This window comes from Vombatus ursinus, unplaced genomic scaffold, assembly GCF_900497805.2.
Source record: "Vombatus ursinus unplaced genomic scaffold, bare-nosed wombat genome assembly UNPS02014821.1, whole genome shotgun sequence".
In the NCBI taxonomy this organism is placed as follows: Eukaryota; Metazoa; Chordata; class Mammalia; order Diprotodontia; family Vombatidae; genus Vombatus; species Vombatus ursinus.
Window position 1 is genome coordinate 50,349,548 of NW_020954599.1, and position 288,358 is coordinate 50,637,905.

At 37.3% G+C, this 288,358-nt stretch overlaps 3 protein-coding genes and 1 pseudogene across 22 annotated transcripts in view; 2 read left to right on the plus strand and 2 right to left on the minus strand.

Annotated features, from left to right (window-relative positions):
* Positions 1-30,920: 30,920 nt before the first annotated feature.
* LOC114024419 lies at positions 30,921-31,497 on the minus strand (annotated as a pseudogene).
* A 73,796-nt stretch (positions 31,498-105,293) lies between these two features.
* LOC114024315 (histone PARylation factor 1) lies at positions 105,294-129,974 on the plus strand. The gene is made up of 8 exons (XM_027837312.1): positions 105,294-105,464; positions 110,289-110,448; positions 115,454-115,643; positions 116,621-116,719; positions 119,419-119,569; positions 123,211-123,298; positions 127,515-127,687; positions 129,631-129,974. Exons 1-8 carry the CDS (start codon positions 105,417-105,419, stop codon positions 129,760-129,762), a joined length of 1,041 nt encoding a protein of 346 aa, XP_027693113.1. The 5' UTR covers positions 105,294-105,416; the 3' UTR covers positions 129,763-129,974.
* A 3,490-nt stretch (positions 129,975-133,464) lies between these two features.
* Positions 133,465-240,263, minus strand: CLCN3 (chloride voltage-gated channel 3). 5 transcript variants are annotated; one of them, XM_027837424.1, is made up of 14 exons: positions 240,065-240,263; positions 226,494-226,669; positions 167,026-167,183; positions 165,468-165,567; positions 163,274-163,461; positions 162,282-162,404; positions 161,113-161,319; positions 156,843-156,923; positions 155,043-155,588; positions 150,908-151,094; positions 145,912-146,310; positions 142,679-142,895; positions 137,870-137,945; positions 133,465-136,079 (listed from the first exon to the last, which is right to left on the minus strand). In XM_027837424.1, the coding sequence occupies exons 2-14, from the start codon at positions 226,651-226,653 to the stop codon at positions 135,921-135,923; spliced, it is 2,601 nt and encodes an 866-aa protein (XP_027693225.1). In that variant the 5' UTR covers positions 226,654-226,669; positions 240,065-240,263; the 3' UTR covers positions 133,465-135,920. The 5 variants fall into 5 exon arrangements, with proteins under 5 accessions (XP_027693225.1, XP_027693224.1, XP_027693227.1 ...); XM_027837423.1 differs by having other exon boundaries at positions 239,910-240,263; XM_027837426.1 differs by lacking the exon at positions 137,870-137,945 and having other exon boundaries at positions 239,910-240,259.
* Positions 240,264-261,504: 21,241 nt separating this feature from the next.
* The window catches only part of NEK1 (NIMA related kinase 1), a 161,944-nt gene continuing 135,090 nt past the window's right edge, over positions 261,505-288,358 (plus strand). For 10 of the 16 annotated variants that reach the window (XM_027837313.1, XM_027837321.1, XM_027837323.1 and 7 more), the window contains exons 1-7: positions 261,505-261,634; positions 264,676-264,741; positions 273,082-273,331; positions 275,249-275,397; positions 275,480-275,576; positions 285,750-285,847; positions 287,886-287,969. In XM_027837313.1, coding sequence (XP_027693114.1) covers positions 275,281-275,397; positions 275,480-275,576; positions 285,750-285,847; positions 287,886-287,969 — 396 coding nt within the window. In that variant the 5' untranslated portion in view covers positions 261,505-261,634; positions 264,676-264,741; positions 273,082-273,331; positions 275,249-275,280. Of the gene's footprint in view, positions 261,659-263,597; positions 263,682-264,675; positions 264,742-273,081; positions 273,332-275,248; positions 275,398-275,479; positions 275,577-285,749; positions 285,848-287,885; positions 287,970-288,358 lie in introns of all 16 variants that reach the window. The other 6 variants (XM_027837316.1, XM_027837315.1, XM_027837314.1 and 3 more) reach the window with 6 other exon arrangements.

Here is a 288,358-nt window from a genome sequence, read left to right on the forward strand (position 1 = left end):
TCAGAGTTGGAGGAGTTGTGAAAATAGAGGCAAACTAATTCTCCATTGGTAGAGTTTTGATTTGGTCTAACCATTCTTCTAAGAAAGTCTCCATACTTATGAATGTCCATACCTTTTGCCCCAAAGATCCCACTGCTAGGCTTCTACCCTAAGGAAGTGCTTAGACCTGTGGTTTGGAATAGGGATCTCCTGGTGAAGAAATTCTTTCTACCAAGGTAGGTCTGCAACTTAAGGTCTTAGAAAGTTGCCTAGAGCACTAAGAAGTTAAGAGATGAAGAGATATGCCCAAAGTGACAGTCAGTATGTCAGAGGCAGGATTTGAACCCAGGTCTTTCTTCCTGACTCCAAAGCTAGCTTTCTCCCCACTTAGTCATCCTCTCTCTCAAGGAGGCTAAGGGTAAAAAGAGTCCCCTATGCACCATACACAATACAAAGTATTTATATCAGCACTTTGCTATAGTAGCAAATGACTGGAAACAAAGTAGGTGCTTATCTATTGGGGAATAGCTGAACAAATTGTGGTCTCTGTATGTACCACATTCATGGTGAGTATATGAAAGGAATTTAACTTTTAAATGTTATACAAAGGTAAGCTATGTAAGCTGAGCTATTGTTGATTCATGAACCATCTTACTCAGCAAAACAGGTTACTTATAATTTTATTTATTTTGGTAGCTCTCTTTTCCCCAAAAAATGTGTATGCGTGTGTTATACATACTTATATTTATATTAATACATATATATGTATATATACATCTATATACACATATATGTGTGTGTATATATCTCCTAACTTCTTAGAGGTCAATGGTTCCCCCAAACAAGAAGAAACTGCTCAAAGAATGGTCTGGGGACTCTTGGGGGCAGTCCATGAGGTCAAAACCATTTTAATCCATTTTAATCCATTTTAATCCATGTAATCCATTTTAATTTCTGAACAGTAACCATAACCATGGCTATGCTGGTAAATGTTTAAAAAGCAGCTTTTCAAAAACCCACAACACATTTTGTAAGTTGAATCTGCATTATTATTAACATTTTCACTATTATTTTCTTAAGTCTAGGCAATCAACCAAACAAAAAATCAAGCCCTTATTTGTACCATTTGCTTATTTCTGAGGTGTAAACTTAACCTCTCACTGAAAATTTAACAATCAGCTCTCTCTTGAGGTGGTTCCCCCAGGCTCCAGGACATCTCTCGTTATAATTCACATTAACAAAGGCTCTTGGAGAGGAGGTCCTCAATAGTTTCTAAAAGTATAAAGGGATCCTGAGACCAAAAAAAAAGAAAAAGAATTACTGGTGTAATGTGCAGGACTTTGAGTCAGGAAGATTCCTAGATTCAAATTCCACATTTGAAACTAAAAAGTTCCTTGCAAACTGCAAATTCTGTATGAATGTCAGTAATTGTTGGGTGTCAGGGTCCCACAAAAAACTTTGAACTCAGATCCTCCTTACTCCAAGGTCAGTGCTCTAGCCACTGGGTCACCTAGCTGCCCCAAACAACTTTAACTAGAAGTAACCTTATAGAATACTTGGGTATCTTTCTGTGAATATGAATGATCTTTGGGGACAACTCTCCTTTTCCCTCTCCACCTTCCATGGACACTGTTGTTAGATGCAAAACATCAAATTTCCCATTCATTAACCTCAGTAGTCACTTTCCCTATTTGGTCAAAAGGAAATTAAAGCAGAGAGAGATTTCCACTGAATTTCTTAAACAATTCGGTGAATAGCACAGCCCAAGGTGGAACCCAGAGCATTCTGTGCCCTATCTCCTCCATATCTCACAGTTAGGACAATTTCCTGTTTATCTAGTACATTTAATTATTTCTTAAACCTGAAAACCAGGCTAAAAGTCTCCCAAAGAATGAAATAACATTTGTAATGATTTCATTTGTAAAAAGGCCAAAGAATTAAGTTTATATTTTGAAATCATACTCTACACATAGAACAAATAGCATTGCGTTCTGGCTGTGAGTTGTGCTATCCTGCTTCATACACTGGTTTTATTTGTGTATAGTTGAATAGCTAGCAATTCCTCTGAAGCCAGACTGTATTTGCAAGGAATGCCAAAGAGATTTTTTTTTCTTTCTTGTTCTTTTCAGTCTTTTCCCCCCCTTATTCTTCAGTCTACTTCCGCAACTTGAAATGGCAAAGAAACCCCAGGCACCAACCTAGTGTTCTAAAATATATATTTCACCGTGGTTTTAAAGATACAGGATAGGAGTTGTGGGAAGCAAGAAGACATTGATCTCTTCAGCTTTTAAAGCTGGAAGGAACCTTAGAAATCATTCTTCCTGTAAAGAAAAAGACCAAGAATAATTTCTTCTATCCTAGCAGCATAAACTTTTAAGAAGGCGTGCTTTAAGTGTTAAGAGCTAAGCACAATGCCTAGCTCATAGTAAAAGCTTGTTGATTTGGCTTGGTTTGTTGAGTCTTTGGGAAAGGGTAAGACTGTGTTGTTTTTTTTTTCCCGTTTGCTTTCTCTACCTCCCTTAACCCTACTCCCTTCTCAGTTTCTCTTCCACTTTTTCACTGACCTACTGTCTCTCCAGCGAGTTAATTGTCTAGAGAAAGCAAGCATTTCTATGTATGGAAAGTGTTTGATTTGTTGGTACTAGGCTTCCTCTGAATGCCCATATTGGCTTTTTTGTATACACTATCGCTATTTTCAGTACCTCTCATTTTAGCAAAAATGAAACTATTGGCTGCCAGTCTCAGAAGAAGAAAACACACTTGTGGTAGCCATATTTTTGGATCCATGATGACCATGTTATAATATTTACAGTACCCATATTTTGCTAGGAAGCCATGCATGAATTTTCTTTATTCATTTGTACAAACCTATAGCATTATTTTGGCAATTAATGATATATTATTTTAGCACCCTGCCTCTGCACTATTCCTCTAACTTCCTTCATATTCACAGATTATGTCCCCTAAGGCTGGCTGCTATTTCAGGTCCTCAGGGAACCCTTGTGCTAGTCCTAAAACTATAGCTTATAAGCCCCCATTTATATGTTTCCAATTAACAATTAACTAATAGACACAATTAGCTTTTAGTAAGGGCATTTACTAAGGTGGCATAGTAAAAACAGAAGCTACAAAACATCACTCCCCTATAAATCTGTGACATACTCTCCCCCAAATTCACATACCATCCATAGGAATAGTATGGTAAGATGCATACATGCAGGATAAATATGTAGCAAAGACAACTTACAACTTCTTGGTACTGCAGGGCCTGGAAGTCCTTTTTTTTCTTCATATGGTTCTCAGATGGCTCACCTTAGGTATAGCATCTCTACAGGGGTCAGTGTTCAGACAAGTTGCCAGTGCTTGCGCATCTGCCTAGCCATCTTTCTTCTCTACTGCCAGTGCTCCCGTTCCTTCAAGCTGATTTCTCAAGCAGCTTCCTCCCTTGAGTGACTGCCTTTCTGTACCTATGTACAGGGTTGTGTCTGGGTTGTGTCTCCATTTCCTTGGTTGTGTTTCAAGGGTTCTATATTTATAACTATCTGGAAAGTGTCTCTGCTTCTTTGTGCCTTTCTCTCAAACCTATGAACTGTAAGATTCTTGTCATCCTCTGGTGCTCAACTTGGCTTTAAAACTCAAAAGCTTATGGAAGTGATTGTTGATAAATCAAAATAAATTAATAAAAAATTTTAAAAAAAATAATAATAATAATAACAAAATAACCACAACCTGGCTAAGAATCAGAAATCAAAGAGATGCCCATTAATTGGGGAATAGCTAATAGGCTGTGATATAGGACTGTGATGGAATGTTATTGTGCTATGAGAAAAGACAAGCAGGATGATTTCAGAAAAGCCTGGACAGACTTACATGAACAGATGCAAAGTGAAGTGAACAGACGAAAAGTGAAATGAACAGAACCAGAATGTTTTATACAATAACAGTAATATTACACAATGGAGAACTGTGAATAATTTAGCTATTCTCAGCAATACAACGGTCCAAGACTAATGACTAACAATCCAAAGGACTAATGATGAAGCATACTATAAGTCTCCAGATAACCTATATCTGATTGCTTACTATCTCAGGGAGTGGGGATGAGGAGGGAGGGATAGAATTTGGAACTCAAAACTTAAAAAAAAAATGTTTAAAAAATTGTTTTAACATGTAATTGGGGAAAAATAAAACAAACACATAATTTAAAAAATAACCGCAACTCTAAAACAAATGTTGTTTTAATAAATCTGTGTGAAGTTTGAAAACATCCAGGGCCATTGAGAAAAATTCAAGTTTTAAAGCTAAACATTCATGACTACCAGCTAGAGCCAAGAGTAGAAAGATGCCTGTGGGCAAAAAGAAGACCTCTAACATGCTCTCAACCTACTTTCCATCAGGAATATGTATTCATTCAACATTTATCAAATATGTATTATGTACAATGCACTGTGCTGGGCCCCAGTGGAAATAACAATTCTAAATAGGACACATAAGCACATCGTGAAAGAATTTACTGATATATTAGGAACATGGTAATTGCCTGAGAAAGAACAGTCTTTCTCTGAAGGGAGGAACAATTATTTCCACCTAAAGGAGTTGGGGGGTTATTGCAGGTTATTGGAGATGAAATGGAGTTTGAGCTGGGCCTGGAAGGCTGGGTAAGATTTCAGTTGATGGAAATGAACAGGGCATTCTATGCATAGGATTACAACTGAAGGAAGATATTAGAGGCAGGCCAAAGTAGACAGGAACAAAAGCCGGGCCTTTAGTTTCATTAGACATTTGTTCAGATGCTTCCATCTATGTCTAAATAGAGAATCACTCTCTTTATGAATTTCAGGTCATATTTTTGTATGTAAACATTTGCAACCTAGTATTTTTCTGTAAATCAGCCACTCTGTGTAGGCTATAGGTGAAAAGATTAATGGAAGCCTGAAACTAATTTGGGTTGCAGCTGTCTTAACAATCAATCCAGTGGAAAGTTCTTGGCTCCAGATAATTATTGTGATTTACACAGCAGCTTAAGTATACTAGGTAGCACTTTATAAACCTGATATTACAGGGTAGGAGGCAAGCAAACGCAGGATGTTATCAAGGACATCTTTCTGTCATTATTCGCTGTATCTTCATCCTTGAAATTTAAATAAGAGTATTAGGCATGGTGTTTATTTTCGAACTGAAACTTACGTGGAAGCAAAGAAACAATAAAGTATATTTCAATGCCTAAAGAAAAGAGTTTATGTTCTCATAGAAAAAAAATTACAGTATATGCACTGAGGGTTATTTGAGACCAGAGGACAGATGGTTAAGAAAAAAAAAAAAAGGTAAAGAGGTCCTTATTTATGTCCTCAGGAAATCAAAGATAGAAAGAAAGTTCCGTTAGTTTTGACTGCATTAAATTTTTAAAAATGCAAGGGAAGATGGCCTAGCAGCCCCAGATCTAAAACTTAATACAGTTATGAAACAGCAGTTATCAAAACTATTTGATACTAGCTAAGAAATTGAGTGGTGGATCAGTGGAAAAGGTTTGGTACATAAGACACAGTAGTCAATGACTATAGTAATCTACTGTTTGATAAACCCAAAGACTCCAGCTTCTGGGATAAGAACTCACTATTTGACAAAAACTGCTGGGAAAACTGGAAAAGAGTATGGCAGAAATTAGGCATAGACCAAAATCTTACACCATAAAGTCAAAATGGGTTCATGATTTCAATATAAAGGCTGATACTGTAAGTAAACTGGGAGAGCAAGGAATAATTTGCCTGTCAGATTTATGAAGAAAAGAAGAATTTATGACCAAACAGGAGATAGAGAACATTATGAAATGCAAAATGGACACTTTTGATTACATTAAATTGAAAAGTTTTTGCTCAAACAAAGCCAATGCAACCAAGATTAGGAGTGAAGCAGAAAACTGGGAAAGAATTTTTATAACTAGTGTCTCTGATAAGGGTCTCATTTCTAAAATATATAAAGAACTGAGTCAAATTTATAAGAATATAAGACATTCTCCAATTGATAAATGGTCAAAGGATATGAACAGGCAGTTTTCAGAGGAAGAAACTGAAGCTATATATAGTCACATGAAAAAATGCTCTCAATCACTATTGATTAGAGAAATGCAAATTAAAACAACTCTGAGGTACCACATCACACCTATCAGATTGGCTAACATGACAAAAAAGGAAAATGATAAATGTTGGAGAAGATGTGGAAAAATTGGAACACTAATGCACTGTTGGTAGAATTGTGAACTGATCCAACCATTCTGGAGAGCAATTTGGAATTATACCCAAAGGACTGTAAAAATGTGCATACCCTTTGATCCAGCAATACTACTACTAGGTCTGTAACCTAAATAGATCATAAAAATGGTAAAAGAACCCACATGTACAAAAATATTTATAGCAGCTCTTTTTGTGGTAGCCAAGAATTGGAAATTGAGGGGATGCCCATCATTTGGGGAATGGTTGAACAAGTTATGGTGTATGAATGTAATGGAACACTATTGTTCCATAAGAAATGATGAGCAGGTTGATTTCAGAAGAAGTTGGAAAGACTTACATGAACTGATGCTAAGTGAAGTGAGCAGAACCAAGAGAACATTGTACACAGTAACAGCAACGTTGTGTGAGGATCAACTTTGATAGACTTAGCTCTTCTCAGCAATGCAATGATCTAAGGCAATTACAAAAAACTCATGATGGAAATGCTATCCACATCCAGAGAAAGAACTATAGAGTCTAAATAGAAATAGAAGCATACTATTTTATCTTTTTCTCCTTTCTCATGGTTTTTCCCTTTTTGCTCTGATTCTTCTTTCACAACATGGTGGAAATATGTTTAATACGATTGTACATGTATAACCTACATCATATTACATGCCATCTTGGGGAGGGGGGGGGAGAATTTAGAACTCAAAATCTTGTAAAAGTGAATGTTGAAAACTAAAATTAAATATTCTTTTTAAAAAAAGGTCCTTAATACACCAAAATATTTGTAGCATCACATTTTAGTAAAACAAAGTACTAGAAACAAAATAGACACCCATCAACTTTGAAACAGCCAAACAAGTTGTTTCATATATATATATTACAGTGACAACCCTGATATCCAAGGCCTGAAGGCCAGGTGAGTTACATTTCACCCTTCCCTCAGGGTTCTCTGGTACTATTATGGGAATTAAGGGGGGGTTGTCTAATCTCTCTACCATTCATTCCACTTCCCACCAATCTTATTTCCCCAATTTTAGAGGACCCCCTGCACCCCAATTCCATTTAATTACTAAGTCAGATTGGCTTTTACAAGAGAATATTTATTTCAAATATGTAGTAAGAATAAATATACAAACATCCCCCAAACACTTTGGGGGCATAATCCTCCCTGTACCCAGTCAGTTTGTAGAGAAGGGAAGGGGATTAGGTTCACAGTTTAGCTCAGTTCCTATGTAACACAGTCTCAAAGTCTAATCTTGGGATGGAATCTCAGGCAGATTGGCTTTTCCCGTCTTCCCTGCTTGGGTGGTAGCAATATCTGGCCTGGAATCCTGCCTCCAAAGTCACCATGTCTTTATTCCAGGTCCAGGTCCTATACTGCCTATTCCTAGAACTGAAAAGGCCAAATAAAACTGACCAGAATAAAACCCCAAGCCCATTTCCCAAAGCCAAGAGCTAAAAGGGGGATAGAAGAGGGTGGTCTTTCCCTTAACAAGCTCAGTTCATGGAGCCTGTGCTGGGCAGGAACACTGACCTTCACTTTTTTTGTATGCAGCTAGAAAAAGAGAGACAGACTGCCCTAATCTGGTCATGTTAAAGATGTAGCCAGTGGAGTCTATTCCCATCCACGTGGCGAGGGAATAGCAGAATGCCATCTCCCAGAAACAGGTCTCTGGCATGTCTCACTCAGGTACCTCCATGTTTGGTGATCCAGGCACATAAAAAACATGTGTCTGTATCTCTATTACAAACAACATGGTGGATTATTACTATGCTGTAAGAAACAATGAATATGAAAAATATAGAGAATCCTAGGAAGAGATATATGACCTGATACAAAGTGAAGTAAGCAGAAGCAAGAAAACAATAGAGATGATGCCTGCAAAAATGTAACTAGGCAAAGAACAAGCAAAGATTGGGAACCAAAAACTATGTAAACAGATGACCAAGTTTGATCCTGATAAAGAGCTAAAAGAGTGTTTCTCTCTTTTTTTGAAGATGTGTTGAAATGTTGGTTATTTTTGCTGAAACTTTTTTTTTCTCTTTATTTTTTCTCTGTTGTGAAGGATGACTCTCTGGATATGGGAGAGGAGAGAAATATTAGGAAATGAAGGTGAGGTAAAAAACAAAAAATATCAATAAATGTTTCATTTTTAAAAACAGCTCAATTTGAAATCACTCTGCCATTGTCACAGTTTTGCCCTTTTCATTATTGAATGATTTAAGTGAAGACTGGGAATATGGAATCTTTCAGGTGCATCTAGGAAATGGAGGGCTACGGTCCAGGAGTGAGGAACCTGCAGCCTCGAGGCCATATATTGAAAGTATGACTGTACCATATTGGTACATGGTGTAGCCACTACACCACACTGTGTGTATATTTTCAATATGTAACAGTCAGTCATCTCTTATAATTTACAAGGGAATAAGAGAAGAAGCCATTTTAATCAAAAAGCATTTATTAAACACCTATTAGAGAGGCTAGGTGGTATAGTGGATAAAGTCAGTAAATCTGGAATCTGGAAGTCTGGAGTCTGGAGTCAGGAAGATCTGAGTTCAAATGTGGCCTCAGACTAGCTCCTTGACACTGGACAAGTCATTTAACTGGGTTTACCTCTGTTTCGTCATCTGTAAAATGAGCTAGAGAAGGAAATAGCAAACCACTCTAATATCTTTGCTAAGAAAATCCCAAATGAAGTCATGAAAAGTCGGACATGACTAAAATAAATGAACAACAACAACAGGCACCATATTCTAGGAACTGCGCTAAGCACTGGGGACACAAAAAGAAGCAAAAGACAGTTTCTGCCTTCAAGGAACCTAGTCTTGCTTTAACTATAGAGTGTTTAATGGGTGAGTGAAAAACAAAAACCCTGGGGGCAGCTAAATGGCGCAGAGGATAGAGCACCAGCCCTGGAGTCAAGAGGACCCTGAGTTCAAATCCAGTCTCAGACCAAACACATGACACTTACTAGCTGTGTGACCCTGGGCAAGTCACTTAACTTCAATTGCCTTAAAAAAAAAAAACCTTAAGAAAACAGACTTCCAAATATGCTTAACTTTCAGTCAACTCTGTGGATTATATTTATAAAGCACCTAGTTTACACATGCTTGTTCCCAGAAAGCACTCACTTTTTGGCTAAATCTAAGTTTTCTTCATCCCAAATTTGCTTCCCATAATGCTCCTGTATTGGCCTTCCTCTCCTCCACCAACCAATATATTCTGAAAGGCAAATAAAGCATAATATTAGTCGAGCCATATTTAATTAGGAAGGTAGCTCTGTTTGGAGAAAGCAGAGATATAATGAATTCCAAGCCAAATAGAAATTATTACTATTATTATTATTATCATTTAAACTACTGCTTTCCTCCATTGGCTTGGGTTTCAGAGCTGTAAAAATACTGCTTTGGTCAAAAACTTGGCTTGCAAGTGAAATGGTACTAGGGCCACAGGGAAACAATCATTTTCTTGCCTCAGTATGATTTTTGTTTATTGACTGAAAAATGTAGGAAGTTAAATGAGGTAGCTAATCAGTAGCAGATAAGCTCCCATTCAAAAGAAGCTTAAATTAATAGCCATGGGCAAGGTATTTAATGAGGAAGGTCTACCTTGCCTTTGTGAAATTCACAAAATTTGAAAAAAGAAAAAAAGCAAGGGACTTTTTTACCTGGTATTTTATAATTTCAGCTGACTATTTAGGTCCAGAAATTGCTAGGTGGCTAGACTGCTGGACCTAGAATCAGGGAAACTTGTATTCAAATCCTTCCTCAAAATCTTCATAGCTAACCCTAGGGAAATCACTTTTACACTACCTGCCTCAGTTTCCCCACCTGTAAATGGGGGTAATAATAGCACCTCCCTCCCAAGCTTGTTAGAAGAATATAATAAGATAAAATTTGTGAAGCAGATCTTAAAACACTGTGTAAATATTAGCTATTATTATAAAACATGGAGTTCCATAGTAATCAGCTTGAGTATAGTAGAAAGTGTTCTGGAGTCAGAGTCAGAGAAGCTGTGTTCCAATCCCAGCTCTGTCACTTACTACTTGTTCCACCTTGAACACATTACTTAACTTCTTTAGGCCTCAGTTTATTCATCTGTAAAATGACAGAGTTGGAATAGATGGCCTCTTAGCCTACTTCCAGTCTTAAAGCTAAAATCCTGTGATCTTACCTGTCAACTCACTTGTTGACAAATTTACCAAGTCTTTCAGACTTTGTATCCTAGTCTCAAATAGGGAAGCTGTTTCCCTTCTGAGCATTGAAAGAAATAATAATAATATAAGTTAGGGAATATGGCCTCTGTGACAAAATGCCAGGCTCAGACTTCCTCTCTTTACTGCCACCTCTCAAGAACTTGGGGTCATTTCTAGGTTTAGCCTTAAACAGAGGTCCTTCCCTTACCTCTCTGACTGCTTCTGTCCAAGAAGAGGATTAACTTCACACTCTGAGATCAATGGTCTTAAAAACTTTTATACATACAGAAGGGATTTAGGTCCAGTTTAGGGGATCTCTTACTCTCTTTATTTTTCATGCCTCTATCTAGGCACCAAGCCCAACCCACTCTCAGTCCATGGTTGTTCTCTACCCCCTTAGCTACCCAGAAAATTTGTATTCTTTTCCTAGTCTCACCTAACTTCTTCCTCTAATCCAAAGTGAATTTTTCTCTAAGATTTCCTAGCTACCAGGTAGACAGTGTCTTCTTTAATGTAATAATAATAGTAACCATTCACATAGCACTTTAAGTTTTATAAAATAATAAAGCATTATTTCATTTGATAGGTCTCCCATTGCATCCAGGGCCATTGCCAGTCATCCTGACTTATTTCTTGTCACTAGACTCTGATGACTCTAGAGGAGAGAATGGGGCTGATGCATAGTCCTGCCTCACGTGCAAATCAAGACATCACCCTACAGATGTCATTGGTCCTATTCTAATGAAGAATAAACAACAGTCTCATTTGATCCTCACAACCTTACATGAGGGAGGTGCTATTGTTATACTCATTTAACAGATGAGGAAACTAAGGCTGTGAGAGATTAAGTAATTTGCCCAAAGTCACAAAGCTAGTAAGTATCTGAGGCAAAATTCAGTCTTGGGTCTTACTGATTCTAAGTCCAAAACACTATTCACTGCATGGTATAGTTGCTGCTGATTTTCAGCTTGGTAAGAACAGAATCCCACACCCAGTTCCTTTACATCTCTAAGAAACTAGTCTCTCTTGGCTCACAGATTCTTTGGTATTCATTCATCTTTCCCTCCCTGTTCTCACTGTCCTCCTCCTCTTATCCAGATACCTGGATCTAATGTCTGTTGCTCCACTTTTATACTAAGTCCCCAGATCTGTCTGGCTGCTTAAGTAAAAACACAGTCATACCTTGGGGTGGAGGTGGGGGGAGTTGCAACCCTGGCCTTAGCCCAGAGTTTCTGGTTTCTCTTAAAAGACAGACAGTTTGGCCTGAAATGTGGGGTGCACACAGAAGGAGGAAATGGTGAATCACTAAAGTAAAGCTCAGCTTTGCTTCTTTCTTTCCTATTCTTATATTATTCAAAGTTAGCCCAAATGCCAACCTTATGTGGGAGTAATTTTTTTATTTTTTTTATTTTTAGCATTTTCAGACTTTATCTGAGTTTTATTTGTTTGGACTTGCCATGGACTATTGACTGATTTTCCCTCATTTTTCACAACTTTTCAGTTTGGCTTAGGGAAGCCAGTAGAGTTCATATTTTTGTTAACAACTCCCTTTTTTTTTTTTTTTTCTTAAGAACTGTCCTTAGGGCAGCTAGGTGGATAGAGCAGTGAATAGAGCACCAGTACTGCAGTCAGGAGGACCTAAGTTCAAATCCAGCCTCAGACACTTACTAGCTGTGTGACCCTAGGCAAGTCACTTAACCCTGATTGCTTCAAAAAAAAAAATTGCCTCCCCCCTTGTTTTCCTTGGGTTGTACATGATAAAGACAAAATTTTTTGAAGTAAGATTTGAAAAGCAAATCAAGCCAATGTATTAGAAACACGGAGGACTCACACTCAAGCCAGCTCTGCCTACCTATCCTCTGGTATTTATACCCATTTCCTCCCTGGTCTCTAAGTCCAAAGTAAGACATCTAAGGTTTTTCTAAAAGAGGTCCTTACTGTTCACATATTGCTGTTAACACAGCTGACAATGAATAATGAGGCTCTGAACTTACTCTCTCAACTCCTTCAAGAAAGATAGCAAGAAGATGGTTAGGGTCTGGTCCAGATCATAGCCCATGTATACCTTCTCATCTTATGGAACTCTCAGTCATTCCAGTACCATAAATCCTCAGGATCTACCCAACATTCTGGAAGTCTTCCTCTAAGTCAAGGATTGGCACATGATGACACAAGAGCCAAATCCTGCTTGCCATCTGTTTTTGTACAATAAAAATTTATTTTAAAATATAAAAGCCATTCTTAGCTCCTGGACTGTACAAAGACAGACAGCAACCAGATTTGGCCCAGGGCCTAAGCAGCAAACCCCTATTCTAACTCATTCAAGATTATGTGGGTACAAGCACCATATTCTGAATGACTAACCCATATCTTTCTCTGATCATATATCTTTACTTCATCTTTTATGCTATGTCTTGTGCATGAATCATCATGGGCATAGCATCCTAAGCCTTCACTATACTTTAACAGAGATAAATATCCCTAAGAGATTGGATTTACATTCTCATTAAGTATAAATTTAGAATGGAGAGAGGAGAGGGTTTTTTGTCACAGGAATAGAGTCCTTAGCTTCCTTAAGAGGAGAAAGACTTGGGAAGGAGGGGAAAAGGAAGTCTAAATCCTGAAACTTACTATTTTGCAAGTTGTCTAAGACTATGTTTATGCAAATGAGATAATGTATAAAATGCCTTGCAAACCTTAAAGCACTATATAAATACTAACTATTGTTATTAGGCAAAAATAGAAGAATTTGTTTCTACCATAGCCCCCAGGAATAGCATAAAGAGGGTTTTCTTTAACTATTGTTCCCTCAATAGCTAGAAAGGCAATGAAGTGGCAAAAACTACATTCTTCTAGAAAAGCCTGAGTAACTAAGAATTTTTTGAGTCTAGAGTCAGGAGACAAAGACTTCCTATGTGTAAAATACTGAGAAATTCTTTCAGGAGCCCAGAATATTACTTCATGTCTTGGAAATACTTATCAAATAACACTCTGGTATCTTAAAGAGATCAACATACTTTACACAAAAGAAGCTTTTATTTCATTTGTCATCTTTACAATTCCTCATAGGATCCAAGTTGTTAGGAATAATGAAAAATTGTTTCACTGTATTAGCATCATTTTTGTCCTTAAGTTTAATTTGTGTGCTAGCAAAACTGGGAAGTTAAGATAGCAAGTTGGTAAAATAAAGACTTTGTTTTTCCCAGTGCCTCCAAACCTTTTCTACAGATCAAAACAAGTGTCCTAATGATGAGGCAGATGGAGCAAACAGGATGCGGGATGTGAAATATGAGGTAAAATGCAGGATGTAACCAGCCAGAAAGTACTTTCTGTGTGCTTTCACAAAGCACCCCCTCAACTACCTGACATTCCAGAACAGTTCTTCCCCTCCCTTTTCCTGTTCCCCTTGCTTATCTGGATGCATTTTACAAAGACACTCTGGATTACCTGACATTCTAGGCATTCCAGATCCATGCTTTCCCCCCTCCTCCCATTCTCCCACTCCCCCTTCCCCCTATCCTGTCAAACTATATATAGACCAGATACCAAACCTGGCTAAGAGCTCTGCCTCCCATAAAGAGCAGGGCCCGCTGGGCACTCTGGCCTCCTATAAGGAAAGGAGTCCACTGGGTGTGTCAGCCTTTGATTAGCTTGGAGACAGTGAATTCATTCAAGACAGACACCATGACCCACATCTATTCACTATACTTCTAACAGAAATAAACATCCCTAAGAGGTTAGATTTAACTTTCTCATTAAGTACAAATTTGAGAATGGAGAGAGAAGTAAAGGGTTTTTGTCACACGAACAGAGTCCTTAGTTTCCTTAAGAGGAGAAAGCTTGTTGGAAGGGGGAAAAGGGGAAGTTTAAAACCTGAAACTTTTCCTATTTTGCAATTTGTCTAAGACTAACCTCATCATTCTGGTACACCCCAACATTTTGGAGTGCCCCGGAACCCTAACACTACTATTGACCTAAAACCTACAGAAGGGTTCAAAAGACACTAGTTATAGAGAAGAGCCTTATCCAAGCCCCATCAACCCAATTATCTGGATTAACTAGGTTATTTCTGACTGGGACAAAAACTCTAAGAACAGACTGCCTGATAAATAGCAGAAACAGGAATGGAAGGTGGAGAATGAGGCAGGATAGGAATAGAGATTAAAAGAAAGCTCCTGGTCCTGAGTAATTGGAGTACACATGCTGCAATCTTATTTCAAGTTTATTTTTGTAGGCTGAGTAAGGAGGTGCTATACTTGAAGAATGATGAGTCTCCTTGTCAAACCAAACAAATTTTAGAGTCTTCATTTCTCTTCAGGAGATACCAGGTTGGATTCAAGGAGAGATAGGTTAAAGGAGTTTCAGCAGCAGAGCAGATGAAAGTCAACATCACAGTCCGAGTTTAGTGTATTAGGAAAAAAACAAGAAGCTTTTTGACTAAAGGTTCAAGGCTCAAGCTACAGAAGCCATCTGAACAGAGGAAATAGCTAAAAAATTATTAAAGGGAATATTTCTTTTTACCTTTTACACAGGGCAGATGTTCCTTGTTTTTAGATTTAAAAAAAAAAAACCTTTCACATAGACTGCAGAATCAATGTCAGGAAACTCTCCTTCAACAAAGAATATCTTACGTTTAAGTTAAGATGATACAAAATTCTTTGATAAATGCAACTGATGAGATAGCTTTGTCCAGTGTACTCTAACTTAGACAAGATCCAAATGGAAGGATTCCCTATAAACAGTGAAGTCTCCAGATGTTCCTCTTTGCAGATGATATTGTGCTGATAACAACAAGCTGGATAATATTGCAGGGCCTCCATCAGAGACATGATTACTCAGAAGAAGTAAGGCTAACAATCCACTCAAGAAAAGCTAAATAGATTAAAATGTTTATTATTTGGAAAGAGTAGAGTCAGCAAACTATAGCCTGATGAAGAAAAAGAGGGTGGAAAGAAGGAAGGAAGGAAGCAAGGAAAGTCAGAAGGAAGGAAGGAAGGAACGGAGGGAAAGAAGGAAAAAAGGAAGGAAAGAAGGAAGATAGGAGGGAAGGAAGAAAGGAAAGAAAGAAAAAAAGAAAGAAAGAAAGAATATGAGCCACCCATCTGCAATCCCACCTAAACTACACACAGCAATCATGGCCAATATCTTTTTTTATATTATTTTTTCAATTACAAATAAAAACATTTTTAATATTTTTTTTAAATTTTTGAGTTCCAAATTCTTTCCCTCCCTCCCCTATCCCCTCATTGAGAAGGCAAGCAATTTGATATAGGTTGTGCATGTGCAGTCATGCAAAACACATTTCCATATTAGTCATGTCATGAAAGAAAACACAGACCAAAAAATAAATAAATAAATAAATAAATGAAAGTATACTTTGATATGCATTCAGATTCTATCAATTCTTTCTCAGGAGGTGGATAGTATTTTTCATCATATGGTCTTCAGAATTGTCTTGGATTTTTGTATTGCTGAGAATAACTAAGTTATTCGCAGTGGATCACCCTACTGTATTGCTGTTTTATCAGTATGGCACTGAATAAATAATTATTTTAGGTTCAATTATCATTTTTATTATATTGGCTTGGCCTACCCATGAGCAACTAATACTTTTCCAGTAGTTTAGATCTGACTTTATTTGTGTGAAAAGTGTTTTATAATTGCATTCATATAACTCCTGAGTTTCTCTTGACAGGTAGACTCCCAAATATTTTATATTGTCTACAACTATTTTAAATAGAATTTCTCTTTCTATCTCTTGATGCTGAAAAATTTTTTGGTAATATATAGAAATGCTGATTAATTTTATTTTTTATATCATCCCATCATAATTAACTCATACTCATGCCCTCTGTCTATATATCCTCCTTTTAACTGCCCTAATAATTAGAAAGTCCTTAGGACTTAGAAGTATCATCTTCCCATTATAAGTATCATCTTCCCATGTAGGAATGTAAACAGTTTAACCTTATTGAATCCTTTATGATTTCCCTTACCTGTTTACCTTTTTATGCTTCTCTTGAGTCTTGTATTTAAAAGTCAAATTTTCTATTCGCCTCTAGTCTTTTTATCACAAATGCTTGAAATATCCATTTTCCCCCTGAAAAACTATACTCAGTTTTGCTGGATTGGTGATTCTTGGTTGTAATACTAGTTCCTTTACCCTCCAGAATATTATACTCTAAGTCCTCCAATCCTTTAATGTAGAAGCTACTAAATCTTGTGTTATCCTGACTGTGGTTCCACAATATTTGAATTGTTTCTGGTTTCTTGCAATATTTTCTCCTTGACCCAGGAACTATGGAATTTGGCTGTAATATTACTGGGACTTTTCATTTTTTGGATCTCTTGCAGGAGATGATCAGTGGATTCTTTCAATTTCTTTTTTACCCTCTGTTCTAGAATATTAGAGCAGTTTTTCTTGCTAATTTCTTGAAATATTATATTTAAACTCTTTTTTTAATCATGGCTTTTAGGTAGTCCAATAATTCTTAAATTATCTCTCCTTGATCTATTTTCTAGTTCAGTTCTTTTTCCAATGAGATATTCTTTTGATTGGTTTTTTGGGGGGGATGTCTCCTGGAGTCATTAGCTTCCATTTGTCCAATTCTAATCATTAAGGAATTCTTTCTCTCAGTAAGCTTTTGTACTTCCTTTTCCATTTGGTCAATTTTGCCTTTTAAGAAGTTCTTCTCTTCAGTGAATTTTTGTGCCTCTTTTACCATTTTGCCTATTCTATTTTTTAAGTTGTTATTTTCTTCAGTATTTTTTTCAGTATTTGTGCCTCCTTGACCAAGCTATTGACTTTTTTCATGATTTTCCTGTACCACTCTCATTTCTTTTCCAAATTTTTGCACTGCACTATCTCTCATTTGAATTTTTTAAGCCTTTTTGAGCTCTTCTGGGAATTTGGGACTGAGACCAATTCATGTTTTTCTTTAGGCTTTGGATGTAGTTATTTTGACATTGTTGTCCTCTTCTGAGTTTGTATTTTGATCTTCCTTATCACCATAGTAACTTTCTGTGGTCAGATTTTTTTGTTGTTATTTGCTGATTTCTAGCTTATTTTTTTACTTTCAATTTTATGTTAAAGGTGGATTCTGCTCCTGGGGTGGAAGGGACACTAGCCCAAGCATCAGATTTCTCATGCTGCTGTTTTCAGAATTAGTTGTAGGTTTCTGTAAGTTTTTAGTTCTTCCAACGTGGTATGATCTAAAAAGAGGTGTGGTTACTTGCCTCCTTGATTGTGCTCTGCTCTGTGAATAGCCACAAGCCCTCTTTACAGCCTTAAATGACCAAGGTCCCCACTTGGGGAGACTAACTCTTCTTCTTATCTTGCAACTGTGACTCAGAACCAGGTATAGACAATGCAACAGAGTCTTACTCCCAGTGCCAGCAAAGAGTCCCATTTAATATCCTTCTGACCAGTTGTCTGACCTCTTACATTTCTGGGCTGAGAGCCTCAAAAGCCACTGATGCCAATGCAATCATCCCCAAAGCCTGTGCTGGCATGCCAGAGTGTGGCCCGCACAGGCACAGCCTCTATTGGACTGCACTCTCTGTTCATCCCATTGAAATAGACCTTTCCTATTGACCTTCTAAGTCATCTTAGGCTGGAAAATTGTTTCACCCTGTCCTTTTGTTGGTTCTACCACTTCAGGATTCATTTTGAGGCATTATTTTAACATTGTTTGCAGGGCAAGTCCCTGCCTTTAATACACCATCTTGACTCTGCCCCTCACCAATGTCTTTTAGTAAGTCCAATTGCCTTTTTTAAAATTTTCAATTGCCAAATGTTCATTTTTTTTTCTCCTTACCATCTCTCTTCACCTTTCTCAGTGTATGAAATGCAACATGAACAGTCAGGCAGAAGGAGAAGAGAGAGAATTGGGGAAAGCTGCAGTGTTTTGTTTTGTTTTGTTTTGTTTTGTTTTGTTTTGTTTTGTTTTGTTTTGTGTTAGGTGATCCACTCTTCCAGGGGTGGGGGAGGGGATTAATTTTTGAAGGAAAATTAGCTACTTCTGAATATGTTTTCTGCTTAAAAGCTATGACAGCCTTCTTTTTACTAAGAGAAAGATTACAGGGCTTTTAAAAACTGTGACCAGGGGGCAGAGCCAAGATGTCAGAATAAAAGCAGGCACTCACTTAAGCTCTCCCCCAAACCCTTCCAAATACTTGTAAAAAATGATTCTAAACAAATTCTAGAGCAACAGAACTCACCAAAAGACATAGTGAAACAAATTTCCAGCCCAAGACAGCCTGGATGGTCGATGGGAAAGGTCTGTTGCTCTAGGCTGGGAGAGGAGCACAGTTTAGTGTGGTCCATGCTGGCAAAGACCAAGGCCCAGCAAACCTGGAGCGGGCCTCAGGCAACTGAATCACTAGCGGATGTGGTGGTTTTCAGACTTCTGAACCCACAAACACCAAAGACAACTTAGAAGGTCAGTGGGAAAGGACTGTTGTCAGAGAAAGGTGAGAGAGGAGAGCGGTCCAACCCTGGCCCTAGCATAGCCCCAAGGAGGCTGCCACAGTAGCAGCAGCTGCTTCCAGAGTCCTCAGCCCACAGATGGTGGGGGGAATCAAGCAGCTGATCAGAGCAGGATTGAAGGGTTATCTTTGTTGGCACTGAGGCAGGATTCTCTTGCTTTGTCCATGTTTGGATCTGGGTACCAGTCCTGGGTGGCAGTCCTGGGGTGGAGAAGAGCACTGGCATAGCAGAGTTTGTGGCAGCAGTGGAGAGAGAACCCTCCTCTCATTTCCAGGGCAGAAAAGAGTGGTTGTGGTCATACACAAACCAGAGCACAGGCCAGGAGAGGAGTAAACACCTCTCCTTAGAACACATCACCTTGGAAGAACTGAAAACTTATAGGTCCCTAGAAGTATCTCAGAAAACAGCAACTCAAAACCCTTGAAGCTTGGGACAGTACATTCTCCATACTGGAAGTAGAGCCCTACCTTAAACAAAGAGTTTAAAAGTCAAGCAATTGGCTGGCAAGATGAGCAAACAGAGGGAAAAAAAAGTCAGACTATAGAATCTTACTTTTGTGACAAGGGAGATGAAAACATACAACCGGAAGAAGGCAGCAAAGTGAAAGCTTCTACATCCAAAGACCCAAAGAAAAATATGAATTGATCTCAGGTCATAGAACAGCTCAAAAAAGATTTTGAAAATCAAGTAAGAGAAGTAGAGGAAAAATTGGGAAGATAAATGAGAGTGATGCAAGAAAATAATGAAAAATGAGTCAACAGCTTGTTAAAGGAGACCCAAAAAATGCTGAAGAAAATAATACCTTAAAAAATAGACTAACCCAAATGGCAAAAGAGGTCCAAAAAGTCAATGAAGAGAAGAATGCCTTAAAAAGCAAAATTGGCCAAATGGAAAAGGAGGTCCAAAAGCTCACTGAGGAAAATAATTCCTTAAAAATCAAAATGGAGCAAATGGAAGCTAATAATTCTAAGAGAAATCAAGGAATTATAAAACAAAACCAAAAGAATGAAAAAATAGAAGACAATGTGAAATATCTCATTGGAAAAACAACTCACCTGGAAAATAGATCTGGGAGAGATAGCTTAAAAATTGTTGGAGTACCTGAAAGCCATGATCAAAAAGAGCCTAGACATAACCTTCCAAGAAATTGTCAAGGAAAACTTCTTGAACCAGAGGGTAAAATAGACATTGAAAGAATCCACTGTTCATCTCCTGAAAGAGATCCCCAAAGGAAAACTGCCAGGATTATTATAGCCAAATCCCAGAGTTCCCAGGTCAGGGAGAAAATATTGCAATCAGTCGGAAAGAAACAATTCAAGTATTGTGGAAACACAATCAGGATAACACAAGATTTAGCAGCTTCTATATTAAGGTATCGTTGAGCTTGGAATATGATATTCTGAAGGTCAAAGGAACTAGGATTAAAACCAAGAATCACCTACCCAGCAAAACTGAGTATAATCTTTCAGGGGAAAAAATGGATATTCATTGAAATAAAGAACTTTCAAGCATTCTTGATGAAAAAATCAGAGCTGAATACAAAATTTGACTTTCAAATTTTCTCAAGAGAAGGCTCAAGAGACAAGGGACTTACTAAAGTTGAACTGTGTACATTTGTACATGGAAAGATGATATTTGTAACTCATGAGACCTTTCTCGGTATTAGGGTAGTTGGAGGGAATACATATATATATATATATATATGTATATGTATATGTATATATACACATATATATGTATATATACACATATATACATATGTGTGTGTATATATGTATGCATATATACATATGTATGTGTGTGTATATATATATATATAGACAGAGAGCACAGGGTCAGCTGAATATGAAGGAATGATATCTAAAAAAGAAAATTAAGGAGTGAGAGAGGAATGTACTGGGAGAAGGAGAAAGGGAAAGGTAAAATGGGGTAAATTATCTCACATAAAAGAGGCAAGAAAAAACTTTTATGGTAGAGGGGAAGGATTTGGCTTAAGGAGAGAATAACATACACACCCAATTGGGTATGGAAATCTATCTTACCCTAAAGGAAAGTAGGGAGGAATGGGATAAGAGAGGGAGTGGTGATAGAAGGGAGGGCAGATTGGGGGAGCGAGTAATCAGAAGCAAACACTTTTGAGGAGGGACAGGGACAAAAGAAAGAATAGAATAAATGGGGGCCATGATGGAATGGAGGGAAATATAGTTAGTCTTTCATAACATGACTATTATGGAATTTTGCATGGCTGCACATGTATAGCCTATATCTAATTGCTTGCTTTCTCACCAAGGGTGGGTAGGGAGGGTGGAGGGGAAAGAATTTGGAACTCAAAGTTTTAGAAACAAATATTAGAAATTTGTTCTGCAGGCAACTGGGAAATAAGATACACAGGCAAACGAATATTGAAATCTATCTTACTCTACAGGAAAATAGAAGGGGAAGAGGATGGGGGGGTAATAGAAAGGAGAACAGATTGAGTAAAGAAGAAATCAGTATTCAGGACGTCATGCAGTAGGGGAAGGGGAGGGATGGGTAGAAAATTTGGAACTCAAAATCTTGTGGAAGTAAATATTGAAAACTAAAAATAAATAAATAAATTGAGGAAAAAGGAAAGAGAAAAAAAGAAAAATTCAGTTGCTACCCCACAGACTTGTGAAGGAAGTATTTTATACTGCATAAAATACTGCAAGATCTCAGTTTCTTACATTTAGAGCTGCAAGGCACTTCAGATGCCATCTAACTGAAACCAATTTTATAGATGAGGAACCTGATGAGAAGTTAAGTAATTTACTCAACCTCACAGATGATTAAAATGCCTGAGCTCGAACTCACCAAGATTGTGTGTCTTTGTCAGGGGCAGTTTATCTACCCTGTAGATAGTTATGGTTCAATAAATGGTAGAATATAGAAAAACAAAAAAACTGTGACCAGACATGTGCAGCTGCCAGTTAAAACAGTCAGATCCATACATAAAGGAACTGTGGAGGAAGAGATGTCAATAGCTTCAATGGATAAAACATTGCTATTTGTTTGTGATCAGACAGGAAAAAGTCTCTCACAAATTTTTTCTGCTAGGCATTATTATTTCAAAAGGCCACAGAAGGATAAGAGAAGTCTCCTTCTATAGAGGGCAACTTGGTATAGTGGCGACAGAGATACATGAGACAGACCCTTGGTTCTAGAGCCAGTACTGGCCCTATGTGCTTAATTCATCTCTCACTCTAGGCCAGTTTCTTGTGTGTAAACTAAAGGAATGATATTAGATGATTACTAAGGTCCCTTTCAGACATCTGAATCCTATGACTGTAAATTAAGGCGGCACAAATTTGTCAGCTAAACCTGATGAAAGAAAACAAGATGAATGCAGCCAAGTGTTAGTCAAAGACACATGGACAATCCGCACTTGAGGGCTAAGCTGGCACTTCCTTAATCCCACCAACCCTTGGTGGAGGATTATTGTTCTTGCATGATCAATGGGTCCTGGAGCAGCCCTATCTCATCTTCAAGATAATATTCATATTTCTACCAAACCACCTACCATCCCTACCTATCAAGACTCACTAACTTAGAGATTCCTTTGACTTCTTTCTCTCCTTTAGCTCCTATATCCAAACTCTCATGCAATCTTATCAAAATGTCTCTTAGTTGCTATCCTTCCTCTCCATTTTCATAGGCACCGCTGTATAATGACTCCCTTCAGCACCTCATTCTTATAAAGCTGGCCTCCCTATCTCCATTCTTTCTCCTCTGTAGTTCCCTGTATAACACTGAAGATAGATTAATTCTTTATTTTCAGGTTTACTTTAGTAAAAAAAAAAATGAAGATCTAGATTTACAAACCAAATACATTATGGGAAGATGATACATTATTCTAAAGAATTTTTATTTTGCAAAATGATTCCCCACAAAGGCTATAACAAAAATTCATTCTTCCTAAAAATAGTTAGAAGGTTTGTAGATTTAAAGATGAAGTGAAAGTGAATGCACTTATAAGGGTTAAATTCTAATTAAAAGCAAATGCAATTATGTCTCTGATCAAGAATAATGTCATGTTTTCTTTGGGACTGCATCCGCCAGAATTCTATGTGAAAACTCAGCAGGTTATGTCTCTAAGGATTTGGGAAAGAGTCAAGAGGGTATGAATTAAAGCAGGAGAAGAAAAGATATAGCTTTGGATCCCCCAGTCTATGAGAGGCAGTGAGCCATGTCCCTGCTTACACCAATCAATGTTGGGTAGCACTTCTACAATCCATTAAAGTGCCTGCTTCAGCTCATGACAGCACTAGGCTTTCCCACTTTGATGGGCAAGTTCTTTGCTAGCCCTTTTGAGGCAAACCTGGGCCAGGAAGTAATGGCATTGAGAACTCACTGATTCACTATGAGGAATTATGGTATCCCATGCATAAAGGTGTCACATTTACAATCTTTATCTGATGATTCAGTTGCTAAGCATGGTAGTACAGGAATTGGTTTAGGCTAAGGTGCAAGTGTGACATAGATACAGCTTAGCTTTAGTTAATAAGATAGAAACTTCTCCTAAATCGGGGATGGGGAACCTGCAGCCTCAAGGTCACATGTGGTCCTCTAAGTCCTCAAGTGCAGCCCTTTGACTAAATCCAAACTTCATAGAAAAAATCCTTTTATTGGCCACAGGTTCCCCACCTCTGTCCTAGATGGATGACTTAGGACTCAGGTACCCCCCATCCAATAGGTAAGGGCCTCCCAAGAAGCCATGTTGGCTACTTCACCTAGATGTCTAAGATCTGATGGAACCTCTAGCTCTCTGCAGAATCACCTTCATCTGAGAGTTACCAAGAACATCTTTGAAAAGCAATTGGAAGACCATTAGAAGTTGTGCATCCTTATTACCCTCCTTGAAAACAACATCCTACCTCACTAAAGCAAGGGCCTACTTGAGTACTCTCAGCTCTGAATGTTGTATTGTTGTTTTTCAGTTGTTGTGTCCAACTTCATGACCCCATCTGAGATTTTCTTGGTAAGGATATTGGAGTAGCGTGCCATCTTCTATTCCAGCTCATTTTACAGATGAGGCAATTGAGGCAAACAAGGTTAAGTGACATGCCCAAAGTCACACAACTAGTAAGTGTCTGAGGTCAGATTTGAACTCAGGTCTTCCTGACTCCAAGCCCAGAATTTTATCCACTGAGACATCCAGCTGCCAAATGTTGCAGGGCATCAGAGAAAACCCTGTCTGGAATATTAACATACTTTTTGCTGTTCCTCTACTTGATTTAATAGCACAGGATGGGGAAAACTGAACTGAGAACATCATTTCTTTTTTGGGGGGGGGTGGTGAGCAATCTGGGTTAAGTGATTTGCCCAAGGTCACACAGCTAGTAAGTGTCAAGTGTCTGAGGCTGGATTTGAACTCAGGTCCTCCTGACTCCAAGGCCAGAGCTCTATCCACTATGCTATCTAGCTGCCCCTTAGAACATCATTTCTAATGGTTGAGAAGAGATATGAAGAGAAATGGGTGGTAAAAGTGTTTGCTGCTTATGTTGATTTCCTTGTTATTAACCTTGCATTTTTATTTTGAGTAATAATTTTTTATATTAGATGATATTGCATATGTGTAACTTTGGCTATCCAAGACTTGGAAGCAAAATGATGGCTTCTGAGCAATATAGAATGGACCTAAGCAGGTTCTAGATATCTGCAGGTAGTATTCCTTGGCCCTACTTAATAAAACATAGGGTTGGAGTCATTTTTATTGTTCAGATCTGCTATATCATTGGTATAGGGGATGTCTAGTACATATTAAAGTTTATACTTTAAAATGTTTGTGATTGTTGTTAAAGCCCTAGACTGGATTCAGAAGGACCTATATTCAAGTCCTGCTTCTGTCACTTACCAGCTGTGAGGTCCCAAGCAAGTCACCTCTCTTAGCCTGAGTTTTCACATCTGTAAAATGGAGATAATAATAACTCCCATCTTCAAAGACTGCTGGGAAGATTAGATGAAATAATGCATATGAGATAAAGTGCTTCACAAACCTTAAAATGTTAGCTATGAAAAGGTCATGTATGACTTTTTATTTCCTTTTTTTTGTGTTGCCATTTGGTAGCAAAAGCAACAAACTGACAGGAATTAAATTCCCCTCCCTGGGGCATCATCACTTCTAAACTCACCACCATGCTGCTAATTCAAGCCTTGATTGATACCACCTCTCCATTGGAGGTCTGGAGGGTGGAGGACCAAACTTCTCCCAGCGCTTTCCGTTACAGAGGGCAGAAACTAGACTCTCTCAGCTCATTCCACTTTGCATCTATTTACCTTTCTGGTTTCAACACCACAGCACAAGATGTCCCCAGCTATCTCCTGGTGTACCCTTCACCTTTCTTCCTTTTCTGTGATGTCTAACCCTTTAGATTGTAAGCTACTGGAGGGCAGGAACTATCTTTCTTTATTAGTTGTATCCCCAGCACTTAGAATAGAGCCTGGAACATCACAGGTGCTTAGTAAATGTTCATTGGATCAGGTTGGATTGCATCTCTGGATTTATATCAGAGATAATAAATTTTATATATTTACCACAATCCAACAATCTAATAATGAGACTTCATCATATATAATAGCTACAGAATTATACCTTCAGGAGACATAGTAAAATTGTGTGGAATTCCATAATTCTCTGAAACTTTAGAGATGAGCTAGTTATCACAGGGAGAATTCAAAGGAAAGGTCTTGTGAAACCGACCCTTGTTTAGATTTCCATTTAGATGCTCTCATTGCCATTAAATAGAAGAGCAATTTAGATGAGACCAATTGTCTTTTATAGATGAGAGATAGGCAGTTATGCGTCATCACCAAGTCCATTCCTTTGCCACAGACTAATCAAAATTCTGCAAAATGACCCCTGATTACACAATCCCCTAGACTATTACCTCACAGAGTAGATACTAATTATTCAGTTGAGGTTTCCATGACAACTGCCTTTGTTCAGTATGAGCCAGATCAAATAACAACTTAGAAAGTGGTGGAACATAGTAAAGAAGGAAAGCTGAAACCCTAAAGTTAGACCCAAAAGTTCAGTTTTTAAAAGCTGGAAGCTACAAAGGACAAATTGTCCACTTCTGAGATTGAGCTAGAAAGAGCTGCCTCTTTTGATCATTCAGATTTATAATTTCACAAGCAACAAACAACCAAAGTCTTGACATTTACCAATAACAAAGTCAGGCAATTTTATTTTCTTTGCTCTAAAATGTCTTTCCTAAATTAAAACCAGAGTTAGAAATTTAAATATTTTCAAAGATTTTTTCCTACATATTTCTGATAGATAAGTAAAGGGCATCTTTCAAAATATATTAGCAATAACTCCAGATTTGTACTCTTACCTGTGTACCTGTTGTTTTTACTTTATCACTCTCTTCACCCTCTCCACCACCACCACCATCCCATCACCAACCCCACTACCTAGTCCAAATAAAATGCAAACTCCTTGAGGACAAGAACTATTAAGGTTTCTTGTCTTTGGGTCCCCTGGTTGAGTATGGCGCCTTACATATACTAGGTGCTCAATAAACGGTCATTAAATTAAACTGAATGACAAATGCTATGGTCCAATGTTTCATTATTTAATATGTAATTCAATGGTCAAATAAATTTAAACTTGAGACAACATATTTGTTCTATATTCACTTGACTGTCAATCGTTAGCACATTCTTTATAACTATTACTAACATTTTTTAATTGGATACTAATGAGCTACTTAGATTTGTGTAATAGTTTCATAAGATATAATCGCTTTTGCTTACAGTAGCATCTCATTCATCTGGCATCATCATGCAGTGAGATGCTCTGAAAGTTTTCCCATCTGATGGTACACCAGCAGAACAAAAGCTTTAGATTGTTCTACTCTAGTGGAAAGATTTCAGGTACAGTCTCAGCAATGAAAGGAGTCTGCTTTCTGAGGGCCAACCTAACTAAGTCCAGAGCCCCTTTAGTCATGGTGGAACATGAACCAAAGAGAAATACAAAATGGCCCTTGATGCTCTGCAACACCTTTCTGCTTCCAAAGAGACATTGGCAGCATGATAGAAAAGAGAGTAATGGGCTCTAAGATTTTTCGACTGTCTATAAACTTTAACTTAGCTGCTGGTACTTTAAAAGTGAGGTCCCATCTAATGACCAACCAACGGCTATACTAATACAAGGGTTAAATCTTATCTATTTTGGTGATCTCATTATTAATGAAAGCTAAAGACAAAAATTGAAAAACTAAATAGAAGGATTGCTCCCAGGTTCTCCTTGGAGATGAAAATAATAATAATAAGCTAATACTTATATAGTGCTTATTATGTGCCAGGCACTGAACTGAACACTTTACAAATATTGTATCATTTGATCCTTGCAACAACCCTGGGAGGTAAGTGCTATTATTTTCCCCATTTTACACACAAGAAAACTGTGACAAATGGGCTAAATTAGTTGCCCCAGGTCATACATCTAGTAAATGTCAGAACCCAGATTTGGATTCAGGTCTTTTTGACTCCAGGCCCCATATTCTATTCATTGCACCACCTCACTGCCCCCAAAATGAAGGAATGAAATAAAATAAAATAAAATAAAGCTACTTTTATCCTGCATCCAAAGGCAACGAGAAATATCATTTGGTGGGACATGTGGTGATCATGGATTGTAGTGCTTATGTTAAGTATTTTTTTTAAACCGCAAAAATAATTACAGCTTATGCACCAAAATCTCCTGCAGAAGTTGAAGAGGTAGAGAAATTCTATGAAGAGTTTGTTAAGACCCTCCCGATTAAGGCGGTATTTACTTTGCTGTTTGGTGAACTTAATGCAAAGATGGGAATAGGTGAGGATAATGAGAAGATTAAAATTGACCTTGTGTCATTTTCTTGTTGATCCTATTTACAATTACTTGATTTTGCCCTGTAATTCCTTTTATCCTGTAACTGTTTAAGTCGTGGTTTTTTGTCTCTGAACTTAGTTCAGAGTTCAGCTGGCCTATAATGGGTCAAGTTTAAAAATCCAATTTTCTTGCCTCAAGGAATTTTGCTAACCTTGAGAAATGTGTGTGAACAGAAAGAGAATTGGGCCCAATATCTTTACACCACCAAGTTATCCTTCAAGGATGTAAGGTTTACTGTCCAAAAATCTGGGCCACTATCTCATACCTGGACTCAAACAAAGAGCACTTCTTAGTCTCACAAGAAAAGAAGAGGAGTCATTGCTAGCCCAACAATTTCCAACCAATCATGTTGTTTGTTCCCCGTGCCTCAGCTTTGTAACCAATCATGTTGCCCTTAATTCCATGATGTCATCTACCTTGCTCTGTTCTTTGTTCTGTACTCCCCAAAACCCTATATAAGGGGAAGTATACTTTTGCTTAGGGTCTTTGGCATTAATGGAGGCAAACCACGGGCCCACTTATTGATGGGTAGCATGCCCCTGCTAATAAATGTTATCTTGCACAAAGCTCTGCCTCAGTTTACCTTTTTGTTAAAATCTCAATTACAACAATAGTGAGGTAACTAGTTGAAATAGCACTGGATTTAGAGTGAGGAAGTTATTGTTCAGTCATTTTTAGTCATGTCTAACTCTTCATGACCCCATACGTGGTCTTCTTGGCAAAAATACTAGGTTGTCATTTCCTTCTCCAACTCATTTTACACATGAGGAAACTGAGGCAAACAGGGTTAAGTGACTTGCTCAGGGTCACAGAGCTAGTAAGTGTCTGAGGCCAGATTCGAACTCATGAAGATGAGTCTTTCTGACTCCAGGCCTGGTACTCTAACTACTACACCACCTAGCTGCTTCTAACTCATATATTTTAATTTCTTCCTACTCTTAATTGTTGACCTAAAGTGAGGAACACAAGTTCAAATCTGCCCTGAGACACTTACTAGCTGTATGACTCTGGGCAAGTCCCTTAGCTTCTGAAAGCCTCAGTTTCCTCATCTGTAAAATGAGGATAATAATGATACCTACTTGTCAAAGTTGTTGTAAGGTTTAAGTGAAATAATATTTCTAAAGCACTTTGTGAATGTTAAATCACTATATAAATGCTAGCTAAATGTCAGAAAATATAGATCAGGAATAAGGAATGAGAGAAGCCAAAAATTTGTATGTAAACTATGGAGAAGCATCTTGTCTTATTATTAGCAATAATAATAGCCACTGTTTATATAATACTTTAAGGTTTTCAAAATACTTTACGTAATTATCTCATCTGATCTTTGCAAAACTGTGAGATGGATGCTAATATTATCTCCATTTTACATTACAGGAAAGTAAGACTGATAGATGTTAAATGAGTTGTGCAAGGTCATACAGCTACTAAGTATCTGAGGCAGGATTTATACTCACATCTTCCTGACTCCCAAGCCAGGATCTAATCTGGGTCACCTGGTTCTTTGAGAAAAGAATAAGAAGGCACTGGCTATGGTAGACACCAAATAATATTAAAATTAAATCGACTCATAACAAAGAGAAAATTTTTCATTATTGACATAGAAGTTATCCATGAACTAGCTGTCTGCATAAAGTAGTATGACTGATTTGTTAGTACAAAGATTAAAATTAGCACAAAACTAGAAGAATAAAAATGAGAGGAAGAAACTGCTTGCAATTAAAATTATTTCACACTCACTTCTATTTTTTAATTGTCCAAATTGTTTATTTTGAAGAACTAAAGGTTCTCAGTGATTTGCTTTCCTCCCCATCAACTGATTACAGTAAAAAAAAAAAAGTCTTAGAAAAACTATGAATAAACAAAATATCAGAAAGAAATTGGATAGGTTAATAAGTCCTTTAAAAAAGACTGGAAGGCCCCACTCCCCCCATTTAGAAAAGAAAGTAGTATGTTCACATCACAGGAGAATTGCAGAGGTAGTCAAAGGCATTTAAGGCTTATGAGAATGGCAGGGAGAAAGAATTCACTTTAAAAATCAGTTAATAAGAGATTCAATTTACTCTCTTATGTAAGGCAGACCTTTTGATCTAAGATCAAAGCAAGGGCTCCTAGATGACAGAAGGTACAGATGCCCCTGGAAGATCCAGGTACAAAAATCTGCCATTAAAAATAGGTCTAGGGGCAGTTAGGTGGCACAGCGGATAGAGCACCAGCCCTGTATTCAGGAGGACCTGAGTTCAAATCCAGCCTCAGACAGATAACACTTACTAGCTGTGTGACCCTGGGCAAGTCACTTAACCCCATTGCCTAGCCAAAAAAAAAAAAAAAAAAAGAATAGGTCTACAAACAAGGGAAAAGGAAAATTGGCTTGACTGATAAGCACTTGCAAGAGGTCAAATCAAGTCCAATACCCCTTTCAAGTTGCAATTTAATGAGTCTTTCCCTGGCTTTTGTGGGAAAGAGGTCAAAAAGTCTCATAGGATATCTGCAGAACAATGTATCATGGAGGCAAACTTAAAAGGACAGAAACAGATTTAACACCCTTTTTCTTAAATATTAGTAGTGCCCCCAGAAAAGATAAAGGTCCTGTGTCATCAATCTATAATTTAAGGACTCTGTGAGCTAAATGGTTCATTTTCTTTTCTGAAACACAAGTTGTATGCCTTTACCAGACAAGGAAGGGGGAGCATTCCTTGGGCAGCTGTCCAACACATCATTCACATGAGTTTTTAGTCCCCTAGTAACACCATCAAGGGCTACTGCTGCAGGACCATCCCAAGATGTACATTTGCCCACCAAAACACAGATGTTCCTAGTACCCATGAAGATCCTACTCTTTCCCCATTTTCTTTCACTCCATCAAAGATTCTCTCATATTTGAAGCTAATTCTTGGATGCAAACCTAGGGAATTCCTTATTGCTCCCATAAGATTTGTTTTCTCTATTCCCTGAAAGATTCTGTGTCCCCTGGTCCTGTGTAGCCCTAGCTGTTTCTAGAACACAAGTTTGAGTAGAGAGCTACATGAAAATCTTCACATAAATCATCAACCATTTCCCTCCCCTGCCCACCCTAACTTGCACTAATTAGAAACTATAAACCTTGACACTCTAACAAAAGAATTTCTAGTCTGAAGATATTGGTATTAGTTTCCATTAGTAGAAAAAGATGCTGGATTTGCCACCTGGTAGGTTGAGGACTTTATTGTGTGAGTGAGTCCTGAGGCCCAACATGGGCTCATAATTGTCAATCTTGAGTTCAGACTCAGTTTCCTTGGTTCATTCCTCTTTTCTTTTGTCACATTTCTCATCATGTTCTTCTCTTGAAGATTGTGTATTCTCTGTAGCTCTGAGTTGTAATTTTGTGTCCTCACATTCACGTAAGACAATATGATCCTTGACCTTGCTTGGGTGTGCTAAGGGTACAGGATTGGTGACTAGAGACCCAAAGATATCACTGGTCTTTCCACCAGAGGGATTCAAGTGATATCAAGCCTACACAGGAATAGGCTCTTCAAAGATACTACTTCCTTTGTCTCCTGGAGGATTTGACCTTTTGAGTGTATTCTGGGGTTCCTCGGACAATCCAAAGATATTAGATGTCATTCTATTTGGTCTTTTTGAAGGAATAACTTTTTCTGAAGTTCCAAGGAGATTTCCTCCAGGGAGTTTCATTACCCTGGAGCTTGGCTTGCCACCCTCATTCTCCCACCCCTGGAACATGTCAGCAACAGCTGCAGTAGTGGTGGTGATTGTGGCTACTGAAGTGGCAGGGGCAGCAGCAACGGCACTCCTCTTACACTGGAGACCAGCACCGTTCTATCCTCACTTCTTTAAACAAGTTGTTGCCGGTGGAATCTTAGATGTGGATAGAAGTAAGGACATAAATACTGACTACCAAAATTCCACATAGAAGTTTAATTGATATAAATCTATTGCCATGACAGCATGACCAAAAGAGCCAAAAATCACCTTAGTTAGCAAACATTTGATTCACTTGCCATGTGGAGTGGTATGGCAATTAAGGATACACTGGTTTAGAATGGAAATTTGTTAAGCAAAATCTTATACAGAAGAACAGTGGAACATACAAGTTTCATTACTCCATAAAGCAGAGAGATGCAGTTGAGTATACGAACAGTTTAAAGGAAGCTTGGAGGGAAATCTAACTGAACATGGGGACATGGGGGTCAAGGCTGAAGATGGAAGGAGGACAAAAAACAATGGAAAAGATTTTCAAAGATTTTTGTAACAAACTTTCTTTGCCATCAGTAAAACCACCACACTTAGGCTTGAATATTACAAAAATGTGTGTGCTTATAAACAAAATAGATATGATACTAACAAGAACAAGATGGGAAAAGTAGCTGTGGTAGATGAAAGTACGTAAAGAAGAACGAAGCTGAATGGTGAGGAATCAATCCATGAAGAATCTGAAGAAGAAACAAGAAAAAAAAATGGACTCTATTAATTTCCCCCAAAAGTAACTGAGAGAACTTCAACAACAGACATATGCTCACTTTCTCCTTTATTTAAAATAGATCTTCTGTTTGCCTCAATTTCCTCATGTGTAAAATGGGCATGATAATAGCACCTACCTCCCAGGGTTATTGTGAGGATCGAATGAGATAAAAATTGTAAAGCACTTAGCACAGTGCCTGGCACATAACAAGCATTCTATAAATGTTATCTATCATCATCTATCATAAAATTTCATTATAACAAATATTTGATTATCATAATTATTTGTAACAGCTTACTCATTGATGATATTGTCTAGGAAGATTTTGGAAGAGAAGCAAAGAAATTAAGGCCTTAAGCCATAGTTAAGCTAGAGGCTCAAAGCTATAAATTCAGTTCCATTGTGTTCATATAAGAAGAAAGGTAGTAAAAGGGAGAAAAGCATGCATCAAATGCTATTGGTACTGAAAATGTAACAAGATACTAATGCCATTTGTTTAGAGATTTTTCCAATTGTTATGGTCTTCCATCTAAGGATCCTTGAGACTGTGTGTTTTGTTCTCTCTTGTTTATACTACGATAGGGTCTTTGAACTTACTTCCCTGAAATAAAGAATTCTATCCTGATCTGTAACATTTTACACATAGCTGCTAAGATTACTCTTATGTATAAAAAGTATGTATAAATACTACCAGATCATGTCTATTACTCACAGCTCTCTCCATAGTGTCACTATTTGTATAGAAATCACTCTCCTTGCAGCAGCATAATTTATTTAATAAATCTTTGATTTTATTAGAGCTGATCTTAAACCCAACACAAAATAGTTCTTGGTTCAATAATAATCAACAAGAAGAAGTTTACAAATAATATTCCATACTGTATCACACTATTACCATCATACAACTAACTGAAAGATGTAAAGAATATGTGATTTTGCTTATTTTTAAGGATTTTATTTAGTAGTGCAAAAGTATGCCTTAAAAGCTGTTTTTCCCCAAAATGTGTCCCATCCACACATTGATATTTTTCAAGATTCCTCAAAAGGTATCACAATAGAGATAACTTTGTTCAAGGTTCCCTCTGCAAAAGGTACCATAAGGAAAGAGATTCAGGTTGGAGTCCAAGTTAAAGAAGGATTCTTTCTACCTGGTAAGGTCTTCACCATATTCTCTATTTTCATATGATACCTTGTTAGTACCATCAATACCGCAGAATACTGCAAAGCCTCCTAGAAGAGATCTGGAACTACTGAAAAGAGATTGATCTAACCATCCACATTGGGAAAAAAAAGTGGATAAGAATGTCTATAGCTTGTCCATCTGTGTGTATACATGTGTGTATGTACATACATGTGTATAATGTATATTCATATGTACATATATACAATGTATATGTATGTATATATGTGTGTCCTTTGAACAGAGTACTAATAGAATTAGATGAACAGAGAAAGAGCTAGTTGCTTTTCAGAAACTACAAAGCTTCTTTAATGACCCCAAAATTCTCCCAGTAACAAAGGCACATATTTTTAACACCAATATTCTACTGGTGAGTCATGGGATGCTACAGTCTGAGAAAAATTAAAAATGAGATCACTCAGAGGGCATATGGTAGATGTAAGCAAGCTGCAACAGAAAACAAATTAAGAAGCTAGGAAGATGAACCAAAGAATACCATGAAAGAGTTATATGGTTGAAAAAGAGGGGTTTACAAGTAGAGAGAGTGAGGGTAGCCATTAAATGGCTCATATTTTTCCACTGGTATTCTCACAATGTCAGGAGAAATTGGGGGAAGCCCCCTTCCAACGAGGTGGACTCTCTATGGCAAGAACTTAGACAAATAGTCTCGCGGATTAAACAGATTGAATGAGTTGTGATCTACATTGCAGAAGAGAGCATCCACCTTGATGAGATTACTGATGAGTTTTGAATAAGTATTTAAATAATTAAAGTTGAGCCTTTTATTGCCCAAAAGTTTTTTGAGATTTTTAATTGAGATCTTTCTGAAATATAACATATATTCCCCTGCCATTGCAAATAGTATGCTGAATCTAAAATTTGTGTCGGTCAACCAGAGTCAATCATTATTGTAAACATCAATGATTGGGTTGTAATGTGATATAGTAATAACTTCAGGTTTGTTATGGAAGCCTCCCATAACAATAATTTGTTTTATCCTAAGCTTCAAACCGTTAACAAAAAAAGCAAATATTCAAATAAGCAAATAGAATAAAAACTGATCATACATAAAAGGGAAAGGAGAAGTCTTTATTAAGTACCTGCTGGGTATAAGGCAGTGTGTTAAGTGCCTTACAAATATTAAAACCATGAACTCCAAAGTTTTCAAAATTTTCTAACAAAAAATGGGCATATTATGGCCACCAGTTTCTTATTGGCAACATTTATACGATACTTTTTAAGTTTTGAAATTCTTTTGTAGTCAGAGGATCCCCAGCTCCTGTGGGAGGTTGGTTAAGTCATACAATCCTCTAAACAAAAGTTTTCTAATCTGTAGAATAAAGGGGTTATGCTAAATGATCTCTGAAATTCCCTTCCTGATCCTATGAAAAATGACAAACTCGTCTTCAAAAAGATTGAAATATACAAAAGGAAATAATTGAGCATTTATTAAGTGCCTACTATGCATTAGGCACTATGCTTAGTGTTTTACAAATATTATCTTATTTGATCTTCACAACAACCCTGGGAGATAGGTGCTACTAGTAGTCCCATTTTACAGTTGAGAAAACTTATTGTTTGTCCTTCGTTCTCGAAGAGGACCATGACATGAGGAAGGTGATGCCACAACTTGCAAGTGAATTGGATTTAAGTTAGGAAGGGCTGTGCAAAATCACTAGCCTCACTTTCTCTTCTGGAGCCATTTGCGTCCAGGGGCAAGATATAGATCAGGATGACTGGAGATGGCACAGGCAGGTAGCAGGTGACTTACTTTCCCAAAGTAGCAAGCTAATTAGTATCTAAGACAGGATTTGAACTCAGTTCTTCCTAATTCCAAGCTCAGCACTCTAATCACTGTGCTACCTAGCTATCCTTGGTAAGAGACACGAATGACATATACCAATATAAAAAAAGGCATAGTGGTATAAGAGAGTGTTCAGGGGACTCCAGTATCAATTTGATGACATTACAAGATACAGACCATTTTTTGCAGCCAATTTATGCCTAAGCTTTTCGTGGGGGAGCTTCACAAACTCTTTAGGGGGAGTTTTGCTTTATTTTTTGTTTGTTTCAGGAATTCCCAAAGCTACTTTTAGATATCTAAATTTTTGTTTGTTTGTAGAGAAAATGTGCCACATACCCACAAGTGCCTTGGAGTACACGCAAAGTCTGCAATAAATGTATGCGCAGCTTATCTGCTCATTTAAAAGCCAACCAAACTCTAGTCCTCAGAATATACCAAGCCATTGATAGATTTCTACTTTCGGCATCCAAAATGATCCCTATTGCTTTCTTCTTTAATTTTTTTCAGTTAATAAGAATTTATTATCTCTCCCTACACCCTACCCCGAGTGACATAAAGAAACAAGAAAAGAAAACTTTTGTAAGAAATATACGTAATCTGGGGCAGCTAGGTGGCTCAGGATAGAATTCCTGCCTTTCAGTCAGGAGGACCTGAGTTCAAATCCAGCCTTAGACACTTGATACTTTCTAGCTGTGTGACCCAGGGCAAGTCACTTAACTCCAACTGCCTCACCAAAAAAGCAAAAATATATATACATAATTACATGAAACAAATTCCCATATTGGCCATATAAAATGTTTATCTCTTTCTACATCTTAAAGCTGTCACTTTTCTGTCAGCCAGTAGTAGAATTCATCATCCTTGGTCTTCTGAAATCATGGTTGGCTGTAGCACTAATCAAAGTTCTTAAGTCATTAAAAGTTTTTTTTCTTTTTATAATGTTTTTGTTATTGTGTAAATTGGTTTTCTGGTTATGGTTACTTTACTTTGTATCAGTTCATATAAGTCTTCTCAGGTTTCTCTGAAACTATTGTGCCTTTATGGCACAATGGTATTCTATTACATTCATATATCATAACTTGTTTAGTCATTCCCCAATGAATGGGTACACCCTTATTTTCCAGTTCTTTCTCATTACAAAAAAAAGTACATATTTTTGTATACATGGGTCCTTTTCTTCTGTCTTTGATTTCTTTTAGCTATAGACCTAGTAGTGGTATGTATCAATGTCAAAGGACATGCACCTCTAAGTTACTATTAGAGTAACAAACACTCTCACATTCTGGTAAAACGCCCTTCTCCCATAGGGTCATACATGGTTCTTTCCAGATTCATAGTGTCACCTTGTTGCTTACAAAAAGATAAACATACTTTGGCAACTACTAAACAAGCAATTTCCTTTACTTAGGACCTATAAGGTCTGAGTAACTCTTTAGCTTTGCTCTCTTAGTAGGATGCTGCACAGAAACTATGTTGGCCATCATCTTGTTTCTTCAAGAAACATACTACAACAGTCTTCTTCATTCTTGCAGGACTGGTGGCTAAACTCAGATGCTCAGGTGGAATTACCCACAAGGCACTTTGAAAGGCTGGCACTTTTAAAAATTGTTTATTTAGTATTTTCCCCCAATTACAAGTAAAAACAATTTTAACATTTGTTTTTGTTTTAATTTTGAGTTCCAAATTCTCTCCCTCCCTCCCCTACTCCCTCATTGAGAAAGCAAGCAATTTGATGTAGGTTATACATGTGCAGTCATGCAAAATATATTTCCATATTAGTCATACTGTGAAAGAAAACACACACCACCCCCCCCCAAAAAAAAAAACAAGAAAAATAAAGTTTAAAAAAGTATGCTTCAATCTACATTCAAACTCCATTCAACCCATCTGATAGGTGTGGGGTGGTATCAGAGTTGTTTTGATTTCTCTACTCAATAGTATTTTAATTTCCATTTCTCTAATCAATAGTGATTTAGAATATTTTTTCATAGTGTGAGAGATGATCTCTCAGAAGTGAAGCCTCCTCAAAGGGTTAATAGTTTTTGTTAATAGTTCTCACAAAGGGCAGCAATTAGGAGATCACTGGTCATTTGGAGAGAGATAAGGTCAGAAGCCAGATAGTAAGAGGAGTGGGAGGAGAGAAATTGGAGGCACCTGTTGTAGATGGCCTTCTCAAGGAATTTAATTGTATTGTTGAAACACACTCCCTTCTAACCTTGTCAAAACTCTCTCAGACCTTGTTTTTAAGCATGTAGCAGAAAGAATAGAATAGCCCTACCCCACCCCCCAACCTAAACTGCAAGACTTCTTGCCTTTTCTTGTCTCCAGGCAAATTTGTGTACTCTGTTGCTGGGGAAGATTTCCGTGAATAGATTGTGCCCCCTGAAGCCCAGCCAATGGGATAAAAGGAAAGGGGGTTTGGGAGTAGGAACTCACATTAGGGTATAAATAAACCTTGCTTTCTGTAACCAACTTGTACCGGTACATGTCCTCCCTGGCCGGTGCCATTAGGGGGACCAGGGGCGGTACCCTTTATCATAAGAAAGCAGTAAACTCCTTTCTGCTTTCAAGGTAACTAAGTCTTTGTTTTGAATTTGAGTAGTGGTCTCTGTCCCACACAATAGGATTATAGGTAGCTTTAATTGCTTCGTCTAAAAACTGCCTGTTCATATCCTTTGACCATTTATCATTTGGTGAGTAGCTCTTATTTTTATAAATTTAACTCAGTTCTCTATATATTTGAGAAATGAGGCCTTTATCAGAGAAACTTGCTGTAAAAATTTTTTTCACATTTATGATTACTAATTATATTTCTTCCCTCCACCCTTTTTCCCCCTGTTTATCCTGAAATGTTTTGCTTCTGACTACCTCCTCCAATCTGCCCTCCCTTCTATCATCTCCTCCCCCTTTTCTTATCCCCTTGCTCTCCTACTTTCCTATACGGCAATAGATTTTTATACCCAACTGAGTGTGTATGTTACTCCCTTTTTGAGCCAATTCTGACATGAGGAAGAACCTTAGTTCACATGCTTACACACACACACCTTCCCCATCTTCTCCTTCACTGTACAAGTTCTTTTGTGCCTCTTTTATGTGAGATAATTTACCCACATTCTACCTCTCCCTTTCCCCTTCTCCCAGTGCATTCCTCTTTCTCATCACTTAATGTTTTCTAGATAACCATCCCATCATATTCAACTCACACCTGTCCTTCTATCTTTGTACACTCCTTCTAACTGCCCTAATAATGAGAAAGTACCTAATAGTTACAAGCATCTACTATGCAATTAGAAATAATAAGCAGGCAGATTTCAGAAAAACTGAGAAACACTTACATGCACTGATGCAAAATGAAATGAGTAGGACCAGGAGAACATTGTACACAGTAACTACAACATTGTGTGATGATCGAATATAAATGACTTAGCTCTTCTCAGCAATACAATGATCTAAGACAATTACAAAGGACTCATGATGGAAAATGGTGTCTACATCCAGAGAAAAAACTGATGGACTCTGAATGCAGATCAAAGCATAATATTTTCACATTTTTTGTTTTTACATGTTTTTTTTTCCTTCTGGTCTGTTTCTCCTTTCACAATATGACTAATATGGAAATAAGTTTTGCATGATTGTACATGTATAACCTAAATCAATTGCTTAGTGTTTTAGGAAGAAGAGAGAGGAGGGAGAGAGAGAAAAAAATTGGAACTCAAAATTTTGCTAAAATGAATGTTAAAAATTGTCTTAACATACAATTGGAAGAAATAAAATACTATTTTTAAAAGGAGTTATAGGTATCATATTTCTATGTAGGAAAGTAAACAGTCAAAACCTGGTACTTTTCAGGGAAAAAAAATGCCTTCTGTGACTGAAAGGCTAGATTCTGAAATAAAATTGCCTAGACAATTCAAAATCTTATCCCACCCCCTTTGTACAGGAGATTGGGGTTTGAGAACAGTGTCCTTGACCTCTCATCTCAGCTTTTATAGAAAGAACACTGAAAGGGTTATCTGTTTCTAAGTCAGCCAATCACCAGGAGACAGCCCTAGCCTCTACGCAGTGCCTATGGAGCAGCGAGCATGCTCACATTCCATGAGGAGGATTCACACACTCATTGATTGCAAACAACGGGCCATGACCTGCCATCTTATTAGGTTGTTAGGTATATTTTGTATATACTTATATGTGTACGTACATTGTCTCTCCTGGCTAGATCATAAACTCCTCAAGAGCAGATTCTCTTTCATTTTTTTCTTTGTATCCTTAAGATTTCACACAATGCTTGGCACATAATAAGAACTTAAGAAATGCTTGATTGGGGGAATTCCTCAAATCCATCAATGATTCTCCTGACCAATTCCACTTACTATATGATAGGGGCAAAAGAGAGATTTGAAGTATTCAATGTGAGGGGCAGCTAAATAGCACAATAGGTACAGTACCTGGCCTGGAGTCAGGAAGACTCCTCTTCCTTAGCTCAGATCTGGCCTCAAACATTTACTAACTGTGTGACCCTGAGCAAGGCACTTAACCCCGTTACCTCAGTTCCTCATCTGTAAAATGAGTTGGAGAAGGAAATGGCAAACCACTCCAGTACCTTTGCCAAGAAAACCCTAAATGGGGTCATGATGAGTCAGACATGACTGAAAAATGACTGAACAACAGCAACTAAAATTTGAGGAGGGAGATATTCCTCTTCAAATTAAAGTCTACTAGGAAAGGGAAGAAGTGAATGGGGAAAGGGGAGAATCAGAGAAGGCTTCATGATGGAGATGGTACTTGAGCTGAGCCTTGAAAGAAGAGAAGAATTTTCACAGGAGACATGGAGAGACTATTTTCTGGTCATTCAACAACAACAGCAACAATAGCTAGCATTTATGTAGTACTTCAAGGTTTACAAAGCACTTTACAAACATCTCATTTTATCCTCACAACAACCCTGAGAGGTAGATGCTATTATTAGCTTCCTTTTGTAGTTGAGGAAATGGAGGCAGACAGCAGTTAGGTGAATTGCCATGGGTTACACAGCTAGTAAGTGTTTGAGGCTGGATTTGAACTCAGGACTTTTTGATTCCATATCTATCACTTTATCCATTACACTGCCAAGCTGCCTCAAGCATTTATTGGGTGCCTATCGAGTTATCAAAGGCCCAAATGATAACAAGGCTCATGGTCTTTGGCACATATAATGCAAAAAAAATGAAGAAAACTATTCAACTGTGTGAGGAGCTAAAAATGTATCTATGGTTATTGAGCCTAGAATTCCCTTACCATTTTGTGAATGGGACAGTTACAGCAGAACCTTCATTGCCTGCTTATACTACATACCCCCTACCTTGTGTCCCTTTTCCTTCTGGTAACTACTGCAGAATCCTTTACACTTGAAAGATGATGATACTGTGTCTATACCATGATTCCTATGAAAAATGATAATCACATGTCTAGAAAGATAAATTCTCACCCATGGTACTGCCCTTCTCTATCCTTAGGAAACATAGCACTTAAAAGTCCTAGAGTAAAATACCCTCCACACACACAGTTCTTTTTGTTCAGTTCATACCCATCCTTTGAGGCCTAACCTGAAGTCCATCTCTTCCATAAGCTTTCCTTGACTCCTCCTACAGCTAGACAAAGTCTCCCTCCTTTCCTCTCAGAGCACTGTTAGTTCTCATTGCACATTCCCAATCTACTGTGCATTATAATTATATACCTCAGACCTATGTTTATATCTTGGAGGTTTATCAAATAATTAATACTCATCTTGGCTAGGGTTCCCAGAATCTCTCTGGGAAAAAAAATTCGGAACCTGACAGCCTTCTTACTTTGCCCCTGAGGCCAGTTGGCACAAAATGTCTGATACTAAGTATCCTAAACTCAAGGAAGTTGAAATTAAAGAAAGCATAAGCTGACTGTCCTGATCTTTATATCACTTTTTACAGAGTTCACAACCCCTCTATGTTTCATGATTTGCTATGCCTGTGTAGGGGGAGAGGGACCTTTGCCCTATCAAAGAAATATAAGATAATAGTCACAAACTTTGACCTTCCTCTTCCACTGTTATTTAATTCCTTCTTAGAGCTCATAGGAGATTTAACACAATCTGCTTGTTTCAAGTGCTAGCTGAAAGAGATCTGGGGGGAAATGAAAGGAAATTACTTAACTTAGCTGAGCTAGGAGTGAGGGATGGGGTGCTTCCTATTGGGTGGCATAGGGAGAGAAGTAGGTCTTGATAGTCAACAAAATAGAAAGTATATTGATAGCTGACTGAGTGACATTTTTGTTCATCAACCAAGTACAATGAGACTTTTTAATTTTTTTAACCAAAAGAATAGAAAGTATACTAAATGTCCATGCACACACACACACAGATGCAGAGTTGACCTGGGCCAAGCTCCCATAAGACAAAAGAAAGAAGAGATTGTAGTAGCAATTGACAGCTACAGCTGACAGTAACTGGAGCTCCCCAGAGAGGTAGCAGCCTCAGCAACAGATGACAACTCTCAAAGACAGCAGCGGCAGCTCATCAGAGAAGCAGCAGACAATAGCTTCAGAGGCAGAGAACAACAGAAGAGAATGGAGCTTCAGCAGATCAAGCCTGGCCCTGGAGTGGAGTGCAGTGTCAGAGCAAAGGAGAACTCTGAACTTTTGCCAAAGTTACTGACAAGAAAAAGGAAGAGGAATCATGAGGTATGTTCCAAGCATGACATCGTCACTTTGGAGGGTGATTTTTCTGGAGAATGCTTCCTTCTCCCCACCATTGCGGAAGTCTGTTGGAAATTGTGCGTTGATTCTGAAAATAATTCTAATCGCTTTATTGTCTCTGTTGTTTACATAGCTATGCTTTCCCAACTGAATGCTTAGCTATTTGATTGATGGTTCCTGATTGCTCTGTTGGTGAAGACTGCTCAAGTTCCCTTTGTATAGCAAGGATTATCCAAAACACCAGAAATGGAATCTGGTGTAGAGAAGGATTTGAGAGCTGAAAAAGTCATCATATGTTGGCCATGAGGAGACTCCCCAAATTTAGCTAGACTTGTCCTCGTAAATAGGAATCAATTAATCACGAGGCCCATATGTGAAGCCTTTACTGCTTGATGATATCTACCAAAGCTTGCAGTGGTATAACCTGCAAGAGTCCAGGGTCACCTCCATGCCAAGATGAACCATCAAAGGAAGACTAGAGGAAAATGTTTCAATAGTTTAGTGATTCTATGATCTCAGCAATGTGGGTAGTCCCTCTATGGTGCAGATCAAGGCAAGTCAATAAGTGTTTCTCAAGTGCTTGCTATACTCTCTCTCTCTTTTTTTTAATTTATTGATTTTTAGTTTTCAACATTCACTTCCATAAGATTTTGAGTTTTAAATTTTCTCCCCCTCCCACTTCTCTCCCACCTCAGATGGTGTACAATCTGATATAGGTTCGAAATATACATTCATGTTAAGCATATTTTCCCATTGGTCATAATGTAAAGAACAATTAGAAATAATGGGAGGAGCCATGAGAATGAAGCAATAAAACAGAACAACAAAAGAAAAGGAGAGCAAATAGTATGCTTCCATCAGCATTCAGACTCCATATTTCTTTCTCTGGGTGTAGATAACAGTTTCCATCATGAATCTTTTGTAGTTGTCTTGGATTCTTGTATTGCTGCGAAGAGCCAAGTCTATGAAAGTCAGTCATCCCATAATATGGCTGTTACTGTGTTCAATGTTCTTCTGGTTCTGCTCATTTCACTCTGCATCAGTTCATTTAGGTCCTTCCAAGTTTTTTTTTGAAACTTGCCTGCTCATCATTTCTTATAGCGCAATAGTATTCCATTACATTCATATACCACAACTTGTTCAGCCATTCCCCAATTGATGGGCATCCCCACAATTTCCAATTCTTTGCTACCAAAAAAAGAGCTACTATAGATATTTTGTATATGTGGGTCCTTTTCCCATTTTTATGATCTTTTTGGGATACAGACCTAGAAATGCTATTGCTGGGTCAAAGAGTATACACAATTTTATAGCCCTTTGGGCATAGCCTCAAATTGCTTTCCAAAATGGTTGGATAATTTCACAACTCCACCAACAATGTATTAGTGCTCCAATTTTTCCACATCTTCTCCAACATTTCTGTTTTGTCATGCTAGCCAATCTGATAGGTGTGATGTGGTACCTCAGAGTCATTTTGATTTTTATTTCTCTAGTCAATAGTGATTTAGAACATTTTTTCATATGACTATAAATAGTTTAGTTTCTTCCTCTGAGAACTGCCTGTTCATATCCTTTGACCATTTATCAATTGGGGAATGACTTATATTCTTATAAATTTGACTTAGTTCTCTATGTATTTTAGAAATGAGGCCCTTATCAGAAACACAGGTTATAAAAATTCTTTCCCAGTTCTCTGCTTCCCTCCTAATCTTGGATGCATTGGCTTTATTTGTGCAAAAACTTTTCAATTTAATGTAATCAAAATTGCTCATTTTGCATTTCATAATGTTCTCTATCTCTTGTTTGGTCATAAATTCTTCCCTTCTCCATAGATCTGAAAGGTAAACTATTCCTTGCTCTTCTAGTTTGCATATAGTATCAGTCTTTATATCTAAATTGTGTATTCATTTTGACTTTACCTTGGTCTAGGGTGTAAGATGTTGATCAATGACCAGTTTCTGCCATCCTATTTTCCAGTTTTCCTAACAGTTTTTGCTAAATAGTGATTTCTTATCCCAGAAACTGGAGTCTTTGGATTTATCAAATTGTAGATTAGTACAGTCATTGACTGTTGTGACTTGCATACCTAACCTATTCCACTGATCCACCACTCTATTTCTTAGCCAGTACCAAGTAGTTTTGATGATTGCTGCTTTATAATACAATTTAAGATCAGGTACAGCTAGGCCACCTTCGCTTGCATTTCTTTTCATTAGTTCCTTTGATATTCTGGACTTTTGTTCTTCCAGATGAATTTTGTTATTGCTTTTTCTAGCTCTATAAAATAATTTTTTGGCAGTTTGCTTGGTATGGCACTGAATAAGTAAATTAATTTAGGTAGAATTGTCATTTTTATTGTATTATCTCAGCCAGCCATGAGCAACTGATATTTTCCCAATCATTTAGATCTGACTTTATTTGTGTGAAAAGTGTTTCGTAATTGTGTTCATATAGTTCCTGGTTTTGTTTTGGCAGGTAGACTCCCAAGTATTTTATAGTGTCTACAGTAATTTTAAATGGAATTTCTCTTTCTATCTCTTGCTGCTGGGCTTTGTTAATAATATATAGAAATGCCAATGATTTGTGTGGGTTTCTTTTATATCCTGCAACTTTGCTAAATTTTATTATTTCAAGTAATTTTTTACTTGTTTCTCTAGGATTCTCTAGATATACCATCATATCATCTGCAAAGAGTGATAGCTTTGTTTCTTCTTTGCCTATTCTAATTTCTTCAATTTCTTTTTCTTCTCTGTTTGCTACAGTTAATATTTCTAGCACAATATTGAATAACAGTGGTGATAATGGACATCCTTTTTTCACCCTTGATCTTATTGGAAATGTTTCTAGTTTATCCTCATTGCATATAATGCTTGCTGGTGGTTTTTGATAGATGCTATCTATCATTTTAAGGAAAACTCCATTTATTCCTTTGCTCTCTAGTGTTTTTAATAGGAATGGGTGTTGCATTTTGTCAAATGCTTTTTCTGCATCTATTGAGATAATCATATGATTTCTGTTAGTTTTGTTGTTGATATGGTCAACTATGCTGACCATTTTCCTAATATTGAACCAGCCCTGGATTCCTAATATAAATTCTACCTGGTCATAGTGTATTATCCTTGAGATAAGTTGTTGAAGTGCCTGCTATTCTCAAAGCGCTGTGCTGAGTGATGGAGATAAAAAGAAAGGTAAAAGCACAACCTTTCTCTCAAAGAACCTCGCGGTTTAATGGGGAGACAGTATGCAAACACCTATGTACAAATATATACAAAATAAATTGGAGATAACCAACAGCAGGAAGGCACTAGCATTAAGGGGGATCAAAAAGTCCTCTTGCAGAAGGTGAAGTTTTAGCTGAACCTTGAATAAAGCTAGTTAGGAGGTAGGAATAAAGAAGGAAAGAGTTTCATTCATGGGAGACAATCAATGAAAATGCCCAGAGTTGGGGAATGAAGTGCCTAGTTCAAAGAACAGCAGGGAGCCCAGTGTCACTGGCTCACAGAGTCTGTGAAGAGGAGTAAGATTTAAGAAGACTGGAAAGGCAGGAAGAGGCCAGGTTATAAAAAGCTTTCAAAGCCAAACAGAGGATTTTAGATTTGATCCTGGAGGCAATAGGGCACCACTGGAGTTGGTTGAATAGGGAGATGACATGGTCAAACCTGTGCTTTAGGAAGATCTAGTGATAGTGAATGAAAGATATATTAGAGTGAGGAGACACTTGAGGCGGTGATGCTAACCAGCAGGCTATTGCAATAGCTAAGGTGTGGGGTGATGAAATATTGATAGAGCTAATGGGGAATATGTATATAGACAAGAAAGAAAAAAAAGCAGAAACAAAAAGACTGAGATATAGTACCTAAGCCTAAAGCTCTGAATGTTATATGTATGTTGTTGTTGTTCAGTCATGTCCAACTCTTCATTATCCCCTTTGGGTTTTTCTTGGCAAAGTTAGTGGAATGATTTGCCATTGCCTTCTCCAGCTCATTTTCCCCCTTTTGTTAATTTATTTTAAACCTAAACACTAAAACTTAAATACACAATAAGAAAAGAGAAAGAAACATAAACTTAAAAACTAAAACTTAAATACACAATAAGAAAAGAAAAAAAAACATTGCCATATGCATAGCAGAATATAAGAGAACTCAAAATATACAGCAATGAATTTTTCATTTCCAGAAAGCCTATATAATAAATACTACACATTGTGTTCTGAGCTGTCCATCTTTCTTTTTGTTTCCTTGTAAGTTTTCTTTTGTTCTCTCCTGTACACATTTTACCTTGTTCTTTTCTCCTCTTTCCTTCCCCGCTGCCCCCCCCACCAAGAAGGTTACAATTAAGCATGAATATGTATTACTTACATACACATACATATACCTAGATATCTATAGTCATACTTATACATAAGCATGTACATTCATATGTACCTCTGTAAGACTGTATTATACTTGTTTGTCCTTTGTTTCTCTGAGGGTAGATAACATCTTCCTTCATAGGTCCAAGCCTTTCCATATTTTTCTGAGTCCACCAACTCATAATTTCCTATACCACAGCAATATTCCAACCTCATACTCTCTAGTTATTTTAAATAGTCTAAAACAATATTGATTAACATGGCTGACATATAACATAGTTTCCCTACTTTTCTCTTTTGATTAAATCTATTTTAGCTTTAACTTTGTCTGAGATCATGATTACTACCCCTGGTTTTTTCCCCCTAATAAAGCCTACTCCTGGTCTTTATTTTATGTTGGTGTGTATCTCCTATTTCCTATCTCTCCTGACTCCTCTACTTTACTTTTACCTGCTACCTTGCTCTCCTATTGTTAACCTACCCTCCCACTAAAGGTCCCTCCCTTATGCTCTCCCCAATCCCTATTCCCTTAGTCTTTTATTTCTTTCTGAATTTAGAAGACTTTTATGCCCTTTTAGATTATATGTATTGTTCCCTCCAGCTCATTTTGCAGATGAAGAAACTGGGGCAAACAGGGTTAAGTGACTTGCCCAGAATCACATGGTTAATAAGTGTCTGAGGCTGGATTTGAAATCATGAAGAGTACTCTTCCTGATTCCAAGCCTGGTGCTATATCCACTGCACCACCAATCTAAGCATTGTGTGTATATATACAGGCATATATATATATATATATATATATATATATATATATATGTACACACATATGTTTCTGTGTGTTTATACGTGTTTCTTGGCCATATGGTAATGTCCATTTAAATTAATAAGTGAATCTACAAATGAATGACAAGTTTCACAAGACTAATTTAAGTGTCCAATAAAGTAGAAAAAAAAAGAGAGATTTGCTAATAGAACCTCCTCACTATGCTTTCCATTAGATTCTCAATACAACAAAGCCTTCAAAATTCCATGAACCACTTTTAGTAGCAGCTGTTACTTTATGGTTGCCATCCCTTGTCTTTCACCTTATTTTCATATTCTAGGTAGATTTTAGCAATTTCCTTTGCCCTCCATTCAAATGAAGGACAAAGCAAAAGAATGTAATGACAAAAACTAAGATGCAGATAAAAGCCTATTAACACCACGCCTGAGAGCATGAACCATTTCTTTTCTTTACATTTCTTTAGAATTTTTCTGAGATACCAATTATACTCTGTCAAACCTAAGGTTCTGAAATGCCCATAGATCAGATGAATTCTAAAAATGAAACCTTTGTCTGCCTAGGCAAAATCATTTCTTAATATTTCTTCTTTCAGGATCTAGGGATTGTGTGGGAGCTTACTTTGCTTTACTGATACATCTTGGCAGCCTTTTCAGTGGAGTGCTCTGCCTTCAACTATCTGGCACAGAGAAGTCTGGGATCTTCAGGTATCCAGTACTTTAGTAAACTTGGAAATTAAGAAGCAGACAAAGATGCAAAAAGTCGTTTATATCTGTAGTTGCCCAGAATTTAAACCCAGTCCTCTGACTCCAAATCCAGTACTCCAGACAATGCTATCTCTTCAAAAACATGATAGCAGCATTTTTTTAGCACCTTCACCATTGTCCTCCTTAAACATCTGATTAAGGCACTGTTAAAAATGGTTTTACCGTGAATAAGAAAATAACTGAAAAGAATGTTGCGTTAACCTTTGATTCTATAATTAGTTTTGTAGAAAAGTTAAAATTTCCAGGAGTTTATGCATCTGTAGGTTCTATATTCCAAACTCTTCTCTTTTGTCACTTCCTTATACCACTATTTCCCCCATTGACCTTTATCTTCATTCCACATGCATCAGATATGAACACGACCATGCCTTGTGGACTGGATATATTAGAAATGGTAACTACTTGCTCATATATTAGAAATATTTCTATCAAAAATTTTAAACATAAAATTTCAATACTTTATAGTAACTCACAGTTACATATTAATTTGCATTTTATAAAATGTTTTCCTTCCACATATAGATTTGGAAATGAGCAATGAGAAGGAGGAGAATCGCGCCGGGAAATTTCTGAGGAAATAGAACTACATGCAATATTACTGGGAAGCTCCCAAAGAAATGTTTCCCATTATCTTAATTGGAGGAAAGCCTGGGAAAGTGAATATACAACTGAAAGGCAATGGAAAATGCTCCCAGGGGAGGCACAAGGGCCACGGTCTCCTCTGGAAAGAAATTTGGGTAATGTTATAGGTCTTCAGGGAACCTACATAGGAGAAAACCCAAACACATGTTCTGGATGTGGAAAAAACTTCAGTCAGAGCTCACACCTTGCTGTACATTGGGGAAAAGAAATCATATAATTGTGATAAGTGTGGCAAGACCTTTGGTCGAAGTTCACATCTTATTTGCCACAAGAGAATCCACACAGGAGCAAAGCCTTACAAATGTCCTGAATGTGGAAAAGGTTCAGTGGTCACTCTAATCTCAAAGTACATCAAAGAATCCATACAGGAGAAAAACCCTATAAATATGATGAGTTCTGGAAAAGCTTCAATAAAAGCTCAAGCCTTGTTATGCATCAGAAAATTCACACAGGAGAAAAACCTCACAAGTGCAGTAAATGTGGAAAAAGCTTCACTAACAGCTCACATTTCAATGCTCACTGGAGGACTCACACAGGTGGAAAAACCCTACCAATGTCCTGGATGTGGGAAAAGATTTAGTAAGAGTTCTACCCTCACCAGTCATCAAAGAATACATACAGGAGAAAAACCCTATGAATGCCTTGAATGTGGGAAAATTTTCAGTGATCACTCAAATCTCATTATGCATTGACGAATTCATACAGGAGAGAGACCCTATAAGTGTGGTGAGGGGGGGAAAGCTTCAATCAAGTTCAAGCCTTATTTTACACCAGAGAATACACTCAGGAAAAAAAACCCTATGAATGTAGTGAATGTAGCAGAAGGTTTAATAACAGCTCCCACTTTAGTGCACACCGGAGAACTCATATGGAAGAGAAGCAGTGACTGGCACCAAAGGTTGGGGAAGTATCAGTAAAGCTTCAAGTTTCACATACCAGGTAATCAACCCCCCAAAAAAAATAAAAAATAAAGCGTTTTCCTTACAGCCACTCTGTTGGATAGGTAGTGCAAATATATCATGAAGAGAGGTATCAGAGAAGTTTCTTTATTAATTTGATGACTTTACCAAGAGTGCATTGTTTAGAACTTTTGTTCATCCCTGCCAGTTCCCATGACATGCACACTGACATCTTGGAGGTTTTTTTTTTTCGTTATTGTTGTTTTTCTTTGAATATATTTATTTAATGTTTTATTTTTACCCAATTATATGTAAAATATTTTTAACATTCATTTTTAAAATTTTTGAGTTTCAAATTCTCTCCTTCCTTCCCTCTCCTTATTTCTCACTGAGAAGGCAAGCAATTTGATATAGTTGATACATGTGTAGTGATGTAAAACATATTTCCATATTAATCATATTGTGAAAGAAAATACAGAACAAAAAAAAAAGTTTGGAAAAAGTATGCTTTGATGTGCATTCAGACTCCATCAGTTCTTTCTATGGAGATGCATAGCACCTTTCATCAGAATTGTCTTGGATGATTGTATTGCTGAAAATAGCTAAGTCATTCACAGTGGATTATCATATGGTATTGCTGTTCCTATGTACAATATTCTCTTGGTTCTGCTTGTTTTCACTTTGCATCAGTTTATGTGAAACTTTTCCAGGCTTTTCTAAAAGCATCCTGCTCATCATTTCTTATAGTATAACAGCCCTCCACTCTCACCCTGGTGCAACAGACCTTTCTTGCTGTCCTTCTAAGTTGTCTTGAGCTGGAAAATTCTCTCACTTTGTCCTTTTGTGGGTTCTGCTGCTCCAGAAATTGTTTTGAGGCCATTATTTTAAGTTGTTTGGAGGAGAATTTGGGAGGGCTCAAGTGAGTCCCTTCCTTTTCCCCACCATCTTGGCTCCCACACACACACATCTTGTTAAGAGAAATCACTTCTGGTTAAATTTCAGTGACTAAAGATATTCTCAAAGTGACTTTGTTGGCTCATAACTTAGTCAGTCAATAAACATTTATTAAGCACTTAACTTTGTGCCAGGTACTGTGCTAAGTGCTAGGAATAAAAGTATAAACAAAAAGATAGTGCCTACTTCAAGAAGCTTACATTCTAACGGGAGAAGCCAACAAATAAAAGGAAGCTGGAAATCAAAAGGGGGAAGGGAAAGAGAAGATACCTGATTTGGGGGCATGATGGAGAAGTCCAGAGGTTTGCAACCTGGTGATTCTGTGTAATTAAGAAATATCACTGGTATTGCCTGGACAGACTAAGCCCCTTCTGCCAAATGTAGATAGGAACAGCTAGAATGACTAACAAGTCCATAGGTGTAGCCCCTAAAACCAAAAAAAATTCTGCCAATCCCCTGAAAACCATCCTTATCTAGTTTATTCATGATTGTTAGAGTTAAAAGGTACCGGGAATCTGCTTAACCTAGATTGGATCATTTGAAAAAGTCTCAAATTGAGAGAGATGAATGTAATGGAATAATACTGTTCTGAAAGAAGCAATGAAAATGAAGAATACAGAAAAGCACAGGGAGATTCTTATGAACGTATGCAAAGTGGAATAAATGGAATCAGAAAGATAGTTTACAAAGTGACTACTTCAGTGTAAGTGGAAAGAACAACAATGAAAAATTCAAACCTAAACTATGTGTAATTATAACAATGAAGTTTGGCCCCAAAGGAGAGATATGAAAACATACTTAACTCTTTTCTTTGTGGAAGTGGGGAATTATGGGTGTGGAATATAACATCAGACCATTGACTATTGGTTAGTTATGCTAAACTGGTTTTATTTCTTTATTCTTTCTTTTTTTTTCTTTGTTTTAGGAATGGTTCTTTGGATGAGGAAAGGAAGAATATATTGAGAAATGAAGATGACTTTTACCACCAATATACCAATTAAATTATTTTTTTTGTTTTGTCAAGAGCAGCTTTTTTTTATTAATTTATTTTAATTTATCAACAATCACTTCCATAAGCTTTTGAGTTTTAAATTTTTCTCCCCCTCCCTCCCTACCTCCTTCCCCAAGATTCCGTGCAATCTGATATAGGCTATACATATACATTCCTATTAAATATATTTTCACATTAGTGATGTTGTAAGGAAGAATTAGAATCAATAGGAGGAACTACAAGAAAGAGAAAACAAAACAAAAAAGATGAACAAATAGCAAATAGTATTCTTTGATCTGCATTCAAACTCCATAGTTCTTTTTTTTGATGTGGATAGCATTTTCCATCATGATACCTTTGGAGATGTCTTAGATCCTTGCATTGCTGAGAAGGGCTAAGTCTATCAATGTTAGTCATCGCACAACATGGCTGTTACTGTGTACAATATTCTTCTGATTCTGCTCACTTCACTCAGCATCAGTCCATACAAGTCTTTCCAGATTTTTCTGAAGTCTGCCTGTTCAACATTTCTTATACCACAATAGTATTCCATTGCATTCATATACCACAACTTGTTCAGCCATTCCCCAACTGATGGGCATTTCCTCAATTTCCAATTCTTCACCACCACAAAAAGACCTGCTATGAATATTTTTGTACATGTGGGTCCTTTTCCCATTTGTATGATCTCTTTGGGATATAGCCCTAGAAATGCACAACATGCTCACTTTGTACTGCATATACCATGTGCCAGGCAACACCAACACACACTGTCATAAGCACCTTGGCTCAGATTCAAGATATTGTATGTTATGAATTGCTTGGTTTTTACTGTATTTGCAAAATTTTCTGCTCTTAGAGAAACATAGTAGTTTAATTATGGAAAATAAAGATTTTTAATATTTTCCTACCATCATTCCTCAGCATGTAAGTATTATATTAGTATATCTTTGAATTGTATTGCATTAGAATGTTTGATTTTTAAAATTGCTGTTATCTCCTTCTTCTATAGAAACATGAATGTTTAACTGCAGCAAGTAAAGCCCTTTAATAATATTTCTCCATCATCACCTCTGTATGTGTATGCAAGAATGAACATCAATTTTTTTAAATTAAGCACAAATGTAATTCCATAAACTAAAGTCAATATTTATTTGAGAAATTATTAGCAATATTTATTTATATTTTAGGACAAAATATTTTTGGCTATGGATAAGTGGCTAAATTTAGACAGAAGAGGTAAAAATACTGATGACACTGCAGCAGAGCCTTCACTACCAGGTTGTAGTACACCTAAATTGACAAAAAAAAATGTCGAATCATTTTTGCAATATGGATTTACTTCTAATAATGATGGTGTGGAAAAACCTCTTTGCCTAATTTGTAATGAACTTTGGCTGTGCAGAGTATGAAACCAGCCAAACCAAAACTACATCTTAATACCAAGCATGCAGTGTACTACAATAAACCAGAGTATTTTGAACGACTTTTAAAATCTTCAAATAAAGAAAAACAATGTTATGAGAAATTTGTTACTGTCAATGAAAAGTAAATACTTACATCTTACAAAACTTCTTATTTAATTGCAAAAACTAAAAAGCCCTACACAATAGGCATTTTGTGTTACCTGCTGCTATTAAAATGTCAGAATGTTCATGACATTAAATGTTCATTGAGAAAAAATGTTCATTGGGAATTAAAATGTTCATGGGGAAAAGTATAGGGATGAAATTGGTAGAATTCCTTTATCAAATGATACTGTTTCCAAAAGAATTTCTGAAATTAGTAATGACCAGTTCCAGCAGGTTATTACCAGGCTTAAGGGAAGCCCAAAGTTAGATGAGTTAGATTCAGTTAGATGAGACAACTGGTATTTCTAACATGGCACAGTTGTTACTTTATGTAAGATATGTTTACGAAAGAAGCATACATAAGGAATTATTGTTTTGTCAATTTTGAAGAGCACACAAGAAGGGAAGATATATATCTTAAAGTTGATTAATTTTTCACAAGTAAAGGTTTACAGTGGAAAAATTGCATTGGAGTCTGTATAGATGGTGCTGGAACAATGATGGGAGAGAATGTTCAATTTGTAGCAAAAGTTAAAGCTGGTGGCAATGAACATATCACTTTTACTTACTGCATGATCCATCAGGAGGCACTCATAGGCAAAAAAAAAATATCACCAAAGTTAGATGTTGTACATCACGATACTATCAAAATCATTAACTTCATTAAAAGCCATGCCCTTAACAGTCATTTGTTTTCAAACCTTTGGAAAGACATGGACTCTGATTACAAAAGCTTACTACTACATGCAGAGGTAAGATGGCTCTCAAGAGGACAAAATTTAGACAGATTATTGAAATTGAAAGATGAAGTCATTATATTTTTGACTGAGCAGAAATCAAATTTTGTTAATTTTTTTCATAATGACTTTTGGCTTTCAAAACCATGTTATTCATCAGATATTTTCAAAAATCAATAATTTAAACACATCCCTTCAAGGAAAAAATTTTAACATATTTATGTTAAAAAAAGAAACTTGAAAGTTTTACCAAAAAAGTTAACATATGGAAGAAGAGGGTGGTTCTTTAGAAATGCTTATAACTACAGATGATTTTATAATTGAAAATGATCTATACAAATGTTAGTTTTTAAAATTATTACTATTATTATCTCACCAACCTATGGAATTTTCAATAGCTGCCAGTCTTCCATGTTCTGATCTCACCTTTGCTGTGGTACTGCTTGGGTGGATTTGGGGAATGCCTGTCGGGATGCTTGGCTCCTCTCTGAACCCTACCACTGGCAGGCTAAGAAACAGACTACAGCTGCAGTGGCGGTTAGTTTTCAATAAAGTCCCAAAATCCCCATCCAAAAGTCTTAGTCCCATCATTGTGGCAATCTGCATTCAGAACACAAAGTATGACTTCCGTATCAGGCCAGAATAGCAATGAAAATCTGGGCCCACCACAGCCCAAACAGCTTCTCAGGAGCATATGAAGAGAAAAAGGAACTTTGGGGTTTATATTCCTGCACAGAAATCTCATCATTTCTTTGTGACATCTCGCAATTCTGTTTCCCTTTTTAGGAGATTAGGTGAGGGAGGGAAGGAGACTCTCAATTCCCCACTGTACCATAGAAATATCCACTATACAGGAAAGAAAAAGAAAAAGATTATCAATGGGAAGAAAATAAATCATTATAAAAAAAACAATATCACGTACTAAAGTGATTAATAACCAGAAAAAATACTAGGTTAATCAAAAATAACAAATGCTTTAAAAGGAAATATGACATTAACTTCCACAGTAGTATTTCTGATCAATGCAGAAAATAGAATGTATAAATGATTAAAGGATATGAACAGGTGATTTTCAAAATAGGAAACATAAATAGTTAATGATCACTTGAAAAAATGCTCAGCCTCACCAATAATCAGGTATTCACATTAAAACAAACAGTTATAAGGTTTACATAGTAATTGGCAAAAATAATTGAAAGCAACAAAACTCAGTGTTGGTAGGGTTTTAGAGGAACTGGTGAAATTGCTGATGAGACTGCAAATATAGAATTTTTCTACATTAGATGTAGAATTGCAAATACAGAACAGGAAAGCAATCTGCCAGAAATCTAGTTACAAAAATGAACATATCCTTTAATCCAGTAACTCCATTTTGAAGAATATACCCTGAAATTTTTATGAAAAACAACAAGAAAGCTATCTGTTAAAAATGATCATAGTAGCATTAAATGTGATTTTAAAAAAAATAGGGGGCAGCTAGGTGGCGCAGTGGATAGAGCACCGGCCCTGAAGTCTGGAGGACCTGAGTTCAAATTTGGGCTCAGACCAAACACTTGACACCTACTAGCTGTGTGAACCTGGGCAAGTCACTTACCCTCAATTGCCTAAAAAAAAAAAAAAAAAAATAGAAACAATCTAAATGCCCAGTAATAGAAAACTGGTTGAACAAATCGTGGTGCATTAATGTAATTAGACACTATAATGGAATCAAGACTGACAAGTATAAGGATTACAAAAAAAAAAAAATCTGTAAATATATTTGCAAAATAATACAGAGTAGAAAAAGCAGAATCAGGAGACTAGAGTGTATCTTAACTGTGGCCATAGAAGAGGATAATGAAATGAGAATTAATGAATAAAGAATTCTGATAGAGACCTAAAGAATATGACTGAAAAAATTATTATAATTTAAATTTCAAAAGTAATTCATTTAAATGCAAGTAGTTCCTAAGTGAGCTTAGTTGTGTTAATATATAGTGTTAAATGTTTAATGTTATTCAATTTTTTAAAAGAAAAGAGAATGTATGTTTCTTTGAAATGATATTTTGTATTTTTCAAAGGAAACCCTAGCCATCAATAGCACTGTGAAAAAATACTCCAAATCACCAATAAAAGAAATGCAAATTAAAATACTGAGGTTTAGCACATACCCATCAAATTGGTCAAGATCATAAAAGGCATCAACAGTCAGGCATAGAGGAATTATGGAAACACAGGCACACAAATACAAATGTTGGTAAAGCTGAGACTTGTACTAACCAATTTGGAAAACTGCTTGGAATTGTGTCAGGAAAGTTGCTAAACTGTGATTCTACTACTACCCAGTGATTCTGCTACCAGGCATGAACCCCACAGAGATCAAAGAAAGAAAGAAAAATCTCATATTTACCAAATATTGACAGTAGCACTGTTGGTATAAGCAGAGAGACAGACATACAGACAGACAGAAGAAAAGAAAGAAAGAAAGAAAGAAAGAAAGAAAGAAAGAAAGAAAGAAAGAGAAAAAGAAAGAAAGGAAGGAAGGAAGGAAGGAAGGAAGGAAGGAAGGAAGGAAGGAAGAAAGAAGTGGGTATACATTGATTGTGGAATGACAAAACAAGTTGTGTTAATGTAATAGAATATTATTTCACCATAAGAAATTAAGATTAAAAGAAATATAAGAAGATCTGTCTAAAGTGATGAACAGTAAAGAAAACAGAATGAGGAAAACCACATGCACAATGATTCTGATAATGTAATGAAAACACTGTGAAGCAACTGAATTTAATTTTAAGTCTATAACTAATATGGGTTCCAAAAGGCAAATGATAAAATACACATTCTTCCTCTTGAAAGAGAGGTAGAAGTTTATAGATGCCAATGTATACTGTGAGACATCGCTGCTATTTTGGTTGATTTTGCCTTTGTAACCTTAGGCAAATCACGTAATCTCCCTGGGCCTCAATTTTCTTATCTGTAAAATGAAAGCATTGAAATACATCTTATTATTCCTTTTCAGTCAACCACAAATCCTTGACAGATTTCTGTCATTGTTATCCTAAAACATTAAGATTACTAAACTGCTCAGTTTTTACTTCCCTAAGATCCTGAAAGAGGTCAATGATATCATTGATTTTGATATTTCCTCAAAAATTATATGGCTTTGGTGCCTGCCCAACCTGTGTGACTCTCATCCATATCCTCTCATAAGTTTGCCAAAGGAGGTCCACACCTGACATGCTGGGTGCCTTCCTCAATTTCTCCTAAAATCCTGCGGATACTAGTGGAACACTAAAGATGCGTACACGGTGCAACTCCTGTCCATGTCACTGGTGACCAGCACATCTTTTTTGCATTCATTATCCCTGATGACATTATTTCTTCCTGTTCATCCTTGAAGTTCCTTCATGGTTATAGGCTTCATTTGTAGTAGCAAAAGTATTATTAGAAAAACAAAAATATTTAAATTTGCAAGAATATAACCAATCAAAGAGACAGAGACAGAGACAGAGAGAGACAGACAGAGAGAGAGAGAGAGAGAGAGAGAGAGAGAGAGAGAGAGAGAGAGAGAGATTGGTCTATATCTTTCACTTCTCTAAGTGCTTGGTATTTTTGCCAAAATGATAGAATGACTTATACTCCTAAAAAATGTGTTTGGTATGAGGATATTTACTATTGCTGTCCTTATCATGTGTATTTTATTTCTCTTTCATTTTTTTCCCCAAAATAACTGGAGATTGAACATTTATAACTCTAGATTCTGTTCCCAGTGTTGTTGCTAGTTGGTGGTATGACTTTTGGAGTCATCATTTCGTCTTCCTAGTTTGTATTTGTAATATTTGGAAAGCTCTTGTGTAATAATAATAATAATAATAATGTTTATTCCTTTCCCTACCTACCACCCCCTCATACTTCCTAGTTCTCCTTGCCTTTCATCTGTAAATGTGGATGATGTTCTCAGGAACATGAAAATTTATTCAAACTTGCAAAGTGTTTTTTGGCTACCTTGTGTCAGAGCAAATGAGTAAATGGCTCTTCTATCTAGGGACAAGGCTATAGTGACGCTGAAGATCTATTTTTATATTCCCAAAGCATATTCCGATCATGTCACTCCCCTACTCAAGAAGCTTCAGGGGTTCCTTGTTGTCTCTTGGATAAAATATAAACTCTGCTTGGCATTTAATGTCTTTCATAATCTAGTTTCAACTTATCATTCCAGAATGATCTTACCTTGCTTCCTTTCACACACTCTACAGTCTAGCCAAATTGGACCACTTACTGTTCCTTATATACAACATTCTATCTTAAAACCCTGAGGTTCAAGGTGCACTCCAAGCACTACTTCCTACAAGAGGCTTTTCCAGGTGTCCCATGTTGTTAGTACTCCAACCCCTACACCCCAGAAACATTACTTTTTATATGATATATACACATGTATTGGTATTGATATTAATATATACATACATTATATATAGACACATATATAATATATTTATATGTATACATATATATAGTTTTTATTTATCTGTACACATCTTTTCCCTCCATAAGAATGTAAGGTCCTTGAAATACCATTTCCTTTCTGTCTTTGTATTTCCAGTGCTTGGCATGTAATAAACACTTTTAAAAATGCTTGTTGGATTGGATTGGATTGAACTAAACTGAACTGAATGGAATTGAATTGAGTTAAACTGAATTGAACAGAATGGAATTGAACTCAGATAGACAAAGCACACAGAAGAATCACCCCAGAAGTTTTGTTTGTATGGATCAGAGAGTCAAAGCCTGGTTGGAGTAAAAGCAGAAGACAGTTTAGTAAGGAAAGAGTCTATTGGTTGAAAATACTAAAGTTCATGGTCAGGAATTTTAGGCTAATAAATTGGCTTTCCCACACTGCCCTGGGAAGTTTTATAGATAACATCTAAATACTTAGGGGAGGGACATGCTGAGCTTTATTGAGTTTGTGGCAAATTTTTGATCTCCCTCTTCCAAAGACCACACCAAATAAAATCCATTTATGACATTCTTCAATAAAATCTCTCTGTCAGTGATGTGTGTGTCTGGGGAATAGAAAGCAATTAGTTGCTCTGCTTTTCGTCCTTTCTCACTGAGAGTGATCATTGGAGACAAATAATCTCTGAAGCTATATAAAGAAAAGAAAAAGCAGCATAGTGTGGTGGTAAGTACACTGAACTAAGAACCAGATGGCCTGCATTCTAAGCCCTGCTCTGCCATTGACTTGCTGAGTGACCTTGGACAACTCTCTTAACTTCTGTGGGCCTCAGTTTCCTCATCTATAAAATGAGATCATTGGACTTCATGATTTTTGGTTTGTTTGGGATTTTTTGAGGCAATTGGGGTTAAGTGACTTGCCCAGGGTCACACAGCTAGTAAGTGTCAAGTGTTTGGTCTGAATCCAGATTTGAACTCAGGTCCTCCTTGGACTTCATGATTTTTAAGGACCCTTCCTAATTTGCCATCCTAAGACCATGAACAGGATCATTTTTTGTCCTTTCTGATTTTCCTCAAAGATATAATAAGCTGATAATTAATAATGTTAAAGGAATAATAATTGTCATGTATGCCAAGTTTTTATGAATTTTTCCCCACATGTGATGTATATACCCCACTGAAAAAAAAGTTTAATGATACTATGGCACCATTTTATTAAACAGCTAAGAAATTACATCAATCCAGAAGGAGGGGCACCTTCAAAAGATTTTTTTCCACATCATTTCAAAGGGGAAGAAATGAGATCTGACTTTTTAATGTGTATTTATTTGCAGAGGTCCCTAATGCTGCATTTGAAAAAAAAAAAAAGACAAACAATAAAATGCCTCTTCCTCTTGATAATACAATTATAAGAGGCGCTAAAATGTATAGCTTTACTCCTGCAATTTGATATCAGAAAAGAAGGTTTTTGAGGGCCTTTCCAACTCTAGATCCAAAATGCTAAATTTCATTATGCAAAAAACCAACAGAGATTTCCTGGAATTAGAATTTGTTGTTGTTGTTGTTGTTGTTTCTCGTGGAACTGGAGAGAACTAGATGGTGCCATGGATAGTGTTGGACTTGGGCTCAAGGAGACCTGGGTTCACATTCTTCCTCAGAATCATACTATCTGTGTAACCCTGGGCCAATCTTTTAACTCTATTAGCCTCATCTATAAAAGTGAGTATAATAATAGCACCTGCCTCATAGATTTTTGTGAGGATCAAAAGAGATAATACATAATAGCACTTTAAAAACTGAAAAGCATGATGTAAATGCTAGGAAAATAAATTAGAAAAAAAAATCTGAAGAACAAGAGAACCATATGGTAGAGTTCATCCTCTCTTCCTTCAACTAATATTTATTGAGTTCTCACTATGTGCCAAGCACCTCTGCTAGATGATAGAGAAGATCCCTGTCCTCAAGGAACTTATACTTTATAGTAGGTAGGGAGGTCTAAAAAGAAGAAGTAGTGGTGAAGAGAATAGTTTCTTGAAATTTTGTGTCATTCAATTCAATTCAATGAACATTAATTACCTACTATGCTCAGGCACTGCTGGCATCTGTGTAAGCACATAACTGCTGATCTCTTGGGCTGGAAAATCACTTCAGGAAGCTACAGTTACATCCAGAAAAAATTCCTTTGATGCTGATCAACAATAAAGGAGCTTCAAAATAGGTCCACCGCTGGGAAAAACTGCAAAACAGGTGAAATTATCTCTTTCTCTGCTGGTACTTCTCTCCCCTACATGCCATATTTTCATTCTGCCACCTGGCTGCCCAGAGACACCATATCCACCCTCATTACTCTCACCTAGGCATGTCTTTCTCAGGCAGCAGCCCCTGTTTTAGGCCTTCTTTCTTTCCCACTCTGAGTGGCAGAAGCAGTGCTGACCTACATTGATAGAAGGTGTTTCCACACTGAGAATTCCATATATAATTTAAATCATGTGTCCAGTTTAAAAAAAAAAAGAAAGAAAAAAGAAATCCTGCTACTCCCCATCATGCTTCCTCTATTGCAGTCTGACAGGACTGCTTTCTGTTCCGTGCATATTCTGTCCTCATTTTAATCTCCCTGCCTTTGATCAAGCTTTATCTCCCATCTGGAATACCCTGTTTTGCAACACAACTTGAAGAAAAATGTTTATTTATTATATATTTTGTTCTTTGTTCACAATAATTAAGTTCAATAAAATGTCATGAAGAATGCTTCCTTCCTTACCTAGAATTCTTCTTTGGTGGCCCTTATTTACAATACAGATAGTTGAGAAGTTAGCAGAAGTTTAATATCAAGTGATGTAAATGCTACATATAGAATAATTGCCCTATGAATTTGGTCTTGTCTCTTTGCCACCAAGTGCTATAACCCAGTTGGATCTAGTCCCAGGTCTTAGAATTCATAGTCATCCCAAGTTATATCCTAACTGAGAAGTTAGTCAATCAATAACTATTTATTTTCTAATATTATTTTATTTTCCCTCAATTACATGTAAAAATAATTTTTAACATTTGTTGTTTTTTGTTTGTTTTGAATTTCAAATTCCATCCCTCTTTCCCTTCCCTTCCCTTCCCTTCCCTTTTCTGAGATGGTAAGCAGCCTGATACAGATTATACATATGCAATCATATAAAACATTTCCATATTAGTCATTTTGTGCAAGAAGACAGGAAGGAAGGAAGGAAAAGAAAAATAGTATGCTTCAGTCTGTATTCAGACAACATCAGTTCTTTCTCTGGAGGCAGATAGCATTTCTCATCATGAGTCCTTTGGGATGGTCTTGAATTATTATATTGCTGAGAATAGACAAATCATCCACAATTCTTCATCATACAATATTGATATTACCAATGTACAATGTTCACCTGGTTCTGCTCACTTCACTTTGCATCAGCTCATGTATGCCTTTCCAGGTTTATCTGAAATCATCTGGCTTGTCACTTCTTATAGCACAATCACATTCCATTGCATTACAATCATATACCACAACTTGTTCAGTCATTTCCCAATTGATGGACACTTCCTTAATAAACAAACACACATTAAGCACTTATTATGTGTCAGGCACTGTGCCAGAAGCAAAAGACAGTCCCTACCTTCAACAAGCTCACAAACTAATTAGTGGGAGAGACAACAAGCAAATAAATATATACACACAAGCTACATACAGGATAAATAAGAAATCATTAACAGAGAGAAGTTACTATAATTAAGAGAAGTTGGGAAAGGTTACCTGTAGAAGATGGGATTTTAATTGGGACTTAAAGAAAGGCAGGGAAGTCAATAGGTTAGAGATGCAGAGAGAGAATATTTCAAGCTTTGGGGACAGCAGACAAAATGTCTGGAGTCAAGAGATGGAGTGTCTAGTTTGTGGAAAAACAAGGATACGATTGCCACCAGATCAAAGAGTATGTAGTGAGGAATAAGGTATAAGAAGCCTGGAAAGGTAGGAAGGGGTAGGTTATTGAATAAGGGGTAGGTTTTGAATACAAAATAGATGGTTTGAATTTGATAAATAGGGTCACTGCAGTTTATTAAGTAGGAGAAGTGACATGGTTAGACCTGTACGTTAGGAAAATCACTTTGGTGACTGAATGGAGGATGGATTGCAGTGCGGAAAGACTTGAGGGAAGAAGATCATCAGCAGGCTATTGTAGTTGTCCACGCATTTATTAGACATTTATTTATTATATTGCAACAGTCCAGGAGTTAGGAAGCTAACCCAGAGAGAGATTCATAAATATTCTAAGACAGGCCTTTTGGCCCAGGTCTTTTGGACCCCAGGTTATTTTGGAAGGAAGACAGTCTCCTGGGATAAGTTTGTGAGAATATTTTCCCTAGGGAATTTAACACAAAAGCTTAAATGGGAACCTAATAGGCAAGGCTTCTTTGGCTAGCTTCTACTAGCTATCTGGTACTTTGGTACTATCTCTTCCAGCTACGTGGTACTTTGGAACTTGTGCTGGGAATTAAATGGCTTTTTTTAGTAATTCCAATAGGCCCAGAAATTTTAAAATAATTCATTTGAAAACTTAGTTAAAAGAGATAAAGTTAATTCTGTTTTTTAAAGTCAAAGAATCAGATTTTGCCAGAAAGTCTGGATTTTTTTTTTTTTGGTACAATTCATTGTTCATTCTATGGCATGTTGTAAATTCCATTACTGAAGGGATGAGGGAGAGGAGTTGCTTACCTAAACTCCATACCGCCTCCATTACCTAGAATAGTATTTTCTACGTAGAAGGCATATAATAAAGGTTGAATTTTAATTTAAATTGGAATCTTTCCCTGTAAGCACTTGCATATGAAGCCTGAAATGTCTTGTAAGAGTGCCGTAAATATCTTGAAGTTATACAGGAATTGAGATGATCTCAAAGTAACTGAAGCAAGCAGATTTCAAACAATAAATGAATGTCTAATTTCAATGCCTATTTCATGGAATGGAGTTGTTACGATGAAGGCCTAATATAAAACTAATAGCTCTCATTGAATGCTTCAACGATGATAAATATAGGACTTTTTTCTATAGTTGTTGAAGCACCCTCTTTAAAAGATGTTTGGTTGCACAAAGAAGTAATTTTTACAGAAAACAAATAGTTATCCCTTCCCCATCACAACTTTCCCCATCACAGTTTTGATATATTGCGTGTTGGCATAAGAAATTAAATGGGAATTTTGGAGGAGTTTTGTGGAAGCCTTAGAAGACCTTGCAAAGGCCAGCAGATGACACCAAAAAAAAAAAAAAAAAAAGCTTAGAAACTCAGAAATATATGTATAATATTATATAATATCAGCATATTTTATCTTTTAATGCCATAATAATTCTGACTTCTTCTCTAGTACAAAGGGAAGCCCAAAAAATTTTATGTGGATTTTTCAAACTCTGGAGTGCCACATCCCTAACCCTCTCCCCCCTCCCCCCTCAATGTGTAAGGGATAACTGTAATCAGTTAGTCACCAAGCATTTATTAAGTGCTTACCATGTGGCAGGCACTGTGCTGATCTCTGAGGATACAAAGAAAACCCCCAAAAAAGGCTCCACTCTTATGGAACTCACATTCTAATGGGGGAGATAACCTACAAACATGATGTACATGCAAGATGTATGCAGGGTAAATTAGAGTTAATCTCTGATAAAAGACACTGGCTTTAAGGGAGACCAAGAAAGTGGCGTTTTAGCTGAGACCTGAAAGAATACAGGAAAGCCAAAAGGTGATAGAGAAGAGGAGAGAGAGCATTGAAATCATGGGAGACAGTCAGTGAAAATGCATCATGCATGTTGGGAGGTGGAATGTCTTGTGTAAGGAACGAAAAGAAAAGACCATGAAAAGAAGTACGAAGCACGAGAAGAGGGAGGAAGGGTCTAGGTTATGAAGGGCTTGAAAACTCAGCCAAATTTCATATTTGATCCTAAGGAAATACAGAGCCACTGTAGTGTACTGAGTGGCAGGGAGAAGGGGGTCAAACTTGTAATTTTATGACAGGGATGAGACTCATGAAATGCCATAATCTCCATATAATCAAAATTGGGGGTAACTCAAAAAGACAGTGCAGAGAACATGATAGATGCCTAAAGGCTACAGCATAGTGTCAATGATGATTGATATTGATATTATAGCATAAAATATATCCTCCAAGTAATACATAATCAAAAAAGAAGATGGGGGGCAGCTAGGTGGATAGGCACAGTGGGTAGAGCACCGGCCCTGAAGTCAGGAGGACCTGAGTTCAAATCCAGCCTCAGACCAAACACTTGACACTTACTAGCTGTGTGACCCTGGGCAAGTCACTTAACCCCAATTGCCAAAAAAAAAAAAAAAAGATGGGCTAGTCATGTAGCAAAGGTGAGAGATAACATGGGGATAACCCCAATATGAACACTTTCCATGTAAAGTTCAAAATAAAGAAAGTCTTCTAGCCTATTATTGGGTAGATTGGATATGTAGGAATTATAGTAAGACATGGTACACAATGAGAAAGGGTGGATTTGTTAGTCTGCACCAGTATAGGAACTACCCACAATCAATAAATCACAGACCAATTCAATTAAGGGAGCTTTTTTTAATGTGTCAATTTTCATCTATAAAAATCAATGTATGAAATCACGCAAGACATAGACCAGTGTGTTTCAGTCCACAGCTTCTTAACATGTACCACATAATTTGGAGTCCAAATATGACTCACCATTCAAGGAAGGAAAGAAGTCAGTCCCTAGAGAGATAGGCTAGATTACTCCCTGGGAAAGAAATCGCTCTGACAAAGACGGACTATTAAGGCCTTTCATCCTCTGAACAATGGCCTACCCATCAATTCTGCCCCCTTAGTAAAAATTTCTGATTGTTTAGAGAAGATCACTCTTACACATAAAATTTAATCTTCAAAGAATTGATCTTATCAAGAGCTTTCTGCTTCCATATCATTGGGTCTTCCAGTTCAAACTGAGGCTTCATAGGAGTGTTATACAGCCCCTGAAGGAGGGAGTACTTATTTCTGTTCACCATCATTGAACAAGTCACATCCTAGTAGTCCTATTTCTCCTAGACCAGAGCCAACGGCTCAGCCCAAAAAAAGGATGTAACAGAATCTGCCTTTGCAACGTCCTTACACTGGGTCAATAGTAATGAAGACAGCTGTTAATAAAAGAATCAATATCACTTAGGATGACACAGTTCTCAATATGGCTCAAGACACTTCAGTTTTAATTCCAAGCCTTCAGCTCACTTGAAAGGGATCAAGGAATACAAGACTTACTGAGGGGCAAGTGGAAAGTGTTTTGAATTTTGAATCAGAGGACCTGGGTTTAATTCCTGGTTCAGCCATTTATTACTTGTGTGATCTTAAAGTGACTACCTCTCAGTGCCTCACTTTCCTCAACTGTAAAATGAAGGGGTTTGACCCAATGTCTCTTTTATTTCTAAATCTATTATTCTGTGATTCCAGAGCTGCTTTGGGGGGATCTCAGGGGAAGAACATTATTTCAGACAGGAGAGTAGTATTTAGCATGGAGGTGTGGAAACACAAGTGTTCCCTAAACAAAAATAAAATCTCGGAATAGAAAGCAGTGAACTAGCCATTAGAATATATTCATGACAACTCAAATGGCAACCTTCTGTTCCATTTCCAATCTTCTAATAGGTTTTAATTGACTCTGTAGCCATCAAGCTATGTGAGACAGGCTGCAAGAAACATTTTATTTCAGAGGCTGATTCATGTAATGAATTATTAGGAATAAGTCCTGACATAAATTTAGTGATTCTCACTGAACATCTCAAATGACATGTACTACCTAGGATTATATTGGATATAAAGAATTCTTCTCTTTAGAAGAGGTTAACATGTTTAAATGGTGGCGTGATTTACACAGATCCCGAATAATGAATTCCTAACCTTAAAAAAAATGGGGAAGGGGGTAATCTTGATTATTCAGGAAATGTATTTATAGCAACTCTAGGAACATGTACAAACATGGGACCCATAAATTGAGTGGCCAAAAGCAATAAATGTCTATACTGCCATTTTATCTAAGGAATTTCAATTGGGAGGCCACCCTCATCAGATAGTATCTATACCCATGCCTCATTATATGGAAAAGAATCAGTTTCATGAAAACTGTCTATAAGTTAATAAAGAGTCCCTATAATGAAAATCCAATTTCCTTTCATTTTGAATTGTGGAGTATTCCTAGAGCTCCCAAAGGCACTCCCTTTGCCCTAACATGTCCATAACAAACTTCTAAATAACTGTTCAGTTTGTGTGTGTGTGTGTGTGTGTGTGTGTGTGTGTGTGAACCTGTCATTTAATTGATGTGGAGAGCTCTCATACCAATTCACCAGTGCAGATGAGCATCTACTCTGCAATTTAGAGTCTTAGAGCGAAGCCTGGAGAACTGAGGCTTAAGTGATTTGCCCAACTTCACAAAGCTAGTATATCAGAGGCAGGACTTGACCCTGAAGCAGCTCCCTACCTACTATACCACACTTCTTAAAGGATTAAAAGGGTAATATGAGGTATAAGAGGACAAACACCAAGTAAATAATGAAACAAACCCGTCTCAACGCCCATTAGCAAACAAATCAATGGGCTAAAGTTTAAGACTCAACCTGCTGCTGGGGGTGAAGGAGACCTTGGAGATGAGAGTGATTCAGAGGGCAATGGAGCCCCTTTGTGTCAGAACACAAAAAATGAAGTAAAAACCAAAAGAATCTTAACGCACAAGAGAGTTTTCTTGTTGCTCACATGATAACAAGGAAACTAGTTAGCAGAGGACAGGAGAAACACAGACACTTGGGGTGTGTCGGGTGGGGGATGTATGTGGGTGTGGGTGGGTGTGGGTGTGGGTGTGGGTGTGTATCATGTCTACCTGCAGAGGAATTCACCCATCATGGTGCAAAGTGGTTCATAAAGTGAAAAATCAGTATAAATTTCTATTCTCCTCTAAAGGGAAAATCCAGAAAATAAATATTCCTATAGCAACAGATGGGTATAGTGACTCCAGTGCATGCAGTTTCAGTCAGCACAAGAAGCCAAACTGGAAACATTACTCTCCAGAGGGGTCTGTCCATTTCATAAGTACTTAGGGCTACTTCCACCTTGGCTATAATAAACTTTTGAGAATGGGGGGAGACTAGGGGGAATAGGGCAGGGAGAAGGGTGGAAGAGAGACTTAAGCTTTCTATATAGTAATATATTGGAGAAAATGAGATTTTAGTCATTCCTGACTGGTTTCTAGATTCTTTCTTTTCTGTTGGCTTTTTAACCAATGGACACTGAGATCAGTTTGTTGTATTTGCTATAAAGATAGGACATTCTTGACATTTTACAATAATTTCTCTTATTCACACACAAGATAATAAGAATAATGTTTGCAAGGCCTTTATATAATCCATACGTCATTCAGTTGTTTTCAGTCGTGTCCAACCCCTTGTGACCCCATTTGGGGTTTTCTTGGCAAGATACTGGAGTGGTTTACCATTTCCTTCTTCAGCTCATTTTACAGATGAGGAAACTGAGGCAAACAGGGTTAAGTGACTGGCCCAGGATCACACAGCTAGTAAATGTCTGAGTCCAGATTTGAACTCAGGAAGATGAATCTTCCTGACTCCAGGTTCAGTACTCTGTGCACTGCACCACCAAACTACCCATAACATACATACATACATATATATATATACATATATATATTTACACATATATGTGTATATGTATGTATATGTATATGGAGAAAAAGAGAGAGATGTAGGCTTGCAAAGCACTTTACAAATATATCACTTTTAGCCTCAATAACCCTGAGAGATTAGGTATTATTATTATCAACATTTTACTGAGGAGGAAACTGAGACAGAAAGAGGGGAAGGGTCTTGACCAGCTAATAAGTGTCTGAAGCAACCTTTGAACTCAGGTTTTCTTGACTCTAACAAGAAGAGAATAATTGAGCCAAAAGCTCAAAATGTATTTCCAGTTTGGAAACAATCACTACTGAATTTGTGTGCATTGTTCCCTGCATTTCCCATGAGTATAATTGCTAAAATGAAATTTGGTTTTCTCATCACTAAGTAGATATGTTATCATGTGTTAAAACAGTTGTTAAAGAGGCAGTGCCTCCTTTTCACAGCTTCTCCTTTCCCCTCTCTGCTCATTTGACACTGCCAGATAAACACCAACACTTCGCCATTCATTGCCCTTTTGCATTGGATTCCATTGATCTCTGAGCCAAGTAGGGTACAGGACAGAAAACCACAGGATTTTTGCTTTCAGTTGCTAGATGGCACCAGAGCACTGGACCTGGACTCAATAAGACCTGAGTTCATCATCTGGTGTCAGACACTTGCTAGATGTACAACCCTGGGCAAGTGACTTAACCTCTCTCTGTCTCAGTTTCCCTCATCTGTAAAATGGGTATAATAATAGCACCTACCTCCCAGAATTGTTGTGAAGATAAAATCAGATATTTGTGAAGTACAAACCTTAAAGCACTATATAAATACTTTTGTTGTTGTTATTATTACTATTATTACATGATTTCTAAAAACTTATTTAGAGGACAAATCAATTAAACAATAAACTTTTATTAAGTGGCTACTATGTGCCAAGAACTATGCTGGTGGAGATACTAAAAGAGGAAAAAGACAATCCCTGCTCTCAGGGAGTTTACATCCTAATGGGAGAGATAACATTCAAACAAATATATATAAAGTGAACTCTATAGAGGATAAATGGGAAATAATTAACTGGAATTAAGAGGCGTTAGGAAAGCTTCCTGTAGAAGGTGGGATTTTAGTAGGGACTTAAAGAGACCACAAGTACTGTGAACATATGAGTTATCAAAGGGTTCAAGATGAAACTCATATTACAACTGACAGTATTCAGAATCCTTTGATAGTTGTAACATAGAGAAAACAATCAGAATTATGGACCAAGAGAGCTGGCAAGGACTTCACAAATCATCTAATACAAATTCTTCATTTTACAGCTGAGGAAACTGAGGCCTAGCGGGATGAAATTATCTGCACTGGGTCAGACATCTGATTAGTGGCAGAGACTAGAATTCTATTCCCAGTCTCCCAATACTTAATCCAATGCTTTTTCCACTACGCTGTGTTGAGCTCAAATCTACCTACTTTTTTAACTGGTAGGAGCAAATGTCATGCAGGGGAAAGAAGGCTTGAAGTCAAATACCTTGTGTTTGAATCTTGGCTCAGTTATTTACTCTCCAAGTGACTTTGGGAAAGTCATTTAACCTCACTTACCTTTATTTCCTTCATTTGTAGAAAGGGGGTAATAGTACTTGCACCACCTATCTCACAAGATAAAATGAGATTTAACCCTAGGTTTCTGGGCTCCCTGCCAAAGAAGCATTGCTAGAGAGACATCTGATTATAGAAGGAAAGATCAGATGCTACTCCAGATTTCACCTGTTTGGTAATATCTCTTTGAACTTGGCTTTGGGGGTTTCTGAGAGGAGAAAGCCGAAGAAGAATCTGCTCTCCATTTTGTGCCATGTAGGAAGAAGAGCTGGGACAAGATTAAGCCACATCTGATTCCTAGATTCTGGCTCCCCATGCCCCTTGCAGTACTTTGATGCGCTGAAACTGCAGCCTGCTAGGGAACTTGCTACAAGCCCCTCTCTGCTTCTTGCTTAGTTAAAAGAGAAAGAGACAGAAGAACAGATAGAGGCATGACTTTTAACTGTAGCCAAAGTCCGTGTTTTCCAGCAAGTCAGATGCGGTGGAAGCAGAAATGACAAAATTCAGCAACTGATTAGATATATAGGATGAGTAAGACGGGGGAATTGAGGATGACTCTCAAGTTTGGAGGCTGGGATGATGATGCGTTCTATAGTAATGTTGAAGGTCAAAAGACGGGTGGGTCTGGGGAAAAAATAGTATAAAGAGGTCTATAATACAAATCACGCCCCATCCGGGCCTACTCATCTTGTGTGACTCATTCTTTTCTACCCAAAATAAAAATAGACCAAGTGGGCCTTTTACTCATTCTGAGAGGTACCCTTTGAAGGGTGCCTGCTATAGTTACAAGGTGATCTGGGAAGGACAGGATAGGTATTTCAGGGGAAGGGGGTGAGCAGAATTTTTCCTAATGCCGTGAAAGGGTAGGTGAATTAGTGGCAAGCCCCACAATTGGCTATCACAGGGAGGATGGGATATCACACACCTTTCAATCTTCCTGTTGATCATATGGTCCTTAAGGTCATTCTATGGCCCCCACTTAGTAAATATTAGAACTAGGATTCAAACCCAAGTCTTCCAACTCCAATGCCCTTTCCACTCCACCATGTTGCTTCTCTAAGGGGACTGAAGACCACACCAACCAAAGATTGGTTATAAAACTTGAGAGGAAAGACATGATCGCTGTCCTCAAGTATCTGAAGTATCATCATGTAAAATAGAGCTTTGTCTGCTTCCAGGGTTAGGTGGAAGTTGGAGCATAGATTCTGACTCAATGTTAGGAAAAACTTCCTATTAATTTGGTTGTTTAGCCATTATACTCATGTCTGACACTTGTGAGCCCATTTGGGGTTTTCTGGGCAAAAATACTGGAATGGTTTGCCATTTCCTTCTCCAGCTCATTTTACAGATGAGGAAACTGAGGCACAGGGTTAAGTGATTTGCCCAGGGTCACACAGCTAGTAAGTGTCTGAGGCCAGATATGAACTCAGGAAAATGAATCTTCCTGACTCCAGGCCCAGAGCTCTACCCACTGTGCCTCCTAGCTGCCCTCCTAATAATCAGAATTATTCAAAAATGGAATAAGATGCATCAGAAAGTCATGGTTTTCTCCTAATTGTAAGTGTTCAGGAAGAGGATGGATAAGCACTTTATAGCAATTGTGGGAGGAAGGAGGATATTCAGGTATGGTTTTGACAAGCTGGTCTCTTAAACTCTATGATTATGATTCTCTCACTCCTTAAATGTTCCTAGAGCATTTTAGCTATATCCCTTCTTTGATCTCATCATCCCCTACATTACATCATATTTGCCGCTTTACATAATATAGCTTCTCAGTAGAATTCAGCTCCTTGAGGGCAGCAACTGTCATTTTTCATCTTCATATCCCCAATGACAAGTATAGTTCTTCACACACAGAAAGTGTTTTATAAATATTTGCTGCATTTAAATGTTTGCTAATGAAGAAATATGATTGTCTTTACATTCAAACACATCACTACTACTGAATTAATGTAAACATGGCTGGAAAGACCCATACAAACAGTCTACTACATTATAACCAATCCAACTTCATCCAATCCAGAAAAGTACTAGGCTGGGTGTTAAACATGCATAGAGCAAATAAAATGTATAAAAACTTTCCTTTGATTTGTGACTGTGACCATGAAGGAGCCTTTGCTTCAAGGAACTTAATAGTCTTGGGACCACTATCCCTTAGCCAAGAATTTAGCCCTACATAATCATTATCATAGGACCATAGATTCAGAGCTACAAAGGACCAACTCTAATGTTATTCAAAAGTTGTTATTTTTAAAGTTAAATTAATACCCACCACCTCAGCCATACAGCATAGGATGGGTCACAATAAGGAGAAAGAGCTTACAGAGAGACCTTAGAATAAAAATATAAGCAACACCCTCTTTTTCATGGTCTATAATAAAGTCCTCCACTTCCTATTCTTAGCCCTATCCATGCTATGACCTACAACAATGACTAAAATGATATGTTATAATAGCTATAATTTTAAAAACTCAGTCCACCACCCCATGAGTTCTATAGGCAAGGCAAATCTAGTCATGCTAACCAGACTTCTGCAAAATTCAGAGATTTGAACTTGATTAAATCAGAACATGTGACCACCAGACCTGAGCTGAAATTTGCCTATAACGACAGGGTTTGCTGATCAAATTTATGATACAAACAAGATTGTTGAATATTGGGAATATGCTTAACATAGTTAAGAGAAAAGAATATTTTTAAGTATTTAAAGAGCATCCATTCCTATGTAACATGGCACATAATACCTGACCTTCAGACAGTGGGGGCCAAAGTAATCATTGTTATACGCATAAACCATTATTATACTATTTACACAAGAATCCTATCTGTTCATGAAAGTGGACACAGCAGGGCTTCTACTGGACAACACTTAACTAACTGGAGTTCTTGAATCTATTTGAAAATATAATAAGCTCAATCAGATTGCACACCATCTTGGGGAGGGAGGAGGGGAGGGAGAGGGAGAAAATTTAAAACTCAAAAGCTTATGGAAGTGAATGTTGAAAACTAAAAATAAATTAATTTTAAAAAGAAAAGAGAAGAACAGATATTACCAAAGAGGAAGTTCACTTGCTCCACAATTATGAAGAGGAAATCTCTGTTTTCTGAAGGTGAAAAGGTGATAAGAGCCCAAGGACCACCATACTCAGAATATAAATTGGATGCAATTTTTTAAACCACCATTTTGTTTATATTTTACATATTCTTTTTATGTCTTTCTCTCATAAAATTTAAGCTACATGAGGGCAGACCTGTTCATTTTTATGTGCTTCTATTTAGCACAGTACCTAATACTGGTGCTTAATAAATGATTGTTGCTTGAGTGATTGCTTTGAAAGGTTAATTTATTGTCACAATATGTTCCTTTCTTCAGGAACCCTAACTGTATTCAAGAGTTATTTCTGTGATGTTTCTTGGTATCAGCATTTGGATTTGATGGAACTACCCAAGTCTCTAATAATAAAAACACACTTGCAAAAAAAAAAGAAAAGAAAAGAAAAGAAAAGAAAAGAAACTCTTTTTATTGACAGACTTGGGAAACAGGATATCATTTTTGGTCAAATATTTTAATTAATAGTGAATCTTCCCATACATGTGGCTTACAAATTTTCAAAGATTAGAATACAATAAAATATTAATGAGTAAAACTATATGGAATGTAATTTAATCTTTCTATTTCTATAATTTAATCTTTTTAAAATTCAGAATTACTTAAACATTTTGGTTTTATGTACAGACCTGTCATTTTGACAGGGCAGGGAACTCCCAAAGAGGAAATTTCCTTTTCCAAAGCAAATCAGTAACTATTCTGCAACTTATAGCCCTAGCAAGTTTTCTAGTGCACTGAAAGGTATAGTGATTTCCCCTTGGGCACATAGCCAATACATGTCAGAGGCAGGATTTTTTTTAATTTATTTTATTTTTAATTTTTAATTTAGGATTTTAACCCAAGTTATCCTGATGCCAAGACCAGTCTTCTATCCACTATATCATGATGCCTTTCAATAGTATGATTGTAAACCTTAATTACTATTTTATAACAATGCAGAAATAGAGTAATAGATTATATTTGCATATAGTACTATAAGGTTTACAAAACATTTTCCTCCTAACCAATGAGGTAACTACTACAAAAATTATCATACACATGTTACAGATAAGGAAACAGAGGCTCAGAAAGGTTGTATGTTTTTACATGTTTGAACTTAAAACAATAAATCAATGAATCAACAATAATTTATTTAGAAACTACTATATGCCAATCACTGTATTCAGGGTATCAAAGATAGAAGTAAACAGCTCCTGCCTTCAAGGAGTTTACATTCTATCTGTGGAGTTAGCATGTACATAAATAAATATAATGTAGGCTACTAGTCAGGGAAGCTAGGTGGCTCAGTGGATAGAGTGCCAGACCTAGAATGAGGAAGATTCATCTTCCCGAGTTCAAATCTGGCTTCAGATATTTACTAGCTGTGTGACCCTGGGCAAGTCACTTAACCCTATTTGCCTCAGTTTCCTCATCTATAAAATAAACTGGAGGAGGAAATGACAAACCACTCCAGTATCTTTGCCAAGAAAACCCCAAATGAGATCATGAAGAATCAAACACAACTGAACAACTTAGCAACAAAAAGGTTGTTAATCATCTAACTCAGAGCAGCTTTCCCCTGTGTGGCACAGATTTTTTTTAGATATCTGATCTGGGATCTGACCCATCTCATCTCTAGAAAGACAGCAATTTTCAACTTTTTGAAGAGTAGGAGCTTAAGTCTTAGCTGAACCACCAGTAACCTAGTGGGGAAAGGGCAGCGAAGATCCAGGACAGCTATGATTGGGCATTCTTTTCTTTGCTCCTTTATCTCCAAGACATGTATCAGGCTGGAACTACATCTATGTACCACGCTTCAGATATTATTACTCTAGGGGTATGATGCTTTTGATGATTAGATACTGCTTTCCCTAGATACTATCAAAGGAGGATAACAGGTAGCTTACTCTTGGACAGCTTAGCTCCCTCCTACCAAAAGCTAGTTTCATACAAATCTATCTTGGACATTGACCAAACAAATTTATATAAACAATGGTAAACAGAAATCAGGGATACTATACAGATTAGAACAGAGGAAATAGTATACAAGGGTAGAAGAGTTCTTTGACAGGGGGCAAAATAGGGGCAGCTAGGTGGCGCAGTGTATAGAGCACCGGCCCTAAAGTCAGGAGGACTTGAGTTCAAATCCAGCCTCAGACCAAACAATTGACACTTACTAGCTGTGTGTCATGTCACTAGCCTGGGCATGTCACTTAACCCCAAATGCCAAGAGGAAAAAAAAAAGATAAAGCAAGACAAAATTCTCAGCTCAACCAAGAAGAGAATATCAGCAGGAAAATAAGTTCTTAGAAGTCTCTGGGGTTGCAGGTGCTAGGAATCAAGGGACATGATGGGGGTCAGATCCCCCTCCAAGGTAAGAAGCTCCAGAGGCTCACCTCAGCTATTCCAAAGTACATGCCTTTTCTTCCCATATCTTTTGAATTCCCTCTCTGCTTTTCTCACCAGTCTCTCTAAAATCTCTCCATTTTTTTTTTTTTTGTATAAAGGGTTCAGGGGTCTCTCAGCCAATCAGAAGTCACATTTGCCTCCCTCAGAGTCCCATGGCTGACTTTCAGAAAATCATCTCAGGCTTGGATGGTAGTTGGGTTATATAAACAAATACAGAATATATTAAAATAAATTCAAGATGATTTTGGGAGGCAGACCTAGGAGATGGAAGGCTCAGGAAAACCTTCCTTCAGAATATGGTGCTTGAACTATGTCTTAAAGAAAGTAAGGGATTCTAAGATGCCCCTGAAGTCAGAACTGGCAACAATGAATGGAAGCTTCCAGGAAAACAATTTAGGCTTTACGTCAGGAAAAAGGTGGTGTGGCTTGCCTCCAGAGGTTGTAGGTACCACTCCTTAGAGGTCTACAAGCAGAGGAGAGTTGACTGTTTGTCAGGTATGTATGTTATAGTAGGGATTCCTTCATGTATGGGTTAAATCTGATGGACTCTGAGGTCCCTTCAGACTCTCACGTTCTGTGATTCAGTGATTCTGAGTCTTCCCTGGATCTAGCAAAGAACTAGAACGTCATTTCCCTTGAATGTGCATTTCTCTTAAGTCTAGTCAATCAACATTTATCAAGCACCTACTCTGTGCCAGGCGCCGTACTAAGCACTGTGCTAAACTCAGGAGTATAGAACTCAGTACATCTAGAACTCACCAAAATGATACTTTCCCCAAGTGTCTGTCTCAGATGTATGGCCACTAGCAAGGACTGTGGACCTTGATTGGCCCATCAGGGAACTCCTTAGCCAAGTTGTCTGGTCCCCATCACAGCTTGAATACAATCCCTTTCTGTCACTCCATCTTTTCTCTCTTTACCCCCTATCACTGTCCCCAGACCCAATCCCTCCCACTCCATGAGGTGGACTGAAGAAATGTCAGACAGTGAGAAGGATCTTATGACTGTGATCTTATGACCTGCCCGTGGCACACAGCTCATAAGCAACAGATCTGAGCCACAAACTAAAGCCTTTCAAATCCAAATCCAATGTTCCTTCTACTACAACCATTCTGCCCATCAATTAATCAAATGTTTATTAAGCAAATGTTTATTAAATGCTTATTATTGTGCAGGCACTGTGCTAGGTGCTAGGATATAAGTAAAAAGAATGAAACAATCCCTATACTCAATGAACTTACACTCTAATGAAGGAGACATACAAAGGACATATAAAAACATGTACAGCATAAAAATATAATGAATAAATACACACATACACAAGTAAATACAAGGTAGTTTCAGAGGGAGGGACATAAAGGATTAGGCTGAATCTGACCCTGTATCATAATTTGGGAGTGATTTATTGAATGTCAGCTGGTTTACTCGGCAATTATCTTTTTCTCATCAAAGTAGAAACTGAGGAAAAAACATCCAGTTCTCTGAACTGTCTTACTTTTGGATTTTGGATGTAGAGGAGTATACCATAACAGCTTTTCACTGACTGGTGTGTTGACTATTATTAATGTTGACACTAAAGGGTCTTCATTGATGTGAAAATATTTAAAAATAAATGTCACTGCTCTTTAAGGCAAGAGTAAAAAAGCAAGTTTTTTTAAGAATTAAGAATTAATTGAAAAATAAAAGTAGCTATTTAAATCCTGTTAAAAACAAGTTATGCATCATCTTCAATTAGACATTCTTAACCTGGAGTCCATGAATTTTTTTTCAAATATTTTGGTAATTCAGGAAATTTATTTCCTTCACAACTCAACATGTTATGTTATGCATTTGAAACCCATGTCCCAAAGCCCTTTAGCACGTGACTCTCTCCTGATTGGTAGAAATTAATTCCCTGTCCTGTGTGAGGGGCTGGGCAGAATTGGTGAATGGCAAGAGAATTCCCTCACCAGTTGATTCAAGAGTCCCATTTGAGTCCCACTTCAAAACTCCTCAGGTCCAGTTCCTTTTGGGACTGGTCACATTTCAAGTCTTCTTCAAACACCAAGTTGGCTTCCACCTTCAGGAGAGAAGATGGAAGAGGCCAACACCAGAGCAAGGTGCTGAAAGAAAAGACTATGGGAAGACATAAGAGGAGCAGGCAATCTCCATCATGTTCCCATCCCCAGCTTGACTCTCCAGAGATCTGAGGGAGTTTCCCCTTGAATGAGATCTAGAACCTTATTCCCAATGAAAGAGCTCCTTCATTCTGTGTTGTCTGGTATATAGTCTCTTATGTATATCTTCTGATTCTTGTTTTGCTATGATTTGGATAAATGGGCTACTTTGCTATTTGTTATGCGTGTTCATTGTGGAACGGGTATTAGGTGGGAAAGGTGTTCAAGTGTTAGACGTAGACCTTGGTGTCCTCTTCCCCTCCAGAAATGACAAAACAATCAGAAGTTAGATGGAAACAGATCATACCCCCTAGAAGAACAATATTTAAGGGAGCAGATAGAGATATTTCTAGCTTAGAATCCCCCTCTCTCTGAGGAGAGTAGAGTGGTGGACTCTGGCCCTAACCTCCTGCTTCCCCTCCTGGCAGGAATGAAAGTCTCCCTTGGAGAAGGGTGAAGGGAGAAGAGTGGAGGGAGAAGAAGCTAGAGATATCTATTTTGCCTTCCTTTAAGCCACACAATGACAATCTCCAGCTCTTTCCTTACAATTGGAAGCTCTGTCCATAGGAATATAATTTTTGGTCACTTATTCTTTGGAAGATAGTGTGGGATGGGGAGGGGGAGAAGGATGTGGAGAAAGATATAGTTTTCTGTTGTTTTTCCAAAAGCTAGGTGAACTCAACATACTCAGTATCTTTTTTCCTCAGGACCAGCCCATTGTGTTTCAAAGGGATATACTTGACAAGTCCAAATCACCTTAGGCTTTTACATTTCAAAACTTCATTCTGGGAAGGCTCCAAAGGCGTCACCTGATTGACCAGGGGATCCATGACACAAAAAAAGGTTTAAGAATCCGTATTTTAAGTAGTACCAGAGGACTTAGTGAAAAGTCCTGTAAAAGAAGAAGCTTATCTGAGAGAACTAGGATTTTATAGGTGGAGAACCCCACATCTGAAAGTCTCCACACTGGTGAGACAAAAACATGTTTCGCCCTTGGTGTGACTCATATGGTAGAAAACTGGTACAGCTGAAGCCTGGGTAGATTTGCTGCATATATAACACCAAGTCCTCCAAGTTGAGGTAAAGTGAAGAGAATGCTGGGCCTGAAGTCAGTAAGACTTACCTTTCTCAGATCAAATCCAGCCTCAGACACTTACTAGCTGCATGACCCTGGGCCACCCTGTTTGCCTCAGTTTCATCTGTAAAATTAGCTGGAGAAGGAAATGGCAAATGCTCTGGTATCTTTGCCAAGAAAACCCCAAAAGGGGTCACAAAGAATCAGACATAGCTGAAACGAGTGAACAACAACATATCATTATAATCATGATTGTGGTGGTGGTGATGTCCTTCGCACCAGCCCTGCTCCAATAAAATGTAAGGGGGGTGGAGTGGAGTAAAGGTGACCCTGGGTCTTCAGAGGCCCAACAGAGTTCAGATTCTTTCTGGTTGGACAGTGTTGGAATGGTTTCAAGTAATATCCCAGCAACACACTTGTCTACTGTCTGAGGACATAGAATCATCAACAGTTAAGCCAGATGCTTATGAATACATGATGGGCCCAGGCAAAAAGAGCACCAGGTAAAGATAATGGCAGTTGTATGTGCCAACATCCATTGCAGTTATTGAGGAGACAAAAAAAATTCTACAAAGAACTCCACAAGACCTTTAACTTAAATTAGCCTACACTTTGATACTCAGTGACATTGATGAAAAATGGGTAAAACGGAAAATCAGTGAAGAAATCAATTAGAAAATATGCCTCAAGATCAAGAAACAAAAAGAGAACGAAGTCTTAGAGCAGGGGTTCTTAACCTTCTCTGTGCATTGGACACCTTTGGCAGTCTGGTAAAGTCTAGGGACCCATTCTCAGAATATATTTTGGATTTGGGTTGTTTTTTTTTTTTTTCTGACAATTCATAATTGAAGGAAATTCTAAATTTCAATTGGAGATGTGTGAAAATAAAGATGTAACTTTCCAAACCAAATCAGTAGACATCCCTAAACATCTATGGGGATCCATAGATGCCAGTTTAAGAACCCTTGGCCTAGAGCCTACACAGAAGTTTCAAGCCTATATGTCATGAATACTTTCTTCTAAAGAGCCTGAAGATGCTAGATATGGTGAGCACTAAACAACCTCTCAAAACAATGAAACTGATGATAATCTTAACAGATAGGAAATGACTGGTTATGGATGTGGGAGTTATTTCAGAATCAGCTATCTGTGGATAGTAACAGCATTCCTCTGTTAGAGCAAAGATTGAAATCAATACCATATTTAAAAAAAAAGGATAAAGCTGAGAAGATATGGCAGACAATTAAAATAACTCTCATTTGACATATATTTGGTATGGCCCAGAACCAAGGCTCTGACTTTATTTAGACTAGAGTCAATCTTGGGAGTTTCTCACACAAATCTTTCTTTAACTCATTACTTCTCCCCACTGCCACCCAGGACTTCCCCAGAGAATAGTACTTCCACTGGGGCAATAAAAATTCAGCTCATATCTAGGTCTCTACAGAAAAGGAAAAGGCCTCTCAACTCTCGTGCAACCACTCACGCTAACAAAACAAAATATGATACAGGCTGGCTTTTTTTAACTCAATAAACAACACAGAAGACTAGTACCCAAAGTCTCAAGCAGTTATTAAACAGAATATTAAATTAAATTTTATATTTTAATTATTAAATACTAAGATTTATATTAATTAAATTTAAATTACTTTAAAATTAAATATTAAATTAAACAGAATAATTGCCCTTCCCACTCATATTAGTCTTCATCTCTCATGGTCATCTGGTCCTCTATATTTATGGGACTATCCTTTGGGAGGGCAGCTACGTGGCTCAGGGGATAGAGTGAGGGGCCTAAAGTCAGGATGACTCAGCTTCCTGAATTCATATCCGGCCTCAGACATTTACTACTAGCTGTGTGAACCTGGGCAAGTCACTTAACCCTATTTGCCTCAGTTTCTTCATCTGCAGAATGAGCTGAAAAAAGAAATGGCAAACCATTCTAGTATCTTTGCCAAGAAAACCCCAAATGGGGTCATAGAGAGTCAGACATAATTGAAATGACTAAACAGCAACAAATTAGAGCTAGAAGGGACCTCACTGACCGTCTGGTTCAACTCCTTCATTTTACGGATGAAGAAACTGTCATCCTGAAAAGTGAAGTGATTTGCCTAAGGTCACACAAGTTGTTATATCTATATCTCTCTATCTATATAAACATCGATATAAAATTATATATGTGAATCTAATTACATGTAACTGACAAAAGTAGGATTTGAATCCAAGCCCTCTAACATGCTATACTGCACTGCCTTCATAAGGCTTACAAAACATTTTCCTATTTGATCTTCACAACCACCTGATGAAGTTCAGGTATTATTATACCCACTCTAACATATGAAGAAACTAAGGCCTAAGCCTCAGACATTATACAGCTAATGCTAAAAGGGACTGAATAGGCCCACTAGTCCAACCTCCTCATTTCTTATTTTACAGATAATGAATTTGAGACCCAGAGAAGTTAAATGACTTGCCCAAGGTCACACAGATAATAAGTAGCAAAGGTGGTATTTGAACCCAGATTAATTGACTTGCCAGCTAGTAGTGCTTAGAAGTATGGGAAGCTAATGACTTCAGGGTAAGCACTCTTCCTACCACACCAAAGTCTCCAAGAACTTATGTCCCAGGAACACATATTTGTTTCCTTGCTACTGAGCACAAACTCAGATTGAAGTTTTAGTTGGGATAATTTAGAGTCATAGTAAGAATTTACTTGGACTATATAAGGTTAGAAGACATGATTGGTACCACCATATTGAAACATAACATTTGTGATGTTAATAATACAGTCCTGTGGCCAATGAGGAATTTGGTACCGTATTTGACATTTTAGATTTAACCCACTATACCACTCTCTCCCTGGGTGACCCTAGGGTAGTCAATTAACATTTTGAGTCCTTGGTTTCCTCCTTATAAAATGATGGGGTTGAACTATATGACCTCTAATGTCCTTTTGAGTTCTTTCTCTGATCCTGCAGAATGGGTTTCCAAAAAGAGGGTTGTAGAATTTTCTCCATAGGTCTTTCAATATTGATGCTAGGATTATATCTCTAAGGTTGGAAGGGACCTGAAGGCCAGTGGTTGAGGGGATTTAAAAGTGGAGCTGTAAAGGAACCTCCTGATCAATATTATTAAATGCCTATTATGTGCCATAGGCTATGCTAAGGGCTGGGGATACAATAAGAGGCAAAAGATAGTCCCTACCCTCAAGGAGCTCACATTCTAGGAGAAGGGACAATGCACAAACAAATAAATGTGAAGTAAACTATATTCAAGATAAATAGGAGATAATTAAGAGAGGAAAGGCACTTGATTTAAGAAGAGTTGGGAAAGGCTTCCTATAGTTCTTAGAGTCCTCTAGCTAATGTTGGAAAGAACTTCAGAAGCCATCTTGCCTAACCCCTTGAATTGACAGGTGAGGAAACTGAGGCCAAGGGAGGTTGTGTCCTGACCATGGTGACATAGATATTAAGTAACAGAAGCAGAATCTGAACCCTGCACCTTCTCTGATTCCAGTGATTTTTTTCCCTTGTACCACACTGCCTCAATCAATTCCTTCTTGTGGCCCCGCAACTACACCACAACTGAGAATAGTCAAAGTTCACTCCGCATGGTAAGTCACAAGAGAATTATAATCTTTGGATGGCTTTAGTCTCTGTCATTTCTGTTTTTTTCTTTAAATTCCATTTGGAAGGAAATGTCTCTGTGGGAAAACAAGAGGAAAAAGCAGTTTTAAGACTCCTTCAGTTCAGTTTTTACATTTGCTCACAGGAGCATGAAAACAATGAGCCCTCCTCGGACCACAGCGAGAACAAGCTGCTGTTTCCACCATTCCCTATTTCACACCCACACCACACGCTGGCTGATACAGACAGTTTGAGACTGAAAATCAACACTGGCATTTACCACACAACAGCCAATCCACCTGCAGTCATTTAGAGAACAGCCCTACTCAACCACTCCTCCTTCTGGAGCTCAGACAGCTATTAAGCAATATAGGAGATCAATTATATGACACCAGAGTTGTAGAGAAACAGATTCAATATAAGATGGCCTTATATGAATAAGGGAAAGCGTTTCAGTAATAACTACGATTCACATTTCCATAGCACTACATTTACAAAATGCTTGGAGTCAGGAAGACCTGATCCTACTTCAGACACTGAACTACCTGTATGACTCTTCTAAGACTCAGTTTCTCATCTGTAAAATGAGGGGGTTGGATTCAGTGACTTCTAAGGTGTCTCCCAGCTCTAATTCAGGTCTATACCATGAGCTCTACACTTGGAGTTAGAAAGACCTGGGTTCAAACTCTGCCTCAGACACTTACTAGCTGTGTGACCCTCTGAAAATCACATGTCTCTGAACCTCAATTTCCTCACCTATAAAATGAGGGATCTGACTCAGTGACCTCCAAGTTCCCTCCCAGCTCCAAATCTATGATCTTCTCACAGAAATCTTGTGAGATATGCAACATAAGTGTATGGAATATTCAGGGAGAACTAACACCTCTGGTGTGAGGGCTTGCCAAGCCCTTTTCAGAACTGTCATCCCACCTTTAGTGTCCACCAACTCTCACCTGTGGCTCCAAGAAGCTGTAGCATAGGCAGTGGCCACACCCTCATAAAAACCACCTAGGCAGACAGGCTAATCGAGGTTGAGGGTAATCGACAGGCCTCAAACCCATCAGTGAGTTAGGAGGATGCCTACCCCAAGCATGGGAAGACTTTCCCCAGGGGATTAGGCAAATCAGAACAATTTGTTCCAATGGCAGTGAATGCAGTTGAAGCAAGTACTGTGGAGCACTTAGAGTTTGGTCAAACATCGAGGCCACCAAGGTCACCCACTCCATCCCCGGCCATCTCTAGTCTTTTATCTTGCCACTGGAATTCAATGACTCAGGATTCACACATGAGTCAAGATGTCATCCTGTGACGGAAAAAAGTTGTGCATGATCACACAGCTAGTGTCAGAGGCAGGATTTAAAGGAGAAATTTGGACTCCAAATTCAGGGTTTCTCTTAATCTTCCCACTCCCAGCAATTAGAGTTGTGTAAGGTAGAAACAGCTACCTCCTGAGATGAATTCCCTGTCACTGGAAGTCTTCAATGGAAAATTCAGAGGACTTCTGGAGAAGTCTTGTCTAAAGGATGGCAACCAGAAGGGTGAAGGACCTGGAGACCAAATCATACGAGAATCAGTTTAAGGAACGGGGCCATGTTTAGCCCAGAGAAGAGATGACTCAGGGGAACATGACAGTTTTATTCAAATATTGGAAAGGCAGCCACGTGGTTGAGGGATGAGCCTTGCTCTGTCGGTCCCCAGAAGACACAAGGAGAAGCAAAATAGGAAGAAAAGGAAAAGAGTTAATTTAGGGCAGATGCCAGGAAAACTCCCTGACAATTAAAGGACTGGGGCTGCCCTGAGAGGTGGCAGGTTCCCCCTCTTTGGAGGTCTGTCTTCAAGCAATAGCCGCATGACCACTCATCAGCTACGTCATAACAGGGATTCCTTGCATGTGCAGCTTGGCCTACATGGTCCCTCAGATCCCATCCAGCTTGGAAATTCTGTGATTCAGATCTGGGAAGGGGAGCAACCACTCATCTGGGACACTTTATAGGGGATTCCTGTTCAAGTATGGCCCCTTTACTCTTAAGATTCTATAACTTTATGAGTTCTCTCTCAGGGCATACACACTTACATCCTAACGTATATATTATTCAGCAGAGAATACTCTCGCCTAATAAACTGATTCTACTATAGTCTTAATGGTGCAAACTTTCACCAGGAAGATGAGAAGTAATATGAGGCAAGGTATGAGATAGTTAACAAGCATTTATTAAGTACTTATTATGAGCCAGGCACTGTGCTGCTATACACTAGGGATACAAAGAAAGGCAAAAATACTGTCCCTGTTCTCAAGGAGTTATTATTATTATCATTTTTTTATTATATAGATCTGAGAATCACATGCATAGAGATGATCATTGGATCCATGGGGGCTGATGAGGTCACCAAACAAGACAGTCTAGTAGGAAAAGTTAAGATGGGACAGGACAGAGCCTTGCAGAATAATTTGGGTAAAGATCCAAAGTGAAGAAAACCAGTCCTGAAGCTACAGCAGGAGAGAGGGCAAGACCAACACCCTGGCCAGACAGAGAGAGAGAAACAGTGAGAGTTGGACAGCTAGGTAGCGCAGTGGATAGAGCTCCAGCCTTGGAGTCAGGAGGACCTGAGTTCAAATCTGACCTCAGGCACTTGACATTACTAGCTGTGTGACCTTGGGCAAGTCACTTAACCCTGAGTGCCTCACCAGAGGGGGAAAAAAAAGAGTGAGAGAGACAGACCAGTGCCTTGGGAACCCAGCACCAGAGAAGCCCACTCCAGAGCCACCACAGAAGAAAGACCAGAGCAGCACTTGGTGAATGAAGCACAGGAGTACTGTTAACACAACCAATGATATCTCCACAAAATCATTTTACCAATAAGTACCTAAGACTGTAAGTCTGAAAGAAAGTGCTGATCTTCATTGAGTTCTTTCCAGAAATCATTAAGTTCTTTTCTCTTTGCATATGAAATCATAGGTCTAGAAAAAATTAGTATTAAAATAATAGTTTATATTTGTAAGGTCTTTTAGGTTTATAAAGTGCTTTACATGATTTCATTTGATGTTTCCAATAATTTTTCAAGGTAAGACAATCCATTATTATTATTGCCATTTTATAGATGACAAAATCAAGACTCAGAGTTTTCATGATATGCTTGTTGTTGAGAAGTAAAACAAGTTTCTGACCCTAAAATACAAATAACTTCCCACTACATCTAATCATCAATCCATGGACCAGCATTGGTGCCTGGTACATTTTTCCTGGTCCATTATTAATAACCAATTATTAAAAATTGTCCAATCTCTAAGCATAGGGCCGATAGAAGATAAGATTAACTTTCTCCTCATTCTGGGTATTGCTACTCCACCCAACTAGATCAGCCTTCTAATCTAAGGTGAAACTTCCTTCTGCAGGCTGACTGGGGTGGGGATAAATTCTTTGAATAGATTGCCCAAGGCTGGGGGTAAACTAAAAGTAAAGGACATAATCAAAGTTTATTAGAATAGGTTCAGCTCTATCCCCTAATATTCATTCTTTCATTAATTGTTAACTAATCAGAGTTGATTGACACCCTCAGGAATACCCACTTCCAAGGGCATATAAACCATGAACCCACAGCAATGATTATCTTTGGTCTAAGGGAGTGGTGGTCAAATGATCATCCTTTTATTAATAAACTTGCTGGCATTATTAATGAAATGATTAAATTAGCCAGAAATTATGTCTCTCGAACAAATAAACATCACATCCACCAACATTTTACTATCAAAGCCTATAACCTTTTTTTTAAGTTACTCATCATTAACCCTACATCTTATTCCTTCCTTGTCTCCCCTTTTCTTTCCTCCTTTCTCTCCCCCTCATCTCAGTGTCTATCCCTTGAGCTGTCAGACAGAGAGGTCCTAAGTGGGGAATTTAAATATTCTGCCTATCTGCAGTAGAGCTTGAGATTGAAAACTCTGCACTATATCAGCTGTGGATGAGGTTTTCAATCTGAATTCACATTTCTCCAGACCAGGGGTGGGGAACCTGCAGCCTCAAGGTCACATATGGCTATCTAGGTCCTCAAGTACGGCCCTTTGTCTGAATACAAACTTCACAGAACAAATTCCCTTAATAAAAGGATTTGTTCTGTGAAACTTGGACTCAGTCAAAAAGCCGCATCCAAGGACCTAGAAGATCACACGTGGACTCGAGGCCACAGTTTCCCACTCCTGCACCAAATCATTTTTCTCTCTAGATGGAGCTAAGGTCAGGATCTAAATATATTCATTTTTCCCCTAAGCATATTTTCTTGGACTAGGAGAAAAGCAGTGTTGTTCTCTGTATGTAGTTATCCCCAATCCCAAGATACACCCCCCCAGCTTCAGGAGAAAGAATAAATAATAGGGCAGAAAATGTTCTTTTTTTTTTCTTTTTAGTGGTTTCAAAGGCAGAAAAACTGGTGACAATGAAAGCCTCTTTAATATTGCAAACACATAACAGCAGCAACAGACTTTAGTACTGACAATCCCTTTGAAAATCTGTGATGTTAATAAAGATACGTAATAAAAGTTGTTAGAACCTGAATTTTTATAAAGACTTTTTTTTCTGAGAAGCTGCAGCTCTTAAGTTGGATTGTATTCTTCCTAGTTCCTCAATCATTCTCTAGAGCAAAGTTAGCTGTTGAAGAAGGTACCTTATTTTTTCTAGGTCTCTCTAGAGGGCTGTGTCTGTCAGCTTGCTCTTCAATGGAAGGACTCCAGCTGTCTTCCCAGCAATCAGTGGGCCATCATGAAATAGCAGTGAATGAGAGAGCCCTGTGCATCCTAGAGAGACAAGAGGAAAAAGGATGTTATCTATTAAGTAACCTAGTCAAATGGGTCCTAGACCATGATCGGATATCTTTTAAACTTAAATCCTGCTTTTTCACTGAATAGCTCTGTGTGTGTGTGTGTGTGTGTGTGTGTGTGTGTGTGATTTCATCAGTGTAGGGAACTCCCCATAGGAATTCTCTGCCAGTGCAGATCAGCACCTTTTCTGAACCTTGAGGTCCAAGAGTTGGAGGGGGTGGGGACAAATTGAGAGGTTGAGTGGTTTGCCCAGGGTCACACAGTTGGTATATATCAGAGGTAGGATTTGAATCCACATTTTCTTGACTCTGAGGCCAGCTCTCTATCCACTACCTTACCCACTATTGACTAACTCTCTGAATGGTGTATGTTAGCTTAACTAAATTGTTTAGCCTTCCTAGGACTTAGTATCCTATTTTGCTGAACAAAAGGGGGTGTGTGCCTTAGAGATCATTTTGTCCTAGAATTACTGTCATTTTGACAGACTATCTTTACCCATTTCACAGATGAGAAAATTGAGGACTAGAAAGGTGAAAGCTTGCTGCAAGTTAGTAAGCGGCAGCACTACGACCAGAAACCTTGTCAACTATTTCCCAGACTCAACCCTTTTGTACTATACCAACTGCCTGCCAATCACTATACATATTTCACAGGAATATTGAGGAGGAGACTACACTGCAGGGATTCCTCTGGGCTTTTCTCTGGAAACCTTGCTTGAATCCATATTCAATATTAACAAGACAAAATTACGCATTTTCAGAATGTTTAAGGTGCATATAGCAAAGTAAACTCTGAAAACATGTAAAGCTCCGTAGAAGAAATTGAATTATCTAGTGATATTTGCTTAGAATTTTTTTTCCTAATCATGAGTAAGAATGAAAGGCCATAACAGTCCTAATTAATCAAAAGTCATTGTCTCTGGTCTAAAAAGATAAGTATGACCCTGAAGGCCTGATAGCACCAAAAGTAGAAATTGCAAACTAATACTATAATGTTCCATGGTTTTCAGAACCTCATTTAAATACTATGTCTAATTCCATGATCTGCAGCTTCAGGAAAATAATGAGAAAACAGAGGGAAAGTTCAGAGAAGAGTCACTCAAACAATTATGGGGTTAGAAAATGAGAGGTATGATTTGAGATCATCATGAAAAAGGGCAACTAGGTGGTACAGTAGTTAGGAGTCAGGAAGATTTATCTTCCATAGCTCAAATCTTGCCCCAGACAATTACTAGTTGTATGACCCTGGGCAAGTCACTTAATCCTGTTATCTTCAGTTTTCTCATCTGTAAAATGAGCTGGAAAGGAAATGGCAAATCTCTCCAGTATCTCTGCCAAGAAAACCCAAGATGGAGTCATGAGGAGTCAGACACATCTGAAAAACAAGTTTGAAGAAGATTTTTGTGAAATTAGACTTCAATTATATGTTCCTTTTAAAAAGAGAGTGATTAATTACTTCCTATCCCCAAGGGCAGAATAAAAGGGAAATAATATTAAACTTCAATAAGAATAATTTAATTAAACAATAAACATTTATTAAGAATGTACTATATGCCAGGCACTGTGCTAAGTGTTAGGGATAGAAAAAGAGGCAAAAGACTGTCTCTACCTCAAAGAGTTACAATCTAATTTAGATAAAATACAAGAAAGAAGGATATTAAATGTTTTAACTATTGTGTGCTAAAGTCCTTTTCTGGGACTAAAAATATTTTGCCAAAAATTAAGACAAACCAATTAATGCTGAAAGCAATAGTCCCTTTTGTTTGGCATGTTTTAGGGAAAAAGAAGTCCATATGTCTTAACTGGAAAACCCAAAAAGAGCCGGAAATAGTGACAAACTTTGATGGTTACTTCCATGGAGACTCTATCCCATATCTTTAAGAGGAAATAAACTCTTAGAGGGGTTGCTGTGTGATGCAATAGATAGAGTGTTGAGCCTGAAGTCAGGAAGATTCATCTTTCTGAGCTCAAATCTGGTCTTAAGAAGATGGCAGAAAAAAGGCATGGACTCACCTGAGATTTCCCCCAAACCCTTTCAAATAATTTTAAATAATACCTCAAAACAAATTCTGGAGTGGCAGAACCCACAAAAGGACAGGGTAAAACAATTTTCCTGCCCAAGATAACTTAGAAGTTTGGCAGGAAAGATATGTTGGAGTGAAGTGAGAATAGAGTGCAGTGAAGGATAGCCCAGTATTAACAAGATGCAATATTTTTTCCTTGCCCCACCAAATCAGCAGTAGGCCTTGGGGTCACTGAATCAGTGGTGGCAGTGGTAATGGTGGTTTCCAGACTTCTTAGCCCAGAGACAGTAAGGAGGTCAGACAGCTAGTCAGAAGGAGATTACAGAGGTCCCTTTGCTGGCACTGGGGGCAGGACTCTTTTGCATTGCCCATGCTTAGAAATGAGTCACAATCCCTGGGTCTCAGTCCCAGGGTGAGGAGGAGCACTAGCACAACAGAGCTTGAGGCCACAGAGAAACTGGAACCCTGGTCACAGTTCCAGGGCAGAAAAGAGTGCTTGTGGTTGCTCACAGATCAGAACACAGGCCAGGAGAGTATGAAACACACCTCTCACTAGATCATACCACCTTTGAAGAACCAAAAACTTACAGGTCCCCAGAATTATCTCTGAAAACAGCTACACAAAAACCCTGAAGCTTGGGACAGTGCCCATTCCACTCCAGAAACAGAGCCCCATTTTACCATAGAGTTACCTAAGAAATAGGCTGGAAAAAATGAGCAAACAGCAGAAAAAGATCCTGACCATAGAAAGTTACTATGGTGACAGAGAAGATCAAAACACAAACTCAGAAGAAGACAACAAAATCAAAACTGCTACATCCAAAGCCTCAAATAAAAATATGAATTGATCTCAGGCCATGGAAGAGCTCAAAAAGGATTTTAAAAATCAAGTAAAAGAGGTAGAGGAAAAACTAGGAAGAGAAATGAAAGTGATGCAAGAAAATTGGGGGGGGCGGGGGAAGATTCAACAGCTTGGTAAAGGAGGTGCAAAAAGAAGTACTGAAGAAAATAACACCTTAAAAAAAAGAATAAACCAAATGGTAAAAAAGAGGCACAGAAATCTAATGTAGAAAAAAAAAGTCTTGAAGAGCAAAATTGCCCAAATGGAAAAAGATATGCAAAAATTCACTAAAGGGAAGAACTCCTTAAAAGTAGAATTGGTCAAATGGAAAAGGAGGTACAAATGCTCACTGAAGAAAATAATTCTTTAAAAATTAGAATTGGGCAAGTAGAAGCTAATGACTTTATGAGACATCAAGAAATAATAAAATAAAATCAAAAGAATGAAAAAATAGACAAGAAAAACATGAAATATCTCATCGGAAAAACAACTGACCTGGAAAAAGATCCAGGAGAGATAATTTAAGAGTCATTGAATTACTTGAAAGCCATGATCAAAAAAAAGAGCCTAAACATCATCTTTCAAGAAATTATCGAGGAAAACTACCCTGATATTCTAGAACCAGAGAGTAAAAATTTTTAGGAGACCAGAGGTCTCCTAAAAGAGACCCCAAAATAAAAACTCCCAGGAATATTATAGCCAAATTCTAGAGTTCCCAGATCAAGGAGAAAATATTGCAAGCAGCCAAAAAGAAATAATTCAAATATCATGGACCCACAGTCAGGGTAACATAAAATTTAGAACTTTCTACATTAAAGGATTGGAGGACTTGGAATATGATATTCTGGAGGGCAAAAGATTACAACCAAGAATCACCTACCCAGCAAAACTGAATATAATCCTTCAGGGGAAAAATGAATATTAAATAAAATAGAGGACTTTCAAGCATTCCTGATTAAAAGACCAGAGCTGAATAGAAAATTTGACTTTCAAATACAAGACTCAAGAGAAGCATAGAAAGGTAAACAGGAAAGAAAAATCATAAGGGATTCTATAAGGTTAAATTATTTACATTCCTACAGGAGAAGATGATATTTGTGACTCCTAAGAACTTTCTTATTAGTAGGGCAGTTAGAAGGAGTATACATAGATAAAGGGCATGGGTATGAGATGAATATGATGGGATAATATCTGAAAAAATAAAATTAAGAAGAATACACTGGGAGAAGGGGAAAGGAAGAAGTAGAATGGGGTAAATTATCTGACATAAAAGAGGCATGAAAGGGTTTTTACAGTGGAGAATAAAATAGGAGAGGTGGGGAGGAGTACATGAACCTTACCCTCATGAGAATTGGCCCAAAGAGGGAAAAACATACACACTCAGTTGAGTATAGAAATCTATCTTAGCATGCAGGAAAGTAGGAAGGAAAGGGGATAAATGGAGAGAGTGGGGGGGGAAGGGAGGGGAATGCTGGAGAGCAGGTTGGGGGAAGCAAAAATCAGAAGCAAAACACTTTTGAGAGTGGACAGGGTGAAAAGAGAGATAGTAGGATAAACAGGGGAAATAGAATGGAAGGAATTACATAGTAATTGTAACTGAAAAAATTATAGCCAATTTCTCTGACAAAGACCTCATTTCTCAAATATATAGAGTACTGAGTCAAATTTATAAAAATAAAAGCCATTCCTCAATTAATAAATGATCAAAGGATATGAACAGGCAGTTTTCAGACAAAGTAATCAAAGCTCTCTAAAAGCATATGAAAAAGTGCTCTAAATCATTATTGATTAGAGAAATGCAAATTAAAACAACTCTGAGCTACCACCTCCACTCTTATCAAACTGACTAATATGACAGAAAGGGAGAACAAATGTTGGAGTGAATTAAGAAAATTGAGACATTTATGCACTATTGGTGAAGTTGTATGCTGATTCAACCATTCTGTAGAACAATTTGGAGCTATGCCCAAAGGGCTATGAAACCCTTTGACCAAGTAATACCACTACTAGGTCTACATCCCAAAGAGTTAAAAAAAAAACAAAACAGAAAGGGAAAGGACCTATATGTATAAAAATATTTACAGCAGCTCCCTTCTGGTGACAAAGAACTGGAAATTGAATAGAAGGCCATAAATTGGGGAATAGTTGAACAAGTTGTGGTATATGATCGTGATGGAATACTATTGTGCTACACAAAATGACAAGCAGGATGATCTCAGAAAAACCTGGAAAGACTAACTTGAACTGATGAAAAGTGAAATGAGCAGAACCAGGAGAACATTGTACACAGTAACAGCAATATTGTATGATGATCAGTTGTGAATGATTTAGTTATTCTCAATGATTCAATATAATTCCGAAGGACTTGTGATGAAAAATGTTACCCATCTCCAGAGAGAGAACTGATGGAATCTGAATGGAGATTGAAGCATACTTTTTCTTTGCTTTCTTTATTTTTCTTGTTTTTTGTTTTTGGTCTGTGTTTTCTTTCACAACACGACAAATGTTGTGAAAACAAAAACAAAATTTTGTTTTGCATGACTGCACATGTATAATCTATATTAAATTGCTTGCCATCTCAGTGGGGGGTGTGGGGAAGAAGGGAGAGTATTTGGAACTCAAAATTTTTTCATCTAATGTTAAAGATTGTTTTTGCATGTAATTTGGAGGAAAATAAAATATTAAATCATTTTTTAAAAAGAAATATGTTTTGCTTGACTGCACATGTATAATCTATATCAAATTGCTTGCCTTCTCAGTGAATGGGGGAGGAGAGGAAGGAAAGGAGACCATTTAGAGCTCAAAAAATATTTTAAACAAATGTTAAAATTTGTTTTTATGTGTGAAGGTAAAAAATAAAATACTATTATTTTTTTAAAATCTGGCCTCAGACACTCACTAGCTGCATGATTGGGGCAATTTAACCCTATTTGCCTCAGTTTGCTCACCTGTAAAATGAGCTGGAGGAGGAAATGGCAAACCACTCCAGTATCTTTGCCAAGAAAACCCCATATGGGATCCCAAAGAGTCAGACAGGACTGAACAACAACAAACTCTTAGAGAGAATTTGTTTGTTTTCTAGAAAGAATTAATTGTCATGACTATAGAGAGACCTTAGAGGTATAGAAAGGACTAAGAAAACTTCTTTCTTGACAGACTGAGTTTCATGCCATTTTTAGGAAAGACTAAAGAGACGTAGTGAGAGAATTGAGTTTACCTCTTATCTTGTGAGGAAATATGCTGTAGATAGGTATCCTCGAAGAGAATTTTTGAAAGACTTGGCCATCCTAAGAAAGCTGAATTGAACGATGGTTTCAGTTTCTGGGGAGGAGTCAGCAGTTGCCACTGATGGTTAGAAATGACTCTGACAGTGATACATTATTGGAACATTTAAATGTCTTTATATTATTTGTTAAATTGTTAATAAATTGTGAAGCCAATAACATGAATACCCTTCTTTCTCATATTTAAACTAAATCATTTTTATTGAAGCTTAACATTATTTTCTCTTTAGTCTGCTTTATTATCCTTTTTCTAGGAGAAAAAAGAAAGCATTGATAAAAGTCCTACAGAAAGTCAGGAGGGGGTGCTTTTATTATTCTATTCACAGCACATAATTCAATACCAAGAATACTTGGTATTCTTAGGCTATCTCAGCAAAATGTAGGGTTTCTTGGAAGGGCATCCATCTTACAGTATAGCTTCTCTTCTTGAACATTAAATGATATGTTGCCTCCATTTCTTGCCCTTTCTTTAGCATCTTTACAAAGCTTTCCTCACTGAATCCCAAAAGAAAGTAGGTAGAATTCCGAAATAGTGTGTCAGGGCAGAGGATAATGATCTGGTGATATAGCAGAAAGCTATTTATTGCAATAATATTTACTAGCAATCTCCCCCTGCATGTCTGTCCTTAATGAAATGGAGGAAGAACCTGTCAGCATTTTAGTAGGAAAGAGTGAAAAACCTCATAATAGATTGGTGTCAGGGTTAAGGACGACACTCCAGCATAAGAAGGTTTACAAGTTATAATGAGAGAGGTTCTAGGACCAGGCATGTGAGTAGTGCTCACTGCCACATTTGGGTTCCTAGGATCTGTCTGGATACAACACCTATTCAAAATTATTGCTCATACATCCCCATATTCCTCTGAATCTCCCCTGATCCCAACTAGCCTACCAGAATCCCAATATGGCAACATCATCAGTTAGTAAACATTTATTAGTGCCTACTATGTGCAAAGCAGTGTGCTAAGAGGTCGGAATACAAAGAAAGTCAAAAGACAATCTATGTTCTCAAAAAACTCACAGTCTAATGAAGAAGGCAATATGCAAATAACTATGGACATGCAAGATATACACAATGTAAATGGGAGGTCATTCAAATCAAATAACAAACATTTTCGTGACCTATTTCCCTAAATTACTATATCTCTTCCCTTTCCTCCAATTACAGGAGGGTATGAGTCCAGTCTTCCCTGTTATGTATATCCACTCATCAGGCGTGATGTTAAGCAGTAACATTGGGTACACTGGGTTCCAGCCCAGGAATCAGATAACCAGAGAAACTCCAAATCTTTGTCGAGATGAGATCCTGGAAACCCTGTGCCATACTCTCACCATCTTTAACAAAGTATATGAAATCATGGAAACCCAAGCCCCAGAGAGTGATGCTTCCTGGGAACCAGAGGTATTTCTCTATATTTCTCCTCTCTTCCTCTCTTTCTCCTTTCTTTCTGTTTCAACTCTCTCATTTCTCATCTGCCATTTCCTTACAAGGATTCATTGGATTATAGTTATAGAATAGGAAGAAATCTTAATGGTCTTCTAGTCTAATCCCTTTATTTTACTGATGAGGAAACTGAAGTCTACATAAATTGACTTGCCCACAGTAGTTAGGTGGCACAGTTCCTACAGCACTGGGCCTGGTGTCAGGAAGATCTGAGTTAAAATCTTCCCTCAGACATTTACTACCTGTGTGACCTTAGTCAAGTTACTAACCTCTTGTCTGCCTCACTGTAAAATGGACATGGCAATAGCACCTTCCTCCTAGGGTTGTTGTGAAGATAAAATAACATGATATTTGTAAAGCACTTCACAAACCTTAAGGAGCTATCTAAATGCTAGCTATCAGGAATAGTAGCTAGTAACAGAACCAAGGTTCAAATTCAGGTCCCATGACTCTGAATTCAGTACTCCTTCCATAGTACCATGAATTCATAGCTCTCTTCTTTCATTCCCTTTGCAGTGCTACCGAGATTAAGCTCCAATCATATAAAAGTATTCCAGAGATGCACCTTACATGTTATCAGACCCAAAATTATACTTGTTGAATCAATATAATTCAGTCTTCAAAGATTTTCTCTGAATTGAAAGAACCTTTTCTTATCACTACCAACTCTAATTGCCAAAGGAAAAACTTCCTCTGCCTAGGAGTCAGAAGCCTCTCAGTCAGTTCTTATAGGCTCTCAAATGAATCTATGAAAGCTAACAACACCATTCACAGTATTATTGAATCCATGAATGAAAAAGTATTTACTTTGATATACTAATATCAAAGTAAGACAATATCTGCCCTCAAGATGCTTACATTCTAATAGAGAGACAACACATAAGAGAATGGTAGCCCAGGAAGGGAGATTTGGTTTGAGGAGTGAGAGGAATTGTTAACGAAGTCACAGGAAGATAATGATCATGCCCTTTGGGGTAGCAATAGTAATATTAATTTGATTCTGGTGAATGGCTGGATGGGATGCGAAGTATGGGGATGGCTAGATGAGTTTACAATCCCTCACCCATAAGGACTGCCCAGATCAGGATAGAGTTTCAAAGCTAAGTGGATCAGTTCCTCCAAGAATATATATAGATGTGCTTTATAATCATTTTAATAGGCAAAAATTACTGTATATTTTTAAGATATGACAGTAAAGATCTGAATCTTGTTACTGATATTATTGTTCAGAAATCTAGTAGATTCAAAAAGATCAGCTTGTACTCTCTTAATGAGGCAGGTCTTCAAGAGAGTATTTAGAGAACAGGACTCATTTGGAGAAAATTTTCTAGTAATTATTTCATCTTCTTATTACTAAATTGAGTGGGTATTCATTTTCACACTAATTAAATACGTGAGTTAAAATTAGATTTAAAACAAAAAACATTAACAACAATTCATCACCTTTAATGGTACTTTGTAATACAACTTAACGTTTTGAAACAAAGGATTCTTTTTGTTTATTTGCTTAATTAGAGACAAATGGAATTCTGGAGTCCATGATATATAAAAAGATGTCCATCTGCCCACCCATACAACTGCCAAAATTCTTCCCCTTCAACTGCTTCCTCATTTTCTTAAGTATTCTGATGTCTATCAAGAATTTGATCGGGGGTAGCAAGGTAGTGCAGTGGATAGAGCACCAACCCTGGATTCAGGAGGACCTGAGCTCAAATTCAGCCTCAGACACATAACACTTACTAGCTATATGACCCTGGGCAAGTCACCTAACCCCATTGCCTAGCCAAAAAATAAAGAAAAGAAAAAAGAAAAAAAGAATTTAATCAGCTCCCTCTAGTGGCTGGGGAAAAAATTGGCCATCAAGAGTCTGTTGCTTTCCTATCTGATTTTTTTTTTATTCCTGTTATAATCTAAAATGAAGAAGTAGGGAAAGCCTGAGCTTCCACCCTGCCAGGCCTTAGGATACACTCTGTTGATGGCTTTCCCTAGCTTCAGGATGAGTGGCTATTAACTTTTGTTTAGATTGATCAATCAATAAACATTTATTTGGTGCATACTATGTGCCAGGAACTGTGCTAAGCACTGGGGATACAAAAAAAAGGGGGGCAAAAGACAGTCCCTACCCCCAAGGAGCTTACAATTTAATGGGGAGACAACATACAAATATATGCAACACAAGCTAGATATGGAATAAATAGGAAATAATTAACAGAGAGAAGGCACTAGAATTAAGAAGGTTGGGGAAGACTTCCTGTAGAAAGAGAGATTTTAGTTGGAACTTAAAGGAAGCCATGGAGGTCAGTAGTCAGAAGGAAGGAGGGAGAGGGTTCCAGGAATGGGGGACAGCCAAAGAGGATGCCCAGAGCCTAGAGATGAAATATCTTGTTCATGGAACAGCCAGGAGGCCAGCAACACCAGATCAAAGAGTACATATTGGGGAGTAAGGTATAAGAAGACTAGAAAGGTAGGAGGGAGCTAGGTTTTGATTGCCAAACAGAGAATTTTTTTTTTTTGTATTTGCTCTTGGAAGCAATAGGGAGCCACTGAAGTTTACTGAGTAAGGGAAGAGAGGGTTGACATGATCAGACTTGGGCTTGAGGTAAATCACTTTAGTGGCTGAATGGATTGGAATGGGGAGATACTTGAAGCAGGTGGACCCCTTGAAGGCTATTGCATTAATCCAGGTGTGAGATGATGGGGGTCTGCACTAGAGTGGTGACAGTGTCAGAGGAGAAAAGATGTCAAATCCAAGGGATGTCATAAAGATCAAATTGATAGGCCTTGGCAACAGCTGGGGGAGGGGGGGGGTGCAGAGAGAGATAGAAGGAGTTCAGGATGTCTCCCAGGTTTTGAGCCTGAGGGACTGGGAGGATGATGTTGCCCTCTATAGTAACTGGGAAGGTAGGGAGGAGGGTTTGGGAGAAAGATAATGAGTTCAGTTTTGGACATATTGAGTTTAAGATGCAAAATTGGAGGTCAGCAGAGAGATGGGGATAGGAAAGGCAGTTTTGAGAATCATCAGCACAGAGATGGTTATTAAATCCTTTGGAGCTGATAAGATCAACAAGTAAAACATAGTATAAAAGGGAGAAGAGAAAAAGGTCCAGGACATACCCCTGAAGAACACCTATGATCTGGTGGAGGATCCAGCAAAGGAGACAGAGAAGGAGCAGTCAGATAGGTAAGGAGGAGAACCAGGAGAAGATAGTGATCTGAAAACCTAGAGAGAAGAGAGTATCAAGGAGGAGAGAGTGATCAACAATGTCAAAGGCTGCAGAGAGGTCAAGAATGAGGACTAAGAAAAGGCCATTGGATTTGGTAACTAAGACATCATTAGTAACTTTGGAGAGAGCAGTTTGATGAAATGATAAAGTTGGAAGCCAGATTGTAAAGGGTTAAGAAAGAGTGAGGAGGGTGACTTGCCCAACCTCACACAGCTAGTAAGTCTGAGTCCAGGTTTGAATGCACTGCAGGGTTTGGGGAGAGATGTTTGTGCCGATTGTTGTTGATATGATATTTGAGCTAATGTCTGTGTGATGGACCTTCCCGACTCCACCTAGCTGCCTCTAATAAGAGAGTGTGAGACAAGCTCACAGAAGAGCTAGTAGTTCAATTTAGCCAAAGGAGAGGACAAAGAGAAGGAATGTGAAATAATTCTGGGGTGGAAAAAACTAAAGGGCTTAAAATGCCAGGTAAAAGAGTAAAGGTCACCAGGGAGCCATTGAAGGTTTTGAGCACTGGAGTGACATGGTCACTCTTCCCCTAGAACATCTTCTGCCTGTAGTGAAGAAGTTTTTCTTGTGCTCAAGAAGACTTGTCCAAGCATTCATCAATGCCCAGGAGAAGAAGTAGAAGGTAGTTACAAATCAAGTATGACAAAAAATAGCCTAAAGGCCTCTGCTGTACCTCTTCTTACACCACCATTGGCATTAGTGCCATGGCCCATGTGCTACTGAATACATGCACTCAGCTCTGCAGCCCAAGTTGCCCATTTGATCATTATTATTGGATTTTTCTCTGTCTCTTGGATTAACTCAAGAGTTGGACCAGCCTCAGCCTTGCAAATCTGCTTTTTGAAACAGGAACTAAATATAGAAATTAAACATATTTGTGATGAGCAGCTCTAAGAAGAAATGTAAATGTGAGAATAAACTGGAGTTTAGGAGGGGGGATGAAGATAATATGAAACAGTCTAGTACAGGGAAGGTACAGCTAAATTTGAACTGAGGGAGTTGTATACTGGCTCAGTTGTATTATTCTCTACCTATTTCCATTCAACCTCGTGGAAACTTTTAGGGGAGGCTACTTCTGGCCATGTCCAGGAGCTTACACTGTGTAATGATGAAAAGCCCCTTAAAGGGCTGCTGATCCAAAAGCACTGATGACTTATGGGCTTGCAGTGGGAAATGAGAGAGTTGCCTAATTGGCTACTGAGCCAGGACTTGGCACATATACAAAAGGGGCTCTATCTCTCGATTACTTTTTGGCTACGATATATATGAACTATTTCAAGCTGGTCCTGAGAGTCTGGTAAAGGAGGAAGATGGCTGCCCTATCTCCCATCCAGCCTTCATGTGGTCCCAACTGCGTGGCTGCTTCTACAATTTTTGTGGGGGGTTTTCCTGATCTTAGGCAAAAAAAACTGGGGACCTTTCTGGGAGATGAGAGCAAATGTGGATATTCTACATTGGTCTATCACATAATTGCAAACAATATTTTTTTTCCCCATTGGCTGCATGGCCTGAATGGTTGACACCTTTAAAATGTCCTGACTCAGAACCTGGGTGATTTTTGCTGCTACATCTAAGAGTAAAGTAATCTTTCAATAAATGGCACAGTCTCCCTCTTCCCTCCTCCTTTAGGCCATGTGGAGTCATTTGGCCTCTTTGTTCATTCTCTTTCAATCTGGTTTCAGGGAGTGGAGTCTCCAATTTATCCTTAGAAATGCAAATCATAGGGATCCTGAAGTCTAGAAATCCAAGCCAAATGTTGTAGACAGCCCAGCAGTGATGCCTTAAGGACTGAGGTCTAGGAATTGCCAACTTTGGACTCTAATTTAATGAAACTAATGTTATAAGGGGCAGCTAGGTGTTGCAGTAGATGGTGTTGGGCCTGAAGTCAGCAAGATTCATCTTCAAAGTTCAAATCTGGCCTCAGACACTTACTAGCTGTGTGACTCTGGGCAAGTCATTTCACTCCGTTTGCCTCAGTTTCTTCATCTGTGAAATGATCTGGAGAAGGAAATGGCAAACTACTCTAGTATCTTTGCTAAGAAAACCCCAAATGGAGTCATGAAGAGTCAGACAGGATTGTAACAGCTTAACAACAACATACTAACAATAGTAGGAGTGCTAGATTTGGAATCAGAGCAATTCAAATTCTGACTCTGTAATTTACTAATTGTGTTAGTTTGGAAAAGTTATTTAGCATCTCTAGAATTCAGCGGTGCATAGCTAGTTAGTGTCTGAGGCCAGATTTGAACTCAAGAAAATGAGTCTTCCTGATTTCAGGACCCATGTTCTAGCCACTGCATCACCTAGTTCCCCGTTGTTAGTATAGATTAGTATTGAAATTCTTAGTATAGATTAATTATTAAATAAGACCCCCAAAGGGTTCCCCTTTTGGCTTTAGCTCACAATATCTTCGTGATCTTAAGGAAGTCATTACCTCTATGGGCCTCAGCTTCCTCACCTGTAAAATGAGGGAGTTGCTCTGATATCCCTTGGAGATCTAAATTCCATGATCCTAACGCAGTTGGCACCTAACTTAGAAAAGTTCCTTAGAGAAAAAATGGGGCAGAGGACACCTAAGTTTTGATGAAAGCACTGGAGGTAGGACCATTGCACAGAAATGGCAAGGCTAGATTGACTGCTGCAGTGTGGTGGGGAGAACATCCTGGGAGAGAATCAGGACCTTTAGGAGAGAGTACGATGGGGTGAGTTGCAAAGCAAGACAAGGAGGTGCCAAAGACAAGCTTCACCAACTTCATAATTCTGCACTTGGTTATAAGAACAGGTGTTTTATAAATAAGTTTTATATAGATGGATGTAGATATAGATTTAGATTTTTTTAAGTATTGCAGCCTTCTCTGGATAGTTCTACCTCATCTAAAGCCATTCCCATAATCCCTCCTTTGTAACAAAGCAGGCATTATGAAACAAAACCTTAACTGACAGTGTAGACAACAGGAAAGTGCTTTTCCATCATCTGTTCTCCTGGGACTAGATTGAAGATCAGTTGCTTTTCTAATGTTACACACAAAATCAAGTTTCTGTTTACTCTGTAATCATTATGTAAAACTAGGCATTCCGTTAAAGCAAGTATGACTAGTCCCTGTTCCTTGCTAAGCTTTAACTGACACCCTTCCTTTCAAACACCCACCCCTATTGGTGCTTAAGTGGGAGTCAGGCAATTCAATTGTCATAATTAAGAATGTCTCCCTGCTGTAAATCTTAGTCATCTAATAGCTCAGGGGCCTACCAGGTGGAAGGAGGGATTCAGTAAACCAACCATTAGCACCCTGCTCCTACTAATGCATTCTGTGGCAGACTCTGGTTTTACTGACAGAATCACAGCAGAACAACAGAGTCTCTGCACAGAATACCATGGCAACTGGCAATTATGTAAGGATGGATACATAAAAGAACATGACAATTTCACAGATTTGTAGAATCAGAGCCTCCCCTAGAATACGGAAAATTGGGGCCCAGACCTCAGAGGCAGAGCAGGCCCTTGTGCCACTGTGGGACCAGGTGGTTAATGTTGCACAATGACTCAGGTGGTAGTGATGTAGAGAAGGGGGAGGTACTAACCATTGGTGCTAGTAGACATCAGGAATAAATGATTACAATAATATAAACCAGAGCAATACAATGAACTGAGAAACCTGTGTAATTAAAATGACCAAGCCTTGTTCCCCAGAGAAATGTTGACAAAAGATACTTCTTTCCTTTTGTTGAATTGGTGAGGGATTATTGGTGTGGAATACTGCATATGATGTCAGACATGGCCAATGTATTGGTTTTGCTGAACTTTTTTGCGTATTTTATTCTCAGCTTTGTTGTAAAAGAAGGCTCACTAATAGGGGAGAAATGAATGTGATATCAAAGCAAATTTAATTTTCTAAAAAGACTTCAGGTGCTCATCCCCAATCAGCTGACCAAGGTCACGAGAAATTGGTAGAGCTGCGATCCAAACCTGGGTCCTCTGATGACGAATCCAGCATCTTTTCCATTGTTTAGTCCTAAGAACTGGCTCTACCACTTACCTTTAACTGTGTAACCTTGGGCAAGTCACACAATTTCCATGGCTCCTCCAACTCATCACCTGCCAAACGAGGTGTTGGGACCCAGTGACCTTCAATTCTAAATCTAGGAACCTATGTTAGATGCCTGATGAATAGATAATGGTACAGAGGACCTAGCTTGAACACCTTCAGAAACATCTCTATGGAACCTATTTTGGACACTCTCCGTTGTGTGATTCAGAATTGTTCTTATGTCTTAATCATTCCTCTTCAATTACTTCTTTCTGTTCTAAAATTTAAATATCTATTCTTGGATCCAAAAGACTGGCACACTATACCACTCTGTACCCATACACACTATTGGATCAGGTTTAGTCCTGGGGAAGGCAATTATCATTGAATATGAGGGGTTAGTCTATTTTCCCACGCTCTTTGGATCATTATGATCCCCACTCCAGCTCTCTGGGGGAAATTCCTTAAGGCTCATGTTAGACAGGTAAATACATCAACTATGCCATTTCTTAGGTAGAAGAAATAGGAGGGCTTCTAGCACCTCTCTCACTAGCAGTTTCACTTTTGATCCGGTCAGAAAGGAAGACAGGAATGGAGTCATAATAAGGGGTTAAATAAGCTTCCTTTATTCTAGTCTAGTCTTCTCAAAGGGAGTTTGCTGATAATGGGAGCACCAACTCCTACAGCATTCCTTAACCCTTCTTGCAGGGGCCTGGAGTGAAGGGGAGGCAACTACCCCTCTGTCTCGATGGGATCAATTGAGACCAGCACAACTTGTGCACTCCCCTAAATCCCCTCAAGGCTCAATGGGGGCCGACTGAGGTAAACACACAGATTCTCCCTCCGAAGCCTTGAACGGGGCTGATCAAGGCACGCACAGCATTCCAGCCTACACATTTATCTCTATGGGGTCCCTAGTCACTGACCAGTGCCCACTTGCTTTATAGGGCAACAGACAAAGAAGGCATGTTGCCAGCAATAGCCTCACAATTTTACATTACTTCACCCCTATATCTACCACAACTGTGCAGCAGAAACTGTTTTGAACCATCACTGTGAGAACTCATATCTAATACCTGGGAAGTAGAGATTGTTATGGCTATGGATCCTGGGATGAAAACTCTAAGAAAGAATAACAAAAAATCCACTTTACACACACTAAAATTCACCTTCCTTACAGGAGAATATGTCAAGGGACCACCAAGGGATTTACCAGGTATATCAAAGTACCATCCTTTGTGATGAATCATGTACATATGGTAGCCACAAGTAGAAAGGTAATTTTTCCTAAATTTTCCTTACTTTTTCCCACCTTCTTATACTGTGCTGGTATTTCTTTGTAGTACTCATACCAGGTCTTAATTATGTCATAGTATTCCATTATGTTATAAATTTTGGAATTTATAACAAAAATTTATTTAATCATTCCCTTACTCTTGGACACTCAAACTGTTTCATATGTGATATTTCTTTTCTTCTAGGAATTATAGTATGATACTATCTGTGACTGGGCAACTAGGTGGTACAATGGATAGAGTGCTGGGCCTGGAGTCCGAAAAACTCATCTTTTCGAGTTCCTCAGCTGTGTGACTATGGGCAAATCACTTCAGCCTGTTTGCCTCGGTTTCTTCACCTGTAAAATGAGCTGGAGAAGGAAATGGTAAACTATTTCAATATATTTGCCGAGAAACCCCCAAATGGGTTCACAAAGAATTGAACCTGACTGAAAATACCCTGTGCAACATCTGGCTCAAGGGTCGGGAAGAGGTGAGGGGTGCGGCTACGATCTTTAGCAATCCCTCTGAAGCTGTGCACAGGGCTGGGCAGCTGCTTTTCTTTGTAGCTGCCTCTCATTGTTGGATTAAAGGAATCCTCTCTGGTCCCTGACCGGGATGCCTCACTGCTTTTATCCTGAGGCAGGAGGTGCGCCTTGTCCAGTTGAATGAGGGAGGCCAAGGGAGCTATCAGAAAGGTCCAGGGCCGTAAGATAGAGTCTCCTCCTCATCTCTGCTGCCATCCTCCAAGGACTGGGCAGGGAGGGGCCCTGGTTTCAAGAGACCCTGACATGTGGCTCCAATTCCTGATTGCTGCTTGCCAGCTGCTATGGTTCAATAAATGTCTGGAGCTGGACACATAAAGTCCTGGGATTTTTCTGGCTCATGTTTTACTATCCAACAGGACTTGTGGATGATGCTGATATCATGGTTTAAGAAGCCAGTTATGATATCTATGGTTAGACACAGTGAGGTGTTGCGGTGGATAGAGTGCTGGGCCTGAAGTCAAAAAGACGAGTCTTTCTGAGTTCAAATCCAGCCTCAGATATTTACTAGATGTGTGACTGTGGGGCACTGAACTCTGTTTGCCTCAGTTCCTTATTTGTAAAATGGGCTGGAGAAGGAAATGGCAAACCACTCTAGTATCTTTGCCAAGCCCAAATGAGGTCAAAAAGAGATGGACATGACTGAAAATGACTAAATAACAAAAATGAGTTTAAGTGACAAGCCTAACTCTGCCTAAAATTCTGTTGATTTAAGCTTATGCCTAGATTCTCAACTATTAGAATGACACACACACACACACACACATTCTACAACCTGGTGTATTAGATAACCAGCAGGGTTTGGAGTTAGGATGAACTGGGTTCCTTCTGGCTTTTGATACTTACTAGTGGCAGCCGGTGGCAAAATGGCTAGAGTTTTGGACCTGGAGACATGAACACCTGAGTTCAAATCTAGCCTCAGACATTCACTAGCTGTGACCCTGTACAAGATACTTAACCTCTGCTTCAATCTGTAAAATGGGAATAATAGTAACACCTACCTCCCAGGGTATGTAGGAGGGTAAAATGAGATATTTGTAAAGTCCTTTGTGAACTTTAAATGTATACACACATACATATACATATATGTATATTCTTAGCTATTAATGGGGTGATGGCTGAACAAATTACAGTACATCATTAAAATATTATTATTCCATAAAAAATGAGGAAAGTGATGATTTCAGAGCAGTATAAGAAGACATTTTTAAATTGATGTTGTCAAGTGAACAGAAGTAGAACAATTTATACAATAACAACAATACTATCAAATCAAACAGCTTTGAAAGTTATAAGAACTCTGATAAAGCAATGACCACCCCTGATTTCTTCAGTCAGAGGAGTGATAGATGGATTCAAGATACAAAATGAGACAGTCCTCTTTTTTTTAATATGGTTGATGTAGGAGTCTGTTTTGTGAAAAGCATATTTGTTGCAAGCATTTGTTTTTTGTTTTGCAAGCTTTTTTTGCTTTTGTTTTGGGTTTGGTTTACCTTTTCATTGATGGAGGAGTCCAGGTTGTTGTTCAGTCATTTCAGTTGTGTTCAACTCTTCATGACCCCATTTGGGGTTTTCTTGGCAAAGATGTAGTTTGTCATTTTCTTCTGTAGCTCATTTTACTGAAGAAGAAACTGAGGCAAACAGGGTTTAAGTGACTTGCCCAGAGTCACACAGCTAGTAAGCATCAGAGACTGGATATGAACTCCAGGCCCAGAGCTCTATTCACTGGGCCACCTAGCTGCCCTTGGGGGGCCAAGAAGGAGAAAAAATTAACTATTTATTCAGTGAAAAATTTTTAACATAAAAATGCAAGTTTCTCTGAATCCCATTGTGCCTATCACAAGGGAGGTGCTTAATAAATGTTTATTGACTGACTGACTGAAGCAGAGGCCCGTGACCCAAGGCCTTACTCCTTCTATGGAACTCTGGCATGGGCGGGACCTTTCTTCCCGGGCTCAAAACACATGTTACTGGGCGGGGCCACAGCACCCTGGGGGCGGGGCTTATGTTGCCCTCTTAGTGACCTGATAGGTCTGAGGGGCTTCCTTTAACACCATGGAAACCGTTGAATGGGCGGGGTCTCTTCCTTATATTGGCAAGTGGAAGGGAGTTTGTGGAAAAAGAGGCGATAAAGTCGGCTCCCGATTGGTTGGATCTTGCGGCTCTTGACCTCGGAAGCAGTTGGCGTTGGTACTCGGAGCAGGAGGCGGTTGCAAGGTTCCTGCGAGGCCCCTGCTTTTTCAGGCAGTGACAGGATGAGAGGCAGCAGGAAGCGCAAGTCTGGAGATGGGGCCGGGTCGCAGGTAGGCGCTGGGAAAAGCGGGGCCCGAGGGGAGCTCAGGGGCTCTGACGGAGCCATTTAAGGAGTGGTCCGTGTGGGAGGCTGCGGCCGGGTTGGGCGCGGGAGCCCCAGAGCTCTCCTCGCCACCCCCACCCCCATCTCCATCTCCATCTCCCCGCCCCGGACAAGGCCTGCGGAGCTGCCCGACCCCTGGCCAGGGGGTCTGGGGGTATATCCTGTCGCTGGATGAGTTTTCTTGGGGCAGATCACCTCCCCTCCCTTGGCCTCAGTTTCCTCAGCTTTAAGATGAGGATCCCTTACGTTAGGGATCTAAGCCTCCTTCAGGCTCTGGAATGTTAGTCATCGTATTCCCGCTAGGGGCGCCGTAGAACCTGGGCCCAGAGTCAGGAAGTGCTAAATTCAACTTCAGCCTCAGACACTTAGTAGATGTGTGACCCTGGGCGAGTCATTTCACCGCTCTTTGTCCCCGTTTCCTCAGCCGTAAAATGGGGACCAATAATAACACCTAACTCCCAGGGTTGTTATGAAAATCAAATGAGATAAAAATTATAGAGCGTTTAGCATAGTACAGCTATTATTATTCAAATCCTGCCTTAGACACTAGCGGTGTGACCCTGGTCAAGTCATTTAACCTCTGTATGCCTCAATTTCCTCAACTTTAAAATGGGGACAGTGATAGCAGCTCCCAGGTGGATAACTGGATTAACTCCCAGGGTTGTTGGGAATATCAAATGAGATAAAAATTGCTAAACTGCTTAGCACATTGCCTGGAGTCAAGAAGATCAGAATCCAAATCTGCCTCAGATACTTACTAGCTGCTGTGCAAGTTACTTAACTTCTATTTGTCTCGGTTTTCTCATCTGTAAAATGAGAATAATAGCATCTCTCTCCTAGGATTGTAAAGATCAAATGGGGTGATTATAAAGTGTTCCAGTGATTGGAGCTTAGTAAGAGCTGTATAAATGTTAGCTGTTATTATCGTTATTGTTGTTGTTGTTGTTATTCATATCGGTCCTCAGACACTTCCTAGCTTTGTGGCCCTGGGTGAGGCACTTCAAATCTGCCATCCACTTTTTGCACATCAACAAAATGAGGGATTTGTTTTCTTTGGCCTCACAAGGTCCCTTCTAGCCATAAATCGGCTGCTAGATGGTGCAATGAGATAGAAATTTGGGGTCCAAAAGAGCTAAGACGTTCTAATCCTGTCTCAGGCACTTCCTACCAGTATGACCCTGGGTAAGTTACTTTTTTTTTTTTAATCCCTTTTCCTCAATTTTCTCATCCATAAAGTAGGAATAATAACAGCATCGACCTTGCAGGGTTGTTGTGAGTTTCACATGAGACAATAATTGCAAAGTGCTTAGCTCAGTGCCTGGCACATATTTATTAAGTGTTGTATTATCATTAAGTCACTTAACTTCTCTGAACCTCAGTTTCCTTCTCTAAAATGAGAAGGGTAGATTAGAAGGCTTCCGAGCCCTAAACTTACAACCGTATAATTTTTGCCCTGAGTCCCCATTGAGTTTGCAAGGACAACTAAGGGAAGGATAAAAATTCATTTATTCAATAAACAAACATTTATTAGTTTGTTTTCAGGTCTCTCCAATCACACTCCACATGGCTGTCAAAAGTTTTCCAAAATCACTGATGTGGCCATGTCACTCCCCTGCTCAAAAAACACCAATTATTCATTGCCCCCAAGATAAAATACAGTTTGGTATTTAAAAAAAAACCCTTCACAACCTAGATTCACCTCATCTTTCCAGGCTTTTTACATAGTAGTTCCCATTACTTACACTATAGTATAGCTAAAACAGGTCTGCTTGTTATTTCATAGACACAGTATTTCATCTCCTGTCTCTGTCCTTTTTGCAGAAGTGAACTCCTATGCCCAGAGTATACTCCTACCTCACCTCCACCCTTTAGCATCTCTAGCCTCCTTCAAGCTCAGTTTAAGCTTCACCTCTTACATGAAGTCTTTTCTGATCTTCCCCCAGCTACTAGTGTCTCCGTATTTACTTTAGAGGTATTTTGTACTTATGTATAAGTGTGCCTGTTGCTTCTCCTAATAGAATGTGAACTTTTTTTGCATAGGGCCTTTTTTGGTCTTTGTGTCTTCAGTTCCTAGAACAACACCTAATACATCTTAAGTGCTTCATAAATACTTACTGACTAAATGCCTACTGTGCAAGGCATTGTGTGATAGGCTCTGGTGATACAATGACAAAAAAACTATACTTGCTCTCAAAGAGCTTGAGGGCTTCCTACTATGACATCTTAGAATTTAGACTCACAAACCCTTGGGGTTCTGAGATCATTTATACCTGACCAAGAATGAGTTCTACTTCATCCTCGACAAGAGTTCATCCACTCTTGATTGAAAAGTTCCCAATGGAAAAGTCCCTGGTGAGGGGAAATCCTCTGGAGACAACCCTTCAGAAAGTTTTTTCTTTTTTACTTTTGTTGAGTCCAAATATGCTTTCTCTAACTTCTTCCCTTTGGAAGAGAGATTGGCTCCAGAAGGCAGAGCTAGGAAGAGTGGATGGAAGTTGCAGTGAAGCAAATTTAGATTTAGTAGAAAGAAAAACTTCCTAATGTGGCTTTCTTCTCAACCTGTCTGCACAACCTTTGGTGCTATAGATCATTCTTTCTCCTTAATATTTGCTTCTCTAGGTTTTCGTGACACTGCTTTCTCCTGGTTCTCTTACCTGTCTGACCCCTCCTCAATCTCCTTTGCTGAATCTTCATCCAGGCCACTCCCCTAACTGTGAGTGTTCTTAAGGCTCTGTCCTGAGCCCTCTTTTCTCTACCAGCTATATTATTTCACTTGGTGATCTCATTAGCTTCTGTGGATTCAGTTATTATCTCTAGCAAACGATTCTCAGATCTAACCCCAGTCTTTCTTCTGACTTCTAATGTCATGTCTCCAACTGCCTATTGGACAGCTTGAATTGGCTGTCCCATAAACATCTCAAAACTCATCTTCTCTAGCATTAATGTTCAGTTGTGTTGTTGTTCTTTCGACCTATGTTGTTGTATGTTACTTTACTGTTATGTGCTAAGTATTAAGATTACAATGAAAGGAAAAAATAGCCCCTGCCCTCAAGGAGTTTACCTTCTAACGGGGAAGGGTTTGGTTACTTCATTTTGTGTAATTCATGTCTTTCCAGCAATTCATTATTTGTTACAGTTTCTTTTCTATGATTAGATTAGATAATGCATTTTTTAAAGCACTTAATATGTGTTTGGCAGTGTACTAAGAAGCACCAGAAATAAAAATACAATTAATTAATATATCCCATTATATTTATGTGCTGCAATTTGTTTAGCCATTCCCATCAATGGCCATCTACTTTGTTAATAATTCTTTGCACAAAATGTACTGCTGAAAATATTTTGGTGTATAGAAGGCCTTTCTCTTTATTTACTTCTTTGGGCCATTTGCCATCAGTGGAATATCTGGGTCATAAGGTATGGACATTTTAGTCACTATATTTATATATTTTCAAACTGCTTTCCAAAATGGCTGGACTAATTTATAGCTCCGCCAAAATACATTAGTATGCCCATCTTTCCACAACCCTGCTAACATTTAAAATTCACATCTTTTGCCATCTTTGCCAGTTTGCTGGGTGGGAAGTGAAACCTCAAGTTTGTTTTGATTTGCATTTCTCTTATCAGTGATTTGAACATTATTTTAAATGGTAGCTAATTCTTGTAATTTTTTTGAGAATTGTTTGACCTTAATCTTTGACCATTTATCTATTGGTGTTAAGCTCTTGGTATTGTATGTTTTTGTTAGTTGTCTATATATCTTGGATATCAGACCCTTATCTGAAAATTTTGATGCAAAGATTTTTCCCCCAGTTAATCACTTCCCTTTTTATCCTAGTTTCATTACTTTTGTTCATGCAAAAGATGTGAAGGGGTAGGTATGTGTGGTCTTTATTTGTAAAAGAAAACTATTACTGACACAATCCGGTATGGTTCTTTTATGGAAGATGTTATTAATCTTTTTTGTATCATGACCCCTTTGGCAGTCTAGCAGAACCTACAGATTCTCCTTAGAATAATATTTTTAAATGTATAAAATTAAATAGAAGTATAAAGGAAGCCAATTATATTGAGTTTCAATTATCACAATTTTTTTTTAAGTTCACAGATACTGGGTTAAGAAATCCTATTTTACAGTCTTTTCTGTCTTTCTTTCTCTCCTTCTACTTTCTTTCTTCCTCCCACCCTTCATTAATGCATATGTGCTAATCTCTGTACATATTTTTTTTTCCATAGGCACAGTACAGTAGCTAGGAGGTAGTTGTGAATGGCTACATCAGAAATAGTGCCAGAAAGGACCCAGAAGAAAAGCCTCTGCTGCCTCAGTGACTCATGTCATCCCTCTCTGCAGTTGCCCTGACCCATGATTAACATGAAATCTATTTACATAAAGCCCTTTTTAACACACTACAAAACTAAGCAAATCAGAGGGCCCCTCTCTTCTCTTTGCTTTTTTATTGCCTTTCTCTTTTCTTTTTCTTATTATTTCTATGTTACTGTTTTCTGTTATCTTAATAAAGTATATACCTTTCACAAATTGACTCCCCTTCTCTTTCATTCTCCACTAGCAGATACAGTCATTCCCTGCTCACTCCCATGCCCCCAAAAGGTTGAAATTTTCCTCTTAGAAAGTACACACCAAACCCTTTGTGTTTGCAAAGAAAATCAATCTAGTTTTGTCATATCCAGAAAAGGGATGGAAAACTTTGGTGTTTGGGGAAAGTTCTAATTATTGTCTGAGAATTCATCTAATTTTTATGCCAATTTGTAGCATAAAAAGTCAAAATACATGAAGAAGAAAGGGTCTACCCGGGCAGATGTCTCTGATGATCTTCGACAAGAAGTGGAAAATCTCTATAAGCTCTCAATGCCTGAAGATTTCTATCACTTTTGGAAGTTCTGTGAAGAACTTGATTCTGAAAAACCAGCTGGTAAGGAGCCTCAAAAGTCCTTCTTATATAGACACCACTAAGGGGAAATATAAACAAAATATATAAATGTGCTTAAAACTTTTGGTCAATTTGATATAGGTTAATGTTGATTTTTTTTTTTTTAATGATCATTGCAGGCAAAGGACTGATGAATATCTCTATACTGGAAAATAGTTTTCATCATGTAAGATAAGCTTCTGAAAACTTTGGTTGTGCTTTTTAAATTAAATTTTTATGTAAAGTATATATACTTCCCATTTGGACAGATTTTTATCTCTATGCCTGGAAAAGACATGGAGGTAAAAAAAAAAAAGACCAGCTTGACTAGAGCAGAAGTTTTAATATAGGGGAGCAGTGGAAGAGAAAGTTGGAGAGATAAGGTGGAGTCAGATGATGGATGTCCTTAGGAATTTGAACTGTATCCTGAAGGCAATGGAAAGTCATTGAAGACTTTTTGAAAAATGAAGTGACATGATAAAAACTGTGATTTAGGAAAATTAATCTGGCTGTATTCAGGATTAAGTGGAGGGAGATAAACTTTTGGTGGCTACAGAAAGTTCTTCATTTATGATGTTATGCTCTTTGAATAAAAACATTTTTCCATATAATATTCTGTAAACAGATATTTTCTTTGACTTACTTTGTTTACAATTTCTAGGAACTTTATAAAGACTCATCCAGACATGTTGCAGTATTTAACAGCTACATGAATGGATGCTGTACTTGTCACCTTCAAAATTGGAAAAATGTAGTTGCAGAAGGTAGATAAAACCTACCTTCAGTATTAGAATAGGCAAAGAAGAAACAAAGCTATCACTCTTTGCAGATAATATGATGATATACTTAAAGAATCCTAGAGAATCAAGTAAAAAACTACTTGAAATAATAAACAACTTTAACAAAGTTGCAGGTTATAAAATAAACCCATATACATCATCAACATTCTTATTTCTTACCAACAAAGCCCAAAAGCAAGAGATAGAAAGAGAAATTCCATTTAAAGTTACTGTAGACATTATAAAATATTTAGGAGTCTACCTTCTGAAACAAACCCAGGAACTATATGAACACAATTACAAAACACTTTTCACACAAATAAAGTCAGATCTAAATAATTGGAAAAACATCAGTTGCTCATGGGTAATATAATAAATTGACAATTTACTATAGTAAATATAGTAAAAATGACAATTCTACCTAAATTAATTTACTTATTCAGTGCCATACCAATAAAACTACCAAAAAATTATTTTTAGAGCTAGAAAAAATAATAACAGGATTCATTTGGAAGAAGAAAAGGTCCAGAATATCAAGGGAACTAATGAAAAGAAGTGCTTGGGAAAGTGGCCTAGCCATTCCAGATCTTAAATTGTATTATGAAGCAGCAGTCATCAAAATTACTTGATACTGGGGGCAGCTAGGTGGAGCAGTGGATAGAGCTCCAGCCTTGGAGTCAGGAGGCCCTAGGTTCAAATATGGCCTCAGACAGTTGACACTAGCTGTGTGACCTTGGGCAAGTCACTTAACCCCAATTGCCTCACCAAAAAGAAAAAAAACAAAACCTACTTGGTACTGGCTAAGAAATGGGAAAAGGACCCACATGTACAAAAATATTTATAGCAGCTCTTTCTGTGATGGCCAAGAATTGGAAATTGAGTGAACATGTTGTCGTATATGAATGTAATGGAGTACTATTGTGCTATGTGAAATGATAAGCAATTGAACTTCAGAAAAACCTGGAAAGACTTGTATGGACTGATGCTGAGTGAAATAAGCAGAACTAGGAGAACATTGTACACAGTAACAGCCATGTTGTTCGATGACTAACTTTGATAGACTTACTCTTCTCAGCAATGCAAGGATCTGAGACATCTCCAAAAGTCTCCTATGGAAAATGCTATTCACATCCAGACAAAGAACTATGGAGTTTGAATGCAGATCAAAGCATACTATTTGCTCTTTTTTTTCTTCTTCTTCTTCTGTTTTGTTTTGTTTCTTCTTTCTTGTGGTTCCTCCTATTGGTTCTAATTTTTCTTTACAATATGACTAATGTGAAAATATGTTTAATAGAAATGTAAAAAAATCATTTCTTTTATATGCCTTTCCTCAAAACAAAACAAAAAAAAAACCCTACCTTCAGAATTGTTGTGAGAATCAAATGAAATAATATTTGTAAAGTGCTTAGCTGAGTACATAATAGGCACTATATAAACATTTATTCCTCTTACCTTTCCATTTTACTTAATATGTATCATACATTTTTATGCTTTTTATTGGAACAGTAACTGGCTTGTATGCTTGCTTTCTGTTTTACATAAAATGTGACTAATATACACATGCATCAAGTATGTCCTTGATGCAGGTGTTGTTAGAGAACAGGCTGACTTTCACAAGCACTATTTTGTGATAGACAACCTTTACCATCATATAGTTGACTGAAAGAGAATATAAAATCATTCAGTGTTTATTGTTTGTTGTTTTGATTTGGTAGAACAAAATATTGTTTTAAAGGCTCACAACAAGATAGCTCCCATGAGTCATTTAAATTTATGCAAGATTCCTTGAAAAATATAATAGAACCACGTATGGCTTTCTGATCATTAATATCAGGTGAGGCACACACACACACACACACACACACACACACACACACAGAGAGACATTTTTGTTATAAAGATAGCAGATTTAGCACAAAGTCAGAGTTGAAGGGACCTCATAGATGGTGAGGTCCTCCAGCTACTTCTCATTACAGATTTCATTTCGTTGTTTGGCTCAGGCTCCATATTTTAAAACTTCTTGGACAAGGCATTCATAACTCAAGAGTTTGGCCTAACTACCGAGTGGATAAAGAATGCTTATTGTCTGGACTGTGGCATTCAATTAGATGAACAACACTTATCCTTCAGTATGTTTATCTTTAGAAACTGAAAATGGACAGTGAATTGGGCCCAGAATTAAGCAGGAGGAGGAGGAAAACAAGCTGGACTATGGGAAATTGCAATGCTCCTTTAGTGACCCCAACTTCTCCCTGAAAGACTTACCTTTTAATACTGCTATTCTATCAGTGATGTTGTATGACTGTGAGTCATACAACTGGAAAACTACAATTTGCAAAGATTGTTGGGCTGCAAGGAGAGACTCATCTACTGGGTGTTGAGCAGGCTGTAGCACATAACAAAGAACTTCAGAGAAGAATAAGAGTAAAGGATATCATCAAGAAATAACTGACCAAAAAAGGAACGTGGGCTGTGCAAGAGGTACACCCGCCTCTGCTCATTTATCCTAACAATATTAGGAGAATGTGACGAAGACCTGCAGCATTTTAGGTAGACCCCTTGGGGTGAACTTAATGGAGGGAAGGCATTATCAAGAGTACTACAGGATGGACAGGCATGGATGAATCCATTTATTGATGCCATCTGCGTCATTGGAAGGAGCAGCCACATTAATGGGATCACAAAGTCATTTGAACATATTTACCTTTTATTCTGACAAATATACTATGTTTTTAACTATCCCTTTGCTTGAAAGTCCTGGCAAATTAAAGAGTAATTTCTTTTATGGATCCCCAGCAAAGGGAAGCACTAATCTGTTTTTCTGTCCCAATTTCCTCTCCAAGGGTAAAGTTTAGGGAAAAGCTTGTGAATACTTAAGGGAACAAGGTGTAGCTACCTGCTGCCTTGGAATAAAGAACCATGGACAACATGACCTAGACTAAAGAGAGGGAGATGAATGTGTAATGTGGGTTCTGATCTGTAGTCTGCCCTCATCTTTAGGCAGGGAGGTTAGTGATAGAGAACCCATTGTCCAGATCTCTCAACTGAAGACAAGTTAGAGCTCCTACCCTACCCAAGCTGATTTTACTTTTGCCTGTCTCTCCATGACCACAATGACTGTAAATGGCTCATAAGGAGACATCATTATGCTTCACATACTCCCTTCACATCTCTGTTTTTTGAAAGTCTTCCCTTCAAAATTCAGCTCAAGCACTATCTTTCTTTCCTTATCTTTCCTAATCCCCTCAGCCTCTGATACCTCTCCCGAATTGCCTTTTATTTATTATGCATTTATTTTGTATATACTTACATTAATGTTGTCTCTTCCAATGGACTGCAAACTCCTGGAAGACAGAGACTGTTGTATTTTTGTCTATGGATCCTTGGCCCCTAAGAATATAGTAGACACTCACTAAATGCTTACTGGTTGAATAATAAAAATCATTCACATAGAGGCAGTGGCTGAAAGCCATAAGAGCAGATGAGTTTTCTAAGGGAGAAAGAGAGGACTGGGTTCTGAATTTGGAGGGAAAACTGACATAGAGTAGGTAGAAGACCCTCAAAGTAGAGGAGATGTGAGCAAAGTAGGAGGAAAACCAAAATTACAGCTATCCCAGAGTCCAAGGGGTTTCAGCAGTGAGAGTAGACAAAGGTATCATTTGTGACAAGATCAAGGAGAATGAACACTGAGGAAAAGACTGTTAAATGTAGCAGTTAGAGGTTACTGGTAGCCTTTAAGAGCAGTGCGGTAGGGGCAGCTAGGTGATGCAGTGGATAGAGCACCGGCCCTGGAGTTAGGAGGACCTGAGTTCAAATCTGGCCTCAGACACATAACACTTACTAGCTGTGTGACCCTGGGCAAGTCACTTAACCCAATTGCCTACCATCCCCCCACCCCCCCCAAAAAAAGAGCAGTGCAGTTTCAGTAGAATGGTGAGAGTGAAAGCTGGGTCACCAGAAGTTTGAATGGTAGAAAAGAAATTGAGGAGGTGGTTGTAAACAGCTCATCTTAGAGGCTAGCTCAGTGCCCTGCACAAAACAGTTCTTTGATAAACGTCTGAATTGAATTGACAATCTTCATATGCTACTGGAAAGATCTGTTTCATGTTGAAAACTGTCATTTTTGTAAGATTATTACTTAGAAATACACAATTGAATAGAAAGTATTGTTAATACTGCTTTCCTGCCAGAAACTGGTTTTCCCTTTGTGTACTTAATTTCATTTACAGATGCCCTGTTAACAAGCCTTGGACTCCAACTTGTTGGTCCTTTTGATATCCTTTCTGGAAAACACAAAGTGGAAAACAAATCAACAGACCTAAATTTTAACCTTCACTGGAGGTTTTACTATGATCCTCCTGAGTTCCAGACCATTGTTAGTGGAGATGACAAAACTCAGTATCACATGGGGTATTTTAGGTAAGAAACTTGATTTTCCCCCTTCTCAGAAAGCAACTAGTATGTCTTTACCATTTGTCAGTAGATGTACACGTGACTAACCCAAGGTCTTTCCCAACAATAGAATTCTATGATTCAGTGAATGACACATTGTCTTTAGCTTGGTGGACATCTAAAAGTAATGAGTTTGGTCTCTTGGCTATTTTTCTTGCCTTAGCCACTGCAACTCCTCTCTAAGATAGGTGAACTCTTGCAATGTTCTCTGCATTTGTGTTTTCTTCTGGGGAACTATGAGAATCCTCAATGAATTACCAAAAATACAGGGGAGCTATAAAATGGGACCATAAGAAATATGCTGGAAACCTCACTTCCTTTTTTTCCATCTATGCCACCCATGTGTTAACAGAAGCCTTGGTAAGAGAAAAAACTTTCTTATCCAGGTTGGGTGAAAGTAAGTTTTTGTATCTAGCCAAAAGGGAAGCAGTGTTGATTTGGAGAAAATTCTATCAACCTCAGCCAGTTAGAACCGCTACCATTTAACCAAAAGACCAGGTAGGACAATAGATTCAAGAGGATTAATTGTTGAGGGAAGGTAGAAGAAATATATACCCACAGCCTTGATGTCCTTTTCTATTTTAACTCCTTTTGTCCCATAATCCTTTTGTGGGATAGAGATGAATAAAACATTGCTCTTTCTATAGGCTCTGTTCTTAGAAGCTGACAAGTAGGTTTTAGTCCAGTTTTAGGCTTGTTCTTAAGTCCTGTTCTTAGAAGAACCAAGTTGTTAACATTTTGCTTCCTGAAATGTTACTAGTCATTAAGATATGACCATATTCAGTAAAGCAGATACTGAGACACGATTGAGTAAAATGTTGGCACCTAGCAGCTTGTTCCATGTCCTTTTAAGGGAAGTTTACAGACATGAATTGACAGCTCTAGCAGCTGAATTCCCATTGCAAGAAATATTATGGACATCTCAATATTTTTGTGTTTAACAGAGACTCACCTGATGAACTTCCTGTATGTGTTGGCGTAAATGAGGCAAAGATAAATTGTACAATTGTTCAAAATGGAGACAATGTATTTGCTGCAGTCAAGTAAGATTTAATACTTTTTTTTTCTATCTTAGTTCTGTGGTTCACAGTAATTTCATTTACTTTGAAGTATTGGGAAAAAAGATAGAAAATTTTAAAAAATCAATTTGTTCTTTTACTACCAGTAAAATATTTGATTGAAGGAAAACTGGGGTTTTCATTCCTTGTTGCCCCAATCACTGTATTAGAACAGAAATGCTAAATTTTCGATCTTGATATAATTTATGGACACTATTAAATATCCAAAGACAAACCTATCTGAAGTTACAGTATTAATAAGGCTAGAATAAAATAATTTTTTAATGTAAGATTTAATTTCTTTAAAATGTTATTCAGATGGTATATCTCATATCTCAGGATGGTATACTATACTTTGACTTAATATATCTCAGGATGGTATCCTATACTTTGACTTAATTTAGTGATAACAATACTTTAATCAAAATTTCTCAAGGATGTTGCAATTTAAGATATTTTAGTTACATAGAGGGAAAGAAAAATTTGATGCACTGAAAGTAATATGCTGTCTGACATTTTATCACTATCTTAGCTTTATTTTTTTAATTACATTTTTTTCAAGTAACAGGCATTTATTTTCTCTCCACCTTGCAACTGGGAGAAAAAGAGAAAAACAAAACCTTTTAACAGATTCCCACATTGGTTATTTTGAAAAATATGTGTCTCATTTTGTATATTTAGTCTGTCGCCTCATCATTAGTACTCTGGAATCATGATTGGCCTTTGCTTTGATCAGAATTCTTAAGTCTTTGAAAGTTGTTCATTGTTACAATGTTATTATAGTATAAATTATTCTCTTGACTGTTCATTTTACTCTGCATCAATTCCTACAAGTCTTTCAGGTTTCTCTGAAACTGTCCCTTTCTTCATTTCTTGTTAGCCTTATATTACCTTCATATGTGGTAATTTGTTCAGCCGTTCCTCAATTGACGGGCACCCTTTAGTTTCCAGTTCTTTCCTACCATAAAAACCATGAAATGTGCATATGGGACCTTGTCTTTATTTGTTCTCTTTGGGATTTAGGCCCAGTAATTGTGTCTCTGGGTCAAAGTGATACATAATTTAATAACTGATTGGACATAGTTCCACATTGGTTTCCAGAATAGTTGGACCAATTCACAGCTTCAGCATTGCATTTCAATGTGCCTTTTTTCATGAAGCCCTTCCAGCATTTGTCATTTTATGTTTTTGTCAACTTTCCTAATCTGAGGGCTATACAGTGAAACTTAGTTGCTTCCATTTGTATTTCTCTATTAGTGGTTTGGAGCATTTGTTCATACTGCTGTTGATAGCTTGTATTTCTTCCCTTGAGAATTCCGTCTTCATATCCCTTGACTGTTTATCAGTTTGTAAATGGTTCACCTAGGAGCAGCTAGATGGTGTAATGGATGGCACACTGGGCCTGGGATCAGGATTCCTTTTCCAGCTCATTTTTCAGGTGAGGAAACTGAGGCAAACAGGGTTAAATGATTTGCCCAGAGTCACATGGTAAGTGTTGGGGGCCAGATTTGAAGTCAGGAAGAAGTCTTCTTGACTTCAGGCCTGGCACTCTATCCATTGTGCCACTTAGCTGCCCCTTTTTTAAAAGTAAAATTTTTAAAGAACTAGTAAAGGATAGAGAAAAGAGACAAGGATAAAACAGTTAGCTAGCAAGTCCTGTGAAGAAAGACTAATGAATTATTGGGAACATTTAGCCTTAAAAACTGTATCTGTGAGGGTGGTATTGGTCAGTTGTTCATATATGACTGAACAGAAAGTTCAGGCTTGGAATTTTGTCTCCTTTCTCTTCCTCATCCTCCATATTTAGCCAGTTGTTAGGCCTTGTCGATTCTGTCTGTCCAGCCTCTAGTCCAGTTCCTCATCATCTCTCACCTGGACTATCACCATAGCCTCTTGTTGATCTGTCTGCTCTCTCAAATCCATCCTTTAATATTTGCCAAATTGATATTCCTGAAATGGAGATCTAACCATGTTATTCTCTTCAGTCCCCTCCTTCTCCACTTCACATTCCCCCTCTCCACCATCCAACCCATATTCCCCACCAACCTTTCAATGGCTTCTTATCATCTCTAGGGCTAAAAAAATAAAAAATCCTCAGCCTAGTATCTAAAACTCATCCTTTTCTAGCTTTCACATTATTCTTCCATTATTTCTAGTTAAAAGACTGGTTAGCTTTTCCTTTTGCACAGCATTCTTCTCTCTTCTGCACCTTTTCATAGGGAATCCCTCATATATGGACTCTTTCCTCACCTTCTTTTCTTAGAATCCCTTCCTTCTTCTAAGACATACCTTAGGTTCCACTGCCTTTATGAGGCTTTTCCCAATTTCCCTCATTCTCCAAGTTTGTTAGTATGATCTCCTTGTTCAGATTACTTAGTATTATTTTGTATGTAATTTATATTTAATTGTGTACATGTTATTTCTCCCCACCTTGGTCTTGTCTTTGTATCTGTGGTGTCTTATACTTAGTAGGTGCTTAATGAATATTTATTGAATCAAATGTTTGTCAGTAATCACCCTGTTTATTCTCTAATATACATAGTGTGAATATATTATATTCCTCCTTTTAAACTGTCACTATACTATACTTTGGAGTGAACTTAGTAGCAGAAATATTTCCTGTAAACATCTAACAGTTTTTTTATGACTTGGAATATTAATGAAATCTTCCCCTTCTGTTTCAGATTATTTTTGGTGAAAAAAATTCAGGAGGAAACAGATAAAAAGAAAACTGATCTTTTACAGAGCATAAATGAAAAACTAACAGAAGCAGCCAGAAAGCTGGGTTATTCCTTGGAACAAAAAAGCATGAGCATGAAACAGAGAGATAAAAAAGTATGGATTAAATCTGTTCAACCAATCCCTGTGTAGAAACTTTTTTGCTTTCTTCTCACACCAATACTTTCCTTCCCTATCCCTAACCTAAACAAAGCTGGATACTGTTATCCAAACAGTAGCTTTGGGGCTTCCTGATCACCTCATTGACCAGGAAGAAACACTGAAGAGTGAATGGTTCTGTTGGGTTGTTAAATGTGCTCTGTCTGCAGCCTTACCTCAGAAGGTAGATGCTTATCTGTTGCACTGATAATGATTTTGCTACCATCAGAACAAATACCAACCAGTTTTTACTTCTCGTTTTCTAATTTTTTTTTATCCAATTAACATTTTGTGAAGGCAAGGGAAAACTTTTTTTGGTTTGGTTTTTTTTTTTTTACTTTCTACTAATGGATTCTTCTTTATTTTTAAGATGAACTGTGGTTCAAGTGACATTTTGGGGATAGTTTTGTGCAGTTGAATGTTTTACTACTGACTTAAGTAATGGAGTTCTTTACCATTTGCATAAGCCATTAGTTCCATTTTGAAGAATGATGCTGAAGCAATTCTTTCTCCTGTGTAACCATAAACTATCTTACCTCCTTTTCCCTTAACATTAATGGCAGCATATTTCCTTTCAGTAGTTTTCTAATGAATGCTATGTAAGCATCTCTTTTGTAAGTAGCTGATATTGCTGTGATGTGGCTCCCTTTGTTGTTTTGTTAGTAAACTCATTCTCATATTTAACAGAGAAGTTAGCTATAGGCAGCCAGAAAGATTCTGCTATTTTGGAGAAAATATAAGGCATTATTACGGAAAAGGTTCTTATCAGGGTGAGTGTATTCATACTGTTTTGGAATATGAGGGTATCTTATTTAGTCTCTTACCACAATGAATAGATAGCTTATTTGTAGAGTCCAGGCAAGGTAAAATACTTCATTCTTAAGTAAGTTGTATATGACTGTACCTCCTTAATCCCCTGAAACAATCTAATTCTACTTCAGTCTGTCCTAACATTTCATCTGCAAGGATGGTGCTTAGATAGCAGTGGTATGTAGCTGCTGCTGCCCTGATGAGAAAAGATGTGTCAACTTTCTATTTTATCTTCAGACTTTTTTTTTCTGACATACTCTTTTTCATAAGGTTTCCTGCAATCAAAATTGTTTTAGAATCAATAGTGATGGGACTTGATCTTGTTTAGCACCATGGCGAATCCCAGTATGATTTATCATAACTTCTGGTCTTACTGCTATCTCTTTTTCTTAGCATCATCATAATAATGAAGAGAGAGTGTGTAAGTGTAAATCTGGCTAAAGATGGTACTTGAGGTAATAGTCATAAACAGGAAAAGTTGTTAGCAGATTCATTGATTGATGTCAAATTGACATGAAATTCACTGTAGTCATTCATTCCAATTGAGGAAGCTTAGTTTATTTTAGTATTTATTGACTGCTAAGAAGAAGATAATAAGCACACACTACCTAAATTGGTGAATTTTCTCTCGACTTTGAGAACAGGACATCTTGGTACAGTTAAAAGAGAACTGGTATTTCAACCTTCCCATTAACTATATGACCTTGGGTGAATTGAGAATTTAGTTTCTTCATTTGTTAAATGAGGGGGTTGGACTAGATGAACTCTCATGGTCTTGTCTAGCAGTACTGTTTTATTTATTAGCAGAAACCCAGAATAATATCTTTCTTTGACAAAGATTTTATGTAAACAAATTATTTCCAGACATTAGTGAAATTAACATATAGCAAAAATACGTGGACATACTAATCGACCTTTCTGCTCTGGCTTCATAGAAGATGGCTCACCTACTACTTTCCAGTCACTCTTTATGCTTCTGGGAAGATAAATATTTCACTTTCTTCCAGATACACTTCTGAGTTGATCTGAGAGAAACAAAGGCTTAGATAAAATAATTTACTTCCCCCTCAGGAATATTTTCCTTCCATAACTTTTTAGTGGCCCAGGGAGACTGAATCTCATAAAGTCCCACGAGTCTTTTTTAAGTTTTTAAAAATTTTATCTAAATCACAGCTATAATGATATTACTAGCCTGCTATCTTGGTTCAAATTTGGGGTAGGAACATAAGCAATTAACTATTGCAGGTAACTACATGTATATTTTTTTCCCTTTGGGTGATAGTTTATTCAGTCAATTGTAAGCATTAAGCATCTGAGTGCTAAGTATTTGGGGTTCATTATAAGCTTAGACAAAAGTATTTTTAAGTTTAGACAAAAATAGTCTTATATTGGAATTTAGGGATACTTGAGGAAATAGCAGGATATTTTTATCATTAGAAAGTGTATGATTGGTTCTTACCTATACCTACTCTTTAATTTGGATTATAGCAATTTATACTCTAAAAGCATATATTATTATTTGGAAAATGACATTTATTTTGCAACAAGCCAATGATAATATTGTAGCAATGTATATGATACTTTAAAAGATTGTAGCCTTAAAGTATGTTTGTTCAAACTAGTAATAGAAAACTCAGACAAGTTTGGAGAAATTTCAAGAGAGGGATAGCAACTTTGGAAAAGTTTGGGGATTTGATGGTGACCCTTGAGGAGATGGAGTAGTATGGGAAGACTTAAGGAATCAGTATAGAAAAGTTATTAGATAGTGAAGTAATAGAGTAAGTCAAGGGAGTTGGGGTGGGGGGGGCGAAATAAGTAGGAAGAAAGTGTTCTATGGATGGGTTATACCTTGAAAGTCCTCTTCCTTCTCTCTCCACCCCTAATCTAGTTAAAATATTACTTTGGTCATGCCCTTCCACCTGGTACCTCTATATGATTAATACCTTGTGAGTTGTACATTTGCATCAAAAAAGAATTTGAGACAACACTTTCTGTCTCTGAAAATTTTAGTGGATTTTTTTTTAGTAAGAAGTAAAAAAATCTTAATTGATTTTTCTTGGACTTCTGTTAAGAGAAATTTAAAGTAGTTGAAGCAGATGATTTAAAGAATAACTGTATCAGAATAGTGCCCTGGGAGTTATAGATAGGGAGAATAGGCTAAGGAATGAACCAAACTGCGTTCTTGGAGAAGTTGTAGCTAATCAAATAAAACAGGAATATTATGGGCTAGAATGGTATATTTTAAAATGTTGAAATACTTAGTAATTGAGATATTTTATCTTCCTAAGTCTTCCCATTTTGGCAATTTGAGAACTTGAATTTTCGAAATAAAAATAGTTTCTTGTTACTTGGCCCTTCTCTCCCTCTCCTTTTTCCCTTCCCTCTCCCTCCCCCCTTTCCCTCCCACCCTTCCTTCCCTTCCTTTTTCTTTTTTCTTATTTCTTCTTTCAGATATAAGTTTATAATGATATCACTTGGAAGAAAAATATTTAGACCCTGGTGGTTTTAGAGATGTACTCTTTTCCCTTCCAGAGACAGTTTGTTGGTGTTAGGACAAGGCATGATACAGATTTGTGTGCCAGTGTGTTGATTAAAAAACTAGTTGCTTTACTGTATTGTAATTCACACAGTTGATATTTAACTAGCTTTGTATGGAGGAAATTATTACATATAATCCTTTCGCCCAAGGGTCTTATTTTCCTGAAGTCATGGTCATACATGGTCAGAAATATTTGAGTTCTTTCTCTCAGGGTTAAATTAAGTACCTTTTTTCTCTCTCTTTGTGTTAGGTAGTGACGAAGACTTTTCACAGTGCAGGCCTGGTTGTCCCGATAGATAAAAATGATGTTGGATACAGAGACCTCCCTGAAACAGATGGTAATGTAAGAGAGAGAGAGAGAGTGTATGTGTGTGTGTTGTGTATTGTGTATTGTTTAAATGCTTTAATTTGTAAAGTTTGGGAATTTGCCAGGAAATAGGATTATTAGTGTGGAGCACTCCTTTCATCTAGGGAGATCCCAAGTGAAAAGTCTAGAAGGAAGGAGGAAACAAACATATATTAAATGCCTACTATGTGCCAGGCACTGTGATAAGTGCTTGATAAGTACTGCATAGGTATCTCTTTTGATCCTCAAAACAACTCTGGGAGGTAGGCACTATTATCATCCCCTTTTTACAGTTGAGAAAACTGAGGCAGGCAGAGGTTAAGTAACTTGTCCAGGATTACACAACTAGCAAGTGCCCAAGGCTGGATTTGAACTCCAGTCTAAGTAAATGTTTAAGTTATTTTTTCCTTCTTGGTCCCCCCCTGATTTTTCATTATTTGTCTATAGCAGTGATTTCATACAGAAAAACAATGATTTTGACAGGTGTGAAACATTGTTGGTCATTTAGAAAAGATCTGATTTTATCCTTGTGGCCTAATATCTCCCTGGCAACAACACACACGGTACCCCGTTCTTTCTGGTTTCCTTTAGATTTCTGTTCCCATCAGAACTAGAACCCTGATTCCTTCCAACAGGTACCTTTTAGCAGCCCTACCTTTAGATCTTCAATGAATACAGGGTGGTAATTAGGAGATAATGTTGAATTTTTCTAAAATATAAAGACTAAACATGTCTTTATATCTGGGAAAGTATGTCTAGAACATTTGGAAGCTTGAGGTAGGATTGTGTGTCAGACTGTGTGCTCTTCTAGTATCCCGGTAGTCTTCTTGCTGTCCTGAACAACAATCAATTCATGCTCCTCCTCAGTCCTCAGCAGAGTCATGGTATGGAAATCACAACAGTTTGTGTGAATTTATTATGAGAGTAACAGTGAATGAATAATAAAAGAAGTTTAAGTTAGTCCTGTTTATTTTTTTCAGCTTCCATTGTGGGCCTGGAAATGTTCAGCTGCTTAAGTAATGAAATGGTGCTTTAGAATGTAGCAGACTTTTAAAAATAAAATTGAAAGGAAACTCTATAACTTTGATAAAAAAACTGTTCAGTATGTTCCAAAATAGTGCTAAAATTGAAATTATGTGACACGTTGATATAGGGGAAAGCATAGAGTTCTTAGAGTCTTAGAGTTCTGGGTCTAACTTCTGCTGCTCATTCTGTTATTTTGAACAAGCTCACAGTCTCTGAGCCAGAAGCTTCTCCTTGTACTGTCTACTTCATGAGGTTGTATGGTTTGTAAATTGTAAAGTGTCATAATAGATATCTGTCATTACTTCAGTCCTTTTAGAACTTGGTTAAAAAACAATTATTCCATTAATTAAGTAGGAAATGAAATATCATATGGTCTCCACATAGTCCCAGGGAAAATGGATCTATCTGCCTGTGACCTTCCAAAGATGTGGAAGGTGAAGAGAATGCTTGGCCAAGAGCCTTATTTATGAGGAATTGCCTCATAGTTTTAGAAAAAGTTTCAGATTCATTTAAATGTCTCCTTGTTTTATACATGAGAAAAGGACACAAAAATTACACTTACATAGAGGTGTATAATCTATAATACCATGTGAAGTAGTTCGCCGTTTGTTATTACCCCCTGAGGAAACTGAAGGGACTTGCTTATAATCACACAGACAGTAAGATCCAGTGGCTTTCAATCCATATTCTTCCACTAAACCATGAAGGTTGTCTGATACTTTAAGGAAGCAGTAGGAATAAAGATAAGGAAACAGAACCTTTTTAGATATCCAGAGAGGGAAAAAAAAAAGAGCTCTTCTGGTAAAATCCATATAACAACAAATTGAAGATTCTCAGGTCAGGTAGCCAATCCTCATGCTCTTTTCTCCCTCCCACATCACATGGTAGTTCACCAGTTTTGGGAGTGTTCAATCCAGAGTGACCTGGGTTTAAGGCTTGGTCTTTGTGAAAGAAATCTAGTCAATAAAACCCAAGTAAACTAGGTAGCTTTCGGCCATCAAAAATTACCATCCTTTGGGCAGAACACCTTCGGGTAAGGGGAGAGGAGAAGAGAAGACAAGCTGAGTTGCCCAACTGGAACTGGCCAGCTGGGTCCATTCAGGCAGCTTAGAATACTCACAGGTTACGGTTTGTCCTTCATTCTGGAAGGAGGACCATGCCATGAGGCAGATGATGACATGACTTGAAATTGACTTTGATTTGAGAGGGAGGACTGTGCAAAGTCACCAGCCTCAATAGGTCCCTGCCAAAGTGTCATGGTCTTCTTCAAGAACGAAGGACAAGGGACAGTTAGGTGGCGCAATGGATAGAGCTCCGGCCTTGGAGTCAGGAGGACCTCAGTTCAAATTTGGCCTTAGACACATAACACTCACTAGCTCTGTGACCTGGGCAAGTCACTTAACCCCATTGCCTCATCAAAAAAAAAGTGAGAACAAAGGACAAACCAAAAGGGAGTGTTCAGTTTCATTCTTATTTTTTAACCTATGAGATATTTTTTTCTCTTTCAGTATGTGACTGAGTTCTTAGGTGTTGTGTAGTTACAACGTATATAGAATCTTTTTTTTTCCTCTAATATATTTTTCACTTAGTGGGTAGTTTCAGAAACCTTTTCAGAAACACACCAAATAGTAGGATCATAGACTTAAGAGATGGAAGATATCTCTAGAGGTTATCTGGTCTAGTGCCTTCACTTTAAAGATGAGGAAATGAATGCCCTACTGAGAGTTTCAGTGTAGTCAAAGTTCAAACCCAGGTCTACTGACTCCAAATTCAGAACCCTTTCCCCTATACCACAAAAGAAGACCAGAGTAGGAATCAAGAAATCTCGATTTTAGTCTTCAATCTGCTGCTAGTTTGCGTAACTTTAGGCCGGTTGTTTAATACCTCTATAACTTCCCCATCTGTAAAATGAAGTGGCTGTGCTAGTCCCTTTCAGCTCTCTCATTTGACTTCCTCAGTTCTTCATCTTCAGGAATGGATCTTTTTTTTTCTTATGTTGGAGAACACCTTTTTCATTAAAGGCTTTACTGCTAAAACAAGAGTACAGAAAAAGTACACAGGCAGCTTTTTTTCAGTTCAGCCCTTTCTATGGGTCTAACATAGCTAGGTGGCCCAGTAAATAGAGTGCTAGAAAGACTCCTCTTTCTGAGTTCCAGTCTGGCCTCAAGACATTTATTAGGTATGTGACCCTGGACAAGTCACTTAACCTTGTTTGCCTCAAGAAAATAGCACTCCAGTATCTTTGACAAGAAAATCCCAAATGGGTTCATGAAAAGTCAGACACGACTAAACACAACGTGGCTAAAATGTCCCCTTCAGTTAATTGTTTCTCTTGAATAGAGGGTTTTCTTCTCTGATAACTTTCTCTCCTGCTATTATGAAGTAGCCTATGAAAACTTTTACTACTGAAACCAAACCCAGTGAAATGTACTTAAAATAAAAGGGATATACTTTGTCATGTTCTCATCAGAATCCAAAGTGAAAACAATGTTAGTTTGAACAGGAAGACTAAAAAATTGACATTCAAGATTATGTCATTACAAATAAAATACTAGAGGTTCTGTGGGTCTTTTTGCTGCTGAGATGTTTCATATAAAAATTTGTAACCTAAGAATATTAGTTTGATACAACAGCTAGCTGAACTAATATGGCCCTACATTTATACTGACCTAATTTTCAGGACTAAAGGATTGTGTTTATGTGTGACCAAAGCAAAAAGACAGGCAACACTGCATAGAAATACTGAAATTTTAGCAAATGTTCTGTTGATCTTCTGATCATATATATATATGTGTATGTGTGTGTCTGCGTATATGTATATATACATAAATATACATCTCTTAATAAAGAGCATTTTATGCTAATCTCCTAAACTGTGTACGTAGAAAAAAATTTTTTTCCAAGTATTTGACTTGAAAATGAGTGCTTATGAATATTTAACAGAACTCATGATGTACTTTAACAATGTATTATGAAAAGCTAAATTATAAATATATATGCCATTGTAACTATGTAAAAAGAAGTTAGACTCATGTATAATGAAAATAGAGAATTTTTTATGGCCTTTTATGAGGGAAGTTTAGAAGTTAATAAACACATTTTCCACTTTAAAAAAAAATTGTAACCTACCCATTAATCACATTGAAAAATTGCAATCTTATTTAAATGTGGTCTCATTTCAGCTAATCTTAAGATAATTTGCAAAATGATTGTTGAGGCTTCAAGCGATGAGCAAAGAATGAAAGCATTTGCCCCCATTCAGGAAATGGTGACTTTTGTTCAATTTGCTAATGATGAATGTGACTATGGAATGGGACTCGAGCTAGGAATTGACCTTTTTTGCTATGGCTCCCAGGTGAGTACTACATCAATACTGTATCAGTTTCTTTATGCATATGTATTTCAGGGTAGTGTGGCAATTCAGGTCGTACTTTAAGCAGTATTTATATTATTTGAAATTCATTTGTATGCTAGCAAATGCATTGCAGATTTGAGTAATTAGTGTGGTGTTAATATAAAATATTTTGCCTCCAAGTTAATTTTCCCATAAAATGAATTTCCAGAAATTTAGGACACTTACTAAAGTTTGTGACCTTTATATGCTTTTCATTAGCATGTTAGCTTGTGTTTGCTATTCACTTCACTGAGAATTTTAAGTCTTTACTTAAAATTGTAAAAGATTTCTTTATAAAGAAATCTACCAAGACAGGTGCAAACTCTGTGACCCAGTAGTTAAGTATTAGGGAATTTCTAGAGGGGAAATGATATTTAACCCAGAGTCACATAGGGAGTGAAGCATTGTGGTGTAAATGGATAAAACCGTAAGCTTGCAATCAACAAGGACCTATATTCAAATTCCAGCTGTGTAAGACAGGCAGGGCAAGTCACTGAGTCTCCTGGGATTCAGTGACCTCTATGAAGTCCCTTTCAGCCTAAATCTATCAGTGAAAGGTGGTACTTGTACTCAGTTCTTCCTGACCTAGAGTCCATTCTATCCTTCATGGCATGTTGCCTTATTAAAACTGTCATGTTTGAAATATGAAGTAAAAGGAAAGGAATTAGGAAAAAAATATCCTTTATATTGAATCACAATTCAGTTGATCACAATCAAGGAAATGCTGCTGGGCTTTATCTCTGGTTATACTCTTGTTGGGGGAAATAAAAGGAGACGCCAAGAGCCTCTTACAGATCCCTTGGATAGCAGAGCCAGGGAGGTTTTGCTGCATTAGGATGTATGTTAGGATTATAGATTGTAGATTAGGATCTGTATTAAGATGACAACTGAAATGTCATTCAGTCTTGTTGCCTTGTGTTGTGTTCTGGACTCTTTAAAAATCTTTTGTTTACATCTGCTTTGCATTAAGCATTAAAAGCAAGCTTTATTAAATTAAAAATTAAATTAATTTAAATTAATAAAAATTAAATTTGAAATTAAAATACAAATTAAAATTTTTTTTAAAAATCACGTTTTTAAATGTTTTCAGTTTACATCATATAGTAGTCTCAGTGCTTTATGCATTAGAATTCATTGTTTTCATAAATACATTTAATTAAAACTTTTTCATATACTTTTTGTCTTTTTTAGAAATACTTTTTTATTACATTTTGAGTTCCAAGTTGTCTCCCTCCCTCTTTCCCAAGTCCACATTAGAGAAGGCCAACTCCTTTGTAGTTGATCTAAATGACCGTATTATTCAGAATAGCATAGTCATTCATTACTCTTCAAGTAGTATTGCCATTACTGTATACAATGTTCTTTTAGTTCTGCTTGTTTCACTCTGCCTTATTTCATACTAGTCTTTTCATGTTTTTATAAAACCAACCTGCTTTTTAATTTTCTCTTTTCAAAATCTAAGGGAAAACAATTTGTATTACCATGGCTTTGGTTTTGTTTAAATAGTGGTGCCAAACTCCACTAAAAATGGTATTTTATGTGTTGTGTTTTTTTTTAGTTCAACATTCCCAGTTACATTTTAGTCTGGTTCTAGCTATACTCAGGAGTTTTGCAGGCAGCAAGTTTGATGCTTTTGGCTAAATTTTCTTCACTATAGTGTTAAAACATTCTGGTATAAAAATCCTACTTGACATATAAAATTATGGTTTTTCCATTTCCCGTTTTCACTTACACTGATGAACAAAGTTGCTTAGCTTCTCTCTCTATCTTATACTTAAACCAAATGTCAATGGATTTGTAATAGACTTAAGAGCAAGAAAGCTTAGTTCAGTAGATAACATTTTCAACTGCTATAGACGCGCCTGTGTTATCTTTGGATAAGTTTTTTATGTTTTAATTTCCAGTATTTTCACAAGGTTATTGGTCAGCTTCTACCTCTTGCCTATAAGCTGTTGAAGAGGAATTTGTTTGCAGAGATCATTGAAGCTCATTTGGCCAACAGAAGCAAAGAAAATGTAGATCAACTTGCAACATGAATGGGAAATGGTATAAAAGTGTTTGTTTTAAAATGTTAAATGTTAGATCAACTTGCAACATGAAGGGGGGAAAAAGATGGTACACAAAGCAATGTTTTAAAATGTTAAATGTTTGATAATGTTTGGAGCACTAAACTATTAAATAGTTTTGGTTTTTCTTTTTTGAAAGAATTTGAAAACTGATTAAATAAAGCTTATAAAATTAAGCCAAATTTTTTTTTTTTTAATATGTGAATAGTAAAAGACTATCAACCAGTGTAAAGCTTTCAAAAGCTGGGGTGGACCCACACTTACCCTTCAGAGAATGAAAATTTCTGAACAAGAACTCCTCTAACATTTCCTCCTCCCTGCCCCACTCCGCCTTCCCCAGAAAAAAAAAAGGGGGGGGTCAGCCAAACTACTCGAAGGGCTATGGCTTGAGGGAAACCCACTGCCTTCTTGAGACAGCCAATGTACTTCTGAATAGCACTGATTGTTAGGAGGCTCATGTTGAACAAAAATCTGACCTCTACGGCTAAGTAGAACAAAACTAATCCCTGTTTTGCATGGCACCCCTTCTAATTTTTGAGGTTGACTGTCATCCCCTCCCTGCTCTTCCCCCCTCTTTAAGCTAGAATCCTCAATTCCTCAAATGTTATTCATTTGGTTTGAGTTTTAAGCTCCCAACTCATTTTTGCTGTTACCATAGGCAAGTCAGAAACTTCCCCAAGACTTTTCCATCTGTGAAATTAGGAGAATGCTAGTTATACTGCCTACCTCAATGTTAAATAATGCTTGGAAGATTTATGGTTATATGTGTGGTACTTCACCAATGCAGATTATAACTAATACAATTAGTAGTTAAATTGCTTTTATAACTTGCTATGGTCCCAAAATTCACCCGGCCAGTCTATACATATCCTATTATTTTAATTCTTTTTAGTATATGGCTTTGTGAATTGGGTACTGTTTTTTCTAGATTCTCATTGAACTATTATAATTTTGAAACTAAAATGCTAAGACCAGGCCCAGTAGCAGTACCCTTAAAGGTACTAGTGCCAACTAAAGCAGCTTGTTAAAGCTACAAATAATAGAATGAGCAAATCTGAGAGCTAAAAGGGATTCTGGGGATCATTTAATCCAGCCATCTCTTTTTACAGGAAGCTACACTGAGGTCCACCTAAGTTCTGATTTACCTAAGTGCACAGAGCTAGGATTATAATCAAGGTCTCTTAATTGCCAGTCTAATGCTCTTTATTATCTCACACTGCTCCCCTAGTATAAGAGTTGTCAAGTGATACTGTCAACCTAAATATGCAGAGGTAGGCAGATCCTTATGCTATTCAATCACATTCTACATTTATCTTTCTACAACTAGACTAGTCAGGACCACGTATTTATACTTTGTATTTTCCAAATGTTACACGTATTAGGTATTCAACTAATATTTGTTGAAGAAATGACCTGTCACATCTAAAAACTTTTCAAAAAGTACAAATCTAATATTTTAAATACTTAACAGGAACTTAGGAAGCTAGTAGATTTCTCACTTTTGACAGAAATGGTTGAGTCGTATCTTAAAAGCTGTTATTTCTCTAGTAACTTCAATGTATCTTGCTCCCTTTAAACATGAGCAGACTGAAAATTTCATAGGAACAATTGGCTCATTCATACCTTATTTTAATAAGAATAGTATTTTCTAATAAATATCTAGCTGGACTTACTGACACCACTTTACTCCTCTATATAACTGTTGTTAAAAAGATTCTCATATAACTTGTTAAAAAAGATTCTTTTTTGGGGTAGCTAGGTGGCCCACAGTGGATACAGCTCTGGGCCTTGGGAGTCAGGACCCGAGTTCAAATCCAATCTCAAGACACTTGATGCTTACTAGCTGTGTGACCCTGGGCAAGTCACTTAATCTCGATTGCCTCACCAAAAAAAAAACCCAAAAAACAAAAAGATTCTTTTTTAGAGTCATGAAAAATTATTCAATTTTACATTGTATTCCTTCCCTGCATTTGTTCAGTTTATAAGCTACGACAAATAAAGGGAAGCAAAGACTTAAAAAATAAGCTTTTCATTCTTACTCAGACTGTACAAACGCTTATCTTGCCTTTTGTGAACTTTTGACTATAACCAAGAACACAAAAACTGGACACTACTTACATGAATTGCAGTTAGACTAACAATTGTGAAAGTGTTTCCTGAAAAGTCTTTGACAGGCAGCTACAAAATTTTAATACCAAATTATCTCTATGTATCTGTTTCAGAACACCAGGGTAACCCTATTTTATACCAGACTTTTTTGGAAACTCCTTTACCTTTAAAGCCAAATTTCTGTGATTGGTTATTTATTTTTCCTACATTCCTGCTATTTAAAAATGATCCAACAGATAGCTTCTACCTGAAGAACCTGCCCTACCATGTTCTACAGCACTCAACTTAACAGCTATTATTGTGTGCCAGCCATTTTTAAATTTCCTAGAGAATTCCTTTATGGCAGTTCATAATGCAGTCCTAAGTGCTATGACCCTAACCTACTTTGAATTATATGTACCTGACACAGTAAGGATGCAATATAAAGTCTGACCTGACCATATCCCACTCAACTTCAATTAATTATTTGTTTTATCTTGTGCGAAACTATATACAGTTGTTGACTCTATCTTCTGAATATCCTTAATCAATACCCTCCACCAATCAATACCCTTTTCATATCCAAGTACAACTCCAGAGAAAAGCTGAAACCCTAAGAAACCTAATCTTTAAGACTTACCCAGGAATGTGTCTAAGCCCCCAGGGGAATGGGATAAAACCTTTGCTAAAGTGTTTACCTCACTGTGGTCCAGAGAATGTGGCCTTTATAGCTAACTATTTTCCTGATTCTTTAACAAAATGAAGCCTAAGAGGGAGTGACAGTTATTTACCACACTGATCTGTAACTTTGTTCATTCTTAAAACTTCTTTAAAAAATCAGTTATTGACTTTGCAATTTTCTTAATGAACATGGAAAAACTCATAAGTTTAAAATAGTTGTATTTAGTGAATAGTGAAAGCTTAACCTAGGCCAAATCTTTTCTGCTTACAGCTGTTAAAAACTGGTGGCTCTATAAACAATAGCAGGCAAATATTCCTGCTGAAGTTTGATATCCACTGTTGCTTCTCACCTGAAAATTAGAAAACAATTTTGTATCCTGAGAAAAGCTATTATTTGGGCTCCACGTGAAGTAGCAGTAACTTAGGCGTACTAAGCCTATACTGCAAAAGGAAGTGGGAAGATTGTCTTACTGAATGTAATTAAAAACCAAACAAAAATTTGATACATACATTTTAATAGGTTTTTCTAATCAAGTCATCACTTTGCTGTGATGGTATGCAGCTTTACTACACTAGTATAATAAATAAAAACATTAAGATGAATATTAAGTACATATCTGGGCAACATCAGATGAACAAACTAAGTAGTCTTACTTAGTTTGAAACAATTGTCAAAAGCAAAAATAAAAGATGCTGACACCCTTGCTCCCTCCTCTTACCAAACACATCTGCTCAAATGAGGAAGCTTGAACAAGGTGGCTGCAACAATGACACTGGTCAATTAACTTCAATGGCACAGGCACATGTGTTTCATGGTCATCACTTTAGTTAAACAAGGAGACCCTACCCCCCACTCCCACCCTTTAATGTCTCAAAACTGAAAGCACTGATGGCAACAAACCATAACTGTAACAAATGACCACAACAGAAACATGGCATTTCTTCTGTATTTCAGCAGGAAGACACAACAGGATGACCAACTTATTTTATTTCATGCAAAGGAACAAAATTAATGTACAGAATCTTCATCCTGAATTGTCAGATTATGAGAAGAGTGGCAATGAAGATGTGGGTAGAAACCAGAAAATAACTTTGGAAAATGAAATGTATTTCAAGTTTAGGTTCATGATTAGTCACATGCTGGGAATTTGGTGCTTCCTTTAAATTTTTTAAACTAAAGATAGGCAGCCATCCAAACCCTGACAGTCCCTAGGGTCCAGTGTGATAATTGTATATTGACTTCTGAAAAGTTTGAAATGTGCAAAACTGTAATTCAGAAATAGTTTTGCTGACTATAGATGTCCAAAAGAGCCTGAAAGGGGTTATCTATTTTAACAACAGCAGGCATGCCAATAGGTTTAAGCAACTAAGGTAAAATAATCATTTGTATCAAGCAAGAAAGCTAGCAATGTTTCAAATAGGTATCTGAAATGCTTAACCTCCAAAATTTTTACCTGCCATAGTTTCACTGTTTTGAAGGTACATTAATATTAAATTAATAAATTGATGAACCAATTCCAAGGCCTGTGAATTGGACTAATTACCTCTCCAGACTTAGAAAACATTTTACTATGACAGATTTTTCATTTTCCCAATGAAAAACACATCAGCATAGTACAGTTGGGTCAATCCCATGGGGGTGAGTTACCTTTTTTGTGCTATCTTTCCTTATACTGAATCATTTTATCTCACAATTTAAGGCAGATATTTTTGGGATTCCCCTTCCCCCCAAAAAAGCCATTCCAGCATTTTGCCCACCCTACTAAAGAATATGATGTGGATAACTTTAAATTCCATCCAATGTTTCAAGTAATAGTTCTACGCATTCCTAAAAACTCTATTTCAGCTGAAATTTTTGCTACTACAAATCTAGATGACCACAAAATAAAATGTCGGACAATGGTTTGCACTTATTTATATGTATATATAAAATGTTCTGCAATATTTGCAGCTTTCCAGTTCAAGTGTCACTTTTCAGAATGTGAATAGACCAGAAAAGGTTTCCAAGTGATGGCAGTGAAAGTTAGGACAGAAAAAGCCATTATGCATATATTATTCAATCATAAAGCAAAATAACAACAACCTCTTCTTAAACCCTCATTCCCAATGTAAACTTTTGTTCATTCCTCCATATTTGTAAAGGAGTCTGAATTAGTCTATAAAAATCACATTAAAAAGGTAAAATTATTTAAGTGAGATATTAACTGATCAATATTTAATAAATTTTAATCCATAAAAATATAAATAAAAATGGTAAAATTTTAAGAAAAAAATATACATTTTGTGCAAGTTATGAATTACATTTTTTCTTCAGTGTCAGCAATGGAACATTTTCCATTGTTTCTGAGGAAAAGAAAAAATGACTGATCTAATTTCAAGGAAAAAAAGTCCAGTGTTTTATAGCATGCACTTAATGCCAAGATATAGCTATACAGAATAATTCCTTCTCTTTACTATCTGAGCAGCAGTATTTTTTTTTCCTTATGCTGCACAGCACTGGTATGATAGTATTATCAATAATACAAAAAGTTTGCATAAGACCACATTATCCATGAAGTCTGAAGCAAAAAAAAACAAAAATAAAAATAAATCCTAGTTTAACCTTGAAAGTCAAGTTTACTTTTGTTAAATTATTTTAAACCACAGCATACAAAATTTCATACATGCTTCATTCAAGGTTATACCTGTTTGATCAGCTTTTGTCAAAGCGTCTGTACTGTCCAAGCATTTAAGGATGTACAAACATGTTTAATGGCACAAGAAACACTCCCTTCTTGTGATGAAGCCTCAGTAAAATCACAGTACATCTCAATATGAGAAAGGACTGCTTCAAAAGGGCACACCAATTTTAAAGAGGCTTTGTTACAGCTCAGGAGAGAGAGAAATAAACAACTTCTGGAATGTAGAAAGGTGATGCAAACAACTATACATTTCATGAGTTAAACACAATAGTTTCAATGGTTAAAAAAGGGGAGGGGTGCGGGGATAAGACATTGCAGTCTCAAAGATGGCTCAATTCAAAGTGATCCCTCCAGAAACAGGGACTATTAACATGTCTTTTCAATACTAATTACAGGCTGGGTGTTGGAGAACCCCCATCATCTCCGCTGAAGCTCATACTGCACTATCATGGCAAATCAGACGTAGTAAAATGCATCCAGTGCAGAATAATAGGAGTTGATAGGCTGTTGCTCCCTATTGGACAGTGAAAACCCTCACTTTCTTTTCTCTCCTCTCTCTTCTCCCTCCCCAAACCAACTCCTGATTCCAGCAGTACGGTTTGCAAACTATGTTGCCAAAGCCCAGCTTCTCACATGCTGCCTTGTTTTGAAGAAAAGAAAAAAAAAGATTCCCTCAGGTTAAAGCGTTGTGCTATTCAGCAAATGAACTTCCTCTTCCATTTCCTCTCTCTCCTCAGCTATGGGATTCAGTTGAACATTATTGAAGCGGGGTCTTGGTTTGCCATCTGGGCCATATGACGGAGGATATCTTTTTTTGTTATGATACCAAGGAGGCGCCTGAAAGGGACAAAAAGAAGATGGCTATTAAAATAAAAGGGAAGCAAGGAAGTGATGCTAAGTCTGTAGCAAATCCTTTTTGTTAACAGGAGTAGAGAGCAAAGCAAGCGGCCTGATTTCTGTGTTTCAAACACAGAGTTTATTTGTAAAAAGTACTAATAACATGACAAGTAACCATCATTTAGTCAGAAAAGAAGAGTGGAATCCCACCCAACTGAGATGGTCACTAGTAGCATGGTCTCCTTCCCGCTGAAACACACAGATCCATGCCCCTTTGGAGCACTCTTTTATTTGGCTTCCAGAGAATGAAATTCTTGATCAATGTATGCCAACAAAAAAGGAACAAAAGAGGAGGGATAAAACAAAAACAAAACAAAAAACCAGAAGCATGAATAGGAAATGGTATCTATCCCATCTAGGAGAAAGATTTATTTTCCTAACACTAGCAAGAAAACAGTAATAATTTGATAGCCAAATTATTTCCCACCCTTTTAAACCGAAGTCAATCAATTCCCACCTATCTACCCCCCAAAATTATTAAGAGTTGTCCATTTATTAAGATGCTGTCTTCATGAAAGCACATACATTTGAGATCAAAATGCATAAAAGAGTCCTTACACACACTTAGTTTCCAAGCTTCAGAACTTCCCCCTCATAAACATATCTGATACCCCCAGGATTCTCCCATGCTCACTGATGTTTGCCTTTCTTGACTTTGGTCAAAGAATTTAATTACAGTGCTTTAATGAAAATCTTTGTGGTTAGCTTGTATTAAAAGTTAAGTGAGAAATCAAGGCACAAAGCAATCCTAAAAGATATCACAGGAGAAGCAGAAGCAGAATGAATGAGCAGCTGCCCAAATTATTCTGGTTAGTACTTTGTTGTTGTTTTAAAAGGATGCATGAAACACTTGTGAAATATTAGCATACAATAGGAGTACACAATAAGTTGTGCGCTCAAGCAGCAAATTGGGTGGACAGACTTAATACAAGTATGACTAATGCAGGGAAAAGACAATTTCTAAGGAATAATTAGGGTAAAATAACAAAATTGTTCTTAGTTAACACAACAGCCAGGACATGAAGCCAGTAAAAATAAAAGTGCATTTGACCTCAGGAGTGGTTCATGGTATACTGGAAACATGTACATGGATCTAGGCACAATTCAATAATGAAATGGCAAGACATACACTGAATCACCAAAAGAAAAATAATTCATTCCTTTTAAAAAGACATGACTTTGAAGGTTATGGTGCATGGCAGAATAGACTAATAACATATACACACAAAGTATGCTCTGATTTGATAACTGACAAAAGACCTCCAGTGAGTTTTCTTTTGCCATGATCAGCAATCCTTACATTGCTAAGATCAGTAAAAAAATATTTCAATAGACTGTTTTTAATACAAGAATATTATTGACTGGGGAGAACCAATGCTAGCTAGGCTTCTTCTAAACCTGATGCAACCACTAAACCAAGCTGACCTGCCAGATGTCCTTTTTAGCAATCTCCAATACCACTTTACACCTTCAACTTCTTGCACTGTACACATTAAAACTAACAATTTTGATAAGAAAAGTAGCCATGGCTTAATTTCTGTGCATGGAATTGCACACATTTCCAAGTTTATTTTACAGTTAGAATTTGTCTGAAACAAATATAAATTGATTGCATGGTATGATTTTTGTTGTTCAGCAGATATAGGGTAAGAGAACACTGAACAGTTCACAAGTTTCATGCTTCCTGACTTCTAAGGTGTCTAATTAGGAGATCTGATATATCTAATCACCAAGGGTTCGACGTGCTGCTTTAGTTGCTCGAGATGCTCTAATATGTTCTTCTTTGTGATGATCCCCAAGACAATCCTGAAACAGATCATGTTATGCTAATAACTGTGCAGGAAATTAAATGAAAGAAAAAAGGTTCCAATCGTAATGATAATGGATTAGAGAAAGAAAAATGAAAACATGAATTGTAAGAATGACCTTAATGAAAGTTAGAAAAATTTTTAAAAATGAAAATGCCATTTAAATTAGATTTCTACCTTGTTTACAAAATGTTTTTAAAACAGTAAAAAAATAAAACCCTCAAAGAAATAGACATCCAAGATGAATGCAAATAAAGCTAAACAATTAGCCTAAAATTTATATACATTTCATGGGCCTCTCAAAATAAAATCTAGATATTAACATAATGTTTCTTTTCCTCAAAAAAGGAAAGAAAGATGTTTTATCACTTCCAGGTTATAAAAAGGCAGCAACAATTCAGAAGCAACTCTAGTTAACAGAAGGAAGAATAAGGGATTGTGACTGCGAAGAGATGCTATAATTTTAATATCAACTGGAATTTAACTTAAATCAGCGGACACACAAACAATGTTTTTAATAGGCAATATCCTAACTTTCAGGTATTTGGTGTAAGTCATTTCCTTTTAAAGTCTTACATGCTCTTAGGTCTTATGCTGCCTGAGCCCAGTGGGGTGCTTTTGAGAATTAGATTGTCTTAATTGGACATTATCTTCTTCCAATCCATTACCTTTTGTTTTGTCTCATAGGTCATCCCTACATGTAATTATTTTCCAGCCAAATGAAAAATAAATGCCCCTTCCCCTAAAGTCTTATGGTAAAATCCTGGAATTTTTTATGGTGTCAAACTGAAAATTCATTTCTAAATATTGTTCCTTTCTCTGTTAAATAACAACAACTGAAAGGAAAACATTAAGCAAAGCTAATGAAATTATTTTGACATATATGGATGTAACAAATATCTAATTGCTTGTATCAACAAATAAAACAAAAATAAAATTGTTTTGTACTTTAGCGTAGCTCCGTGGGTTTAACCACAGTCCTTTAGTATATGTACTTGAAAACAAAAATCTTGATTATATGCTTTGTTGCTTATTCTGTAAATCAAATATCTGCCTCAGTCTCCTGTCTGATTACTTCTGTTCTCAAATATCTGGCAAAAACTTAGGGGAACTGGCTATTCAACCTTTGGAGTAATATGCACTGTTAAAAGTCAATAAAAGAGGGGCAGCTAGGTGGTGCAGTGGATAGAGCACCGGGCCTTGAGTCAGGAGGACCTGAGTTCAAATCCAGCCTCAGACACATAACACTTACTAGCTATAAGACTCTGGGCTTAACCCCAGTCACTTAACCCCAATTGCCTAATAAAAAAAAAGTCAATAGAAGAGTAGCATTCCTAGAAAAATAAGTTCACAAAGCAAGCATAAGATGTATTTTCCTCATTTGCTTTGTGAAGGTAGTCCCAGAACAAAGACATGAAAATGTAGGGGTAAAAAAACTCTCAAATCAGTTCTGATTTATTAATTTTACAAAATGACAGGGAAAAAAATGAAATACTAAGTACATTTAAGTAAAAAGAATGTATGTCTTCTTTTTTTATTCGAAAATAGTAAAAAACAGATATATCAAAAGAAAATGACTCAGTAACTGCTACTATTAAAAATAAATGATAGATTATCAATAGACAAGGTTTGTGAATCTTTAGTGTATTCTCTGAAGGCTGAAGTGAAACTTTCCTTAATTTTCTGAAGTATCTTAGGCAAATACCAAATGAGATCTGAGGCAGAAAAACATTTGTAACTTTCTTTCAATTTCGAAAGTTACATTTTCCCCCGACGTAACTAACAGTCTAGTTCTGTGTGTTTTATCTGAAGTACTATTATAATTTTCCAACTCTGAGAATCTGGGATGAACTACGAAAACACTCAAAAATACTGAGAACCTCACTGTGGAAAAGCACTGAATTTCTGCCTTGACTTTTTGATTGTGATTCATTAATTTATTTAACCTTTCCATTTCTATCTTAAGTTGAAGATAAAACATACTTGCTCCATTAACAGCTTGACACAACCCACAGAGAGATCAGAATGAATTAGGAAATACCTATAAATTTAAAAGGTTAGATTAGTTAGCCTCTGAGGTCCCGAGGTCCCTTCCAGCCCTAGGTATATGATCCTATGATAGATAAAGTGAATGTCCCCAAACCGATCACTTATACACACCTGTTGGTATCAGGGCATTGTATTTTCTCAAAGGGCAAAAATAGGCAAAGTGTAATGAAAGCCATTTACATAACTGGTGCATGTATACATGCAAATATATACATACATATGTGCATACATATATCTTAGAAAAAGTTTCTTACAGGGTTGTTATTTAGTTTAAAGGCCTCAGAGTTTTGTTTTGGGTTTGTTTTTTTTTACCCTCTGATTTTATAAAATAATGCAACCAATTTTCCTAATAGAGAAATTATCAACAAACTGAAACATGAAAATTAAATGAGGTAGTCCTTAATCATGGTCAATACATTAAATACTTATTATATATAAGCGAAAAGAGCTGTCATGCCAAGCAAATACTTATAGGAATAAATTACTAATCACAATATAACCTCAAATACTAACTTCTACACTCAATCTGCAGTTTTGTGAAACATTTTCCACAGCTGGTATGTGTGTTCTTTAAGAAAACTTTAATAGCAGAGTTAGATGAGCTAAAACATTATAAAAGTGTTTTGTTGCACATCTCTTTTCCAATCAGCATATGTAATATTCAAAAATTCTAAATTCTTGATTGATAGTCTTTCCTCTCAGGTAAATGACTTTCCAGTTTTACTAAGTGATGTTTTCATTGCTTTACCCTGGCTATGAGCACAATGGGCAGGGATGAGATAAAATTTAAATTTAATTTGGCACTGATCTATCTAATCCAGGTTTTGTTGGTGCAAAAACATACAAAAGGAAATCAAGATGCATTCTGCAGCTCATTTTGGGTCTTTGTTTTTCTTTGTTTTTTTTTTAGACTCTGATCTTTGACTTTGACTAAAGACTCAATTTTCTGTGGCCAAATGGAGTTTTCAGCAGAACATTTTTGGTTAACTGCCCTTTTAATTCAAAGTAACATTTTTTCCCTAATTATAGCTTAGGAACTGTAATCCACTTTCTTTTTCCATCAATTCATTTTCTATGTGTCATCTTCAAAACACTATTCTCCAACTCCAACTTGGTATGTCATGCCATGATATTTATGGTTCCTAAGAGAGCACTGCTCTCCAAGGGTTTTATATTTCAAACAACTCCTCACTGTTAGAGCAAAGAGAGAATTAGGGTTAGGGGAGGTAAGGAGCCATACAGATTGCAAAAGGGTATGCAGTGAGGGAAATTTTAAATAATATTTTAACATATGAACATGTTTTAATGCCCCCAAATTTTGCTTATCATGGCACGTATTTTTTTCCCTCGTAAATCACATGGATTATATTAAAGCAAAGTCCTAGTAACTATAACAAACAGGAGGATCCAATTTTCAAACCTTGCCTACGGTAAACAAATGCCTTTCTTGGGTTCAGAGGCTAATTTGTATTTTAGTTTCTTTTCTATATCCCGGAAGCTAATTGTATTCTGGATGCTCTACCGACTTTCAGCAGGTCTACTCAGAGTTACAACGCCCACACTTTATCTGTCAACCAATCTCATTTGGGTGCTCTTGAAATTATGCCGTGTTAAGAATGTGAATCCAAGCTTTATCTCTCATTGACCCAGAGTAATCTTCTAGAGGCCCTAGATCCTCTCTAGATATTAAACTATAAACTATGGTAGGTTTTCCATGCTGTTGAGATGAGGCAGGTGACAGTAATATATTTCTCAGACAGAAAAGACTAAGAAGGGAGAAGCGGTCCAGAAATGCAATGACAATGTATAATGAAAGGAGAGGAAGGAGATGAGAACAAACGAGATGAGAACAAAGGAGATGCCCTGGTTCAGGAAAATAATAGGGCAGAGGTGATGTGTGGAGACAAAGAGATTGTGGATAGCAAAGTATGCTGCCTGCCATTAAATGCTAGCTCCAATCTGCACAGCCCCTGTGAGATTTTATCACTCCCTGGGTGTTTTGATGACTAGTTTGATAAATACTCAACCCTCAGGAAAACAAGGGGAAAGTGAAATTCTGTTGCTTATTAGTGGCTTTTATAAAAGATTTCCCAAGATAGCAGGGGAGGAGAGAAGACAGAGAAGGGAAGGTAAAATATTGGTTAAAATGAAATAATTGGCTAATCCATGAATTTCACTCAGTCAACCTCCATCACTCAGGTTAAACAAAGTCAGCTGAAATAAAAACTCCAACAATTTTAATGAGATAACCATATCAAAAATGAGGAATGACAAAAGAAAATGAATTTGTTTTTCAGTGTTCTATATGGGCAATTTTAGGCCCACATGTTCCTTAACTACAGAGATTCTAACCTGTGCTCAATTACTGCCAGTAAATTTTCTTATAGGAATGGAGAGTTACATAGCATCTTTGCAAATACTAAGTTATCTTTTGGAAATTGTCAATGTAATGACTTAATTGAAGATAAACTAAGCATTAACTTTATGCTCTTTATATTCTCAGGTTAGCAGAAATTTGACTGCTTACCATTGAAATTCTAGGAAAAATAAGTTACAGCACACCCCATATAAAAGTCAGCAGAATGACCTTGTCCCGCCAAAATGGCATCCACAAAAGGACAGACCAAAGACTTGTTGCTCCTGTTCTAACCAGTGTCTTGACTTTCTTGGTACCAGACTTACCCATTGTGTGTTACAAGGCACTGCCTCAGACCCAGCTTGCGGAAAATATCAACCACAATCTCCATGGGGGTGTGGTCAGTTACGGTGAATGGGCTCATGTCAAGAATGCTTCTTAGTTTCAGTGGCCGAGGGCTTTCTGCTGGAAGAGATGGGGTATGCTGGGCAAAACAAACCCGGGAGCTGCTAACAATACCTTCTTGCTTTTTTCTGGCACTTTCTGAAAAGACAGAGAAAGGTAAAAACACAAATGAGTAACAGGTTTGTCATATAAGCAACCTGCACATTAAGGAATAAGTAGAAAATTCATAGTTTTTCTTATTCTTTTTTTTTTCCTTTTCTTTTTGGAGGCAATAGGGCTTAAATGACTTGCTCAGGGTCACACAGCTAGTATCTGAGGCTGGATTTGAACTCAGGTCCTCCTGACTCCACGGTTAGTACTCTGTTCTACCTAGCTGCCCCACTTTTTTAAACTTTTTTTTTTTAAGTTTTTCATACCTTTGTATGTTTCTTGACCAACAAAGAAATCAAGTTCAGAAACTGGTTAAACTTTTGATGGATGAAGGGGTATGCCTACTTACTAATCTTTTTTAAAGCAAGTTCATGTTCACCATTTTTGGTAAATTTTTAAAGTTGGATATGAAAAATATATACCTCAAACAGGGACAGAAACCTGTGCTTTCACTGGTATAGGGAACTCCTAAATGAGGACTCCCTCTCAAGGTAGGCTGACATCAACTCTGCAGTACACAGTCCGAGGCATGAAGTGATTTGTCTCACAAAGCCAGTATGTGTCACAGGTGAGACTTAAAAACCAGGTCTTCTGGCTTAAAGATAAATTCTCTATCCACTGCTTCATACTGCTCCTCTTTGTAACAACTTATTCAACACATTTAGATACACTTTCAGGGAAAAATACAAGCTTGAAGCAGATATTCTTGGGGGGGGTTATACACAAAGAAGGGGAAAAGTGTCAGTCCTTTTCTTAAAGAGGTGAGAGGTAATATAGTGATTATCAATATAGTAAGACAGGGCTATCAAAAAATTTTTTTAAAGAAGCAAGTTCATGGACCCCAGATTAAGAGAATTGCTTTGTCCAGGGTCACAGAATCATTCAGCGGAAAAACTTCAACACTTCCTGACTCAACTAGCCCTCTTATCTACTATGCCATAGTAACTCTCATGGGAAGAATGTTTGTCTTTTTTTTTTTTTTAGTATCTCTCATTTTCCAGTTCTCCTATCCTCTCCTGTAATGAAAAAGTTCATCTGAAGAAAACAAACACATAATGATCATGTCTGACCATGTATGTGTCATTCCACACCAATATTCCACAACTTGTCCACCTCATCAACAGCCCTTTGTAAGTCAAGACTGGTTAATGAACTGATTTTAATTCTGAGGTCTTTTTGTGTTGCTTTCCTTTACATTATGTATACTGTTCCCCTTATTCTGTTTACTTTTCTCTGTAACAGTTCATGTAAGTCATCCCACGGTTCTTTGAATTCCTGTTTCTTACAGCACAACAGTATTTCATTTACATTTACTGAACACACTTGTTTTCAAAATCCCCAATAGATACACAATCACTTCATTACCAGTTTCTTATTATCATAAAAGTGCTGCTATAAATATCTTGACGTAAGTATTTTCCCTCTGCTTTTGACGTCTTCGGGGTAAATGCCTAGCAGTTCATACCCTCTGGGTCAAAGGGTATGAAAAATTTAGTTTCTTTTTTACTATATGTCAAAATTGTTTTCTAGAATAGGTAGAGCAATTCATAGCTCTACCAACAACTTCTTAGTCTTCCCATAACCCTTCTAACATCAATTATTTCTGTCTTTTATGATCTTTGCCAATTTGCTGGGGATGAAGCAAAACTTGAGAGTTGTTTTAATTTTTATTTTCTCTTACTATTAATAACTTGGAACATTTTTAATATGATTATTGATCATCTGTATTTCATTTTCTAAAAACAGCTACTCATGTTCTTTGACCTTCACCAGAGACACTTGGTGTGCATCACTTCTACCCAAACAACAGCATCTATTCTTATTTACAATTACACTAATTTATTACTATTTATTAATTTATAGTTGCTCCTCTACAAAGATACAGAAGACCTTTGCCCCAAAAACCAAAGTAAATTTTCATTATGCATAGAAACACCAACCCCTCTCCACGTTTAAGTAAACAGCCCATTATTGGATCCAGTCACCAAGTTCTATTTCTTAAACCATACTACAAGAACTGGTAGACTTATCTCCTCTAAGATTACCTGGGGACAAATAAACAGAGCTATAACCTCAAGCAAAATCTTCCACTTCCCAGTTGCTGGAAAACTGCCTATCCTTAATAGTTTTTGCAAATCAAAGGATCTTATATCTACCTTTTCATCCTTTCTTCTATTAGGCTAATAAAACAGATCCTGAGCCAATGGCAATAGAGAAAAAAATGGAAGATTGATCTGTAGAGGAGACCCTTTTAGGGGAAAGGCCAAAACCCTTGAAATCGTATAGTTCCCAATCCCTTAACAAGAAAGATTACTGGTAGCAGCCTTGACCTTTACAAAACAAAAACACTTATGGATTAAGTTTTAGAGTACTATTTGGTGAATAGCTAATACCTTAAGAGGGCAGCAGTAATACCAGTCTTATGGGAAGATAACCTTTTCTTTTAATATTATGTGACTATTCGCTTTATGATATAGATTTCTAAGAACTTGGTGAAGATAAAATAGAATACTGATTTATTTCAACCCAGCATCTGATCAGAACAATCAGATTTTCCTCTTCTTGAACTATGTATCCAAGTCAATACATTAAACCTAAATCATAAGATTGATGGTAAAACCCACTAAATTTGAAATTCAAGGAAAGAAATAAAAGAATATTGAGTTTGGGTTATCTAACAATTTTATTAAAGAACAAAGGATCATCTAGTTAACTGAAGAAGAGCTACTGATTTAAATTATAGGGTACTATGAATAATTAATCAGTTTACTCAGTTTTACTGTTTCCTTTTATTAAAGGAAGTTTGTCTTCTATTTCTAATGACAGCTAATATTGATGGGAATGGGAAACTGTATTTGGGAGAAATAAAACCTATGAAAGTATAAATTTTGACTTAGAAAAAGATTTTAGAGTACTTCAATATGCCACTGGTTCAACAAGCATAATCTATTTCTTATTTAAATACAAACAAGAAAGTAATCTTAAAATATTGAAAAATTATTACCTATTGCAATAGTCAAGTCTCTTCTGAGGGCAAATCCCACTAGTCTCTGAGATTCTTTTGACATTATGACAGGAAAACCATTATAGCTGGTCTCGTTGATCATATTTTCTATGTCATCCACTGTCATGTTATCTTGTGTCAAGACTGCTAGGGGTGGATCACTCCTTCTAGGTCTCATGACGTCAGCAGCTAATGTTGTATGGGTGAATTCTTCCTTTGCATCCAAGAAAGGATATCCATTCAACCGGATGTGTGCTTCATAAATGCCTTCCCTACCAAAGGCATCACCTACCCATTTACTGGTCATTACTGCAGCCATGAGGGGCACAATATATTCCAGGCCACCAGTAAGCTCAAAAACAATAACCACCAGAGACACAGTCATTCTTGTCACACCACCTGTAAAGATCAATACTAATCAGATAAGAATAGGATCCTTTATTATGCTATTATTAGATTATTTTTATCAACAGTAGGTAGCTAAGAATATATTTACAAATCAACTATTTATAATTAATAATAGGACCAAGTCACTGAAAAGAAGCATAAAATTATGCTTCAGTGAATCAGAAAGATGAGGAATTAAAAATACACCTCTTACAGAACCATAACAATCACTATCAATAATATTTCATTGCACTTTACTCCTTGTAAAATCATAAACGCCCCACTGAAAGTGATGTCATCTTTAAAGCTGCAATGGTTCCAATAAGCAATGACATGTCACACTTGTGTTCCAGTGAAAACCTACTTGTTTTTGTCAGGATTGGGAAACCACCAAAACTGTTCCATTGCCAGTGACATACTAATCAAACCTGTTACGAAGGCTGAAACTGACTTGCTAGACTTTTCACTCTAACACTTAGTTTAGATCTAGAAGAGAACTGTCCTGCCTTATTTATTGTCTTAGAGAATTTATCCATTCCAATGGCTTCAAATATCACCTCTACATAATTATTTCCAAATCTACTATCTCTAGTCTTGTCCTCTACTTGGAACTCTAGTGATACACCCAACTACCTACTGGACATAAAAGACTTCAATAACCCACTATTAATATCAATATATTTAAACTAAACTCTTTATAAAATCATAGAACTTAGGCCCCAGAGAGACCCTAGAAATCACCTAACCCAAACTTCTCATTTTACAGAGGTGGAAAATGCTTCAGAGAGGTAAACTTCTGTTCCCAAGGTCACATATGCAAAGTCACCCAATTTTCCTCACTATGGTGTTCTTCCACTAAGCCGCACACTACCTCAAATGTTTCTCTCCAAATCAATTCCTCACTCTAACTTCCCTGTATCTATAAAAAAGGCTTGGCCTTATCTTTGACTCATGTTTTCCTTCATCATCCCTAAGCAATTAGTAACTAGGTCTTGCTGATTTTTCTTTCAAAAAATTTCTTGCATCTACTCTACATCCTCCATTGCCATTGTATACAACCTAGTCCAGGCCCTTGTCACCGTATCCATGGATCACTTCACTTCCTCAGGCTTTCCTCTTACCAATTTATTATACCGCTGAGGGGGGAAAAAAAACTTTCTACTTTCATGTCACTGTCACTGCCCTGCTCAAAAACCTATAATAGCTCCCTAAAACCTACTACATCAAGTCTAAACTCCTCTACCTGACTTTCAAAGTCTTCCACAATCTAGTCCACTCTACCCACCCTATCTAACTTCCTAATATTCCCCAATACATACTATCCATTCTAGTAAGGCTGATTTCCTTACTATCCTCATTCTCTTCCCTGTGCTATTCTCTTCACTTGGAATTCTCTTCTTCTCTTAAGCAAATCCTACTCATACTTTATGGCCTATCTAAAAAATACCACCTGCTTCAAAACATCTTCCCTAACTATTATAACTCTTACTCGTTTTCCTCTCACCTGAATTGTTACAGTACAGGATCACAGATAATCATTACAGAGTTGGAAAGCAACCTTGAGGCAATCTAGTCCGAGCCATACATGAATAAGAATTCCATCTTCCATACTATAACAGGTCCCTGCTTGAAGACTTCAAATATGTGTGGCAAAGAAGGACGCATTACTTTCTGAAGTAATGGCTCTCATGGACAACTGTTTGGGAATTAACAAATTTAATATGCCTTTCTACAACTTCAACCCTTTGTTCCAAGTTCTGGCCACCAGGACCAGGAAAAAGGAGTTTAATTACTCTGCTTCATGACAACTCATATCCTTCTTAAATCTTCTATTCTCACCCCCAATTACTTCAACCTATCTTCAAAGTTCACAGTTACTAATTTAGCTGCTCTCCTTTAGTTTAGTTTTCCTAAAATCTGATACCTAGAACTGAACGCAATACTCCAAATGTAGTATGATCAGAAAATAGTACAACATGGCTATCATTTTCCTTCGTCTGGACACTATGCCTTTCTTAATGCAGCGTTAGCTTCTGAGGCCAACATTACATGCTGTTGACTCATGTTAAGCTAAAGAAAAACTCTTAGTCTTTTGCTACATAAAGTGCTATCTAGTCATACCTACCAAACTTGTGCTTATGAAGCCGATTTCTGGAATCCAAGTCTGAACTCAAATTTACATTTATCTCCGTTAAATATCATCTTATTTGATTTGGTCTATCATTCTAGCTTCTCTAGACCTTTGGTATGCTGATTGTCCTTTCAGCCTGTGAGCTACCCATCCATTCATGTTACCTATAATTTTGATAAGCAGTCTTCTATGGCTGTCTCTTTGTTGCTGATGAAAACAATAAATACTGCCTTGAATATTAACATATTAAGTACTAAATATTGTGTCTTCAGCACACAGTTTAGTCCTGCATACACTATTTATTGTTTTGCTTTGTTTACAGTTTTCTACATTAATCTTTTCTTGACCCTAACCCTTTGATTCTAACCCTAACCCTAACCCAAATACGCACTGGAAATGGGACTTTTTTGTATAACTCACAGCTCTTACCAGTGCCAACTATACAGCAGTAAATTCCTACTGACGGAAAGAAGTGAGTGATTCTTGCTTATGCTTGTAAATGACTATAAAAAGCTACACAGTATTTTACACAACTGTTAATTCACTTCTGAAGAATTTTGTAAGTAAAACACAAAAAGTACCATCTATTATATATTAGAGAGAAACAAAATTAACATGTCTATATCGCAAGACCCAGAACTATGAATTTTCCACTTTTAATCCAGTCTTTCCTAGTAGCTCCTTTTTTTTTATGGTAATTTTTATTTATTTTTTTGTTTTCAACATTTACTTCCACAAGATTCTGAGTTCCAAATTTTCACCCCATCTCACCCTTCCCCCACCCCAAGATGGCATGCACATTCTAAATATCCCTTCTCTAGTCTGCCTTCCCTTCTATCTCTCCCCCACTTCTCTTATCCCCTTCAATTTTCCGAAAGTGCAGGATGGATTTCTGTACCCCATTTCCTGTATTTCTTACTTCCCAGTTGCAAGTGAAAACATTTTTTTTAAACATGTGTTTTTAAAACTTTGGGTTACAAATTTTCTCCCTTCCTCCCTCCCCACCCACCCTCATTGATAAGGCAAGCAACTAAATATAGGTTATATATGTGCAGTTATGCAAAACACTTCCATAGTAGACATGCTGTGAAAAACTAACTCTATTCCCCTTAATCCTATCCCGCCCACCCATTTATTCTATTCTTTCTTTTGACCCTGTTCCTCCTCAGAAGTATTTACTTCTGATTACTCCCTTTCTCAATCTGCCCTCCTCTCTATCATTCCCCTACTCTCTTGTCCCCTTCCTCCCCTATTTTCCTGTAGGGTAAGACAGATTTCTACACCCAATTGAGTATGTATGTTATTCCCTCCTTAAGTCAAATCCTATGAGAATAAGATTCACTCATTCCCTCTCACCTTCTCCTGGTTCCCCTCCACTGTAAGAGCCTTTTCTTTTCTGTTTTTGTTTTTTTTTTGGTGGGATAATTTACCCCGTTCTACCTCCCCCTTTCTCCTTCTCCTAGGATATTCCTCTCTCACCCCTTAATTTTATTCTCCAGATATGACTGCTTCATTTTCAACTCACCCTGTGCCCTCTATCTATCTGTATCTATATATACGTACATATAAGTTTTTCCCCTCCAACTACCCTAATACTGACAAAGGTCTCATGAGTTACAAATATCATCTTTCCATGCAGGAATGTAAACAGTTCAACCTTAATAAGTCTCTTATGATTTTCTCTTTCCTGTTTACCTCTTCATGTTCCACTCGAGTCTTGTATTTGAAAATTAAATTTTCTATTCAACTCTGGTCTTTTCATCAAGAATGCTTGAAAGTCCTCTATTTCACTGAATGACCACTTTTTCCCCTGCAGGATTATACTCAGTTTTGCTGGGTAGGTGACTCTTGGTTGTAATCTTATCTCCTTTGCTCTCTGGAATATTATATTCCATGCCCTGCGGTCCCTTAATGTAGAAGCAGCTAAATCTTGTGTTATCCTGATTGTGTTTCCACAATACTTGAATTGTTTCTTTCTGGCTGCTTGTAATATTTTCTCCTTGACCTGGGAACTCTGGAATTTGGCTACAATATTCCTAGGAGTTTTCCTTTGGAGGTCTCTTTCAGGAGGAGATCGGTGGATTCTTTCAATTTCTATTTTGCCCTCTGGTTCTAAAATATCAGGGCAGTTTTCCTTGATCATTTCTTGAAAGATGATGTCTAGGCTCTTTTTTTTGATCGTGGCTTTCAGATAGTCCAATAATTTTTAAATTCTCTCTCCTGGATCTATTTTCCAGGTCAGCTGTTTTTTGATAAAAAAAAAAGGAATGCTAACTTCTTCCATTTTTATACCTATGAAATAAGTTGTTGGAATATTGACACTTCTGTGTACTAGTAAACTTTTCAAATACGAGGTAATCTAATTGCAGGTAAACATAATTGGTGCTATCTAATGCCAATTAATAGTACATTCCTTCATTTCAGTTAACACCTTTAAGATAAAAGGAAATGCATGTGCTTTCTTTTGTACATAGTTACCTAAGCACGCAGCAGCCCCAACCATGGCATAAAGGCCTGGAGTAATACAGTCAGCTCCAACTCCACACCACTCTTTAAAGATAAACCAATCATGATGATAGTAAGCTAGCTGCTCCACAGCAATTCCCACAATCCTTCCTGCTATGGCTCCAATTGCCATACTGGGAATGAACAAGCCAGAAGGAACCTATAAATTAATAGCAACAGGACTATTGGTGAGATCCACATTTAAAACTTTATGGTTTTTTAAATGTTTTAGGTATACAAATTTAAAATACCAATTCAACAAGCAACAATTAAGCACTTGTTAGGCGCAAAACCCTAGGTTGTGCTGGGGTTACAAAAACAAATGTAAAAATATCCTTTCCTTTAGAAACTGATAATTTTCTCCAGCCTTGTCTTAGTTATGTTCCATTGGTTCATTATTCCAGTGACAGCCCTGAAACATCTATTCTATGAACTTGTGTCTATTAGCATGGCCTGTTCCCCTCACATTTTGTATACACATATAACAAAATTCTTATGCTTATTTTTCTGTTTTGATCAATCATATAGTTGGTACAGGAGCTCCTGTTGAGGAACTTCCTCTCCCATTGCCAACTGGGACCTGCTCTGCATTGTCAATAAAGCCCAGGTCCCTGAGAGGGGAGGTGATCTGCCCAGAGCCATGCAGCAGTATGTGTCAGAGATAGCTCTTAAACCCATTCTTTTTGATTCTAAGGGCAGCTCTCTACTCACTATGCTATGCTGCTTTGCTATTATTTTTCTTTGTCAAATAGCACAGCACCCCACGATGATGGGATTTAAAGTAGAAAGGGCTTTAGAAAACATCTAGTCTAACATCTTCTAGATTAGAAAAATATAGTATATCCCTTCTCCTATGACCCAGAACAGCTACAGCACGAGTGTTATCCTTTATTCAGTGCCATCATTTCAAAGATTTCTTTTCTATTTCATTCAATGTAAGAATATTTCACTGTTGATTCAAAGCTCTACTTTTCCTGATACTGAATAACAGGTCTTCCCTGTTACATAGCTACTCAGCATACATGATTTTACCATGAAGAATGGAAGAAATAATTCTATCCACATCACCTGAAAAAAAAAATCAGACCTAAAGAATTAAGAATGGTTGAAACAGCTAGTAATATATGCCAAGTATGGTTTGGCAAGGCTGAGTTGGAATGAAGAAAATATTAGACCTGGAGTCAGAAAATACATATCTGAATCCCCTTCTGTCATTTACCACCTATGTGATATTGGGCAAGATATTTTACCTCTCTCTGTCTCAAGTTTTTTCAGCTGTAAAATAGGAAGGAGAACAGCTGCCCTATCTACCTCACAAGGCTATTTATGAGAATCAAGTGAAATAATGTACTCAAAGCACTATTTAAAGCATAAAGCAGCATATAAATATTATTATCATGATGAAAAAATGCTATCTTTGGCTATGTTATGGAAAATGCACTGTATTGAGGGGAAGGGTATGACATTCTTACTATGCTGGACTCTGATCAGATCATACCTGGAATATAATGTTTGGTTCTAAGTACTACATTTTTTAAAATAAAGATTTTTATTGTTATCTTTTGTTTTCTATTGCCTATATTTGATTTCCTGTTTTCTTCCCCTGCTCCCTCCCAAGAACTATCTTTTTATAACAAAGAATTTTTTTTTTTAAAGAAAAAGAGGGGAAATTTTCAGCAAATTCAATCAACCCAACAAAAATCTGACATTATATGCAATGTTCCATACCTGTGAATCTCCATTTATGCCAAGGAGCAGAGAGCATCTTCTCATATCTCTTTATAATTTCACACAATTCAATTTCATTTGAAATTGTTTGTGTCTTTCCATGCTCTTTTGTTTTCATCAAGTTCATCTTTTCTTATGGCACAGTGATATTCCACTACATTCATGTACCATAATTTGTTTAACTATTCCCCAATGGATGGGCACCTACTTAATTTCTAGTTCTTTGCTACTACTATACGTACTGCTACAAATATTTTGGTGTACATGGAGCTTTTCTATGTGTCAATGACCGTCTTGCAGTATACATCCAGCAATAGAATCTCTGGGTCAGAGTATGGGGATTTTAAATTACTTTCTTTGCATAATTCCAAAAAGCTTTCCAGAATGCTTGTACCAAATTCATAGCTCCACCAACAATATTTCAGTGTGCCCATATTCACACAATCTCTCCAACATGAACTATTTCCATTTTCTGTCATGTTTGCCAAAATGCTGCATGGTCAGTGAAACTTCAGGGTTGTTTTGATTTACATCTCTTTAATTAATACTGGTTTAGCGCAATCCTCCATGTGGTTGCGTACTGTTTGTATTTCTTCATTTTGAGAACTGTCTGTCCTATCCTCTGACCACTTATCTACTAGGGAACAAAGATGCCATATTTTAAGAAGAACACGATAAGCTGGAGCATGTCCAGAAGCTGTCAAGTAGGATGGTGACTGATGGGACTCATTATCACATGGTACAGCAGAAAGAGCACTGGCTTAAGAGTCAGAAGTTTTAGGTTCAAATCTTACCTCTGTGACCTTGAACAAGCCAGTTACCTCTCTTTGCCTCAGTTTTCTCATCTGTAAAATGAGTATGTTTGACTATAGGCCTACGAGTTCCCTTCCAATTCCAAATGTATCAACATACGATCATATCATGAAGACCTACTGAAGGAACTGAGGCTACTTACCCTGGGAAAAGAACACACTAAGAGGAAACATAGTGTCTTCAGTATTAAGGGTTATCATGTGGAGAAGGAATGAGACTAGTTCTGCTTGGTCTCAGATGCCAGAACTAAAATCAGTGGACAGAGGTTACAGAGGTAGATTTATGCTTGGCTTAAAAATGGCCAAAAAGAAATGGGGCTGCTGGAGGATGGAGGTCATAGGATGTCTGTGCCAATTATGACAAGTTGTAAAAATTCATCAGCACAATTTACTAGTATTATTTAATAACTCAAAATGATAACAATTCTTACCCTTAGCTACAACCAAGAGAAACTGCAAAACCTTGCTTCCAATTATGAATCACAAGACGACAAAGTAAAGTGGCCCACATAATTCACAGAGAGGAAAGGAGAGAACCCAATCAGAAGTATTCTTTCTCCACTGACCTCTTACCACTTTGCCTTGCTTTTCTGCACTTACTCCTTATTTTAGGTTATAGTTATTTCTGTACATGTCACATATGCCCTACTAGATTTTATGGCAGCAGAGACCATGTCTTATATTTGTTTCTCATTCATCACCTATTACAGTGCTTTGCAAATAACAAGAACTTACTAAATGTTATTAAATAAATGGATAGCATTAAGCTAATCTAACTGAAAGGTTCAAAAAAGGGTAGATTTCAAGCATTTGGGGACAAATATGAAAGGAATTGCTAAAAATACCAAAATTCTATTCTAGAAATGATCAGCTACTTTTTTTTCTATTCACCAGGGAAACTAAATAATGCTTAAAAATCGTTCGGTGATACTAGTCTACAAAGACTTTTTTACCCAGCTTAAAATTCCTTTAGAAGTATCTCTATAAATACTATAATAACCACTATCAACACCACCAGGATAACTGGCTAGAGTGCTTAGTGTTCTGTGATCAGTCTACATACTGAAGAAATAGGCACATGTTAAGTAGCTGGTAACACTGATGCAGCAATGAGAATTTCAATCATTTCATCAATTGATAAGAGTGTAATAAGGATGATAAGAAAATAATAACTTTGTTTTTTCATAGTTCATAAATTTTATAACAATAGAATTAAACATTTTTATTTTAATTAAATGGGATAAATCCATATTCATTTTTATGTAACTGAAACTGTCTAGACATACTATATAAAATCTGTTCTGGATTTTTAATGTTAAGGTTTATATTTGACAAATTCCATGATAGTAAATGAATGATAATATATTCATTAATGATTACAACCACTGAGTTTATATCTATTTTTCCTTGGGAACTGAAAATACTTCACAAACATATCCTAATTAATATACCATCCTATCCCTATAATTTATATAGTAGAACTGAACACATTTTAGATTTAATTTACATCCTGGAAAATACTTCAATATAGCAAACATGTTTAAATATTAAGTAATGTTAACAGTTACCTTAATACCAAAGGTGAAGACAGTCATTATGATTTTAAATATGAGTGCTAAGCACAGTTGCCATATGGCTGAATACACTCCAATGCCTGCTGGACGGTCAGGAATATCATCCACAATTTTACTGGCATTCATATCATTTCTGTAGTCACAGAGGGAAGAGGATTCCAGAGGTCCACAGTCTGTAAAAAGCTCTTTAATCAGTTCACTAGTATTGAGCCTTGTATATGGGTTTGGAAAGGCTATCACAGCCGTAATAGCTGCAACTATAATGACTTCTAAAACAGGATATTTCCCAAATTTTGTGGATTTGCGCCGACGACACCAGGCAATATTTGCCCGAATGAAAAATGCTCCCCAGAGGCCTCCAAAAACCCCTAGGAGAATGAAAGGAAACAGTTCAAAAAGGTACCATGGAGTGTGATATTCCACATAAAAAAGGACCAGGCGGCTATTTCCAAAAGGATTGATGGATCTCAAAACAAAGGCAGCCACTAAAGCAGCAAAAAAGGACCTCCATAAAGTTTTCAGGGGAAAATAATAACTAACCTGCAAAGAAACAAATGAAGAATTACTGGTTATTCATTTAATCAAATGTTCCTTATATTATGAAATAACTGGCGAATATCTTTCTTCTATATTTGGCTAAAAGAGTTTATATTGTGCAGATATTTATTCTACTAAGATTAATATTCATACAATACCTTTAAAATTATTGTTCCCTGACCTACAAGATAGAGCAATAAGATACATTCAAATTGACCACAAATACTTAGTAATTTTTATTTAAAGTATTTGTCCTGGATTATTTCCTGAGAAGTTGTTTAAAGTACTCTAGAGGGGGCAGCTAGGTGGCGCAGTGGATAGAGCACCAGCCCTGGATTCAGGAGGACCTGAGTTCAAATCTAGCCTCAGACACTTAACACTTACTAGCTGTGTGACTCTGGGTAAGTCACTTAACCTCATTGCCTAGCCGGAAAAAAATAAATAAATAAAGTACTCTAGAGTAAAAAGTATGTTCATTCTTATTCTTTGAACTACAAAATATATTAAAAAAGGATTTTTAAAGTTAATTATATCTTCTAAGTTCAGTGTTTCCCAAACCAATTTGGCCATGAAATCTTTTTTGGCTCAAAATACATCAAGATGCCAGAGTTTAAATAATGATCCAGGGCATGGGGGGATGGAATACCCCTGGGACAAAATACAATGAACATAACCAAGTATTTTAACATAACTATAAGCTCATATTTACTCTTTCAAAGGGAAATATACTACTAGCATCAGAATTTTCTCATGGAACCCATATCACATTGCTTGGAACACATCAACATTTCAAAGAGCAGAATTTAAGAAAAGCCATTATAGCTAAAATACAAAAATGAGTTTAAAAAAACATATTAAAGAAAAAACTTTTTCTACCCACAGAGGGTGAACCTGTTGAGGAAACTGAAAGGTAACACTACTCTGAAAAGATTAATACTGTTTTACTGACAAAATTTTTAAAAATCAGTGAGGGCATTTAAAAAAATCACAAGAAAAATTCAGAGACACAAATTAAAGAAAAAGAAATTTTTCAAAACCAAAATAAAAATACACTATAAGCTATAATTTAAATAACTCAAAAGGAGTAACATTTGAAACATTTCCTCAAACATTAATTATGAATAGTAAAAATTATATCATATCAATATTTCATTTTTCCATAGACCCAAAAGCTAAAAAAAATTATTTAAAATCTATCAAAAGGATAGATATTTATAATCATAACCTTGGGCAATCTACCATTACAGCTTTACATACCTCCTCCAGACTAAAAAGGACTCCACCAATTGGGGCACCAAAAGCTACAGACACTCCTGCTGCTGAGGCAGCTGACAGCACCTAGAAAAAAAAAATCACAAAACTTTAATCTCAGGCTTTATTATAAATCCAAATGCAGAGAAGAGTATTTATTCTGATACAGCACATCAACACTTCTCTGTGAAGTGAACACCACCCTGCCTCTTCCCTAAGTACCAAAAGGGAGTAATGGTTCATTCACTTCTTGTCCTGCTCTAACTTTTTTTCTATTTCTGATTAAAAAATTTTTAAGAAGAATCTTCATGAATGTTGTCATCTTTGTCTCCAAATGTTCCTTTGTTAAACTAATTTTTTTTTGTCTAACCATAATAATTAAGACAAGTATTCCCAAATATTTGGAAAGTGAGGATACTGCATTCCTCATTGCCTTATCATCTACCATTTGAAATGTGCATCAACTATAATGGGAGCTATGACTCCAAAATAAGATCACCAGGCTACATAATCATCTTACTGAGGAACCTCACACTATGGTATCATTAACAGCAACCCAAAGGAGGGGTAAGGATGGGAACAAGACCTGTGATTTCCCTGGTGTGAGGAAACTCCCACTATCAATGTCAGTAAACACTTTCTCTGAAACTTAAGACTTCCTAAAGACTCGCTTGGAGCAGAGAGGTTAAAGCAACTTCCCCCACAGTTACAGATACAGTATACGTCAGATGAGGACCTGAACCCATGTCTTCCTAACTTTGAGGCCAGCTTCTCTATCCACTATGCTACACTTTAAGGATAAATAAAGCTCCAAGAAATGCAGGAAAATTCTAATGATGCATGCAAATAGAGGACAAAAAGTAAACAAATCATTTGTATTTGGTTAGAGAATTCACTCTATAATTTCTTTTTGCTGAAAATTTATCTTGCTTATTATAGTGGGATAACATTACAACTAGTCTGCATATAAACTAGATAGAATCTGAGCTCCTTGAAGGCAGGGAAGGACTGTTTCATTTTTGTCTTAGTATCACTAGTGAGTAGCACAATCCCAGGGCACAGAATAGATGCTTAACAAATACTTGTGAACTGACTGCTTGCGTACAAAGACTACTATCACCTTACACTTAAGATAACGGTTCAAAAGCTTTACTGGCAGCAAAGAAAAGGCCATTGAAGACCTTTCCATGAAAACCACAATTATAAACCACTGGCACAAAATCAAGACATATATGGCTTGGAAGATACTCCCCCCACAAAAGAAACAAGTAGGAAGAGAGTTGGAACAATACCTGCATAAGTAACAAAGAATAAAAGAGAAGTAAAAAAGGCAATTCAGCAAAACTAATCAACAAATCCACTAAGTCTGACGTTATATTGCTCCCCTGGTTGTCCACTGCTTCAACAAAGGGAAAGAGTTCTTTCTCTCCTTTGGGTCCAAGCTTGGTCATTATAATTTTGGAACATTCATTTTTGATTTTGATTTGATTTGATTTGTTCTTCCTATTTACAGTGCAACAGTCACGGTGTATATTTCTCTTTTGATCTTTCTTCTCCTTCAGAGTCATGGAATCTTTTTTTTTTTAATAAACTTGTAAAAATCTCACTGAGACAGAAGAGATAATGTTTGAAACAGCAAACAGGCTCACTGGCTTGAACACTGAGTGCATTAAAAGAAACCAATATGCAATAAGCCTGGAAAGATAGACTAGAGTCAGATTTTGAAGAGCTTTAAAAGCCAAAGAGAAAGTTGTCATGAAGTGTAGAGGCTCAAGTCCCATCTAATTCTGGGGTTCTATATATAATGGGAAGTACATAAAACTGGAAGTGAAAGTATATGGGTTCAATTACTGTCTCTGCTACTTACAAGCAAGGAGACAAGTTTGTTTAATCTGTGTGCCTCAGTTTCCTCACTTGTTAAATAGATAAGCAAAAAAGCAGGTGTCAGAATAAAATGAAATTAAATCTGAACATGCTTTAAAAAGTTGAAGGAAATCAGGGAAATATTAGAGTTCTAACCAAAATAATGCACTGCCAATTGGAAAAAGAAAAAATATTTCTATATATTCTAACAAATACTTTACAAAAGGATTCTAGACACCTTATAATAACCAGATGAACATAGGATGTTGCTTTTTGCCAAGGGTAGTGTGAGTGGTTCTGATAGTTAACAAGGATCCTTCTTAGCACAGCATAAAAACCAAGAGGAACCTCTGTAGGACACACTCGCAGGCTTTAAGTCTAAACTATGGAGCCAGGATGGAGGGAATTCTTAGTCGAAGGATTTCTTCCAAAATGTCAAAGATTCAAGTGTGGGTCTAGATCATCTCTAGCAAAGACTACCACGGAGGATGAGGAACTATCTAGATTTTGAGGCCGAAATATGAGAAAAGCCTCAGGAGTCATCTACCCTCTGGAATCTGTATTCTGACCCACTGGCACCTACTATGTGCCAGGCACTGTGCAAAGTTCTAGAGATGCAAAGGATGGTGGGAGGAGGACACACATTCCCTTTCCTCAAAGAGCTCAAAGTCTATTGGGGGTAGTAATATACAACTATTTACAAACCAGATACACACAAGATAAATTTGAGAGAATCAACATTCAACTAAAACTGTCTTTGCAACATATGACACCGCTGATTGCCTTCTCTAAAACACTTTCCTCTTACTAGGTTTTTGTGACGCTGTTCTCTCTTGGTTCTCCTCCTACCTTTCTGATTGCTCCTCCTTTGCTCAAATTTCATCCATGTCATAACCACTATGTGGCTATTCTTGAAGGTTCAGTCCTGATCTCTCTTCTCTTTTTTCCCTATGCTATCTCACTTGATGATCTCATCAGTTCCCAGGAGTTCAATTATCATCTCTATGCAGATGATTCCCAAATTTATATATCCACCCCAGTCTTTCCAGTTCTGTATCATAAACTCCTTATAGGACATTATGAAAATGATGTCCCCCTGCCAAGGCAGGGACAGCTGTATGTCCCCTGCCAGCAGGAAGCAGTTTCAAAAGCCAAGACCTTTGTCCCTTATCCCAAAAGCATTTGGGTCCCATATGTATGAGGGGGGAATGATGGCAATGGAATCTGAACCCCTAAAAGGAAAAGACCATGTCTTTGGGATCTGGGATTTGGGCCCTCAAAAAAGAAAATCCCTGGACTTTTCCCAAACCTCTGGCATTTGCCTGAGGCTGTAATCCACTCAACTGGCCTTTCACTGTAGCTCCGCCCAATCTCCCAATTCTGTTCACCTCCCACTGATACCTCCCGACTGCCCCTGGCCACTTCCCGCCCTTAATCCTACCTAGACTCCATTCTCCCTTAGCCATGTGGTCCAGGTCCCTGGAGTCCTGTTCCCCGCAGCTTACTGGCCACTCCCATCCAGATCCTCCTTAAACCCCTCCTCCAAGTCATCCCAGACTACTTGGCCACTCCTGGACACCTCCCACAATCTTTCTGTATATAAGATTCATCTCATCTCCATTAAGGTGCTCAGATTCTTTAAGAGTCTAGCCAAGGGCTCAGATTTTTATAATCTAGCCAATAGCTCACAAATGTTCAGATTCCTTAAGAGTCTGGCCAATATGGCAGATCTTTAATAAACCTTGTCTTTGGCTGGAAAAAAAAAAAGAAAAGAAAAGAAAAGAAAATGATGTCCCATGGGCATCTTAATCTCAACATGACCAAAACAGAACTCATCCCTCTCCCCATACCCTCCCCTCTCCTATTATTGGCAAGGGTCATCCTTCCACAGTCACTCAAATTTATAATCTCAGTATTTTTATCACCTCCTCATGCTTATTCAATCCATATATCTTATCAGTTGCCAATCTTGTTTCTATCTTCACACTTCTCATATACATTCCCTTCTCTCCACTCATACAGCCACCATTCTTAATCACATCTTGCCTATATACTATTTCAATAGCCTACTAATTCATCCCTCCCTCCACACAGCTGTCAAAGTGAGTTTCCTAAAGCGTAGGTCTGATGACATCACTTCCCCCTACTCAATAAACTACAAGATCAAATCCCTTGTTATCTCCAAAATAAAATAGGAAGGCTTTTATTGGGCACTGAAAGATCTTTATAATCTAGCCCCTTCTTACACTTCCAGTCTTCTTACGCTTTATTCCCCTCCACACAATCTACAATCCCATCATAATGGCTTATTTACTATAAATAACAATCTTCACTCCACTCAGGAAAATATTTTATTGAAATCTCACTGGAATAAAAAAGATTTTTCTACCAAATGAATAAGTAAAGCACTTACCTCCCTTTTTTTAGCTTCATTTGTGCTGTACTTTGGAAAGAGGTAGGAAAAAATGTTTCCACAACAACAAGCAACATGAACAAGAGGACCTTCTTTCCCTAAACTCAAACCTGATGCTACTGCCAGCACTAATGTAATGGTTTTAATCATTAAAGTCCATTTTCCCAAGTAACCTCTAATGATGAATCCACTCAAAATTGTTTTAATCTGTAAGAAAAAATAAAATTTAATTTCAGAAACTTTTTGCTTTACTTATAACAAATTAAGTTAAAATTTTTCAGACTATATTTGATATTCTAGTACCTTTATTATTGTGCTATATAAATTACACCATATTCTAATTCCTTACCAAGATGGCAACTATCTTGAGGTGATTTTACAAAAAACGAATATAAACATCTACAGTAAAGTGACACAACACCCTCAACGTCAGGAATATTTTATAAAACTAGGAAAACGCTAGTTCACACATCTCTCATATCAATAAATTACACCTAAGATATTTCTGAAAGTTTGTCAAGAATTAAGTTTGAGGTTTCTTCCCCCTTAGGAAATTAAAACATTTATAGAAAGTTCAGTCATAAATATATTCAGAAATATAACACCTTTATAAAAGTGTTGATGAAAAGTTGCATAGAAGTATTTGCTATTGAAAAAATTGTTATTAAATTCTGGTTTTAAGGTGCAAGTTTATAAATAGCAGCTGCAAGCACATCATGGAGAAGGTTTCTTATTTCTCTGATCCAAACACTGGTTAAATTAAAAGAAGGAATCCATGTTATTTTACATTACTAAGTAAAACTAAGTTTCTTGTTTTCTTTCTTTTTTTTTTTAATTGGCTGTTTCCTTAAATAACTCTGGATTACAACAAGGAGTAATTGCTCTATCACTGTTAAACTGATCACATTTAAAAAAAAAATTCTTTTGGTGTGAATTCTCACAATTCAACACCAAAGACCACCAGATGCCTAAACAGTAAATAGTGAATGACTACTTTAAAAATTCTTTCAATAATGTCTAACAATCATGTTAATTTTTAATAATTCTACATATAAGCTTATCTTATATTTAGTAAATCATTTTCTACCAGACTTAATTTTCTTTTCTTTTTCTAAAAGGCAGGAAGATATTACTAAATTTTTAATGCTGTTAAATTTTTCATATCTTACCTCTGGAATTCCAGAGCCACAGGCATATGGAGCAAATACCTTCACCAGGGAAACAGCTAGAAAGGCAAAACTCAGAGCCCAGAAAATGTACATTATGTAGTTCATTATGTAAGAGCCTGGACCCTAAAAAAAATCCAAACAATTGAGTATTTAGTGAATTTTAAAATTTATAGCATCCACTAATACAAAAGCAAACGCTTGCAGCAAATGAAAAACATCGGATTTGGAAAGTGACCCTGGTATATTTTCACCATGAAGGAAGTTCTACATAAAGTCCAGTACTAAAGAAGTTTTCAAAAGGAACATGTATCCATATAACAAGACATCTGAGTCAATTTCTCTTAGGTTTGCTTTCTTTAGTTCTAACTACTACAAAGACAGGTGTCTAACCCTGCCTAACACACATACACATACACATACCCATGCATGGACACACACACTATTTAACAGAAACAAATTAGAAACAAGGTACCCACTTACTATACTGCTACAGTTCATTATATATGTAGATTATAGTATTGTTATCATTAATTATACCTCCTGGCTTAAGTACAAATCCATTCAGTTAGGCCAAGTAAGGACCTGCTATTCTACAGCAATAATTGTGCTGATGGCCATAGTATTGTTTTATTTTTAGTTTCAATACATGCGCATAACAAAAGCCCATTTATACTATCTATGTTTAAATACATAGTGTTTTAACTGTTAACTTTGTTCATTATACCATACCAGTAAGTCAAGTATGTAATCCTGTAATCACAGCAATGATTGACCCTTCCCCTCACCTTCCCAAAAAAATTTCCTGAGTATTTCTTAGAAGTTTAATTATTCTACCACTTTTCGGATCAATGCAGTCTCTCCTTAAACTGTTTTAGCAACATTAATGATGCAGTATTAGAAATAATTAAAACTGCAACTTCACGTATCTTGTACATATTCTCAAGTGTGCTTCCTTCAATTGTTATTTTTTCCTGAGACAGAATAAGACTTACCTCTGCTTGACCAATGATTAATTCTGCCCATGTTTTCCACTGTGGACATTTGTCTCTCTCTTCAAACGTTGTTTCATTTGATCCCCAACAACACTGTTCGTGGTTGTACCACAATGCACTGAGGCAAATTCCTTCTTTTAGGTCAGTCATCCAGTCAGCAGCAATGTCTATTAATCCAGCCAATGCCCCTGTTAGTCAAAAGAGTATTAATTCATTCAACAAATGTTTACTCAACACCTATTTCTAGGACACTATGTCCAGTTTTGCTCCTTAATTACTGTTTATTTTGATTCTGAATTACTGACAGGATTTAATGACTGAACTCTTAATATTTTACAACTCAAATGTTTAGTTGTCTTTCATATATAAGCATCTTTATGATCAATTACTAAATAGGTCTGAAAGCTTTAAATGGAGTACATTCTGATATCCAAGGGCACTTTTTAAAGAAAAACTGCTCCAACAACTATGATTTTAACTTTATGTGACAGAATTTTGCTGGGGGAAGAGGACTAATTTTGAGCTCCAAAATTCAAGCAAACATCTTTCTCAGTTCTCAATTGCACAGGAACCCCCCCAGTCAAATTTCTAACATAGAACTACAATTGTCATATATTTATAACTTCATGATAAATTCTATTTCTTAACTGAAATTATCCACTCTTGTTTACAGATATATTTATTAAACAAATACCTTTTCACATCATCCACTACTCAATCTATATATATGGTCTACTTTCCAAAAACAAAGAAAAAAAAAAAGCTCCTGTTTGTCAGGCCTTAAGTGCACAAGATCACCAAGTTCCTAGCATTATAAGATACGAATTTCCAACCTCCTATAAATTCCACATTCATAAAAGATAGATTATCTCTAGTCTTTCTTTGTTTAGCCTTTTTTGGCCTCCTTGCCCTGGCAACTGCTTCACAGAGGTTAATGTTAACAATCCATCTAGCAATCTTTCTCTAATTCTGATTTTCTGTATTTATAAAGTATTTAAGTAGATCAGGTTGAATCTGCTTCAATTGTATGCCATATTGCTTTCCAATTCTTCCTGAAAACAATGCTCATGATATGACAGCATCAGACTTCTCAGTAGTCCTCAGTTCTCTTTTGTTTCCAGATTGTGACATGTATTTCCAATATTTTTCACCATCGTGCAGAACTCATTCTTTGCAAAAGATGCTGGCACATAAGCTACAATTATCTTCATGGTGACTGATGTCCTTTTATTCATTATGACCAATGCAAAATGACCAAGTATACCAAGAGTTTTTGTTGCTTTTGGACACAAAATAATGCCAATTCCTTTATTTGGCTTTCAGGAGAAAAGCTGTGAACATCCTTCCATTTAAATGCAATTTCCTTAAATCTTCTGGTTTACTGTGAGACTGTCAACACTGATTTGATTCAGTTCTGTTTGTAACGTTGTCTCTCTGGACACCAGATAGGGATTTCACATTTAGAATACCATCAACTTAGTTAAATGTTTCAGATTACCTAAAAATTATTTGATTCTTAACACCTTCTAATCCTTTTTCTGCCCCTCAGATACCATCACTGTGAAAGGAGAATGGTGAGAGGACTGAGGGCACTGTTATCTATGTTAACATCAAGAAACAAAATAAGTTCCCAACATGTTGGGTGGACTCCCCTGTATTAGAAATACTTAGAAGTATTTGTAAGTCTCTCAAAAAATGGAGTGTGTGGAGTATAATCTGTACCAGTAAAACAATCTTCTGCATCAATGAAATAATATATCCATTAAAGATTAAAGCATAAAAAAAAAATTATACAAAAATGTAGTAATGACTATTCTTATGTCTTATTAGAAGATTCAAAGAGAAAACAGCTGACATTAGAATTTTATACACTAAAGATTTTTGTACACACCATGATTTTTAAAATAAAAATCCTAAGAAAAACATTCCAGTGATTTAAAGTTGACTTCTGCATTAGTATCACTGAATATTCTTACATGTAATTATAATATACATATTAAATGTATCTTTTTTAGAATGTGAATAACATGGTACTCTTTACTTAAATGATTGGCAGTTGATTCCTCATATTGCAGTGAAAATAAAGGATTTGAAGGAGAAAAATGTTTTTAAAATTTATTAGTCAATGAAAATGTCAGGAAATAATTATTTCTATTTCCAAAATGCAGAAAAGCCTTTTTAAAAATACTTTTACCTGATGCCAATCCTGTTAGTGTTACTACTAGCCATCCTGACCAAGCATCATACAAACTTTTTGTCATTTCCCATGCTGATTCTTTCTTTTTGCTGTTGATCTGAAATTAAAAATGTTTCAATCAAAACAAAAATCTGATTTTTCATCTATAAACAAAACAAATGAGAAGAATGGAAATCAAGCACGCAGTGTCAAAATTTGCCAACTAGAATACACACACACATATACACACACACAATCTCTCTCTGTCTCTCTCACTCCCTCTCTTGTCCTTCTTCTCCTCCTCGTTCTCCCTCTCTCTCATATAGAAGGGTCACACACTCATCTTTCCAGGCACATCGCACATATGCAAAACATTCATCAATAACATTATCTTCAAATATGAAGGTTAAGCCATCTATATTTCAGAACAATACATGCTCTTAAATGGCAAGGACTATTTCATTTGCCTCTCTGTACCCCTACTCCTTAGCACAGTGCCCTGAACAAAGCTGGTACCTGATAAATGTTTGTGAAGTCAGAAGTACATGAACCTCTGAATAGGCAGTGTCACTGAAACCAAATTCTGTGTTAATATTTTTGTTCTCAATCAAATCCTTTAAGTGATAGCTATGGTTTGCACTGGCTGTTAGTATATTCAAAGGATATATTTGGAAACAACCCAAGTGATAAATTATACATACCTTTACTTCTTATTTCTGCAGCTAATTAGAGTTAAAATTTTAGAGCTGGGAAGGACCAGAGATTGTCTTATGTATATGTGTGTCTATGTTATTTGTCTTTTCTAATTTAAAACGTGAGGATGGCATTGACTGGTTCTGTAAGTACCTCAAATATAACAAACAGTATAGTTTAGACTAGAGCAATAAGGCATGTAGACACCTTCATAGAATACTCATAAAAGCGTAAGGTCACCCAGCTCTCAATGGCTAATAAAAATTAAACCTGGACTGGTTGTTAAGCTACCAGTAGAAATATGTGAACAGTTACAATACCAATACCTTCAGAAAGGATCCGGAAAACCTTCTCTTTATATTTCAACGTAATGGTAAGTTTTCTATGATGGAAGGAAGGTAACTTCTATATTCTTTGGGAAGGAAGGAAGTTTAACTACAAGAAGATGTTCTAGTCTATGTTCCACTCTACTTTAACAGGGAGAAACATGTTTTCTCCTCTCAAAGGAATACCAACACCACTGGCATTTGTGCTGCTATAGCCAGAAATTAATTCAGTCTTCTTTTGCTCTACTAGAAGTGAGTGACCAGAAAATTAAGCAACAGCAAAGCCAGAAGTATATCAGTGAAATTTAGCCTCACAAGTGATTTCACTATGAATTTTGTGTCATGCAAAACTATTTTTGTTTGAAAAACTTGTCCTAAAATTACAGCAGCACAACATGAACAAAATTTATGTTAGAAAGAAAAAGAAAAGTCACAGCCTGCTAAAATATAGCTGCCCAAGGCCAATAGCTAAAAATATAATACTAAATATTCAAAGTAAGCTCATTTTAAACACATTTTAATAAAAACTTTGCAATATTGTAAAAGATATCACATACCCGCCTATGCCTTTCTCTGTCTTTACATTTTTCTCTAACCCAATCAATGGTGTGGAAGTCATCATATGTACCAACACCTGGAATGGGTTCATCCAGAAGATCCAATAAGTGTGTTGAACTGTTAATGCTGCCTCCATTTGTCATTGTATAATGTGTTCCTAAGGAGAAAAAAAGAATGAAAAATAATTGTTTTGTGAAAGATGATAAACTACCTATAAAATATACTTATGAGCTTACTCATGAACAAAGCGGTATTAAAAGATTTTGAGGTGTTTTGGGTTTTTTTGAGGGGGTAAGGTTGGATCACATTGATGATTTCATTAGCACAGAAAACTTCCTAACCAATGCAGATAGCCACCTCCTTTGCAACTTACATTCTTAGTTACCTGGATAACTGACAGGCTAAGGGACTCGTCCAGGACTAATTTGTGTCAGAGAGGTGAACCCAGACGTTCTTGATAGACTACACCATGTAGCCTCTCTGGTTAGTTGAGGTTATTACAACTTTTGTCCTTCTAATATTTAAAACACTGATAAGATAGATTAGATTAAAGATAGGTTAGATTAAAATCCAACCCCACAACGAAAAAATGATCAATGTCTTCTAGTAAGAGTTGACAGCACAATCTCCCTCATGTAAAAATGTATATATGTATGTTTTACATTGGAAATCCACTCAGAATTCAAAGTACTTTGAATTTAGAATTTATTAAGGAGCAATATAAGGGATATAAAGATGTATGAGATGATTAATGTACTTAAGGAACTTATAATCCAGTTGGGAAGGTGAGAAAAACTAATTTTAAGGGTACCCAATATCACAACGCAATAAAATAGTAAGTGTTCCAAAAGGGATACAGATAATAACTGCCTACCGAAGGAGGATAAGAGCTCAGTGTGCTAAGGGTGGACCAAGGAAAACCAAGAAAAAAGTAGTGTTTGTGCTAAGTCTTAAAGGATACAGAATATTCTTATGCAGAATAAGAGAGGGAAAATGTACTACAAAAGTGGAAACAGCATAAGCAAAATTATAGAGACAGGAATCCACAAAGGATGTTTGGTAAAATTTTAGTCAATCTAGCTAGATGTGATCCTTCCTGTTGGTGAGCTGGTAGCAAAATTCCCTTCTTTCCTACATCTCAGATTCTATCTTTTATCTATGTGGCCCATAAGGAAAAGTGGTAGGTCAATATGTATATGAATGTGTAATTTTCCCCACTTCTGAACGCTTCTAATATATATCTTTCTCACTTTTATACTTTTAAATAGATTGGAAAAACTAGCAAAATTACCATATGATTTCTATATACATAGAATGTCAAACTGTAATTCATTTAAATGATTTTTTGCTTTTTTTCCCACTGTAAGTGAGACAAAAATAGATGTATAACAGATACACAACTGGGTTTTGGCATCCTTTAAGACTTTTAATATCAAACTCGTATCAGTATCAGTACTACTTACTTCTTAAAATTACTGTATTGATTCTTTTGTTTTTTTTTATTACTTTCACTTCCTAAGACAACCTAAACATTAGATAATTCTCCTTTGTAACAAAGAAAAAGTTTTTAAAAATCAAAATTAACAGTAATACTATCTTACAACGTATTCAACATTCTGCACTTGTATTTTACCTCCCTGTGCTACTGATAGGAGGGAAGTATGTTTCATTAGCAGGCCTCTTGATTACTGTGCATACCATTCTCTTGATCTAACTTCCTTGGCTCTGTTTAGAAGTCTGTTTCTCTGAGTTCTTCACAGTTACTGTTTATTACAGACTAGGGCACAATAATATTCCATTACATTAATAAATCACAATTTATTCAGCTATTCCCCAGTCAATGAGTACCCAATTTATTTCCAAGCTTACGTTATCGCATATGATGTTATTATGAAAATTTTGCTATTTAAAGCACTTTTCTTTCTGTCTTTGACTTCCTTAAGTCCAGTAATGGGATCACTAGGTTGAAGGATATGAAGAATTTAATCATTTTCTCAACAATTTCAAATAGTTTTAAAAAAACAACTGAAACAATTCACAGATGCTCCAACACTATTTCCATTTTTTATCATCTTTGCCACTTTGATGGGTGTCAAGTAAAAGCACAGAGATATTTTATTTTGCATTTTGATTATTATGAGTTATTTAGAGCATATTTCATAGAGTTGTGGATAGGCTGTAATTCCTCTTTTAAAAACTTGTCTGGTTTCAGACAGCATCTGGTCCTTTGACCACTTATATACTGAGGAATGGCTCTTGGCCTTATATATCTGTGTCAATTCCCTCTGAATCTTAAGCATCAGACTTTTAGAAAATATTTTTAATAAAGAGATCTCCCTCACACTCCATCAAGTTTCTCTTCTTATTCTAGCTTCATCGATTATGTTTGTTCAAAAGCTTTTAACTTTTATGTAACTGAAGAGGTTGGAAAGAGTTTAAATGGCAATTCAACAAACATTTAAACTCCCACCGTATGCAAGGCCAAAAAAATTTATGTTATGATCCCCTTTATTCTTTATTTGGTTATAAATCCTGCCCCTAAGGACAAGAGAAAAATGCTTCCTTCCATTCTCCTCTAATGATTTCATGGTTTTATATATTTAAGTCATATGGCCAACTAGAATTTATTGTGGAATGTGGTATAACATGGCATTCTAAATCTATTTTCTACCAAATTACTTTCCAGTTTTTCAAGAAGTATTAATACCTACACACACACACACACACACACACACACTATATGGCACTCTACATATTACTGTCTTAGAAAATGTTTATATTGAGGGCGGAGCAAAGATGGCAGAGTAAAAGCAGTGACTTGCTTGAGCTTTCCCCCAAACCCCTTCAAATTCCTGGAAAAAATGGCCCTAAACAAATTCTAGAGCAGCAGAACCCACAGAAAGACAGAGTGAAACAATTAAAATTTCCAACTTAAAACAACCTGGATGGTTGATTGGAAGGTCTGTTACTCCAGGCCGGGAGAGGAGCGCAGTTCAGTGTGGGCCCGCAGGCAAAGACCAGGTCTCAGACAACCTAGAGCAGGCCTCAGGAGACTGAATCAAGGGGAGTGGTGGCGGTTTCCAGACTTCTCAAATCACAAACTGCAAAAACAACTTAGAAAAGTCGGTAGGGAAGATGGCAGAGGGAAAGCAGTGACTGTCTTGAGCTCTCTCTTGGAGCTGGGTCACAGTTCTGAGGGGCGGTACTAGGGCGAGGAGCTCTGGTGCAGTGGAGCTTGTTGTGGTGGTGGACAGGAAACATCTTGCCCCTCATCATACCACCTTGGAAGAACTGAAAATTTACAGGTCTCTAGAAGTATCTCTGAAAACAGCTGCACAAAACCCCTGAAGCTTGGGACAGTACACTCTCCACACTGGAAGCAGACCCCTACATTAACAAAGAGTTTAAAACTCAAGTAACTGGATGGGATCAAGAGTAAACTGTGCAAAAAAAAAAAAAGGCACATCATAGAAGCCTACTTTGGTGACAAAGAAGATCAAAACATACAACCAGTGTGGAGAGTGTACTGTCCCAAGCTTCAGAGATCAAAGGTGACGTGTTTACTCCTTTCTTGGCCTGTGCTCTGGTCCATGAGTAACCACAAGCACTCTTTTCTGCCTTGGAACTGTGAGGAGGATTCCCTCTCCACTGCTGCCACAAGGTCCACCATGCTAGCACTCCTCCTCACCCCAGGACCACCACCCAGAACTGCAACCTAGATCCAAGGACAGGCAAAGCAAGAGGTTCCTGCCTCAGCCCCAGTAAAGAGATCCCTGCAATCCCCCTCTGATCAGTCACTCAATTCCCCCTCTGTCTGTGGGCCAAAAGCTCCAGAAGCAGCCGCCTTCCTGGGGGCTGCGCTGGGACTGGGGCTGGGACCGAGTTTCTTTCTCACCAGTTTCTCTTTCACCGTAGTCACAGACCTTTCCTACTGACTTTCTAAGTTGTCTTCGCAGTTTGTGATTTGAGAAGTCTGGAAACTGCCACCACTCCCCTTGATTCAGTCCCCTGAATGTTTAATTTATACACAATTTCAGATAGTGAAAAAGACTGATATTTTTGCTAAAAGAGCCCCTTAAACTTAGATAAGAGGCTCTCAACCTGAAGCCTGTAAACTGGTGCATTTTACAAATATTTTAATAATTGTATTTCAATATAAGTAGTTTCCTTTGTAATTCTACATATTTTTTCAATATACTTGAAAACAGTATTCTCAGAAAGTGATCAACAAGCTTCATGAGACTGTCAAAGAGGGCCATGAAAAAAAAACCTTAAGAATCCTCAGCCTATTTCTTTTATCCAAATTTATTTCATATTAATGGCCGTGTAAACAGCTACATAAATTACTACAAAGATTGAATAGTACACTGAAGCTTAGTTAAAAGATCATCTGATCAGTCAAACATAACAGTTATATTTACTGCCAGAGACTGAACTGACAGAAAGGGAGCAAATTCTCACTATGATCCTAAACAATTTTGCTACTGTTGAAAGGGTGCACAGCAGCTGAAAATGCTTCTTCCCAGAACATCTGAGATAAAAATATCAAGAAATTACAGGATAGTCTTACCAGTAATGTTTGCCAAGATAAGAAAATTCGTTTCCTTGTGAGTGGGATTAAAGGAAGCAAATCAGATGTACTATCAGTAATATAGTCTACCATCTGACCATCTATTTTGCTTATAATATTTATAGTATTACATTGCCAAAATAAGTTTTTTATTAAAGAGCCAACACCTAAATAACTAAGTTGTTCATTTTTAAAACAATTTAATAACTGACTAAATAGGGTACTATATCAACAGATAATTAGAAATGGATAGCTTTCAATATATTTCCAATGATGACCTAGACACAAGACTTAAATAAAAGGGGTATCATCAAAGAAATATGATTACACAATGAAATGGACTGGTCATGTAGAAAGAGAAGCAAGATTGGGATAATACCTAGTAAATGTAAAAAGACCTATAAGGTAGCCTCCACCACATTGGGTTGGTCCTCTATAAGACCTACGGAAGACCATATATCGACAAGAATCACAGAAAATGAGAAGAGATGAATGAGTTACGGTCTGTATGATAGAGAGCATAGCCATCTGAAGAGATCATAAATCCACTAAAACAATGAAGTATTAATAATTAATTATTTAATAACTAAATTGTTTTCTCTACTGAGAAGAAAAGTTCTTATTTGCCCAGGAGTCATTTACACTTTCTGAGATGAGGCAGATTTGACTCTTATCACCAATTACATTTCAAGAACAAAAGAAGTATCTTACCTTGCCAAGGGCAGAGCTTTAAGGGGCTAATAACTATCCAATCAATGTTTATTTATGTACAACATTCATTCTAAGTGTTTATAAGATTCAAATACTTAAAATTACAAAAGGTTTTTTTGTCTTCTAATAACTTCAACTTCAAAAAAAGCTCAGGAATTTCACAAACTCTCTTAACAAAGAAAAAAAGAATAAATCTGATGAATTAAACTATTAGTACAGTGCTAAAATTTTCAGATGTATTAAAGTTTACTAAAGCTGACAATTTTGGTACAATCAGAAGGAATAAATATAGAGAATCAAAATATGTCTCCATTATAAAGTCATCTGCAAATAGCAAGCAACTGGTAGTCTTCATTGTCTGGTTATTCCTCTTGCAAATTCCCTAACAGTGAATACCTTTGGTGAGAATATGGCCCCCTGTTTTTATGTCTCTTTTTAATTTGATTAACATGAATCTGATGGAAGAAAATTATCTCTGCTGTTGGATAAATTTACCTTTTGTGACCCTAACCTTTATACTGGAGATATCGCGAGTCTCTATATTCATTCCTTCTAATTGTACCAAAAATGTCAGCTAGGTCAGTGGTAATGATGGGGTGTTTCGGTCCCAGTTATAAGATCATGTCTCTGGAAGCCTCCTAATTTCTCAGTAAACCTCTATCCTGTGAGAAAATTTTCTCTTGATGCAAAACACATTCTCTTATCAGAACAGACAGAGGGGTGCCTGGCCCAAGGTTTTTTGTCCCTGGATGGCCCAAGGACTCTCTCTCTCAGCGCCAGATCCCCCATTCCTCTGACAAGCCCCTTAATGTCTGGTATACTCCCTACACTCTCCCAACCATAACTCCCAAAGACACCTGGACCCCACAGATTGCCTAATTAGTATCCCTGGCATTCCTTTCCCATGCCCCTTTTTCATATAAACCCCAGCACCATCCTCAGTTGCTCGCAGGTTCTTGCAGGTAAGGACCCATGCCCGCTTTTGCTAAAGTGTTACAATAAACTTTTGACCACTTGTCTGAAAAGGCTTGCATGTGTAAATTCATTCCAAGCGGGTCTTCCTTGGCATTTTCAAGGTCCCAGCACCCCAAAACCTCATTAGTATCAAACTCAAAAAGAAACTGGGGCAACTAAACCATACACAAGGATCCCTGCAAGCCACATAATAACTTAGAAAATCACATATTAACATTATCTATGTTTTATTGTATTTTTATTTTATTGCATATTTCCCAATTACATTTTAATTAGACTACACTTGGAAGTGTTGTGAGCTGAATGTGCTCCTGGTGTTTGACACCTCTGAGTTAGGTATCTGGAACCCTTCAACAGTAATAGGGAAGTTGTGAAGAAGGGAAAATAATGAGTTCTTTTTTTGGACATGCTATATTTAAGACATCTACATGACATCCAGTTCAAAATGTCCAGTCAAGTACTGATCCAAAGTTCAAAAGTCATAAGAAAGTTTAAGTCTGGATAAATAGATATGAGAATCATCTGCATAGAGGTGATAACTGAATTCACAGGAGGTAATGAGATCAAAAAGCAAGAGCAGAGGCTCTTCACTGTCCATCTTATGGGACTCCCAAGGGATTTGTGGACTCAGGTAGGTAAAGAATTTTTTATTTCAACAGTACTTGGTTTCCTGTGTAAATCCTATGTACTACTTACATAAATCCTATGTGTTAACAGATTTTGAAATGTTATTTTGAGAAGGGACCATTAGGCTTCAGGAGATTGCCAAAAGGGTGCAGGACACACAAAAGGTTAAGATCCCCTGGTATAAAGAGAGAAGAGAAGACGACCAAGGACAAACCTTTGTGAAACATCCACAGTTAATGGACATGACTTCGATGAAGATTCACTAAAGAAGATTCAGGAGGAGTGGTCAGACAGGTAGAAGGAAAACCAGGAGTGAACAGTGTCACAAAAATTCAGAAAGGAGAGAATGTCGTGGAAAAAAGGTTAGTCAATGGTGCCAAAAGAGGTAGAGAAGGAACTTACATTCTAATAAGAAAGGACAAAACACAGAGGAAAATGGTGACCAGGGAAGGGAATACAAACTTAGTATAAGCCTTCTCTACATCTTTTGAGATAAGAATTGAGAAAAATGCCATTAGATTTGGCAATTAGATCATTTAGTAACTGTGGAAGGGATTCAAGAGCAAAAAGTAGTAAAGAGCTGGACTGGTTAACTATAGGGCCAAGACTGGGAAGGAAGAAAAGGGAGGTTAGGACAGGTGTGATAGTCTAAAACAGAGGGGGGGAATCTGTGACCTTCTAGATCCTCGGGTGTGGCCTTTTGACTGAGTCCAAGTTTTATAAAACAAATCCTTTTACTAAGGGGATTTGTTGTGTGAAGTTCGAATTCAGTTTTGAGGACCTAGAGGGCCACATGTGGCCTTGAGGCTGCAGGTTCCCCGCCCCTGGTCTAGAAGAACATAATCTATAATATAATTTAGTCTTCATTCCTACCAAACAGCTGTAACTCCAACAAATTACTATTCTTGTTACTAGACTTTATTCTGGGCCCTTTCCTTTCTCTCTACATCTGGTCTCAGTGGTCTCATCAGCTTCAGAGTGTAATTATCTCTGTGCAAATGACTCCCAAATCTATGTAGTCAGCCCTACTTTGGTTACACTGTCATCTACGAAGTGGGATATTTCCCTCTGGAAGACGTCCCACATAGTACCTCAAGTTAATTCAATCAACATTTGTTAAGAGCCAACCGTGTGCTGTCCAAAGGTCCTTGGCATATAAAAACCAATTAAAACAATTCTAGCCCTGAAGAGTAACACATTCTGCTGGGGGAAACAACACATAGACATATAAGCAAATACACAATACATACAAAGTAATTTGGTTTGGGGAAGCATTAACAATTGGGGAAAGGAAGAAAGGCCTCATTTCAGAGGTGGAATGTGAGCTGAGCCTTGTAAAGAAGCTGAGGATTCCAAGAGACAAGAGTTTAGGAGGAAAAGCATTTCAGGCACTTTACACAATAGCATGTGCAGAGGCACAGAAGCAAACGATAGAAATGTCACATACACCAAATAAGGAGGCTAATTTAGGTAGGCCAGGAAGTGCATGAGGAAGATTAACATGAAATAAATCTGGTAAGAGAAGGAAAACTGGGCCAGGCTGTGAAGGTCTTTAATGCCCCAAAGAAGAATTTGTATTTTATCCTAAAGGCAACTGGAAGCCACTGAAACTTCTTGAGCAGACTGGCAGTTGGGTAGAAGATAGATCCAAGAGTGATGTCAAATTAGGAGGAAATTGGGGCAGCTAGGTGGCTCAGTGGATACAGCACCTGCTCTGGAATCAGGAGGACCTGAGTTCAAATCTGGGCTCAGACACTTGACACTTACTAGTTGTGTGACCCTGGGCAAGTCACTTAACCCCGATTGCCTCAACAAAAAGAAAAAAAAAATAGGAGGAAATTACAATAATCCAAATCCCTGAATTAGGGTAGTGGCAATACGAATGTAGAAAAGAGGATGAATGTGAAAGATGGCACGGACACATAATAAATAATATTTAACTGAATGTATATGGGAAAAGGGGAAGGGAAAGGAGAGCAAATGAGAAGGAAGTTACATTCTAATAAGAAAGGATAATATATAGTAGAAAATGGTGACCAAGAAACGGAGTATAAACCCGAGGGAGTCAGAGGAATGTTGGACTGATCAATGTACAGAATCTTTCCAGAAGCAATGGTAGTAAGGATTTGATCAGGAGTGTTGGCACAGACACAAATGGATAATGACAAGTTTACCAGAAGTCTAGATGGAGTGTGGAGCATGGCCTGATCTAGGGCCCACTAGACACTGTGGACTAGCTTAATGCATTCTCTCACCAATCAAGACCACCCAGCTCAGTTTCAGGGAAGGAGTTCCAAAACAGTGAAGATTAACTCCCAAAGGGACGAGGGGAATAATTTTTGGAGGTCCAGTCTGAAGGATGCCCTTCTAGATAGGGAAAAGACAGCCAGCACTGGGCCCAACAGCAATATGGCCAGGGTGACAGCCACAGACAGACTGCAGAATTCTTCAAGGCTTCAGGTGCCACCTCCTACTAAGTCTTTACATATCCCTTCTCCCTACTCCCCTTATACCCTCCCTCTGCAAATTACTTAGTATTTATATATCTGTATATATGTGGTATTCCTACCTCCATCAAAATATAAGAACCTAGAAGGCAGGCACTATTATTTTTGGTTTTGTATCACTAGCATAAAAGCATCTAATACAGACTTTTCCACAACACAGTAAATGTTTAATAACAACAGTGCATTTATACAGCACTTTAAGATTTACAAAGCAAAGGATGCAAACGTGTTATCTCATTTGATCCTCACAACAACTCTCGCAGGGAAATGCTATTATTATCCCCATTTTATCTATGAGGAAACTAAGGCAGGCTGAGGTTAATTAACTTGCCCAGAGTAAAAAAGCCAGGAAGCATCTGAGGCCACATTTGAACTCAAGCTCTTCCTGACTCCCAATCCAGTGTTCTATTCACTGTACCACATATTTGCCACCTAATAACTACATTAATAATTAATAACTTTTACTATTATTAGCTTAGTGTTTGTTGAATTTAATTGAGTCACTGAGATACAGAAAGGTTATGAAAATCAGCATTTAACAAAATCCAAAAAACAATCAAAAATCTATGTTATCTATTTTATTTTTCTTTTATTTAGGGACTTAGGCAATTGTACATACTATCTAACAAATAATTTCCACTGAAGGAGAAGAGAGGAAATTGTTTCAGTACCTTTTTAAGCAAAGTTATGTTAAAATTCAGCTTGTCTGACAACTATGTTATTTGTAAAAATGTCTTAAGTGATATAATTCCACATACCATCACTGTTCTGTCAAACACGGAAAAATGAATACTCCAAAGGAAGAAAAAAGAAAATCTATCTTATTGTTGCAGTACAGAAATTTTATCTCTTCAGCACATAAAGTACCTAGACTTCCCAAATACAGCAGGTTTCAAACAGTATTATGTTTACTAAAGCAGGGAAAGGAGAAGGAAAAGGGGAGAGAAAGGGGAAGGAGGAGAAAGGGAGACAGTGAGGGAGGGAGGGAGGGATGTAGGAGGGGGAGAGAGAGAGAGAGAGAGAGAGAGAGAGAGAGAGAGAGAGAGAAATCTAAAGGGGGAGTACACACCTTATACTATACCCTTTACACTATGCTGAGGTAAATACTTAACTTGTACCAGGCTAACTTTTTTTTTTAATCTATTTGAAAAAAGAATGGACAAAAATCAATTATATTTGTTCTACTGTTATTACTTTCATATCCCTCATCCTTCCTGTAGCTACAGTTTCTTCCTTCCTATTCACAGTGCACAAACCCACTTTAAATCTTTATCACCTCTCATTACACTCACCTACAGTTAAGAGGTAAGCTCCTAGAAGGCAGAGACTTTGTATTTGTATCCTCAGTGACTAACACAGTTCCCTTAAAAAAAGGCTACTGAATTAAAATGATTTTTAAAAAAACCTTCCAAATGGTTTTTCTTGCCTCCAGTGTCTTTCCTCTCCAATCCATCCTATTTTTTTGTTATGGTTCAGTTGTTCCAGTTGTGTCCAAAACCTCCCTATACAAAGATTCTAAGATTTGATGTTTCTTCACTACTCAAAACCCTTCAGATGGTTTCCTATGCCTCTAGTACAAAATACAAACTCCTCAACCTGGCATTTAAAGTCCTCTATAATCCCTCTCCAACCCACCCTTATTTCATAATATTCCCCTGCATACACTGAGTCCCATCCCAACTAGACTACTAGCTACTCCATTCCCCCAACATAATGTAAAACTTTCTCCTCTACACAACTGAAAAAGCAGTCCAAACCCTTCCCTCCACCATGCATTTTTTCCTCATCTACTTGATAAAATCTTTTTCTTCCTTCAAGACTAGGTGTAAGTGTCAGGTCCTCCTTCCTTCTTTTATTCATTCCACAAGCATTTATTAAATCCAGGTGCCACCTCCTACTAAGTCTTTACATATCCCTTCTCCCTACTCCCAGCTAGGTGCTGCGAATACTGCTGCTGTTTGTCCCTTGTTCTCTAAGAGGACCATGACATCAGGGAGGTGATGCCATGACATGCAAGTGAATTGGATTTAAGTGAGCAAGGATTGTGCAAAGTCTCCAGCCTCACTTTCTCCTCCAGAGCCAACAAGGATAGTGGCCAGATATGGATCAGAACAACTGGAGAAGGTGCAGGATCTTTCACAGGTCTCAGTTTGACTGAGGCAGCACCCATTCAGTGATTAAGGCTTAATAAGAAATGAGACAAAAAATGGCCATAAACATAGCTAGTAAATACAAAATACATACAAAGAAACTTTCCAGGATACAAGAAATAGGGGGAGAGGGGAAGAGAAGGGAGCAGGAAAGGCATTCAGTAGAAGTAAGTGGCACTTAAGCACAAGCTTGAAAGACACTAGGTATTCAATAAGTAGAAGGGATGTGCAAAAATAGTCAAACAGGAGACAAAAAAGCAAGGTGGCCAGTTGCTTGGAACATAGAATGTGTTAACAGGGAATAAGTGCAGCAAGCTAAGAAAGAAAGGCTAGAGCCATATTATGAAGGATTTCAAATACCACAGAAGTTTGTATTTAACCTGGATGCAATTAGGTATGACAAGAGCTTCTTGAATCAGGGAGTAATGATTGGATCTGTTCTTTAAAAATATCAATTTGGAAGATGTGTGAATGATGTAGCAGGGGACCAAAAATAGGCTGTCCTGTCCCTGTGTCCTTGACCAGGGCCTTTCCTCTACTCTGTATGCTTAGCCAAGACAGGCCTATCTGCCTGTAAATAATTGTAATAAAATCACAGACAATAGTTTTGTGAGATATTCATTGACTTTTAGGACATGAACCAGTGTTAGACTTCTTGTAGCCTCTGGGAACTTTCCTTCCCAATAAAATGCAAAATTCATTTTAGCTTCTTACAAAAGCTCCTTTTTATAGGGGTTAGAGGAGCTTTCTACTAAAGTCCTATTCCAATGCCTTAACATTATGTGGACAGGACTCCAAGGCTGTGGAGGTTACCCCAGTGGAACACTCCCTCTGCCTGTTTCTACTAGAAAGAGGCTGCTATTACTCCAATGATAAACTACATGTATGTCTGCTATCTGAGAACCAACCTTGCAAAATAATCTTCTAGTTCTTCATTATGCTGGCTAAGCAGCAATGAATATTTCATCCACAAAGCCTATTACACTGAGTCATGAAGGCACTGCAATCTCAATCAGCAGAAAGTATCCAATCCACACTAACCAAATTACAGATCCCTTTATGTGTTAAAATACATAACATCCATATATACATGTACATGTATATGTATAGGTATGCAAAACCTCAAAGAAAAACATTGCTTGGGCACAATTTCAACTAGAATTCCTGGGAGAGATGAAGCAATTAGTTTTTTAATTTTTTTTCTTAATTTTAAAAATGTTTTTATCAATGAAATAAGAATGCTGGAGTGAAAAACGTGGAAAAGAAATGAGAACTATAGGAGAAAAAATTGGAAAAGAAATAATTACTAGCTTGGCACAAAATTTTGTACAAACTTTTGCTTGAGCAACAAACAAATGTTAGAATGGATATTAGTCATTATAAACCAATAACTCAATGAGACAATAAGAAATATTAACACAAAGTCAAAAGACTGAAAAAAATAAAATATCAGGTATCTCATAGCAAAAAAAAAACAAACTGACTTGGAAAACAGATTGAGGAGAAAAAATTTAAGAATCATTAGACTACTTGAATGCCATCACCAAAAAAAGGGTATAGATATCATATTTCAAAAGAATTTTAAATTGCCTACATCTCTTAGAAACAAAAGCCAAAATGGAAAGAAAAACAATCTACCAGTCACCTCCTGAAAGCAGCCTCAAAATGAAAATTCCCAGGAACACAACAGCCAAAATCCAAGACTTCCAGGTTAAAAAAAAAAAAAAAATACTACAAGCAGTCAGAAAGAAAAGAATTCAAGTACCAAGAAGCCACAGTCAGGAGCACACACGCTTTAGTGACCACAAGTATAAAGGAGTTATACAATATTCCAGAAGGCAAAGGATATAAATGCACATATATACACACACATATGTATATATGTACATATATATTCTTGGCTATAAACCTATATAATTTTATATGTGTGTGTGTGTGTGTGTGTGTGTGTGTGTGTGTGTGTGTAGGTTTACAGCTAAGAATAACCTACCCAGCAAAACAATATAATACCACAAGGGAAAAAATGGACCCTTAATGAAATACAGGACTTCTAAGCATTCCTAATGAAAAGAACAGAGATTTGAATATCAAAAGCAGAAGTTAAGAGAAACATAAATAGGTAAACACAAACACAAAGCAATAAAGAACTAAACAAGGATAAACTATTTACATTCTAATGTGGGAAGATGATGTGTCTCCTCTGAAATAATTCATCATCAGGGGTCATAGATGGAGTCTAATTAGATAGAAAAAATGGGAGTGGTTCTGATATATCTTGATAATTTTTAAAAGAATGAAAAGGCAGAAGAACAATACGGTGGGAAATGGGAAGAAGGAAAAGGAAGATTAGGGAAAATTATCTCATAAAACTTGGGGACACAAGTAAATGTGTCCTTTCTAGGTCCTTGGGTGTGGCCTTTTGACTGAGTCCAAGTTTTACAGAACAAATTCTTTTATTAAGGGGATCTGTTCTGTGAAGTTTGGACTCAGTCAAAGGGCTGCCCTTAAGGGCCTCGAGGCTGCAAGTTCCCTACCCCTGGTCTAAACAAATAAGCAGAAAGGCATAAGGAGAACAGCTGACACTTGAACCTCACTCCATACTGGTCAAAGGAGGGAAGAATATACCCATACAAGGTGGAGTAAAGTAATATATTTCCTTCAACAGGGAAATAAGAGAAAAAGGAAAAAAGGAAGAAGAGTGAATAAAATGGAGTGTATATAAAAGGACGAATTATTTCTAAATAAAACAAACTCAAACTAAAAATGTACCAAAATATTTATAGCTACACATTAAAAGGGACTTGGAAGAGAAAGTAAACAACGAAATCTCTCAGCTTGCCAGTGAAACTAAGCTTATCCAAGCAGCCTAAATTCTAAATATCTTACTTGTACAATTTAGCACCTATTATAACAGCATATGATGAAAGTGTGCCCATCAAGTAGGGAATAACTGCAAAGTTATAGTATATAAATGTGATGGAATGCTATTGTATTATTGTACCGTATTCCAAGAAAGCTAGGGAGATTTCTATGAACTGATGCCAAGTGTAGTGAATAAAATTAGGAGAATAATTTATACAATGAGAATAACACTGTAAAGGAAACAACTGTAACAACATAGGAACTCTGATCAGCATAATAACTAACCACAATTTCAGAGAACTACTGATATGGTTTACATATCATATAAGGACTACATATACATATATACAAGGACTACAGAGATGCTACACATCTCTGATACAGCAGTAAAGATTCAGAGTATAGAATGAGATACATACATACACCAAAAAATGTGTATTATGTATGTATATGTATATTCTTTTAGACATGGCCACTGTAGAAATTTTGTTTTGCTAGACTAAAGCCTGAAGTTTTGTTTTTCTCTTATTCACAATGGGGGGAGGAGGGAAAGGAGAGAGATGAGAGAGGATTTTTGCAAATGAAAAAAAGATTTTTTTTAATCAATCATGATTCCAAGGAATCTACAGAACTGCTGAGGCACCTTAATTACATTTTCTTAGTACCTGATATTTCAATCTTTAAAGCTATTTAACATGTAATTCCCACAAACATAACAAGAGATTAATGCCTGAAACTTCCATATAGAAAGGCAGTTTTAATTACACGGAAAACTTTTTAACCTGGAAGACATACATGTTTGGTCATATAAAAAACTCTATGTTCATTTAATCACTGCAAAAGAGCCAAGTCTAGAGGAAAATGAAAGCAAGAATGATAAGCCTAGACACAAATCACAGAAAAAATAAGTCTAAATATTTTTAACAAAGTATCACATAAACAGTAACATTAAACTATCAATGCTTATGCTAAAACCCTCTAAATAAAAATGTATGGCTAAGTATCTAGCTAATTCAAAGAAGAAAGGTTGCTAAATACCAGGTATGAAAATATTAAAATATTAAAAATACCCTAATGGTATTTTCAACATCATTTGGTATTACACAAAATGACAAAAATAAGGAAATAGAAAAATACTAGACATCTCAATTGATAATTTCAATTTAGCAATATGTTAAAATAGGATCAGGGAACTATTATCATAGATGTAGAACTACTCTATGTGTGAGTATTACTCTGCAAAATTTGAACTACGGAATGATGCAGAAATTTAAAAGGTGCTGTTGAAAGCCTTTGTACTCCTTCAACAGGTAGAAAAAAATTAAAGATGGCCTACATTTGGCAAGAACCATTCATTGTAATAGTATCTTATAATTTCCTCCCCTTGGTAGATGGGAATCCAATTGAACTCTTCCCGGACCTGAGTTCAAATCCAACCTGAGGCACTTGACACTTACTAGCTGTGTGACCCTGGGCAAGACACTTACCCCCATTGTCTAGCCAAAAAAAAAAAAAAAAGATGTGATCTTGATTCTCTAGAAGCTTAGTCAAAAATGAATTGAATAGACTAGATCAAAGTCATTCAAATAGAAAGGGATCCTTGCAGGCAACATATTCACTTAGAAAAGTGGTACAGTGGATAGAGCTCCAGCCTTAGAATTAGGAGGACCTGAGCTCAAATTCGACCTTAGATACTTGACATTTAACTAGCTGTGTGACCCTGAGCAAGTCACTTAACCCCAAATGTCACACACACACACACCCTGCAAATCAACATTATCGAAATTGTATTATCTTTTTATTTATTTTGTTAAACATTTCCCAACTACATTTTAACTTGTTATGGTGAGAGTTGGACACTTCTATGCTAGATGACTTCTAACATCTGTCAAAACTTGGAAAATTCAAGATTCTTCTTTTGAGTCACAAGATATCAATCAATAAACAAACGTTTATTAAGTGTGTACTATGTGCCAGGCATTGGCCTAAGTGCTGGGGATACAAAAGTTTGTAGAAGACAGTCCCTACCCTCAAAGAGCTTACAATCTCATGGAGGACACAACATGCAAACAAATGTATTCAAAGCAACCTATATACAGTATAAATAGGAAATAATTAGAGGGAAGGCACTGGAATTAAGAAGGGTTGGGAAAGGCTTCCTGTAGGAAGTGGGATTTTAATTGAGACTTAAAAGAAGCCAGGGAGGTCAGCAGTCAGAGGGGAGGAGGGAGAGCACTTCAGGCCGGGGGGGGGGGGGGGGGGAGCCAAACAGAATGGCCACAGCCAAGAGAGATGGAGAGTCTTGTTCAGAAAGACCAGGAGGCCAGTGTCACTGGATCAAAGAGTACATGTTGGGAAGTAAAGTATAAGACCACCAGAAAGGTAAGGAGAGGGCTAGGTTACAAAGAGTTTTTTTAATGCCAAGGGGAACATTTTAAATTTGTTCCTGAAAACAATGGGAAGCCAACAAAGTTTACAGAGAAGGGGAGACAGGTGTGAGAAGATCAGACCTTTGCTTTAGGAAAGTCACCTGCATGACTGAATGAAAGATGGGATTGGAGAGGGAAAAAACTTGAGGCAAACAGAACCACCAGGAGATTGCAGCAGTAATCTAGGTATGAGGTGTTAAGAGCCTACACTAGAGTGGTGGCAGTTTCAGGAGAGACACTGCAAAGATAAATCAACAGGTCTTGGCAACAGATTGAATATGGGGTTGGGGAGGGTGGGTGGAGAATAATGAAGAATCCAGGATGACTCCTAGGGAGTGAGCCTGAGGGGCTGGGAGGATAGCATTGTCTTCTGCAGTAGTAGGGCAGGTAGGAAAGAAAAAAGGGTTAGGCGGAATGATAAGTTCTGTTTTGGACATACTGAGTTTAAGATGTCTACTGGACATCCAGTTCAGTAGTTGGAGATGTGAGATTGGAGGTCAGCAGAGAGGTTGGGGCAGGAAAGGCAGATTTGAGAATCATCAGTATAAAGATAGTAATTAAATTCATGGTTGCTGCTGAGATCACCAAGTGAAGTAGTATAGAGTGAGAAGAGAAGAGGGTCCAGGACAGCCCTCGTGGACACCTACAGTTTCCACCAATTTTTCAGGTACACATCTACTTCATAAAGCCAGGTAACATAAATGATTATGTTAGTGTAAGTGTTGTAGTGTGGTGGGAAAAAGCACTAGATGTGAAACCAAGAGTGTGTGATCTTAGGAACCTTTACTTCTCAGGCCTCAGTTCTTCATCTGTAAAATGTGGGGTTGGACTAGATGGAAACTAAGGTTTCAACTCTAAATTCCATGATGTCATGACTCCCATTTCCCAACAAGTGATTGTAGCTGGGGAAAGGTATGTCATAAAGTAAATATGGGATCTTATTTTGAAAAGGGTAAAGTAACAAAATTAATTATTTCTACAGGAAAAGTGTTAACATTATTTGAGTTTATTCTCTTCCCCTGAGAAGGATCTGACACTCCCTTAAAAACGATAGGGAGCTCAAATTGTCCTGGAAGGTAGAGAGCTAGAAGGAAAAACAAATTGTTAATTCTAAGAGTTGTAAAACTATAAACAGGTAAAACAGTTGGCATGTATTCAGCTAAGGTGTTTAAGAACTCTTCTGGGTACAAGGTTATGGGAGAACGGGAGTAGAAATAAAGGCTGAGACTCCTAAGACAATGAGCACTGGGCAAGTCCTGTAATTGATGTGACACTAAAAAACAAAACAAACAAAAAACCTACCTCATGTAACCTTTGAATTGACCTCGGACAACTCACTTGTCTTTTCTGGGCCTCCATTTGCTTATATATAAAATAAGGGGACTGGGTGTTTTCTAAGGTTCCTTCTGGCTCTAATAATCTGTGGGGCAGGGGGAGTAGAGAAGAGGTCTACAAATCCAAGAACTTTCTTAATGAGTCTATAGGCTCAGAGTGAGGCTAAAGAAAACACAGGGGAGTTCTAGAGAGGAAGGGTTGGAGAAAAAATAGTTTGCTGAACAGCAGGCATCTCTAGTAGCCAAAATATAAATAGGAAAAAATAAAGCTACAGGCAACAGGGGCAGCGAGGTGATGCAGCGGATAGAGTTCCAGCCTTGGAGTCAGGATGACTTGAGTTCAAATCTGGCCTCAGATACTTGACGCTTACTATCTGTGTGACCCTGGACAAGTCACTTAACCCCACTGCCTCACCAAAAAGAAAAAAAAAAAGAGCTACAGGCAACAGAACCCCAAAAGTAAGTTATACGGGATTACAGAATCATAGATTTAAACTTAGATGGTACCTTAAAGAGGACAGCTAGGTGGCATAGTGGATAAAGTCCTAGGCCTGAAGTAAGGAAGACTCATCTTCCCAAGTTCAAATCTGGCCTCAGAAACTTTGAAGCTGTTGTGATCCTGGGAAGGTTATTTAATTCTCTTTGCCTCAGTTCCTCATCTGCAAAACGAGCTGGAGAAGGAAATGGCAAACCACTCCATTACCTTTGCCAAGAAGACCTCAAATGGGGTCACAACGAGTCAGACATGACTGAAATACTGAACAGTAAAAACAACACCAATGCCTTAAAGGCCATCAAATTCAACTCCTTCATTTTACAGATGAGAAAACTGTGACACAAAGAGGGTAAGTGAGTTGCTCCAGGTCACACTGCAATTAAGTGTCTGTGGCAGGATCTGAACCCCAGGTTGTCTGACTCAAAGTCTGGTGCTCTATCCACCACATCAAGCTGCCTCAATTATATGTTGTACTTAGAAAGGGCAGCTAGGTGGCACAGTGAATAGAGCTGTGGGCCTAGATTCAGGAAGACTTATCTTCCTGAATTCAAATCTTACCTCAGACACTTATTAGCTGTGTGACCTAGGTAGGTCATTTAACCCTGTTTGCCTCAGTTTCCTCATCTGTAAGGTGGAGAAGGAAAAGCTAACCACTCCAGTATCTTTGCCAAGAAGACCCCAATGGGATCACGAAGAGTCAGAAATGACCGAACAACAACAAAATTTTAAAAGGGCACTGTCCTAGCAATCAAGAAATCTGTGCTCCAGTCCTGACTCAATCAGTAACTGTGATTTTGGACTTCATCATCCTGGGACTCAGTTTCCTCATCTGTCCCTTTCAACTATAAAATTCCTATAATTTTTTTGACAATTCTAAATGCTCAGGGAAATTAAGCATCCAGAACTAGGAAAAAGGCTTGTCATAGATCTTTTTTTTTTTTTTTTTTGGTGAACAAAGCCCAAAAAGAGACTGACAGATTTGTGAGTCCAAGTTTAAGTAAAAAAAAAAAAGTGAAAATTTAGAGTTTAAACCGGAACAGATCTAGCTCTTCCCAAGGCTAGCTAAGAACCTAGAAGTGAGAAGTCAGTCTTAGCATGAGTCTATAAAATAGTAAAGAACAGACCAAGGGTCAGGGCATTGTCCTAGGCATTGTCTTCTTTCTCTACACTTACTTGGTGATCACATCCGATTCCATGGATTCAACTATCATCTCTATGCAGGTGACTCCAAAAACCATATAACCAGTGCTCTTCTCTATCCTACTCAAGTCCTCAAATTCAGTATGTTCAAAACAGAACTCATTAACTTTCCGTCTAAACCCCATATCTCCTCATAGCTTTTCTATTTCTTTAAAGGACGCCACCATCCTCACTCAATTAATCAACAAGTATTTATTAAACAATACGTACCAGGAATTGTGCTAGTTGCCGGGAATACAAAAACAAATAATGCAACAAATAATGAAACAATCTCTATTCTCAAGGAATTCACATTCTAAAAGAGTAGACAACAGGTACATACATAAATATGTGAATAATAAATATAAAGAGAATACAAGGTAGTCAAATAGTTAGCAAGTAGTTAGCAACTGGAGTCAGTGGAGACTTCACGTAGAACTCAGGTTCATGAATTATCTTCAATTCTAAACTCTGACTAAATTTCCATATCCAATCGTGTAAATTCCAACACCTCAACAATCTCTCACAAGTCACCTTTTCTTTACTCACAACACAACCTTCAGGCCCTTATCACCTTTTCATTACTCTTAGTCCATATTTGTAAATTGATCTACTTGCTAAAATTTATTCATAACCACAAAATCAATCCTTGCAGTGCACCGAAAAATTTGAGTTGCATAATACGTAAATTCTCATCTACAGTCAAAAAAGGCAACATTCTGCCTTCTTGTTTTAGCTCTTACAATGTCAACAAGTATCCTTTTCTTTTAGTGTTCTTTTTAGTTTTTCGTATTTTTGTGCTTTTTGTTGGTAATTCACTGTTTAAAGTGGCCCCCAAATATGGTGCTGAAGTGCTGTCTAGTTTCTAGGTGCAAGAAGGCTGTAAGGTGCCTTACAGAGAAAACGTGTTACATAAGCTTCACTCAGGCATGAGTTATAGCAATGTTGGCCATGAGTTCAACATTAATGAATCAGCAATATGGCACATCCAGAAAGAGGAAATTCACCAATCTGGAGGTGATGCTGCTCTGGAAGATGCAAATGTCGTAACTAGAGGCTCACAGGAATCTCACTCTGTGTTTCCACTATAAGCAATGAATGGTTCCATTAATTCAGTGTTCAAATGACTATATTGACCATAACTACCAAGAATGACAAGAAATCTATTGTAGCTGACCATTTCACTCCCTTACCCAAGAAGATTCAATGGTTTCCTAGGGCCTCTAGGATAAAACATAAATACCTCTGTTTGGCATTTAAAATCCTTCTTCATAATTAGGCCATAGCCTAATTTACTAGACTGATTACATGTTATTCTCACTCACATATGCTATGCTTCAACTAAACTGGCCTTTTTGCTGTTTTTCATATCAAGAAGTCCATCTCCACCCTCCACAGTTTTGCACAGGGTTTCCCTCATGCCTGGAATACTCTCCTAGACCCTAACTCCTTTTAAAGTTCAGTCCATCTACCATTTCCTTTCAGAAGTCTTTCCTAGTTCCCCCAGTTTCAGTGTTCATTCCATCATTTCATATTCAGTTTGTATATATCCTGTGTTAGATTATCTAAGAATATATTGCTGCATCTCCCCATCTACAAGAAGGTGTTGTAGCCACTTAAGACAACGAACTACCTTAACTTTTGCCCAGCAGAGTAACTGCTAGAATAGGTTCTTGATTTTCTAGGACACAGAATTATTCTAAGGGAGCTTCCTCAAGAACCTGTTTGGTACTTTAAACCTACGTCAAGCTAGGTAGAACTGTGCATTTAAACTACGTACTGAGCTAAAATAGACAGGATGAGGAGAGAGTTAATGCTGGAAAAGAAGAGAGCAGGAAAGGGCACTGAACTTTCTCTGAAAGGCTGTTCTAGTCTTGTTTTACCTTGGCAAAAGAAAATTAACCTAAGACCAAGTGCCAAGAGGAACTATGTCTCTGGAATGTTATCATTTTTTTTTATTGCCCTTTTCTGCCACATGTTTCTGTATATGTTTTGTGACAAATTCCTATTAGGAAAATATTTTTCCATTACTATCCACTAATTCATTTGTGATATGGTTGGTAACTGGTAATACTGAAAGAATTACTTAAAAGAAATAACAGTTTGTTTTAAAGTCATATGTTGGACAGAAAAAATGTTTATAAAATACGAATAATATTAAAATATAATAAAGTGCCATACCATGACTCAACTCTCTGGGGAAAATCATCAATGGGCAGTGCTGGTTATAGTGACAGTAAGTAAAACAGTGACGAGCAAAACAGCTATTTGTAGCTTTTTTTTAAAGAGCAGGTTGTAAAACATCCAGTTATGCTAACACATAATCTTAAATAATTAAGTCCAGAAGTCGGAAAGGAGAGAAGACAAGTGAAGAAAAACTATTTCTTTCTTTTCCAACCAGCAGCCATGCAAGTACACAACAAAAGCTACAGTGGGAATCTGGTTTTCAATGTAATGTAGGTTTTAAAAATTAAAATATGCAAATTCATATTAAGATCAATATTTTGTGTTTTCTGGCAATGTGACTTTTCATATTTAATAAATGAAAAGCAACATGGCAGAGAAGATTGAATCAGTTGAGAAAACTTGGGTTGAGGGCTCTCCTCACTAGATATATACTAGCTGTGTGACCATGGCAAATCACTTAATTTTTCAGTACCATGGGCAATTCTCTAAGACCAGTATTTTAGAGTTGTTAATTTGGGAGGGAGTTTTATCACTGGGAGCTATCTACATCAATCAAATCCAGACATAAAAATAAATTAACCTTCCCTTTCATGATCCTAAAACACATTACTCCCTCTTCCTTCATATTAATTTTATGAAAATTACTATGAAAATTCCTATGTTAGATCAAAAATTGCCCCTAGAGCTAATCTAGTCTAACACCCTTACTTTACAGGAAACTGAGGCCCAGAAGTGAAGTCATTTTCCCCAGATTACAAAGCAAGCAATGACAAACTTAAGCTCTAAATTCCCAATTTTTCACTTAAACTCATTACTTGATTCCTCTCTATCATAGACCTTTTCGAAAGAAAAACCACTTCAACAACTCACCAAACACTAATTGCCCGTAACAAGCAAGAGACGGTGCTTAGGTTAGTAGATATTTACCACCAGTTGAAAATGCCACAAGAAAAATCTCATCCTAATACATTAACTTTTATATATAAGCTTCTCCTCTCAGGACATGGTAGCTCTCAGAATACTCCAACCTCGTGTTCAGATACTGCTGTGGTTATCTTCTTACCTTTTCTCATTCTCACTAAAGAGCTCAAATCAAAAAAAAATAATAGCTGTCCAAAAGTTGAATGGAATACTACCTCATAAGGTAGTGTGTCCAGGCACACCCATATCAATTACTGTGTTCAGTTCCGGATGCCACATTTTAGAAAGTACTAGTTTTTGTCAGTGTATACAGAAAAGGGTGACAAAGAGGCAAGAGGACTTAAAACCCTTTCAGTTGAAGACCATCTTCAAAAAGAAAGGTTCAAAGAAAACTGAGTGGGAAAAGTAAAATATAATAGTCTTCAAATGTTTGAAAGGTTATCATAACACATTTTTTAATGTTATCTCAATGAATAGAAATGGTAAGGAAACAGCCCTTTTTTTTTTCTTTAATAAAAGGAAAGTATTGCCTCCCATAAGGTAGTGATTTTCTTATCACTGGAGGTGTTCCAACAGTCTGCACATCTGCTTGTCAGATATTTTAAAGGGGAAGCAGGTATTAGGGAGGTGGGTTATGTAACATAATTTATTTCTGATCTGTGATTTCACTGGTGTAAAGACTCTTTGATACAGAAACTGTCTCTCTACCAACAAACTTTAATATACTTAAGAGGGTTGACTTTCAGGACAATGCATCAAAGTAGAACTTGGACTCAAGTCATCTTGACTTTGATACTGATTCTATATCCATTACCCCATTTTTCTTCCTATATTAGATGAGCTTTAAGGTCCTTTTCAACTTTAGGATTCTCTGCTTTTATTACTTCTCTCTATATAAGAAGAAAAATGTCTTTTGACTCACTATGTAAAATATACAATTAACATAATTAACAGGATGGTGAAATTTAGAAAGACAGCAGGTGAAATCTACAAAGAGGAAATGCTATCAATTTCAAAGAATATGTCAAAAGTAGTATCTAGGAATACAATTTGGAAAAATCAGTCAAAAGCACAAATAAATTTGAATGAACTTTTGAAATGGATTACTACTCTTTGTATTGAACTTATCATTCACAGTTAAAAGTACAACTAGGCAAGCAGAATATTATAGATTTGAGCAAAGCCTCTCAGAGCAGCAGTCCAAGATTATTATAATTACTTCTCCCTTTCTTTTCGTCATTTAAGATCAGCTTAATATTAATAAATATGTTCAGTAAAATAAACCCCCAGTTTTCCATTAGTAATTGTTAGCCATATAAATTATAATTTTATATAAAATGTAATAATTTAATATAAAAATAGTCTTAACATTTTTCTCAACATTAAAATTGAAGATACCAGCAAAAGGCATAGGTTGAGACATAGCTAAGCTTAAGAATTCATGATGTGAAGTAAACAAAGAAATCTCAGTGCTTTGAAAAGTAACATAATTTTTAAAAAAAAACCTAAAATGGAAGAAGCCTACACATGTGAAAAATGACAACTCCCAAAAAAACCAAGTCCTATAAGGAAGGATATAGCAGGAGTGCACTAACAAGTTGCAAAGTCATGAAGGACATAAGACTTTTGTTTTTATGGCATACCATGATCTAGCATAAAATTAACCACGTTAAAATGCCAGTTAATTTTAGACAGCAGAGCCAAGGAAGTTAACAAGGAATTAAGATTTGGCATCACATACTGTAGCAAAGGCAAACTTAATTGATATGTCTTCTTATTCTTATTTCAGTACAAAAACAAAATTCCTGAAAGAAAATAAATATTAATTGTTCTTCTGATCTATATATTATTACAATGATTAACTTTAATAGATTACATACCAGGTATATTATAATGAAAAATCCACAGGAATTTAATTTTCTATTTAGATGAAGTAAGTCTATTAAAATTATTTCCCCAATAGTCCCATGTCAGTATACTAAATAGATCTCCCTTTGGAATTATGAACATAGATCTACCTGGAATTCTTAATTAGGTGTCAAGAATCCTAACTGATGATAAGCATATGGAATGAAGTGAAGAAACTCAACCATCAGAAAATGAAACAACAAGCTATTTTCTTACCTGTCACAAATTCTGAATGGTAAAAAATGGCCTAAGCTTCACCTGAGAAAGTGAAGGGTCCAAAGCCCTTTTCTCCATTTTAGGGGGATACCTCTTGTCAACAAAAACTTAAGTGCCTAAAATGTGCAAGATCTCCACAATCAGATCCTAGTCTGCTTCTGCAGTCTTATTTCCAACTATATGCTTGCACAAACTCTTTGGCTTTACCCAACTTGCTAAGCCCCTAAACATGCCCTTTCCGCTTTCCTTCTTCTCCACTTTGGCTCAATCAAGTTGGTCTTTTTAAATGAGAAGGATTCTTCTCCTAACTCAGCCTATGAAAATCCTACCCACTCTTTAAAGCCCAGCTTGAATGCCACCTCCTTCCATGAAGTATTTTCTAATCACCTCAGCCAGAGTGAACATTCCTTCTTCTGTACTTTCCAAGAGCACTTAATACCCATACAACTCGTATACCACTTTACTGCCTAGTTTTGTAATAATTTGTATACGTGTTATATTCACTACTAAAGTGTGCTCCAGGAAAGTAGGGATTCGCATTTCTGAGAGTATCTATGGCAGTTGCCTATCATATACTTAGCTGTCAAATATATTTTTTAAAAAATTAATGTTGAACATGACTAGTATGGATATGTTTTGCATGATTACACATGTATAATCTATACAAATTGCTTGCCTTCTCAATGGAAGGTGGGTAAGGAGGGAGGAAGGGAGAGAATTTGGAACTCAAAGTTTTAAAAAACAAATGTTAAACATCATTTTTACATGTAACTGGGGAAAAATAAAATACTAAATAAATACAAAAAAGGAAAAAAATTAATGTTGAATCAGTTATGTGCTAATTAGATCTTTAATAGGTTAAATTGAGGCTTGAGTGGTCACTGGAATATAAGTTACAGGATTTTTAAGTAAAATATTTTTGTTATGGTTGGTTTGTTTTAAGGAAGAAAAAAATAAAATCAATCCTTCAACATTCTTTCTCAAATCCAAACATAAAAGCATAGAAAAAGCTAAACTGTGACAATAAATTGTCCATCTGACCAGATTTTGGCTCTGTCAACATCAACAAGAGACATTAGGTGGGTGAATATGGTAAATTCTTCTCAAACCTATTCTAAAAAAGACAGGAGGACACCGCAAACAACCTCACCTCCACAAAATAATACAATATGTATCATCCATTTATAACCTATACCTTCCTCAAATACCTTACACATACATTGGTTTATAGGCTTTTCAAAAATCCCTATAGTAACCCGCTTGTAAAGTATAGAGTGTCCCAGAAGTCTTAATGTAGTTAAACCTTTAATAGCTTAAACCTGCCTGTATTATCTTTTTTCTGTCTTAAAAATTCTTTCTCAAGTTTTAAAAGTAACCCTTCCTCCACCTCTGCTCTAGTATTGCTGAAACTAGTGAACAAATTCATGATCATCTTACTCTTACCTTTAAAGATCTTATAGACTAGGAATTTAACTATTTTCATGTAATGAATACAGTACGGTGAAGTCTGTAAACCCTGATCAGAATAATATTTTTAAATGCATAAAGTAAAATGCATAGAATTTTTAAAAAAACAAATATATTGAAATAGCTATCAAATATTTTCTAAAGTTTGGGGACTTCAAGTTAAGATCTCCCCTTACCAACATTGATCAAACAATCTCTCAAGAACTGAACAGGCTTGATATTAAAACTAGCAAAATTATTAAACACAGGTTAAAGATAAATTACCAATATGTTATGAATTAAGTACTTCATGGGTGACTACTAGTAGTAATTATGCCAACTCTCACATAGATCATGGTGTGGTTTACATTAGTTTATCTTAAGAGAGACACTATAAGACAAGCACTATAGGAGCTGATAGGTTTCATATAAGGAATTCAAATTTCTTGATCCCCTGATCATTCACACTCAAAGCATGTTGTAACAGCCCAGAGAAAACACAAGCTGTCTTGTTCTATTACATGATTATCATGCAGTGAATAATGTTACAACTGGTGAACAAGTTCACCTTTTTAGCTCTCACCTTTTTTTTCTGTTTAAAGGGCTATTTTTAAAACTGTGAAGCTCAGAAACATGAGGAGTTATTTATGAACAAAAAAGTCATTTAAGATTAATTTTTTTAAAATTAAGGCATTCTGTTAAGTTCATTATTTAAAAATCAAGAAATCATCTAGAACATTACAAGATAATAAAATAGAACTGTTAATTCTAATATGACTTGCTACCAAAATAAATCCGAGACACATTAGAACACAAAAAGTCTTGAAATCTATAAGCTGAAAAGCAAAATAAATTCATGACCTAATTATTTTTCCCCGTAAGAGTCAGATCAAAGGCAAAGTAAATTTGGGATTTCAGTTCAGAAACCAAGTCCTCATTCTAAAAGATGAATAAAATGTCACCAGTGAATGGTGACAAGACTTTTTGTAGTAATCAATTTAATGAAAATAAGAGCAATAAAATCCTGCATAATTAGCAGATGATGAAATGCTGGCCAAAAAAACTTATGCCAAGAAATGCAATGTGATTTTCCTTTTTACAGAAACCAAACTCATTTATCTTACGTGTAAAAATAACATCAAAATTTTTCCCATTATGTTTTTACAATCAAATTCATGGCAACTTTAAAAAAAAAAAAAGCTTCGCCTGATAATAAGGTAGAAAAAAAAATCCAGGCAAATTTAAATTATCTAATGAAAAAATGTAAAGAAAAGTAACAAAAAAAATGTCCTTCATTATCACATAATTTAAAAGAGAATCATAAAACTGTATACTAAATGTTAAGGGCAGTTTAAAAGCTTCGTGGTAACTGGAAGCCATCAAGTTCCTAATTTACCATAAAGACAATGACGAGTTATCCAAAGAAGGAAAACATACTAGTTTTTCCAACGTCAACCTATACAGTCTTGGTAAACCAGTAAAACAAGTGATAAATATGCCTGCCATAAAAAGGAAGATGGAGGCATTCTCAGATGTGATCTGAAGCAACTGGGAAAAACTGCCACGGGGGAGGGGGGGTGGGAATCGGGACTGCATAAAGATCCGAAAAGGCTGGAATCCCGAATCCCTCTCACCTCCCCGGCCCCTGGAGCACCTAAAGCCTCGGTCAGGAGGAGGAAGGGGAGGAGGGGGAAGGGAGGAGAGAAGCGGGGGAGGGGAGGAAGAAGGACGAAGGGGAAGGAGAGAAAAAGGAGGAAGAGGAGGCGGAGGACGGGAGGCGGGGGCTGCAGGAGAGCCGGCAGGACTCGGCCGGGCGCCCGCCCCGCACGCACGCAGTCCCGACCCCGGGGGTGGCGTTACCTCTTTTATGTAATTCTCGGAGGGGAATGTTGTCTCCTCCCCCATCGTAGGGTAAATAAGGATCAGAAGAAACATCCATGAGTAGAATTAAAATTGGGGGAAAAAAAAGAAGAAGAAGAAGAAGGAAAAAAGAAAGAAAAATCCGAAAGAGCGGACTTGGCTGCTTAAAAGCCCGAGAGCCCCAGCTCCACGGCGGCGGCAGGCTTCGAAGGGGCCATGTTTGATCCGGCTTAGAACGGCGGCAGCTCCGCGGCTCCAGCCACGGCCGGCCCTTCCACAGCCAATGATGTCATCAAAGGGAAAGTATTGCAGCCTGGTTGCTAGTGGCTACAATCTAGCAGAGTTTAGGGGCGGAACAGCCTTCTTAATGGGGCTCAGCTACGTAAATGATGACTAAGCTCCAAGTAATAACAGACGAAACTGGTTTAGAGGGAAAAAATGAAGCAACCTTTAGCTTCTGAAGCAGCTACGGGAAGAAAATGTGTGCAATGTGTACCCTTGCAATTTTTCTTAACACTAAAAAATAACTATACCCTTTTAATATCCATATAAGAAAAGAAGTGTTCATTTGATACACACTATGCATTTGATGTGTTGCAATGTATGTCTATTTGCTCAGAGTATAGATATACATTTTGCATACAGCAATATGACCTCAGCTGAACAATGAAAGAAATCAGGATTCTCTACAATTTCAATTCACAAAATACCAAGAGGCGACAACACCCTTGCTACAAGGAAACTACACCAATTCTGTTTTTGCCATACTAATAAAAAGCTAAATGTAGAGCAACCTTCCATAAAGAAATGTAAGAGTTCATGCAATTGAATACAGTATTTCCGTTCCACTGACCATTTTTTTTCCCAAGGGACTAGCTACTAGAACTTAGTAACAGTGAAGAGAAATTGAAAACATAAAGAAAAAAGGATCTAATAATTAGATGAAAACCAAATAACATGGAATTTTAGGATGTTATACTCATATGTAAGGTTATATAATTACTTAAACATACATATATGCAAATATAGCATACATGTGGTCCTTACCAAAAAAACCATGGGGTAAGTAATATTATCCTCATTTTACAAATTTGGGAATTGAGGCTCAGAGAGATTGAAATGACCTACACAGGTCACACAGCTAGTATCTAAAGTTAGATAGTTTAACAGTTCAAAGTTAATAGTTTATTAAACTATGCTTCAAATCTAGAACTCCTGATTCCATTATACCATGCTTCCTCTCCATATATAAAAACTCATACTTTATATACTACTTAACATATATGTATATAGTATGGATGGATGCTGTACATCACATGTTGTATATATTATGTCATATATTGTGTATATATAGTATGTAATAAAGAGATATTTCTAATCATGCTTTAAGGTTTACCAAACACTTCACTCATAACAATCCTATGACGTAGTCTATTATCCCCATTTTACTGAAAAAGAAACTGAGGTTCAGAAAGGGAGTTAAGCGGTTTTCCCACAACCAAGTGATAGAGCCAAAATTAAAACCCAGGTCTTCTGACTCCAAGTTTAGCATTCTCCCCACTATAAAAATATACTAATATCCACTATAATATATACACCTATGCAAAATATAGGTACATTTGCTTCAGTTTTTTATTTCTTAGGACATGTATACTATATATTTACAGATATGTACACATATGAGAATTCAAAGCACTCATGTGGGCTTGATCTTTTTCTCAAGCATATACATTGAAATTAGAGGAAATGTGATAATATGGTAAAGAAAGTGCACTAGATCCAACCGTTTTGAAGAGTAATGTGGAACTATGCCCAAAGGTCTATAAAAATGTTCAAACCCTTTGACCCAGCAATAGCACTTCTAGGGCTATATACCAAAGAGATCATACAAATGGGAAAAGGACCCACATGTACAAAAATATTTATAGCAGTTCTTTTTGTGGTGGCAAAGAATTGGAAATTGAGAGGATGCCCATCGATTGGGGAATGGCTGAACAACTTGTGGTATATGAATGTAATGGAATACTAACTATTGTGCTATAAGAAATGATGGACAGGCTGACTTCAGAAAAACCTGGAAAGACTTGTATGGTCTGATGCTAAGTGAAATGAGCAGAACCAGGAGAACGCTGTACACAGTAACAGCCACGCTGTGCGATGACTAATGTTGATAGACTTAACCCTTTTCAGCAACAGAAGGATCTAAGACATCTCCAAAGGCCTCATGATGGAAAATGCTATCCACATCCAAAGAAAGAACTATGGAGTTTGAATGCAGATCAAAGCATACTACTTGCTATTTTTTTTCTTCTGTTGTGTTTTGTTTCCTCTTTCTGGTGGTTCCTCTTATTGGTTCTAATTCTTACCTACAACATCACTGATGTGAAAATATGTTTAATAGGAATATGTATGTATAGCCTCTATCAGATTGCATGCTGTCTTGGGGAGAGAGGTGGGAAGGGAGGGGGAGAAAAATTTAAAACTCAAAAGCTTATGGAAATGATTGATGATAATTCAAAATAAATTAATTAAAAATTTTTAAAAATTTAAAAAATAAAAAAAGAGAAATGATAGGCAAGATGCTTTCAGAAAAACCTGGAAGGATTCACATGAACCTATGTAGAGTGCACTGAACAGAACAAGGAGGTACTAACTAGAATAAAGGAACTCTCTTCAAAACAATTTCATTATGGTAATAACTTTTCATTTCGGGAGCTGGATATAATATCTAATTCACTGCTGACAAAAAGACAATGACCTGGAAACATAGTGTTGTACCATAATGCTTCATTAACAAATTATTTTTGATTGACTGATTTCAACAATTAAAAAAAAAAAGGAAAAACAAAAGAAAAGTGCACTAGATTTGGTGTCCAGAAGACCCAAGTCCAAAACCTGACTGTTTCTGTATGATTAGGGCAAGTGATGCAGCTCTTATGGCTTTAGTTTCTTTATTTATAAAATAAGGGGAAAGGACTGTCCCTTCAAATTCTAAATCCTATGACTCCAATTATTTCTAGAGTATAATTATAGTGCAATTGTATTGAACAGTTTTGTAGATTTAGGAATAAAGCAAAACTGTCCTTGTGATGATCCAAAAAAAAAAAATGTTGGTGACGATTTAAGATCTAAATCCAAACACTCTAAAACTTTACTAAGAAATATGTACCCATTTTCCTAAAACTAACCTGCTTACTACAGTTCCATTAAACAAAAGGAGCTATCAAGAAGGATCATGAATGATCTAGAGTCAAACATAAGGAAGCCAATATAAAGACTATTACCCCTTTTCCATTCCAATTACATGCAGAATCTGTTCTTTGGTAGGAAGCAATGGCAATGAGACTATTCTTGTCTAGTATTAAAAATTATTCTCATCTGTAAATATTTTCCTCAAAACTAGTGCAGTCACAATCACAGATCTTTATGTCAACAGATTATTATCATCATAAAGAAGAAATATTTATTTAGGCCTACTATGTACAGTTCCTGTTAGAGACTTTTTTTCCACATCTTGATACCACCCCCCTCCAAATTAAAACGTGTTTTACTGTTAGAAAGCTTCCCAAGTGGCTATTCCTGATCTACCGGCATCCCGGAAAAGTAAAAGAAATAGGTCACCACTGCTTAAGAAAGTAATTTTTTACATATCAAGAATGTCCTTAAAACAGAATATACTAACCAAGTATGCATAAAAAAGTTTTACCTCAACAAAAGATCTTTTAAAAACTACATACAAAAAGTTGTAAATAGCCAGAATGAATCCTCTAAACCTGCTGATTATAAACTAAAGTGCTTCGGATTTGCAGGGTTAGAAAGGACAGAGGACTCTGACTCAGACTAGATGTAACTGACTTATCAATAAGTAGGGTTAAATGGTGCCTAAGTGGTGGGGGAAGAGAGGCTGAGGAATCTGCCAGGAACTCAGCCAAAGACTCAAGAACCCTATGCAGTCTTTAGAAACAGATTAAGACAGAACTTACAAGAAAGAAGAAACAAAACCAAATAGAAAAATAGTAATACATAAAGTAACCAGGGATTCAAATTTAAGATTTTCACTCTCAAATAATATGCACCAAATGTATGAACTTAAAAATATTAAACTAAAAAAAAAATCAGTATTATTACTTCTATGAGTTCAACTAACTAGAAAACATTACCTTTCTTCCTCAAACACTGTAAGATACTATTAGGATAACAGACTAACAAACCATATGTAGTATTGTCATGACTTTCTTGCCATACATGCTTAATATTTCCACCAGGATATGTTATGTTATCTTACTATGAACTGATATAAAAAGACAGTTCCCCCTGAAGCGGACAAAAATAGAAACTATTTTATAATGTTCAGACATAGTAACTCTGGGGAATGTGTTATCAGTCTCAAATTAACCACTTCATATATTACTTTTCCCTTTGACAAGTAAAAAGGAGCATTTTTTTCTTAAAAGGCATAGAAAAGCTTATTTAAATGAGAACAGCTAGATGGCTCTGTGGATAGAGAGCCCTGGGCACTTACTAACTATATGACCCTGATAAAGTCACTTGACCCTGCATGCCTCAGTTTTCTCATCTGTACAATGAGCTAGAGAAAGAAATGGCAAACCACTCTAGTATCTGTGCCAAGAAAACCTCATGGACAGTATGATACCACAGGGTCACAAAGAGTCGGACATGACTGAATAACAACAGATTTATTTAACTTAATTCAATAAACATTTATCAAGTGTCTAGTGTAGGTAAAATACTTGTAACCACTAGATGAAGGGGTTTACCTTTGCCCCTTTTCGCCAAAAAGAATTTGGCTCCCATTTGTTGACCTTTTGATATGCAGCTTTCCTTTCTGGCCCCAAAAAGAACCTGGCTTCAGTTTGTCTACCATCCCAGGAAAACCTAAGTTTTAGAAACTGCCTTATCTCCATTTGAAAGCAAACTTCCCCCCTTTCAGCTCCCTTCATTATCTATTCTCATTGTTTATTACCTTCCAAAGGGACCCAACCAACCCCCCTTCCTCTGACCACCCTTAATCCTAGCTAGGTGCCACAAGGTCCAGGACCCAGGAATTCTGTTCACCCCAGCTTACTAGCCACTCCCATCCAGATCTCCCTAGGCCCTGCCTCCCCTCACCCCAAACTACTTGGCCACTCCTAGATCCCTCCCACAATCTTTCTGTACTTAAGATTCACCTTTGTGAGCTGTTCTCAAGCCTAGAGGCTGAGACCCTCATGCCCTCTCCAGAGTCAGAGTCACATGGGCTATCCACCCCAGCCCTCATTCAGACACTGAGCATCTCATGCCCAAAAGGCTGAGACTGCCTCAAGCCTGCTGTCCTTAGGAGCTTCACCTGGCCTCCTTAGCCCCCAGGCCCCACTCAGACTGGGAATTTCTCATGCCTAAAGGCTGAGCTTTTCCCAAGCCTGCTAGTCCTCACAAGCATCCCCTGGTCTGACCACCTTAGCCCCCAGCCCCCATTCAGACGCTGAGAACATCTCACACCCAGAGGCTGAGACTCTCAAGCCCGCTTGTCCTCACGGGTGTGACCTGGCCTATATGTGATTTATCTTTAATAAACTTTTTCTCTGGCTGGAAGAAGATCTGGGTTGAATTCTTTCAGGCAGATCCGCACCATGATCTAGGGCTTTTTCCCAGCACCCCAAAACCTCCCGTGATCTTGGGGTGCCTCTGTGCATCTAGGAGCACCCCAAAACCCCTACCCCTCTTCATAGAGAAATATAAAGTTCAGATATTACAACAATCCTTAAAGAGCTTAGAGCCTAGTAAGGGAATATAACACTAACACAGACAACTTTAACACCTGATAGTGTGTTGAAAAGAGAAAAAATAAAGTGCTTTGTAAGGTCTGAAGGGGAGAAGACTGATTCTGAGACGGAGCAAGAAAGGTTTGTTAGAGCACAGCATCAAAGTTGAACTTTAAAAAATGGGTATAATGTGAAGAGTCAAAAGGAGAAAAAAAGGGATTTAAAGCGTTAATTAGGACATAGCAATTTAAGTAAGCACAAGATATGTCTGAAGAACAGAGAGCAGTGAAATTTATATAAAGCTAAGAGTAAAGGGACCTTTTGATATTACTCTTAATAAATGCACATTTTTAATAACAGAAAAATTCTACTTTACACTGTAGGTATAGATTTTGTGATAAGTCAGGTGGCATATGTTAGAAAAAAAGGTTTATCTCCATTAGAAAGTAATACAACTTCACTAATACACAACAATGAAGGAAAACTGGCTTGACCAAAATATTTTTTTTTCCTATGGAATATTGCCTAGTAGAAATGAAGCAATGCAAATGTTTTTATAAATTTTAATTTGTTGCAATCAACTTATTTATTAAGTGAAAAGCAGTTTCAGAAAACTAAAAATAATTTCAAATTATTTAAGATCATTATGAATGAATAAAAACATTTATTAATAGCCATCATTTATATAGCATTTCAAAGTTTTGCAAAACCCATAACATATTATTTCATTTCATCCACATAACAATTCTGTGAGGTAAATACTATTATTATCCCCATTTTACAGAGAAGAAAATTGAGACTAAAAAGTTAAGTGACTTGCCCAGGATATTGATATCTTCTGTTTTCTTACATCATCAGAATTTTCCTCATTATCCCTCTCCCTTCCCCTCCCAGAGAACCATCTCAAATAACAAAAAATATTTTTAAAGAAAAAAAAATTTAAATAGAAGAGAAAAAAAGTCTACAAAACTGATCAATACAATGAAAAAGTCTGAAAAACACATGCAATATATCATGTCTGTAACACCTCCAACATCTGCAAAGGATCTGGATAAGGGCAGTTTTCTTATTTCTCTTCTTTGGGTTAATACTTGTTCTTTGTAATGCTCAAATTGTTTCAAATTGGTGTTCTTTCCATTTACATTGTTGCAGTTATTGCATGTATTGTTTTCTTGGCTCTGCTTACTTCATTCTGCATCAGATTGTGTAAATCTTTCCACTCTTCTCTGTATTCATCGTATTTGTAATTATTTTTTAACAACACAGTAATATTCTGTTTATTCACCACAATTTGTTTTGTCATTCCCCAATCGACTTTGCTTCCAAATCTTTGTCATTACAAAAAGTGCTGTTATACATATTTTGGAGCATATAAGATTTTTTTCTTATCAATGACCTCCTTGGGATATAAGCCTATTAGTGGACTCTGGGTCAAAGAGTATAGATGTTTTAGTCACCTCATTTGCATAATTCTAAATAAACATTAATTTTTATAATGTAGTCAATTACTTTGAATCCAGTAAAGCAGAAATATGGTATTGTAATTAAATTTACTTTTACCATATATCAACAAGTAATTATTATGTACCAGGCACAATGCGAGAAGCACAAATGTACAATCCCTACCATCTTAGGGAGCTTACATTTTATCAGAGGAGATAACAATTACACATATAGTCACACATAAAATAGATACAAGAAATTTTGGAGTGGAAGGCACTAACAGCTAGAAGGATCAGGAAATGCTTAATGCAGAAGGAAGCACTTGAGTTTAGTCCTAGTGGAAACTGAGGATTCTACGAGAGGCAAGGAGCGAGTGAATTCTAGGCATGGGAGATTGTAAATGTAAAACACAGTGGCAAGAGATGGTGTTCTACACATAAAGAATAATAAGAGGGTAAATTTGTTGAAGAGTAGAGGTTGGAAAGTAATGAGTAACAAGACTGGAAAGGTAGGCTGAAGCTTTAAACACCAAACAGAAAAGTCTAATTTGATCTTAGAGGAAACTACTGGAGTTTCTTGAGTAGAATAACAGTATTAGCCACTGTACTTCAGCAAAATCACTCTGAGGATTAAAAAAAGAAAAAAAGGGGAAAGGACCTATTCAGACAAAAACATTTATAGATGCGGCTTTTTTTTGTGGTGGCAAGGAATCGGAAATTGAGGTGATGCTCCTCAATGGGGGAAATGGCTGAACAAGTTGTGGTATATGAATGTAATGGATACTACTGTGCTATAAAAAATGACAAACAGAACGCTCTCAGAAAAACCTGGAAAGACTTACTTGAACTGAGGTAAAATGAAGTGAGCAGAATCAGGAGAACACTGTGCACAATAACAGCAACACTGTACAACAATCAACTATGAATGATTTAACTATTCTCAGCAATACAATAAGCCAAGACAATTCCGAAGGACTCATGATGGAAAATGCTATCCACATCCAAAGAAAGAATTGATGGAGTCTGAATGCAGATTAAAGTATACTTTTTCACTTTATTTTTTTTCACGGTTTTTTTCTTTTAGTTTGTTTCATCTTTCACAACATATGGAAATATGTGTTACATGACTGCACATATATAACCTATATCAAATTGTTACCATCCTAAGGAGGACGTTAGGGAGAGAGGGAGAAAATTTAGAACTCAAAAATTTTTTTAAAATGAATGTTAAAAATTGTCTTCACATCTAATTGGAAATTAGAAATTGGGAAAAAATAAAATACATATTTTAAAAAATGAAAAAACTAATACAAAAGAAAAACTGCAAAGGAACCTTTGTAGATCTATAGATATATGTATTGATATAGCTATATAGATACATAGATAGTCACGTATAGATGTGGCTATATAATATATATGTATATATGTGTATGTGTGTGTATATATATGTATATATGTGTATATACACACACACACACACACATATATATATGAAATTAAAGCCTTTGGTTTAAAAAAAAAATCACTCTGAGAGCTGTGTGATGGAATGGAGAGGGAAGAAACTTAAGGCAAGGAGACCAATCTGAAGGTTATTGCAATTAGTCCAGCTAAGAAGTAATAAGAGCCTAAACCACTATGGTGGCTGGATAAATGAAAAGCGGAAAGATATGAGAGATGATGAGGAAGTATCAATGGAAAGATTTGGCAATGAATTGGATTGAGAGTCAAGGATGACAATGATGTTGCAAACTTGGGCAAATGGAAAGATAGTGGTTACTTTGTTAGCAATAAGGAATGGGTTTTCAGGGGAAAGGGAATGAATTCAGTTTGAGATATGTTAGGTTTGTGATGTCTATGGGACAGATAGTTCAAAATATCCAAAGGGCATGTGGTAATGCAGACCTGAAGACAAGGAAAGGGATTAGGGCTAGATATATAGATCTAGGAGTTATATGCATAGAGAAGATAATTAAAATCACAGGAGCTAAATTACTAGGAATAAGATAAATACATCAAAACAACACTGAGGTTTCATTTCACACCCAGCAAACTGGCAAAGATGACAAGAGACGGACACGGTCGATGTTGGAGAGATAGTGGAATGACAGTCACACTGATGCACTGTCGAAGAAGCTGTGAAATGGTATAACCATTCTGGAAAGTAATATGGAATTACACAAAACAAGTAACTAAAATGTCTAAACCCTTTGACTCTGATATCGCATTGCTAGCAAATACCTCCAGGAGGTCAATAACAAAAATGAAAAGCTCTATAATCACCAAGATATTTATAGCAGCACTTTTTTTTTTTGCCTATGACTCTTACTTCCTTTATTACTTTTTTTATTTTAGACAAATGCTAGAACTTAAACACATAATAAGAAAAAAGCATAAACTTAAATATAAAATAAGAAAAAACAAAAAAAAGTCATGTGCACAGCAGAACATAGATGATTCAAAATATATAGCAATAACTTTTCATTTCAAGAAAGCCTATATATATATAATACTATGCATTATGTTGAAAGCTGTCCATGTTTTCTTCCTTGTAGGTTTTCTTTTGCTCTCTGCTGTACACTATTTACTTTGCTCTTTTTTCCCCCTCCCTCCCCCCACCCTGCACCCCAAGGCTACAACTGAACATTGGATACATTTATATATAGGTATTGATATATACACATACTTATATATATATACACATACATACACATGTAAACACATGCTTTCCCTAAGAGAAAGAAGGAACTCCTAATCTTTATTTTTATGTTTGCGCATATCTCTTTTTTTCCTATCTATCCTAACTCCTCTATTTTACTTCTACCTGCTAACTTACCCTCCTGTTACTTAACCTATTTCCATTCCAGAAGCCTTTCCTTATCTTCCCATTTCCCTAAATCTAAATCCCCTTTTCACACTCTCCCTTCTAAAGATCCCTCCTTTATCTTCTCCCCCCCATCTCCTTAGTTTTATTTCCTTCTAAATTTAGAAGACTTTTATACTTTTCTAGATATATATGTATCATTCTCTCTTGAACCCATTCCTGATGAAAGTAGGTTTCCAGAACTAACAGCCCTCCTCCTCCATCTAATTCCTCTGTGTCAGTTCTTCCTCTTGGACCTCATTTGTAAAAGATAATTAATTACTCTTTTAGCTGTACTTGAACAGTTCTACTTTTTGAATTCATATCATACTCAAGTCTGCCCCAATCTTCCTTATAAGTTACCTAATTACTAGTAACAATCTTAGATGTAAGTTTTACATTTTTTCTTTTTTTTTTTTTAAAGGCAATTAGGGTTAAGTGACTTGCCCAGGGTCACACAGCTAGTATGTGTCAAGTGTTTGGTCTGAGACCAGATTTGAACTCAGGTCCTCCCGACTTCAGGGCCAGTGCTCTATCCACTTTGCCACCAAGCTGCCCCTAGGTTTTACATTTTTCATAGACAAAAGGTAAACAGTCTATCCTTATTTAGTCTCTTGTAATTGGTCATTGGTACGTATCTTATATTTCTCTTGGCTCTTACATTTTAAATCTTCTATTGAGTTCAGTGTGTTTTTTTTTTTTAACAAAAACCTGAAAGTCTGACAATCAATCAACTATCCTTTTTTTTTTTTTCATTCAGAATTATGCTTAGCTTTGCTGGGTATGATATTTTCAGCCAGAAGCCCAATTCTTTTGCTCTTCAACATACAGCGTTCCAAGACCTGCAATCTTTTAGTGTCGCCACTGCTAGGTCTTGTGTGATTCTAACAAAATGTGGTTGGGAATGTTGCTTCTGCGTATCACTTATCAGGCGGTGGAAGCCTTACATTCAGCATATTTGGGAGCATGTATTGGAACCAGCCAGTTAAAATTGGTTTAAACTAAATTCCAGAATTCCCAGGTCAAGGAGAAGATATTGCAAGCAGCCAGAAAGAAACAATTCAAGTACTGTGGAAACACAATCAGGATTACACAAGATTTAGCCGCTTCTACATTAAGGGTCTGGAGGGCATGGAGTATGATATTCCAGAGGGCAAAGGAGTTAGGACTACAACCTATTCAATATTATATTCTATATTATAGACTAGCATAATACACAGTCATTACTATTCTTGCTATTAAGGTACTTAAGGCAAACGATTTAGACACATGACATGAGCATGAAGAAATTTCAAAGATATTTTTAAACTAATACATGTCTACTACCATACCAACACAAACTTTATGTCTAATGCAATCACTCTCAATACTCAAATGGGTCTATGATCTCATTAATTCAGGAATTCCCTCTAATGACCCTTCTAAGGTCACAACCCATCCACATCTGTCTATGATGCAAGTCCCAAAAATTTGTTATAGGAAGTCTACCCCACATAGCTAGAAACCTTCCTCTGTTTTATCTCAACATATAAGAAGGTACCAGTGAAGCATTCTGACCACCTACCTGTCATCCCTCACACTCGCCATGTGATCAGCCTATCTTCTCTTTCTGTCTCACAATTTTTGATGACATCCTTTACTCTTGTTTTACTTTGGCTATATGTTGCCACCTGTTCACATCTACTACAGACCTTTCCATTGCCTTCTGTGTGATATTCAACTTCAGTTCTTTGAAAGTAGTGGTGTTGCATCTTTCATTGGCATACAATAACACTGGTAAAATGTTTGAATTGAAAAGATGGACCTTTGCTGTTAAGAGAAGCTTAAAGTCAGTAAAGCTGCTTTGCAATTTCCTGAAAACAATTTAGCCTGCTCTCTTTACTCCTTTTCAACTCTGAGCCCAGCTGATTGTCCATATGTATGGCTGGTTTCAGATATACATACTGTTGGACAAGACCTACAGGGCGTCCATTCAAATGCAGGTTGAAATCTGGGTAACAGACATTCTTCATTCACTTGGTTTTTCCTATGTGGACCAAGAGGCCAAATGCTTTTCAATGATCCCAGACCTCTTTAAGGAGGTTCTCCAATGTCTTTTGAAGCTTAACTGGAGGACCTCAATGTCCAAAAGAATCTCTCTTCAACCTGGATTGCCTCTATCACAATGGCAAATACTTTTGGCAGGCAGATACCTCCCTGTTTTATGCCTCATTTGAGGTTTATTATCAGAGGTTGGCTGAACAGGGTTATTTTTGTCGTTATATCTTACAAAGATTCTTGGATAATCTTGGTGTATGGATAGGAATATTTTGTTATAAAAGAACCTATAAAGCAGAGCCTTGGTCTACAAAATCAAATATCTTTATCATAATGAGGAAACAGTAAGTACAGTGGGGGCTTATATTCTCCACATCATTTGTGGAAATTCAACACACTTTTATGCACTCATTAAGCATTAGTGGTTATAAGTAAGGTAGAAATTTCTATTTACAATAACTACCCTTGACAACAACTGAAGAAACATTACCCCGATTTATGAATTTTTTAGTTATTCCTTTTTTCCAAATATCATGTGACAGTACCTCATAACTTTTGTACATGTTACCTGAACCTTCCATTGTAATTCCTCTATTTATTACCATCCTATGTCACCAAAATAAATAATTTTCCTTCACCTTTAATCATCAGAAAACCAAAACTGTCAAGTAAGGATCCATTTCTGAACTCATTAAGTTATAGAACTATAGAACATCTACAGAACAACTGATCTCTAGCAAGCTCCAACATTCTTGAGGATATATACATGTGTGTGTGTGGATATATATATATATGTGTGTGTATATATATATATATATATGTCTTGATATATCTTTGTATCTCCCACAGTGTCTATCCAGTGCCTTGTGTTACGTATATTCAAATTCAACATTCATCAAGCATCTAACCTATGGAGTACCATAAAGTGCTAGCCTTTTCCATAATTTGTAGAAAATATACAAAAGGAGCTCCTAAAGTGAAAATCTTAAAAGTGATTATTATTCATTGGAAGGACAGATACAGAAGCTAAAGTTTAAATACTTTGGCCATATAATGAGAATGATCACCCCATCACTGGGAAGGGGGAGTCACTGAGATCTAGCTCCTACCTAAAAAGCTTTGACTTAACTGAGATCTCCCTTTCCTCCTGCCCACCTGACAGTCAGAATTAGCTGAGGGCTCTGAGGACCACTCTGCCCATCCACATTTGAGGAGCGACACATGAATACACATTCTCTTTATCAGCTCACTTCTCATTCTCTTGCAACCTGGTCTCTGAACCTACCACTTAGTGACAACTGCTCTCTACAAGATCACAAATAATATCTAATTTCTAAATCCAATAGCCTTCCTTCTTCCTTCCTGAGCTCTCTATAAACAGTATACTTTCTCCTCCCTGGGACTCTTATTGTTTTATTGTTTTGTCTGCTCTCCCCTGGTTCTTCTCCTACCTGCCTGACTGCTCCTTCTTGGCTGTATCATCAATGTTTTCACACTCAGAGCTATCTAGAGACTTCTTTTTCTACACTCTCTCTTGGTGATTTCATTGCAATGATCATATTGCAGGTGACCCAGTTGCCTATCTGGGCCTTGTCTCACACCTTAGCTCTAGTTCGATTTGAGCAACTGACTGATGCTGATATCCCTACAGAGATATCTCAAACTCAACATAACCAAAACAGAACTCACTATCTTTTTCGCTCAATCAATACCTCTTTCAAATTTCCTTATTTTCTGTCAATTGCATGAGCATCCCTCCCAAGCTATGCAACCTTGGTAGGAAGAAAAAAGGCACTTTTGACTTCCTCTCGCTCAACCTATATATCCAATTAGCTACTGTGTCAAAGGTAAGATTTGAACTCAGGTCTTTCAAACTTCAAAGTCCAGCATTCTTGGCAATACTTATCTCTCAGTAATAAGTAGCACTGGTATCAAAGTAGCAATAATTACTACTTTTTAAATCTTGAATTTATAGGGCACAACTTTTAAAAGCACAAAAACCTTGTGGAATATAAGGTTATTATTGCATTTTTCAGATGAGGAAATTGAGGTAAAGAGTTCTATTGCTTGTTTGAAGTCACACATCTAAGTAATAACATGGTCATTATTATTCTGATGGGGTAGGGGCCCATCATTCAGTTTCAGAAGCGGAGACCTTTGCCCCTTTTCGCCAAAAGGAATTTGGCTCCCATTTGTTTACAGACCCCCAGAAAACCCTTAAACTTTTAGATTCCTTATAGACTCCCCTTATCTCCCTTTGAAAGCCCTAGCCCCGCCTTTTGATCTTATTCAGATGCACCTTTGCCCCTAGCCCTAAAAAGAATCTGGCTCCTGTTTGTCTACGGTCCAGAAAATCCTTAAACTTTTAGGTTCCTTATCTACTCCTCTTATCTCCCTTTGAAAGCCCTAACCCCAGATCCTTTCAAACTTCTACCTTCCAGTTCCCTTCATTATCTATTCCCATTATTTATTCAATCTCTCAGACCTTCCAATCTGAATTCTTACCTAGACCCTTTTCCCAACCACCCCCCCCTTCCTCTGGCCACCCAAAGTTATTTAAGTGTATATAAGATCCACCCTGGCCCCCATTCAAACGCTGAGATTCTCTCATGCCCAAAAGGCTGGGACTGTCTCATACCCACTTGTCCCTACGGGTGTTACTAATCTTCAGGTTCCTTAAGAGTCTGGCCTATATGATTTATCTCTAATAAACTTTGTCTCTGGCTGGAAGATTTGAGTTGAATTCATTCAGGCAGGGCCCGCATTGCGATCTTGGGTTTGAGCACCCCAAACCTCTAGACTTCTTCCACTTCCACCAAAACCGCTCTTTCCAAAGTTAACGAATTCTTAGTAGCCAAATTCAGTGGCCTTTTCTCAATCCTCATTCTTTCTGCAGCCTTTGACACTATGTTAAAATTGTGTCTTGTTTTGGTCTTCCTGACCACCACCACCCTACCCCACTTCTAGTCATTATAATACATTCCTAAGTAGCCAGCATAAAGAGGCAATAGTAGGAAATAAGATTGCAAAGGAGAACCTGGAAGTCATGTGCATAGTGATCAAAGGAGCATAATTTATAAACTGTATCATATATTAACCAAAATTCACTTCCTAGTAATATGTCCTAGGAATTGCTGTCAGGGCCTTGTGGTTCTTTGATATGCATATCTCAGACAAGTTCCAGACATCCACATTAAGACTAGCAGAATACCAAATAGTAATGATTATGTGATGATATGGACGTATTAACTTTAAAGTTTTACTGAGAACTCTGAAACGATTCGTATAAGTTAATGAGCTGTCTTAAAAAAAAAAAACCCTATAAAAATGAGACCTCCAACTCCTACCCCCCCATTCCCACCTCTGAACACTCATCTCCATCAGGTCCATGCTGTTCAAGTGCTTCAAATTCTAATCCATGTTTATGAATGATACAGTCTGCCTCTCTCCCTCCCCATCCTCTTCCCTTACATTGCCTGCTTTCACCATCCCCCATGAGGTTTCTGTAACCTCTGTGTCTTATTAAAGTGTGATTTGTAGCCCCGCTTTCTGCTACCAATCATGGTCTTTCCCAGCAAGTACCCAAATAATCAGTCACGACTGCCTCCATTTCATAATTTCATATATTAATTAATGTAAGACAGGAGAAGCCACCGGAGGTTTTGGGCTCCAGCCTCTAGCAGGTTCACTCTTGATCTGGACAGCCACAAGGACAAGAAGACAGCTTCAGAGGGGTTAAATAATTATTTATTCTTATTCTTCTCAAGTGGGTTGCTGATAATGGCAGCATCAACTCCTACACCTTCCCCTAATTACTCTTCTCACAAGGGCCATCAAGAATGGGACAACAACCCCTATGTAGGAGCATAACTCTTATCTCATTCCCCTAAGACTCAATGGGGGCCGGTGGAGGCAGACACACATGCATTCCCTTATACATTCCCCCTAAGCCTTGATAGGAGGCGATCAAGGCAGGCACAGCATTCAGCTGGCATACTTTCCAAAAATCCCTGACCAGTGCTCACCTGATTTATAGGGAAGAACACAAAGAAGGCATTTTGCCAGCAACAGCCTCACAAGTTTACATAAACGTTAGCAATATCCTGATGACATCAGGTTAATTACGACTAAACTCAAATGTTTACATTATCTCATTCATCACCATATCTCACTGTGCAGTCATGGCAGAAACTGTTTACGGTATGAAAACCTGGGAACTAGAGATTGTTTTGGTCATGGATCCTGGGAACTATTACCTAAAAAAGAATAACAAATCTACCTTATTTACAATTAACAATTCCAACACTGTTGATCACTCTCTCCTCCTTTGGTAGTCTCTTCTTGGTACTCTTGCCTAAGTTTTTGAGATACCATGCTCTGTCCTCTTACCTATCTTTTCTGTCTGCTTTGTTGGCTCTTGCTCCAGATCATACCCTCTAACCATAGGTATCCCTCAGGGTTCTGTCCTTCTCCCTTTATACTTCTTCACTTGATGATCTCATCAGCTCCCACAGAATTTATTACCATCTCTATGCTGATGATTCTCAAATCTACCTATACTACCCAACCTCTTTGCTGACTTCCAATCTCACATCTTCAACTGCCTTTCAGATATCTCAAACTGGATGACTAGTAACTATGTCCAAAACAATTCATTATTTTTCCACCTAAACTCTCTCCCAATCCTACCCAGTCCCTCAGCCTTAGAAACTAGGAGTCATCTCTGTCTCTGAGGCCTTTTATCAAATCTGTTGCCAAGGCCTATCGATTTACCTTTGTAACATCTCTCAAGTACACCCCTTCCCTTCACTGCCACCATTCTGGCACAGACTTTCATGATTTACACTCGGACTATCGAAATAGCCTGCTGGTGGAGGGAGCCTGCCTCGAGTCTCTCCCCACTCCAATCCATCACCAAAATGATTTTTCTAAAGTGCACGTCCAACCATGTCACCCACCTACTCAATAAATTCTATTCCCTTTCCCCTCAAGGGATCGTCTATTTGGCATTCAAAGCCCTTTACAATCCAGTGTCCCTACCTGCTACCTTTCCAGTTTTTTTAGACCTTATTCCCCTCCACTTACTCTTGAATCCTCTGACACTGGCTGCCTAGCTCTTCTATGAATAAAACACTCCACCTCTGGGCTCCAGGTGTTTTTCTTTGGCTGTCTGCTACACCTGTATACTCTCCTTCCTCAACTCCATCTACTGACTTCCCTGGCTTCCTTTACAACCCAACTAAAATTCCATCGCTTATAAGAAGCCTCTTAATTCTAGTGCCTTCTCTCTGTTAATTATTTCCTATTTATCCTGGAGCATAATCTCAAAAATGACAGAATGATATCTATTTGAATCCAAAGCAAACCATTCAACATCACAGCAATACAAGTCTATGCTCCAACCACTGATGCAAAAGAAGCCGAAATTGATCAGTTCTATGAAGACCTATAGCATCTTCTAAAAATAACACTGAAAAAAGATGTAGCATTCATCATATGGGATTAGAATGCTAAAGCAGGAAATCAGGGGGCAGCTAGGTGGCACGGTGGATAGAGCACTGGCCCCTAAGTCAGGAGGACCTGAGTTCAAATCCGGTCTCAGACCAAACACTTGACACTTACTAGCAGTGCGACCCTGGGCAAGTCACTTAGCCCCAAATTGCCTAAAAATAAAAAATAAATAAATAAAAAAGTAGGAAATCAAAAGATAATTGGAATGACTGGCAAGTTTGGCCTTGGAGTACAGAATGAAGCAGGGCAGAGACTAATAGAGTTCTGTCAAGATAACTCACTAGTCATAACACTCTTTTTAACAATCCAAAGGGTGACTCTACACAAGGACATCACCAGATGATCAGATAAATGATATATTTTGCAGCCAAAGGTGAAGAAATTCTATACAGTCAGTTAAAAGACCTAGAGTTGACGCTGGCTCAAATCATAAGTTTATTACAAAATTCAAACTTAAATTGAAGAAAGTAGGGAAAACCATCAGACCATATAGCTATGACCTAAATAACATCCCTTAGAAAACAGGAAGTAGAGGTGATGAATAGATTTAAGGGATCAGATCTGGTAGACAGAGTGCCTGAAGAACTATGGACAGAGGTTTATAACATTGTACAGGAGGCAACAAAAACATTCCAAAGAAATAGAAGAGAAAGAAAGCAAAATGGCTGTTTGGTGAGGCTTTACACATAGTTGAGGAGAAAAGGATAGTTTACATTTTGTAAAGCAGAAAGGGAAAGATACACCCAACCCAACCAAATGCAGAATTCCAGAGAAGAGCAAGGAGGGATAAGGTTTTCTTAATTGAGCAATGCAAAGAAATAAAAGAAAACAATAGAATGGGAAAGACAAGAGATCTCTTCAAGAAAATCAGAGATATCAAGGGAAAGTTTCATGCAAAAATGGGCATGATAAAAGACAAAAGAAGCAACATTTAAAACTGAATATGGAACAACTGATAGGTTTAAGATTGGAAAAAAAGACCATGACAAGACCATATATTGTCACCTTATTTATTTAACTTATATGCAAGCACATCATGCGATGCCAGGCTGGATGAATCAAAAGCTGGAATTAAGGTTGCCAGGAGAAATATCAACAATCTCAGATATGCAGACAATACCACTCTGATGGCAGAAAGTGAAGAGGAATCAAGAAGCCTCTTGATGAGGGTGAAAGAGAAGATTGTAAAAGCTAGCTTGAAGTTTAATATGGGGGGCGGAGCCAGGATGGCAGAGGGAAAGCAGTGACTTGCTAGAGCTCTCCCCCAAACCCCTTCAAATACCTACAAAAAATGGCTCTAAACAAATTCTAAAGCAGCAGAACCCACAAAAAAAGAGTAAAACAAATTTCCAGCCCAAGACAACCTGGATGGCTAATCAGAAAGGTATGCCGGGCAGGGAGAGGAGCGCAGTTTGGCATGGGCACGCAGGTTGCAGGGACCCTGGAGCAGGCCTCAGAGGACTGAATCGAGGGAAGCTGTGTCGGTTTCCAGACTTCTCAACCTATGAACGCTAAAGACAACATGGAAAAAGTGGGAAAAAGTGGGAAAAGTCTGTTACTGCAGTGAGACAAGAAGCTAGATTTCAGCCGCCCTGAGGGCAGCTGCTGGCTTCTGAGCTTCCGGCCCACAGACTACGGGGGAATCCAGTGGCTGCTCAGAGGGGGATTGAAAGGATCTCTTTGCCACAGCTGAGGCAGGAATCTCTTGCTTTACGGGTACTTGGATCTGGGTCACAGTTCTGAGGGGCGGTACTAGGGAGAGGAGGAGCTCTGGTGCAGTGGAGCTTGTTGTGGTGGTGGAGAGGAAACACCTCGACCCTTATCATAGCATCTTGGAAAAACTGACACTTTTCAGGTCCCTAGAAGTATCTCTGAAAACAGCTGTACAAACCCCCAAAGCTTGGGACAGAACATTCTCCACATTGGAAACAGACTCTTATCTTAACAAAGAGTTTAAAACTCAAGTAATTGGTTGGGATCATGAGCAAGCAGCGCAAAAAGAGTCAGACTATATTATCTTACTTTGGTGACAAAGAAGATCAAAACATACAACCAGAAGAATAAAACAAAGTCAAAGCTCCTACATCCAAAACTTCCATGAAAAATATGAATCAGTCCCAGGCCTTGGAAGAGCTCAAAAGGGATTTTGAGAAACAAGTAAGAGAAGTAGAGGAAAAACTGGGAAGAGAAATGAGAGTGATGCAAGAAAATCATGAAAAGCAAGTTAACAGCTTGCTAAAGGAGACCCAAAAAAATACTGAAGAAAATAACACCTTAAAAAAGAGCCTAACCCAAATGGCAAAAGAGGTCCAAAAAGCCAATGAAGAAAAGAATGCCCTAAAGAGCAAAATTGAACAAATGGAAAAGGAAGTCCAAAAGACTACTGAAGAAAATACTTCCTTAAAAATTAGAATAGAGCAATTGGAAGCTAGTGACTTTATGAGAAATCAAGACACTGTAAAACAAATCCAAAAGAATGAAAAATTAGAAAACAATGTGAAATATCTCATTGGAAAAACAACTGACCTGGAAAATTGATCCAGGAGAGAGAATTTAAAAATTATTGGACTATCTGAAAGCCACGATCAAAAAAAGAGCCTAGACATCATCTTTCAAGAAATTATCCAGGAAAACTGCCCTGATATTTTAGAACCAGAGGGCAAAATAGAAATTGAAAGAATCCACCAATCTCCTCTTGAAAGAGATCCCCAGAGGAAAACTCCTAGGAATATTGTAGCCAAATTCCAGAGTTCCCAGGTCAAGGAGAAAATATTACAAGCAGCCAGAAAGAAACAATTCAAGTATTGTGGAAACACAATCAGGATAACACAAGATTTAGCTGCTTCTACATTAAGGGACCACAGGGCATGGAATATAATATTCCGGAGGGCAAAGGATATAGGATTACAACCAAGAAGCACTTACCCAGCAAAACTGAGTATAATTCTTCAGAGGAAAAAATGGTCATTCAGTGAAATAGAGGACTTTCAAGCATTCTTGATGAAAAGACCAGAGCTGAATAGAAAATTTGACTTTCCAATACAAGACTCAAGTGGAAAATGAAGAGTTAAACAGGAAAGAGAATTCGTAAGAGACTTTTTAAGGTTTAACTATTTACATTCCTGCATGGAAAGATGATATTTGTAACTCATGAGACCTTTGTCAGTATTAGGGTAGTTGGAGGGAAAAATTAATGTATGTATATTCTATAGATAGATAGATAGATAGATAGATAGAGGGCACAGGGTGAGTTGAAGATGAAGGGGTCATATCTGGAGAATAAAATTAAGGGGTTAGAGAGGATTATACTAGGAGAAGGAGAAAGGGAAAGGTAGAATGGGGTAAATTATCTCACAAAAAAAACAGAAAAGAAAAGGCTCTTACAGTGGAGGGGAACTAGGGGAAGGGGAGAGGAAACGAATGAATCTTATTCTCATAGGATTTGACTTAAGGAGGGTATGACATACACACTCAATTGAGTATGGTAATCTGTCTTACCCTACAGGAAAATAGGAGGAGAAGGGGACAAGAGAGTAGGGGGATGACAGAGAGGAGGGCAAATTGGGAAAGCAGGTAATCAGAAGCAAATACTTCTGAGGATGGACAGGGTCAAAAGAAAGAATAGAATAAATGGGGGGGCAGGATAGGATTAAGGGAAATAGAGTTAGTTTTTCACAGCATGTCTACTATGGAAGTGTTTTGCATAACTGCACAAGTATAACCTATATTGAGTTGCTTGCCTTTTCAATGAGGGTGGGTGAGGAGGGAGGAAGGGAGAAAATTTGGAACCCAAAGTTTTAAAAAACACGTTTAAAAAAAATGTTTTCACATGCAACTGGGAAATAAGAAATACAGGAAATGGGGTACAGAAATCTATCCTGCCCTACAGGAAAATAGAAGGGGAAGGGGGGGGAGAGATAGCAGGGATAGCAGACTAGGGGAAGGGGTATTCAGAATGCATGACATCTTGGGGTTGGGGGAGGGGCAAGATGGGGTGAGAATTTGGAACTCAAAATCTTGTGGAAGTAAATGGTGAAAACTAAAAATAAAAAAAAAAAAGCTTAACATGAAAAAAATTAAGATTTCAGCAACTAGTCCCACCACTTCCTGGCAAATAGAGGAAGAAAAAATGGAAGCAAAGTCAGATTACATATTCTTGGGCTCAAAGATCACTGCAGATGATGACTGCAGCCATGAAATTAAGAGTCAGCTCCTCAGGAAGAAAATTTTGGGAAATATGGACAACATACTGAAAAGCAGAGACACCTTGCCAACAATGTTACATATAGTCAAAGCTACAGTTTTTCCAGTAGCAATGAATGGCTATGAGAGTTGGTTTATAAGAAAAGGTGAGCACCACAGAACAGTGGTGATTGAAAAGACTTTTGAGAGTCCCTCAGACAGCAAAGAGATCAAATCAGTCAATACTTAAAGAAATTAATTCAGGCTATTCACTGGAAGGTCAAATACTAAAGCTCAAGCTTAAATACTTTGGCCATATAATGAGAAGACTCTCTTTGGAAAAGACTCTGAAATTGAGAAAGATTGAAGACAAAGAAAAAGGGGATAACAAAGGATGAGATAGATAATGCCTGGAAACAATAAACATGGACTTAGATAGTGGAGGACAGAAAGACCTGGTGTGCTATGGTTGAGGGAGTCACAAAGAGTCATACAGGATTGAACAACTAAGCAACAAATTTATCCTGTTGTCTGTATAAATTTATTTGAATGTTGCCTCTCACATTAGATTGTGAGCTCTTGAGGGCAAGGACAGCCTTTTGCCTCTTTCTGTATCCGCAGCACATAGGAAAAGCTTAATAAATATTTACTGATTGATTGATTCTAAATTAGCAATCAATAAATATTATAATATAAAGTATATTTTCTTTTTTACTACTACTCATTATCAAAATATTCTGCAACTAAACCTACTATGGGGAAATAAATGTATATTAAATATTTACTCTATAGAGTATTAAAAACTTCTGTTTATGGATGGAGCATCCAACAATGGCTAAAGTAAGGAACAGAGAACTTTTTCTAGATGCTAAATTATTTATCTGGTATCTTTATGGGGTCTTATGAGAATTATTCCACATAAAATTTTTCAGACCAAAAAAACCCAAAATACACCTCCATGACCTTTGTTTAAAAACTGTCTAAAGTTACCTGCTAAATTCTTCCGAAGCCTTAATAATAAGTAAAAATAGTTAATATATATCCACTTAATTTTCCTGCTCCATTATTTTTATGAATATAACCTGTCTCTAATACCTAATTCATTTACATAGCTAATGCTTTTAATTTTTTCAAAGTACTTTACTATATATATGTATGTATATATGTATATGTATATGTATATGTATATATATCTCAAATCTCATTACACGCAAAACTGTCTAATAATTTGATTTATGCTTTTATAAATGCTTTACTGAGAGACAATGTGGCATAATGGATCAAGGGCTAGTCCCAAGTTGGAATCAGGAAGACCTGGTTCTAAATCTTACCTCCAACACATGGTAAAAATTACTTAGCCTCACATTGCCCTTAAGTAATTCTCTCAGCCTCTTAGTTACTGAGTTCAAATCTGTTTAAACGGAAAGGTTTCCCCCTGCTTTTGTTGGTTCACCATCTCCTCAAAAAAATCTGTCAATGGAATATATCTCTAATACCACTAGGAGAAGAGTGGTTAACACCAAGTTCCAGAAAATTCTTTCCTTGGCAGGATTCTTATATATGGTTTTGTTCAGCCAATCAGGACCCCCCAACTCTCCACAGGGCTATAATGATCTTTGGAATATTGTGGCATAAAGCAAAGACACTATATTTCTCAGTTCTTTTTCGACTAGGCATCTAAAATTTCCAGACATCATAAACACAAATGTATTAATAATACTATCATCACTTATATTTCTACCTTTGAATCTTAGATAAAAGGGCACAACAGCATGAATTGGCTGGGAAAAAAAAGTGCTTCCATTTCTCATTTCAATTTTTTTGTTTCACTTTCTTCTTTATTTGTAAGTAGAGATGGTAATGGTTCCCAAAAGAAAAAGAGTTGATTTTTCTGAGATTGAGAATACTATTTAATGAAGAATGTCAACTGCAATAAATGTTTTTTTGAAAAGTATTTTTAAGTTCTTTGTAGAGTTTTCTATGGTTGTACCAAAAGCTATCCTCATCAAGGCTTGTTATACTTCTTGATAAGATCCTCAAAGCTATTATTTTCAAAACGCCTATTTTTCCTGAGAAGACTTATACGAACTGATCCAGAGAAAAGCAAAGCAGAACCAGAAAAACAATTTACAAAATAATGTACGTGGAAGAAGAAGGGAGTAAGCATTTAAAAGGTACCTACAAGTCAGGCACTAAGTGATTTAATAATATTGTCTCATTAGATTTTCACAACAATGCTGTTATCCCCATTTTATAGCTGAGTAAACCAAAGCAAGCAGAGGTTAGGTGATTTGCCAGAGGTCACTGAGCTAATAAGTACCTAAACAAATATTTGAACTCAGGTCTTTTTAACTCCAAGCTCCTACTTTATTCACTGCACCACCTAGCTGAAAACAACACCGACCCCAGAAGTGGTCAATGCAGTGATCAACTCTGATGTGAGAGGACTTGATATTAAAGTAAGCTTTCAGCCTCCTTTATAGTTGTTGAATAAAGCAGACCTTTTCAGACATGACCAGTGATGTTCATTTATCCTGCTCGGTTTGTTGCAAGAGAGCTCCTTTTCTGAAGAAGAGAGGAAAATATCACTGGGAAACGACATTTTAAATAAAATACTTTAAATGTTTATGTGGCATTTGTTGCTCTTTTTAGTAAACACTAGGTCATTGTGAGGAAGGTACTTTGTAAGGTTGAAAGCCCTATATAAAAGTGAACTATCAATTTTTGCTATAAAGTATATTACTACTCCACCAGCCTATCAAGGTTTTAACAGTTCTGGTTCTTTTGAGTCTCTGATTCTTTTGAAAGGAATGATTGTTAAATAATAAATTATTAGGGAAATACTTGACCTTTCCCAAAAATTTACCCCACCTAAACCATCTTACCTAAGTGGAGCTATTGCCCAAACCAACCAGAAAACCTTACAAAGAATTTAATCTAAGGTGAATTCTGCCCAACTGTGTTCCACTCTGGGGAGTTGGGGGGGGGGGTAGATCCTTTATCTAGATTGCCTGAAGCTGGGGGTGGTCTGAGAGCACTCATTCCCCCGACCCTCATTATGATAGGTTGGCCTCTCATTATAATATTCATTCTTCTCATTAATTGTTAACCAGAGATTGCCACTCTCAAGAACACCTACTCTTCCGAGGATATATAAGGGTTAAATGGGTTTCACGAGGGGTGTTTGGCTTTTGAGAGTGCCACTGATCCCTTTTATTATTTCCTAGCAATGATTAATAAAATGATCAATTACCCAGAAACTATTTTTCTTGAACTTTTTATATGTCACACTTTCCAATTTTTTCCTTCTGGTTCCTGAAGCCAGGAGCTACAATAAAAAATGGCTCACATCTATTTTAACTGTTTTTCCAAATATTCGTTTTCAATTTCGCCAACTTCCCAATATTATTAAGAGGCAAATTTACAACATGGGATACATGCCCTAATACAATTACAATGTAGGTATTTTCCTATTATGATCAGCCATGGAACTTTCATGTTTCTTATAAAACAACGGGTAGTAGCATGGTGTTATAAAAAGAGCAGTAGCTTTGCTGTCAAAGAACCTTGGTTCAAATTCTGTTTCTTCATGTGTACAATGAGAGAGTTAGAGTAGATGTAAATGCTAAACCTTCTCACTCTAAAACTGTGACCCTATGATATTAAATCTCCCTACAGTAGCAATACACATATTTTACAACTGATGTTGCAATGCCCCCTAGAGGCAAAACCAACAGTCCTTGAGTTTTACTGTACTGTTTGAACTCCATGTAAAGCATTGTAACATTCTGAGATGGTATTCTTTTATATAAAGTTTCCCAATCATTTCATTTTTTAGAAATGGATGAGTCCATTCTAAGTAGTATTTTATTTATCATTTTAATAATAATTTTGATCTTTTTTTTTCCTTTTTGGATAAAAAAGGAGCTAAAGTCCTCAGGAAAAAAGGAAAAGAAAAATATTTCCCCCTCAACCTTTCCATCTCTATCCCCAATTCACTTCATAAAAAGAACTATAAGAGATATGAAATCCTATTAGAGTTTCTCTATCCATTTATACCAAGTTCTGTATCCTTCAACTTTGGAAAAAAGGTAATTAACTTATTTCACATGCAGTTTATTTTTCTGTTCATTATTTCAATAAACATATATTGTGTCTACCATGTATAGAATACTGTGTGAGGTGCTGTAGGAGATACAAAGTTTACTACCTAGGCAGCTAGAAGGTGCAATGAATACAGCATTAGACCTAGAAACAAAGACTTGAGTTCAAATCCAGCTTCAAACACTCACTAGCTGTGTGACTTTGAGCAAATCACTTATCCCTCTATTTGCCTCACTTAACTCAAATGTAAAACAGGGATAATAACCTCTCAGGGTTGCTGTGAGGACCAAATGTGATATTTGTAAAGTACTTAGCAGGCACTATTTATTTGCTAGTTATTATTTGCTAAGACTAAATCTATATCCACATGCACTTTGACATACAGAGATGACACAAACACAGCAACCATTATATACAATATCTCAAGGTAAATACAATGTAAGTTCAAAGGAGGAAGGTCATTTATCAAACAGAGAGAGTTTCATCACCTTGAAATATGAGAAACTGACATGAGCAATATATTATACACAATTCATTATGCCCAATAAAAGTATAACTGAAAATAAAAAGTAAATCAGAAAGAATAATCTGTCTATTTAATGAATGCTAAAGAATAGTTTTCTACTACAGCTATATCAGAAGGGAGCTAAACCAAGCCATATAGAAATCAGTTCTGACTTCATAAACAGCACAGAAAACATCCTATAAAGAATGGACGAGGATACTACAGCAAGTCATTCCTCAACAGATAAGTGGTCAAAGAATATAAACAACTGTTTTCAAAAGAACTGCAAACTATCAAAGTATGTATGAATCATTACATGAAAATCTTTGCCAAATTACTAATGGTAAGAGAAATGCACACTAACTCATAAACAGAAACCTGGCAAAGAGGACAAAGATTAACAAAATATGGAAAGATAATATTGAAAAGGCTGAAAAAAAGATGGGATTGGGGGGAAAGGGAGATAAATGATTAAAGGAAAGACAAAAGGCATCAATAAAAGGTATATATACATATATATGTGTATATGTGTGTATATATGTGTGTGTATATATATATGTATATAGAAAGAAAATAAATCCCTGAGAATTCAAAAATGTGTAGTTTCCTAAAGCAATATTTTCTGCCCTACATTATAGGATCATAAAATTTTATACCCATGAATAGTCTAACACTTAATTTTGGAGATGAGAAAACTAAAGTCCAGAGAGGCAAATAAAGTGACCTGTCCAACATCACAAAGACAGTAAATAGCAGGGCCAAGACTCTAACTAACCCACATCTTCAGACTCCAAATCTAGGGCGCTCTCTATACTATTTCATGCTGCTGGATGGACAGAAGGAAAGAAGAAAGTAAATTGACACGAACACTCCCATCCTGCCACCCTCCTCAAGTTATTCAGCAAAGTGATCTAAGACAGTATTATGTTTGCATATGAAATATTAATACTCAAATCTTCCATAACATGACCCAAAGTGAAAAGAGACTTAGAAAGTAAGTAATGTTATTTTTAAGTATGATCAAACTAGACCAATCACTAAAGATACTTTTAATCATTTACCAAATGAATACCTGACTGTTATTTCACATATCAGTCATGCCTAGCAATTTTTCTGGTAAAATCAGTACATCTGAATATATTACTCTAATTCTATGATAATATACATTTCATTATCAATAAGACAAGAATTATATCGCTACTCTTTAATGACAATAATTACTGAAAAATAATTCTTAACACCACTTTTTAATGACTGGCTTTACTTTCTGACTCAATCTAAATAACCTTATGACTTAAATAATCTTTAGTTCAAAACAAAAGTATCTCAAGGTTTCAGCTAACATATTATCTTCAGCAGATCTCCTCAATTTGTCCACAGCCATTAGAACAAACTTTTGTTTTTTATTAAATGAGTCCTAAGAAGACAAGACTGACATTGCATCAGATATACCTTCAACATTTTTCAAAAAGAGATTATTGGCACCAAATAACTTAGTTAGTTTTAAAATAAAGCTCTATGGCAAGCAAACAAAATGTCATTAATAAAGAAGTATTGATGACAATAATATATCCTCTTAAGGGATAAAGTCTCATCAAGAAAAGTGAATTCAGAGCCAGGAGATCTCAGTTTGAATCTTTACATTAAGCTTACTTCCTACCGGTGAGACCTTGGGCAAGTCAATTAATTTTTTTTTAATTCTGTTCCCTAATCTGTAAAATGAGGAGAATGGACTAGATAACATCTTACGTCTCTTCCTGATAAAAAATGATAAGGATATGAACGAATTTATATGGAACTTTATGGTTTATAAATGCTTTCTTCACAATAGCTTATAACAGTGGTTCTGAAGTATAAATATTATGCCTTCAGGGAAGTTAAATGGCTTGTATATGTGGCATGGATTTGCTTTGATAACATTCGGTCAGGAACCAAGACTACCATAAACACTCCCACTGCGCTTGCGCCATGCTAGATAATGTAAACACTCAAACTTAACCCATGAACACCCCCAATGTGCTTGCTCTATACTGACACATCACTATATAACCAAAGTTAACGTAAGCTTATGAGCTTATTGTTGGCATGTTTCCTTCTTTGTCTGTTTCTCTATCTATTTGGCGAGCACTGGCCAGTAAGCGTGGAAAGCTACAGATGCTGTACTAATGGGTAGATGTTCTCTTCTCTTCCCCCCTCCCACCATACCCCTCATCTCACCAGCCACTAAGAAAAGGATAATAAAGGAATACTAACACCTTAAGTCAGGCCCAATCCAGTGAATCTGCGATGGAACTGAGCTCCTATCTAACAGCTTGTCTGGTTACCTATGTGGTGACAAATACAGGGGTCTCGGATCCTCTGGCTCCAAGTCTACTTCAACTGACTATGTTCAAGAGTTTAAATCTGTGACCCTATGAGGGCAGGAACTATTTCATTTTTGTCTCTTTCCCCCAGTGCTCTGGACTTAATAAATTGTTGTTGAATAGAATCAATCCTAGTCTTACCTTATCAAGCTGCACAAAGTTGAATCTCCCCTTTCACACAGAATCAAACACAGACATTTAGGACTAGCTGGGTCTTTAAAGATTATCTGCTATAATCCAAATAAGGATATTAAGGCCCAAAGAAGCTAAGTGAATTTTACCACAGTCACACAACTAGCTAATAACAAGACTTAGACTAAAACTTGGGTCTTCTAAGTTATGGTCCAGTGGAATTTCCACACTAGAGCAATTTCCAGAAAAATGGCAGAGAGATCTAATGGGAGATGAACAACTTGAGATCCTCCTCAAAAATAACAAGAGAAATACTTAAAAAGGAACAAAATTACCATAAGTTTCTACAAGAAAATTACAACTCACCAAAATGACAATGAGCCAAGGGAAAAGAAGCTCCAATACAGAAATTACTACGGAGTAAGAGAAGTACACGAAAATACATCAAAGGAAATGTACACAAAATAGTATCAAAAATAGCGAGATATACTCAAATAGATAACAAACATAGTCAAGAATCAAGAACTCTGAGGTCATCTTTCATTCTTCACTCTTTCCTACCTTCTATATATGAACAGCTGCAAATCTAGTTGATCATTTTTGCACATCACTTATATCCATCTCATCTCTCCACTCACACGGCCATTATAGTAGTTAAGGCCTTTATCACCTCTCTCCAGGACTACATTACAATAACCTCCTAATTCATCTCTCTACTTTCAGTCTCTCCTCTCTCCATGATGCTATCAACTTCATATTCCTAAAACAGAGATATGACCATATCATCGTCCTATTCCAAAATCTTCAGTGGCTCTAGAATAAAATACAAACTCAATGGTTTGGCCTTTACAGTATTCCAAATCTGGCTACCACCTATTTTTTCCAGTATTTTACATAATTGCCCTTCATGCATTCTCCTTTCCAATCAAACTGACCTGCGAGCTGTTCCCAAGTACATAATATTTCATTTCCTGCCTTTATGCTTTCTCACAAGAGGCTCCCCACATCTGGAAATCATTCCTTCTTCATGTCAGCCTCAATGAATTCCAAACTGCTTTCAAAGAATAACTCAGATTTGGCTTCCTAGGCCTTTCTTGTTCCCCCTAACTGGGAGCCTTCTCTCAAAGGTGCTTTGTTATTTTTTTGTTTACTAGCCTGCATTCATGTTGCCCACTCTCCCCCGACAGTAGAACTGACTGGTTATCTTCCACTGTGATTCTTGAAAAACGTTTTCCTACATTTCAGAATAATTATTTCCACTATTTTCTTAGCCCATATATAAAAACTCAAACTGGAGTTCAAAGTATTTAATACAACTTCTCATTTTGTTATTCTCAGGAGCACAAAACTAAAAAGTACAAAATATTTTTAAACATTTCCCAGACTCATAAAAAACTTCCATACACAACTACACATTAAGGCAGCACTTTTCTTTCGTTATTCTGATCTGTGTAGGCCTAGAGTATTACTCTGCCAATAAAGTACCCCTTCTTTCAAAACCTTTCTAGCAACATCACCAGCTCTTTTTTACTCAAGGCAAAGGCACAAAGTTAAAGAAGAGGTTCTTTTTCCTACTGATAGTTTCCAAAGCCAACAATTACCATATTCCAAGAATTTCACAAAAGGTCAATCATGTTCAACTAGTCAGTCTTACAGATGATAGCAGCCTGTGGGTAGCTACTGCTATGATCCACTGCCCATAGCAGCTCCAACATCTTAACCAACTGAAATAAAGGTGAGATACTTTAGAGAGAGTATCATGCTGCCAATTCTAAGGACTTTCAGTACCTCTTTCCTGACTCCAAAATTATCAATCTGCCTCTATCTCACCACAGATTCCTTCCCAACACCTCCCATTCCCCCAAAAGACTATCAGCGCCACTTCTCTCCATAGTAAATCACATTGTTTCAGGGAAAAAGAGTTTAGGATCAACTGAAAAAAGTTAAGTAGAACTGTTATTTTATCAGATTTGTCAATTACATACATTCTAAATGCATCTATAAACCAAGCTTCTTCATAGGAAATTAAGTTAAAATGAAAGGAAAAAGTATTACCAGTTTTGAAAATAGTGAACTACTGTAAACAAAAGAATAAAATATTTTATTTTTGGAAAATCTAGCATTAAATCCTCCACATAAATACTTGAAACAATATACATCATCCAAAATAGAAACTGCAATGCCAACTTACCAATTGAGGCATCACCATCTAACAAATTGTCATCTTCAGAGGTCTGGAAGTCCATAATAACACCTGCTCCATCTAAAAGTTCCTCGTCACTACTTGCACTTGTTATACTGTTGTAGCTATTTCGATAGTAGCCTCTATGGAACAGCTGCTCAGACTCCATTTAGTTATTTGATGAACTAAAGAAAATTTTAGAAAGAACATTGTGTTTTAGTATTCTCTTGATATGCAATATTATACTATGCAATTTATAACAATACCAAAAGACAAAATCTAAATGAGATTTCAGAATGTTTAAAGGTAATATTACATTTACCTATTACCAACTGTTTACCTATTAAAAATTCTGTTTTTCAAAGATACAAATCAAGTACTGAATGATTGCTTTACTGGTTCTACAATATCCTATCCTTGTTCTTTAATTCATTATTTATATTCTGAGTTTATAGTCGAAGGTTAAATAGACAGTTACTCCTTAATGAAAGATTAAATCACAATTACATTTTTCATTACCAATAGCAACAAATAAGACCACAATTTAATCTTTACCATTCTTATTTCCAATACTCTCATTTTAATTATACAGACAACTAGTATTCATTACTCACTACCTAAATTCTTTTAAAACATTTCTACTTGGTAACTTTCTACCAAAGAGCAAAAACCTGGGAGACCGGTTATGATTATAGAAAGGTCTTTATAAAGCATAAGGCAGAAAATAAATGTAAACCAAGTAACAGTAACAGACTTTTGTTCCAATTTTGTTACATCTAAGAATTCCACATGGATTCATATATTCCTATAATGTTTTTGTCATTTCTAGGTGGCAGGCCATTCCATCTTGGAGATGATATTAGATATTAATGAAACTCAAAGGATCTCACCTTCCTTGTCTGTAAAATGAGGGTGTTGGACTAGATGATTTCTATTGCCCTTTCTAGATCTAAAATTATATGAATTATATTATATAAGTTATATGAAAATTAGCATCTAACAGAAGTGTACTGGTTAATAGATGTCTTAAAAGCTCTAAAAGTAAAGGGCTGAAAGAGTAGTCATGAACAAGCAGCCAGAAAAGGGTACAGCTTTGTAAGATAGGGATCATTAAATGACCAACCACAATTTCAGAGGACTCAAAATGAAACATGTTACCCAGTTCCTGAAAGAGCTGAAGGACTCAAGAGTACAAATTGATACATGGTTTTTTGGGACTTAGCCAATGAAGGAATCTGTTTTGCTTGACTATACTTGTTTGTAACAGGGGTTTTGTCTTTCTTGATTTTTTAATGGAGGAAGAAGGGTGAGGGGTAGAAGGGAATGTATATCTGAAAATACAATCAAATTTAATTTTAAAAAAGTGCTCATTATGTGAGTTGTACCAAAGACATATACTAAAGAAAAGAAGTAGAAAGAAACTATTATTCTAGAGCTATAAAGATGTACTGCTACCTTAAGATTTTCTAAACATTTGGAAATCTGAATACAAAAAACAATCTACTTATGGTAAAGTAATGGCAGAGAGTGGCTAGAAAGGCCTAAAAGAATGACTAACAATTTTCCAGTTCTCTTTGTAAAAATATAATCAAATAACATAATAAAAATAGTTATGTTTACTTCCAGAAATATAATTTTCTGGAGAAAACAGAATTCATCAAAAACAGAGAAATGTAACCAGTTGCCAACAGTTGCCTAAGCTAATCAAGTCCAAGACAGAATTATCTATACTTTTCTAATTTCTTAGAAGATACCAAAAATTATAACAAAAACTTTCAAAGAAAACTGATTAAACATTTATTCCTTTTTAATTTAGATAATATTTTACCTATCCTCTGTGGAATTGTGAGGAGAGCAGTCTGTAAACTGTCAAGCAGTATTATTACATTGAAAAGGATGGAATAGGGGGCAGCTAGGTGGCACAGTGGACAGAACACCGGCCCCGGAGTCAGGAGGACCTGAGTTCAAATGTGATTTCAGACACTATACTTAATAGCTATGTGACCGCGCAAGTCATTTCACCCCACTGCACACCAAAAAAAAAAAAAAAAAAAAAAAAAAGGATGGTATATTCTACAGGTACATGATAAAATATAAAGACATGATGCTGTAGTAAGGGTATATTATTGTCACTAATAGTTAACATTTATAGCATGTTTTATAAAGTTCTTTATTATCTCATTATTATCTCCTTTGACCCTCACTTATAACTTTCCTATCTTTCAAAGGCATATCTTTTAGAGCACCGGCCCTGAAATTAGCAGGACCTGAATTTAAATGTGGCTTCAGATCAAACACTTGACACTTACTGGCTGTGTGACCCCGGGCAAGTCATTTAACCCCAATTGCCTAAAAAAATTAAAAAAAAAAAAGCCTATCTTTCAAATACCGTTACCTCCAATTTACAGAACAAGGAATGGAGTCTTATGGTCAGTGATTTCTCAAAGTCAAGGTCATTTGAATCTAAGTCTTATTTCACATTAAGTGTTCTCTCTGATACACTGAAGTTGTATTGAAAACTTTGAAATAAGGAAAACATTGTTTTCTTCAAACTTTTGTATTATAACTGCCTAATTAACTTATAAGTTATCATTCTAAAATTCTGTCAAACACTAACCTATGTGTGAATACTTATAATTAGACATCTACATATATTTATACACACACGCATATGGGGGTAGGGGAAACAGTATATACATAACAAGGAACTTCAAAGAATAGAAATAAAGTATGACATCAAGCAATTATTTGGCAAAAAGAGAAGATGGGTTGGTCTTGTGGCAAGAGTAAGAAATAACTGACAGAAGGCCAGAGTGCTCCAGTGATACCTTCTCAGTTTGGAAAAAGCAAGAGCTTCGGCAGTGTGGATAGACTCCCCTCTAGCAAACTATTGGGAGGATAGTGGATAGTGACAAGAGTTGCATAGGATGGGAAGGTATGGATGAATCGAAATCTGCATCAAAGGAAGAAACCTCCACAATGAGATCACAGATCCATTTAATTAACGGTTTGTATACATTTGAGCAGATGTTTCACGTATACATTTTATTTCATTGATCTCTTTTTTTGCCAAGTACTATTAGTTTTGATAACTGCTTTGTAATGTTTTAAGGACTATGATTACAAAATTCTGTTCATTTGCCTTACTTTTTAGTATACTCCTTAATAGTATTGTTAATATTTTTTCCATATAAAGTTCATTATGATTTTGTCTACTTCTATAAAGCCCCTTTACAGTTTGATTAGCATTGCATTCAAGGTATAAATATATAAATTGCAATTTTTGCTATATTAACCTAACCTATTTATGAACACTGAATGTTCCTCCTGAATGTTTAGTTCTCTTTTATTTTAATCGTATTTATCTGACAGATTCTGTGTGTTTCTAGTTGTTAGAGGCAGGTCTGCACTCTGTTGAGGTTAGAAGTTGGAATGAAATGAGGCACCTGTAGGTCATTAAACAGGTAACACAAGGTTTTCTAATTTATAAAAATAACAATATTGTAAAGACAAACAACTTTGAAAGAATTAATAACTCTGATCAATGCAATGACCAACCACAATTCCAGAGGACTCATGATGCAACATGCTACTGACCTTTTGACAGAGAGATAATAGACTCCGAGTACAGATATAGATTTTTCTTTGGCTGGGGGGTAGGGGGGGTACAGGGGATACGGTCAATGTGAGAATTGTTTTCCTTGACTATACATATTTGTAGGAAGGTTGATTTTTTTCCCCCTTGCATTCTCAGTGAGGAAGGGAAGGGGGAAAGAGAGAGGCTGGATCTTTGTGAAAGTGAAATAAAAGTTTTTAAAGGTTACTTAGCTATAAAATAGAAAAGATATTCAATATGGACACAGTTGGGCTTAGCTAGAATAGAAGCAGGTCCTCTTTCTATTCTTCTGGAAACGATTCTGGTCAGCAGGACATGCTAACTAGAAAGGCCTCAAGACAAAATTTAAAAGGGTCCCATCCCACACAAAGGCTGGAGTTTATGCTCTTCGGTGAAGATCCAATCTGGGCGAATAAATTTACCAGGACAGTTTTGGCACTGTTTAGGGAAAAAAATAACCTAACTTGGGGGGTGGGGGGCGGGGGAAGATCCCTGGTGGATAATGGTCCTATCACTAGGTAAATTACAACTCAAACATTTTACATTTGTTATTACTGTAAATGAAGTTCTTAAAATCTTCTTTAAGAATTCAATTTATTTTAAGGGTTAATACACACATACATATACCGTAACTTCACTGAAATCATTCATTGCATGTTGATTTTTTGGTTGAGGTCACTGGATTTTCTAGTTACAATTTCATCTGCAAATAATAGTATTTTTACCTTTCATTTCCAATGTTAATCCTTCTAATATATTTTTCTTGTCTTATTTCAAATGCTAGAATTTCTAATACTATGTTAAAAGTGGTGTTTTATTTTCCGAATGCTTCTAATGTTTTCTCCATGGCATAGTATGGTGGCTCTTGGCTTAAAGTCAAAATTTTTATATAGTGTTGAGGTAAAATTCTTCTATATCTATTCTTTTAAGTGTTTTTTAAAATATGAATCAGTGTCATTTATCAATGTTTTTTGCATCTGATATGATAAATTTGTTGGAGAAGATGAAGTTGGGTTTATGTTGTATTACATTTGTCTTTCTGATGCTGACTCAATCTTCCACTGCTCATATAAACCCTCAGTAGTCAAAATCTTAATGTTAGATTGGCTAATATTTTATTTAGTATTTATATCTTTAGTGAAAATGGTCTTTCAATTTTCCTTAGTGTTACATTTTCCTGGTTTTAAAATCAACATCAGGGGCAGCTAGGCGGCACAGTGGATAGAGCACTGGCCCTGAAGTCAGGAGGACCTCAGTTCAAATCTGGCCTCAGACCAAACACTTGGCACCTACTAGCTGTGTGACTCTGGGCAAGTCACTTAACCCTAGTTGCCTTAAAAATAAAATAAAATAAAATCAACATCATCTTTGACTCATCAAGGTATCAGATGATATTGTATCTTTATATTTATGAAAAAACTATGTAATATATGATAGGGGTGAGAGTTGTACTTTTATTTCACTAATGTGAAGAATTCACAAGTGAGGAAACTCACTGTCAACTCAAGTATGCACATTCTCTTGAACTGTTAGTCTTAAAAGAGCTGCCTAGAGCAGTAGTGTCAAATTCAAATAGAAACAGGGGCCACTAAACCATACATAGTTTTTTATATTCTATTTCTCACCCTCATGATCTCAATCTTACTCAATCTCACCATACACAAATAAATCTTTGTTATAGCCCAAATCTGTAATTTCAATAGCATACTGAACTCCCTAATAGGAAGTTCCTTTTACTGATAAAGGGAGATTTCCCCATAATTTTTCCTAATAATTTTTCTGATACTCATAAGTCCTGAAGAGTTTCATAGGTTACCAAGAGGTTAAATGATTCACTGAGGCCCACTTAAGTCAGTATGTGTCAGAAGCAGAACTTAAAAACAAGCCTTCCTGAGACCAACTGTTTTCTAACCAATATACTGAACTACTTTGTGCACAGAGATTCATCACAATTCAAAAAAAAAATAAGGATTAAAAACCTACATTCATAAGGTGCAATGCTAAGTAATAATGAATCAAAGATATAGTCCATGCCCTTAGGGAAGAATTAACAACACGAACAAGAATACAAGCAACTATAAAGGGAAGACAGCCAGTTAAACAAACATTATTTGAGGATTATTACATGTAATCAGGGAAATAAGAATATATTTTGGAATTGTGAAAGGCAAAAGGAAAAGGAAATTCATAACCATACTTCCAATAAGAGATACTAGAGTTATCCCTTCCACATCAAGACTTTTCCCATCACAGTTTCAATATATCATGAGTCAGCATAAGAGATTAAATGGGAATTTGGGGGAAGTTTTGTAGAAGCTGAAGACAACATAGAAAAAGTTTAGAAACTCAGTAATGTATAAAATATATGTATAGTATGGTACAGTATCAACATATTTTATCTTTTAATACCACAATAATTCAGACTCCTTCTCTGGTACAAAGGGAGGGCCCAAAATATTTTACACAGATTTTCCAGATTTCGGAGATACCACACCTCTAAAAACCTCCCCCCACCCCAGACGTGGAAAGGATACCTGTAGTCCAGTCAGTCAACAAACATTTATTAAGCACTTACTCTGTATAAAGGCAAAAACAAGGTTCTCAAGGAGCTCACATTTTAATGGGGGCTGGGGGCAGAGATAACATGCAAATAGCAATGTACACACATGATATAGAGGGTATAAATGAAAGTTAATCTCAGAATGTATTAGCAGTGAGGAAGACCGGAAAAGGCTTCCTGCAGAAAGTGGAATATGAACTGAACTCTGAGTCCATAAAGCTAGAAGCCAGAGGTGGGGAGGGAAGAGTATTCCATGTGCATAAGACAGTCAGTGCAGGGTTAGGGTCAGTGTAAGGAACAGGAATTGGGCAAGTATAGCTGGATTTAGAGTAAACAGAAGAGAGTAAATGTTGGATTAGAAAGGTAGGAAGGGGGCAGGTTATAACAAGTTAAATGCCAAATAAAGCATTTTCTATCTGATCATCTTACATGACTTATTACTCCTTTTCAGCCCCCTTTACTGGATTCTCCTCCAAGTCACACCCACTAAATATGACTATCCCCCAGGTTTCTATCCTGAGCACTTTTGTCTCTTAAACTACCTTGCTTGGTAATCTCATCAGTGCCCATGGGTTCAATTTATCATCTCTATATAGATTATTTCTGGACCCTTTTTATCCAGCCTGAAACCCTCTTCTGACCTCCACTCTCAAATCACCAACTGTCTTTTAGACATCTTGAAATGGATGGCCCACATACCTCTCAAATTCATTATGTTCAAAACAGAATTCATTATCTTTCCCCCAAAACCTTCCATTTTTCTTTTTTTTTAAATTTATTTATGTTTAGTTTTCAGCATTCACTTTTATAAGATTTTGAGTTCTAAATTCCCCCAATACAGCATGCAATCTGATACAGGCTATACATGTACAATCATATTAAACATATTTCCACATTAGTGGAATTATTAGAATATTTCCACATTCTTTCATGTTGTGAAAGAAGAATAAGAACAAAAGGGAAAAACTATGAGAAAGAAAAAAAAAAGAGAGAAAATGGTATGCTTTGATCTACATTAAGATGCCATAGATTTTTTTGTGAATGTGGATAGCACTTTCTATTATGAGTCTTTTGGAATTGTCTTAGATCATTGCAGTGCTGAGAAGTGCTAAGTCTATCAAAGTTGATCATCACACAATGTTGCTGTTATTATGTATGAGGTTCTCTTGGTTCTACTCATTTCACTGGCATCAGTTCATATAAATCTTTCCAAGTTTTTCTGAAACCTTCCTGCTCATCATTTCTTATGGAACAATAGTATTCCATTACATTCATATACCACAGCTTGTTCAGCCATTCTCAAAGTGATTGGCTTTCCCTCAATTTCCAATTCTTTGCCGCTAAAAAAAGAGCTGTTATAGTATGCTATCTTGGGGATGGGGGAGAGGAAGGAGGGGAAGAAAATTTAAAACTCAAAAGCTTATGGAAGTGAATGCTAAAAACTAAAAGCAAATAAATAAATTAAAAAAGAGAGAGAAAGAGAAGAACAGAGCCAGCCAATCAAATTCTAAAACTTGACCCAGGGGTGCTGCTTCCACCTTCCATCTCCAACCTTCCTCATTCTTATCCCCCACCACTCCTCCGCACAGACTAAAATTATGCTAAACATTCAGTACGTACTCAACAAATGGTTCATGTTCTAAAGCAATTTGACTTAAAATCTAACAAATAAGGAACTGCCAAAAAATAAAAAAGAGCTGCTATAAATATTTTTGTACATGTGGGTCCTTTTCCCTTTTTTATGATCTCTTTGGAATACAGACCTAGTATTGCTATTGCTGGATCAAAGGGTATGCACAGTTTTATAGCCCTATGAGTGTAGTTCCAAATTGCTCTCCAGAATATTTGGATCAGTTCAAAACTCCACCAACAATGTATTAGGGTTCCAATTTTCCCACATCTTCTCCAACATTTATCATTTTCCAGTTTTGTCATGTTAACCAATCTGGTAGGTGTGATGTGGTACCTTAGAATTGTTTTAATTTGCATTTCTCTAATCAATAGTGATTTAGGGCATTTTTTCATATGGCTACAGATAGCTTTAATTTCTTCCTCTGAAAACTGCCCATTCATATCATTTGACTATTTATCAATTGGGGAATGACTTGTATTCTTATAAAGTTGACTCAGTTCTCTACATATTTTAGAAGTGAGGACTTTATCTGACACACTGACCGTAAAAACCGTTTCTCAACTTTCTGCTTCCCTTCTAATCTTGGTTGCATTAATTCAATTTAATGTAGTCAAAATTATCCATTTTGCATTTCATAATGTTCTCTGTCTCTTGCTTGGTTATAAATTCTTCCCTTCTCCCTAAATGACAGGTAAAGTATTCCCTGCTCTCCTATTGCTTATAGTATCATCCTTTATGACTAAATCATGTACTCATTTTGACTTTATTTTAGCATATGGTATAAGATGTTGGTTCATGCCTAGTTTCTGCCATACTATTTTCCAGTTTTCCCAAGGGTTTTTGTCAAATAGTGAGTTCTTTTCCCAGAAACTGGAGTTTTTGGATTTATCATATAGTAGATTACTATAGTCACTGACTACTGTGTCTTGCATACCTAACCTATTCCAATACCAAACAGTTTTGATAATTGCTGCTTTATAATACAGTTTAGATCTGGAACGGTTAGGCCACATTTCCTTGCATTTCTTTTCCTTAATTCCCTTGATATTCTGGTCCTTTTGTTCTTCCAGATGAATTGTGTTATTTTTTCTAGTTCTATAAAATAGTTTTTTGGTAGTTTGATTGGTATGGCACTGAATAAATTAATTTAGGTAGAACTGTCATTTTTATTATATTAGCTTGGCCTACCCATACACAACTGATATTTTTCCAGTTATTTAGATCTGACTTCATTTGTGTGAAAAGTGTTTTTGTAATTGTGTTCATACAGTTCCTGGGTTTGTCTTGGCAGGTATTCCCAGATATCTTATATTGTCTACAATTACTTTAAATGGAATTTCTCTTTCTATCTCCTGCTGCTGGGCTTTGTTAGTAATATGTGGGAATGCCAATGATTTATGTGGGTCTATTTTATATCATGCAACTTTGCTAAAATTGTTAATTATTTCAAGTAGCTTTTTAGTTAATTCTCTAGGATTCTCTAAGTATACCATCATATCATCTGCAAAGAGTGATAGCTTTGTTTCTTCACTGCCTATTCTATTTCCTTCAATTTCTTTTTCTTCTCTTATTGCTAAAGCAAGCATTTCTAGTACAAAACTGATTAACAGTAAACCCTCCCCTTTTCCAAATTTTCCTATACATATCGTGGGGCACCACTATCCTCCCATTGACTCAGGCTCAGAATCTCAATGTCCTCCTCAATCCATACTTCACACTCACCACGAATATCCAAATCTATTGCCAAGTCTTGTCATTTCTACTTTCACCAACATCTCTCATGTCCCTTCTCTCCACTTTTACCGCTGCCACCCTGCTGCAGGTATTGCACCAATATTGCACAATAATCCACCCTTTAAGCAACCAAAGTGATCGACCTAAAGCTCAGGCCTAATCATGTCATATACTCCCCTCTCCTCAAGTCAATACATTCAAAAGGATCTCTATTACCTCCAGGATCAACCCATGTGTCTTCTTTGACACTCTTTCCATAGGTTGCTAATCCATGCCTCAAAGTAAGGCTGCATTTATAAAAGAATGAAAAGAGATGATTCAGGAAATATTAAGGTAAAGCAATCAAATCTGTCAATAAATGAGTAGTATTAATTCAAAATTTACTATAAATTTCCTTGCCTGGAACAGATCAGTATCTTTGCCTGGAAACTCAGGTGGAGATACCTCATTTTTAAAATGAAGTTAAACAGTATAAGGGTTCTAATATGCAACATCTTCACCATGTTTAATTTAGTGACAAGATATACATTTGAAGATGTTTTGTAGATGTGACTGAATAAAAGAAAGTTCAGGGATGGACCCAATATATCTTTCTGTTATCCATATATAGATCAGAAGTGTCATCCTAAGAAAAAATTATATGCTCAAAGTCTCTGTATGTCTGTCCTGATAGATATGGGAAAGATCTAAGGAAGGACAGGGTCTTGAGGAACCCTTTCCTCACCCTCCCTAATTTAACGGAATATAAAGTGAATCTTATCAATCTCTGTATGTGTATATATGTTAAAAGAACCTTGGGATTAGAGTCTTATATGTACATATACATACACAAACATACATACACTTAAAATAACACCTTGAATCATTTTATTACACTTATATTGTTCACTGTACAAGCTTTGTTAATATTGCCATTGAATTAGAGAAGTTTTGTATACACTGATTAAACAGCAAAACAACATTTTCAAATACTAACAAATTATTGAGATATCTTCATAGCTGTGATGAATAAAGGCCAGGATTAGTTTAAAAAAATTTTTTTAAATCTAGATAGATTTAGAAGTATATAGGGCTGGAGGAAGGAGAAACACAAGGATAAAAAATGATGGAAAAAAAGACAGATAAGCCAAGGGAGTGTCTTGAAAACTCACAGCTACTCATTCTGGAAATACTTCTTTGGTACCCTAGGCTGCATGTAGATTAGTATGCTAACCAGCAATGCAGCAGCTTTTTAATGCTGAGTGTACTAATAGGATAAGCAGTGTCCACATCACTGGATGTCATCATGGGCAAGCCTATGGAAAAGTAAACAGGTACCTTGCACCTCTACAAGCTACTTCACACCAGCCACAACCTTTTTGAGCCCCAATTTCCCTATCTCTAAAAAGAGAGGGTTTCACTAGATTATCTGTATGATCTCCTTAGCTATTGGCTCTATGATCAATTTCAAGCCCACCCATACTCTGCCACACTCTTACCAACCCTGCACTCCAATATGGAATTCCACTGATCTATAGCAAGTAGATTAGAAAATTAGAAAATTATTTTTCACAGAAAGAGACAATCTGTTCATTTCAAATCTCCACCTCATTTTCTGCCACAATACATCAGGGCTAGCAGAAGCACTAAGCTTCTATCACAGTATAGACAATAACTCCACACAGATTTAACTAAGGGCAAGGGTTATAGGTGTATATAATAACTTGAATTTATACAACAGCTTAAAGTTTATGAATTACTTTATATTTACTATATCATTTTAATATCACAACAACCATGTAAGATATTATCCCTATTTTAAAGATGAGGCAACTGAGGCTCATAATGGTTAAGTGATTTGCTCAAGGGCATATAGCTAGTATCAGAGACAGGATTATAAATTCATATCTCCTAACTTTTAAGTTAAGTATTCTGTCTGTCTTCTAGCTGTTGAGTGTATGCTCAACAAAATGTGCCAGGACAAGAAAGGGCAAACAAAACAGGGAGAAAGATAAAAGAGGAGGGAAGGAAGGAAGGAAGACAATATCAAGTTAAATTGGTATGATGGGATGGTCAATTAACCTAGTACTGCCATGTCCCTTATGCTCTATCACATTGCCTAGCTCTATATGTATGTTTCCATACGTTAACAAGTTTGCATGAGACATATATTAAGCTATCTATAAGGCAGCAGGATGAGTCAATTACAATACAAGATTACAAATGGGCCTTCCTGAAATATTACTTACATGTCATAACACAGGCCTGCACAACCTGCAGCCCACCAATGGTGGCATGCCAAAGGACTTCCTCTCCATACAAAGGATATTTTCCTCTACATTTCTGGTGGGCCATCAAAAATCCTTTGGCAGGCAGTAAATGGCCTAAGGGCCATAAGTGCTGCAGGTTGTTCAGACCTGTCATAACACGAAATGACAAGGCTAAATCACAATAAGTTGAGCAGTCAATTTACTAACATTTAATATACAATACCATTATGCTGAATGGGACACATATGATGCATAGGCTAGATAACTACTGAATAGTGTGGGTGATCCAAGTCCATAACTGTTTTTTTTAATGACAATACAGATTAAGCTTGGCATCACATGGAAAACCAGTCTATGCTTTCCCTATCTCTATTTTCCTACCTCTAAAAGGAAGGGATTATCTATATGATTTCCTCAGCTCTGGATTCTATAATCAATTTCAAGCTCACTCATATTCTGCCAAGCCATACCAACTCTTCACTCCAATGTGGACTTCTACTGATCTAAAACAAATTTTATCAGAAAATTATAAGCCTACTAACACCATCTAAAACAATCTGTTCATTTCAAATCTCCACCCCACTTCCTGCCACAAAAATTGCCCCCAAAATCACAATGGCTGCTAACCAAAAGGACACATGCAACTATTCTCAATTTTAATGGGGAAGAGATCTTGTAATCTATGTATGTGGTTTTCAGATATCTTTCCCACAGACAGAACACAAATGACAGCAAAATCTTTTATATATACTGACATATATACTCGTGAACTTATTTTCTAGTGACTTTCAAAAGGAGATAAGATTACATCAGTTAAAATATTCCCACTCCAGCCCAGAAGATAAAAATGACCTTGTAGACCAATTCTGCACATTAGCAAAAGTGAAAAACAGCATATATTTTTGGAAGGGCCACGACCAAGTAAGTCAATTATATAAACCACAACGGTGCTGAATTATATAAGGGTTGAAAAACTTTCAAATATGTCCGAAAAACATTGTAATGAAGAACTGGAACTTTTGTTTGCTTTTATCCAGTAAAGGGTCTGTAATCATCTTTAATATCCTCAAATTTAAAAAAAAAAAAAAGGTGGGGAGGGGGAGGTTGTACAAGGATGTTAACTGCAAAATAAATGTCAGGATTGCCCACTATAGAGAGTGTGTGTGTGTGCGTGTGTGTGTACACAGCCAATTAAAACTATAGAGACTGAATGAAATGACAAGTGTCAATGTTCTGCAAACCTTAAAGCACTCTACATAAATACTAGCTATCTTTATTAGGGAGCAACATCAAAAGGATTCATTCGAAAACCGAGAAATGCTTAACACACGATTTAAAAAAAACAAACAAAAATAAGCTTCATTAACTTATGACTTGCTTCCAATACCATGTAAAAAGGTTCGATGACGCCTCCTTGGATGGAGTTAACTAGCAAGAATGAAAAAAGTACAAGGGCGTAAACAGAATCCGTGTGAGTTAACTATCACGTGGGTTCATGTCACCCGAGAAAGTCACCGTGCAGGAGCTGGTCAGACAGACCCACCAAATTCAGGCGGGTCCCCCCACCTTCCCCAGCCCCAAGCCTGAAACGTGAAAACCAAGGCACTCCTTATTGCCAGACGTTTTAACTCACCTCACAGCTCAGAGGCATAGCAAAACCCGTGGCTGGAATTGGCGCCGCCTCGGTTTCCTGCATCTGTCTCACCCGGGAGACCTAGCTATGCGGGGGACGTCCAAGGACAAAAAAGCAAAAGCGAAACCCAAACACTATCACGGTTGAGGAAATACCTGAGGGTTTCTATTGATGAAGAGGACACGGAATTTTTGCCAGGTGGGACTTTTTTTTTTTTGGTCCTCCTCCAAGCACAGGAGCGGCATGAAGTCAGTTGCTTCTCGTATTCGGTTCAACCCACTTCCCTCACAATAAAATGAACCGGGGCAAGAACCGTCAGTGGATGCCAGCAGGACCCATGCTGGAACTCCTGGGGGGGAGGGGCAGGGGAGACCTGCCGGGCCCGGCCCGACCTGACCCAACAAGGCCCGGCCCGGTCCAGCGCAGCGCCACGCCCTCCGGCCCTGCCTCGTCACCCCAACCCCCAAGTGCAGGCCACAGACCCAACAACGACTGCGCAACGAGAAGCTCGGCTCGTGCCAGCCCCGACCCAGAGAAGATAGAGGAGAAGAAGCCGGAAAGGGCCGGGCGCGTCATCGGCGTGGTGACGTCATTGCGCAGGACGTGGACGTGAACGGGAAAGGAACGTCTGTCTCGCCTTTCGCCGGCAAGTGCAGATACTGCATGGCGAGCTGCTGGGGAGAGAAGCCCATGCGTTCTTCTTAGGACAGCCCTGAGAGAATGAGATTGGGCATGTCTTGCTCTTTGCAAGTGTGGAGGCGCTGTGCAAATGTTAGCTGCTAGTCCAGTAACAAGAATTAAGTAATAATAATCGTATTACAAAAAGCCTCTACCGGGACCCCATGGGTCGGTGGCTTTCACCCGGCAGATGGCAATAAAGCAAGTGAGCGAGCGCGCAGGTTGCATGGAGTCCCAGGTCTCATACTCCATCCTACGCAATCCTCTGGGTTTAATTTTTTAAATAATTGGTATTCTGGCTTTTTGTTTTCCACATTAGCGTCATTTCGCCTCATTCCTCACCCCACCCCCTACCACCGTGTAATCCTCCCTGGTAATGAAGAAAATTAGTTAAACCAAGAGAACTGCCATGACCTCATCTGACAATGTATGCAGCATTCTGCCTTCGTTGTCCCCCTCCTCTTGAGTCTTTTTCTCTTTATTTCTCTCCACGTCAAGTCATTTAAAAAAAATCTTCCCATGTTTCTTTTATTTCTTCACATTTATTATTTGTTGCTATAATATTTCATTACATTCTCATAAGTTTATTCAATCATTTCTTAAACATAAGATCAAAGATTCAGTGCCGTTCTTTACTACCACCAAAAAGTGCTACTATGAATAGTATATGTACATACACATATACATATATGCATGTATACACATATACATACATACACATATATGCTAAGTGTTGCAGTGGGTAGAGAGCCAGGCCTGGAGTCAGGAACACCTGAGTTCAAATCCAACATCATACACTTAGCTATGTGACCCTGGGCAAGTCATTTAACCCTGTTTGCCTCAGTTTCCTCATCTGTAAAAATAGTTGGAAAAGGAAATGGCACACCACTCCATTATCTTTGCCAAGAAAACCCCAAATGGGGTCACCAAGAGTCTGACACGACTGAACAATAATGTGTGTATGTGTATATGTATATATACATACATACATATATTCTATATACTACATATACTCTATGTATATATACAGAAGGAAAAAATAGATTCCATATTACAACAAACTTCATAGCATTTTATATGTGAATAAAGTAAAAAATATATACAAAGTACTACTTTATACTGAAGTAGAAACAGAAAGTATATGTGTGTATGCTGTGTATATCTAGATGTATATGTGTGTATGTGTGTAGCAGTGATATATCTAGGTAAAAGGGTATGAACATTTTAGTCACTTTTTTTAGTATAATTACAAATTGCTTTCTAAAATACCTTATATCAATAGCACTGTTTCTTCTATTGCACTCAACAGACAATCTGCATTATAGTTATCTCTTTGCATTTTTCACTTGAATGACTCTTATGCAGTCAGGGACCCTATCTTATCTAAACCTTCTAAGGCCTCCAGTGCTTTAACCAATCATTCCCTTTACAATAGTGTCATAGAAATTAGAGTTGTAATGGACCTTAGAGAACATCTCTTCCAACCCTTTACTTTTAAAGATAAGGAAACTGAAGCCTAGAGAAGTGACTTGTCCAAGGTCCCACAAAGAGCTGGAACTCCTGGAACCCAGGCCCTTTGATTCCAATTCAATGCACTTTTCCAGCTGCTTCTTTCAATTAATATCTGTGTAACTGGTTTGAATAATGGTTTGTTTCAAAGATCTGATAGCGAAATGTACCTTCTTCTGCTCAGTAAAGAAGTGGTGGACTACAGAGGTGTAACAAGATGTATTCATCTTCCTAAAGCATAGGTCACCCCCTCATTCAATAAACTTCAATGGTTCCCTATCCCTTCCAGGATCAAATATAAAATCATCTGTTTAGTGTTCAAAGCCCTTCATAACCTGTCATTCTACTACCCTCCTTTCCAGTCTACTTGTAATTTACACCCTTCTAAATACTCAGATTTGCTTACAAAAGACATGCCATCTCCAATCTCTCCATTTTCACTGACTGTCCCCAATGCTTAGAATTCCCTATCTCTTTATCTCTGCCTCTTGGCTTCCCTGGCTTCCTTTAAGCCCTTGGTAAAATGCCATCTGCTGTAAGAAGCCTTTCTCAGTCCTTAATGTTAGTGCCTACCCTATGAGATAATCTTCAATTTATTCTGGGTATATCCCATCTTACATAGTTATTTGTGTGTCATCTCCCCCATTATACTATGAGCTCCTAGAGAACAGGAACTGTTTTTTGCTTTTCTTTGTATTCTCGGTGATTAGCACAGTACCTGGCACATAGTAGGTACTTAATAAAGCTTAATTATTCACTAATTATTATTGTCTGACCTTGTCAATGTGTTGTCTTGTTTGGCTTAACTATATGTATACATTGTAAGAAAAGAACTATGGGAAAAAGGAATTATTTGAAATGACCGTTTTTAAAGTATCAATAAAACATTTAAAATAATAGCTAAACTTCAAAAATTTGTTACTTTTTTTAAGAAAAAGATACAAAGACACATACTTGAAATCTTGAACAAAGGCTTCAGCTAACAATTGTTACTTGTGTACTATGTACAAGCATTTAGTGTATTTTTTTTTCTTTGATTTTGGTTAACTTACAATTTCTTAAGCCTCTGACCCAGAGGGATCTGGAATTTTCTTGGTTTGTTTTATCTAAATTTAGATTTAAAGTATGAAAGTGTATGGTATGTAGTAAGTACTTCCAAGTACTTATATAGTAAGTACAAGGCTTGTTGAATTTAATAGAAGAATGTGTTTCTAAGACTTAGTAAACAGACTATGCCACTTCAGAAACAAATACCAAGGTTAAACAATTAGTATCTGAGCCATGAATAATGGCATGATGGAATCAGGGGAAAGAGTAGGATAATGAGCCTGTCACCATGCCAACACATTACTATGGAGAGAGAGTAGGAAACAGAACCGCAGTAAGCAGCTCTGGGGAGGCAGGTTGAGTCAGTCAGCTCCCTTACACTCCCTGTATATTGCCTCCTCATTCAGGACTGACTTATCAAGCTGAATCTTAGTGATCAGTGTGAGACTTCTTTCTCAGTCCTTTAAATAATGTTCTGGTAAAACCCAGGTACTAGTCTGGCCTGGACTTTAATTTTACATGTGCTTGGATCTCAATTTATACCCTGTCTTTTTACCCAAGAGATGGGGTATCCAGTGTTTTCATTAGCACTAGTGCTTACCCTAATAACCTGAGGCAGTCGAGAAGTATGTACAGAAGAAAACCCCCAATTAGATTGGATGGTACTTGATTCATCTCTCTAGATCCAATTGCACTAGCCTAGCTTGACCCATCATCCTGTCTTGTGGTCTACCAAGGGAATGATTTCTTCCATACTAAAACATTCCTTTCAAGTCAAATAAAATAATATTTGTAAACTTAGCACAGGGCCTGCACATAGTGAATGATTGAAAATACATGTTCCCTTCCTCCCCTTTCTATTTTGGGAAATATCCACCAAGTCCCTCTGCACTGAATTTGATGGGGTGCTTGGGAGCTTGTACTGGGACCCCAATTCCAAGACCATGTTTCTCCCTAGCCTCAGAAACACTATCCCTGATATAAGACATCTCCAAAGGCCTCGTGATGGAAAATGCTATCCATATCCAAAGAAAGAACTACGGAATTTGAATGCAGATTGAAGCATACTATTTGCTATTTTTTTTTCTCTTCTGTTGAGTTTTGTTTCCTCTTTCTGGTGGTTCCTCCTATTGGTTCTAATTCTTACAACATCACTAATGTGAAAATATGTTTAATAGGAATATATATGTATAGCCTATATCAGATTGTGCGCTGTCTTGGGGAGAGTGGTGGGGAGAAAGGGGGAGAAAAATTTTAAACTCAAAAGCATATGGAAGTGATTGTTGATAAATCAAAATAAATTAATAAAAAAAAAAAAGAAACACTATCCCTGGCAGTTTTCCTCCAGCCCAAGGACACAGTGCCTAGCAATTACTCATGAGTGGGCCCCAGCAAGACATTTATCTCTCCCTGGCGCAGTTACACAAAGCTGTGTGAGAGTGTTGGGCTGCTCAGGACCGAGCCCTAAGATCATGTCTCTGGACACCTCCTAATTCCTTAGTAAGCTCCTGTCTTGTGAAAAAACTTTCCTTTGTTGCAGAGCATTCTCTAATCAGGACAGAGAGAGAGGGGTGTCTTGGCTGTCCCAAGAATTTTTGTCCCTGGCTGGCCCAGGGACTCCTCCTCCCATCAGATTCCCAAGACACATGCCTCTGACATCTCCCTCCCTGTCTGGTACACTCCCTACACTTTCCCATCCATAGCTCCCAAAGAAACCTGGACCTTTAGATTACCTAATTAGCATCCCTGGCATTCCTTTCCCATGCCCTTTTCCATATAAACCCCAGCTCCATCCTCAGTCTCTCGAAGGTTCCTTAAGAATCCCTGCCTGCTGAAAAGTGTAACAATAAATCTTTGCCAACTTGACTCAAAGGACTTTTGAGTCTGTGAATTCATTCCAGATGACCCTGTTCTGTACTCCAGTCTTTGAGGGGTCTCAACCTCTCAGACCGCAACAAATTCATCTGTCCATTCTCCAATTTTAACTTCTTTCTGCCAATTTGGAAGCCTCCTAATGGCAGTCAATCAACAAGCATTTCTTAAATACCTATTATGTGCCAGGCACTGTGCTAAGCACTGTGGGATGGGTTTTTGAATGTTCCTTCCACATTCCTACCTAATCACTTGCCACCTACTTACTCTTCTACCTACCTCAGAAAAAGAATAAAATGAAAAACAGGTGCTCCCAACACTTTAAATCTAGAATATAATGGATGTCAGTCACTTAACTATCATTTGCTTTCTGTATCATAGTCACTGGGCTAAGCCTGATACAAAGGCAAAAACAGTTCTTGCCCTTGAAGCATAGATAACTAGGTACATACAAAATACATACAGAAAAAAAATGGAAAGCAATGTAAGAGGGAAATGCACTAGAGTAGGTAATAGGTAGCCACTGGAACTCATTTAGAGGGGTGGAGGTAGGGGTGGGAGAACAGGCAGACCAGTTAGAAGGCTATTGCAATTGCCCAGGCATGAGGTGGTGAGGGCCTGGACTAAGATTGTGACTATATTAGTGGAAAATAGGGGAAATATATGGGAGAAAAGTTAGACCCAACGGATTGGCTTTGTGTAGTTAGTGTGAGTGAGGAGTTAAGGATAACACCTAAAACTTTCCAGCCTTGGTGACTAGGATGATGGTGGTGTCCCTGACCATAATATGAAGTGTTTAGAAGAAGGAAAGATTTGGAAGGAAAGATATAAGTTTACTTTTGGACATTTAATGATAATGAAATGAAAATAAATAAAAGATGAGTTCTGTTTTATAATTTAAGATGCTGTCAACCGGACCGAACCAGCTTCTAACCTGTGGATGGTCGGAGCCAAACAGAACAGGCTAGAGACAGGAGAGTCAGAAAATCAAACAGAAGTTTAATTTCAAAGTGAAGGAAACAGCTTGCAAGCAAGGACACATGTGCCAGGGCCCTACCCCTAGTGGGGGGGTACTCGAGGCAGTGTGGGATACTTACACCAATGGTGGCACAATGAGCTGTAGCCCTGACAATGAGGGGTAATAGCAACAATGTGACAAATTTATTCATAGCAGGGATCCATGACCAGAATATGGGTACTTGTCTAAGCTTGTCCAGTGCTTGTCCAAGCTCGGAGAACACCAGGTGCTGGTCAAAGCAATACAATAATTATGTGATTTTGCCTGAAGGTGAGATCAATCAGAGGGAGAGAGCAAAGGATTGCTGTTACGCCAAGTTCAGGGCACAGTTCGCTTGCTGGGCCTTAGCTCTGGAAAACAGGGTGCCTCCTAATACCTTTTTTTTATGTCTCTTAATATTTTGACAATGTTTATAGAACATCCAGTTTGAGATGTCCAAAAGATGACTATAGCCCAGGAGAGCAGAGGTGGCTATATAGAACTGGGAATCACCTATACAAAGATAATAATTGAACCCATTAGAGCTAATGAAATTATTAAATGAGATAATAAAGAACTAAGAGAAGAGGACTCAGGACGGAGCTTTGGGGGACCCAGACAAGCCTTTGTATCACAGCTTCCTGCACAAACTTCTTTATATAAGAGGTAGTCTATGAGCAATCATTCCAGTATCTTTGCCAGGAAAACCCCCAAAGGGGTCATGAAGAGTCAGACATGACTGAAAACAACTAAATCAATAACAACAACAAAAGTCAATAAGCAGGGCACCTAGGTTGTACAGTGGATAGAGTGCTGGATCTGGAGTCAGGAAGACTCCTGTTCCTAAGTTCAAATCTGGTCTTACTAGCTATGTGACCCTAGGCAAGTTACTTAACCCTGTTTGCCTCAGTTTCCTTATCTGGAAAATAAGGTGGAGAAGAAAATGGTAAACCACTTCAGTATCTTTGCCAAGAAAACCCCAAATGGGTTCACAAAGAGTCAGACATGCATGACTGAAACGCCCTAACCACAATGGTCTATGAGCAATGTTATCAATAGATTGGGGAAATAAGCAACTAACATTTGAGCAAGAAGTTTTAAAATATGCTTTGTAAGTCTTAATATAAGTAATTTCCAGCTTTAACTCAACTTTTGTGTTTGTTTGCAAGTCAGGTAAGAACTCAATTACATTATTTCCATAGAAACAAGGTGATACATGAAGACTAGGTTCCCAGGCTAAACTAAACTTTGACTAAACTTTGGTTTTTAACTCAGAATTTACCTGAATTCTAGCATTTAACTATTAGGATTTTAAAACCTAACCAGGTGTAACATTGTTTTATGTGGGGAAAAAAATGTGTTCAGGGATATTTCCAAGAGCATTAGAGATTTCCCCTTCTCTTATTTCCCTTTATTTTTGTGACTTCCCAGTGGCAGGTCCTGTGGTCTGGTCAGTGCAGAAGTTCAAGCATGGAAAGGATTGGAGGGAGGAACAGATTTGGAGAAGGCTTAGGCTGGGGTAGCTAGGTGGTGTTGTGGATAAAATACAGGGCCTAGAGTCAGGAACAACTGAGTCCAAATGCAGCCTCAGACACTTAACTAACTGTATGACCCTGGGCAAAATACTATTTACCTCAGTTTCTTCATCTGTAAAATGAGCTGGAACCCCAGATGGGGCCACCAAAAGTTGGACGTGACCGAACAGCAACAAAGCTTAAACTACTAGGTCCCGGCAGTGCCAGAAACGTTTGAGAGAAGAAAGAAAAAGCTATAAACATTTACTTTCTAAAATTTTTACTTCACTTTTATTTGCACACTAATGTCATGTTTACTCTTGTACCATAAGTTTTTGTGTCTTCAATTTCTTTTGGGGTATTTTTTTCTTTTGAGTAACCCTCTCTTCTGGCTGAGAAACAATTCGTTCCTTTTCAGTATCATTTCATTACGAAAAAGGTAACTCATACATGGGTTGATTTGGCCATCAGCCCTGTAAGTACGCCTCTGTATTTTGGGAGCCCTGATGTCCAGGAAAAACTCAATGCCTATAGAATCCATATCTAAACCCTTAACTTCTCCATTTCTCTCTGAATTTTTGATCCTGTGTGCTTAGAACAAGCAGGAGAGCCAATTCTACCTTTGATTCAGTAGAAAGGAATACATTGTTCCGAACACTAACTCTAATTCTTCATACGCTTAAAGAAAAAAGGAAAAGAAAGAAAAAAAGGCACGTTTCAAGTACTTGTTAGCTTTGAGATATTTATGCAATGATGGAGGGGGGAGCAGTTTCACAGATTTATCTTGAAGTGGATTTAGAAATGTAAACTCCTGGACTGGAATGATTTTGTGGAATTCTCCAGATCAAATACATTACCATCTTAACGATTACCTGAGACAGCTCATAGGAAGAGTATAATTTACATTCAAATACCCAGTTGGTATTGCCAGACCTTAACCTTGACTGGGTAGATGAGACAGTAACTGGATGGTTGGAAGGAGAAAAAAAAAAAGGAAGGAATGCCTGACACAGGGAAAAAGGAGTTGCAGTGGTTACTGGAAATTTCTATGTATCCATTCATACACAATAGATAGGCTAGGCTCAGAGAAACTGGGCAATTCTTATATATATACTTTTCAATCTCACTAGAATATAATGGCCTACTTTGAGAAAAAAAAATTAAAAAGGAATGTGAGGTATGAGAGAGATGTTTTTCAAGGTGAAAATTCAGCACCCACTTTAAGCCTAACTTGCCCTGCATTGGTGAGATAAGTTCCCAGAGGGGAGAATACCTGTCCTGCCTCTCAGGATTTTAGGGATAACCCTGGTCCCCTAAGCAGTATGTTCCCTAATAGCAATCAACCAAGTGGCATCAATTATCTTTTATGAAAAGGTATTTATTGAAAGAGTATAGTCAGTTAATTAGCATTTATTAAGTGCCTACAATGTGTCAGTATAGTAGTTATGAAACAGTTCCTCCAAAACAAGGCATATACCCTCTTTATGAACACAAATGGCAGTTTTATGTTCAAATCTGAAGTACAAAGAGAGGAACACTGAAAATTGGTGTGTTTTTAGAATCTATAGGCAATACTCCTCTCCACATCTGATCACTATCTTTAGGGAAATATCATCTCTAAAGAAAGAAAAACTGATGTATGGGATGATTCAGCCATGAGCCCTCTAAGAATGTTTGTTTATTAGAGAGCCCTTTTGACCTAGATATACTCAATGATGAGACAAACCATATCCAGACTGGGTGACTGTCTCCACCTTCATCTATAGTCCCTTCAACTGCTGCTGCTACCACCTCTGTGGTGGTGGTAGTGGACTCTGTTACTGTATCCAATGGGTGGGGGGAAACCTCTGATGGATCTTCCAACTTTTTGAAGTTTGCAGAGTTGTAACCTGGTCACTTCAATCTCTGGATATGTATTCATCTAACATCAGGAAAGAATAAATAAAAAAGACACAAAAATACCATGTGTACTTGGATATATGATATCTATGTGGGAAATAGATTAGGTACTGCCCCTCTCTCCACCAGCTCCCAGAAATTCTTCCCTCACTCACTGTAAAGAAAGAAAAGTGCACATGTGTATACACACACACATACACACACACACACACACATACACACAGGCTGAGAGAGAAATATATCAAATTTTTTGTATGTGGATTCAATTCTGGTTTAACACCTTGAGCCACAGCCAACTAGAAGACTTCACCACCAGACATCACCAGTCCCTCAGTTACTCTGGGCTGGAAGTGGCCTCCTAAGCCTCCATACAGGTATACCTTGTTTTATTGCAATTCACAAATATTGAGGTGGTTTTTTTCAGTTTTTTAGTTTTTGTTTTTTACAAATTGAAGGTTTGTGGCAACCCTGCATTAAGCAAATCTATCAGCGCCATTTTTCCAGCAGTATGTGCTCATATCATATCTGTATCACATTTTGGTAATTCTCACAGCATTCAGACTTTTTCATTATCATTATATCTGTTATGGTGATCTATGATCTCTGATGTTTATATTATAATTGTTTTGGGGCACTACAAACCATACCCATATAAGACAGTGAACTAAATCAATAAATGTATGTGTTCTGACTGCTTCACCAACCAGCCATCTCCCTCTCCTCAGCCCTCCCTATTCCCTGAGACACAATAATACTGAAATTAGGGCATTTAATAACGTCACAATGGCCTCTAATTGTTCAAGTGAAAGGAAGAGTCAATTAATGTGGCAAACTTCATTGTTGTCTTATTTTAAGCAGTTGCCACAGCCACCCCAGCCTTCAGCAATCACCACCCTGATTAGTCAGCAGCCATCAACATCAAGGTAAGACCCTCCACAAGCAAAAAGATTATTACTTGCTGAAGGTTCAGATAATGGTTTGCACTTTTTTTTAGCAATAAAGTATTTTTCAATTGATGTATGTACATTGGGTTTTTTTTTAGATATAATACTATTACACACTTAGACTAAAATATAGTGGAAACATAATTTTTATATATAATATATAAATATATATATTTATATATAATTTTTATAATTTTTATTTATATATATATATTTTTGGGGAAACCAAAAAATTCGTGTGCCTCACTTTATTGTGAAATTTGCTTTATTACGGTGGTCTGGAAATAAACTTGCAATATGTCCAATGTATGCCTATACATGGTTGAATTGGAAGCAAGGTGGATAGTATCTGCACATACTTGGTATAACCCACTAGAAAAAGCAACTTTGAATGTGCTCTAAGGACTGGGCCCTCTTTGGCCAGTCCCCTCATTAAAAGAGTAAAAAATTTAATTTTTCCTAACTAGAAAAAACGTGAAATCTGATATAATGGACTCTTTCATGGTTGTAATACACAGAAAGAACATTACTCTTGGGACCATTAAGACCTACATTTAAATCTAACCTTTGACGTTTACTAGCCAGGTGATCATAGACAAATCTTCTAACCTCTCTGAGAGGTTTCCTCTTCTATAAAACCTTGATAATACCTGTAGTGACATTTACTAGCTTTGAATGTATCATGTACAGATCCCATTTTCCTATCAAAAGCCTCTGTTGGGTAGTTTGTTTTGCTTTTAATCTCAGGTAATTATGACTCCAAATTTTGCTGTTTTAGAATGGATTATAGTCATTATACTGTCATGAAATTTCCTAGCCTAGAAAAAGAAGAAAAATTTGGTCTAATTAGCTTTTGTTATACTTTATCTCAAAATTGAGAAATACAGTATTGAGAATGTTTCCTAATGAATGGACTCCCTCTACTGGATGGAGAGGGGAAAATGTTTTCTAGCTCAAATGTATTCAATCCGTTCATCATCTCTTTTTGCTCTTTGTGGCTAACTTTAACACGGCCATTTGCAATATGTAACTCCACTTTCTCTCCTCTCACTCTCTTCTTAACCCTTTACAATCCAGTTTCCAATCTTATTATTCCACTCAAACTGCTTTTTTCAAAGTTACCAACAATCTCTTCATTGCCAAATCCAATGGCCTTTTCTCAATCCTCATTCTTCGACCCCTCTGCAGTCTGTGACACCTTTGCTCACTATTTCCTCTTTGATATTATCTTCAAGGTTTGGGGGAAACCACTTTCTCCTAGTTCTCTTCCTATACATCTGACTGTTCTTCTCAGTTTCCTTTGCTGGTTCCTCATCCAGATCATGCCCTCACACTATTAGTGTGCCTCAAGGTTTTATCCTGTCCTGGGCCCTCTTCTCTTCTCCCTCCATACTACTTCACTTGATGATCTCATCAACTCCCATGGATTTAATTACCATCTCTATGCTGATGATTCTCAAGTCTACCTATTCTGCCTGAAACTCTTTATTGACCTCCAATCTCACATTTCCAACTGCCCTTCAGACATCTCAAACTGGACCTCTTAGAATCATCAGTGGACATCTGAAACTCAACATGTCCAAACACATACTTTCCCTCTGCTACCTTCCCTATTTCTGTAGTGGGCAACACCATCTTCCCAGTCCCTCAGGCTAGCAACCTAGGTGGGTTGTCATCTTCACCTCCTCACTATTTCTCACCCCTCATATCCAATCTGTTGCCAAGGTCCGTTGTTTTCACCTTTGCACAACATTTCTCAAATATGACCCCTTCTCTCCTCTGACACTGCCACTAATCTAGTGCAGACCCTTATCATTGCCTCAAGTCTTGCCCCACTCAAATCCATCCTCTATTCTGCCATGTGTAGTCATGCAAAACACTTCCACAGTAGTCATGTTGTGAAAAACTAACTATATTTCCCTTCATCCTATCCCACTCCCGTTTATTCTATTGTCTCTTTTGACCCTGTCCCTCCTCAGAAATGTTTGTTTCTGATTACCCCCTCCCCCAATCTGCTCTCCCCTCTACCTTTCCTCTATCTTTCCTCTACTCTCTTATCCCCTCCCCCCTATTTTCCTGTAGGGCAAGATAGATTTCCATACCCAATTGAGTGTATATGTTATTCCCTTCTTAAGCCAAATCTGATGAGAGTAAGATTCACTCATTCCCTCTCACCTTCCTCTGCTTCTCCTCGTGGTAAAAGCTTTTTCTTGTCTATGTGAGATAATTTACCCCATTCTATCTCTCTCTTTCTCCTTCTCCCAGTATAATCCTCTCTCACCTCTTAATTTTGTTCTCCAGATACTATCCTTCATCTTAAATTCACTCTGTGCCCTCTATCTATCTATCTAGACATATATACATATAATTTTTTCCCCTCCAACCACCCTAATATTAAGAAAGGTCTCATGATTTAAAAATATCATCTTTCCATGTAGGAATGTAAACAGTTCAACCTTAATAAGTACCTTATGATTTCTCTTTCCTGTTTACCTCTTCATGTTCCACTTGAGTCTTGTATTTGAAAGTCAAATTTCCTATTCAGCTCTGATCTTTTCATCAAGAATGCCTGAAAGTCCTCTATGTCACTGAATGACCATTTTTTCCCCTGAAGGATTATACTCAGTTTTGCTGGGTAGGTGATTCTTGGTTCTAATCCTATCTCCTTTGCCCTCTGGAATATTACATTTCAAGCCCTCAGATCTGTTAATGTTTTTTATATCAGAAACACCTATATTGGCCAGAAGCTGTCCATAGCAGAAATTCACTCCTAGAAACAAAGAAGGTAGAGTTAACAACACATGTCTACCCTTAAAAGTTAAAAGGCATCCTGGGAAATCAATAAGACTTTATTAGGTACCTATTCTGTGTGAAGGCCTTCTTCCACCTTTCCCTCCTGGATCATGTGATCCTCTTGACACTCTTTTAAGAGTCCTATTCATATTTATCCTTAAGGTAAAGGTAGAATTCAATTTCTCAGGAAAAGTTATGATTTTCCTTTTTCTTTGACCTCTGTTTAGCCACCACAGCAGTTTTTTCTGGAACTCACACAAACTGCCAATTACTAATAGGTTCTGCAACAGAATTTGCTTAATGATGTTTCTTCATAAAGTAATAGTTAAGACAGTTCTCATAAGAAAGACTTTTCTCCTCACCTTCCTTCTCTTTGTCTTCTCCAAGTTTATCTCATAGAGGTAGTGTGTAACAGTAAAATGAAGGCTGACTCGGGAGTCAGAAAATCTGAGGTCAAAAACTACCGCTGATAGTCACTTCCTGTGTGTGACCTTGGGCAAGCTGCAATCTCCTTGGACCTCAGATCCTTCATTGTAAAAATGAGGGGCATTACACTAAATGGACTTGGAGGCTCCTTTAAGCTATAGATATACTATTTTAGGAACCTCATAGAACAAAGGCAAAAACATACTTTCCCTGACTCCACTGGGAATAGTAACTTATTGGCAATATTCATTTTGGCTTTTAAAGATATGAGTAACATCAGACCTATCATGATAAAACAGCAACATGATAAATGTTGGAGAAGATGTGGGAAAATTGGAACACTAATGATTGTTGGTGGAGTTGTGAAATGATCCAACCATTCTGGAGAGCAATTTGGAACTACGCCCAAAGGGCTATAAAAATGTACAAATCCTTTGACCCAGCAATACCACTGCTAGTTCTGTACCCCAAAGAGATCATACAAATGGGAAAAGGACCCACACATACAAAAATATTTACAGCAGCTCTTTTTGTGGTGATAAAAAATTGGAAATTGAGGGGATGCCCATCAATTGGGGAATGGTTGAACAAGTTGTGGTGTATGAATGTAATGGAATACTATTGTGCTATAAGAAATGATGAACAGGCAGACTTCAGAAAAACCTGGAAAGACTTATATGGTCTGATGCTGAGTGAAGTGAACAGAACCAGAACATTGTACACAATAACAGCCACAACGTGCAATGACTAACTTCGATAGACTCCTCTCTTCTTAGCAATGCAAGGATCCAAGAGAACTCCAAAGGACTCATGATGGAAAATGCTGTTCACATCCAGAAAAAGAACTATGGAGTCTGAATGCAGATCAAAGCCTATTATTTGCTCTTTCTCTCTTCTTTTGTTTGTCTCTTCTTTCTCATGGTTTCTCCCGTTGGTTCTAATTCTTCTTTACAACATGACTAAGGTGAAAATATGTTCAATGTGAATGTATATGTAGCGTTGTCTTGGGGTGGGGGGAGGGGAGAGATGAGGAGAAAATTTGGAATTCAAAATCTTAGGGAAGTGAATGTTGAAAACTAAAAATAAATTTAAGTTGAGTTACAGTACAGTTAATTGTTATGACACAACATTTGAGTTTCTAAAATCATGAATCTATGCAAAATCTCAAAATAAAAACCACAGAGCTTATGGGAAAAATGTGGTTAGGGTCACAACCCTCAAAAATTTCATTAATAACTTTGAAAAATGACAAGAACCTAATAAAGAAGGTAGCATAATTTCATACATGTTAAGTGGTGAAGAAATACTACAATAGTGGCGGCCTTGGGTTGCTGCTTGGCCTATACCTCAGTTTCCAGGAGCAGGGCTGGCAGAATCCATGGAAGACTATGGGCCTGAGGGCAGCCTCAGGGGTACAATTCTTACAGGGAGGGGGCTCAAGGCCACTGGGGAAGGTATGTGTGTGTAGGAGGTGGAACCTATGGGTTAGAACCAGAGTCCACTGTCCACACCTCCTATTGCACCAGAAGACAGTCAATAAATAAGGCACTTTACCTTGAAGAAGACTTGAAGAGTGCTCATGGAAGCGGGTGTCAAAAGGATTGCAACTTGTAAGCTAATGTGAAGTGGTAGAAGAACACTGATGGACACAGATGGAAAGTTGTAACACCAGATACGGATAGATAGGGCTCATTGCCCTCTTGTCTCTTTTGCAGATGAGAGCAGTTTTTTTCATTCTCTGTGATGAAACTAAGCCTAAACGAAGCATTCATTTCATGTTCAAATTATTCCCTAATTTTTCAACTGCATTGGAACAAATTCTTATTATCAAAATAAGTATTACATCAGAACCAAATGTATCTGTAGTTTGTAGGAGGGCTTAAACCTACATATGACTCTAGTCAGATGCCAATCACTGTCATCAACTGATATTCCTATATTCCTCTACAATTTGAGCCTTAGACAATTGTCTTCTCCATTCCAATATCTGAAAAAAATTCTTGGTGAATTCAATATCATTCCCCTCTAAAACAAATGAGACCCAAATTCTTTTGAGGTGAGGGGCAAAAGCCTGTATCCCATTACTTTTGAGTATTTATGAAACATTCAGCTCTGGACTAAAGCAGTCTTCAATACAAAGAAGCCCCTGTCAAATTTATAATCTAGTTGAAAACAATACACAGGCACATGAAAAGAGTTGAATCATATACTGCTGTGTATCGTCAATGAGTGATCTATTTTCACAATTAATTGATTTCAATTTTGCTTAAGTGATTTAATCTTGTCATTTTTTTAGAAATTTAGAGAACTGAGTTCTCTAATGTAAACTGTCCAAATCACAGAATGAATGCACTTCAAAATTTCCAAAAAACAAAAAACCCACTTTCAGAAGAAACAAATTTCAAATTTGAAAAACAAAGGGAAACTACCCACGGTCTCCAAAAACTTTGCAATCCAGCTTCCACCCCCACTTCTTAATCAAAGCTTCTCCCTCAAAGGTCACCAATAAATTCCGAATTGTTAAATACAATGGCCTTCTTTTCCTCCTCAACTTCCTAGACCCTTCCATAGCTTTAGGCATTGTTGGCCACCCCCTCTAACCATTCCTATTGGGTATTCTCTCCAACTCCAGCCTCCAGAAACAACTTTAGGAATCTTACTATCTTAGAGCTGCCCCATCTAGGTCTCCTTTGCATTGTCTTTCCAATTCAATGTGAGCCTGCTGGTTACAGACAATTTCTTCCTTCCTTCTTTATCTCTTTTTTTTTGGGGGGGGTTTGAGGGGGAAATTGGGTCTCCTTAGCTTGCCTAGGCTAAAAGTGAAACAGCCAGACACAGACCTTGATTCCACAGATGATGCGCATGCAAGAGTGTGTGTGTGTGTAAGACTTTCTACTTTCTAAGTAGGGGGTAACAGCCTAGGATGCCTACTTAAAGGATCCCATGAAGATTTTTTGCAGTTCACAGTGTGTGTCCTACGTAGTAAAACTTTCTGTAATAAAAATTATTTCATTTTGTGTTAGAAAATCTAAAACAAAAATCTACAGGAATGTGTGAAGAAAAGCCTTTATTATGCTCAAAGACATCACACCACACCCTAGTATGGCACGAGCGGAAGCAGAGCCAACGTTTGAATGGTTAGTAAAATCTATACTCCTCCCATTTGGGCTGGGACTGGAACAGCTCATTTGGGTTACACTCTTTCTGAACCACCCGTCCCATGTTACTCCTTATCATGTTCATCCCCTCCCGATAACATATGAAATGTGCCTAGTTCTGTGCTACTGCTCCCCTCTGCTCGGAGAAGTTAGTATTAATGAGTCTATTTCGCATTTGCATTCTAAGTAAAGCTTAACCTTTGTTCTACTTCTGGCCTCTTTCAAACAACCAGTTTCATCCATTTTCAGCCTGTTCTAGGACCTCTGACCTATAGCTACCTTTTCTCTCAATTTCCTTATATGGAAACAAAATTGTTTCTTACCTCTCACATAGAGGAAATATTCAATGTAAATTCTATTATCTACCTTTTCAGCTAATTATATTATCTTTGTTACTGAATGAAAGATAAATATTTTAGTTGCTTTGACACTTTCCTAGAATGTAACAAGAATACCAATGTTTTCAGCAGAAAGTATTCTAAAAACTAAAAAAAAAAACCCCCAAAATTATAGATTACTTCAAGTTTTTCCAGTCATGTCCCACCATCACTTTTAGATGATTAAAGAGATAAAAAATAAGATAAAGGAGTCAAAAAGATTTTAGTCTGGAAGTGTAATTCATTGGTCTTCAGTAGAAAGGAATTAGTCAAAGGATAATGCTAATCAGCTGTTTTCCAGCGACACTAACCAACAGAAATAAACTTAATTCCAGCAAAGGCGTTTGGCAATACTTTCAAGCTGCTATGTTGGCCAAAAAGAGGACTAAAAGAAGAACATGAGTAAATTTAGAGTCGGAACAACAACTGCTCCCTTGAAAATCAGACAGGTCCAAGACTTTTGCTAACATCTGGGATCTGGGAGTGGTATTGTAAGACAATCGAGAACCAGAAGCAGCCTTCAGTAAAAGCAGCCTGTGTTTGCATGAATGGGATATGGTAGAGCAATGGATGAGTTTCTCTGCATGACATGACAGATCAATACACAACAAATAAGCCAATAGCAGCTAGGGATTTTAGTACTCCAAAAACCAATAATTTCTTCAGTCTGGGTCCTCTGTCCATTAGTGCTGACTACACCCTTGGAAGGCAGCATAGGGAAAGAGAACATGATTTTTAAACAAAGAACACAGGTTCAAATAGTGGGTCTTAGACTACTGAGCCACTGCTCCTTCATTTATAAAGTAAAGGGACTGGACTAAATGACTTCTTTCAAAGTACCTTCTAGTTCTCCCACTATGGTCCTATAGATTGAGGACTCCCTGCATCCTGGTGGATCATTTCATAAACTGAGGAAGTTGAAAAAAAAAAACCAAAAACCAAAACCTCACCTATTGATTAGCATCTCTGCACTTACCTGTGTTAGAACTTAGACAAAAGACATTAACTGTATCATTGGCCTTTCTCAGTCTTTCTGAACTTGGCATTACTTGTACTGTTCTGGCTCAACCTTAAAAAACCAAGATCATACTTCCACACTACAAGACATCAGAGCAGCAATTTAGGGTATAATTGGGTATAATAATTCTTATAATTAGGGCAATATAAACACTGGCAGGGCATAAGTTATTGGGATGTGAAATCTCTCTCTAAAGACATTTAAAAGGGAAGCAAACAGCCATCTGTCCTGGATATTGTTACTCCAAAGAAAAAGGACTGGCCAATTTGACCTCAAAGTATCTTAAATATATGGCTTTATGATAATGTCAAACAAATATTCAAAAGTTCTTGACTATGTGCCTCACTAATTAATGACAGGGGATGCTGCCAAGATACCATACCTACTTCAACCCAAAGTTTAAGATTACAGAGGTCAAGTCAACAAGCATTTATTGTAAGCCCTTAAAAGTGACAGGTACTGTGCTTGCAAATCCAAACAGAAAGAAACAAAGTCCCTGCCCTCAAGGTGCTTATATTTTAGAGGCTAAGATGTCCAGTGCTGAGTTCATGGTAACATTACTGAGACTCCATGTATGGAGCATGTGAAGACAATGCTAAATGAGGTACTTGTATACTGATTCTGAGTTCCCTGTATTTAGACTTCCTAGGTCCTATAAATGCATAGTTCACAACTATCACTCAAGTTCACAGTGCTGGAGTCATCCATGACTCTATTCTCCCTTACCCCAGGTAGAAATCAATTGCCTGGGGCAGTTAGGTGGTGCAGTGGATAGAACACCAGCCCTGGAGTCAGGAGGACCTGAGTTAAAATCCAGCCTCAGACACCTAACACTCACTAGCAGTGTAACTCTGGGCAAGTCACTTAACCCCAATTGCCTCACACACACAAAAAAATCAATTGTCAAGTCTTTTTTACTTCTACCTCCACAACAGATCTTGCATCTGTCCCCTTTTCTCCAGAGGCCACTTTATTTCAAGCATTTGTCATTTCTTGCCTGTTGTTCAGTTGTGTCTGACTGTTTATGACCCCATATAGGCTTGTATTTTTTTGTTTTGTTTTGTTTTATTTTTTTGCAAAGATACTGGAGTGGTTTGTCATTTCCTTCTCCAGTGGATTAAAGCAGAGGTTAAATGACTTGCCCAGGGTCACATTGCTAGTGAGTGTCTAAGCTGGATTTGAACTCTTTTAACTCTAGACCCAGTGCTCTATCCACTGAGCCACCCAGCTGCCTCAGTAAGCATTAAATCAGTCCTTGGCACAAAGAGGATTTCCTAGTACTGTTTCTGGCCCACTAAAACATGTGTCTCAATGACAGGAAATCCCAACATCTTCATGTCTCTCATATAGCTGCAGCTCAATACTCTTCTAGTCTATTTCAATAGCCTCCTAACTGGTGTCCTTGCCTCAGGTCTCTCCCTTCTCCAATCCATTCTTTATTCATGCCAAAATGACATCTATTCCTAAAGCACAGGTCTGACATCTCTGTCTCCTAAGTCTGAAATGTGCTCCCTTTTCTCTTCCAGAAAACTGAGTGTCCTTCAAAAATCTCCTCAAATACCACCTCCTATGGATCTTCTCCTGATCTGCTCCCCAACTACTAGCACTTCCCTCCTCCTAAGCTCTCAATTTCCTCATGGTGAACCCCTTTGGCAGCCTTTTGAAGCCTATGGACCACTTCTCAAGTAAAGAAGCATTTATTAAGTGCCTACTATGTGCTGAGGATAAGAAGAAAAAGCAAAAACAGTTCCTGTTCTCATGGAGCTCACAATCTAACAGTAATAAAACATGAAAACAAGTATGTATAAACAGGATAGATATGCAGATGGTTCAAAAAGTCTTAGTGTAGGGTTAAGCTGCTAAAGCTTAAAATTGCGCTATAAATTTTCAGACACAAAATAAATTGTAGTTAATCACCGAGGAAAGCACTAGCATTGTTGAGGTCTAGAGAGTTAGGGGTGCTGAGATCCCAAAATATCAAGAGCAAGATAAGCAGGTTCTTCTTGAAAGAATTCAACCCAAGCCTTCTTTCTGCCGAAGTCAAGCTTTATTAAAGATCCACCATATTGGTCAGACTCTTAAAGAATCTGAATATTTGTGAGCTATTGGCTAGATTGTAAAAATCTGAACACCTCGAAGGAGACATAGAGAAAGACTGTGGGAGGGATCTGGGAGTGGAGAATCTTGATGGGAGTGACTGGGAGGTAACAAGGAGTTTAGATAGGATCCTGGGTGAGAAAGGGCCACAGCCCATCTGCAGATAACAGCCAGTGGAGGGCTAGGCTAAGTTAAGGGTATAAGAACTGGGAGACCAGGCACAGCTGATAATGAAAGGCCAGTTGATAGGATTATAGGCTCAGGCCAACGCCAGACACTTCCTCGACCAAGTGGGAGAATTCAAGGAGAATCTGTAGACAAATGGCACCCAATTCCTTTTTGGGGTGAGGGCAAAGGTCTCGGCTTGGACCCAGACCCCATCAGCATTATTTTCTGAATGTTTGTTCCCTATATTCATAACGGAAGGCCATTTAAACTAAAGATTAATGAAAATAAAAATGAAAAAACGTCCTCCCATTGAAGTTCCCATTTACCTCAGATTAAGAACTAGGATCTAGGATCTAGAGGTTTCTTCTACCTCTCTTCTAGGACCTGCTGCCTTTCTTTCCTGTAGGTCTTCCTCTATACCTGAATTAAAAGCCTGTTCCTAATATTAACGATAGGAGCAATATCTAGAATTTATAGAGCTCAAAGGACTGGACAAAGTGCGATCTCACCAGATGCTTACAACCTGGTGAAGTACGTGAAACTGATGGTAACCTACAAAGAGTCTGAGGCAGCACTGGAACTCAGGTCTCTGTGACTCCAGGTGCAGCCCTCTGTCCCCAAAACCACCCCTAGCCTCCTCTTTTCTTCCAGGAGGTGATGCCACCTCCTCCACAAACCTTCCCTGTTTTCCTCTCCTGCTCACCCCGTCCCAGGCTCCTCATCACCTGCCGCATCAGGCCTGGCCCCTCTTGGACCGAGGCCTTTTTGTAAGGCGGCAAGGGGCCTATCTAGCTTCTCCCCTAGGGCCCCAGGGTCTGGAGTCTGGCGCTTCCCACTCCATCCCTTCCTAGCCTCCAGGCCTCCAGCGCTCCGGCCCTCCCCACGTGCGGAACCCCAGAGGCCCTTGGCCCCGCCCCTCCGGCCTTTCAGGCAAGCGCACGAGGGGGCGGGGCCCCAGCAACGCATGGCGTCATCACGTCTGCGGGGGGGGTTACCTCCTTTTTCCTTTTCCTTTTACTAACCTGTGCAGCTGCGGCTCGCGGCTTAGGAGGTCAGCTGGCTGCGGGTGTGGGTGGGTCTGGGAGAGGTGCCCCAGGCTGGGTACGCGTTGTGCCGCCGCCGCCGGACTCTGCGGAGCCGGGGCAGCGAGGCAGGCGGGCTCGGGAAGTTGAAGAAGCTCCAACTCGGAGAGAGACGGAGGACGGACGCTGCAGCCGCCAGGAAGCTGGTTCGTGGGGCCGGGGGGCTGCAGGTATTTGCGGGGCCGTTAGGAGCCCGCTGTCCATGGCTCGGGCGCTGGCAGCATCTGGGAGCGGCCCCGGGGCCGCCGCCCATCCCTGCGCAGTCACGGGTATGGAGCCAGTTTCGAACTAACCGACCCGGAGACCGCACCAACGCCCGCGCTGCGCCGGGCCGGCGGCCTCTGCTCAGCTTTGGCCGCCCGGACCGGCGAGCAGCGGGCGCTCCGTCTTGTTGACTGACAATGGACGTGGCTGTTTGTCGCCTCCTCGGCTTGAAAGGGAGCCCCTGAAAGCAGGGACTGTCCCCTGCACTTAGTGGCGCCACAGTAGGCGCTTAAAAATGCTTAATGACTATGCACATGATTATTTGCCTGATACCTCTCCCGTTTGAAGTGGAGCCCCTTGAGAGCAGGAACTATCCTCTGCACTTAATTGCCTGGCACAGAACAGGCTCTTAATTGACAGTACTTGATTGTGTATACCTGTTGTCTCCCTGTTCGAATAGGAGCCCCTTTAAAGCAGGGACTGTCCTTTGCACTTAGAGCCTGGCACAGAATAGGCGCTTAATAAATGGTTAATGACTATTAAGCTCACAGTCTAGTGGGGGAGATAGCATGCAAATAACTTATGTACAAACAAGCTATATACAGGATAAATTGGAAATAGAGAGAAATCACTGATAATTAAAAAGGATTAGGAAAGGCTTCCCGTAGAATTTCTGTGGGATTTTGCCAGGGATTTGAAGGACGCCAGAAGACAGAAATATGTATAGTTTAAATGACTGGTAATTTCAGAGGTAATGCAGGAGCAAGGGAGAGGGGAGAGAGGAAAAGGCTTCCTGCAGAAGATGGGATTTGAGCTGAATCTTGTACTCTGGTGTGTCTCTCAGTCAACAGCATTAAGTGGTTACTATGTGCCAGGCCACTAATACAGACCAAGAATACAAAGAAAGGCAAAAATGGCTTCAAGGAGCTCAGGTTCTAATGGGAGAGATAACAGCAACTGTGTACATACAAGATATATACAGTACATGGACATACACAAGGCAAGTAATTTCAGAGGGAAATGGGCCTGGGGAAAGGCATAGACAAGTTACATTTGAGCCCAGTCTTGAAGACTTCTGGCACGATCCTCAATAAGCATATAATAAGCCAGACAGTGGGCCAAGTGCCAAGAATACAAAGGAAATGCAAAATAAAAAACCTGATCCTTTCACTCCCAGAGCTCACATCCTAATGGGGGAAACAATGCAAATTATATATGTGTGTGTATGTATGTATGTGTGTGTGTATATATATACACATACTAGATAAATAAAGTAAATTGATTTGATGGGAACTGATGGTAGCTTTCTTTAGCAGTTCATTTCACTTGAAGGTCTTTCTTGATCTTCCACTTGCACTCTGTTGATCATGTTATGTTGACTGACTTTCTCTGTCTCTCTCTCCCTCTCCCCACACACACATACATATATATGTTATATGAATTCAGCTTTATGTTGACTATATGTTGTATGCAAGATCAGTTCTATATTGACTGTATATGTGGTATACGAGTTCAGCTTTTGGAATTCGTAGCTGTGAATTGGAAACAGGCTCTGTTTCCAAATCAGTCTTTCTCTTGCCTTCTAAGGGTGTTTCAGAGCCACTGAAAAGAGGACCTAGACTGATGAAATTACAGATTCTTAAAGTACTCAAATATCTGCAATTCTTGGAAGCTTGTAGATAATGTTTATTTTGCAGGTTGCTAGAGACATTGGTAGTGAACTTCAGGGCCAGGAAAACCTAGGTACAAGTCTCACGTCTAACTAACCCATGTGACCCTGGGCAATTCATCTTACTCTCAGTTCGCTATACAACTCTCCTAAGACTGTCCCTGACCTGTATTTGTCCTTGTCCCTGACTGTATTTGCATATACTTTTGTGTGTATGTTTTGTTTTCATCTCCCAGGACTTTGTAGGGCATATGGTGCATGGGAATTGAATTGAAAGTTTCTTCACCTGAATTGAGAGGCTTTATAACATTCAGCAACCAGTAAGTTCCTACTATATTCCAGACACTGTGCTAACACTGAGAATATAGATACAAACAATGAAACAATTCCTCCCCTCAAGTAGTTTACTTTCTATCCATGTAGATAACATGTACACGTAAGTATATTTTGAACAAATACAACTTGGGGCAGGAGCTAGCAGAGGGATCAGGAAAGACTTCATTTAGAAGGTGATGTTTGGGCTGTGTCTTGAAGAGAGGATTCCGTGAAGCAAAGTGAGGAGGAAATCCATGTCAAGCAGGAATCCATGCCAAACACTGAAAGACAGCAGCAGGTGTGTCTTTTATGAAAAACTGAGAGAAAGGCCAGTTTGGCTGGACTGTAGAATATGATAAGGAGGCTAGAAAGATAGGTCCCTGCCAGGTTGTGAAGGCTTTTAAAAACCAAGTGATGGAGACCTTTCAAAAATTGAAATAGTTGAATAGTAATGGATAAGTAAGTGTCAATAGCAGTTTAATCCATTGCTAATATGATTTATATTTACTAGTACCTTATATTCACTCAATAAACATTTAAGCACCTACATGCAAAGCACTTTAGAAGTCACTGGAGATTCTAAGACAAAATAGTGATCCTGCCTTAATGGATATTACATTAATAAAATAGCTAGGAAAAGGAAAATGGTGTTTATGGAATTGCTTTGAAACGTTAAGATTAACTTCCTATTTTGGTTATTCATATTTCAGATGTTCTAAACCAGACCTGCAGAACTTGGCAGTAGGTAGAGGCCAAAATTAAAATAGGCTAAACTTCTTCAGACTGCAGACAGGTTAGGCTATCGACAGACTGGTGATGGTTGGTTGCCACAGGTCCCGTGGCAAAGACGGGAGAGTGCACAGTGGCAACCCTACATTTTTCACCAGCCACAAGCTGCAGGCAGTATGTTGTGTGGGCCTGTTCTAAACCATTAGAGTTTTCCTATGGTCAGATTTAGAATGATTTTTTCTTTGTATTCTTGCATGTCTCTGTTTACAGGCCTGCCTCACATTATCTGATGTGAGTGAAACCTGGCCCAAGAAGCAGAATTCCTTTATTGCCTTGGTAAGTGTCATATAATAAATGTTTGAATAATGCATTCTTCTTCTGATTTAATAATATTATGGAGTTGACTGAATGGGAGATGAAATCTGGTAGATGAAAAAGTGATAAAATGCTGTGGTATTATTCAGTCATGTTCGACTTTTTGTGACCAATAGTGTACCAGTGCTGTCTATGGAATTTTCTTGGCAAAGAACTGGAGTGGTTTGCCTTTTCTCAAGTGAATTAAGGCAAACAGAGGTTGTGACTTGCCCAGGGTGACACAGCTTGTATTTGATTTGAACTCCAGTATTCCTGACTCTAGGCCCAGGATTCTATCAACTGAGCCACCTACCTGCTTCTGTAAAGTGCATTAGTACTATTTTAAATTGTTCAGTGTTACCTGTAAATCATTTCTACTTAAAAATTCAGTGTTAAAAATTAAAATGGTTTCTATAAGCTATTTATCATGGCGGATGTTTATTCAGGGTTGTGAAGTTAGCCCACAGAGCTTTTCTTTTTTTGGAGTGGTCTATTTCTAGGAAATATTGACTTCTCCAAGAGATACCTTGCTTGTATGCAAGATTTATTGAGGGTAAATTGCTTTGATAAGCACCAGTGGTAGCTTCCTTTACCCATTCATTTCAATTGCTACTTCCTGTAGTAGATCTTTCCTGATTCCCATACCCTGTTGATGATGTTCCAAATTACTTTGTGCCAAATCTACATATTTTGTTCACAAATTCTACTTTGTAGCTTGAAGCTGAACAAATCAAGCAATCTTTCCTGTACCTTAAATGCAACATGACCAAAAGTGAACTAATTATCTTTTCCTCCAACTTTCTTCTTAACTTCAGTCTTACTGTCTAAGGTACCACTGTTATCCCAGTCACCCATGCTTTAGACTTAGGTTTCATTTTCAACTCTTTAGTCTCACCCGTCTATCCAATCTCTTGCCAAGACTTGTAGATTTTACTTTGGTAATAACACTGGTAGACACCCTCTTCTTTATTTTGATACTGCCAACATGATGTAGGCCCTCATGACCTCATGTCCAAATTATTTCAGTAGCCTTTGGGATTGGTCTGCCTGTCTTAAGTCTGTTCAAAGTAATCTTAGAGTGTAGGTCTGACCATGACATCCCCCTAATCCCCTAATCAGTAAACTCCAGTGACTCCCTATCACTTTTAGGAGCAGAGAGATCGTGTGTTTGGCATTCAAAATGTTTCATAACCTCCCTTCCCTTCCCCCCTACTTTTCTAGTCTTCTTACACTTTGCTTCCCCCACCTACTCTATGATCCAGTGACACTGGCCTCTTTGCTGTGGTACAAGACACTTCATCTCCTGACTCTACATATTTTCACTGCTGTCCTCGTGTCTTGAATTCTCTCCCTTCTCATTTCTGCCTCCTGGCAGAAGTCAAGTCTCAACTAAAATCCCAACTTCTGCAAGAAGCCTTTCCCAGCCCCCCTAATTCTGGTGCTTTCTTTCTGTTGATCATTTCCAGTTTATCCTGTATATAACTTGTTTGTATGTAGTTATTTGCATGTTTTCTTCCCCCAATAGATTTTTAGCTCCTCCAGAGCAGGGACTGTCTTTTGCCTTCCTTTGTGTCCCCAGCACTTAGCTCCATGCCTAATTGTTGTTGTTCAGTCATTTTCATTTGCTTCAGTCACTTTTGACCCCATTTGGGGTTTTCTTGGTGGATATACTGGAATGGATTATCATTTCTTCCTCCAGCTCATTTTATAGAAGAAGAAACTGAGGCAGAGAGGGTGAAGTGACTTGCCCCAGATCACACACACCTAGTGTCTGAGGCCTTACCACCTAGCTGGCGCATAGTAGTAAATACTATGTAAAAGCATTAACATTAAACATTAACATAGTAAAACCATTAACAATTGTTTGTTGATTGATTCTTCTCCCCTTATCACTACTGAGATTTTCCTTATAGCAAGTAATCTTTTAGATTTGTGAGGGTGAAAGTTGCAGCTTCCTTATTTATGACAAGCCATTTTAAAAAAAATTTTCTGATGCATAATGTTACATTGATATTAAGCTGACCTGAGTCAGCTTTTTCACCTGAGAGGCAGTATAGTGGTATAGAGCCCAGGACTTAGAGCCAGAGAGTGAGCATGTGCAGTTCCATGCAATTACATTACCTTAACATAGAGGTTATACTACTTGTAATAATTACCTCACAGGGTTAGTGTGAGAAAATTGTCCTAAACCTTTACTTTTATGTGGCACAGATTTCTGTTAAGTGCACTGAAGAATAATTTGAAAACATCATATGAAAAAGGCAACTTTTTTTTACTAGTAAAATAGATCACATTTATATGATGATGCCTAATTTTGTAAATTTCACATAAATATTGATTAAATTCCTCTTAGGACATTGTTAGACCCTGAAGAAAATGCAAAGTTTAGATAAAAGTTTCTGCTTTTATGGAGCTTATATGTAGTTGGGGCATAAGTCACATTATGGATAACTACAATTCATAGTTGTGATAAGTAGATGAAAAGTTTTCGAAACAGTGTAAGGTGAGGCATAAGGGATAATAGATCTTTGCCATCCAATGAAAAGATTTGAATTGGATAGGATTTCAACAAGTGAAGTGGGTGGGTAATGTTCTCAGCACAGGAAACAGCAAAGGCATAGAGGCACAAGTATATATGATATGTTTGATAGAAAGCAGTACAGTTTGACTGTATGTAGAGTATGTGGAAGGGAATAATGTGAGATAAGGCTGGAAAAATTGGGTAGTACTAGATGATGAAGGGCCTTGAATTATAGGCAGAGGAATTTGAACTTTCACTCAACAGGCAAGCCAATGAAGATTTTTAAATTATTGAGTAGCATGACTATATCTTAATATAGGAGATTATTTCAGTAGGTGTGGATTGTGGAAACAGTGGAGGCAGAAAAACTTATTAGGATCCTATTACAATTGTCAAGGCAGGTAAGTGAGGAGGAATAGTATTAAGGTCAGCAATAGCAATTGAGAGGAAGGGATGGGTGTGAGTTATATTGCACAAATGTAATGGATCGGACTTGGTAACTAGAGATGAGTAACAGGGAAAAGTGAAAGATAATCCAATGTTTTAAATATGGGAGGTAAGTAAACCATATGGTGTAGTAGAAAGAGCCTAAACTTGGTAACCAAAGACCTGGACTTGTAGAGCTCTGGCTCTCTCACTTAAGTGTGAGTACTTGGGCATGTCGATTCTAACTCATCTTCCTCTAAATTTATGATCCCTTTCTGGGCCTCAGCTTAATCATCTGTAAAATAAGAGGGTATACTAGATGATCCTGTCTGGAACCAAGTTTCTAATGCAAACATTTTGAGATTTTGGGTGAATTCTCTCTATTGTAGTATTGTCGTGGTTTCGTGGTTTGTTGTAGGGGTCATCTTGAATGAATTCTGAGTCAGACCATCTCTAATCCACGTATTACATTTATTGGAATAAGGCCTCCAACAGGCTGAGTTCCAAGAAGAACCAGCAACTTAGTAAGACAACACAGGCAAATTTATAGTATAATGATGCTGATTACACCACAGAAATTATGAATATTAAAAGGTAGGACGGGTTTGTTAAGGGATTAGGTAATGGGGAAGGGTCTCAGCCTTGGTGGAATTGCACATTCAGTTACCCACGATGCATACAGAAAACCTCAAGGAGGGGATTTATGTATGATAATGATATTATAATAAGCCTCTCTACATCATAAGTTAAGGTCAGTTCTTTATTATTACTGCACAGATGCCTACTTAGGGAAAGTCCCTTCTGTGGTTCAGCGTTCAAACATCCTGGTTGCGCCACTTTCTGATTGGCTAGCTATTGTGGTACTGTCTGGTCAAGATGGATAGTTAGGTGTTGTGGTCCTGTCTTGGGCTATGTGGATGATGTCCTCGTGGTTGAGTACATGGACACACCTGTTTAAACATGAGAATTGGATCTGGGCACAGAGGCTAGCTAAAGACAGTGGCTGTATTGAGTCTGGGGGCTTGTGGTGTGGTTAAAGCCAGATTGTGTGGTTAAATCAGGGCATGCCTGTTGTTCAGTGAGGCCCGTAAGAAAGTTAGAATGTTGGAGCTGGGGGCAGCTTTATTAGGATTGCATCAGTATCAGTTATGATATTAGAAGGAAGAGCAAGGTTGAAATAGAGGTAAGATTGGTTTTTGGAAATACTTATTTTGAGGTACCAATGGGAGGTTCAGGTAGAGATGTCCTGTATGCAACTTAGAAAAAACATGATTTTTTTTTTTTGTTTGGTAGATTCTGTTCTAGAATTCAAAAGGGAGGGTCAAGAATGGAGAGAGATTTGACAGTCTTCTACATGAAGGTGGCAGTTAAGGTCAAAGGACTGAATCTGATTGTCGAGGGATAGAGTATAGAGAATGAAGAGCACCAAGAAAAGATCCTAGAATTAAGGATTTGAGAGGATGATGAAGACCAGTAAGAAAGATAAAAATCTAAGTGGAAACCATCATTATTCCCATTTTATAGATGAGGAAACTCAGGTTCAGCAAAGTTAAAGAACTTCCCTATGGGTAACACAGTAAATGGTGGTTTTAGCACATTTACTAAACATTACATTTAGCTTCTGTTTTTATTTGCTTAATTTTATTTCCCTCTGAGGCTACAGCTGAGGGTCAAAGTCCACCCCCCATAGAGCAGCCTATCCCTGATTTTTGTCAGTGCTACTTTTTCTTTTACTTACCAATTTTGATGTTTTTAGAAGTTTTAGTATGCACATATAGCTAGTAGATTAACCCCTTTTCTACTACTAACTTCTAGCATTGGCGTTGTTCTAAATTCCATTTGACATGAAAGTAATTGTTATGGGTATACAAACAGAAAAATGAACCAATCCCTACTCTCAAAAAACTTAAATTCTATGGGGTGGGGGTGGGGGGAAGAGGGGTTGCCCCGTGGACACAGATAAATATAATTTGAGGAAGAAGATTGTACTAACAGGAATATCAGGAAAGGTTTGGAACTGGAGGTATTACTTGAAGGAAGGTAAGGATTCTTAGAGGCAGAGATAAGAAAGAAATACACTCTAGGTATAGATGAATGCCTTGTTCATATCAATCAATAAACATTTAGCACCTACTTTGTTCCAGGCACTGTGCTAAGTACTAGGAATACAAAGACAAAAGATAGTCCTTTCTCACAAGAAGCTTATCATCCAAAAGAAGAGACCACATGTAGACAAATATACCCTATATACAGGGTAAATAGGAAGTAATTAACAGAAGGACTGCACTAGAATTAAGGGAAGATTGAGGAAGACTTCTAGGAAAGGGTAGAATTTTAGTTGGGACTTAAAGGAAGCCAGAGAAGTTAGTAGATGGAGCTGAGGGGGTGAATGTTCCAGGCATGGGGGAAAGACAGAGAAAATGTCCAGAGAGATGCCCACTGAACATAAATGGAGTGGCTTGTTCGTTGAACGTGGTGGAGAGTGAGGCATAAGAAGACTGGAAAGGTAGAGGGCTAGCTTATGAAGGGATATGAATGCCAATCAGAAGATTTTGATTTGATTCTGGAGGCAGTTAGGGAGCCACTGAAGTTTATTGGGTGGGGGATAGAAGGGTGACATGGTCAGGCCTGAGCTTTAAAAAAAATAACATGAGTGGCAGAATAGAGGATAGACTGGAATGGGGAGAGAGAGATTTGAGGCAGGCAGACCCACCAGCAGGCTTTTACAATAGTCCAGGCATAAGGTAATAAGGGTCTTGCACCTGGGTGGTGGTGGTATTAGAGGAGACAAGAGGATAGATTTGAGAGATGTTGCACAGGTAAAATCGACAAGCCTTCGGCACATATTGTATGTAGGAGGTGAGTGATAGTGAGAAGTGGAGGATGACAACTAGGTTGACAACTGGGAGGAAAGTGTCGCCCTCTACAGAAGCAGGGAAGGTGGAGGGAAAGATAATGAGTTCAGTTTTGGAATGTTGAGTTTAAGATGGCCACTGAACATCCAGTTTGAGATGTCTGAAAGGCAGTTGGAGGTGTGAGACTAGAGGTCAGCAGAGATGTTGGGGCAGGATAGATAGAGAATCATCAGCATAGAAATGATGATGGCTCCAAGGGAGCCAGTGAGACCACCAAGTAAAGTTGTATGGAGGAAGAAGAGAAGAGGGCCCAGGACAGAACCCTGAGGGACACCTATGGTAAGAGGGGCTTGATGTAAAGGAGGAGCCAACAAAGGAAACGGAGAAGGAGCTAACCAGGAGAGGGTAGTGTCTGGAAAAATAGAAGAGATTTCGAATTTAACAAAGAAGGAAATACGTGATTAAAAGATATTACCAAAAAAATGTATGGTTAAAAAAAAAAAGGGCAGGTCATAGTGGTAAGTGAAGAACAAATTAATCTTTTTTTCAAATTTTAGACTTAAATACTAAAACTTAAGCAATGAGAAAAGAAAAAGAAACATAAAATTAAATATTAAAACTTAAATACAAAATAAGGAAAATAAACATATCATGTGCACAGCAGAATGTGAGAGGATTCAAAATACATAGCAATAAATTTCCATTTCAAGAAAGCCTATGTAATAAATACTATGCCTTATGTTGAGAGCTATCTATCTTTGCTTCCTTGTAAGTTTTCTTTTGTTCTCTGCTGTGCACTTTTTACTTTGTTCTTTTTTCCCTCATCTTCCCCATCCCCTCTACAATGAAGTGTGGAGATATATTTAGCTATAAAGATATATACACATACATATATACATACATATATATATATAAAGATATACTTTCCCTAACAAATTCTACTCCTGATCTTTGTTTTGTGTTTGTGTATATCTCTTATTTCTTATCCCTCCTGACTCCTCTATGTCACTTCTACCTGCTACCTTGCCCCCCTGTTACTTAACCTATTCTACCTCCCAGGATCTTTCCCTTATCCTCCCATTCCCATAGATCTATAACCCCATTTGTCCTATTCCTCACCCTCCCCTCTAAAGATCCTTCCCTTATCCTCCTAGGGAGTCCTTCCTTATCCTCTCCCACATCCCTATCCCCTTAGCATTTTATTTCTTTCTGAATTTAGAAGACGTTTATATTACTCTAGATACATACGTATTGTTCCCTCTTTCATCCCGTTCCTGATGAAAGTAGATTTCCAGAACCAACAGCCCTGCTCCTCCATCTAGTTCCTGTGTCAGTCCTTCTCTTGCACCTCGTTTGTATAAGATAATTACTCATTTTAACTGTTCCTAAATAGTTTTACTTTTTAAAGTCATATCGTACTCAGGTCTACCCCAGTCTTTCTTATAAACTACCTAATTACTAATAATAGTCTTAGACATGTTTTACATTTTGCATAGATAAAAAGTAAACAGTCTGTCCTTATTGAGTGCCTTGTAATTAGTCTTTGGTATGTACCTTATCTTTCTCTTGGCTCTTTTAAGTCATATCTTCTAATTAAGTTCAGGTTTTTTTTTTTTTTTTTTTTAAATCAAAGTCCTGAAAGTCTGACAATTCATTAAATGTCCTTTTTTTTTTTTTTTTTTTTTTTGGTCATTCAGGATTATGCTTAACCTTGCTGGGTATGATATTTTCTGCTGCAACCCCAGTTCTTTTGATCTTTGATATATAGTGTTCCAAGACCTGTGGTCTTTTAGTGGCGCCACTGCTAGGTCTTTGGTGATTCCAACTGTGGCACTGCCATATTAAAAAAATTTTTTTTCTTGTTGCTTGTAATATTTTATCCTTGAGCTGAGGGTTTCATATAATTTGACTGTATTCCTGTAGGTTTTCCTCTTGGGATCTCTTTCAAGTGGTGATTGGCGGATTTTTTCTGTTTCTATTCTCCCCTCTTATTCTAAAGCTTCAGGACATTATTCTTTTAATTAATTTATTTTGAATTATCAACAATCACTTCCATAAGCTTTTCAGTTTTAAATTTTTCTCCATCTCCCTCCCCAAGACAGTGTGCAATCTGATATAGGCTATACATATACATTCCTATGAAACATATTTTCACATTAGTGATGTTGTAAGTAAGAATTAGAACCAAAAGGAGGAACCACCAGAAAGAGGAAACAAAACACAACAGAAGAAAAAAAATAGCAAATGGTATGCTTTGGTCTGCATTCAAACTCCATAGTTCTTTCTTTGGATGTGGATAGCATTTTCTATCATGAGACCTTTGGAGATGTCTTAGATCCTTGTATTGCTGAGAAGGGTTAAGTCTATCAATATTAGTCATCGCACAACCAATCCAACCAAAACCAAGAACTCTACCCTCTTGTAAGTGTCCACAGCCATCAGCTCTCATTTTATTTTATAATTCAATTCCAAAGTTTCTTATCAGGCAAGTAAAAAATAATTCCCTTTTATCCCTTACAGCACATTTTGGATTCCCTGAGAGAAAGTTGGACTGTTAGGGTCTACCAGCGAGTACACTCCAGGGCTTTTATTTTTAAATAACCTCCCCCTTTGTTGTGGGGACATGGTCTACATCCTAAGCTGCTGAGTGACTGGGAATACATCTTTTGTCTTCTGCACTGGACAGACTGGACAAGCTTGGTGTCTTGGTGATCATTTCCAGAGACTTTTGAAGTTCTTGTTCCCTGTAATGTAATCCTCAGTGATGAAGGTGAATTGGCAGCTGTAAAACTTGAGTTTTATTTCAGCATATCTGATGCGAAGCACTGGATTCTTTAAAATGTCTTCTGCCAGTAGCAAAGAATGGCAGAAGCCCAATCCTTAAGGATACATTTTGCTGGAATGAATGAATGAAAAACTATTTATAAAGCACTTACTACATGCTAGGTGCTGTGCTAAGCACTGGGAATACAAATAACAAAATGACATGGTCCTTGTCCTCAAGGAACTTAGCATTTGTTTGGTTGTGGCAGGTGAAAGATGAAATGACTGAGAGAACAAAGGTTTGAGTTTTCAGTCTTATCAATTTATTAAGCAATGCATGCCAGTGCATAACAAAATCAGGACCAGGTCTCCTTAGCTTTGGCACTGGACCCCAAATACAAGGGGAGACAGATTTTTCTGCATTAAAAACAATAAATCTAATAAGAACAATTTATTAAAAGAAAACAGTTAAGCAGGATACAAAATTAGGTAATCTGATTCCTAATTGGAAGAAAGATTAGGGGCTTTCTGAGGTGGGAGGGGGAGAACTAACAGGTGCAATTTGCTCATATCAGAAAAAGAGGTGTCCCACTCCCCTCAACTATCTGTATTCAGAGGAACATGGAATCAACAACTGATTGACCAGAATGGGGCCAGTTTTCACGTAAGGCATATGGGTTACTTGAGATGTATAATTATGAGAAAACTCTTTGCATCAATTTTCAGATCTGACTGGGTGTCTTGTCAGCATAACCTATGTCCTTAGCTAAGGGTCTCTCAGCGGCAAGTAGAGGTGATCCAGTTTCCCCCACACAAGACTGGGTTCAAACAGTGCAATGAAGTTTTTTCTCACAATTCCCATAATTAAACAGTTTTCTGGCAAGAAATTGGAGTAGACTCATAATTGAATAGAATAGGAATTGAGCGAGATCCCAAATTGAGTCGCAAGATGAAGTTAGTGTGGTTCCCTGAGTTCCCACAGGGAAGAAGATGCATGCATATAGGGGAGTGGTGACCAGGGAAGGAAATTTTTGGTCAATAGAATCAGAAGGATGATGAGTTGATCCAGAGGGCATTTGATTGACATGCCTTTTCCAGAAGATAACGTTAATATACTTTTAGTTAAGCTGTAAAATAGACCAACAGTTCCTGAAAATTGACATACCAGAAATATAAAATAAAAAAAAGTAATATAAATAAAATTTATTGCTATATATTAATATAAATAAAATAAAATAAAATATAAAACACCATAAAAATAAACTGTTTGTCCTCCTTGACCCAGAGAGAAGGAAGGTCATTCTAGGCATGAGGGACAGCCACTGCAAAGGTCCAGAGATGGAAGATAGCATACCATGTGTGAGGAAGAGAGAGAAGCCAGTTTGACCAGATCATAGAGTCTTAGAAGGAGAGTCATGTACAGTGAAACTGAAAAGATATATTGGAGCCAAATTGTAAAGGGCTTTAAAAGTCATCAGAGAATTTTTTTTCTTTAATCTTAGAGGCAGCAGGGAGTCACTGTAGCTTGTATAGAGGAGTAACATGGTCATATCTGTGCTTAAGGAAGATCACTTGGTTAGTTGTGTGGAAGAATGATTGGAGAAGGGGATTGACTTGAGTTACGGAGACCTATTAGGAGCCCATTACAATTATCCAGGATAGAGGCAGTAATGGCCGAAATGATACCTTTCCTGTTCACCATTTGAAGATGATGGCATATTTAGATGTCCAAGAAGTCACAAAAATTTGAATTAGTATATGGCATTATTATGGTGGGGTTTGATTTTTAGACTCCAGGTAATATGCAGTATAATTTAGTGAGAGGTTATTTAACTGTAAGCAAAGATTTACTATTTCTTTTAAACTTTATAACATGTTTTAGTAGATGTTTTTACCAGTGTTAATGATATCTTTTTCTGTTTAGCACATGTATAAGGATGCATTAAGAAAAGAACCATGGATAAATACTGTAAACTCCAAAAGATTGGGGAAGGATCCTTTGGAAAAGCCATTCTTGTTAAATCTAGGGAAGATTACAAACAATATGTTATTAAGGAAATTAACATCTCAAGGGTAAGTCAATTTTCATTCTCTTTTTGGCACTGTTTTTTCATTTCCTATTAGTGTGTATTTTAAATCTGATTTTCTTTTTCAGATGTCCAGTAAAGAAAGAGAAGAATCAAGGAGAGAAGTTGAAGTGTTGGCAAACATGAAGCATCCAAATATTGTCCTATATAGGGAATCATTTGAAGGTCAGATAAAATTTGCAAAAGAGTACACAAGAACTCATCAACTAAATGATGGTCTCTGTGTAATTTAGTTATGACTATACCTTCATTACTCTGGGGCAATAATGCATATCATTGCAATGTCAGTATTATATGGAGCCTGGTGGCTGGGTTGATTCTTTGATACCATCCATATCCCCACTTAGTTCATACTGCATGAGGACTGTGTTGGTAATCTGTGGAAGGAATAGCATGCTGATGAAAATAAACTATTCACTCAAATTGTTCTTAGCCCTTTAAGTCCTGTTAAGCATCACCTCTGAGGGATAGCTCTGAGCCTCTGGAAAAAAGTTGAGAGACCTATCCACTCATTGGTATCCTTACATCTGAAATTATAAGATTTAACTACACTGAGTATCTTCTTGATGGGGTTTAAAATGCTGTAGAGATAGTATTAGAAAAATTTGGGCCAGAGATTGTGGAATCTCTTTTCTGCATATCTTAATAAGAGTCTAGATAACCTTGTATTAATAATAAATTTAAAAAAAAACTTGACAGATACTATATAGGATAGAAAAAACAAGTAAGCAGAAAAAGCAGTTGATGTCAAAAGAATATTAAAGAGCCAGGAATGCCCAACAAACAAACCTAGAAGAAGAGAATGATTCCACATTGTACATAATCAAAGAAAATCACCATTTTATTTTATTCTGAGCCTAACCCATACTCCCTCCCCCACACACACAGAGCATTAGTATGTACAGAGCAGAACACAAGAGAATTGTATTTGAAAGCACTGATATCCATTCCATACTTCTTGCTTTTTTAAAAGCAGAATAAATTGAATGTTATTTTCAAAACTTTAATTACTTGTGTATGATTCCTTCTGAATTTCTTTCTGTTGACTTCTGTGCATTTAAAAAATAGTTTCAATGTCCCTCTTTATTCTTTCTTTTTTCTGCACTACTATTGATTCCTGCAACTGATCCCCACCTGACAAACCAGTAACAGTCATAATTAAGCAAAGTTGTTGTTCAGTCTTTTTTCAGTCATGTCCAATTCTACATGACCCCATTTGGGGTTTTTTTTGCAGAGATACTGGAGTGATTTGCCATTTCCTTCTCTAGCTCATTTTATAGTTGAAGAAACTGAAGCGCACAAGCTTAAGTGACTTGCCCAGGGTAACACAGTAAGTGTCTGAGTTTGGATTTGAACTTAGGAAGATGAGTCTTCCTGACTTCAGACCTAGCACTCTGTCCACTGCACCACCTAGCTGCCCTAATCAACCAAAACCAATCCACAAAGTGTCTCTCTTGAGGCTATCACTTCTATGACAGGAGGTGGATAATATGTTCCATCATTAGTATGCTGAGATGGAGTTGATCATTACCTCGATCAGAGTTCTTAAGCCGTTTTTATTTTTAGTGTTGTTGGCATATAAATTGTTCTGGTTCTTTTCACTTCACTCTGCATCAGTTTGTACAATTTTCTCTGGGTTCTCTGAATGTCTCATGTAATTTCTTATTTCCTAACAATATTTCTTTTCATTCATACATTATAATTTGTTCAGTCATTCCTCAATTCATGGGCACCATCTTAGTTTCCAGTTCCTAACTTTTCATTCCACCTCTACCATTTCCTGTTCTCTCCTTACCATTCTCAGTCAAGAAATTTGTTTTGCTTGCAACTCTTTGCTCATGCTTGTATTATGCTCCCTCTTAACTCCCCTACTCTCCTTCTATCTCCTCTGTTTCCTGTTTGAGGAATTGGACATCAATTTTTTCCTTCGAGTCTCTGCTTTCAGTTGTTAAGTAGTTTCTTTCCCCGAGGCTTTGAATGTCCTCGAATCTTTAATTATATTTTATAGTGTTCCATGTCTTCTTCCTTTTATTCATCTCTCCTGTCTTAATTGCTGAACTGGGGCTCTGTGCCAAGGCCAGGCTCTGCCCTTGCTCTATTTTGGGTGGTGTGATAGGCCCTACCTGGTCCATACCTGGATCATATGGGTTCCTACTTACCTCCACCTTTGGGATGTGTCTATACAAAGAGCTCTGGTAGGTTTGCTTGGATCTTTGAGATTCAAAGCACTGGTTCTTAGGGCCCTTTGTTGTGTCTCAGACAGAGTTCAAGGGACCTCTGAGCTCCTTAGTACTGGGCTGTCCCAGTCTAAGTACTGCTACATCCATACTGGATGTTATTACTCCTGTTTTGCTTTTGAGGTCCACTCTGTAGGTTTCTGACCGCCCTAGGGCTTTTTAGTGGGAGCACTCCACTCTTGCTTCCTCTGGATATAGAATCCTATAGGCTTCCAGTGTCACTGGCCCTGTTTTGATCATGACAGGAAACTTCTTATTTGCCTACACTGATGCTGGCTTTTGTGGTAGGCTTCCTTTCCTCTTGCCTGTGGGATTCTGGCTGGCTTTTTTTGTGTTTGAAGTCATGCTATGTAGTTATGTCTAATTGGATTTCTTAATCATTGTTGGGTCTTGGGCTCTTTTTAGATTTTTCCTGGAAGCAGTATGTGGGAGCTGAGCTAAGCTGAATTGAACTGAGCTGCCTGTTTCCATTTGATAACCATCTGGGCCCAAAACTGTATTTGATGACTTTTTGAAATTCTGACCTGTATCATATATAGGATATTCATAATATCTCTTATAAAATAAGAGGAGATCTAGATTGTGGCAATTTTAGCAGAAAATTGAAATGAACCTTTCGAAGTCATACAGCAGAATGGTGACAGAGTCTAAATTGGGATTTCAACCTCTTTATATCCACGTGAATGTTTACTGGAGGACAGCATTCTGTTTGTATGAAAACATGGTTCGTTAAAGGATTCTGATGTCACAAGCTATAGACACCAAAACCTAGATAAAAGCATAAATTCATGTTTATCAAACTTACATATGATCCAGTTGGGAAGGAAAAGATCTCAATGGGCTTGAACATTGGGCTGAATTAAATCAGATGAAATGTAATAGATATAAATGTCAAGTCTTATATTTGGGTTCAAAAATCAACTTTACAGGTACAGGATGGAAGGAGGTAAGGAGCATGAGTACATATTGGTTTGTCTGAAAAAGATCTGGGCGTTTTGGACCACTGAAGGCATATTATGTTCATAGCACTAACACTTTAGGAAGGACATTGATAAGCTGAGCAATCTCCAGATGAATGGAGCTGGGTGGTGAGTAGCCTTGTCATATGATCTTCATTTGCAGGAACTGGGGATTTTTTACCCTGGAGAAAAGAATACTTAAAGGAAACATGATAGCTATCTCTAAACATTTGAAGGGCTGTCATATGGAAGAAGGATTAAACGTGCTGTGCATTTTGCCCCATGGCGTTTAAAAAAGCTCAGGAGACATAATTTCTGGATAATTAGTCATTTTTATTAATAATGCTAGCAATTTTTAATCTTTATTATCATTTTCTCCATCACTTTCTTAAGTCTAGACAATCAACAAAACAATAAATCAAGCCCTGATTCAAAGCATTTGCTGATTTTCAACATGCAAATGCTCACACTGAAAATTTAACATTTGGCTCCTTTTACTTGGTTCCAGCTGACTCCTGCTTTCTCTGCCTTTCTCCTGGCCACTCATCTACATAGGAGAACATAAGGGGTTTGGAGTTGAGAAACCAAGGCGCTGAGAACCACAGAGCCCTTGGCAGTTACTGGGTGTGTAGTCCTTATATGAATAAAGACCAGGAGTAGTCTTGTTTTTGAAAGAGATTAAAATTGGGAGGTATTTGGAAATGTTGAATGAGATTGCCCATAGAAATTCACCTCCCTACCCAAACACAATGACTGAAGTTCCCTTAAAAAAGACAGATGTGTGCCTGAAGAGATTATAATGCTAGTATTTTAATAAGTCAATGACACTCTTGAATGCCAAGGATAATCATGGTGGGCTCTCAGTTTATATGCCCTTGGAAGAGGGGTGTTCCTGAGGGTGGTCATCAACTGGTTGATTAACAATTAGTGAGAAAGTGAATATTCTGGGAAGGAAAAGATCTCAATGGGCTTGAATTAAATCAGATGAAATGTAATAGGTATAAATGCCAAGCCTTATATTTGGGCTCCAAAATCAATTTTATAGGTACTAGATGGAAGGAAGTAAGGAGCATTGAGTACATAATGGGGCTGGACCTATTCTAATGAACTTTGATTATTTCATTTACTTTTAAGTTACTCAGCCTTGGGCAATCTATTCAAAGAATTTGTTCCCACCCAGACTCAGAGTAGAAGGTTGGGTGAGGTGTGATCAAGATTGAGGAGAATTAATTCAATCTCATTATCAGTAATCAAGAAACTGAACTTTGAAATGAGAACTATAGAAAAAGGGGGAACTCTGGATCTCCCCAAATCATTGATTATTAATAATTTCTCTCACCTCAGAGGATAGAAGTAGGAGGATAGAAGTAGGAGGCTAGGTAGAACTTGGTGGAAGTTGCAAATGATCAGATTATCAGGAAGAATTTTCTTATAATCCTACCTTTGGAGCTAGCATGTTGCTTATCACTAAAGATCTTAACTAAATGATCAATATCAAGTGTATTGTAGAAGACATTTTAAAAAATAAATTTTTATTAGTATTTTCTATTTCTTGCGTTGTCATAGTATCCGATGTATTTCTCCCACCACCCCTCCCAGAGAGCCATGTCCTGTGACAAACAGTATATTTTTAGAGAAAGAAAAAAGGCAGCACAGCTGATCGATAGATTGAAAAAGTCTGTAAATATGTGCAGTATGTAACAGCTGTGGACCTCCAGGAGGGATAGTTTAGGGGGATCTTTTTATATCCATTTGAGTCCTGTTTGATCTTCCTAATTATTTACTTTTGATTTTTTGGTGTGTCATTCTTTTTATTTAAATTGTATTTACTGAGTATATTATATTCTTAGCTCTGTTTGCTTCACTATGTTTCTGTTCATATCAATCCTTTCATGTTTCTCTGTATTCATCACACACGTCATTTCTTACAGCATAGTAGTATTCCATTACATTCATGTACCACAATGTGTTAGCCAATTAATAGTCATCTACTTAGTTTCCAATTCTTAGCTTTGAAAAAAGTGCTGCTATAAACATTTTGGATTATATGGGGACTTTTTCTTATTGATGACTTCCTTGGAGTCAAAGGGCTAGATATTTTAGTTGCTTTATTTGCATAATTTCTAATTGCTTTCCGGAATGATTGTACCATTTCACAGCTCCACCAACAATGTGTCTCTTTCTACAACCCCTCTTGTATTGATTGTTGCCATCTTTTTGGTCATTTTTGCCCATTTATGAGGTGTGAAACTTCAATGTTGTATTTCTCGTATTAGTGATTTGGAGTATTTTTTCATGTAGTTGTGAATACTTTGTAGTTCTTGGGGAAGATATTCAGGTTTGTGTTAAACTGGATAGCTTTTTTTTTCTTCAAGGAAACTTTTTTTAAATATATAATAACTTTATTATATATTTAAAAGGAAAATTGTACGTAATAGTTTTGGAGTTTCTTGTGCAATCATCCTTTTTATTATACTGTTATGAAAATGCTTGTTTTATTCCATAAATTAAAAATAAAAATTTAAAAAAATCTCACTTCTTGGGATGAGAATAATTCTAAATAAACTTTGTGTAGAGAACTCACGGAGCAGCTAGGTGGTACAGTGGATAGAGTGCCAGGCCTGGAATCAGGAAGACCTGAGTTCAAACCCTGCCTCAGACACTCACTGTGTGACCTTGGGCAAGTCATCTAATCTTGTTTGCCTCAGTTTTCTCATCTGTAAAATAAGTTGAAGAAAGAAATGGCAAACTACTCCAATATCTTTGCCAAGAAAACACGAAATGGGAGTCAGACACTGAAGCAACTGAATGACAACAGAGAATTCAGACTTCTGAAGATGCTATGTCAGGCAATCTTTAGTAACTTCTGGTTAAAAATAATTAGTTTGGTGTTAATAAGCTAGAGTTATCAAACTATTTGGCACTTGCTTTATTTGGAAGGACTAATCTGAAGCTAGGCCATTTCTCTTTGTTTTTTAGTATTTTATTTTCCCCCAGTTACATGTAAAAATAATTTTTAACATTCATCTTCAGAACTTTGAGTTCCAAATTTTCTTCCTTCCTCCCTCCCTCATTGAGAGAAGGCAAGCAGTTTGATATTGGTTATACATGTGTAGTCATATCCTGACCTATTCATTCCAGCCTTTGCCAATTAACAATGGGCAGGTTAAGCAGATGGGGGTGGGTCGATCTTTTCTGTAATGACAGTGGGCAGCATGCACACACACTAGCCAGGTGGCATCAAGTTCCTCCTGAGAGGTGTAACCCATGAGTTGAATTTTTTTCTTCTGCACAAAGTATGTAATGTTATCACCAAGAGGTGTGCTATATAGCTGAACACCATAGATTCTTTGCAGCAGATTAATTTATAAACAGATCAGAGGAAGGTAAAGAAATTGGCTTTCTGGAATCCCCCCAAGTCTGAATGATGTGGGTGATCCCAAAGAGCTTTTTCTAGGCCTGGCAGAGGCAGGGGATGTGGTGTCATTCTGGGAGATGCTTTCCTGATCTCAGTCGGCCTCTTCTAGAGGTGGCATAAGCCCGAGAGGCCTCTTGCCCCAAGCCCCTTGATTGACAGTTGGTGGTTCGAATGTCTTAAGAGTTCATTTTATAAACAGAACGTAAAATGCCATAACAATGCAGGCAATTGCCATAGCAGCATGCAGCCTGGTTCCAATCATGGCTGCTTTGTTATTATTAGTCATGTTGTGAAAGAAAACAGACCAAAAAAAAAACTCAGTAAAAATAAAGTAAAAGTATGCTTCAATCTGCACTTGGACACCATTAGTTCTTTCTCTGGGAATGGATAGCATTTTTCATCATAAATTCCTTCAGGGTTGTCTTGGATTGTTGTATTCCTGAGAATAGTTAAGTCATTCACAGTTTATCATCTTACAATATTGCTTTTAATTTGTATACAGTACATTTTACTTAGCATCAGCCCATGCAAGTCTTTCCAGGTTTTTCTGAGAGCATCTTGCTCATCATTTCTTATAGTACAATAAGAATACTATAGTACTATAGTACAATAGTATTCCATCATAATCACATACCACAAACTTGTTCAGCCATTCCACAATTCCTCAATTTCTAATTCTTTGCCCCCAGAAGGGAGCTGCTATCACTACTTTTGTACATATTATATCTTTTGAGATACAGAACTAGTAGTGGTATTGGTAGGTAAAAGGCTATGCATGCTTTTATAGCTCTTTGGGCATAGTTCCAAATTGCTCTACAGAATGGTTGAATCAGTTCACAGCTCCAACAGTGTATTAATGTCTCATTTTTCCCATATTCCCTCCAACATTTGTCACTTACCTTTTCTTTCCTATTAGACAATCTAATAGGTACAAGGTAGTACCTCAGAATTGTTTTAATTTTCATTTCTCCAATCAATAGTGAGTTGAGTATTTTTTCACATGGCTATAGATGGTTTTGATTACTTCATCTGAAAACTGATCATATCTTTTGATCATTTATTAATTGGGAAATGGCTCTTATTTTTACAAATTTGACTCAGTTCTCTTTATGTTTGAGAAGTGAGGCCTTTATCAGAGAAACTTGCTTCAAATTTTTTTTTCACAGTTACTATTGCTAACCATGTTTCCTTCCACCCATTTATTCTGTTCTTTCTCTCCTTTCACTCTGTCCCTCTTGCTTCTGACTTCCTCCTCTCCCAATTCCAATTAAGTCTTTATAGGAATATTTATTGCTGTACTACACAAATTATTCTTGAAAATTGAGAAAAAAAATACTACCAAGTTATTTTGAGAGAAATACATAGTCTTTTTAAAAAATGACTTTTACTTTTATTAAATATTTAATTGTTCAAGTTTTTTCCCCACTAACACAACATTTAAAACCTATTCATATTATTTTAAAAATTTTAATATTTTTTCTAATTACACATAAAAACAATTTTTAACCTTTGTTTTTTAGAACTTTGAGTTCCAAATTCTCTCCTACCCTCCCTTCCCCCATCTTTGAGATGGCGGACAGTTTTATAAAGGTTATACATGTGTAGCCATGTAAAACATTTCCATATTAGTCATGTTGCAAAAGAAAACATCAGAAAGAAAACAATAAAAAGTAAATAAAATAATATACTCTCATCTGCATTCAGATTTCATCAGTTCTTTCTCTGGAAGTGGAGAGCGTTTTTCATCATAAGTCTTTCAAAATTGTCTTGGATCTTTGTATTGTTGGGGATAAGTCATTCACAGTTGATCGTTGTTCTGTTACTGTGTAAAATGTTCTGGTTTTGCTCACTTTGCATCAGTTAATGTAAGTCTTTCCAGGTTTTTCTCAAAGTCTTCTGCTTTTATAGTTTGATAGTATTCCATCAGAATCATATACCACAACTTGTTCAGCCATTCCCCAGTTGATGGGCATCTCCTCAATTTCCAGTTCTTTGTCACTACAAAAAAAGAGCTGATATAAATACTATTGTCCACATAGACCCTTTTCCTTTTTTCTCTTTTTAAATTCCTTAGGGTACAGACCTTAAACTACATAGCTTTTGAAATCCTCTGCAACTCTGAAATGGGATTTTTTAAGTAAGATCCAGTTATTACTCTAGCTTAAGATCTTGCTTTTGTTTTATGTGTGTGTGTATATATATCTTTTTTTTTTTTAAAGGCAATTGGGGTTAAGTGACTTGCCCAGGGTCACACAGCTAATAAGTGTCAAGTGGTTGGTCTGAGGCCGGATTTGAACTTAGGTCCTCCTGACTTCAGGGCCGGTGCTCTATCCACTGTGCCACCTAGCTGCCCCTTGAGGCAGCCCATTCTTCATCCACTAGGCCAATCCAAGCTCCATAAATGAAGTTTTATTATTTCAAATCAAATACTGCGTAGTGAGGAATATTTTGTTTAAACAGAAAACTCAAAAAATTGTATATGTTGCTTTGCCCCACTTACTAGATGACAGATTGAGTTTTCTAAATTGAGACTTTTTTCTGATCCCTCATTTATCCAGTAATCTTAATTATCTGGAACAGATTCTATAACCACAAATAAAAAAAAGCCTCAGAGAAGTCAGCGTGTTATCGCAAAATCACGTGACATTTTTATAATTGATGAGCTTATTTACTCTTTCATTGTACACAATTATATTAAGCTTAGTTGACTTCTTTCCCAACCCACAGGAAACTAGAAAGAATTGGGAGTGGGAAAATGAATTACTAGAGGACAGTATTACTTGGAATTCATAGTTACAGCAAGTGGTAGGGCAGGAAAACTTTTTTTAAAAAAAGCAGACATAAGTATTCAAAAAGCTTAGAATAGAAGTCTGGGGCAACTTTGTGTTGAAACCAGTCCTGTTCATCTCAGTAGCCTCTGAGGGCATCACTATATCACAGTAAGGTATGATAACTTACCTTTGTGATGATATTAAGTCACCAAGAAAAGATTAAATTACCTACATTATACATTCTTCAAAATAGTAAGAGAAGGATATAATCTCACTTATTTACAATCTCTTAGAAACATAAAAATTATTAAATGTATGTGTGTATATGTGTATATATATATATATATAAATGAATATAAATAAGATAAAGTAAAGTTTGACTTTTAATGGAGCAAGCATCTTTTATTTGGGATTGACATAGGTGGAATGCTTTCTAGTCAACTTTCTCCAAAGGGATATTCTCTTAAAAGAAAAACAGTGAGGGAAAACTAATGACACATTGACCATGTCTGACCCCATATGCAGCATTCCACGCCTTTAATCTCTTACCTGTCAACTTTAATAGGAAAGTATGAGTCTTCTGAAATAAAGTTTGGTCATTACATTGAACAAAATTGTGGTGTGTTTTAGTGTTTTGAAATGTTTCTGTGTATATGTAGAAGTAACTATGTTTTCTAAAACTTAATGAGATAGTCCTGAACAAGCATATTTGGTCATTTATCCTTGTTAAATTATCAGTAATAGAATCTTTCGTCAACATAAATGCATGAACAAACTATAGACAGTATAAATTTAGGTATTCCCCAGAGCTTGATACTGTACCTCAATTCTGTTGTCTTATTAAGTCTAGCACTTAATTTTTATATAATTTTATTTAAGTAAACATTTGTCTACTTTGTGTTTTCTTTTATCCCTTAAATTTCAAGAAGGGAATATTTGTTTATATTTTGTAGAAAATGGCTCTCTCTACATAGTAATGGATTACTGTGAAGGAGGGGATCTATATAAACGAATAAATGCCCAGAAAGGTGTGTTGTTTCCAGAAGATCAGGTAACTTTATGTGGACTAATAGTTGTTTTATAGTGTTCTTAAGTATAAAACATTCTAAATTTTCTATTACCAATACAATATTCCTTGGACAATCTGGTATCAATGTCTATTATGTAATATCCTGTTTGTTTTTAGGTCCTGTTGATTTTTCCTTTGCATTATTTCTCTGATTCATCTCTTGCTCTATTATCCCCTTCACGTGAATGAATGAATGATTGCATATTTATTAAGCCTTCATTGTTTTGCCTAGTACAACTACTAGTCTCTCCTACCACTCCCACGTGATGGGATTAGTTCCATTCTGCATACTACTGCCAAACTATTCTTTTTAGGATATGCCTTTTCTCTTACTACTCTGCTTAGAAACTTTGTAATGGTTTCCTATAGCTTACTCTATTAAGATCACAGTCATCTGCTTAAATTTCAAAGCTCTCTATGACTTATCCTTAGCCTACAGTTCATGCATGATTTTTTCCATGTGTTTTTTTCCCCCTCCCCTGTCTCCCCTCTTCTTGATGTAGATCATAAATTATCATTTTGGTTTTATATTGTGTGCAGAAGTGTTCCTATCCTGTCATAAATCCCCCATGATGGATCTGTCCAATGTGCTAAGTCTTGTTTAAAAGTATGTTTTGTTGCACTCACAGTATAATTCTATTAATCTCTTACCATGTGACTAGCCCATTTGCTTTTCTAATAATACATTTCTTGAATGATAGCATTTATGCCACTTCTCATATGTAGATTACCAAAAGGAAGGCCTCTAGTGTGTCAGACAATGGAGAATTCATGGAAGAATGTGGACAAAAATCACAAACGATAAGTCAATGTGAGAGGGTTGCAAAGTATAATGGTGGATAGAGATGATCGTAGTTATGTATATTTTTTGTCATATTTGGGGATAACATTGTGTGCTGTAGGGAGAGACTTTATATACAAGTATAGTAGAAGATAAAATTGAAAGAGTAGATTGGAGTCAGATTACCAGGCTAATTTATTTTAACTTTATTCTTTAGGCAATAAGGAGACGTGAAGATTTTTGAGCTAAGGAATGCAGGATCAAATAAGTACTTAGGAAAATATTTCTTGCAATGGGATGCCGCATTTATTGGAAGAGAGAGTTGTACACTGAATTACTAGTGGTAAAGCTTTTGTAATAGTACAGGTACAAATGACATATTAGGGCCTTAAATAGAATGGTGAAAGAACGAATGGATATGAGAAACATTTCAAAGGCAGTGTCCTTTTTACACAAAATAAGTTACTTGCAAAGGGTGTAGGGCTAAGAAGGCAATGGGCAAGACCAGGGGGTCAGTTAGTATATAGAGGGGTAGGGAAGTGCTATAAAGAAGTAAAGTTTGATCCTGGAAGACAAGCTGTGTTCCAAAGTCTAGAAAGAGGCAGTTCAGTGGGAATGGCATTTGTAAATGGGACTTTGAACATCTAACATTAGTGCATGAAACTTCTGACCTGCTTTTATGTTGCTCATTGTGTGTGGTTGGGAATTATCTTGAAACAGCATGTTTACAGGTAAGGAGAAGGATAGTTCCAGAGGTATAACAAAGTAGACTCCTTATAGAAGAGATTGATTTAGGCCTTCCAGAAGATGTTGACCAGAAGCTGAAGAAAAGTTGAGGGCTCAAGACTATCACATTTCCAGCTTGACTGTAAAAAAACAAAAAAACAACAAAAGAACAAACAACTTTAAAAGCATACATTAACATATAAGAAATTAACATGTGAATTATAAATCATTGCTGCCCATTTTGCTAAGTGGGAAAGCAACACTATTAAAAATTGTTACTTTAAGAAAAGCAAATAGGTCACATTTTTTGGATGCCAGTTGTCTGGTTACTTATTGTGTTGATGGCCATTTCCTTTTTTTTTTTTTTTTGGCTGGCCATTTCTACAGTTGAAAAGTAATCCTAACCTAGAAATGTTTAATGAAATAAAACCAAAAATAATTGATAAAAGGTAAAGCTTTATGGTAAAATGTAAGCAGTTTTTCAAAGTGAGACTATTTGATTATTTTATTTAGATCTTGGACTGGTTTGTGCAGATTTGTTTAGCACTGAAACATGTGCATGACAGAAAAATTCTTCATCGAGATATAAAGTCACAGGTATGTTGATATATTCTACATCTAGAACGAGTAATTTTTTAACAAAATTATGCAAAATTTTAATTACACAGTGTTATAGAATGGGCTTATAGACTGACATAGATTCCCCAGGCTTTGTACATATATAAAACCTTCAAAATTCCCCAACAAAATAAATTTGAAAAATAAACTTTTGATTTTGAAAACAAAACAAGAAAAATGTTTCCATGGAGATATTTCTGCTCTTAAGCTGGATTGCTGATCACAATTTCAGATAGTAATGTTGGCTTACATGTAACTGTTTTGATAAGCAATTACTTATTGCCACTGCCCATACTCCAAGAAAACAGTAGAATTTTTGGTGAGTTTATTCCAGCTGACATTCATTAGAGAACCTTTTGACCATTTCC

Bases quoted from the DNA above. Each gene is read 5' to 3' on its own strand.
- CLCN3 (XM_027837424.1), bottom strand. From the start codon at position 226,653: ATGGAGTCTGAGCAGCTGTTCCATAGAGGCTACTATCGAAATAGCTAC. The intron at 163,462-165,467 runs GTAAAAGTATTT...TTTGACTAACAG, and splicing joins ACTAACAGGATTGGCATCAG to GGGCATTGGCTGGATTAATA. The intron at 162,405-163,273 runs GTAAGTCTTATT...GATTTTTTTTAG, and splicing joins TAATCATTGGTCAAGCAGAG to GGTCCAGGCTCTTACATAAT.
- LOC114024315 (XM_027837312.1), top strand. From the start codon at position 105,417: ATGAGAGGCAGCAGGAAGCGCAAGTCTGGAGATGGGGCCGGGTCGCAG. The intron at 105,465-110,288 runs GTAGGCGCTGGG...GCCAATTTGTAG, and splicing joins GAGATGGGGCCGGGTCGCAG to CATAAAAAGTCAAAATACAT. The intron at 115,644-116,620 runs GTAAGAAACTTG...TGTGTTTAACAG, and splicing joins TATCACATGGGGTATTTTAG to AGACTCACCTGATGAACTTC.